This window comes from Microcaecilia unicolor, chromosome 1 (assembly GCF_901765095.1).
Source record: "Microcaecilia unicolor chromosome 1, aMicUni1.1, whole genome shotgun sequence".
NCBI classification, from domain to species: domain Eukaryota; kingdom Metazoa; phylum Chordata; class Amphibia; order Gymnophiona; family Siphonopidae; genus Microcaecilia; species Microcaecilia unicolor.
The window spans coordinates 745,910,359-746,196,583 of NC_044031.1; the positions used below are offsets into that span (position 1 = coordinate 745,910,359).

General features: G+C 45.7%; 1 protein-coding gene across 2 annotated transcripts; it reads left to right on the forward strand.

Moving 5' to 3' along the window:
- The first annotated feature begins 1,376 nt into the window (after positions 1-1,376).
- Positions 1,377-145,729, forward strand: SV2B (synaptic vesicle glycoprotein 2B). 2 transcript variants are annotated; one of them, XM_030190442.1, is made up of 12 exons: positions 1,377-1,911; positions 67,537-67,717; positions 80,116-80,267; positions 82,767-82,900; positions 86,153-86,242; positions 114,246-114,356; positions 116,996-117,084; positions 122,356-122,520; positions 132,606-132,739; positions 134,245-134,445; positions 140,238-140,397; positions 145,546-145,729. In XM_030190442.1, exons 1-12 carry the CDS (start codon positions 1,377-1,379, stop codon positions 145,727-145,729), a joined length of 2,136 nt encoding a protein of 711 aa, XP_030046302.1. The 2 variants fall into 2 exon arrangements, with proteins under 2 accessions (XP_030046302.1, XP_030046303.1); XM_030190443.1 differs by lacking the exon at positions 134,245-134,445.
- The last annotated feature ends 140,496 nt before the right edge of the window (positions 145,730-286,225 follow it).

Sequence of the window (286,225 nt, forward strand, 5' to 3'; positions counted from 1 at the left end):
CATTCCATGTAGAAGGCTGCGCAGGCTTCTGTTTCTGTGAGTCTGACGTCCTGCACGTACGTGCAGGACGTCAGACTCACAGAAGCAGAAGCCTGCGCGGCTACATTGGTGATCTACAAGGGCTGACTTCTACATGGAATGTTGCTAGTGGAATAGCAACATTCCATGTAGAATCTATAGAAATCAAACAAAAGAAAACATGGAAAAGAAAATAAGATGATACCTTTTTTATTGGACATAACTTAATACATTTCTTGATTAGCTTTCGAAGGTTGCCCTTCTTCGTCAGATCGGAAATAAGCAAACGTGTTAGCAGATAGTATATATAAGAGAAACATCAAAGCATTACTTTTGTAATGAAGTAAGAAGGAGAAAGTGGAACCAGAGTGGTAAAAGTGATTGCTGACAGTTTAAAGTGTGATCTAAGATAATCAGGAACGACTTATGACAGAGAAGCTAAGAGTAAGAACGGCATTGCAGAGAAATGGAAGTCAAGGTAGGCAATAGATCTCAGAATTAGTTGCAATGGTTAAGTGTCAGAAGCAGGGAGTCCAATGAGGAAAGAATTGCAGTAGTCTAGATAAGAAAGAAGGAAAATCAGAATATAAAGTTGAAAAAATTTAAAGGACAGGAAAAAGTCTGATTTGCAATAGGTTTTGAAGATGGATGGAGCAAAATTTTGGATAAGCTGGGTAAGAAATTCTAGTTGGCTCCTTAGACTGTGAGCAGAAGAAAAGAGAATTGTGATGAAGTACTGGCTATAAGCTGAGTTGAAGAAATCATGAGAAATCACATGCATATATTCATGGGAAAGAGTTGTGGTATGCTCCTGCTATATTTGACTTAGGATACAGAAAACATTTTTCTGTATGTTCATTGACTAGAAACCATGTATTTTGTTTGACGTATGATATCACAGTACTTGGCATCTACTTTTCTTTTGTATTCCAAATATAAAATGTTCTTTATTTGTATCGTCTAACCTTCCCGCAATTCTGCTACCACTTTATTAATGATATACACTCTGTTTTTGTTTCGTTTCTAGATTGTGACCCTCTCAACTTAATGAATTGAGAAATAGAGCACTCATTCTTGGATGAGAACAGCCAGTGATTTTTCAGATATCCTACAAAAGGTCACCAAGCTCTTTCTATCCCTGTTGCGAGATTCTACAAATAGAGCGATTTATGAAAATCAAAGAAGACAAAATATTAAAAAGAGTAGGAGCTTTCCAAAACACTGAACACAAAGCAAGCTTTGTGCAAATCAAGTCATTTCTAATTTACGAAGAGAGTATGTTGATGTAATCAAGAGAGAAGACACCACCAGTCAACGTATTTAAATATACACAGAAATAATATATGCACAAATTAGAAATGGATGATGGATATAGAAACAACCCACATCTTTATCAAGGAGCTAGGGATATAGCAAGAGAAGTAAAGCAACAGACCAGAACAGATGAATATAGTAGGCATCATGGCAGTCGTTATGAGGAATATGTACCCAATGATAGTTACTATCGCAGTGAGGATGATCAGAATCAAGATGAAGATGCCCAGAGTGATGCCACTGAAGGCCATGATGAAGATGATGAAATCTATGAAGGAGAATATCAGGGCATCCCACATCCCGATGACATTAAGACTAAGCATAAAGCCCCTGCCATGGTAGACGAGTTTAGAGATCATGCTGACTTAATGGCAGAGAAGATGGAAGATGAGCAACAGCTAGCATACCAATATGAGAACATAATTCAGGAGTGTGGCCATGGGCGTTTCCAGTGGACACTTTTCTTTGTCTTAGGATTGGCATTGATGGCTGATGGAGTGGAGTTATTTGTCGTTGGCTTTGTTCTTCCAAGTGCTGAGAAGGACATGTGCTTGTCTAGCTCAAACAAAGGAATGCTGGGTAAGTGCAATTACTTTATTCTCCGTGGTAACATATAAGAGCAATATCATTAACAGAGCTCAGAAAATTTACACAGTTTCACTAACTTTCCATGAGACACTGGAAATCTTTATTTAGCTAGATTCACTGACATCTTTGAGCCTTCGGTCATATATTTCTAGAATGGCCTAGAATGCATTTTATCAGCTGAGACTAACTAGCAAATCAAAGGTGTCCACAATCATCCTTACAGCATTTTTAGAATGGTAGTTCCATCTAGGGCTAGAGTAAAAAGAGATTGGACCAGTGAGAGAGAGAACTTTCTCCTGTCTGGCACCACATCTATGGAATGAGTTACCAAAAAGTATATGAGCCGAAGCTACCTTAAAGAAATTTAAGACCATGCTTAAAAGCTTTTACTTTCATCAAGCTTTTGATACTCCGTAGGTAGTGGATATTTATTTATTTATTGCATTTGTATCCCACATTTTCCCACCTTTTTGCGGGTTCAGCGTGGCTTACAATAAGAAATGAATGATGGAAGTACAATTTGTTACAGATTGGTTATGGATTACATTGTGCAGAATTATGCGAGACAATCGAAGTGTCGTTAAGGAGTGCAACAATGGAACACAAACATTGAACATTGGAAGGAGACAATGGGAGCTTAAAGGGCAATACTAAGACATAAAGACATATGGTATACATATTTCTGTGAGTAAAGGTATGAGTGATGTGGGATTACGGGGGATGAGAGTTCAGAAGTGGATTTATAGTGCATTACTAAACAGTAAGTGTGGATTTTATGTGTTTTGGCTCTTTCCGTAAATTTTTTCAAAAAGATGGGTCTTCAATGATCTGCGGAAGGAAGCTTGCTCGTGGATTGTTCTTAAGTTGCGCGGCAGTGTATTCCAAAACTGCGTACTCATGTGAGAAAAGGTTGACGCGTGTAGCGTCTTGTATTTCAAGCCCTTGCAATTGGGGAAGTGGAGGTTGAGGAAGGTTCGGAATGATTTTTTGGCATTTCTGGGTGGTAAGTCTATTAGCTCAGACATGTAGGCTGGGGCTTCGCCGTGGATGATTTTGTGAACTAATGTGCATACTTTAAAAGTGACGCGTTCCTTGAGTGGAGGCCAGTGCAGTTTCTCTCGTAATGATTTTGCGCTTTCATATTTTGGCTTTCCAAAGATGAGTCTGGCTGCCTTATTTTGGGCTGTTTGAAGTTTCCTCAGTGTATGCTCTTTGCATCCTGATACGAGAATTTACTGAGAAAGCTGCAATTGGGAAGTTACTACCTTTCTGTATGGAGGCGCTGTTAAATGGGAGAATGATAGTGTTTTAGGCCTTTCTTGTCTCATTATGTGGAGTTCTTTTCTTTTATGTTATATGTGTTTTTAATTAGTTGTTAACTACCATGATCTGAGTAGGCTTGGCTGTGTTTAAAATTTTGTATTATGCTTTGTCATTCTCACGTTTAGACTGTATGTAGGGCTGCCGAAGAAAGTGACAAAGCATTCACAAATGGTTTAAAACATGGCTGCTCAACTACTGGTTGGTCATGGTCTAAGAGATCGCATTTCACCTTATTTAAACCGGGGCTTTTTGGTTTGTTTTTTTTTAAAGCTGTGCAGGAGATGGGCTTGATATATTTGTGGAAACGATTATGGAGGTCATTTCGGAAGTTCTGTGGCATGTATGCACACATAGCAGCACTTATAGTATAAGTAAAGGCCAATTTCAGCCTGCCGTGGTTTACACTTCTAGATGCTCCAGGATGCACACATTAAAAGGGGCAGGTTCTGGGTGTAGTTGCCTTGCCAGGGAAAGCAAATAGGCAAAATATTGCACTTATTTGGAGTGATTCTATCATTTCATATTTATTATTTATATACCATCTACTAGTCACTTAAAACATTCATAGTAACATAGTAGATAACGGCAGAAAAAGACCTGCACGGTCCATCTAGTCTGCCCAACATGATAAACTCATATGTGCTACTTCTTGTGTATACCTTACCTTGATTTGTATCTGCCATTTTCAGGACACAGACTGTAGAAGTCTTGCCCAGAACTAGCCCCACCACCCAAACACCAGCCCCACCTCCCAATCTCAGCTAAGCTTCTGAGGATCCATTCCTTCTGCACAGGATTCCTTTATGGTTATCCCATGCATGCTTGAATTCCACTACCGTTTTCATCTCCACCACCTCCCGCGGGAGGGCATTCCAAGTATCTACCACTCTCTCCGTGAAAATATACTTCCTGACATTTTTCTTGAGTCTGCCCCCCTTCACTCTCATATCATGTCCTCTCGTTCTACCGCCCTCCCATCTCCGGAAAAGGTTCGTTTGCGGATTAATACCTTTCAAATATTTGAACGTCTGTATCATATCACCCCTGTTTCTCCTTTCCTCCAGAGTATACATGTTCAGGTCCGCAAGTCTCTCCTCATACGTCTTGTAACGCAAATCCCATACCATTCTCGTAGCTTTTCTTTGCACCGCTTCAATTTTTTTTACATCCTTAACAAGATACGGCCTCCAGAACTGAACACAATACTCTAGGTGGGGCCTCACCAACGACTTATACAGGGGCATCAACACCTCTTTTCTTCTGCTGGTCACACCTCTCTCTATACAGCCTAGCAACATTCTGGCTACAGCCACCGCCTTGTCACACTGTTTCGTCACCTTCAAATCCTAAGATACTATCACCCCAAGATCCCTCTCCCCGTCCATAACTATCAGACTCTCCCCGCCTAACACATACTTCTCCCGTGGATTTCTACTCCCTAAGTGCATCACTTTGCATTTCTTCGCATTGAATTTTAATTGCCAAACCTTAGACCATTCTTCTAGTTTCCGCAGATCCTTTTTCATGTTTTCCACTCCCTCCCCGGTGTCCACTCTGTTGCAAATCTTAGTAACGTCCGCAAAAAGGCAAACTTTACCTTCTAACCCTTCGGCAATGTCACTCACAAACATATTGAACAGAATCGGCCCCAGCACAGATCCCTGAGGCACTCCACTACTCACCTTTCCCTCCTCCGAGCGAATTCCATTAACCACCACCCTCTGGTTTCTGTCCGTCAACCAGTTCCTAATCCAGACGGCACACCTCCTCCATTTGAAAGACCAACACCTCTTGTGGAATCTTTCCTGGAAGCCAGCAAGACTCTGGAGACACCCTCCGAAAGACCCAAGGAAGCAAATTCTAGGCACTCAACATTCAGGCCGTGAAAGCCAGAAACTGGAGTTTGGGATGCAGAAGTGACCCCTCATTCTGTGTGATGCGGGTCGGAAAACACTCCAATTTCCATGGTTCTTTGGAGGACAATTCCAGAAGAAGAGGGAACAATATCTGTCGCGGCCAGTATGGCGAGATCAGAATCATGGTTCCATGGTCTTGCTTGAGTTTCAAGTGACAAGAAAGAGGATTCTAGGGCCTTGCTGTCACACCAGACGGCAAACCTTCTCCATTTGAAAGAGTAACACATCTTGGTGGAATCTTTCCTGGAAGCAAGCAAGACTCGAGAGACACTCTCTGAAAGACCCAAGGAGGCAAATTCTAAGCTCTCAACATCCAGGCTGTGAGAGCCAGGGATTGGAGGTTGAGATGTAGAAGTGACCCCTCGTTCTGGGTGATGAGGGTTGGAAAACATTCCAATCTCCACGGTTCTTCGGAGGTCAACTCCAGAAGAAGAGGGAACCAAATCTGATACGGCCAGAAAGGAGCTATCAGAATCATGGTTCCGCAGTCTTGTTTGAGTTTCAGCAAAGTCTTCCCTATTAGAGGTATGGGAGGATAAGCATACAGAAGGCCTGATCCCCAATGCAGAAGAAAGACGCTAGTCTGTCGTGGGTTTGAAGCCTGGAACAGAACTGAGGGACCTTGTAATTGATCTGATTGCCAAAAAGATCCGAGGGGGTGCCCCACACTTGGAAGAGCTTACGGACAATGTCCATGTGCAGTGACCACTCATGAGGTTGCATTACCCTACTCAGTCTGTCAGCCTGTCAGATAAGTGGCTTGGAGAAACATGCTGTGAGATTACCGCATGAAGTCTCAGTGGCTATTTGGAATAAGCGGTGCCGGCAATACCGGCCCCCCCACCCCCAGAGCAGCGGCAGTGAGCAGGCAGGAAAACTGGGGTTCTTTCCTGCCCCAAAGACGCACTCCTGCTGCAGCTCCTTTTTCTCCTACATCACAGGTGACTGTAAGGGGGGGGGGGGGTTGTGAAAAAAGAGAGGGGGCTAAAAAAAAAAGATGCTATGAGTGGGAGGAGATGCTATGTGTGGGGGAGAAACTGTAAAAAAAGGGGGTGCTGCGGGAGGGAGGTTGTGTAAAAAAATAAAAAAGGATGCTACGGGTAGGTGGGGCCTGCAAAAAAAGTGGTATGCTGGCAGGGTGGGGCTGCAAAAAAGGGAATGCTATGTGTGGGAAGAGGGAGGGGCTGTTTAAAAAAAAGGAGGGTGCTATGTGTGAGGGAGGGAGGAGCTGTAAAAGAAAGGGGGAAACTGTGTGTAGGTGGAAGGAGAGAGGGGACTGGAAAAAAGGGGGATGCTATATGTGGGTGCAGGGGGGCTGGAAAAAATATGGATGTTTTAAGCGAGTAGTGCTTCTATTCTAATGTGGGGTCCTTTTACTGAGCCGTGGCAAAAAGTGGCCTGTGGAAGTGTGAGCATGTCTTTTGTGCGCATGCTGGGCCAGTTTTTGCCGTGTCCTGGAAAAAGGGCCTTTTTTAAGGGGGGCCCAAAAATGGACGTGAGGCAAAATAAAAACTAGTGCGTGTCCATTTTCGGCCTGAGACCTTACCGCCACCCATTGACTTACCAGTAAGGTCTCACATGTTACCCGGGCAGTAGTTGTGCAGCGCGTGCCCACTGCCATTTACCACGTGTTTTCGGTGTGCGTCCAATTCAGAATTACCACCCGCGGCACGCAGTAGCTGATTTGGCGCACCCTGGATGAACGTTAGACCTTACGTGTCTTTGTAAAAGGGCCCCTCAAAGCAGTGTACATAAAACATATCATAAATACGGTTGGGTATGCCGCTTTACGAGGCCGGCCTTAGAGATGGCCGCCCATATAGATGGCCAGCCCTGTTCGATTATGCCCCTCCACGTAAATTAAATCTCTTCTTTAGCATCTGACTTGTTTCTCCAATGTAGCAGCCTCCATTGCACTTTTTACACTGAATGATATATACCACATTGGAAGATGAGCATGTGAAAGATTCATTAATGTTGAATATTTTTCCTTTGTGATCGTGGTAGAAAGTGGTCACATGCAAGGGCCGACCAGTGGAAGTAAAGATTACAAACTAAACAGGAAGCAACTTGCAGCTACCTACTGGCAGTGGCGTAGGAAGGGGGGGGCGGTGGGGCGGTCCGCCCCGGATGCACGCCGCTGGGGGGTGTCGGCGCCTCGCTGGTTCCTTGCTCTCTCTGCCCCAGAACAGGTTACTTCCTGTTCTGGGCGAGAGCAAGGAACCAGCGAGGCGCCGACACCCCCCAGCGGTGTGCTCTCGGCGGATTGGTCCTCCCACCCACCCCTCACCGCCTTCCAGGTTATGTTCTCGCGGGCGGGGGGGGGTGTTGCGCTACGGAGGGGGGAGGGTGCGTCGCGCTGCACCCGGGGGGGGGGGGGTGCGTAGCGGCGACCCGCCCCGGGTGTCAGCTGCCCTCGCGACGCCACTGCCTACTGGATCTATATAATATAAACAATATACTGCATACAAACAGTAGAAGCAGAACACAGTAAATGGTGCCTGAAAAATCAGCGCCGGAAAGACCCGGTTAAGCGTTATTCTATAAGCTGTGTCTAAAGTTCGGCATGGTTTACGGACTCAAATACAAATCCACCTATGCATCCAGCTTTTTCTACTTAAACGCACAATTATGGAACGCACTGCCAAAAGCAGTAAAAACTACGCTAGACCACCTAAATTTCCGGAAAGCACTAAAGACAGACCTGTTCCGAAGAGCATACCCCACCGACCCAACATAAAAATACCTGGACACCTGCGACACAATATAACCAAAGACCCTAATGGACATTACCTGACTCTTCCTCCCCCTTTCCCCCTCTAAGTTCCCCCCAATTGTACCTACCATACATGTACCTTATCTACCACAATATCACTTGTATTCATTCATACCTTGTATTTGTTCAGACCGGAATTGGCTAACGCCGTTAATGATAATATGTAAGCCACATTGAGCCAGGGGCGTAGCCAGACTCCCAATTTTGGGTGGGCCTGGGCCCAAGATGGGTGGGCAAAAGAACCTCGCCCCGTCCCACAGGTGATTTGGTCTCTCCTTCTCTCGCCTGCATGCCATATGGTCTCTGAAACATCCCCCCTCTCCCGTATACCTTTTAAATAGCAGATTTTCACCAGCATTGAGCAGCAACTAATACACACTGCTCATGTTGGCCCCACACCCTTCCCTCTGATGCAACGTCCTGTTTCCGCCTAGGCAGAAATACATCAGAGGGAAGGCTGTGGGGCCGGTACGAGCAGTATGTTTGTCACTGCTCACTGCAGGTGAAGATCTGCTACTTACAAGGTATGCAGGAGGGACACTTGTTGGGAGTTTTCGGCTGGTGAGGCTTGGTGATCCCTGCCAGCCACATCATTCATATGCTGCTACTGGGTGGGCCTGAACCCAAAGTGGGTGGGCCTGTGCCCACCCAAGCCCACCCTTGGCTACGCCACTGCATTGAGCCTGCAAAAAGGTGGGAAAATGTGGGATACAAATGTAACAAATAATAATAATAATAATAATGCTTAAGCTTTATGGTCATGTGGAAATTTAGGTGCCACCATTTGCACCAATGCCATTGCCTAAATTTATGCGCAGAGCACCCTTATTTTGTATTTATGCATGTAGCTCAAAACCATGTCCCCATTCCGCCCCAAAACACCCACGACTGTCCTCTCTCTGTGCCCACGTTTTTGGGCCATGCATAAATTTTAGGCGCTGATCTCGCACCTAACTTTACACGCATAACACCCAGTTAAATGTAATTAGTGACAATAATTGCTTGGTAAAAAGGCAATTATTGGCACTAATTGGCTCATTATCTTATTAAATTGCATGCGCAAATCAGCCCCACATCTAAATTTGCTCACGCAAATCAGCACGAACCTAAATTTGCCCGCTCAATTTTCAGCGACCTTTACAGAATCATGGCGTTAATACATACCTAATAAATAAATAAAGAGCCTGATATTCAACCAGTGGGGGGGGGGGGGGGGGGGGTAAGTGGCTTGAATTAACCCAGATATTCAATGTCATGGCATGTCTGGCCTCCAGCATTGAATATCTGGGTTACTGTGGCAACCAGAAGTTAACTAGTGCACTGGCCAATATTCTGACTGGTACATGGTTAACTTGGTGGATAAAGTTAGGACAGTGTTTTTGTTGCCCTAACCTTATCCGCTCACTTAGCCGATTGACGGACTGAATATCGCTGCTAACCAGCCAAGTAGGCTCCGCCTAAGCTCCTCCCCTGGACTGCCCCTAACCTAGCCAATTAGAGAGTGGCTGGTGAGAGCCAATATTCAGCAGTACTACCTGGTTAAGTGCTGCTGAATACCAGTGGCCGGCCAGTTGAGCCCACTTAAGCCCCTTTGAATATTGACGCCCAGAATAAATAAATAAATACCCTTCCAAGACATAAAGACAAACAATTCTGTATAGGTTGTGCACTTTGGTCAGATTGCAGTAGTGCTTTCAAGCTACAATGAACAGTTGATCATTCCAGAGTTACCAAGAGTCCTAGATTCAGTAATCGGCACTGGCAGGAATAATTTTACACAGTCAGGGCTTTTGTGAAAAGGTGCTTGACAGCTCAGCTATATCCTAACTGCAGCAGCTGCCAACAGTCTAGCAGAATCAAATCCAAGAAAGAAAGGCCTTTAACGACCCTGTTTCTTTTGCGTTCATATCTCTTGAAAGTTCTACTTTTTATGTATCCCCTGGACTAAACCAAGGTCAGATCCAAACCGTTTTAGTAGAAGCTAAGGTCTTAATTGTCTAGTTAAAAAAAAAAAAAAGGTGAGGACAACGCGGAGTTTGATTGCTTTTCAAGAGAATAACTTCCTGTGGCCTTTTCAATATTTCCTAGCCGCTGAATTCCTGGGCCTATTTGCAAACTGTCAGCATTAGTTTCTAATTCCTAATGGCTCTATGTTGCGCTGCTCTTTCTGTCCTTCTGGAAGCTCCTAATTAAGGCTTCTAGTTAGAATGTTATTTTTTTCACATCTGGGCCCTGATTCTGCACCAATTCTCTCTGTATTGCAATGCTTCAGCAGCATAGTTAACTTTCCACCCCCAAACCTTCTGTGAAAGTTGAGCTGTTACGGGTTGCTCTCCAAATTCTGCTGTTTCCTTTCACATTTATTTTGTTTAATTTATTCAGTTTTACCCTATGCAGTGCTCTTAAATAATTATATATTCAGATAATGTCTTCTTTTACCTTTACCCGTGGCCGGAAGCACTCTAAAAAGACAGCACCCAAGGCAATGCCCTGTGTTCTGTCCCCTGACAGCCTTGCACTAGTTCATAACGTGATCCTAAAATGTGTGTAATGTCTTTACTGTTATTCTCATTTCTAAGAACTTTCGCTGCTGCAATCTCTCATTGTAAAGATATATGAGCAAGGCACTGTGGTTAATGTAGTTCACAGGCAGTGCAGCCACACTTGCTTGGTTGTGCAAGAGTTGTTACCACTGGTTGTAAGGCTGCCTAGACCTCCTCTCTCTCTCTCTGCCAAACTTGGCTCCTCTGTCTCCCTGCTACCATTTCCTGTTCAGCCTTACTATCTCTGTCCTAAGAGGTCAGCCAGGTATGACCTTTCCTTCCTATTTCTAGGACCACCCCTTGCCACCCGATGGCAGGTTCTGTTCCCATTGGCCTCAATCTGCCCCCCTCCCCGAGCCTGTGGAAAGCCCCATCTCCTCTTTGTCCTTTCAGCCACGAGGTATTCTAACACCATCCAGCCAGGTGCATGGAGCTGACCCCATCTGGCTCCAGACAGCTCTGTCCTGCTGAAACTCCCTGTAACGAACCTGGATTTTTTACCCTGAGAATATCTCTCTCCAAATGAGATATTGCACATTCCAGTCACCCAGCTTTGGACTATTTCTATCTGCTTAACCACCTTTTCTCCCCCTGCAATACAACCACCTCTCCTCAGATTCCCACCTCCTGCAACCTACAGATTAAGAAGTCTCTGCATTTGGAAACAGCCTTTCTGAACATCAACTGTGAGTAAATTATCTGTGATTTATTCAATAAAAGAGACTTCATAAAATTAATAGAGACTGCAGGTGATTAATGTGCCAGGGTTATACTTCACGGCATTGAGCTTCATATAACGAACCACTCAGTGACCAAAACACCCTGGTCATTCCAGCCTAATTCTGACCCTGCCAGTGGCTTCTGCCTCAGCCCCCTCAATGGCTTCTTTTTGGGTGACATTTTCCCTGCCCAGATTTCCGCTACCCATGAACCTCTTCCTGAACATGTGCTCTCTTCTCCTACGATATTAGGCCCTGACCTCATAGCCCCATCCCGTGTTCTTCTTTCTGCCCCCTTCCCTCACAAGTACTTTGTCTCCTGTGCTCTTTCTTTCCTCCCTCTGCTCTCTGCCGTCTTCCCTTTTTGTCTCTCCTGCCCTTTACCCCTTCATGGCTATCCTACTCACTCAGGGGACGATGCAGAAAGCCAAAAGTTGGAGCCATGCACTTAAGTTTTGCTCAACAATAAAGTAAGCTAATCATACTCAAATTTGAAGCACAAAGAATGTGTCTGCTAATCAGGACAGGCGTGCCAGACTCATGTGCATGAGGTTCTGTGGGAGGGCAGCAAACAAAACGAAAGTGTTGGCACATCTCTGGATGTGTTGGAATGTTATTCTGTAGATAAATACCAGCATCAGAAACATTTCTTCTGCATAAAAATTTTATATTGCCGATATTTATTTATTTATACACAGAATAATTTGTGAGGAAATTAAATTTGCTGATGACACAAAGGGATGGGACTTGACATACCGCCTTTCTGTGGTTTTTGCAACTACAAAGGTATTCAAGGTTGTTTAAATCACGAGAGCACTGTGAAAAATTGCAAGAGGACCTTACAAGGCTGGAAGACTGGGCATCCAAACGGCAGATAACATTTAATATGGGCCAGTGCAAAGCAGTGCATGTAGGAAAGAGGAACCCAAACTATAGCGACACATTGCAAAGTTCCACATTAGGAGTCACCGCCCAAGTTTTTTTTTTTTTTTTTGCTTGTTTGTTTTGGAGTCTTCTGTGTGTTTAATTCTTTACTCTTACTGATTTAGTCCTTTATTCTTTGATCAACTTGTTTGTACTTTTCTGAACCACTTTGGCCTCACATTAGAAAATCTGGTCACAACTGGTAGATGTATTTCACCGTCCTGGCTCAATCACTTATAAATTTGTGATACTTAAAGATCAATGCTACAAAAGATTGCTGACTCCCAGTGAAGGGATTCTTGTTAGCACCAGGGCCGTCCTCTGGGGGGGCGCCCCGCCGTGCCATGCTTGCCTCGCCCTCCCGCTCCCATGTCCCAACTGCCCGCCCTCTTCTCCCCCCAACAAAATCTCTTTTAAATTTACCTCCGTACGGCTGGCAGGGCAGCGAAGGCGCAGCGTCAGTGAAGGAGGTGGCGCTCCCGACGTCTCTACTAGTCTTCCCTTCGCTCAATGTCCCGCCTTCTTCTGACATCAAGGAAATGACATCAGAAGAAGGCGGGACATTGAGCGAAGGGAAGACTAGTAGAGACGTCGGGAGCACCGCCTCCTTCACTGACGCTGCGCCTTCGCTGCCCTGCCAGCCGGACGGAGGTAAATTTAAGAGAGATTTTGTTGGGGGGAGAAGAGGGCGGGCAGTTGGGACATGGGAGTGGGAGGGCAGGGGAGAGAGGACAGCGATCATCTTCACAGGTGGGGAGCGCGGCACCCGATCCCCTGCGGGGGGGGGGGAGGGGCGCCACAGACCCTTGGCATGGCCCTGGTTAGCACCATGATATCTTTAGCACTGAAGGTAATCTTTTCGCATTGGAAGTCCTTATCTCAAGCCACCTACCAGGAATGGTGGAACTTATTGTTTCAAATTTACAAATACGAAATACACCTCGCAAAGAAATCTTCTCGTTTTGCTTTGTATAGGGAAAAATGGCTGCCACTTGCATCTTACTTTAACACTGTACAGTGATTAGTACTAAACTCGGTGTTATCTCATAGTAACATAGTAGATGATGGCAGAAAAAGACCTGCACGGTCCATCCAGTCTGCCCAACAAGATAAACTCATATGTGCTACTTTTTGTGTATACCCTACTTTGATTTGTACCTGTGCTCTTCAGGGCACAGACCGTATAAGTCTGCCCAGCACTATCCCCGCCTCCCAACCACCAGCCCCGCCTCCCACCACCGGCTCTGGCACAGACTGTATAAGTCTGCCCAGCACTATCCCCGCCTCCCTACCACCAGCCCTGCCTCCCAACCACCGGCTCTGGCACAGACCGTATAAGTCTGCCCAGCTCTATCCTTGCCCCCCAACCACCAGCCCCGCCTCCCAACCACCGGCTCTGGTACAGACCGTATAAGTCTGCCCAGCACTATCCCCGCCTCCCAACCACCAGCCCCGCCTCCCAACCACTGGCTCTGGCACGGACCGTATAAGTCTTCCCAGCACTATCCCCGCCTCCCAACCACCAGCCCCGCCTCCCGATCTTGACTAAGCTCCTGAGGATCCATTCCTTCTGCACAGGATTCCTTTATGCTTATCCCACGCATGTTTAAATTCTGTTACCGTTTTCATCTCCACCACCTCCCGCGGGAGGGCATTCCAAGCATCCACTACTCTCTCCATGAAAAAATACTTCCTGACATTTTTCTTGAGTCTGCCCCTCTTCACTCTCATATCATGTCCTCTCGTTCTACCGCCCTCCCATCTCCGGAAAAGGTTCGTTTGCGGATTACTACCTTTCAAATATTTGAACGTCTGTATCATATCTCATGGCTTATGCATGCTCCATGCTCTGATTTGTATCCTCCAGCCCCCCCCCCCCTTTTTCTCTCTCTTTTCTTTTCTTAGCTTAATCTTAATCTAGGAATTGTTTTCTGCTTCTCGAATGTGAGCTCCTGTATTGCCATATATTGTAGAGTGTTGCTTGTTGCTATGTTGTGAGCTCTTGTTTATCTCCGTATTGTAATGCAATAAAAGAAATTAAACTAAAAAAAAGAAAAGAAAAAGGGGGATATCAAGTTCTAAACCTTAAACCATCAGTTCAGATTCTGCTTGTTCCTTTCAACAGTTTACAAACCCCTGACAAATTGACTTGAACAAATGAGCATTCATTTTTAAATTCAATTTCAGCTTGCAGCCAGGTTTAATAAATCCTACTGAAATCTTATTTGCTTTGAACTACTTGAACAACTCCCACCTTCCGAATTGAATAGTGTACAAGGATGTTTTAAAAAAAAAAAACAAAAAACATGTTTGTTTATTCAAGAATTTGATGTACCACCATTTCTGGCACACAGATCACAGCGGTTTACAAAGCAATATGTCATTGCTAGTAGAAAATTAAAAAGGCAGTCTAGTCGTCAGGAAAATAGCATTAGCTGACAGAAATCCTCTGGTTTAAAGATGGTCTATTCATATGTTTTGAGATAGTCTAGGAGTCCAGTCCTGAAGTGGCAGCCAGACTCATCTTCGGAAAACCAAAATATGAAAGTGCAAAACCCTTACGAGAGAAGCTACACTGGCTTCCACTCAAGGAACGCAGTACTTTTAAAGTATGCACATTAATCCACAAAATCATTCACGGCGAAGCTCCAGCCTACATGTCTGAGTTAATAGACCTACCTCCCAGAAACGCCAAAAGATCATCCCGAACCTTCCTCAACCTCCACTTCCCTAATTGCAAGGGCGTAAAATACAAGACGCTACACGCGTCAACCTTTTCTCACCTGGGCACGCAGTTCTGGAACGCACTGCCGCGCAACCTGAGAACGATCCACGAGCAAACCTCCTTCCGCAAACTATTGAAGACCCATCTTTTTGAAAAAATCTACGGAAAGAAGCAAAACACATAAAGCTCACACTCACTGCTCACTAATGCATCAATACATCCACTTCTGAACTCTTATCCCCCGTAGTCTCACCTCGCTCATACCCTTACTCACAGAAATATGTATACCATACATAATGCCCTTTTAACCTCCCGCTGTCTCCTTCCAATGTTTCAAGGTTTGGTTCCAGTGTTTATATTCCTTAACAACACTTTGATTGTCTTGTATAACTCTTCACAATGTAATCCATAACCAAGTTGTAACAAATTGTATTTCCATCATTCATATCGTATTGTAAGGCACACTGAGCCCGCAAAGAGGTGGGAAAATGTGGGATACAAATGCAATAAATAAATAAAATTCAAATAAACAAATGGAGTAGGCCACAATTATTATTATTATTAACATTTTTATAGCGCTACCAGACGCACGCAGCGCTGGATGAATGGTGGAAGGATGGGCTTTATTAAGAATGGACCTGTTACGCAGTGGCGGTCCTACCATTAGACCAACTGAGGTGGGGGGTCTCAGGCGGCACTCTTCCTAGAGTGGCATGTACCCCTTCCTTCCTCCGCCCCCTTCCCTTAGTTTACCTTCTTTTCCCATTTTTCAAAAGGCGGCGGCGGCAACGATTCCCATACACTGCCCTGCCGCTGGCACCGGCCCCATTGCTTTACTGTAGCCCACCTCTATGATGTAACTTCCTGTTTCTTCAGAGGAGGGCCGCAGTAGAGAAGAGGCTGGTGCCGATGGCAGGGCAGTGTATGGGAATTGCTGCCGTCGCTACCTTTTGGAAAATGGAAAAAAAAAAGTAAACTCAGGGCAGGGTGTGGAGGGAGGAAGGAAGGGGGGAGATTCCAGACCATGGCCGGGGGGGGGGGGGGGGGCAGTGACATCTCATCCCTGCCTCAGGTGGTATCTTCCTTGGGCCGCCCCTGCCATCACGGACCATGTTTTGGATTTGCATGCATCAGAGTGTCCAATATAAAGACTGTTTTTAATTTCCCCCTCTTGGACCTCTTTCTGACTCCAGATCACACGGGGGACTAAAGATATCTATTTCACATAACAGGTTCTGCGTGGTTCCTTCAACCTCCATTGTCACCCAATCACAAGGAGGTCTGCTCTGGGTTTGCATTAGGGGCTGTAATAGAATTCTAATTCCCATAACTACTGCTTTCTGTCTTCCTGGATCTAAGTATACTCTGAGCTATTTATGTTCCCAGATAATGCTTATTAAAATTCTGTCTAAGTTTCTCCAGAAACTGAGTGTATGTGATCTGCCTTGTAAGCTAAATGTAAGGTAAAGAGAAGATAGAATAAAGACAGAGATAGGTTTAAATAGATAGATACATTTATTTCTTACCCAAAGACAAATCTTCAAGTTGGTACAAGTACAGGCATCAGACTTTAATCAGGTACATTCAGCAGACAGATTCTGGGTACAACCGGACAGAGCTTCGCCGTCTGAGAAAACTCCCAGTTAAGGCACATTTTCCCCTCTTTTATACACAACCTCTCCATAGAAGTCAATGGTGGGAAACCTAGCTCTCAATTTCTGAGATGATACGTTCCCACGCGGGCTTATCAGTATGTTTTGGGAACAAGTTCTTTTTTTCACATCTCATTTCTGAGACACCTGTTCCCTGTTGCAATAGTTTTCACATACTTTTCACACCATCTTAAGAACTCTGTATAACCTTTGTAGCCTTCTATACAAAACTAATAGACTCCATTTTGTTCATCTGATTTAAAGTGACAGTTGTACCAGTTTGTGTCAGAACTCATGGTTCAGACCTGCTTTTTACAGATATTTGGCCTAGTCAGTACTTTAGTTATTTTAGGCTTCATAGCCTTGGCCCTCACTATTCCAGTGGTAGATCCAAAGCTAGGCCATATATTAACAAGACATTTGAAAACATTGAAATACAAATAGAAATAAATAGTACAAGTTATAAAGATAAATCAACCAAAAATAAACAGATATGCATATTTATGGGTTTTAAAAAAAATCTATTATACATATATGGATATGGGTCATACATTTCATATACCAATTTTCTGTGGTGCAACCAAAGTAGCTAACATATTATATACAGGTACTTTCTCTGTTCCTAGTGGGCTCATATCTTCATATAAAAGATTTCCATTAAAAAAAAAAGTATATCATTCCTGATCTAAGATGGCGATGGTCTGACTTAGCGCTACGGACGCGCTTTAAGCTGTGTTTGAGCAGATCCGGAGAGAGCTACCTTACCCGTCGATGCGATGGGCAAGCGATGCGGGAAAGTCAGGGATCTTCCCTCAGACCCTGGCGCAAAGCCCCCGCTCTCCCAGTCGATGCTTGAGCACTTCGGAATAGCGCCCGGGACTCCGTCAACTTCCACTCCAGTTGCTGGTGCCAGCGTCTCGGCGCTGACCGACAGTGTCGACGGGGCTTCTCTAAGCCCTGTTCTTCGTGCAGCGCCCCCTCAACCAGGAAGTGAGCGCTTCCAGTCGAGTCCTGCAGCGCCCGCCCAAAGAGGTGAAGGAAGCGAGCAGGGAGGGAACCCGATGGCAGCAGAGAGGTCATCTCCTGAACAACCGACTACTCCAGAGCAGAAAGCTGTGACTGTTGTGGATTCTGCGACAGCGAGTACCCTGGAACAAGTTGTTCAAGCGTCTCCCCTGGTATTTAACGTAGGGCAGTTTGAAAAACCAGCTGTAGTGACCTTAGAGTCACTTTGGGATCTGAACTCCACAACCCTCTTGACTTTACAGTCTGCTATTTCAAAGAATAATGAAACTATTAAAGTTTTGGCAGAGTTTGCTCTCAAACAATTTCAAATTAATGAGATTCATGCAACTGAAGTAAAAATCCTTTCTCAAAAAGTTGAAAAAATGGAACTTGTGGACCAAACATTAATTAAAGAAAGGAACTTTGCTTCTAGACGCATGGAATATCTGGAAAATCAATCTAAAAGACTTAACCTGCGAATGATTAATTTTCCCAAATCATCTATTCTTTCTCCTGTACAGATTGGTTAAGAAATATCTTGTTGATATTCTGGGAATGCCCGAAAACTCATTGCCACCAATTACAAGGGCATATTATATTCAAACTACTGGGCAAGCCCCAGGAAATTTAGACGTTCAGAATGCAATGAACCTAACGGCTTTTCTGGAATCTTCTTTGGAGGTGGTCACTCAAAGGACTACATTGTTGGTGACTTTTGCACTAGAGTTGGATAGAGATGCAGTACTCAGGCTTTCCTTAAGGCACTTGAATTCTTTATTTTTGGGTTCAAAAATAAGTTTTCCAGGATTTGTCCAGGGAAACTCAAAAACGTTGTAAATTATTTCTTGCTTTGCGCCCAAGGGCAATTGCCCTGGGGCCAAATTTTCTTTTGAAATTTCCATGTGTGTGTAGGATTTTACTTCACACTAAACAATATCAATTTTTTGAACCCAATCAGTTGGATATTTTTTTGAAAAGTAAAGAGAGTATTATTATGAAAGTTTAGACTCGAATGAACACTGTATAGCACTTAGGAGTGAATCTACGGGGCCTAGCGTGGTCTTTGGTTTAATTGGAATGTTTGAAGCTTGATATTGATAGCTTGATAATAATTTTTTTTCCTATGATTCTTGGATCATGTCTTATTTTTAGTGGAAGATGGAAGTATTGTTAATTTCTTTTTTATTTGTATTAATTACCTGTAGACAGATTACAAATTGTGTAGTATTATTCTGTTTTGAATATTATGTATCTCAAAATGCTTATAAATAAAATATAAAAAAAAATATATATATCTACTATAATAAAACTCACCCTCAATGTTCTGAGGACACTGACGTCAGTGAAGCCAAGCCCTGACTTCCTTCAAAAAGGTTCGAAGGTTCGTGGTGGTGAAGCCACCAAAATCGCTCTGGGCCCCGCCCTCGAGGGCGGAGCTATGGCAGAACAACGAAGGGGTTGGCAGGGAGGGAGGCAGGGAGGGGGGGAGTGGTGGGAAATCGCTCCGGGCCCCGCCCTCGCGTCAAACGTCATGACGTTGGGGGCGGAGCAATGGCAGAACAACGAAGGGGTTGGCCAGGGAGGGAAGGTGTTGGCGACGAAAACCTTGCTAGTGCCCGTTTCACTTGCTCAGAAACGGACCTCTTTTACTAGTATATATATATTAAAATTGAGGAAAACATTATACAGCAGCTTGAACCGCAATTATCACAAGACCAGGGGTCACCGGCACCTTTTTGAACCCAGCACAAAGTTATTTTGTTGAGGATGTATCTAGACAAACTCTTTGTTACAAACAATTCAACGTTTTTTCTTTGCAGAAGAAGGACAAAATCTCTTGTGTTTTTGAACGCCGTTGGCTGCCTATAGAGGCAAGGATTTTGTTCAAATTCTCTTGTCTGTTGTAGACTATCCTAAATGGTGAATGTCCAGCTTATATAGTGCCCTGTTTACAAATCAGCATTATAGGTGCGTTAATGTTTTTAACACTTGTAAACCATGTACGTGCATTATCCATGTACATGCCTACAATACCCCGATAGGCGCCTACATGGTTAGCACGCTAAAAACACCTTAGGGGCCCTTTTACTACGCCGTCTAAGCATCTACGCGCGCCCAACGTTAGCCAAAATAGAGTTACCGCATGGCTACCGTGTGGCTCATGCGGTAATTACATTTTTGGCGTGCGTCCGATACGTGCGTCTGAAATATATTTTTTATTTTCAGCCGTGTGGAAAGGGTGCGCGCCAAGTGGCATTTGGTGCGTGAAGGTCATTACCACCCGGTTACCGCATGTGTCTTTACTGCTAGGTCAATGGCTGGCGGTAAAGCCTCAAACCCAAAATGGACATGCGGCAATTTTGATTTAGCCGCACGTCCATTTTCAGCAAAAGTTTTAAAAAGGCCTTTCTTACCGGCACACTGAAAAATGGATCGGCATGTGCCCAAAACCCACGCCTACACTACCGCAAGCCACTTTTCAGCATGCCTTTGTAAAAGGAGCCCTTAGAGTTTACGCCTAATACTAGGGTTAGAAGGTCTGGTCACAATTCATTCTTTGTCTCCCCTTCAGTTAAGGGAGTAAAAAGATTCAAATTATATGCCCTACAAGCACCAAGGATATGGAAAGGTTTTTATTCTTGTTTTAATTTTTAGTTAAATTTCTTCTTATTTTAAGAGAAGTCTAAAAATTTGCTGGTTAAACAAAACACTTCTTGGAATCACTGAGGATTGAAATTCCATGTGAAAAGGGGAAAAGGATAGTGATAGGAGTGTACTACCGTCTGCCTGGCCAGGATGAACAGAAGGATGCAGAAATGTTAAAGGAAATTAGGGATGCAAACAAACTGGGCAACACAATAATAATGGGTGATTTCAATTACCCCTATACTGACTGGGTAAATGTAACATCGGGGCACGCTAGGGAGGTAAAATTCCTTGATGAAATCAGGGACAGCTTTAAGGAGCAGCTGGTACAGGAGCCGACGAGAGAAGGAAAAATTCTAGACCTAGCTGTTAGTGAAGCGCATGATCTGGTGCGGGAGGTAATGGTGCTGGGGCTGCTTGATAACAGTGACCATAATATGATCAGATTTGATATTAGCTTTGAAGTAAGTATACGTGGAGGGGCATAATCGAATTGGGCGCCCATGTTTTCCTGAGGGTGTCTTCGCAGGATGTCAACGCGAAGGGGCGGGGAAACTCATATATCGAAACAAGATGGGCGGCCATCTTTCGTTTCGATAATACGGTCGGGGCCGCCCAAATCTCAACATTAGGTCAACCTTAGAGATGCTCTTCCCCGATTTTCGGCGATAATGGAAACTGAGGACGCCCATCTCAAAAACGACCAAATCCAAGTCATTTGGTCATGGGAGGAGCCAGCATTCATAGTGCACTGGTCCCCCTGACATGCCAGGACACCAACCAGGCACCCTAGGGGGCACTGCAGTGGACTAACTGATGCACTAACAGAACGGAAAAAGCCCTTCCCTTACCGATCCCTTAGTGATTCGGAAAGGAACGGGCACGCATGAAGGAAATCACATGCAAATGAGCTGCTCACTGTTAGCTCATTTGCACACGATTTCCTTCCTAAGAAGGGGAAGCCAGTGCAGAGTAGCCAAGCATTATGCGTGGCTGCTCTGCGCATGCCAAAGACGGCTTCATACATGCAGACCAGCAGCATGTATAATAGCCATCTACAACCTTAAAAAACACAAGTCCAACTGCTGGTCAGGGATGTCTTTTTTTTTTTGAGTATGGGTGAAGAATGTCCAAGTGTTAGGTGCCTTTGCTATGCCTCCATCCCTGCGATGGGCAGTTGAGGACATCCAAAATGTGGATGTTTCTGTAAGAAGGACATCCATGCCTTTGCTATGCCTCTGACACCCCCTTTATTTATTTGGATTTTGGATCACAAGTAGCAGAAGTGGGGTTTGAACCAGCCACCTCAGGATTGCAAGACCAGTGTTCTAACCACTAGGCCACTCCTCTCCATGCCCTTGAAATTTGGCCGTCCCTGTGTGGGGGTGGGGGGCAGTTCAGGACGTCCAAAATGTTTGAAAGAAGGATATCCACGCCTTCGCTATGCCTCCACTGACACACACACACACACCTCCCCCCCTAGGGACCTGCATACTGCTGTGATGGACCTGAGTATGATATTTGAGGCTGGTTTTTTCAGGGTGGGAGGGGGAGTCATCCCCGATTCCCTCCGGTGGTCATCTGGTCAGTTCAGGCACCTTTTTGAGGCTTGGTTGTAAGAAAAAGTGGGCCAAGTAAAGTCGGCCAAGTGCTCGTCAGGGACGCTCTTCTTTCTTCCATTATCGCTTGAGGACGCCCATGTGTTAGGCACGCCCCAGTCCCACCTTCGCTACGCCTTCGACACGCGCCCGGGAACTTTGGTCATCCCTGTGATGGGAAGCAGTTGGGGACGCACAAAATTGGCTTTTGATTATGCCGATTTGGGCGACCCTGAGAGAAGGAAGCCCATCTCTCGATTTGTGTCGAAAGATGGGCGCCCTTCTCTTTTGAAAATAAGCCTGATAGGAAATAAATACGTTAGTGTTTAACTTTAAAAATGGAGACTATGATAAAATGAGAAGAATGGTGAAAAAAAACAACTTAGAGGATCAGCTGCTAGGGTCAAAAATTTACATCAGGCATGGATGCTGTTCAAAAACACCATCCTGGAAGCCCAGGCCAAATATATTCCACGTATTAAAAAAGGAGGACGGAAGACCAAACGACAGCCGGCGCGGTTAAAAAGTCAGGTGAAGGAAGCTATTAGAGCTAAAAGAAAATCCTTCAGAAAATGGAAGAAGGAACCGACTGAAAATAATTAGAAACAGCATAAGGAATGTCAAGTGAAATGCAAAGCGCTGACAAGGAAGACTAAGAGGGACTTCGAAAAAAAAATTACGTTGGAGGCAAAAACACATAGTAATATTTTTTTTAGGTATATTAAAAGCAGGAAGCCGGCAAAAGAATCGGTTGGACCGATAGATGACCGAGGAGAAAATCAAGCCTAATTTTTTTTCTTATTCAGATTTTCAACCAGCAAACGAAAGGAAAGTCATGTGACAGCTATATTTATGATTATTTCCATAAGGAGAAAAAAAATGAGACGCTGCTTATGCAAATTATTTCTCATTGGTGCAATTTATTCGCTTGCCATATAATCAAGGAGTGATGCCCAATGGAGCATTACTGTTATCAAACAACTAATAAAGCTGTTCCAAGAGAAATCCACATGAATGTAATAAAAGGAAGAATATAATCACATTCAGTGAATTTCTGCAAGTATCATCCCATCTCTCAGCTAAAGCTAAGGTTTATACTCATGATTTCCAGAGATCATTTTATTTTAGTTACATTTGGACCCTGCGCTTTCCCACTCATGGCAGGCTCAATGTGGCTTACATGGGGCAATAGAGGGTTAAGTGACTTGCCCAGAGTCACAAGGAGCTGCCTCTGCCTGAACTGGGAATAGAAACTCAGTTCCTCAGGACCAAAGTCCACCACCCTAACCACTAGGCCACTCCTCCACTGTTGCTACAATTTGAGATTCTACATGGAATGTTGCTATTCTTCCATGTAGAAGTCGGCCCTTGCAGATCACCAATGTGGCCGCGCAGGCTTCTGCTTCTGTGAGTCTGACGTCCTGCACTCACAGAAACAGAAGCCTGCACAGCCTTCTACATGGAATGTTGCTAGTGGAATAGCAACATTCCATGTAGAATCTCCAATAGTAGCAACATTCCATGTAGAATCTCCAATAGTATCTATTTTATTTTTGTTACATTTCTACCCCGCGCTTTCCCACTCATGGCAGGCTCAATGCGGCTTACATGGGGCAATGGAGGGTTAAGTGACTTGCCCAGAGTCACAAGGAGCTGCCTGTGCCTGAACTGGGAATCAAAGTCAGTTCCTCAGTTCCCCAGGACCAAAGTCCACCACCCTAACCACTAGGCCACTCCTCCACTCCGGTTTCCATAGATCATGTCAATTCTGGTTCATTTTACACTTTTTCCAATCTCAGAGGCTCTGATTATGAAAATGAATGCACAATATTACAGAAAATCTACTTCTCAGAGGGGTCCTTTTACTAAGGTGCGTCGAAAAATGGCCTGGGCTGGTGTAGACACGTTTATTGGATGTGCACAGGTTCATTTTTCAGCGCACCTGCAAAAAAGGCCTTTTTTTGGGCCAAAAATGGATGTACGGCAAAATAAAAATTGGCTCTGAGACATTTTCTGCCACCTATTGACCTAGCGGTAAAGTCTCACGTGTTAACCGGGCAGTAGTAGTCTATGTGCATATGATACCGATTACTAACCGGTTAGCGCAGTGCGCCAGAAAATTTCCGGTGCGATTAGTGTACGCATGTAAAAAATGAAATTACTGCCTGGGCCACACGGTAGCTGGGCAGTAGTTCAAAATTGACGCATGTAGGACGCACATACATAGTAACATAGTAACATAGTAAATGACAGCAGAAAAAGACCTGCACGGTCCATCCAGTCTGCCCAACAAGATAAACTCATATGTGCTACTTTTTGTGTATACCTTACCTTGATTTGTACCTGTCCTTTTCAGGGCACAGACCGTATAAGTCTGCCCAGCACTATCCCTGCCTCCCAACCACCAGCCCCGCCTCCCACCACCGGCTCTGGCACAGACCGTATAAGTCTGCCCAGCACTATCCCCGCCTCCCAACCACCAGTCCCGCCTCCCACCACCGGCTCTGGCACAGACCGTATAAGTCTGCCCAGCACCATCCCCGCCTCCCGCCACTGGCTCTGCCACCCAATCTCGGCTAAGCTCCTTAGGATCCATTCCTTCTGAACAGGATTCCATACGCGCCTACGTGGCTTAGTAAAAGAGCCCCAGAGTGAGAATTGGGGGGGGGGGGGGGAGGAAGAAGAGGGAAAGAGAGAGATGGGTACAGGTGATGGGTGGAACCACAATAGAGCCTCTCTGGATTGTTTAATTCACTGCTGTTTCCTTTGGAGGTGGCTTGTAATTAGGTCCTCCGAGGAAGAGTTGCATTCTTTGTGCAAGGTGGAGGTTCTGTTATTTCTGTTAACTATGGATACGAAGGGAGTGCCGATGAAAAGAGCTGAGAATGCTACCCTTGTCTCGCACGTTCCATTTATCTCTGTCAAAGCTACAGAAATCACTGCATACTGCATGAGCTACAAATACATTCAATCTGAAAATTGCAAAGCTTTCCCCATTCTGCAGCAGTGCAGAACTTTGCAGAGGTGGAGAAGCTGAATAAAAGATGGACAGGCTTTCAGATTAAGGAGGGGTTACTTGTTACTAATTTCAGTCGTTGCTTCGCGCAGTTGTGGTAAAACTGGCAACCTTTTCTTTGTAAATGTTTGCACTAGGTTCATGTGTTGAGAGGAGGAATGATCATTTAAACAATTTCTGTGTACATTTGGTCCCAAAGAAATACAGGCTTGCTTATGATACTGTTTACATTCTTCTAGACAAACTTTGAAGAAGCAGAAAAAAAATCAGCAAGCTCCTCCCCCCTCCCCCCACAATTACCATGGAGTGTTGTAGACTTTGCTAGAGAGTACGATAGTGTCGATGAATATAGTATGATGGGACAGTATCATACTGTGGTTTAGACAATATTTATTTATTGCATTTGCATCCCACATTTTTCCACCTATTTGCAGGCTCAATGTGGCTTACATTGTTCCATCATGGCAATCGCCATGAGTGAGAGATACAGGTGGTATTACATTAAAGATCTTGATTGACGTGGAGAGGCATAATCAAACAGCGCCGGCCATCTACATGGTCCTGAACCGTATTATCGAAAAAGATGGCCGGACATCTTTCGTTTCGATAATACGGTTGGGGCCGGCCAAATGTCAGAGATGGCCGGGTTTGAGATGGCCGGCATCGGTTTTCGCCGATAATGGAAACCGAGGCCGGCCATCTCAAACCCAGCCAAATTCAAGGCATTTGGTCATGGGAGGGGCCAGCATTTGTAGTGCACTGGTCCACCTGATATGCCAGGACACCAACCAGGCACCCTAGGGGGCACTGCAGTGGACTTCAGAAATTGCTCCCAGGTGCATACCTCCCTTACTTTGGGTGCTGAGGCCCCCAAATCCCCCCAAAACCCACTCCCCACAACTGTACACCACTATCATAGTCCTTAGGGGTGAAGGGGGGCACCTACATGTGGGTACAGTGGGTTTGGGGGGGGGTTGGAGGGCTCAACACTTACCACCAGGGCCGTGCCGATGCGGTAAGCGAGTTAAGCGCCGCAGGGGGGCGCCCACCTCTGGAGGGCACCGCCGCGGTGCTTACCCTCGCCCCGGCGCCCCAGCCCAATCGTGGACTTCGGACTTCCCTGCTGCCCTCACAAGCGTAGCGCTTTTGCGAGGCAGCTTGGGCTCTCCCTCCTTCCTTCCTTGGTTCCCGCTCTGGCTCCCCGATCAGCAGCCCCCCCCCCCCCCGCGCATGTTTTAACCTTTACTCTCCGACGTGGCAGCGATGTCAATCAATGAAGAACGCACAACAGACTCGTTTCCAGCTTCTCTCTTCACACAGTGTCCTGCCTTCAGCGTCAGCGATGATGCATTTCCTGTTCCCGCGAGGGCGGGACACTGTGTGAAGAGAGAAGCTGGAAACGAGTCTGTTGTGCGTTCTTCATTGATTGACATCGCTGCCACGTCGGAGAGTAAAGGTTAAAACACGCGCGGGGGGGGGGGGGGGCTGCTGATCGGGGAGCCAGAGCGGGAACCAAGGAAAAAAGCAGGGAGAGCCAGAGCTGCCTCGCAAAAACGCTGCAGCCTGCCACATGTAGGGGGGAGGGCAGGGGAGAGGAGAATTGTTGGCCATGTATGGATGCAGGGCAGGGAGAGAGAAGAAATCACTGGACAGGAGGGGAGAGGGCAGAGCAGGGGAGAGAATTGCTGACATGGATGGAGGGGAGGGCAGGGAAGAGAGGAGAATTGCTGGGCATAGATCGAGGGGACAGGGGAGAGAGGAAATTATCTGGAGATAGATGGAGGAGAGGGCAGGGGAGAACGGAGAGTTCCTGGACATGGATGGATGGATGGATGGATGGAGGGGAGGGCAAGGGAGAGAGGAGAATTCTGGACATGGATGATGGGAGATGGGAAGATGGGATCCGGAGATGGGAAGGCGGTAGAACAAGAGGACATGAAATGAGATTGAAGGGGGGCAGACTCAAAAAAGATGTCAGGAAGTATTTTTTCATGGAGAGGGTGGTGGATGCTTGGAATGCCCTCCCGCGGGAGGTGGTGGAGATGAAAACGGTAACGGAATTCAAACATGCGTGGGATATGCATAAAGGAATCCTGTGCAGCAGGAATGGATCCTCAGAAGCTTAGCTGAAATTGGGTGGCGGAGCAGGTGGGGGGAAGAGGGGTTGGTGGTTGGGAGGCTAGGATAGGGGAGGGCAGACTTATACGGTCTGTACCAGAGCCGGTGATGGGAGGCGGGACTGGTGGTTGGGAGGCGGGAAATACTGCTGGGCAGACTTATACGGTCTGTGCCCTGAAAAAGACAGGTACAAATTCAAGATAAACTCATATCTTGGGCAGACTAGATGGACCATGCAGGTCTTTTTCTGCCGTCATCTACTATGTTACTATGGATGGATGAATGGGGACAGGGGAGAGAGGAAATTCTCTGGAGATGGATGGAGGAGAGGGCAGGGGAGAACGGAGAGTTCCTGGACATGGATGGATGGATGGAGGGGAGGGCAAGGGAGAGAGGAGAATTCTGGACATGGATGGATGAATCGGGACAGGGGAGAGAGGAAATTTGCAGGATATGGGTGGATGGATGGAGGAGAGGGAAGGGGACAATGGAGAGTTGTTGGACATGGATGGATGGAGGGGAGGGACGTCAGGAAGGAGATGCACATGGATGGAGGGGAGGGAAGAGAGGAGAAATGTTGGACAAGGATGGGGGGGAAGGAAAGATAAAGGAAGGAGATGCACACGGATGGAGTGGAAGGGAGAGAGGAGAAATGCTGGACATGGATGGAGGGAAGAGAAGACAAAGGTTGTAGATGCACATGGATGGAGGGGAGTGAGGAGAAATGCTTTATATGGATGGAGGGGAAATTGCTGAATTTAAAGGCTGGATTGGAACACTTTGAGGGCAGATGTTGAAACTGGAGAAAGGATAGGGTGGTAGACAGGACGCATAAGGACACAGAAAGATGGTGGACATGGTGAGAGAAAAAAATATCAAATGGAAAGAAGACACTGGGACCAAAGCTAATAGAAAAACTAAATGCTCTGACAGCAAAGGTAGAAAACATTTTTTATTCAAAATGTATTAATTGGAATATGTCAGCTTTTGGAAATGTACATCTGTGATATTTTGCATGTAAGTTTCAATGTTTCTAGTATTGCTGCATGCTGAGTCTGACTTCTTGTATTTTGCCTTCATATCTGTTAAGCCATGTGTTTTTCATGTGTGATCAAGATGCAGTATTCTGCTAGCATGAAGTATTTGCAGCCCTTTTTGTTTTATTTTGGTTTCACTAGGTTGTGTACTGGTGTTTTAGAGCCCGGTGTAATTATAGTGCTGCCTTTCCACACATAAAGGTTGTAGCTCGTCCTGTCCTTGGAATTAGTGCTGTTATGGTTTGGTAAGGCTATGAGTGTGTTTTGCACAAGTTTGTATATAGTGTTTTGCAGTGGAGAGATTGTGTGTTGGCGTTACTAAGGTGGCACCAAAACATCAGAAAGGGTGTACAGCGTAAATCATGACACACTACCTCTTGAAGGATCTACATATGGTTGTTAATAAAAGGAGCTCATTGTGAACACTATCCACCCTAAAAGGGTGTTTTGTGGCTCTACACGTATCATGATATTATGATCCCTTGTTTCATATTGTTGACGGTCTGCATGTTCCGTATGGTGGTATATTGGTGTATTAGGGTCTTCCCAGTGTAATATTTATGGTACAGTAAGGTTCTGAGTGTGTTTTTGCACAAAGTTGTGCATAGTGTTTTGCAGTTGAGCGATTGTGTTTAGTATATGCTTTGAGCAACCACTTTATTCTTTGACATATGATACATATCTAATATCTAAATTTAATAAAAGGTATTAACTGTGACTTTTATTTTTACTTATTTTTTTTCTGTGTGTTGTCAAACACTTATGGAGGTAAGCTCCGCCCCTGGCCCACCCCTAACCCCACCCCCTTTAGCCTCCCCAAACAGTTGGGTCACCGACCGCCTATGGCAGGCATGGATGGGAGGGCAGAGAGACAGGCATGGATGAGAGGGCAGAGAGGCATGGATGGGAGGGCAGCAGCAGGGCCCAGGGAGAGTACAATTTGCTGGAAATGGAGGGGAGGGGAGAGAGGAGGATTGCTGGCTATGGATGGAGGAGGGAAGGGCAGAGAGGGACAAGAATGGACATGGATGGGAGGGCAGGACCCAGGGAGAGAGAAGAAATTGCTGGAAATGGATATAGAGCAAGAAATGAAGAAGAAAGGAGGAAAGTAAAGAAATAAATGGAAAGGAAGCCCTGGAAATGGAATTAAGAGGACAGATAGCAGCAGAATCAGATACTGGGCCAGCATGATCGGAAAAAGAAAGTCACCAGACAACAAAGGTAGAAAAAAAATCATTTTATTTTCATTTTAGCGTTTGGAATATGTCCACTTTGAGAATTTACATCTGCTATCTTATTTTGCAATATATAGCAATTTGTTTCTAAGAATATTGCTGACAATTCCTGTCAGTGTGGCAAGTGGTGAGCGATCATTTTCACCGGGGGGGGGGGGGGCCTGATCATTTTCACGGGGGGGGGGGGGGGGGGGGGGGGGCGCCAACTGATAGTCTGCAGGGGGGCGCCAGAGACCCTAGGCACGGCCCTGCTTACCACCACAAGTGTAACAGGTAGGGGGGGGGGGGGATGGATGTGGGTCCACCTGCCTGAAGTGCACTGCACCCACTAAAAACTGCTCCAGGGACCTGCATACTGCTGTCATGGAGCTGGGTATGACATTTCAGGCTGGCATAGAGGCTGGCAAAAAATGATTTTTAATTTTTTCTTTTGGGTGGGAGGAGGTTGGTGACCACTGGGGGAGTAAGGGGAGGTAATCCCCGATTCCCTCCGGTGGTCATCTGCTCAGTTGGGGCACTTTTTTGAGACTTGGTCCTAAAAATAAACGGACCAAGTGAAGCTGGCGAAATGCTCCTCAGAGCCGGCCTTCTTTTTTCCATTATCGGCCGAAGCCGGCCATCTCATAACCACGCGCCCAACCTGCCTTCCATACCCTGCCGAAATGCCCCCTTGAACTTTGGCCGGCCCTGCAACAGAAAGCAGTTGAAGCCGGCGAAAATCGGCTTTCGATTATACCGATTTCTCCGGCTTCAGGAGCTGGCCGGCCATCTCCCGATGTGTGTCAGAAGATGGCCGGCCTTCTAGTTCAAAAATAAGCAGGATAGTGGATTAAGCAGTCAACTATAAGGAGTTCAGATTCGGAATAAGAGATAGGGCGGTATTGCGTTAAAGTTCATTCGTGGTAGAGTAGGCCTTGGTAGTCGAGTATAGAGTGATAGGTTTTATCCAGTTCAGGCTTGAATTCCATCCATCTGGTAGTTTGGATGGATCGTTATGGTATGCCTTGTTGAACAAGCTGGTCTTCAGTGATCTCCAAAAGTTAGTTGTCAGGTATTTTTTTCACGGCGCGTGGTAATGCATTCCATAGCTAGGAGAAGCTGGATGCATATGTTAATTTGTATTTTAGTCCTTTGCAGCTGGGGTAATGGAGGTTCAGGAATGTGCGTGCTGATCTTTTATCATTTTTTAGAGTCTAGTTTAGTATTTCAGGTTGAATTTTAGAGCTCGGCATAACATCAGTTTAGAGCGCAGACACCAGTTGAGGGAAGCAAAATAAAAAAAGATTTGTTAGAGGACCCATCATTAGAAGAAACAAGTCTTACTTACCAATTGTAAATTTAAAACTTATGGGTATGTTTACTAAGGCACGTTAGCGTTTTTAACACACCTATAAAGTTAAGGCGCGTTAAACGCTAATGCGCCAATATATTCCTCTAGGCACGTTGGTGTTTGATGCGCGGTAGCATTTAACGAACGTTAAAAAATGCTAACATGCACATAGCGCACCTTTGTAAAAACACAGGCGATAGTGTCACAGTGTCCTGTTACCTCAGGTTCAATCCACTAAAATATTTTCCGGAGAGGGGAAGGCGGTAGAACGAGAGGACATGAAATGAGATTGAAGGGGGGCAGACTCAGGAAAGATGTCAGGAAGTATTTCTTCACGGAGAGGGTGGTGAACGCTTGGAATGCCCTCCTGCGGGAGGTGGTGGACATGAAAACGGTAACGGAATTCAAACATGCGTGGGATAGGCATAAAGGAATCCTGTGCAGAAGGAATGGATCCACAGAAGCTTAGCTGAAATTGGGATGATATGCCCTAGTTTCAATGTCTAAGGTGGAAAAAAATATTTAAACATATTCTAAGGTGCTCGACATAAGCCATTTACTTTTTCTGTTATATATTATTATTATTAGCATTTGTACAACGCTTGGAATGCCCTCCCGCGGGAGGTGGTGGACATGAAAACGGTAACGGAATTCAAGCATGCGTGGGACAGGCATAAAGGACTCCTGTGCAGAAGGAATGGATCCACAGAAGCTTAGCTGAAATTGGGTGGCGGGGGGAAGAGGGGTTGGTGGTTGAGAGGCTAGGATAGGGGAGGGCAGACTTATACGGGGTCTGTGCCGGAGCCGGTGATGGGAGGCGGGACTGGTGGTTGGGAGGCGGGAAATACTGCTGGGCAGACTTATACGGTCTGTGCCCTGAAAAAGACAGGTACAAATCAAGGTAAGGTATACACATATGAGTTTATCGTGGGCAGACTAGATGGACCGTGCAGGTCTTTTTCTGCCGTCATCTACTATGTTACTATGTTACTATGTAAAATGGGTCTTTACACTTTAAAAAAAACCCCTCTTCCTTCTTCCTCAAAGAAAGAAGGAGGAAAAGGATTATTAATAATTGAATTGGAATCAAAAGGTGTGTGCAGAGAAAAGATGTTACCCTCTGGCTTGATTTATAATGAATTCTTTATTAAACACCATATGAAAAAGGTTCCAGAGGAGATCTGGGAAATTATAGACCGGTGAGCCTGACGTCGGTGCCAGGCAAAATGGTAGAGACTATTATAAAGAACAAAATTACAGAGCATATTCGAAAGCATGGATTAATGAGACAAAGTCAACATGGATTTAGCGAAGGGAAATCTTGTCTCACCGATCTACTACATTTCTTTGAAGGGGTGAACAAACATGTGGATAAAGGTGAGCCGGTTGATATTGTGTATCTGGATTTTCAGAAGGCGTTTGACAAAGTACCTCATGAAAGACTCCAGAGGAAATTGGAGTGTCATGCATGGCCGCCGAGAGACTGAGCCGGGCCCGGGGCAAGGCCACCCCCAACCACCAGCCCCCCCCCCCCAGGGATCACTGCCACCCCGCCCCCACCTCCCCCCAATCGCTACTGCTGTCGCCTCCCTCCCCTGCTCCCAGGCTGCTAGCGCTGCAGTCCCCAGTCTCTACCTACCTACCCTCAGCTCTGCAATCCAACCACCCTCAAAAAAAAAAAAATCTTGAAATCGGCAGTGCAGCGCCTTCTGCATGAAAGCGGCAGATCACCTTGGGCGGGCCTTCCCTCACTGTGTCCCGCCCTCGTGGAAATAGGAAATTACATCAGAGGAGGACGGGACACAGTGAGGGAGGATCTGCTGCTTTCACGCAGAAGGCGCTGCTGATTTTGAGATTTTTTTTTATTTTAAATAAAGGTGGTCGGATGGCAGACAGAAGGGAGCTGAGGGTAGGCAGGTGGAGACTGGGGACTGCAGTGCCGGCGGCCTGGGAGCAGGAGAGGGAGAGAGACCCTGGCGCCGGGCCCTCCTTGGAGTCCTGGGCCCGGGGAATTTTGCCTCCCCTGCCCCCCCCCCCCCCCTTCTTGGCGGTCCTGGTGTCATGGAATAGGAGGTAGTGTCCTATTGTGGATTAAAAACTGGTTAAAAGATAGAAAACAGAGAGTAGGGTTGAACGGTCATTATTCTCAATGGAGAAGGGTAGATAGTGGGGTTCCCCAGGGGTCTGTGCTGGGACCGCTGCTTTTTAACATTTTCATAAATGACCTAGAGTTGGGAGTAACTAGTGAGGTCATTAAACTTGCTGATGACAAAAAGTTATTCAAAGTTGTTAAACCGTGAGAGGATTGTGAAAAATTACAAAAGGACCTTAAGAGTCTGGGAGACTGGGCGGCTAAATGGCAGGTGACGTTTAATGTGAGCAAGTGCAAAGTGATGTATGTCGGAAAGAGGAATCTGAATTATAGCTACGTGATGCAAGGCTCCACATTAGGAGTCACTGACCAAGAAAGGGATCTAGGTGTCGTCGTTGATGATACGTTGAAACCTTCTGCTCAGTGTGTGGCGGCGGCTAAGAAAACAAATAGAATGTTAGGTATTATTAGGAAAGGAATGGAAAACAAAAATGAGGACGTTATAATGCCTTTGTATCGCTCCATGGTGCGACCGCACCTCAAATATTGTGTGCAATTCTGGTCGCTGCATCTCAAAAAAGATACAGTGGAATTAGAAAAGGTATAGAGAAGGGCGACGAAAATGATAAAGGGGATGAGACGACTTCCCTATGAGTAGGGTTACCTTATTTTGTCCTCTCAAAAAGAGTACACATGTCCCGCCCCCGCCCATGCCCCACCCCTTTCGCATCCTCGTCCCGCCCCCTGTCACAAATTCCCCTCCCCTCCCCCCGGGTCACATATTCCCCTCCCCTCCCCTTACTTACTATCTACTGCCCTGGTGGTCTAGTGACCTCTTCGGGGCAGGAAAGAGCCCCCTTTTTCCTGCCCGGAGCTCTGTCCTTGCCCTGTATCCTGTTGCTGTGATGGTCTCGGGATTCAAAATGGCCGCCGAGAGTTGAAGTCTTGCGAGGCCACTTCAACTCTCAGTGACCATTTTGAATCCTGAGACCGTCACAGCAACAGGATGCAGGGCAAGGGCAGCACTCCAGGCAGGAAAGAAAGGGCTCTTTCCTGCCCCGAAGAGGTCACTAGATCACCAGGGCTATAGATAGTAAGTAAGGGAAGGGGAGGCTAGGATAGGCCCGCCCGCCCACCCATTTGTCCAGAAATCCAGACAAACGGGCGGACTGGCAAAACCCATCCGGACGCCCTGACATGTCCTCAAAAAGAGGACATGTCTGGGTAAATCCGGACATATGGTAACCCTACCTATGAGGAAAGGCTAAAGCGGCTAGCGCTGTTCAGCTTGGAGAAAAGATGGTTGAGGGGAGATATGATAGAGATCTATAAAATAATGAGTGGAGTGGAAGAAGTAGACGTGAATTGCTTGTTTACTTTTTCCAAAAGTACTAGGACTAGGGGGCACGCAATGAAGCTACAAGGTAGTAAATTTAAAACGAATTGAAGAAGATATTTCTTCACTCAATGTGTAATTAAGCTCTGGAATTCGTTGCCAGAGAATGTAGTAAAAGTGGTTAGCTTAGCAGGGCTTAAAAAAAAGGTTTGGATGGCTTCCTAAAGGAAAAGTCCATAGACCATTATTAAAAAGGACTTGGAGAAAATCCACTTCTTATTTCTAGGATAAGCAGCATAAAATGTATTGTACTGTTTTGGGATCTTGCCGGGTACTTGTGACCTGGATTGGCTATTGTTGGAAACAGGATGCTGGGCTTGATGGACCTTCGGTCTATCCCAGTATGGCAATACTTATGTACTTAAGAAAATAACCAAATTTTTTAACTAAACACTTTGTCCAGCATACATTCACTTTTCTTGGCTCTTCTCCCTATCTAACTTTCAAATTTACTTTTATTGAACTTTGTATTTGTGACCTGGATTGGCCACTGTTGGAAATAGGATGCTGGGCTTGATGGACCTTTGGTCTATCCCAGTGTGGCAATACTTATGTATTTATGCCTGCCTCGACCCTGCCTGGATTCTGACATTGCCTGGTCACTACCCGCTTTGACCCTGCCTGGACACTGACACTGCCTGTTCGCTGCCTGCCTCAACCCTGCCTGGATTCTGGCATTACCTGCTCGCTGCCCACCTCAACCTTGCAAGGACTACAAGCCTGCCTGTTTCATCACATCATGACCTTGTCTGTAGCGTGTCCTGCTCCGCACCTTGCTCAGGGTTCCTCCCAAGTCCTGCTGGCTGTCCGCACCTGTGGGCTCAACCCTCAGGGAACGGCAGTCAGTTCAAGTGAAGGTTCCTCAGGCTTGTCAGTCGTCACTCAGGAGACAGCACAAGGGCTCACCATCATCCTGCAGCATCTGGGTCATGAATGCTAAGTAGTAGTAGTAGTAGTAGTAGTAGTAGTAGTTGGAATCATTGACTGTTGTTCTAACAATTTTTTGTCTGATAGCAAAGTCTGTTTGAATATCTTCGAGAACTGATGCAAGAAAGGGAACCTTCAGTCTTAAGCCCAGACAAGCAGACTTCCTCTCTAAAGACTCTATCAATCCAGTGGTCAGTCACCCCAATGTAAAATTTTCCATGGGATGACAAGCAGTCCGTTGTAGAGACATATGTTATACCAGGCTCAAGAGACTTTCTCTTGTTACACTTCCCCAGTTAGAAAATGATCAAATATAAGTCCACATTGGCCAAAGAGTTTTCTCATCCGGGCACTAAATGGTGGAATTCTAGTCCTAGAGAAGTCAGTCGTCTTAGTAACTAGTACTAATCATTTTCGGTAGCTCTTCCAGATAGGCAAGCACAGCGGGGGTGACACAAAGAATGATGAGGAACAAAAACGTCCGATGGGCCAAAAAGTTCACACCAGATGCTTTATTCAAAGTAAGGTGGACTCGACACAAATCGTGTTTCGGCCGCAAAGGCCTGCTTCAGGATTCCCTGTAAATCGTAGTTGTATGGCTTACAATCTAAGTTTTGGTACCAGGGGAAATGGAGGGTTAAGTGACTTGTCCAAGGTCATAAGGAACTGCAGTGGGAATTGAACCCAGGTTACCAGGATCACAGCCTGCTGCACTAACCATTAGGCCACTCCTCCCAGTACCTACCTAACCTTTCACAAATCTCTGAAAGCCTTCCTTTTCAACAAGCTCTTATCTTAAATTACCGATGCAAATGTAATGTAATATCTTAAGTTTAACTTATCCTCCTTATCTAATCAGCTCTTTCTGTATCCGTATCATTATCAATGTAAGTACTCAAGTTTAATTGTTAGCCACGTTGAACTGGTTATGTAATTCCGGATTATGTGGCATATAAGCACCTATAAATAAATATGTTTGTTCACCACGAATTGCTAAAAGCTTCAGCTTCATTTCCGCTTTGAAGTGACCCAACTCATCACTAACCAGTTCAACAAACACAGGCAACTCCACTGTTCTTATAGGCTATATTCACTGAACAGCAAAATGGTAGATTTTTTTTTTTTTGTTACATTTGTACCCCGCTCTTTCCCACTCATGGCAGGCTCAATGCGGCAGGCAATGGAGGGTTAAGTGATTTGCCCAGAGTCACAAGGAGCTGCCTGTGCCTGAAGTGGGAATTGAACTCAGTTCACCAGGACCAAAGTCCACCACCCTAACCACTAGGCCACTCCTCCACTATTCCACTTGCAACATTCCATGTAGAAGTCGGCCCTTGCAGATCACCAATGTGGCCGCGCAGGCTTCTGCTTCTTCTGTGAGTCTGACGTCCTGCACGTACGTGCAGGACGTCAGACTCACAGAAACAGAAGCCTGTGCAGCCTTCTACATGGAATGTTGGTAGTGGAATAGCAACATTCCATGTTGAATCTCCAATAGTAGCAACATTCCATGTAGAATCTCCAATAGTATCTATTTTATTTTTGTTACATTTGTACCCTGCACTTTCCCACTCATGGCAGGCTCAATGCGGCTTACATGGGGCAATGGAGGGTTAAGTGACTTGCCCAGAGTCACAAGGAGCTGCCTGTGCTGGGAATCAAACTCAGTTCCTTAGTTCCCCAGGACCAAAGTCCACCACCCTAACCACTAGGCCACTCCTCCACTTAAAAGTAGACAAAAGCTAGATCTAGATGAGACGATCCGCTGTAAAATCCGCAATAGTAAAATCCTGTTCCCGGTTTTGCTGTTTCATTTGATTTACTGTGGATTTCTCATTTACATCTTGCTTCTGCTTTTACTTTTTACTTTTAACTGCAAGCATCAGATGTAACTAAGTACAAGTAGTAAAAATTGGTAAAATAATTACTTCAATAAAAGTGAAAGTAACAAACTTTTCCTGTACTTCTTTACAAGTAAAAGTAACAAAACTTTTACTTAAGTACAGTAGCTAGTTACATTTACTTAGTTACTACACAACACTGCAGGGGGCTGGGAGAGTAGAATTAAGTGCAGGGCTTTTTTTGTGCCGGTATGCAACGGTACGACATACCGGTACCTTTTTTTTCCTGGCGAGTCCTGTGTGCTTCCCTCTTCCCCGCGACCCTCTTCTTTAGCGACTTGGCAGCGATTAAGAGAAGCTGCCGGCATCAGGGCCTTCCCTCTGCGAGTCCCACCTATGCAGAAACAGGAAGTTGAAACAAAATAGGCGGGACTCGCAGAGGGAAGGCCCTGACGCTGGCAGCCTCTCTTAATTGCTGCACTGGCTGATGCTGGCTGGGGTCCAGACTCTCAAGCAGGCAGGCAGGGGAGAAGGAGGATGGGCGGTGGGAGGAAGAATCGCTGGGCATGGATAGCAGGGAAGGATGGGACAGAGAAGAATTGCTGGACATGGATGGCAGGGGAGGACAAAGGAAGGAGAGTCGCTGGACATGGATGAAAGAGGAGGGCAGGGGAGAGAGGAGAATCACTGGACATGGATGGGAAGAGAGGGCAGGGAAGAGAGAATTGCTGGACATGGACGGGAGGGGAGGGCAGGGGAGAGAGAATCGCTGGATATGGAGGGGAGGTCAGGGGATAGAGGAGAATCGCTGGACATGGATGGGAGGGGAGGGCAGGAGAGAGAGGAGACATGCTGGACATGGATGGGAGGGGAAGCCAGGGAAGAGAGAATCGCTGGGCATGGATAGGAGGAGAGGAGGGCAGGGAAGAGAGGAGAAATGCTATAAATGGATGGCGAGGAGGGCAGGGGAGAGAGGAGAATTGCTGGACATGGATGGATGGAGGGGTGGACATGGGAGAGAGGAGAAATGCTGGACTTGGATGGAGGAGAGGGGAGAGAGAATTATTGCTGGATATGGATACAGGGGAGGGAAAAGAGAGGAGGAATGCTGGACATGGATGGAGGGGAGGATAGAGAAAAGAAGAAGACGTACATGGATGGAGATAAGGGAAAGGGAAGAGAGAAGAAAAGCTGCACATGGATGGAGAAAGTAGGCAAAAGCTAGATCCATGTTATACCTCCTCTAGTCAATTCAACAGAGGACCCAGATTTTACGTATGGATGTAGGACAAGAAATGAAGAAGAGGAAAGTAAAGAAATAAATGGAAAGGAAGCCCTGGAAACGGAGTTAAGAGAACAGATAGAGAGCAGCAGAATCAGAGACTGGGACCAACATGATCAGAAAAACAAAGGGGGCATAATCGAAAGGGGCACCCAAGTTTTCCAGAGGACATCCATCTTTCATTTTGATAATACGGTCAGGGACGCCCAAATCGCAAAATTTAGGTCGACCTTAGAGATGGTCATCCCTGATTTTCGGCAATAATGGAAACCGAGGACGCCCATCTCAGAAACGACCAAATCCAAGCCCTTTGGTCCTGGGAGGAGCCAGCATTTGTAGTGCACTGGTCCCCCTGCATGCCAGGACACCAACCGGGTACCCTAGGAGGCACTGCAGTGGACTTCATAAATTGCTCCCAGGTGCATAGCTCCCTTACCTTGTGTGCTGAGCCCCCAAACCCCCCACAAAACCCACTCCTCACAACTGTACACCACTACCATAGGCCTTATGGGTGAAGGGAGGCACCTACATGTGGGTACAGTGGGTTTCTGGTGGGCTTTGAAGGGCTCACATTTACCACCACAAGTGTAACAGGTAGGGGGGGGGGGTGGGCCTGGATCCGCCTGCCTGAAGTGCACTGCACCCACTAAAACTGCTCCAGGGACCTGCATACTGCTGTCATGGAGCTGGGTATGACATTTGAGGCTGGCATAGAAGCTGGAAAAAATATTTTTAAAAAATTTTCACTACACACTGCAAGTGTGTAGTGAGATACCAGGCAAATAAGTATGTATTTTTCGATCCGGCTCAGTTGACAACATTCCTTACCTCAAGGCAAAATAGGGGTACTTAGAACATCTTTTCCCTGTACATGTAATTAACACTGTGTAATGATGGCTGTTATCAACTAGTGCTTTATCTTTGACATTTATGTTTATAAATAATTCCATGTTTTCTTTAAATCTTGTTCCAATATGTGGACTTGAGCAAGAAATTTCAAATATTCATTTCTTTGTATGTGTATTTTCTTAAATTGATTGAAATCTATTGCTTTTCAAACAAGCATTTGCTTGATTATAAATGTATAAATTTCTATAAATAAATAATAAAAAAAAATTTTGAGGGTGGGAAGGGGTTAGTGACCACTGGGGGTGTAAGGGGAGGTCACACCCAATTTCCTACGGTGGTCATCTGGTCATTTAGGGCACATTTTTGAGGCTTGAAAGAAACGACCTGGTAAAGTCATTCAAGTGTTCGTCAGGGATGCCCTTCTTTTTTCCATTATCGGTTGAGGACGCCCATGTGTTAGGCACACCCCAGTCACGCCTTTGCTATGCCTCCGACATGCCCCCTTGAACGTTGGTCGTCCCCGCGACGGAAAGCAGTTGAAGATGCTCAAAATCGGCTTTCGATTATGCTGATTTGGCCGACCCTGTGAGAAGGATGCCCATCTTCCGATTTGCGCCCTTCTCTTTAAAATAAGCCTGAAAGGCACCAGACAAAAAGGTAGAAAAATAATTTTATTTTCATTTTAATGTTTGGAATATGTCCAATTTGAGAATTTACATCTTCTCTCTTATTTTGTACTGGGTATACTGGAGCTGTAACTGCTTACTGAAATTATTTATAATAAAAAAAAATCACAAGTTCTTTTTTTTCTCCTATACTGGTATAATATTTTCAGTGATGCCTGTTTATATGTGCCATTGTTGATATAAGGGGAGTGGCTAATTTGGGTGTGGCTATCTTAGGGGTGGAGACATAGATGGTAACCCCACCCATAATGAGTACCAGTACCTTTTTTCCTGCAAAAAATGCATTGATTAAATAACTCCCCGATTCATAGGAGCCAATTTTTCAAAATGATTGGGGGTACTGAAATTTTTTTTTTACAGGTGGTGCATTACCCCCCCCCCTTGTTCCCCTCCCTCTCCCCATCCCACCCTTCCAGTTCCAGTCCCTCCCAGTTCCAGCCCCCCCTCCCTCTTCTCTCTCTCTCCTTTCCCTCCCCCCTTCCTCCGAGTTCCAGGGTTCTCCCCTCCAAGTTACACAGGGTCCCTCCCAGTTCCACAGGGAGGCCCTCCCTCCCTCCCAGTTCCACAGGGTCCCCCCTCTCCCAGTTCCACAGGGTTCCCCCCTCCCTCCCTCCAAGTTCCAGGGTCGTCGTCCCTCCCTTCGAGTTCCAGGCCCCCTCCCTCCAAATTTTAAAAGTCATCTTGACTTACCTCGTCGGAGTTACGGCAGCGGGCAGCAGCGGTAAAAAGCGTGCAGGCTCGGCGCTTGCTTCAGTTTTCCCTTCTCTCTCTCTCTCTCTCAGCTCTGGTCCTGCCCTCATTTCCTGTTTCCGCAAGGGCGGGACCAGAGCTGGCGGTAAGGTTTCATTTTGCCGCATGTCCATTCCCCCTCCCCCAAGAAAGATATTTTTTACAGGTGCGCTGAAACATGATTCTGCGAACGGCCAAATCCTGCGCCTACACTACTGCAGGCAATTTTTCAGTGCACCTTAGTAAAATGACCCCTAAATGCCTTTATAAAATATCATCTCAAAAGCTGTCAAAATCGTAGCTGAAATGTGGCCAGAAAAATGTATACCTGCTCAGGAGTGCTATAAATATATACAGCTTAAGTACATATGTATTTTATAATCAGTATTAATTTATTTGTTGCATTTGTATCCCACGTTTTCCCACCTAATTGCAGGCTCAATGTGGCTTACAATGTTCCGTCATGTCATTTGACATTCCAGTGTAAAAGATACAATTGGTATTACATAAAGAACATAAATAACATAATAGAATTAAGCAATCAGGTATAGAAAGAAAAACGTTCAGAATATCAGGTAAGCGGTGATGCGTTACAGTTCTTATTATTGATCATTGTGGTATGGCTTGTTGAAGAGATAAGTCTTCAGTGATTTACGAAAGTTGATTAGGTCGTAAATTGTTTTCAGGTCAGGTGGCAGTGCATTCCACAGTTGCGTGCTCATGTAGGAAAAGCTGGACGCATGTGTTAGTCTATATTTTAGTCCTTTACAGCTGGGGAAGTGAAGATTTAGGAAAGTGCGTGCTGATCTTTTAGCATTCCTGGGTGACAAGTCAATAGGGTCTAACATGTAGGCCGGAGCATCTCCGTGAATGATTTTATGAACCAGAGTGCAGACCTTGAACGTAATACGTTCTTTAAGTGGAAGCCAGTGTAGCTTTTCTCTTAGGGGTATAGCACTTTCATATTTTGTTTTTCCAAATATGAGTCTGTCTGCTGTGTTTTGGGCTGTTTGAAGTGTCTTGATGATTTGCTTTTTACGGCCAGCATAAAGTGCATTGCAGTAGTCTAAATGACTCAGCACCATTGACTGTACCAGGTTGCGAAAAATGTCTCTTGGGAAGAAAGGTTTTACTTTTTTGAGTGTCCACATTGAATGGAACACATTGAATGGAACATATGCGCACGTTGGGCTGGATTCAGTATATGTGGCTGAAAAATCAGTGCCGAATGGGACGGGCACCCTTTATAGAATCGTGATTAGCGCCGGAAACTGCGTGCGGGAGGATTTACACCAATTGAAACCAGGTGTAAATCCCATCAAAGCACGTTGGGCACAGATCCCCGAATTCTATAACACGGCGTGCATTTTAAAGGAACACTTCTGACCTGCCCGTGCCCCTCCCATCATTACACCCCCTTTTCAGATCCGCGTGGAAACACTTAGGCACTATTCTATAACTGGGCGTGTGTAGTTCTGCCATTTTTGGACTGTTTTGGCCCTTTGCTTCCATCATGCTTTTCCATGCTGAGAAATCAGCGCAGAAATAGCACAGGTACCTGCAAAAAATAGTATATGTGAACCGCTTGGACTGTACGTACAGAAAAGTGATATATCAAGCGCAGAAGAAACATAAACATTATAACACAAGACTAGGCACCATATATAGAATTCCCTAGATTGTGATGCACTTCCTGCTCCACCCAAACTATACCCCTGAAAATGTCTGCAACTGAGTGTATGCTGTCTATATAGAGGGGCATAATCGAACGCAAACGCCCATGTGTAAGAACGTCCATCTCCGAGAACGGGTCCGTGAAGGGTTGGGCCGAATCGTATTTTCGAAAAAGATGGACGTTTATCTTTAGTTTCGAAAATACGGTTTGTGCCAGGCAAATGCATTGGATGTGGGCGTTTTTGAGATGTGGGCATTTGTTTGAGCTGGGCGTTTTCGTTTTTCAGCAATAATCGAAACCGAAGCGTCCCAGCTCAAAAACGACCAAATCCAAGGCTTTGGGTCGTGGGAGGGGCCAGGATTCGTAGTGCACTGGTCCCCCTCACATGCCAGGACACCAACCGGGCACCCTAGGGGGCGCTTTTAAAAAATAGGAAAAAACATTAAATTACCTCCCAGGTGCATAGCTCCTTTACCTTGGGTGCTGAGACCCCCAAATCCCCCCCAAAACCCATTCCCCACAACTCAACACCATTACCATAGGACTTAATGGTGAAGGGGGGCACATACATGTGAGTACAGTGGGTTTTGGGGGGGGGGGTTAGAGGGCTCCCATTTACCACCACAAGTGTTACAGGTAGGGGGGATGGGCCTGGGTCCGCCTGCCTGAAGTGCACTGCATTACCCACTAAAAGTGCTCCAGGGACAGGACTTGTTGCTGCTGTATAATCTTGGCACAGCAGTTCATACCGTAAGACTAATCTCGCTGAAAACGTCCTTTATTTCAATAACCGTGTTTACTCACAGTTAACTGCAGATCAGAGGTTGTGCCCCACTGGCAACGAGTCTCCCTGGTACTAAGATTAGCAGTAGCTCAGAGCTGGCAGAATGGTGTACAATGCCCTCTTTTAGCAACATTCTAGGTAAGAACTAAGTTCTGTAACGTGGCTAACACACGAAAGGGATCTAAAACAGACTTACAAAAATGGCCACTACCTCGTGGACTACCGGAAACAAAACAGGGCACACTCTGACCCAGTAAGCAGAGGGAAAGCACCATGGGAGAAGAGCCTACCAACTACCAACATTGTGAGACTGTAACACAAGCTAGTGAAATCACGGAGCCCAATACCCTACACCCACCACAATGCAATGCTGATGTGACCCTGCAGTGCACCCGAGAGCCACATCTGACCCAGGGAAAGGCTGTGAGAGGATCTAACACATTCTGCTGTCATGGAGGTGGGTACGGAATTTGAGGGTGGCATACAGGCTGGGAAATAAGGTTTTTTGCAAGTGGGTTTTTTTGGTGGGAGGGGGTTAGTGACCACTGGGGGAGTCAGGGGAGGTGATTCCCGATTCCCTCCGGTGGTCATCTGGTCATTTAGGGCACTTTTTTGGGACCTGTTCGTGAGCAAAAAGGGTCCAAAAAAAGTGTCCTAAATTCTCGTTAAAAACGTCTTTCTTTTTTCCATTATCGGCCGAGCGCGCCCATCTCTGCTCGGCCGATAACCACGCCCCAGTCCCGCCTTCACCATGCCTCCGACACGCCCACGTCAACTTTATTCGTTCCCGCGACGGAGTGCAGTTGAAGGCGACCAAAATCGGCTTTTGATTATACCGATTTGGCCGCCCACGGGAAACGGACGCCCATCTCCCGAACATGGGCGTTTTTCTCCTTTCGAAAATAAGCTGGATAGTAACATAGTAACATTTTATTTATTTATTTATTTATTGCACTTGTATTTCACATTTTCCCACCTATTTGCAGGCTCAATGTGGCTTACAAAGACCTGTTATGGCATCACCATACAATTGGTGTTACAGAGATATTAAGGATAATAAGAATAACAAGTCGATCTAATCAAGCAATTATAGAAAGAAGACAATCATTAAAAGGGAGAAGTGGTGATGTGTTGTAGTTAGTTATGGGTTCTCGTGGTAGGCTTTGGTGAAGAGATAGGTTTTCAACGATTTGCGAAAGTTACTTATTTCGTTGATTGTTTTCAAGTGATTTGGTAGTGCATTCCACAACTGTGTGCTCATGTAGGAGAAGCTGGACGCATGTGTTAGCACAGAAAAACCATAGTTGCCTCATGGCCAGCTAGCTCCATCTGCCTCTTCAGTATTTGAAGCTTCCAAAGCAGTGTTACACCGCAAAGTACCATAACATGAACTTTCCTCACAGCGGATGAACGCCCCAGAACATAGTAGATGGCGGCAGAAAAAGACCTGCACGGTCCATCCAGTCTGCCCAGCAAGATAAACTTATATGTGCTACTTTTCGTGTATACCTTACCTTGATTAGGATCTGCCATCCTCACGGCACAGACCGTAGAAGTCTGCCCAGCGCTAGCCCCGCCTCCTAACCACCGGCTCCACCAACTAATCTCCGCTAAGCTCCTGAGGATCCATTCCTTCTGAACAGGATTCCTTTGTGTTTATCCCACGCATGTTTGAATTCCGTTACCATTTTCATCTCCACCACCTCCCGGGGGAGGGCAGTCTAGTCAGGTAAATTTTAATAGGCACATGCGATAGGGTGTACGCGCAAAAAATCCTTTTTATATAAAAACTAGGAAAAAATGCCCGTTTCTGAGCGGAATGAAACGGGCGCTAGCAAGGGGCCCCCTCCCTCCGTCCCTCGAAGCTACTTGCCTTGTTTGCTGTGGGCCGTTTCGGCCCTCGAGTGTCAATAGCTCCGCCCTCGACGTCATGACGTTTTGACGCGTCATGACGTTTTGACGCGAGGGCGGTGCAGACACTCCAGGGCACACCGGATATCTCGGGCGCCTCAACTTCCGTGGAGGCTTCAGAATGTTGGGGTTGCCTTTTATATATATAGATACCCTTTAAAGTCAGCATAGGAAAACAAAACAATCCAGCGTCACGTCATCAAGGACAAAAACTAGTTGAATATGATGTTGATGTGACAATCTAAGAAATAGACAAAAATGCCTGTGCCGATAAAGTAGGTTTCTGTTTTCTTGGAAAAAAACTAACGTTCCGACTCTACGTAAAAATCAGGAGTCACCGAAGGCCACAATTTTGACTTGGAAGTTTTGAAAGACCGCAGATGGAATGAGACCAGTGGCGTAGCCACAGATGGGCCTGGGTGGGCCGGGGCCCACCCACTTAGGGCTGAGGCCCACCCAACAGTAGCACATGTTTAGCAGTAGCTGGTAGGGATCCCAAGCTCTGCCAGCTGAAGACTTCCCCCCCGATGGTAACGAAAATGCTACTTTCCATGCTACTGGCACCTGTGAATGCTCAGTTTTCAGCGCATGCCTGCTGTAGACTACCAAGGTGGAGAGAAGCATTTTCCCACCAGCTGAGATATTTTTTTAGTGGTGGTGGTGGGGGGGGGGGGGGGGGGGGGGGGAGAACATTTGGTGCCCACCCGCTTCTTGCCTAGGCCCACCCAAAATCTGCTATCTGGCTACGCCCCTGAATGAGACTTAACTGTGCGTTTATTGAAAGGAATGAAAACGACATACAGGCCCATGCATATTCAAATTTTCTTGCAAAAGTCATCAGTGCTGGATCATGAGTAGCTTTAAAAAGCGAAAGGAACAGTTTGAACTGAGAATGTACACCAATAGGAAAACAGTGCAACATGCTAAGACTTGCAGTTAGATATTATGTACTTTTTCAGCAAATCGTAAGATGGGTAGTTGCATTTTGAACTAGCTGCAAGGTTCATAAAGTAATGAATTACAGTTAGTCTAATGCTGTAACACAACACAAAAGTCAGAGGGTGAATTTTTTGAGTCTGATTCCAGTGTTCTGGGCTCCCTACTACCAGCAATTCTTTTGTGGGCTGAATCAGCAACCTCTGGAGACTGCTTCAAAGCTGCTCAATTTTCAGACATCTCTGCTTATCTAAGTGGTTGTATGCAGGGGCGTAGCCAGACACCCAATTTTGGGTGGGCCTGGGCCCAAGATGGGTGGGCAGAAGAACTCCGCCTTGTCCCACAAGTGATACGGTCTCTCCCTCTTTCGCCTGCATGCCATAGGGTCTCTCAAACATCCCCCCTCCCTCGCATAAATAGCAGATTTTCACCGGCAGCAACTAATACACACTGCTCATGTTGACCCCACAGCTTTCCCTCTGATGCAACTTCCTGTTTCCACAGTATGTATCAGTCGCTGCTTGCTGCAGACAAAGATCTGCTATTTACAAGGTATGTAGGAGCTACAGTTGTTGGGGATTTTTGGCTGGTGGGGCTTGGGGATCTCTGTCAGCCACATCATAGGTGTGCTGCTACTGGGTGGGCCTGAGTCCAAAGTGAAGCCCACCCTTGGCTACTCCACTGGTTGTATGCTAATGCAAAAAAAATATCAACTAAAATTAGAACATGAGGCAAATATCAGTGGTTGGAAAAGCAGCGTCTGGATTTTGATTTCAAAGCTCTCCCTCGGCAGGTTTAGTTTTGATTAGTGTTCAGTCATTGTCCTTTCTATTCCTTTTTCATTTATACAGCAAATTGTTCCTGTTCTGGATGTTAAGCCTTGATTTCCCAATGTACATTTTATGAAATGGTTATGAAAGCTGCATCTGCTTAACTGTGCTTTAATGTCTCTGTAATATCATGCATTCACTCAGACACTTGTTTGCTCTTTCTGGGGCCAATGCTCATAACTAATGGCAGTGCTAAAAGAGGGTTAGCGCCGGGTTTGTGCACACTTTTGCACCAAATGCTGTAATGGTTCTAGCATAAATACAAAACAAAAAGTGAGGAGAATGGATGAGGATACCAAAAAATATGTGTTTATTCACATGAAAATTTTTTTTAAAAGATAACAAAAATAACAAATTGTGCACGAAATGGACCCGACACGGCCGTGTTTCGGCCCTAAGGCCTGCCTCAGGGGTCTTTGCAACCTCGGAATGTGTGCTCCAAGGGAAATATCGAGACAAAACTCTCTTAGGTCTCCTCTCCGAAGTATATACTTCACAATTGTAGATATCTCTTCGGAGAGGAGACCTAAGAGAGTTTTGTCTCGATATTTCCCTTGGAGCACACATTCCGAGGTTGCAAAGACCCCTGAGGCAGGCCTTAGGGCCGAAACACGGCCATGTCGGGTCCATTTCGTGCACAATTTGTTATTTTTGTTATCTTTTAAAAATTGTTTTCATGTGAATAAACACATATTTTTTGGTATCCTCATCCATTCTCCTCACTTTTTGTTTTGTATCTCACGGTTTCGTGAGGGTTTTTACCTCCTTTTTTGTTTTTGTCTAGCATAAATACCCCACAGCTATGCCCCCCCCCCCCCCCCAAAAAAAGAAAAAAGCTTCTCAACCATGTTTAGCACCAGAAACGTTTTATGAGGTCAGGAGCAGCATCAGAAGGGTTGGTTGAGAGAAGAGATGTCTAGTGACACATCTTCTTTCCCTCCAACTCAAGCACTCTAGCCTGGATGGGTTTCCCCCCCTGATGATCTAATGGATCCCTCTCCCGAGCATCAACCCCAACCCTCCTTCCCTCCCTCCCCAAGTCACAAAATACCCTGGTGGTCCAGTGTCCCCCTCCTGGCCAGGCGAGGCCTAGTCTGGCCCAGCCCCCTACCCCCCCAAGTCAGAAGTAACATACCCTAGTGGTCTAGCGGAGGCCCACTCCCATCCTCCATACCTTTTGTAGGAAGCAAATTTAATTGACATATGCGTCCAGTTTCTCCTATACAAGCACGCAAACATGGAATGAATTACCAAAATCCATAAAAACAACGCACGACATAAAATAATTCCGAACATTACTGAAAACCAACCTATTCAAAAAGGCATACCACAAAGATCCATCCTAAACACCGGTAAGAAATTTCCACCAGAACTACACAAGGGGCGGGGCAACCTGCATTATCGAAACAAGATGGGCATCCATCTTTCGTTTTGATAATACGGTCGGGGACGCCCAAATCAGCAAATTTAGGTCGACCTTAGAGATGGTCGTCCTTAGGTCGTTTTTGAGATGGTCGTCCCTGGTTTTAGATTGTAAGCTCTTTGAGCAGGGACTGTCCCTCTATGTTAAATTGTACAGCGCTGCGTAACCCTAGTAGCGCTTTAGAAATGTTAAGTAGTAGTAGTAAGATGTAACCTTTAATTTTCTGATTGTTTCAAACTAGTCTATTCACGATTGAAATGCATTATTGGTGACTGTTCAAGCTGATTTATCACGATTGAAGTTTAATCTTATACCTTTTATTTGTCATCACGAAAATGAACTTTCTTCACCTGGATATCTAACCCATTCTGTCATCTCCATCTTAACTATGAATTGCTCTATTCCGGAATTGGTGATCACCACGACGGAACAATGTAAGCCACATTGAGCCTGCAAATAGGTGGGAAAATGTGGGATACAAATGCTACAAATAAATAAATAATTGAATAACGGGACAATTAGCACCAATAATTGCAATCTTAACAAGCAACTATTGGCGTTAATTGGATTTAATTAAAATTTACACATGTAAATTGAGACAGGAGATCCAGGAGTAAATGTTACACATGGGTTCAAAAAGGGAGTATGGCCATGGGTGGATCAGGGGCTTTCCTTTAAGTTGTAGAATAAAAGTTAATCCATGCCTAATTTAGGTGCAGGGTTTTACATCAAGGTTTGCTTGGTGGAAATGGTTGCGCCTAAATTCAGTTACGGTTCCCAGTGCTATTCTATAAATGGTGCCTAACTTTAAGCGCCGTTTGTAGAATAACACTCAGTATTATTTTTTGGCAATTATTTTTTAGGCGCCATTTATAGAATTCAGTCCTATGTATGCATAAATCCGGAGTGTGCACCCCCAACATGGTGCTGGGGCCAAAGCCCAAGACCCAAAAGCCTTAAATTTGCTCTTCTGCTCTTCCTGTTCCTTCTGTTAATTTCATAATTTAATAATTTCTTCCAATTCTTTTTTTTTTTAACCAAACGCCCCCCAAGGAAAAAAGCTTCAGGCATTATGCACCCTTATCAATTTAGAATTAGGCTAAATGGGGCCAAAAACGGTGCTCCTAATAAAAAGAAAAAACGAAGAAGGACCGGGTTGCACGGACTCACCTACCTCTGCTGGGAGACTGAGAAATACTGAGCTGGTCAGGGTTGCACAGTTCCTTATACAGGTGTCACTAGTTAGTAGTTCTCTGTCTCCCTCTGCTGGTAGGAGAGCATATTAGCATTTGCGCACATATATACACACTTATGTGCCTAAATGCAGAAATAACACTTAAGTGCCTATAAGTTAGTGCAACACGCTGGGAAACTGGGTTCAAGTTCCACTACAACTCCATGCAACTCTGGGCAAATCACTTAACACTCCATTGCCCCAGAAACAGAAACGTAGATTATGAGTCCATTAGGGACAGAGAAAGTACATGTATATAATAAAGGGAAAGGGAAATGGGACTTGATATACCGCCTTTGTGAGATTTTTTTGCAACTACATTCAAAGCGGTTTACAGATATTTAGGGACTTATTTTGTACCAGGGGCAATGGAGGGTTAAGTGACTTGCCCAGAGTCACAAAGAGCTGCAGTGTGAATTGAACTCAGTTCTCCAGGATCAAAGTTTGCTGCACTAACCACTAGGCTACTCCTCATGTAAACTGCTTTGACTTTATCACAGAAAAGCAGTACATCAAATCCCATTACCAAATACCAACTTAACTTATATAGAAGTCCTTTTACTAAGCTGTAGTAAAAAGTGGTTTTAGCATACTAAGGCTGGCTTTACTGCAATAGGCTGATTTTCCATTTTCAAAATTAATGGCCATGTTGTCATTAGTGCATTTCTATTACAAAGAAGTAGCACTTGAGCCCCCAGGGGAAGATCTCAGATGGTAGGAAAAGCACCCCTGACTACAATAAGTGGAAATAGCCACACTCAGCAGGGTTGCCAGCTGGGAAAAATTTTCCCAGCCCCAAACAAGCCGTAAACTCGCCCAAAAACCGCCCGTAGCCAATCCCCGCCTCCCGCGTCACCTAACCCCCCCCCCCCCCCGCGTCACTAACCCCACCTCCCACGTCATTAGCCCTGCCCCTACGTCATCCCTGATGTCAACCCCGCCCCTGAAAGGCTTCTATTGGTCCAATTTGGACCAATAGAAGCCCCGGAAAAAACCTCCGAACTCACACAGCGGCGACGGGAAAACCACCCAAAAAACCACATCCCGCGGCCGGCAAAATGTTCCTGCCGCCGCTGGCGAAAACCCGCCCAATTGGGCGATAAAACCGCCCAACTGGCAACTTTGACACTCAGTAGGCTATACCCCTGTCTGTAGTCTCTTATTTCATGTCCCTGTTTAACTTAAGGTCGGCACTAGATTAACATCCAATCTACCAAACTTGATATAAACACAAAAAGATCCAGAGCTACCTTTTCACTCCTTCTAACATATAAGTATTTGGATTACTTTTACCAAGGTTTAAAACACAGAAAGAGAGTCAGATCAAGTAGATCAGAACTTCTATGCAAATGAGCCTCAAAGCTCCATTAGTGACTTCTAAACCAAACCCTCCAGAACAGTCTTTTCTAGCTTTATTTTCTAAGAAACTCACCTTCAGGCAATTAAGGATCATTCTCTTTTTCTCCAGAAACAAGTCATCTAAGTATCTGTTCGGGTTTCAGCAGTTCTTCAGTATATGAGAAAACACTGACTTATAGCCCCTTCCCTAGGACAATACAAAGTAGTAAACAAACGTTGCTATCCTTCTCCCCCCACAACTATTTTACAAGGAGAAAGAAAACAGAATAAAAACATAGATTCACCTGGTTTCACTGCATTGGGTAATAGTCTTTACTTAGCGTTGTGCCATTGTTCCAATTCCTTCCCTTTACTCCTTTCCTTGAGCTGTACAAAAATCATGAGGCTTTCCAGGTCCATCAGTTTGGGCTTTCAGGGCCAGATGCACTAAACCTAACGAGCCATTAACGAGTCATTAACGAACAAGTAGAAAACCCTGGCATGCACTAAAAGCCATTTTACGACGATGGTAGCAGCTAACGAAAACGGAATGCAGATGAGCAAATTGTGTAGAAACCCTATTGTAATGAGATGCACTAAGCTTTTCCGATTGCCTTAACGCTGGAAACTCTAACAAGAGGTCTGTACCTCTCGTTGGGGCTGTGCGGGATCGAAAACTGATGAAAAACCGCTATAAAAATCATTCCGCACCCCGCCGCAATAATAAAAAAAAGTGCAGTTGAGGCCGGCCATCGGAAAAAGGTGTCCGTTTTCGCAGTCATTCTGCCCCCCACCGCAATATTAAAAAAAAGTGCAGTTGAGGCCGGCCACCGAGAAAAGGCGTCCGTTTTCGCCGTCATTCATCTCCGCAATAATAAAGACCTGGAAGTCTCTGAGCCAATCACAGCGCGTTCAGCTCGGCTAAAGGTGCTGTGATTGGCTCAGAGACTTCCAGGTCTCTCAGCTGAGTGAAGCACAGCCAAAAAAGACGTTCTTTATTATTGCGGAGGTGAATGACGGTGAAAACGGACGCCTTTTCTCAGTGGCCGGCCTCAACTGCACTTCTGTTTTTATTATTGCAGGGGGGGGAGGGGTGAGCGGTGCGGCGTCTTCGGGCAGCACAGGGAGGCGTATTTGGCATGCGCAGAACAGCCAGCGTAACGCTTTGCTGCTCTGCGCATGCTTGACCGGCCGATTCTCCGACTGTTTTAAGAAGGAATAGAAAATGCAAGTGAGCTACAACGAGTAGCTCATTTGCATTCCCTTTCCTTGAGGCATAGCCGTTCCCTACCGATTCGCTATGGAATTCGGTACAGAACGGCTCTAACGATGACTTTAGTGCATCTTGCCCTCAGTCTTTATCCCAGAGTTCTTGCAAGCTGACTCAGGAGAGAAGGGCTATACCTACCCAGTGGCATTCCTAGGGGGGCGGACACCCGGGGCGGTGCCCCGCCCCCCGGGTGCAGCACCACCCCCCCCCCCCCCCCGATGCAGCGCGGACGCCCCCCCCCCCCCCGCCAAAGCACTCCCCCGGCGAAAGAACCCCCCCCGGGTGCACGCCGCTGTGGGGGGTGCCGCAGCGCGCGCCTGCTCAGCGTTGGCTGAGTTGGCGCGTTCGCTGCAGCCTGCAGCTCCCTCTGACCCGGAACAGGAAGTAACCGCCCAGTTTGGGTTCAGGCCCACCCAGCAGTGGAGCACCTTCATCAGCACGGCAGCAGGCTGAGTTCCCAGACGCTGCCTACCGCTGCCACGATCCTGCATCTACCTCCCTCTGTCTCAGCAGCAGCGGTAGCGATTCATACATACTGCTGCCTCTTGCTTCTAACCCGGAAGCGTCTCCTCTGCCGCGTCCCGCCTCCATTATCACAACTTCCTGTTTCTGCTGGGGCAGGATGCAGCAGAGGAGACGCTTCTGGGTTAGAAGCAGGAGGCAGCATGTATGAATCGCTACCGCTGCTGCTGAGACAGAGGGAGGTAGCAGGATCATGGCGGTGGTAGGCAGTGTCTGGGAAGTGCTGCCGTGAGAGAGAGGGAGGCAGATGTAGGATTGCAGCTCAGCCTGCTTTCTCCAATACCGGGGCTGTTAAGGGTGGTGCCCCATTGAATCGAGAGGGAGAGTTGGGGGGAGGTCTCCTTCCAAAAGATAGATGCTGCATGGTGGGGGGGGGGGGGGGTATGAGGTGGAGAGGGGCAAGAGAGAGAGAATTGTGGGACATAGGGTAGAGAGGGGTAAGAAAGGAAAAAATCTTGCATGGGGAGGGGAGAGGGACATGTTGCATAGAGAGGAGAGAGGGACGAGAGAGGGAGAAATGTTGGACATAGGGGTAGTGGGGAAGGAGAGATGGTAAATGTTGGACAGGGGGTGGTGAGGAGGGGAGGATAGTGAAAAATTGGACATGATGGTGGAGGGCAGGAAGAGATGCTGTAGGGGGAAGCGAAAGATGTTGGATGGGGCACAGGGGAGGGGGAGAGGCAGAAATGTTGGACATGGCAGTGGAAGGGAGGAAGAGAGAAAATGCTGCATGGGGGGAGGGGGGAAGAGAAGTGTTGGACCCATGGCACAAGAGAGGGAGAAATGGTAGAAAGTGGGAGAGAGGGAGATATGTTGGACCTGGGGGTGAATGAGAGGGAGAGAGAAACACAGGAAGTGGAGAGGGGAGAAAGGAGGAAATGTTGGATTCAGGAGCTGAAGGGTGATGGAGAGATGCCGGACAGTGGGAGTGAGGGAAGAGAGAGGGAGAAATGTTGGAACATGGGGGAGAGGGCAGGAGGGAAGAGAGATGTAAGACTACAAGAGTGGGGTGGGGAGAAAGAGGGAGCAGATTCTGGGCTACAAGGGTAGAGGGAAGGAAGATGGTGGAACCATGTGGGAGAGGCCAGGAGGGAGAGGAAGAGGGTGGCAAGGAAATGAATAAATAAAGATAGTGATTACAGAGGATAGAAATATGGTAATGAAAGGGAATGGAGGGCTGAGGAAGGAGTGAGATGGGGAAATGGAAAAGCTAGTGGGTGAGAGAAAAAGATGAAAATCTGATAGGTAGCTGTAAACTAAAAAGGAGGAGAACAGTGAGAGGGTGAAATTTGAGTTGACAGCAAGGCAGAAAGAAGAAAAAAGAGAGGAAACAGCTAAAAATAACAGTCAATATGTCAGAAGCAGGTGTAGTGAAGGTAAAAGAAGACAAATGGACAGAAGCCGCTCGAAAGAGAATTAGAAGACGACAGACAGGGAAGCAGAAAAGAAACTGCAACCAATATGATGGAAAAATACAATGTCCAGACCACAAAGGTAGAATGTTTTAAATGGAATATGTTGGCTTTGGGAAATCTACATAGCAAATGTGTTTGTATCGTGTTGAGGAGAAAAGGAAATCCATTTCTATTTTTATTTCTCCAGTGTTGCAGTACATGCTAAGTTTAACTTTTTGGGGTTCCGAGTTCAATTTTTGTCTAAATATTTTTATTTCTGTATTTGGTGAGGGTCTGTTGGTGTGACAGTAATGGCAGGTTGGGAAATCGGAGGGCAGGCAGGGAGGAGAGGGGATCAGGGAGGGGGCCCTAGCATGTCTAACACCAGTTCTGACCCTTGCTGTATAGCTGGTAGGGATCCCAAGCCTCCCCAGCTGAGGACTTCCTCCAAAGATGGCCAGAACTTCCTTCTACCAAGCTCTGCAGTCGGTGACAGCATGCTTGAGTCACCGACAGCTAAGCACGCATAGGGTGCTGGCATCAGTGGCTTACGGATGTTGCTACTGCCTGTCAAGTTTGGTAAAAGGGAGTTCTGGCCACCTTCAGAGAAAGTCTTCAGCTGACAAAGCTTGCGGATCCTTATTAGCTAATGTATTTATGTTTTGCGGTAGGGCAGGGCAGAGAAAATATTGTGCCCACCCACTTTGGGCTCAGGCCCATCCAAAATTGGCTGTCTGGCTACGCCACTGTGTGAGTCAGGTGGAAATCTTTCCTCTTACCCACAAATGCATTGCCCTAATCTCCTCTCCCCTCCAAAGCTTCTGATCTTTGCTTTCTGGAAGGGAAGAAATACTTCTCTGCAGTGTGGGGTTTTATTCCCAGCTTCTTGTGAGGCTGTTCCCATAACTGCCATAATCCTTACCGCCACCTATTTGTAGGTGGTAACAGGGCCGGCCCCAGGCAAGATGCCACATGCCGCCCACTCCCGGGCCAAGATGCCACCCCCTGGGCATTTTACCTCATCACGGTGACGTTCCAAACCAGACAGCGGCTGCGATTCCCATACGCTGCCCTGCCGCCGGCACGGGCACCTGCCTCTTCCCTTTACTGCAGCTGCCTGAGTGAAACAGGAAGTTACTTCAGGCAGCTGCAGTAAACGGAAGAGGCGGGTGCCGACGGAGGCAGGACAGCGTTTGGGAATTGCTGCTGCTGGGTTTGGAACGTCACCATGATGAGGTAAAATGCCGCGAAGTCACCCCCCCCCCAAGATGCCGCTTCTGAAGAGTGCCACCTGAGGCCCCCGCCTCGGGTGGCCTAATGGTCGGGCCGCCACCTGGTTAGTAAGGTTCATATGCTAATCCCATGGTAATCAGTTAGCACGAGGTAATGTGGCTGTGCTAACTGATTCATGCTTTCATGCCCACTCTCTGCCCCAAGATATGCCCCCCCCCCCCCACCCTCAGAGAAAAATAAACATTTTTAGTGCTTGGTTTGCATGTGCACATTGGGCTTTTACCACAGGACACCTCAGCATTAGCACACAGCCATTAAATCAATTTAGGGGCTCTTTTACTACATAAGTACATAAGTATTGTCATACTGGGAAAGACCAAAGGTCGATCGAGCCCAGCATCCTGTTTCCAACAGTGGCCAATCCAGGTCACAGATACCCGGCAAGATCCCCATGCAAAATGTACAAAATATTTTATACCGCTTATCCCAGAAATAGTGGATTTTCCCCAAGTCCATTTAATAACGGTCTATGGACTTTTCCTTTAGGAAGTCGTCCAAACCTTTTTTAAACTCCGCTAAGCTAACCGCCTTTACCACATTCTCTGACAACGAATTCCAGAGTTTAATTACACATTGAGTTAAGAAAATTTTTCTCCGATTCGTTTTAAATTTACTACATTGTAGCTTCATCGCATGCCCCCTAGTCCTAGTATTTTTGGAAAGCGTGAACAGACGCTTCACATCTACCAGTTCAACTCCACTCATTATTTTATAGACCTCTATCATATCTCCCCTCAGTCGTCTCTTCTCCAAGCTGAAGAGCCCTAGCCGCTTTAGCCTTTCCTCATAGGGAAGTCGTCCCATCCCCTTTATCATTTTCGTCGCCCTTCTCTGCACCTTATCTAATTCCACTATATCTTTTTTGACTATATACTAAGCTGCGGCAGCAGGTAGCACGTGCCAAACTGACACTACTGCCGGGGCAGTGTGGGCGCCCGGTGGTAATTTTGAAGTTGGTGTGTGCTGTTTCCCGTGGTAGAAAATCATTTTCCACCACGCGGGGCATTCCCGGTGGTAATCAGCTGCGCTGCCACATTTGTGCACGCTGCCTGTGTACCATATGAGTAGCGCATGAGCCCTTACCGCCAAGTCAATGGCTGGTGGCAAGGGCTCAGGCAGTAAATAGCCATGCACTATTTTAAAATATTAGTGCACGGCCATTTTCTGCCCCGTTAAAAAAGGCCAATTTTCCCAGGTGCAGTAAAAACAAATAGCCCAGAGCGCGCCAATTTCATGTGTCCAAATTAGCGCAGGCCACTACCCCAGTTGCAAAGGACTTAAATATAAATCAATATATGCATCTAGCTTCTCCTACATCAGCACGCAACCGTCGAATGAACTACCAAAGGCCTTAAAAACAATGCACGACTTAACAGCCTTCCGGAAGTTACTAAAGACCAACCTATCATATTGAGCCATCATAAATGACCTAACATCAAAACTCTACCAGAACCAGATAAAATCGTATTCTCTACACCTGATTGCATCAATCAATTTGTCACCAATGAACATTAACGCCTAACCCCCTTATCTCTTATGCCTGTAATGAACTGTTTATCCAGCCTACTTCATAATTTACTTTAACATTTGTGAACTTTAATGTAACACTACTTTGTAGTTCTCATTCCAGAAATGGCGATCGCCATTACGGCATAATGTAAGCCACGTTGAGCCTGCAAGAAGGTGGGATAATGTGGGATACAAATGCAACAAATAAATAAATAAATAAAAAAAAGGGCCCCTTACATTAGCTTCCAAAGTCACGATGCATTATATTTATAGTGGAAGTGCTGACTCATAAAACACTGAGTAATGATGTTCCTGTCTGTATTGCATCTTCTCTGAAGATATATCGTCTCACTGGAAGTTAAGATCTCATGACAAGTGTCTCCCGGATGAACTGTCTGTCTGCCAGATGAGAATTGATTGTGGATTTTTTTCTGTTGCTGGTCCATAATTATGGAATTTGCTGCCAATAGAAATGAGATAGATTATTCAGCTTGGATTTGTCAGAAGCAATTGGAAGCACTGGTGAATCTAGTCTTTTCCCTCCAATTATGACAAATTAAAAAACTAAAAAAAGATTTAAAATGTAAAACAATAAGAAGGGATATACAATCACAGTTTTCAAGTCCAGCTTTTATTATTTCATCTAATAATTGTAAGCTATTTTTCCAGTTTTTAATTTTGATATCGGGTAAAAATAGCAACTGTCCAGCTGTCCTTGGAATATCCCTTCACCGATCAGATTATCAGCATATCTGAAATGAATATGCATGAATAAATTTCCATGCAATAGAAGTAGTGGGTAAAAATCTCTTATATTTATTGTGGAAATCTTGACAAACAGAATGACTAGAACAGAGGTAGGCAACTCTGGCCCTAATTTGCATCAAGCTGGTTAGGTTTCCAAATAATCATGCTGAATATACATGACATGCATTTGTATGCACAGCGTTCATTGGAGCTTTCATACGTGTTCAGTGACGATCCTTGGTCGGCTGCCACCCGGGGTGGATCGCCGATGTCAGGATTGCTGGAAGTAAAAATTATTGCTGGACATACTTATATTAATATGAAACCAGCTTGACATAATATTAAACCAGCTTCTGACCTCTGAGAACTTCCCCCTTCCCCTTCAGGAATCAGAGGCTGAAATGGACCAAATGGCCTAATTAGCCCTGTGTTTAATTGCTCTTGATCAGCATACTTTTTGTTCCATCTGGGAGCAGGGCTCTCTCTCTAAGAAAAAAGGAGGCCAGACCAGGGGCGTATCTGCGTGGGGCCACAGGGGCCTGGGCCCCCGCAGATTTTACCCCGGACCCCCCTACCGCCGTTAACACTCACTCCCTCCCTCCCCCGCCTACCGCCGTCACCTACCCCGAGGTCCGCTTCCTCCGGCTTTTTAAAATATTGCTTCAGCTGGCGGGGGACCCCAACCCCCCGCCAGCCCAGCAGCGATCTTTAAATTTTTCATCCTCGTCGTGCAGCGCGCTGTGAAAGCTGCATGCATCTTTAGATCCAGTTGGATGGAGTCTGTCTGACGTCGCAGCATGTTGACGTTACAACGTGTTGCGACGTCAGACTCCATCCAACTGGAACTAAAGATGCATGCAGCTTTCACAGCGCGCTGCACGACGAGGATGAAAAAGTTAAAGATCGCGGCTGGGCTGGCGGGGGGTTGGGGTCCCCCGCCAGCTGAAGCAATATTTTAAAAAGCCGGAGGAAGCGGACCTCGGGGTAGGTGACGGCGGTAGGTGGGGGAGGGAGGGAGTGTTAACGGCGGTGGGGGGGGTTGACGGCGGTGGGGGGGGGCTGACGGCGGTAGGGGGAGGCTATAATGTGCCCCCTCACTCTAGCCCCTGCCCCCCCTACTGCCGAACCTCAGATACGCCCCTGGGCCAGACATAGAGGCTCCATGACTAGTAACTTCAAAAAGGACAACCGGTGAAATTGCTCATCTCTCATGACTTCAAAGAAAAGTACACTGGAGTTGGCTGAGAAAGAAGATAAGTTTTATGATCCCTTTGTTCTGGAGGTATAAAAACAGAACACATGGTGCTCGGGGCAGCTCCCCCCCTTCTCTCTGTCCAGGGCACTGCTCTTTGTGGGGGGGGGGGGCATCTCTGCCCTCTCTCCCTGCAAGCAGAGCACACCGGGCTCTGCATGCACTACTTCTCTCTCTCTCTCTGTCTTTCCCCCTGTACACATATATACCTCTTGCAGCACAACCCCAAGGCTTCTCTCTTCCTCTGAACCAACACCCTATCCTGTCTTTCTCCCTCTAAACACACACCCAGAGACAGCCTGTACCAGTTACCTGTACTAAATGCTGTGAACCTACGGTATATATATCTGAAAATATAATATACTTTATATATATCCAAACCCGTGTGCACTGTGTATTCTTTGAGAACCCACTGCCTCTGTGAACTGAACCCAGTACCAACCCTAGACAATGACTGCTGACAGCCGCTACGCACCCCCACGGGTGCAGCGGCGTCTTTCCCCCAGGGTGCAGCACAACACCCCCCATGGCGCAATGACCCCCCCCCCCATGGCTTATCAACCCCCCCACCCCCCGGGTGCACTCTTAGCTGCTGGGAGCAGCCGCGCAGCTCCGCTGGTTCCCTGCTCCCTCTGCCCCGGAACAGGAAGTAACCTGTTCTGGAGCAGAGGGAGCAGGGAACCAGCGGAGCCGACAGGCACAAGGCTGCTCTTCACCCCTCCAGCAGCATGCACGCGGGGCGGACCGCCCCGCCCTCGGTACGCCACTGTACGTGTTCATTGTAACTTGCAGTACTTGAGGACCAGAAATAGCTATCCCGGTAGGAGGATTTACTCCATGATTGGCTTCAGAAATGCTAACACAAAAGATATAAGTGTTGCCATACTGGGACAGACCAGAGGTCCATCAAGCCCAGCATCCTATTTCCAACAGTGGCCAATCCAGGTCACAAGTACCCGGCAAGATCCCAAAACAGTACAATACATTTTATGCTGCTTGTTCTAGAAGTAAGCAGTGAATTTTCCCTAAGTCCATTTTAAAAGTCTATGGACTTCTTCCTTTAGGAAGCCATCCAAACTTTTTTAAAACCCCGCCAAGCTAACCACTTTTGCTACATTCTCTGGCAACAAATTCCAGAGTTTAATTACATGTTTGCATCAGGAAGCAAACTTAAGGGGAACTAGTTGCTGAGGTAGGTATTTATTTATTTTATTTACTTTTATTTACTTCTCACTGGTCTTCTCCTCAGCCATCTCTCTCCTCTCCAATCTGTCCAAAATTCTGCGGCATGACTTATTTTCCGCCAGAATCGTTATACCCACACTAGCCCACTCCTCAAGTCACTTCACTGTCTGCCTGTCCGCTTCCGCATTCAGTTTAAACTTCTCGTACTGACCTTTAAATGCATCCACTCTGCAGCCCCCCATTACCTCTCCACTCTCATCTCTCCCTACATTCCTCCCCGTGAACTCCGCTTACTGGACAAATCTCTCTTGTCGTCCCCCTTCTCCTCCACTTCTAACTCCAGGCTTCGCTCCTTTTCTCTCGTGCCACCTTATGCCTGGAATAGACTTCCTGGACCTATACGTCTAGCTCCATCTCTACCTGTTTTCAAATCTATGCTGAAAACCCACCTTTTCACTGCTGCTTTTTAGCTCCCATTACTTTCCTCACCCGTAACTGTCTTGTCTGTCTGTATTATTTATTTAGTGAGCTCTTTTGAGCAGGGACTGTCTCTTTGTATCAGGTGTTCAGCGCTGCATGCGTCTGGTAGCGCTATACAAATGCTAATAATAATAATAATAATTTGCCAGCGTAGGGTACATACTGTTTTTTCCTCTTCCCAGAGAGATGAAGGTATTTACATATTGGTATTTACATGTATAGATTGGCTATACATGTGTAAATAGTGATGTCAGAAACCTGCTATCTACATATGTAGATGACCAGAACAATGAGTTTCAAAAGAGGAGCGTGATAGTCCCCTAATTGTTGTGTATAGGCCATTGAGGGCTTTGAGGTCAGATCATGCGATGTTTCTGGTAACTGGAGATTTACATTCTGTAAGATATGTTTGTACTTGGAATTCAGTATTCTCACTATGGTCCACAGATTTGGAATGCACTACCTGGAGTCATTAGACCATGTAGTGATATGATATCTTTTCGTAAACTACTAAAGACACATTTATGTGTGCAGGCATGGAGCTAGTGGGTTAAATTTTTTTACCTTGACATAAGAAAGGGCCCTGTTTACTAAGCCCCGCTGTAGGCTTCTGGTCTTGCAATCCAGAAGTGGCCGGTTCAAATCCCACTGCTGCTACATGAGATCCAAAATCCAAATTAATAAATAAAGGGGGTGTCAAAGGCATAGTAAAGGCATGGATGTCATTCCTAAAGAAACATCCACATTTTGGACATCCTCAACTGCCGACAGAGGCTTGGCGAAGGACGTCCTTCACCCATACTCTAAAAAAAAAAAACATCCCTGATGAGCACTTGGACGTTTTCACCTGGACTTGTGTTTTTCTAAGGTTGTAGACGGCAATTATACACACAGCTTGTCTGCATGTATGAAGCCATCTTTGGCATGCGCAGAGCAGCCACACATAATGCTTGGCTGCTCTGCACTGGCTTCCCCTCCTTAGGAAGGAAATCATGCACAAATGAGCTAACAGCGAGCAGCTCATTTGCATGCAATTTCCTTCATTCATGCCCATTCCTTTCCGAATCGCTAAGGGAAGGGCTTTTTCCGTTCAGTTAGTGCATCAGTAAGTCCACTGCAGTACCCCCTAGGGTGCCCGGTTGGTGTCCTGGCATGTCAGGGGGACCAGTGCACTATGAATGCTGGCTCCTCCCACGACCAAATGACTTGGATTTGGTCATTTTTGAGATGGGCGTCCTCGGTTTCCATTATCGCCAAAAACCGGGGACGACCATCTCTAAGATCGACCATCTCAACATTTATGTCGACCATCTCTAAGGTCGACCTAAATGTTGAGATTTGGGCTTCCCCGACCGTATTATCGAAACGAAAGATGGATGCCCATCTTGTTTCGATAATACAGGTTTCCCCGCCCCTTCGCGGGGACGTCCTGCGAGGACGCCCTCAGGAAAACTTGGGCACCCCATTCGATTATACCCCTCTAAGCCGCGTAAGTGCCTACGTGTGCCCAACATGCGCCAAAATGGACTTACCGCCTGACTACCGTGTGGCTCTTGCGGTAATTTCATTTTTGGCGCACGTCTGAAAAATAATTTTTATTTTCGGATGCGCGCAGGTCCTTGCCGCCCAAATTCTTTACCGCTAGGTCTGTGGCTGGCAGTAAGGTCTCAGACCCATAAATGGACGCGCGGCAATTTAAATTTTGCCGCACGTCCATTTTCGGCAAAAATTTTAAAAAAGGCATTTTTTTGTAAATGCGCTGAAAAATAATTCTGCGCGCGCCCAAAATCCACGCCTACACTACCGCAGGCCACCTTTTACTGCGCCATTGTAAAAGGACCCCTAAGTGACTTTCCCAGGGTCACAAGGAGCTATAGTGGGAATTGAACCCAGCTCCCCAGGGTTTCAAGCCACTGCATTAACCATTAGGGTATTCTTAACATCCTTGGAGCATGTGTCAATATATCCCAACTTTTCTTTCAAGAACTATTCGCTGTTAATTTTCTTTTAAGAAATAAGGAACACGATAAGAGCACAGTGTGTATAACAGTGCCAACATCCTGCTTTTTTTTTTTTAATCAGAGGACAAATTAAATTTATACCCCAAGAGTCTAAATTGATGTGCCCTAGTCAAAATGCATTACATCAAAGCTGCTAAAAGTTATTTCATTATGAAGATTACTAGGCCTTTGTGAGTAATGGATTGAATTAAGGATGGCCTGGGGATGTGTCATTTCAGCACTGAACGTGGATTTTTAATGAAGTGGCTCATCTTTTTCGTTAATATTGTCGTTTCTCAGGTGAGTGGGCTACGTGGGAGACCTTTGCTGATTCTGGTGACAACTCACTTCTGCTTCTATGGGGTTCTTTTACTAAGCTGCGGTAAAAAAAAGTGGCATTAGCGTATCCTTAGGCAGGTCTTTCCCATGTGCTACGGCCATTTTTAAGCCAGCAATAAAATGGCCGATATTCTATTTTCAGAACTAATGGCTTTGCTCTAATGTCAGACTAAATAATAAACAAATATCCACCGTATGAAAATGTCCTGAAAAAATATCCTGTAGAAGGAAGGAAAAAAGGCCTCAAAGAGCTCATGAATCATATAGATTTAATAGAGCTGAGCAGATCTAAATGATTCATGAGTTCTTTGAGGCCTTAATCTCATCCCATGGCTTTTCCTACCATCTCTATGCTGATGACTCCCAAATCTACCTTTCTATCCCTGATATCTCACCTTGCATCCAAACCAAAGTTTCAGCGTGCTTGTCTGACATTGCTGTCTGGATGTCTCAACGCCACCTGAAATTAAATATGACCAAAACCGAGCTTCTCATTTTCCCCCCCAAACCCACCTCCCCGCTCCCCCCGTTTTCTATTTCTGTTGATGGCTCTCTCATTCTCCCTGTCTCCTCAGCTCGAAACCTTGGGGTCATCTTTGACTCTTCTCTCTCCTTCTCTGCTCATATCCAGCAGATTGCCAAGACCTGTCATTTCTTTCTTTACAACATCCGTAAAATCCGCCCCTTTCTTTACGAGCACTCTACCAAAACCCTCACCCACACCCTTGTCACCTCTCATTTAGAGTACTGCAATCTGCTTCTTGCTGGCCTCCCACTTAGTCACCTCTCCCCTCTCCAGTCGGTTCAAAACTCTGCTGCCCGTCTCGTCTTCCGCCAGGGTCGCTTTACTCATACTACCCCTCTCCTCAAGTCGCTTCACTGGCTCCCTATCCATTTTCGCATCCTGTTCAAACTTCTTCTACTAACCTATAAATGTACTCACTCTGCTGCTCCCCAGTATCTCTCCACACTCGTCCTTCCCTACACCCCATCCCGTGCACTCCGCTCCATGGATAAATCCTTCTTATCTGTTCCCTTCTCTACTACTGCCAACTCCAGACTTCGCGCCTTCTGTCTTGCTGCACCCTACGCCTGGAATAAACTTCCTGAGCCCCTATGTCTTGCCCCATCCTTGGCCACCTTTAAATCTAGACCGAAAGCCCACCTCTTTAACATTGCTTTTGACTCGTAACCACTTGTAACCACTTGCCTCCACCTACCCTCCTCTCTTCCTTCCCGTTCACATTAATTGATTTGATTTGCTTACTTTATTTATTTTTGTCTATTAGATTGTAAGCTCTTTGAGCAGGGACTGTCTTTCTTCTATGTTTGTGCAGCGCTGCGTATGCCTTGTAGCGCTATAGAAATGCTAAATAGTAGTAGTAGTAGTCTTTCCCATGTGCTACAGCCATTTTTAAGCCAGCAATAAAATGGCCGATATTCTATTTTCAGAACTAATGGCCTTTCTCTAATGTTAGACTAAATAATGAACAAATATCCACCGTATGAAAATGTCCTGAAAAAATACCCTGTAGAAGGAAGCTAAAAAGGCCTCAAAGAGCTCATGAATCATATAGATTTAATAGAGCTGAGCAGATCTAAATGATTAAAGAGTTCTTTGAGGCCTTGTTTCCTTCCTTCTATAGGATATGTTTTCATGGGGCTTTTTTTGAGGGGGTACTTGGGTTCCATTGTCTGCTAAAATTGACTCATGGACCCCAAGTTTTAATGAAAGAGCTCAGGCTCTACAAACCAATTCTGGCTTGTCATAGATTCTGTGACTAGTTGCAGGAGGCCTGGCTATTGTGAGGTGGGTCCCTCAGTGACCACCCCGCCCCTGAAGGGTGTTTGAGTACAGGCCAGTGGCGTAGCTACGTGGGGCCTGAGGGGGCCGGGGCCCCCGCAGATTCACCCCAGGACCCCCCTCCCGGCGAACCCGCCCCCGCCGCCGCCTACCTTTACTTTTGCTGGCGGGGGATCCCACTCCCCGCCAGCCGACGTCTTCTCAGTCCTTCCTGCACTTCAATTTGTTTGCTGACGTCCTGCACGTAATTATACGTGCAGGACGTCAGACTCAGAGAACAGTTCTGTTCTCTGAGTCTGACGTCCTGCACGTACAACGTGCAGGACGTCAGCAAACAAATTGAAGAGCGGGAAGCGACTAAGAAGAAGACGTCGGCTGGCGGGGAGTGGGATCCCCCGCCAGCAAAAGTAAAGGTAGGCTGCAGCGGCGGCGGGTTCGCGGCGGGAGGGGGGGCGGCAATGTCGGCGGTGGGGGGGGCGGCGCCGGGGGGAGGGCTAAAATGTGCCCCCTCCCCCCGGGCTCGGACCCCTCTCCCACGGAAGGCTGGCTACGCCCCTGGTACAGGCACCTTTTTTTGCTAGAAAAAACACACAGTTTTTTCAGGACATTTTCGTATGGTGGATATTTGTTCATTATTTAGTCTAGCGATTTCATATTTCCACACCCAAATTTTTCTTGTGCTAATGTTGCCATTAGCACATAGCCATTAATAGAAATTAAAGCATGAGCACTTACCGCCGGATTCTATATATTGCGCCAAGCATATTCTATAACAATGCGTGTAACTTAATTGGCTTAACAAACTGATTAACACTGACAACAGGTGTTAACGAGCAATAACGAGAATTTGCGCGCCTAATTTGCTAAGGGTATTCTGTAACACGCTGCACCTAAATTCGAATGGGCACAGCCAAAAGGGGGCATGGTTATGGGAGGGGAAATGGGTGTTTCATGGGTGTTCCAAAATTTACACGCACTGTTATAGAATATGGCCCAGTGTGCCTAAATCTGCATGCCGCCATTTACGCCACATTTCTGTTGTCGTAAATGGATGGGCATAGTTTTAGGTGCTGTGATGTCAACTAGGCGTATTCTAAACACCGTGCCTAAAACTAGGCACCGCTTACAGCATGTGCTTAGGTGGACATGTTTACCGCGTGGATTGAATTTTGGCAAATATGCATGCATGTTCCCACATAGATGAAGAAATGCCATTACAGCAATACCTCGGTTTTCGTCGATAATCCGTCCGAAAACAATTGGCGAAATCCGAAACCGGCGAAAACCGATGCAATTATTTCCATGTGAATCAATGCGCGGAGTGATGCTCACACAATGAGAAACAATACCATACTGAGCAGGAGAACGCATGGGTCGCCCTTTGTTTTCGCAATATTAGCAGTGAGGTCACATGAGCACACCGACGAAATCCGAGGCAACCGACGAAATCTGAGACAAATTTTTCATGGAAAAAATCGACGAAAACCAACACCGACGATAACTGAAGTCAATGAAAACATAGTAACATAGTACACATAGTAGATGACAGCAGAAAAAGACCTGCACGGTCCATCCAGTCTGCCCAACAAGATAAATTCATATGTGCTACTTTTTATTTGTACCTGTCCTCTTCAGGGTACAGACCGTATAAGTCTGGCCAGCACTATCCCTACCTCCCAACCACCAGGCCCGCCTCCCACCACCAGCTCTGGCACAGACCGTATAAGTCTGCCCAGCACTATCCCCGCCTCCCAACTACCAGTCCCGCCTCCCACCACCAGCTCTGGCATAGACTGTATAAGTCTGCCCAGCACTATCCCCGCCTCCCGACCACTAGCCCCGCCTCCCACCACCGGCTCTGCCACCTAAACTCAGCTAAGCTCTCAAGGATGTATTCCTTCTGAACAGGATTCCTTTATGTTTATCCCACGCATGTTTGAATTCTGTTACCGTTTTCATCTCCACCACCTCCCACGGGAGGGCATTCCAAGTATCCACCACTCTCTCCGTGAAAAAGTACTTCCTGATATTTTTCCTGAGTCTGCCCCCCTTCAATCTCATTTCATGTCCTCTCGTTCTACCGAGGTGTTACTGTATTCTTCACATTTAAATAGTGGAGGTGGAAGCAATTTTTCTATAACGAATATCAACTACTGAGTCTCCCACAGCGTATAGCTTGGAAAATTCAAAAACGAAATGCTATAAGGTAGATGGGAGGAAAAAGCCTCAAGGTGCTCAGATCTACAGAGCGACTGCTGATCCAATAGACCTATTTCATGGTCTTAAAAGGATCCATTCCTCATCATGGGCAAAAAACCTTCCCAATACCTTAAGTGTTCGAATAACATTAATGTTAGTGTTTCTGTGTGGTAACTTAATGGTAGCATGATGGGAATTCCCCTATAAAGGCAGTTGTACTATAACGTATATAGCATCTATGTGTGTGGATGTGCACTTATTTGCATATATACCACGATGCTGCTGAAGTGCTATTCTGTAAATGAGTGACTATCTTGCATAGCGTATATTTGCAATAGAGGCGTACGCATAGGCAGGGCTCCCACTTATGCATATATCTCCCCCCCCCCCCAATTCTATAGAAGTCACCAAAAATTGTGTACACAAATTTGGGCACCTGCCCAATTTGCACACTCAATTTAATTGAATAATGAGCCAATTAGCGCCAATACTTGGATTTTTAACAAGCAATTATTGGCGCTAATTGAACTCTATTAACATTTACACGCTTAAATTTAGGTGCATGACCCACACCTAAATTTTACGCATGTCACAGGAAAGGGAGCGCAGAAATGGGAGGGTCATGGGTATTTTGGGGTGGAGTGTGGTTGTGAATGTGAGTTACGTGTGCAATTATAGAATAAGGGGGTTTCAGGCGTAAATTTAGGTGGGGGTATTTGCACCATGTTTTTGTTGGTGCAAATGGATGCGCCTAAATTTATACATGACCCTTGCGCTTAAGTGCTATTTTATAAACCACGTCTTACTTTAGGCATGGCTTATAGAATAGTGCTTAAGTAGTTCTTTTCAGCGTCAATTATTTTAGGTGTGATTTATAGAGTTCACCCCATATCTTATAGAATACAGTAAGACACATGTATCCCTGTCATATTTAGGCTCTTGTAACTTATGCCAGCTCTGCTGTCTTTTACCATTTTCTCCATAGAAAAACCCAGGCTCAGTATTTGCTACTTTGTATCTGTGCTGCCTGAGATTTGAAGTCATATATTGATAGCCATGGAAGGACATTGATGAGAAGTCTAGAAAATACTAAGAATGCTTCAAAGGATGTTTCTTTCTCTTTTAGGGTTGATAGTCTACTTAGGAATGATGATGGGGTCTTTCCTATGGGGAGGTCTTGCAGACAAGATTGGAAGAAGGAAATCCCTTCTTATCTCACTCATCCTCAATGCCTCCTTCGCATTTCTCTCCTCCTTTGTTCAGGGATATGGCTTTTTCCTCTTCTGCCGACTTATTTCTGGAGTTGGGTAGGTAACTGCTGTCCCATTGTTACATTCTACTGTTCCATTCCCAAACTATGTTTAACTTTGACTTGTTTTCCCAAAATATGTTTGACTTCGACTGTCTTCCCATAACTCTTCTCAATATAACCCATAACCATATTGTAACCAATGTAATTCCATGACTCACAATGTATTGTAAGCCACACTGAACCCGCAAATAGATGAGAAAATGTGGGATACAAATGCAGTAAATAAATAAATAAAACAAGACTATGTTATATCTTACTGAATACAATGCAAATTCTTCTATACTGTGATTTCCCATCAATTTGGATCAATGTTGGGTACAAACACTAAGAGGCTGGAAAAATATTAGCAATTATAAAATAAGTTAACCATTGTAAAGTCCTCCTCAGTCCCTTGCCCCCTAGGAGGAGAGGACACTTCAGCCCTAGAGGCTGGAATAAGAGAGACAATCAGACTTAGGTATAGGCACAACCAGTAAAAATCTTTATTGGTTTCTCACTAAGCCAATACAAAATAATTGTTCTCTCTGGAGCAGGCTGTCACCCAGTAACAAGACGCACAGACTGAATAACAAAACTGCTCAGCAAAAACTTTCTTAGTTATCATATATATATACTGTTGTAAGTTTTGTTTCTCCTAAATCATGTGATTTCTCCTAAACTAACTTATGATCATATATGGATCTTCCTGTAACATTCTGTTAATTTTTTATATGTATACAAAAATGGCAATTTCCTGCATTGTATCATCCTCTCCTCTTGTGTTCACACGCACACTTTGTGGCAATTGGCTAATTCCTTATCAGTAACGTGTGCTCCCAGCGTGCAAAACCAGCCAACAAATAAGTAGTATGAAACACCTGGTGTCCTTCTTCTCTGAACACATATTTCCGTTGGAACATCTTAGACTCTGCAGGGTCCTCAGTCTCTCATCACCACCAAGGTTATATCCATTTGTATCTGCCATATATGGGCCGCATAGCCTCAGTTCCTCCTGAGTTTCTCCTGGGCAAGTGAGATGTACTTTCCACTTACTGAGAAAGCACTGTAGCTTACATGCAGCTGCTGGAATAAACTAAAAATATGCTGATGACAGCAAAGCTAGGAAAACTGAGGGCCATAGTAAAGGCCTAGTATAGGAAGGAATATACACCGTCCATTATACATTTCTGGAAAAGAAAGGTTTTTAAAATTATTTCCAAAACATCATATGGTTTGTTTCTTACCTAACATCTAATGGAAATGAAGTACAACTAGAATTGGCTTGATAGGAAATTTTCAGTGGTAACATTTTTTTTGTTTAAAGTTTAACCACTTTCAGAGAGGGAAAGTGAAGAGCCAGATGACCTTAGTTGTGTAAATATTTGTCTGAAGCAGGGGCGTATCTGCGTGGGGCCTCAGGGGCCTGGGCCCCCGTAGATTTCGCCCTGGACCCCCCTACCGCTGCCAACCCTCCCCCTCCGTTGCTCGCCTACCTTCGCTGGCGGGGGACCCCAACCCCCGCCAGCCGAGGTCCGCGTCCTCCTGCCGCTGCCGGCTGCCTTTAAAGAATTCCGTCAGCTGGCGGGGGACCCCCAACCCCCGCCAGCCAAGCCGAGGTCCTTTCATTTTTCCACTGAAGCTGGCGCCGACGAAAGTTTCTTTTGAGTCTGACGTCGCTGCACGTTGTACGTGCAGGACGTCAGACTCAGAAACAGAATGAAGCTTCATTCTGTTTCTGAGTCTGACGTCCTGCACCTCAGACTCAAAAGAAACTTTCGTCGGCGCCAGCTTCAGTGGAAAAATGAAAGGACCTCGGCTTGGCTGGCGGGGGTTGGGGGTCCCCCGCCAGCTGACGGAATTCTTTAAAGGCAGCCGGCAGCGGCAGGAGGACGCGGACCTCGGCTGGCGGGGGTTGGGGTCCCCCGCCAGCGAAGGTAGGCGAGCAATGGAGGGGGAGGGTTGGCAATGGCAGCGGCTGGGGGGAGGGGGATCGGCAATGGCGGCGGCGGCGGCGTGGGGGGGGCTATAATGTGCCCCCTCACTCTGGCCCTGGCCCCCCCTACCGCCGCAGTTCAGATACGCCCCTGGTCTGAAGTAGAAAAAGGTAGCAAATGCCCCATGTACACTGGGGGCTAATCCATGCACAATACGACATATAAATTTGCACAATTTAAAAACAGAGTGGGTCTCTGTTGGAAGCCAGCGTAATCTCATCAAACGTAGAGCCATTTTATCATAATTACTCACTTTGCAGACCTATCATGCAAAAACGTTTTGCAATGTTTGCACGCAGTGAGGGCCCTAACCAAGGAAGCTTTGTTTTATCCTTATTTCATTTTAATTTGTAATTAACAGCTCGCTTTTCACTCCCGTATCAAGATTATATTTTTTTCTAATTCCTGAGGGACCCATAGCAATACCACGATATCATCTGAATACAGGAAAAGCTGAGCGGCAAAATAATAAGAAGGGGGGATTCATCAAAAGTTGGCCTCTTACTGCACCTTGATTTCCCCTGGGATTCTGGTATCACAGGTTGCTGAATCTTGTCTTCGGGGAGTAGAACTGCTTGTGAGCAATTAACACTAGAGGTGCCATTTTGAAGGTGGCACTGGACAGGGCAGGGGCGACTGGACATCACTCCTGCCTGAAGAGAACCCTGGACCCCAGAAGACCCCCCTCCATCTTGGACCACCAACCTCAGGTGGGGGGAGGGTTAGTTGGAGGCTTCAAGTCTGGGGGGGATGTTTGAGTGGGGGAGGCAGAAGTCTGGGAGGACCCTCAGCTAGTATCCCGAGAGCATCGGGCCACTGTTTTGCAGCCTGATGCTCTTGGATGGTGTATCACTGCAAATCGTGTTATGGTATTTGCATAGTAATACATTTGCATCTCATTACTAACTAATCTGCGGCAGCTTAAATATTGCCACTATATTTTTAGATAAGTGGCGTTAGGGCTGTTTAAGTTACATTAAGGGCCAATTAATGCGACTTAAAGCCCTAACGCCGCTTGATGAATCCCCCCCCCCCCCCCCCCCCCCCACATACACACACTTCTCCCATTTTTCCCATAGTTTTAAACTGAAACCTTTTCTAGAGGTAGAAACTTAACAGCCAAAAACTCTTGTTCTAAAAGGCAGTTATTTTCTGTTCTTTGGTTGCTGGAGAGGTAGCACGTCCAGTGACCTCAATTAGGTGTTAACTAAGGTGTGGGGAAGTAGAATATTTGCATAGGTTGCTGAGTTAGCTTCAAAGAGCCTGTTTAAAAAAGGAGAGCAAGGTGTTCCTTGTGGAACATCACATAGGGGTCACAATAAGTTTGATTCTTGAACAGCCATCTTTACTCTACTCTATAGGTTCTATTTTTCAGAAAGCCAGTGTTTACGCAAATACATTTCCTGGAAGACTTAACTCACTCAGGGGGTCTTTTACTAAGGCGTGCTGGCGGTTTTAGCGTGCGTTAAAAATAGCTGCGTGCTAAACGCTAAAGACACCCATAGGAATACATTGGCATCCCTAGCGTTTAGTGTGTGCCTATTTTTAGCGCGTGCTAAAAACGCCAGTGCACCTTAGTTGCGCATGCCAAAAACCCGCGCCTGCACTAGCGCAGGCCATTTTTCAGCGCACCTTAGTAAAAGGACCCCTCAGTGACTTTTATAGAATATGAGGGGTAAATAACAGACCAAATATCACATAGCAACTATCATCTGTCATCAAATAGCCAGTGCATCAGGTGTGTAGCAGTTGGGGAAGAACAAACCCCACTCACTCCTGCTCCTTAGGAATCCATGGTTAAAATGGCACTGATTGACCCTTAATAGTAGTCCTGTGGTACATCCAGGGGCATAGCCACGGGTGGGCCTGGACCGGCCCAGGCCCAGCCACTTTTGCTCCAGGCCCGCCCAGCCTCTTCTGCCCGCTCTCCCCGTCAGCGTGATCTGCTCACTTTTACTGCCCTGAAGCGCCGTTCTCCCTCCAGCAGCACCGGCGATTCCCATAGCCAGCCTTCTGCCAGCGCGCGTCATCAAGGCCTACTCTGCAACTTCCTGCGTCCCACCTTTGCAGAAAACAGGAAGTTCAGAGTAGGCGGGACGCGCCTGAGAAGAGGCTCCGATGACGTGTGCTGGCAGAAGGTTGGCTATAGGAATTGCCGGTGCTGGAGGGAGAACGGCGCTTCAGGTCAGTAAAAATGACCAGAACTGACCATGTGCAGGGGGCTGTCGTGGGGGGTAGCGGGTGGAGAGGAAATGCGGCAGTGGCGGGCAGAGGGAGAGGAAATGCGGCGGCGGCGGGTGGGCGGGGAGGGGTGGTAGCGGGTGGAGAGGAAATGCGAGGCCTGTGCCCACCAAGTCCACCTCCAGGCCCATCTGAAAATTAAACTCTGGCTACGCTACTGGGTACGTCTACTAGGGGTCAAGCTGCCAAATAAGAGGGGATTTTGGGTTAGGGGTGAAGGGTGGTTTATTTTTGGGAGGAATGGTCTTTGCTGGTAATGAAGGGAGAGAAGAATAACACAGCTTCTGAAGTTGGTAAGTAGTAGTTTTAGTAAAATATCATGATCACAGATCAACCACTCAAAGAGTCTGTTTACTATAAAGCCACTTCCTTCTTACTACCAAAGGCATTTTCTGGCATGCTCCCTGTAAACTGAAGGCTTGCGTTGCACTAAAACACGAAAATGTCATGGGAGCCTGCAGGGGAATGGCGCTCAATGCTATTTAGCAGCTGATGACCTTTGAATTAAAAATCACAAAGCGTGCACAGATTAACTCCCAGCAATATTAGCTATATTGTGCCTTCTAGGGATATATAGAACACTAATGTTTAAATTAATAATTTCCCACCCCCTCTTCACATCTCAAGACTTCTAGGCCCAGAGTGATGCTTTGAAGGCAGGACTTCTAATAAGTGCAGCGGTTAGGTCATCATATATCAACTTTGGCTGCCCCCCACTATATCTATTTCTTCCACTCCTACCTCACCCAGGAGAAAATGTAGCAATTCAGTACATCATAGAAATCAGCAGGTAACACTCCTTTGTGGTGATCTGGTGCTCAATTTAAAATAAGATGTAGAGGAAGTGGATTGTTTTATAACGTTTTGCGAGTTGAGTGTTTCAAGACTGAGAGAAGAGGACATTTCTCTGGTAAGTGAACACTATTTTGCTTTGGGAACTTAAAGATTGGGGTTTAAAGGAGGAATTGTAGGTTAGTAATACGCAGAATAAAAAGAGAAAAAAGCAAATTTTATCAACTAATCTCCATAGTCTTTTCCCCTTAGTTTTAAAACTTGAACTTTGTACCATAGCATTAACAGATAGCCTCTAGCAGGCACTGCAGGATCTAGTTTAGTCTTCCCACCCACTCTCCCCAACACCCGCCCACCCCTAGGACAACTGTTCATTTATAGTCAGTTATTGTAATTAGGGTAATAAGCAAGGCGTGCTTTTACAGAGTTTTAAATACATGCCATTACCATCTAAGATGGAAACAGTAAATAAATCACACAATATACTATATAAACTAAAAGACATTTTTCTATTAGGCTAATATCCTTAATGCTTTAGCAAGTTTTAAATTATTGAAAAACTCAAAAATAATACGATGGAGTCAGTAGTCCAGCAGCGAGAGGGGAGCTATCCAGTCTTTTGCATTGAGTGTCACATGCATGATTATCTCCCAGTTGGTGAGCAGCTATATGTGTGTGTCTGATGCAAAGAGCTCCTAGCTCTCAGGGAATGGGTCCGTTCTCTTGAGGCTAGAGTAGTAGAGACTTGGTGGAGGTGAGGGAGACAGAGAGGTACATAGAGGAGACCCACAGGGATGTTGTAGAGAAGTCCCACCTCCAGTCTGGTAGACCCTGTGCTACCTTGGAGGAGAGAGGTCTCCCAGAAGGAGAGCATCACCCTGGTGAAGTAGGAAGTACTCCTGTAGCCAGGACCTGCCCACCAGGGGATGTACTATCCTCTCGCACCGAGGATATGTCTCCAAGTGCTGCCCAGGAGGGAAGGGTTAGGACAGCAGTTGTAGTTGGTGATTCGATCATTAGGCATATAGATAGCTGGGTGGCTGGTGGACGTGAGGATCGCCTGGTGACTTGCCTGCCTGGTGCTGGGGAGAAGTCGGCTGTCTTGGTACATGTGGGTACCAATGACATAGGAAAATGTGGGAGAGAGGTTCTGGAAGCCAAATTTAGACTCTTAGGTAGAAAGCTCAAATCCAGAACTTCTAGGGTAGCATTTTCTGAAATGCTACCCGTTCCACGCACAGGGCCTAAGAGACAGGCAGAGCTCTGGAGTCTCAATGTGTGGATGAGACGATGTTGCAGGGAGGAGGGTTTTAGATTTGTTAGGAACTGGGAAACATTCTGGGGAAGGGGGAGCCTATTCCGAAAGGATGGACTGCTCCTTAACCAGGGTGAGTCCAGGGGGAGGTCCGACAGTCACTCAAAAGCACATGGTTTGGGATAAGGTATCTTTCAAAGATATCACCAAAACAGGGAAGACAGGGTATCCTGATAGTGAGGTTGCAAAAGAGACCATAGTAGATCAGGTGTCCTTAAATAAAAATAAAAATCAGACAAAAGATTGCAAATTAATACTGTCAAGTACTGAGCATGATGTAAATAGGAACAGCAAACAGTTTGAAATGTCTATATGCGAATGCCAGGAGCCTAAGAAATAAGATGGGAGAGTTAGAATATATTGCACTAAATGAAAAATTAGATATAATAGGCATCTCTGAGACCTGGTGGAAGGAGGATAACCAGTGGGACACTGTCATACCAGGGTACAAATTATATCATAGTCATAGGGTAGATCGAATTGGTGGAGGAGTAGCATTGTATATTAAGGAGAGCCTTGAATCAAATAGATTGAAAATTCTACAGGAAACAAAACATTTCTTGGAATCACTATGGATTGAAATTCCATGTGTAAAGGGGAAAAGGATAGTGATAGGAGTGTACTACCATCTGCCTGGCGAGGATGAACAGACGGATGCAGAAATGTTAAAGGAAATTAGGGACGCAAAAAAACTGGGCAACACAATAATAATTGGTGAGTTCAATTACCTCGATATTGACTGGGCAAATGTAACATCAGGGCACGCTAGGGAGGTAAAATTCCTTAATGAAATCAAGGTCTGCTTTATGGAGCAGCTGGTACAGGAGTCGACGAGAGAAGGAAAATTTCTAGACCTAGTACTTAGTGGAGTGCATGATCTGGTGCTGGAGGTAATGGTGCTGGTGATTGGATTTGGTATTAGCTTTCAAGTAAGTATACATAGGAAATCAAATACATTAGCATTTAACTTTAAAAAAGGAGACTATGATAAAATGAGAAGAACGGTGAAAAAAAAACTTAGAGGAGCGGCTGCGAGGGTCATAAATTTACATCAGGCATGGATGCTGTTCAAAAACACCATCCTGGAAGCCCAGGCCAAATATATTCCACGTATTAAAAAAGGAGGACGGAAGAACAAAAGACAGCCGGCATGGTTAAAAATAAGGTGAAGGAAGCTATTAAAGCTAAAAGAAAATCTTTCAGAAAATGGAAGAAGGAATCAACTGAAAGTAATGTGAAACAGCATAAGGAATGTCAAGTCAAATGCAAAGCGCTGATAAGGAAGGCTAAGAAGGACTTCGAAGAAAAGATTGCGTTGGAGGCAAAAACACATAATAAAAATTTATTTTTAGGTATATTAAAAGCAGGAAGCCGACAAAAGATTCGGTTGGACCGCTAGATTACCGAGGAGTAAAAGAGGCGATCAGGGAAGACAAAGCCGTAGCAGAGAGATTAAATGAATGTTTTGCTTCGGTCTTCACCGAGGAAGATTTGGGTGAGATACCGGTGCCCGAAATGGTATTCGAAGCTGACGAGTCGGAGAAACTGAATGAATTCTCTATAAACTTGGAGGATGTAATGGGGCAGTTCTACAAACTGAAGAGTAGCAAATCTCTTGGACCGGATGGTATTCATCCCAAAGTACTAATAAAATTGAAAAATGAACTTGCGGAGCTATTGTTAGTAATATGTAATTTATCCTTAAAATCGAGCGTAGTACTGGAAGATTGGAAGGTAGCCAATGTAACGCCGATTTTTAAAAAAGGTTCCAGAGGAGATCCGGGAAATTATAGACCAGTGAGTCAGATGTCGGTGCCGGACAAAATGGTAGAGACTATTATAAAGAACAAAATTACAAAACATATTCAAAAGCATGGATTAATGAGACAAAGCCAAAATGGATTTAGTGAAGGGAAATCTTGTCTCACCAATCTACTACATTTCTTTGAAGGGGTGAATAGTTGAGCTTTAAACAATGTTCCTTTTGAGCCATAGAAAAATATGATAAAAAAATCACCCCCCAAAATTTGGGAGGAAAATGGGGGGTGCGTCTCATAGTCCGAAGGTAGATTAGGCTGGCTGGCTGGCGAGATTCAAAATGGCCACCGAGAATTGAAGTCTCGGCGGCCATTTTGAATCTCGCCGAGACCGTCAGGCTGCATACAGGAGGATGGAGAGCAGCGCACTGGGCAGGAAAGAGGGGGCTCTTTCCTGCCCCGACGTCACTAGACCACCAGGTAAGATCGCGTGACGTGAGTAGGGAGAAGTGGTGACAGGGCCGGGGGGAGGGCGATCCCGAACTCGGAGGGAGGGATTTGGACAAGACGCACCGGAGCACCTAGGTTTTAGAGGAGGGAAAAAGGAAATTTTTTTTTTCCTATTTCCCTCCTCTAAAACCTAGGTGCATCTTATGGTCTGGTGCGTCTTATAAGTACATAAGTACATAAGTAGTGCCATACTGGGAAAGACCAAAGGTCCATCTAGCCCAGCATCCTGTCACCGACAGTGGCCAATCCAGGTCAAGGGCACCTGGCACGCTCCCCAAACGTAAAAACATTCCAGACAAGTTATACCTAAAAATGCGGAATTTTTCCAAGTCCATTTAATAGCGGTCTATGGACTTGTCCTTTAGGAATCTATCTAACCCCTTTTTAAACTCCGTCAAGCTAACCGCCCGTACCACGTTCTCCGGCAACGAATTCCAGAGTCTAATTACACGTTGGGTGAAGAAAAATTTTCTCCGATTCGTTTTAAATTTACCACACTGTAGCTTCAACTCATGCCCTCTAGTCCTAGTATTTTTGGATAGCGTGAACAGTCGCTTCACATCCACCCGATCCATTCCACTCATTATTTTATACACTTCTATCATATCTCCCCTCAGCCGTCTCTTCTCCAAGCTGAAAAGCCCTAGCCTTCTCAGCCTCTCTTCATAGGAAAGTCGTCCCATCCCCACTATCATTTTCGTCGCCCTTCGCTGTACCTTTTCCAATTCTACTATATCTTTTTTGAGATACGGAGACCAGTACTGAACACAATACTCCAGGTGCGGTCGCACCATGGAGCGATACAACGGCATTATAACATCCGCACACCTGGACTCCATACCCTTCCTAATAACACCCAACATTCTATTCGCTTTCCTAGCCGCAGCAGCACACTGAGCAGAAGGTTTCAGCGTATCATCGACGACAACACCCAGATCCCTTTCTTGATCCGTAACTCCTAACGTGGAACCTTGCAAGACGTAGCTATAATTCGGGTTCCTCTTACCCACATGCATCACTTTGCACTTGTCAACATTGAACTTCATCTGCCACTTGCACGCCCATTCTCCCAGTCTCGCAAGGTCCTCCTGTAATCGTTCACATTCCTCCTGCGACTTGACGACCCTGAATAATTTTGTGTCATCGGCGAATTTAATTACCTCACTAGTTATTCCCATCTCTAGGTCATTTATAAATACATTAAAAAGCAACGGACCCAGCACAGACCCCTGCGGGACCCCACTAACTACCCTCCTCCACTGAGAATACTGGCCACGCAATCCTACTCTCTGCTTCCTATCTTTCAACCAGTTCTTAATCCATAATAATACCCTACCTCCGATTCCATGACTCTGCAATTTCTTCAGGAGTCTTTCGTGCGGCACTTTGTCAAACGCCTTCTGAAAATCCAGATATACAATATCAACCGGCTCCCCATTGTCCACATGTTTGCTTACCCCCTCAAAAAATGCATTAGATTGGTGAGGCAAGACTTCCCTTCACTAAATCCGTGCTGACTTTGTCTCATCAGTCCATGTTTTTGTATATGCTCTGCAATTTTATTCTTAATAATAGCCTCCACCATCTTGCCCGGCACCGACGTCAGACTCACCGGTCTATAATTTCCCGGATCTCCTCTGGAACCCTTCTTAAAAATCGGAGTAACATTGGCTACCCTCCAGTCTTCCGGTACTACACTCGATTTTAGGGACAGATTGCATATTTCTAACAGTAGCTCCGCAAGTTCATTTTTTAGTTCTATTAATACTCTGGGATGAATACCATCAGGTCCCGGTGATTTACTACTCTTCAGCTTGCTGAACTGACCCATTACATCCTCCAAGGTTACAGAGAATTTGTTTAGTTTCTCCGACTCCCCCGCTTCAAATATTCTTTCCGGCACCGGTGTCCCCCCCAAATCCTCCTCGGTGAAGTCCGAAAAATACGGTATTTTCATTTATTTATTAATTTCTGACATTTATATCCCACATTATCCTATACAAGTTTGCGTTCAATGTGGCTTACAATAAACAGTATAAAATACATAACAAAGAATAATGCATAAGAACGTAGTTTGTTGTAAGAATCCAGTTTTACATTATTTATTTATTGCATTTGTACCCCACATTTTCCCACCTATTTGCAGGCTCAATGTGGCTTACAAGCACCTGTTATGGCATCGCCATTCCAGGAGATAAGATACAATTACAGTATTATAAACATACTGGGATAGCTATGGATGTTTAACATTTAGAAAATCTATTATGAATGAGAAATTGTACATGAAGCAAAGAGTAAGTTAATGGTAAATAGAGTAACAACCAATTCAGGTAATAATTATATAATATAGTATTAGAGAAGCCAATTTAAATTTTATCCTAGAATTAAGGGGAAAGGGAATAAGTCTTGATGTGCTGCTTTTCTGCAACTGCATTCAAAGTGGTTTACATACTGGTACTTGATTGTATCTGCGTCATTGGAGGGTTAAGTGACTTGCCCAGAGTCACAAGGAGCTGCAGTGGGAATCAAACCCAGTTCCCCAGGATCAAAGTTCACTGCATTAACCACTAGGCTACTCCTCCACTAGCAACATTCCATGAAGAAGCCTGTCCTTGCAGATCAGCAATTCAGCCGCGCAGGCTTCTGTTTCTGTGAGTCTGACGTCCTGCACATGCGTGCAGGACGTCAGACTCACAGAAACATAAGCCTGCGCAGCCGTGTTGCTGATCTGCAAGGGCAGACTTCTACATGGAATGTTGCTAGTGGAATAGCAACATTCCATGTAGAATCTCAAATAGTAGCAACATTCCATGTAGAATCTCAAAGTAGGGGAAGGGAAATGGGACTCGATATACCGCCTCTCTGAGGTTTTTGCAACTACATTCAAAGCGGTTTACATATATTCAGGTACTTTTTGTACCAGGGGCAATGGAGGGTTAAGTGACTTGCCCAGAGTCACAAGGAGCTGCAGTGGGAATTGAACACAGTTCCCCAAGATCAAAGTCCACTGCACTAACCACTAGGCTACTCCTCCACTAGCAACATTCTATATAGAAGCCTGCCCTTGCAGATCAGCAACGCGGCTGCGCAGGCTTCTGTTTCTGTGCACCTGACGTCCTGCACGTATGTGCAGGACGTCAGACTCATAGAAACAGAAGTCTGTGCGGCCGCGTCACTGATCTGCAAGGGGAGGCTTCTGTTTCTCACAGCAACAGAAGCCTGTGCAGCTGCGTTGCTGATCTGCAAGGGCAGGCTTCTACATGGAATGTTGCTAGTGGAATAGAAACATTCCATGTAGTATCTCAAATAGTAGCAACAGAATCTCCAATAGTAGCAACATTCCAGAATCTTGTTAATGGGACTTCATATACTGCCTTTCTGAGGTTTTTGCAACTACATCCAAAGTGGTTTATATATATTCAGGTACTTATTTTGTACCAGGGGCAATGGAGGGTTAAGTGACTTGCCCAGAGTCACAAGGAGCTGCAGTGCCAATCAAACTCTGTTCCCCAGGATCAAAGTCCACTGCACTAACCACTAGGCTACTCCTCCACTCCAATTAACCCTAACCCAATTCAAATCACATTTTGAAAGAGTGTGCAAAAAGTGCATACTCTTTCTGAAAGAATGCGCTACTCTTTAACGACATTGCTCACATAACAAAAACGTGCCACAAAACCCCACACAGAATGAACATACCCTTAAACAACATGGTAAATTTTGAGCTGAATACCCCTAGTAAACATACAGCCTAAAATGTTTAACAATAACCCTTAATCTGTTCTTCTTTTTGTTCTGTCTTCAGTATTGGGGGATCTCTTCCCATCGTGTTTGCATATTTCTCTGAATTTCTATCTCGTGAAAAAAGAGGGGAGCACCTCAGTTGGCTCTGCATGTTCTGGATGATGGGCGCTCTGTATGCGTCGGCGATGGCCTGGAGCATTATTCCACACTACGGTGAGGGGTGGCTATTCATGACAAAAAGGATTTGCTTTCTATAATGATTTTAAGCAGATGTGATGTAGGTGGTCTTCTGTGCATATGTAAAATGGAACCCCGGAACAGGTGGGGGACTAGAATAGTAAATACCCTAATAGGCTGTAATAGGTCGTTTAAAATAATAGGAAATGTTTGATATTTCATTCTATACTCAAAAATAAAAAAAATGTACTGGAGAGCAAGAAAAAAAAACATGAAGCCAATTAGTAAATAGTTTGCTCTAAATCAGGGGCTTAGCCACGGGCGGGCCTGGACGGGCCCAGGCCCAACCACTTTCCCTCCAGGCCCGCCCATCCAACATCCTGCTGCTGTCGCTGCCTTTTCTCCCGCGGCTCCGCCGGGTCCGGGAAGCAGCGTTCAGCAGCGTTGCCTGCCTGCCATTTAAAATAATTCGTCTCCCCAGGCTCTGCTGCATTTACTTCTTCACCCGTCGCAAAGCGCTGCCGTTCACACAGGCAGCTCCGCTCCCCTTTGCCGCGTCCATCTGGCCCTACGTATCCACTACAGGAAGTGGATCAGAGAGGGCCGGATGGACAAGGAGGCAAGAGAGGCAAGGAAATGGCTAGAACCTCAGCCCAGCTGAGAAACTCAGTGAAAATAAATGAGGAATGACGCAGAGATGGTGAAAACTTTTGATGGAATTATAGTAGATTAAGGAGGGATCAGTCCTAGAACAGCCACTGATCACAAAGCATGCTAGCAAGACTGGGCTGCTTCACACAGTCTGCAAAGGCAGAGAGGAAGGGCTGACCCTAGCTCAGCGCTAACAGGCAATAGGGAAAGCTCATAAGGAGTCAGTCAAAGGATACTGCAAATTATATGGGGGGGGGGGGGGGGAATGGAAGCCCCACTACACAGTGCAAATTGAATACAGATAATACTCATATTAAATATATGTAACAATGCACCATGCCTCCATGAATTTGGGGGCAGAACAGCACAAGAAAAAAACATCATCACCGAAGAAAAGCACTATTCTATAAGCTGCACTTAAAGTTAGGTGTGGTTTATAGAATAGTGCTTATGCCCTGGAATTTCATCTAACTTCAGGCATGGTCATTTGCACCAATTATTTTTATTACATTTGTACCCTGTGCTTTCCCACTCATGGCAGGCTCAATGCGGCAGACAATGGAGGGTTAAGTGACTTGCCTAGAGTCACAAGGAGCTGCCTGTGCCCGGGCATTGAACTCAGTTCCTCAGGACCAAAGTCCACCACCCTAACCACTAGGCCACTCCTCCACTGGGGCAAATATATGTGCCTACATTAGGTGTGTATCCCTGTTACTCTATAACAATGTGCATTAATTTTTAGGAACGCACCTGTTACCCTCCCATTTCCACGCCCTTCTTTTTCAGAACACGCCTAAATGCCAATTAAATCTAATTAGTGGCAATAATTGCTTGATTAAAAAGCCAACTATTGGCACTAATTAACTTGTTATTCAGTTAAATTGTGCATGCAAAGTAGGTGTAGTCTATAAACAGCACGCCTAATTTCCATAGCATGCAACTTCAAAGGGGTGTGGCCAAGGGAGGGGCATGGACAGGTCGGGGGGGTGCCCAGTGTTTAGGCATGGTTTTACAGAACACTTGCATTTACGTGCTTGAATGCCAGAAGTTGGGCGTAATAATGTGGACTATAATGGTAGTTCGGCATGGAATTGCTGGTATACAATTCATGCTTAGTGTCTATATCACAGCATCTAACTATAGGCGTCCTTTACTAGATCTACCCCACTGACCACTGCAGGCAGATTTAGGACCAGACATCCAGTACCAGGTCATAGCTTGCAATTGGTGTTGAATATTTGGGTCTTTGAAGGCCCCAGAAGTTATTTGGGTACCACTCATGCTCAGTGCCGGTTCATGGATAACCATCTGGAAGAGTTTATGCAGTCCGGTTTGCCTGGATAGTCATCCAGGCATCAGCCCTGAATATTGGTGATGGCCACATAGCTTCTGGGACTGCCCAGACTCCACCCCTGAACTGACTCGGCAGTAACTAGATATGGACCATGGCCCTCTCTGCTTAAGTGCCGCTGAAAAATTAGCCAGGGACCTAGTTAATGCTATTAAACTGGGTAGAAGCCTTTTCTCCCCAATTAAATAGTGCTCAATATTGACCCATGTATGTTTGATATCCTTGAGCAGATCAAGTATGGTAAAACTACTCTGCTGATATGCATATTAAATATCACTATAATATTAAACCTTGGAACATGCCCAGCCAAGTCTGGCTTTCAGGATATCCACAACTCATCTACGTGAGATAAATTTGCATGTAATGAAACTAAGGTAAGGATTTGATAGCTTTATTGGGCCCACAAAATTAACTGGAGATGTCGTTGTGTATCTGCTCTCAAGACCACACTCTTTTGATTATGACGATCAACCTACAAGATCCAATTTCTTGAGTAGACATGACAACGTGCTTCCCATTTTCTTGCTTTGCAGGCTGGGGATTTAGCATGGGAACCTCTTACCATTTCCATAGCTGGAGAGTGTTTGTAGTGATATGTGCTCTGCCTTGCATATCATCCATTATTGCTCTCAAATTTATGCCGGAGTCTCCTCGGTTTTTACTTGAGGTAAGGTGATTCTTTTTAAGACAACGATCGCTGGAAATTGAAATATATTTATCTGAAGGTAGAATGTATTTTTAATTTTACTGTGAACACATTTGCAAGTATAAAATATACACAGGTGTGTGGGGGGGGAGGGAGGGGGGAAGGTTATAAATATAGGGGTTGATAGTCAAATGGAATGATCACCAGCTTAATAAAAGCCTGTTAATCACTATTACTTTATTTCACCAATATGGAGCATATTTTCAAAGTATTTGGATGTCTCAAAATGCCCAAATGGACATTTATGTGCTTGAAACATCCAAATCCCGATGTTTGAAAGGCAGAAAAGGGGCATCCAACACTGCGATACCGTGTTTCCCCGAAAATAGGACATCCCCCGAAAATAAGACCTACCCAGGTTTTGGTGCCCTTAGTAAATATAAGGCCTCCCCTGAAAGTAAGGCCTAGCAAAGTCTTATTTTCAGGGGATGTCTTATTTCGGGGAAACACGGTTGGTCCGCCCACCCTCCCTCCGTCGCTCCTGCAACTAACCCCCCACCCGAGATCGCCGCCCCCCCTCCGTTGCTCCGAAAGTAACGGTTGGCCCGCCCACCCTCCCTCCATCACTTCTGCAACTAACCCCCCACCCGAGATGGCCCCCCCACCCGAAGTCGCCGGGCCACCCCTCCGTCGCTCCGAAAGTAACCTTTCACTTGCCTTCCAGTTCGCATCGCAGCAAGCAGCAGGGCAGGCCACACCTTCCTTCCGTGTCCCGCCCTCGCCTGACGTAACGTAACATCAGGCGAGGGCGGGGCACGGAAGGAAGGAGAGGCCTGCCCTGCTGCTTGCTGCGATGCGAACTGGAAGGCAAGTGAAAGGAGGCTTCAGGTTAGTTCCGGAGCGACGGAGGGGTGGCCCGGCGACTTCGGGTGGGGGGGCCATCTCGGGTTGGGGGTTAGTTGCAGAAGTGATGGAGGGAGGGTGGGCGGGCCAACCGTGTTTCCCCGAAATAAGACAGCCCCTGAAAATAAGACCTAGCGCCGTTTTGGGAGCAAAAATTAATATAAGACAGTGTCTTATATTCGGGGAAACACGGTATGTCCAAATAGCAAGGGGATGTGTTGTGGGCTTGTTTTGGGTGGGACTAGGGAGGGCCCAAAATCAGGACATCCAACAGCAATAACTGAACAGGAAGGAAAGTCCTAGATTAGGCCTGTTTCAATCACATCCAGGGTATAAAAAGATGCTGTGATTGAACAGCTGACCACTGGGGTAATTAAGGCATGGCACCTACTTATCTTGTTGGGCAGACTGGATGGACCGTACAGGTCTTTTTCTGCCGTCACTTACTTTGTTATGTTACTTAATCCCCCCAGTGGTTGCTGTCCCCCTCCTTCTCCCCTGAACAGGGCTGCCGAGAGACTAGGCCGGGCCCGGAGCAAGGCCGCCCCAGCTCCGCCCCCCCTGCCGCTGCTGCCCCCCGTCGCTCCCCCCGCCGCTGCAGTCCGCGGTCTTACCTGCCTTCCTCCACGGCTCCGGACCCCCTTCATTCAAAGCTGCAGTCGCAGATCGGGTCCCTTCTGGCCATCCTTCCCTGTGTCCCGCCCTCATCTGATGTAACTTCCGGTTTCCGCGAGAGCGGGACACAGGGAGGGAAGGCCAGAAGAGAGGCGATCTGCGACTGCCGCTTTGAATGAAGGGGGCCCGGAGCCGTGGATGCAGGCAGGTGAGACCGGGGACTGCAGCCCTGGCGGCCTGACCCCGGCGCCGGGCCCCCCTTGGAGGCCTGGGCCCTTGGAATTTTGCCCCCCCCTGCTCCCCCCCTCTCGGCGGTCCTGCCCCTGAAAGTGAAACTGGAAAGGGATACCAGGCTGTATGACAGCTTCAAGTATTATAGACATTCTTAGCAAAACAGGGCGCAAGTTTGAGGAAGAGCCTGGTGGTTAGTGCCATGGACTTTAAACCAAGGGACTCAGGTTCAAATCTCTCTCCCTTTTTTATTTTTTTTATTTTTATTGTGAGCCCTCCAGGAACTGAAAAATACCTACTGTACCTAAGTATATAAGCCACCTGCAAGCCTGAAGGCAATTGAAGTGGTGCACATTCAGGTACAGTAGGTATTTTTCTGTTCCTGGAGGGCTCACAATTACAAAATAAAGGAGTCAAAGTGGGATTTGACCCTGGGTCCCTTGGTTTAAAGTCTACTGCTCTAACCACTAGGCTGCCCCTCTGCTCTGCAGGGATGGCTGTGTGGCCATTCTTTTAAACTCTGGAATTCGTTGCCAGAGAATGTGGTAAAGGCGGTTAGCTTAGCGGGGTTTAAAAAGGGTCTGGACGGCTTCCTAAAGGAAAAGTCCATAGACCATTATTAAATTGACTTGGGGGGAAATCCACTGCTTACTTTTGGGATAAGCAGCATAAAATGTGTTGAGCTTTTTTGGGGATCTTGCCAGATACTTGTGACCTGGATTGGCCACTGTTGGAAACAGGATGCTGGGCTTGATGGACCTTTGGTCTGTCCCAGTGTGGCAATACTTATGTACTTATGTCCTTGTCCCTACTTTTTTGCTGTTCATATGTTGGACTTTCCAGTTTATAAAACATAAAGGAATCCTGCTCAGAAGGAAGGGATCCCCAGAAGCTTAGCCGGTGGTGGGAGGCAGGGCTGGTGGTTGGGAGGCGGGGATAGTGCTGGGCAGACTTATACGGTCTGTGCCCTGAAAAAGACAGGTACAAATCAAGGTAAGGTATACACAAAAAATGGCACATGTGAGTTTATCTTGTTGGGCAGACTGGATGGACCGTGCAGGTCTTTTTCTGCCGTCATCTGCTATAAAATGGCGTTCATGTTGGATGTCTTTACCACATTGACGTCCACTTCACGTATTTTTGAACAGGAAACCCTGACGTTTTCCCTGTTGGAAAATACATGTGAGATGGATATTTGTTTTCGACGTTATGAGCTAGATGTCTCTTTTCTGACTTGATGTCCTTTCGAATATGCCCCAGGCCCCATTTTATTAAATGGAACCTAGCAACTAATAACACACATTAATAGTAAAATAACAAGTGTTAACCATAGCATATCTTAGTAACTCTCTAACCCTAAGACCAGTTAAGTATTACTGGGACTACAGTTGACAAACAAAACTGTCAATGGGTGGAACTGTTGACGCTCTTCCGTACTGTCTTCAGAAGACAGGAGAATACAAATAGGACAGATTCCTGTGGATGAGTTTTGTTTGCTAATACCATGAACCTTTATTCTAAAAGACAGGAAAGCACGATGAAGCCTGGATGATTCTGAAGAGGGTCCATGATACCAACATGAGAGCAAAGGGTGAGCCGGAGAAAGTGTTTACAGTAAGTCAGATGCCTCTATGATACGTTCATACTTTATCTTTACATTCTGAGGTAAAAAGAACAGTGCCGGCAGTTGGGCTCTGTCGGCATTAGCGCCGGGACCGCCGCTAGCACGGCTTCGTAAACAGGAGCGTAAGACTATTAAAACATTATTTTATCTCAGCTACCATTTAAGCAGTGGGACCTAGTAGCTAATAAAGGGTTCCTTTTACTGAGATGCGGTAAATGGGGCCCATGCTAGCAGTGGGGGCCTTTTTTGCCGCGTGCTGTGGCCCTTTTTACCAAAGTGAGTAGAAAATGGCTGAAAATAGCCATAGCCGTGTGGTAAGATTGCTCTTACCGCATGGCCATGGGAGGGGGAGTACTTGCCACCGCCCATTGAGGTGGCAGTAAGGGCTCCCACACTAACCCAGCGGTAACCGGGCAGTGTGCTGCCCTGCCCGATTACTGCTGGGTTTGCGCCGCGCTAAAAATAGCCAGCTATTTTCCCTATGTGCGTGCCAGGGCTGGAGCTACCACCGGTGGTGCCCCTGTTGTTTCGGCAGTGGTTCCAGATTAGCATGTGGCAAGTCCGCGTTGGGCTTACAGCCGCTTTGTGAAAGGGACACAGTGTGTGTTGATGGTAGCAGTGCATGTTAGTAGCTGTAGTTATCTAACTTCTAAGCAGGGGCGTAGCCAGCCTTCGGCGGGAGGGGGGTCCAGAGCCCGAGGTGAGGGGGCACATTTTAGCCCCCCCCCCCGGCACCGCCGACCCCCCCCCCCCCCCCCGCCATTGCTGACTTTGCCCCCCTGCCTGCTGCCGACCCTCTCGACCCCCCCCCCTCTCGACCCCCCCTCTCGCCGCCAACCCGCCGTCACCTACCTTTGCTGGTGGGGGACCCCAACTCCCGCCAGCCGAGGTCCTCTTTTTCTCGCATAAGGCTTCCTTCTGTTTCTGACGTCCTGCACGTTGTACGTGCAGGACGTCAGACTCACAGAACAAAGCCTTGCAGATCAGGTAGAATGTACTTTTAATTTTACTGTGAACACATTTGCAAGTATAAAATATACACAGGTGTGCATCAGGGGCGTACCCAGACTTCGGTGGGAGGGGGGTCCAGAGCCCGAGGTGAGGGAGCACATTTTAGCCTCCCCCCCGGTGCTGCCACCCCCCCCTCGCCATTGGTGACCCTGCCGCCGCCACCACCATCAACTTTGCCCCCACCCGCCGATGACCCTCTTGACCCCCCCTCCCGCCGCCAACCCGCTGTTGCCTACCTTTGCTGGCGGGGGACTCCAACCCCTTCCAGCCAAGGTCCTCTTCTTCCCGCAAAAGGCGTCCCATGCAGGATGTCAGAAACAGCAGGAAGCCTTTTGTGGGAAGAAGAGGACCTCGGCTGGCGGGGGTTGGGGCCCCCCGCCAGCAAAGGCAGGCAACGGCGGGTTGACGGCGGAAGGGGGGGTCGGGTGGGTCGTCGGCAGGGGGTCTAGGGCCAAATCTATGGGGGCCCAGGCCCCCTGGCCCTACATAGCTACGCAACTGCTTCTAAGTGCTTTGTCTGTGAGAGGTGAATGTTTCTTTCCATTTTAACCCTTCTGTTTGATGTGCACAGAAGGAAAGAGCTGCAAGAGAGGATTGACTAATGTCTGTGGAGAGTAGAAAGAAGCTTAAATAGAGCTTGCCTGATCACAACTAATTTGTGCCCATTAATCATGTCAGATACTCCTTATCACAACATTTAATTGGATCCAAAGATGAAAGCTTTAACGTCCCCAGTTCTATAAATGGCGCTTAGTCATAGAACAAATTCAATTATGTAGCTAATTAGCGATACATAAGCACTTAATTGGATATAATTACCAATAATTAGCATTAACAAGCATTAATTGGTACTAATTAGCAGTTGCACGTGTAACTGACAAGCACCCCTATTGTGTAAACTGAGCACCTAACTTATTTCACGTGCAACTGCGAAAGGGGCGTTAATGTGGGAGGGGCACGGGTATGTCAGAGGCGTTCCGACTATTCCTGTGCACACTTTGTAGAAAACTTGCATTTACTACTACTACTATTCATTAATTATATTTGTATCCCGCACTTTCCCACTAAAAGCAGGCTCAATGCGGCTTACATAGTAATAGGTAATACAGAATTTTGTTATGTAAAGTAGGAAATTAAGTATAACATAATGGATGGGTAGATAGGTAGAGACAGGTGATAGAGAGAGGAGGGTAAGGTGGGAGATAGATTCTGGGTCAATGTCGTTTTCTCTTCAGTATATGTAAGGTACTACTACTTATCATTTCTAAAGCGCTACTAAACGTATGCAGCGCTGTACACTTGAACATGAAGAGACAGTCCCTGCTCGACAGAGCTTACAATCTAATTAGGACAAACAGGACAAACAAGAGAAGAATTTACACGCCAAACTGTTGATTTTAGGTGCCAGAATTCATGCCAGCCATAGACATGGTATAACTGGTCGCACCTAAAGTTTGGTGTGTAGCTGCAGACCTACGCTAATATTCTATAAAAGATTTGGCATCTCTGCCATTATAGAATACTATAAGAACATAAGAATAGCCATACTGGGTCAGAGCAATGGTCCATCTAGCCCGGTATCCTGTTTTCCAAACAGTGGCCAAACCAGATCACAAGTACCTGGCAGAAACCCAAATCGTGGCAACATTCCATGTAGAACCCCAAAGAATAGCAAGATTCTGGAATTCTAGAGAGTGACAAGATTCCATGTAGAACCCCAAATCTTGGCAACACTCCATACTACAAATCCCAGGGGAAGAAGTTGCTTCTCATGTCTGTCTCAATAGCAGACTATGGACTTTTCTTCCAGGAATGTGTCCAAACCTTTTTACTACTACTACTACTACTACTACTACTTAACATTTCTGAAGCGCTACTAGGGTTACGCAGCGCTGTACAGTTTAACAAAGAAGGATAGTCCCTGCTCAAAGGAGCTTACAATCTAAAGGATGAAATGTAAAGTTGGGGCAGTCTAGATATCCTGAATAGAGGTTTAATGGTTATGTGCCGAAGGCGACATTGAAGAGGTGGGCTTTGAGTAAGGATTTGAAGATGGGCAGGGAGGGGGCTTGGCGTATGGGCTCAGGGAGTTTATTCCAAGCATAGGGTGAGGCGAGGTAGAAAGGGTGGAGCCTGGAGTGGCGGTGGTGGAGAAGGGTACTGAGAGGAGGGATTTGTCCTGTGAGTGAAGGTTACGGGTAGGAGCGTAAGGGGAGATGAGGGTAGAGAGGTAATGAGGGGCTGCAGATCGAGTGCATTTGTAGGTAAGTAGGAGAAGCTTGAACTGTATGCGGTACCTGATCGGAAGCCAGTGAAGTGACTTGAGGAGAGGGGTTTTTAAAACCCAGATACACTAATCGCTGTCACCACATGCTCTGGCAAAGAGTTCCACAACTTAATATTCATTCAGTGAAAAGATATTTCCTTCTATTTGTTTTAAAAGTAATTCCGTGTAACTTCCTTGAGTGTACCCTCATCATTCTACTTTTGGAACAAGTAAAAAATCGATTTACTAATCATTCTACACCACTCAGGATTTTGTAGACCCCAGTCATATCTCCCCTCACCCATCTCTTTTCCAGGCTGAAGAGCCCTAACCTCTTTAGCCTTTCCTCATACGAGAGGAGTTCCATCTCCTTTATCATTCTGGTCTCTCTTCCTTGAACCTTTTCTAATTCTGCTATATCTTTTTTGAGATATGCTGACCAGAACTGAACTCAGTACTCAAGGTGCGGTTGCACCATGGAGCGATACAAAGGCATTATAGTATTTTCGGTCTTATTCACCATTCCTTTCCTAATAATTCCTAGCATCCTGTTTGCTTTATTGTCAGAGACGCCCATGTCAGCACAATAAACATTTGATTGATCACCTTGAAGGCAATGCTGTACAACCAAGCTGATTTGTGGATTTCTCTCAGTTTCTTCACTTGCGGACCTTTATTGCTTGTTTCATGCTTTCTTATATTCCATTACAGTTTTTGCTTCTACCTTTTCCCCTGGAAGGCTATTCCATGTATCTTCCCCTCCATCTTGAACAATATATTTTTGGATTTTGCTTCACAGCTTTATTCTTTGGAGCTTTATACTGTGATCTCTTAATCTAGAACATTTATTTATTTATTTGCTGCATTTGTATCCCACATTTTCCCCACCTATTTGCAGGCTCAATGTGGCTTACATAGTAACATTGTTGCAGGAATTGATGCATGAATTACCCCTATTGTTAGCAGAATCTGTGGTACTTCAGGAGTCAAACAGCACACACCAGAATGAGATAGAAATCTTCTTTATTTGCCAGCAAACAAAGCAGGACATCAGTTCTAGCTCTCTTCTCTCTCTCTCAGCTCTCTGGATCTTGTGGCTTCTGTCTGTCCTCTTCAGCTCTCTCCTTCTTCTCTTCTGAGCTCCTTCTGACGTAAGCTGCTTCTGCTCCCTCTTATATACAGTTCTAACCTCTAGCCCCCCTTACTTTCCAGATGGTAAAGAATAGATTGGTTACCTTGCCTCAGCCAATCATTACTTTAAAAATATCAGTTACATAGGTTCCAGACATCCTAAACTGACCTATGACCTGGAGCCTCTCATGCTAGACATTGTGGCTCCCATCTCTTACATTTTATTATTATTCACATAATCCCAGCCATAGCTTAAACTGCTAACTGGACTCTGGCATTCATTAAGGGGTCAAGGGCCAATCTTACTTAATAGCATACAGATATAGTTTGTTATTACTTTCAGGACCATTCCTACATTTACCTATAATTAATCAAGGAGAAGAAAGCTGACTTCTCTTTCACCTAGCCAGGACTGCAGCTAACTCAAACCATATGCTTGACCTCTTCAACTGTAATTTTACTTAGAAAGTCAGACAAAGAGTAATACAGAATTTAAAAAGGTATCCTACATATTAACTACCCAGAATAAACATATTCTAAAATACACAGAATCAGTATTCCTTATAACAAAATCTACATATCAAGAACTTCTAAAATTATTTAACCAGCTTTAAACTACTTTTAAACTACAGCATGTCTGGCTCATGCTTTGTTCATTCATAATAGTATACAGATGTGCCAGCATTTAGCAATCCATCACTCACAAAGGGTGAAAGAAGTTTCTGTCGCTGACCTTTCTAACCTTTAGCTTGGCAAACGTAAATAATCTAAACCAGATGACATTCCTCCATCACTTGCAGGACTTAAAAGTTAGAATTAACAAATATGATTTTTCTCTGCCCATGGCTGCCTCATTCCCCCCTTTGAGACTAAAATCAGCTTATGCAGAGATAAGTCTCACAACTCAAACTCTGGAGATTATAATGATCCTAACTAGGAATAGACTTGTGAATCACCATTACCCTACTTGTTAAGGTTCGACGGCATACTGCCGAAGCACATGAGGCCAGGAAACAAAACAACAACCCTGCTAAAACTAAGACTATTAGGGAAATGAACAAGGGACGTATCCAGGAAGTCAGTGACCACCACCAGGAGGTAAGGTCTAATCCTCCTCGGTAATCCTCCACATTAAGGCTGGCCAGCTGTAGGACTTTATCCATGGCATGCCTAACTACATGCATCCTATTTATGACAATACGACAGCACTCTGAAGAATTTAGCACTGTGCAGAGGCCACCCTGGGCTGCAAAGAGGTAGTCAAGACCCATACGGTTATACCGAGAAACTATACTTAATTCATTAATTTGATCCTGCAATGCATTGACTACCACATTCAGCTCATGAACTAAAACATGGAGTAGGGACTGAAGTCTCCGGGTAGCCATACCTAGTTCAGTAATACCCGCTACCGGGCCCCCAATTGGAATCCAGGCCGTGGCAGAAAGGGCTACAAGTCTCTTTTTAGTCAGAGGATAAGTAGAGTTGATATACTGGAGGGCTAATTCAATCGCCTCATCCTCTGTGGCAACGGAGGAAGGTAAGGACAAGGCCTCTCGCTTAGAGCGGTGCGGGAATGGTGGCTTGAGAAGAGGAATAACTTTAGGAAAATAATTCAAGGTTACCAATACACAAAAATCATATGTGGGGGGAAGAATCATGTGGAGGACATTATCACAAAGCCAGTAATGACCAAGGAGAGGGCGAGGAAAGTTCCCAATAAATGTTGGCACAGGATGGACACTAGGATGCCCATAATGCGAGCCCCTATCCCAGGGGGAACTAAGAAGAAATGGAGACTTTGTACACCATAGGTGCCAATCCCCAATTGTGACAGGCTGCTCATATGGTGTAAACCCTTCATACCCCGGGGACTTATGAAAGTAGAAAATAGGCCGGGACACTATAGTCTTCTCAGTAGTAAGGTTAGGAGCCAGATAATCACCTTGGTCATAATCTGCAGGTACGGTAGTAGGGCACATAGGAGTACCTGGAGAAACTACCCACACAGATTCCCCTTTTTCTGGGAGAACATTAGTATAGTTACAGGGAATGGGAAGAACAGTTGAGATGTTTCTTGTTAAACAAAACACTCCAGAAGCTGGATAGGGAGATGTAAAGACTGGCCTTAGAGAAGATTCAGAGGGGGAAGTAGCATTATAAAAGGACCACCAAGTATAATCCTGGCTCCAAGGGCCTGAACTCGAAAAGTAGGGAGGTATAAGAGCTGGGAGCTGCACAGGGACAGGAACAGCTGGAACATCTGTAGTATAAGGAGAAAATCGGGAACACACAATACAAGGGGAAGTAATCTTTGCCTGGCTAATTAGTTCCTGGACAGAGTGTAACCAAAGGTTGGAGCGAGTTGGGGTACTAGGAAAAAGGAGGCAAGGAGTAGAAAACAACAAAAGCATCCAAACTACTAACATTTTCTTTCTTCCTAATCTAAAACAAATACAGCAACTAATTAAGCAATAATATTCCAACAGTCTGTGCTAGTCACAGATTACTCTCATATAATGTTCTCAGTCTTTGAGTTCTTATACCAGTTGGGATAGACCCTCAACTGACAAGGATCAAGCTCTCAAATTCCAAGAAAGCCAGAATCTGGGCAGAAAGAGTCTCAATGTGAAGCCTAAGTTCAGCAGCTCCTGCAGTATGCAGTTGACCCTTCTTTTCAGCTAGTAGATTCTTTGGTTCGGGTCAAGCGCAACTTTAATGGCTCCGCTGGATCACTTTCTGCTCTCCACTGTCTAGGCTCCGTCTGATCCGTGCTGGGCTCAGTCTGGTCAGCAGACTTAATTCGAGACCAATGGACCCATGGAGTTATCCCTGCGACCTTCACAGCTGTAGGGGTAGAAAGCAAAACAGTAAAAGGTCCTTTCCACCGGGGCCCCAAAGGCTGAAGCCTCCAGTCTTTCACCCAAACTCTATCCCCTGGCAGGAAGGAATGTACCTGAGCCTGGAAGGGGACAGGGTTTATTTCTCTCACATAAGACTGAAGCTCAGAAATTATCTTGCCCAAGAGGGCTACCTGCTCCTGCACCTGGGCAGACCCTAAAATCCCTATGTCTCCCTTAATTCCCTGCAAAATGGCTGGGGGCTTCCCATACACAATTTCAAAGGGAGAGAGGGCTGTTCCTTTAGTTGGGGTGCATCGTAGGCGGAAGAGAGCTAGTGGCAGTGCCTGCGGCCATTTCAGTTGGGTTTCCTGACAAATCTTTGCTAGGCTATTTTTCAAGGTTCTCTCAACCTGCCCTGAACTCTGGGGACGATAGGCACAATGCAATTTCCAGGTAATGCGCAATGCGCGGGACAGGGCCTGAAGTGTAGCTTCAACAAAGGCGGGACCATTATCTGAACCTATGGCAAGGGGCAGTCCATACCTAGGAATGACATCCCTAAGGAGGGCTCGAGCTACTTCTGTGGCTTTCTCAGTGACTGTAGGATATGCTTCCACCCACCCAGAAAAGGTGCAGACCATGACCAAGAGGTATCGGAGCCTACCGCTCCTGGGCATTTCTGTGAAGTCTATAACTAGAGACTCAAAGGGTGTTAGTCCTCTAGACTGAACTCCTGGTGGAATACGGGGTCCCTGACGAGCATTATTCTGGGCACAGAGAGTACATCGGGCAGAGGCAGTGGCAACCAGACTATCCAATCCTTCCAGCACCACTACTCGACTGAGTAGGCGGGCTAGTGCTGTTTTCCCTAAGTGTGATAGGTCATGAGCTTGAGACACTACAGGCCAAGCTAGGTGGCGTGGCACCAGAACTCTGGTATCAGGGAGATGTAACCAGCCATCAGATCTCCTTACTGCACCTTCCTCTTGAGCCCATTTCTCTTCCGTTTGGGTATACATAGGCGTCCATTCTTGCAGTCGAATTTGGAACAGGGGAGTCACAGTACTTGCTGGGGGTCCTCGAGCAGCTTCCTTGGCCACCCGATCAGCATGGCGGTTCCCTCGGGCCACTGGAGTATCTATCCTTTGGTGTCCCCTGCAGTGAATGACAGCTACCTTCTTAGGGGCCCAAACAGCCTCTAGCAGCTGAAGTATTTCGGGTCCATACTTAACAGGTTGGCCTGCGGCATTTATGAGTCCCTTTTCCTTATACAAAGCTCCATGAGCATGTAGAGTTGTGAAGGCATACTTGGAATCAGTATAAATGTTGGTCACCAGTCCTGCTGTTAGCTCCAGAGCTCGTATGAGGGCCACAAGTTCTGCTTTCTGGGCTGAAGTTCCTTGGGGCAGGGCTCTTGCTTCTATCACCTTGTCCTCTGTCACCACAGCATAGCCTGCCAATCGCTTGGAGTTCTCCACATAACTGCTTCCATCTGTGAAATAAATTACATCTGGGTCCCTCCAAGGAACATCTTTAAGATCTGGTCGACTGGAGTACACTTCATCCATGGTTTGGATACAGTCATGATCCGGTGGTCCCTCAGATGCTGGCAAAAGAGTGGCAGGATTGAATGTAGCCACTGTTTCCAGGTGTATCCGTGGATTCTCACACAAGCTAGCTTGGTACTTAACCATACGGTTATTTGTAAACCAATGGTTGCCCTTATACTCCATGAGGGTGAGAACTGCATGGGGGACTTTAACAACCAGTTCTTGCCCCAAGGTCAGCTTATCAGCTTCCTGGACCAGTAAGGCTGTTGCTGCAATGGCCCTCATGCAGGCTGGCCATCCTTTAGCCACTCCATCCAGCTGTTTAGACAGGTATGCAACAGGCCTCTGCCAGGATCCCATCATCTGAGTTAGCACACCCAGAGCAACCCCCTGTCGCTCGTGGACATACAGTGAGAAAGGTTTCTCCACATCAGGAAGGCCTAACGCAGGGGCTTGGAGTAGGGCTTCCTTTATGGCAATGAAGGATTGTTGAGCAGTAGGTCCCCATTCAAATGGTTCCTTTTCACCCCCCTTTGTGGCCTGGTAAAGGGGTTTCGCCATCAATGCAAAATTTGGAATCCAAATTCTGCAGAATCCGGCTGCTCCCAGGAATTCCCTAACTTCTCTTCTGGACTTGGGTTGGGGAATTGCAGCTACCGCTTGCTTCCTACTAACATCCAGTCTCCGACTTCCCTGGGAAATGCAGAAGCCCAGATACTTCACTTCTGACTGACAGAGTTGGGCCTTTGAGCGTGAGACCTTATAGCCTGCATCCAAGAGTAGCTCCAGCAATTCTCTGGTAGCCTCAAAGCACTCTTCCTGGGTCACTGCTGCAATCAGGAGGTCATCTACATACTGGAGTAAAACTCGCCTGGAAGGCTCAGATTTAAAAGTCTTAAGGTCTTGCCCTAGGGCTGTCCCAAAAATGGTGGGGGAGTTCTTGAACCCCTGTGGCAGGCGGGTCCATGTATACTGAAGCTTCCTTCCTGTTACTGGGTTTTCCCATTGAAAGGCAAAAAGCAGTTGACTAGCGGGGGCCACCCGAATACAAAAGAAGGCATCTTTTAAATCTAGTGTTGTGAAATGGGTAGCTCCAGAAGGTATCAATCCTAGCAGGACATATGGATTAGGCACTACAGGGTGTAATGAGATAGTGGATTTGTTGTCCACTCGTAAGTCTTGGACTGGCCGGTAGTCCTCAGTCCCTGGCTTCTGAACTGGCAACAATGGCGTATTCCATGGAGACTGGCAAGGGCGAATAATTCCATGGGATAACAGACGGTTCAAATGTGCTTGAATCCCTTCCAGAGCCTTTCGGGGAATTGGGTATTGGCGAAGATGGATTGGCCGGGCACTTGGAAGTAAGTCTACATAGACAGGAGGAATATTTCGGGCCAACCCTGGGGGATTATCTTCTGCCCATACCCCACTAACCCGAAAGCTGTCTGCCAGGGGTAGGTCAACTTGGCCCTGCGACTGATGCAGCCGCCATTCTTCTTCAAGAGGGCAGCAGAAACTCAATATACCCTTAGGGCTGGATATCGGGGGCCGAAAGGAGACTGAAGTCTGGCCATCAGAGTCAAAGGAAATTTGGGCCCTAAGCTTGGACAGCAGGTCTCGGCCTAACAAAGGGATTGGACAGTCTGGCATATACAGGAATTCATGAGTGACTGTGTGTGAGCCTAATTGGCATCTACGGGTCGTCAGGAAGGGCCTCCGGTTCTGCACCCCCGTGGCTCCCACCACTCGGACAGTTTTTCCAGACACAGGCGCTAATCGCTCCGTCACAACAGAATGTTCAGCTCCTGTATCAATCATGAATGGAATTGAGCGGCTCCCTATAGTTAACTTGACCATAGGTTCCTGGGAGCCCAGTTTGTAGGAACCCGGTCTGTCCTATTCGTCCCATTCTGCCATCTCGGCTATCCCAATGATGTCAGATTCAGCAGGCTCATATCTTCCCTCTCGAACTCGGCCTCGGCTTCCTCGATCTCCTGGTCCCCTTCTCAGTCCCTGGCGCCTCTGGGGGCATTCATCTTTCCAGTGCCCTCTTTCCTTGCAATAGGCACACTGGTCCCTCTCCAATCTTGGTCTGGGATTCTCCCCCCTTGGCCGGGATTGATTGAAGGAATCTCGGGGCCTGGCTGGTGGTCCGGGGTCCCACTTTGGCTTCCCATTAGCTAGAGGTCGACCTCGGTTAAGGGTGGAATTAGTAATGGCTGCCGCTAAAAGGTCGGCCTTCTTCTGCATCTTCCGGTCAGCCTCTCGGCGCACCTCCTGATCCCTATTAATGAAAACCTTGGTTGCGATCTCAATTAGCTGGGTGGTATTCATCCCTGCGAATCCCTCCTGACGCTGCAACTTCTTCCGGATATCTGGCATACTCTGGGCCACCAATGCACTATTCACCATTCTCTGGTTTTCTAGTGCTTCAGGGTCAAAGGGGGTGTATGTTCTGTAGGCTTCAATTAGTCGCTCTAAAAAGGCCCCAGGGGATTCAGCTGCCCCTTGGAGAATTTCAGAGACCTTTGCCAGATTAATGGGCCTCTTTATGCCTTTCCTCATACCTTCCAGCAAGTCCCGGCAATAGCCAGACAACAGTTCATAGTGCTGCCCATTATTTGGATCCCAAGCTGGAGCTGCGCGAGGGAACCGAGCTCTAACCCATTCCTCTAGGTTCTGTGTCCCCTCGGGGGCACGCGCTCGTGTGATGGCCTCAGCATTTTGCAAAATCTTCCGCCTCTCCTCAGTTGTGAAGAGGGTCAGGAGAAGTTGTTGACAATCAGTCCAGGTTGGGTTATGGGTGGCCATAATGCTAGCCACTAGGTCCACCACTGCCTGAGGCTTTTCAGTATAAGAGGGGTAATGCGTCTTCCAATTCAGGAGATCAGTGGTTGTGAAGGGTACATACTGGTAGGCCTGTGCCTGCATAACCTGACCCTCATTATTAGGATCCGGTGGAGTGGTGGTTACCTGACGCAGGGGCAGAACTCTCGAGGAGGTGGGAATGGAACCTGAGGTAGAGCTAGGAGCTATCCTCCTATCATGCTCAAAGGTGATTGCAGCAGGTCTAACCCATTCAGTGGAGGTATGTTGAACCCCTGAGGGATGGGGAGGGGTACTCATAGACTGAGAGGTGGTCACAGGTGATTCAGTCCATTGAAAGGGATGCCGGGCCCCTAATGAGTGGGTAGGGGTACTAGAGGGAGAGGCTGGGCTGTCGGGAGTTGAAGAGTCAGGGAGTGGAGCCCAAAGCGAGTCTTCGGAGGTTAGCAGGGAAGGATGTGGCACAGAAGGGTAGAGGCCGGATGAAAAGTCCAACCTAGGATGTGGCGGGTTTTGCACAGAAGGGGAGGAACTATCCGGAGAAGCCTGTGCTGGAGAAGCTTGGGCTGGGCGGCGTGGATCTCTGGGGGTGGCACGGAACCCTAACAATGGGCCATAAGGTGGTGGCTCAAGATCTGAGGGGTCATCAGAGAGTATGGGTTTCTCAGACAGGGTAGGAGCGGAAGCCACCGATTGGGTGGTAGGCTTCCTGGGGCTCTTTCCCTCTTCCAGTTTAGATTTTCTAATCTTTCTTTGAGCACGGCCTAACATGAATTTTACTGGGGATCCCATATAAATTTTCAACCAAGAGGGAGGGTCAGTCACAAGGCTGTCCCAGGAATCTATATAGGGGAGTTGTTCAGAATATTCTGGTTCTCCTACAACTATGCTGTAGACCTTCCGGATTACTTCAATATCTAAGCTGCCACTAGGGGGCCACCCCACTCCCATAGATGGCCACTCAACTTCACACAAGGTTCTTAGAGTACCTGAGCTTAAAGTCTGTCCATAATCATTAATTAAAAATCCTTTCTTGAAATTCTTAAGCATACAGTCTAGGGGAGTATCAATTTGTCTAGATGATGTCCCTCCCATAATGCTTACAGTTACAACACACAAAGAGGGGGGGAATTTTTGAGAGTGCAGTAAGGGGTCCGCACTCTCGAGACACTAGGTAGACAGACAACAATCGCTTCCTTCTGTCACTGGCCAATTGAACTCGCGTTAATTGGAAACGCAGTTATAAGAAGTCCGCACTCATTTAACATTCACGCATCACACATTCCATACAGAAAATCCCACCCAACAATTTCAGATTTCTCAGATACAGATAAGCTCAAGCGGTTTCGCTTTTAATCTCCACTAGACTAAAAGCTACTAAGGCCTTCGCTGAGAGTTGATCAGACTCCCCTTCCCTCAATTTATGAGGGGCTGGTTTACAGGTTCCTAGCTAGGATTACAATACAGAATACAGAATACATACCCGGCGAATGTTCCTCAGTCAGTTGGGTGCTGGGATTAATGCAGGATTCAGGATCCCACTTCTGACACCAAGAATTGTTGCAGGAATTGATGCATGAATTACCTCTATTGTTAGCAGAATCTGTGGTACTTCAGGAGTCAAACAGCACACACCAGAATGAGATAGAAATCTTCTTTATTTGCCAGCAAACAAAGCAGGACATCAGTTCTAGCTCTCTTCTCTCTCTCTCTCAGCTCTCTGGATCTTGTGGCTTCTGTCTGTCCTCTTCAGCTCTCTCCTTCTTCTCTTCTGAGCTCCTTCTGACGTAAGCTGCTTCTGCTCCCTCTTATATACAGTTCTAACCTCTAGCCCCCCTTACTTTCCAGATGGTAAAGAATAGATTGGTTACCTTGCCTCAGCCAATCATTACTTTAAAAATATCAGTTACATAGGTTCCAGACATCCTAAACTGACCTATGACCTGGAGCCTCTCATGCTAGACATTGTGGCTCCCATCTCTTACATTTTATTATTATTCACATAATCCCAGCCATAGCTTAAACTGCTAACTGGACTCTGGCATTCATTAAGGGGTCAAGGGCCAATCTTACTTAATAGCATACAGATATAGTTTGTTATTACTTTCAGGACCATTCCTACATTTACCTATAATTAATCAAGGAGAAGAGAGCTGACTTCTCTTTCACCTAGCCAGGACTGCAGCTAACTCAAACCATATGCTTGACCTCTTCAACTGTAATTTTACTTAGAAAGTCAGACAAAGAGTAATACAGAATTTAAAAAGGTATCCTACATATTAACTACCCAGAATAAACATATTCTAAAATACACAGAATCAGTATTCCTTATAACAAAATCTACATATCAAGAACTTCTAAAATTATTTAACCAGCTTTAAACTACTTTTAAACTACAGCATGTCTGGCTCATGCTTTGTTCATTCATAATAGTATACAGATGTGCCAGCATTTAGCAATCCATCACTCACAAAGGGTGAAAGAAGTTTCTGTCGCTGACCTTTCTAACCTTTAGCTTGGCAAACGTAAATAATCTAAACCAGATGACATTCCTCCATCACTTGCAGGACTTAAAAGTTAGAATTAACAAATATGATTTTTCTCTGCCCATGGCTGCCTCATTCCCCCCTTTGAGACTAAAATCAGCTTATGCAGAGATAAGTCTCACAACTCAAACTCTGGAGATTATAATGATCCTAACTAGGAATAGACTTGTGAATCACCATTACCCTACTTGTTAAGGTTCGACGGCATACTGCCGAAGCACATGAGGCCAGGAAACAAAACAACAACCCTGCTAAAACTAAGACTATTAGGGAAATGAACAAGGGACGTATCCAGGAAGTCAGTGACCACCACCAGGAGGTAAGGTCTAATCCTCCTCGGTAATCCTCCACATTAAGGCTGGCCAGCTGTAGGACTTTATCCATGGCATGCCTAACTACATGCATCCTATTTATGACAATACGACAGCACTCTGAAGAATTTAGCACTGTGCAGAGGCCACCCTGGGCTGCAAAGAGGTAGTCAAGACCCATACGGTTATACCGAGAAACTATACTTAATTCATTAATTTGATCCTGCAATGCATTGACTACCACATTCAGCTCATGAACTAAAACATGGAGTAGGGACTGAAGTCTCCGGGTAGCCATACCTAGTTCAGTAATACCCGCTACCGGGCCCCCAATTGGAATCCAGGCCGTGGCAGAAAGGGCTACAAGTCTCTTTTTAGTCAGAGGATAAGTAGAGTTGATATACTGGAGGGCTAATTCAATCGCCTCATCCTCTGTGGCAACGGAGGAAGGTAAGGACAAGGCCTCTCGCTTAGAGCGGTGCGGGAATGGTGGCTTGAGAAGAGGAATAACTTTAGGAAAATAATTCAAGGTTACCAATACACAAAAATCATATGTGGGGGGAAGAATCATGTGGAGGACATTATCACAAAGCCAGTAATGACCAAGGAGAGGGCGAGGAAAGTTCCCAATAAATGTTGGCACAGGATGGACACTAGGATGCCCATAATGCGAGCCCCTATCCCAGGGGGAACTAAGAAGAAATGGAGACTTTGTACACCATAGGTGCCAATCCCCAATTGTGACAGGCTGCTCATATGGTGTAAACCCTTCATACCCCGGGGACTTATGAAAGTAGAAAATAGGCCGGGACACTATAGTCTTCTCAGTAGTAAGGTTAGGAGCCAGATAATCACCTTGGTCATAATCTGCAGGTACGGTAGTAGGGCACATAGGAGTACCTGGAGAAACTACCCACACAGATTCCCCTTTTTCTGGGAGAACATTAGTATAGTTACAGGGAATGGGAAGAACAGTTGAGATGTTTCTTGTTAAACAAAACACTCCAGAAGCTGGATAGGGAGATGTAAAGACTGGCCTTAGAGAAGATTCAGAGGGGGAAGTAGCATTATAAAAGGACCACCAAGTATAATCCTGGCTCCAAGGGCCTGAACTCGAAAAGTAGGGAGGTATAAGAGCTGGGAGCTGCACAGGGACAGGAACAGCTGGAACATCTGTAGTATAAGGAGAAAATCGGGAACACACAATACAAGGGGAAGTAATCTTTGCCTGGCTAATTAGTTCCTGGACAGAGTGTAACCAAAGGTTGGAGCGAGTTGGGGTACTAGGAAAAAGGAGGCAAGGAGTAGAAAACAACAAAAGCATCCAAACTACTAACATTTTCTTTCTTCCTAATCTAAAACAAATACAGCAACTAATTAAGCAATAATATTCCAACAGTCTGTGCTAGTCACAGATTACTCTCATATAATGTTCTCAGTCTTTGAGTTCTTATACCAGTTGGGATAGACCCTCAACTGACAAGGATCAAGCTCTCAAATTCCAAGAAAGCCAGAATCTGGGCAGAAAGAGTCTCAATGTGAAGCCTAAGTTCAGCAGCTCCTGCAGTATGCAGTTGACCCTTCTTTTCAGCTAGTAGATTCTTTGGTTCGGGTCAAGCGCAACTTTAATGGCTCCGCTGGATCACTTTCTGCTCTCCACTGTCTAGGCTCCGTCTGATCCGTGCTGGGCTCAGTCTGGTCAGCAGACTTAATTCGAGACCAATGGACCCATGGAGTTATCCCTGCGACCTTCACAGCTGTAGGGGTAGAAAGCAAAACAGTAAAAGGTCCTTTCCACCGGGGCCCCAAAGGCTGAAGCCTCCAGTCTTTCACCCAAACTCTATCCCCTGGCAGGAAGGAATGTACCTGAGCCTGGAAGGGGACAGGGTTTATTTCTCTCACATAAGACTGAAGCTCAGAAATTATCTTGCCCAAGAGGGCTACCTGCTCCTGCACCTGGGCAGACCCTAAAATCCCTATGTCTCCCTTAATTCCCTGCAAAATGGCTGGGGGCTTCCCATACACAATTTCAAAGGGAGAGAGGGCTGTTCCTTTAGTTGGGGTGCATCGTAGGCGGAAGAGAGCTAGTGGCAGTGCCTGCGGCCATTTCAGTTGGGTTTCCTGACAAATCTTTGCTAGGCTATTTTTCAAGGTTCTCTCAACCTGCCCTGAACTCTGGGGACGATAGGCACAATGCAATTTCCAGGTAATGCGCAATGCGCGGGACAGGGCCTGAAGTGTAGCTTCAACAAAGGCGGGACCATTATCTGAACCTATGGCAAGGGGCAGTCCATACCTAGGAATGACATCCCTAAGGAGGGCTCGAGCTACTTCTGTGGCTTTCTCAGTGACTGTAGGATATGCTTCCACCCACCCAGAAAAGGTGCAGACCATGACCAAGAGGTATCGGAGCCTACCGCTCCTGGGCATTTCTGTGAAGTCTATAACTAGAGACTCAAAGGGTGTTAGTCCTCTAGACTGAACTCCTGGTGGAATACGGGGTCCCTGACGAGCATTATTCTGGGCACAGAGAGTACATCGGGCAGAGGCAGTGGCAACCAGACTATCCAATCCTTCCAGCACCACTACTCGACTGAGTAGGCGGGCTAGTGCTGTTTTCCCTAAGTGTGATAGGTCATGAGCTTGAGACACTACAGGCCAAGCTAGGTGGCGTGGCACCAGAACTCTGGTATCAGGGAGATGTAACCAGCCATCAGATCTCCTTACTGCACCTTCCTCTTGAGCCCATTTCTCTTCCGTTTGGGTATACATAGGCGTCCATTCTTGCAGTCGAATTTGGAACAGGGGAGTCACAGTACTTGCTGGGGGTCCTCGAGCAGCTTCCTTGGCCACCCGATCAGCATGGCGGTTCCCTCGGGCCACTGGAGTATCTATCCTTTGGTGTCCCCTGCAGTGAATGACAGCTACCTTCTTAGGGGCCCAAACAGCCTCTAGCAGCTGAAGTATTTCGGGTCCATACTTAACAGGTTGGCCTGCGGCATTTATGAGTCCCTTTTCCTTATACAAAGCTCCATGAGCATGTAGAGTTGTGAAGGCATACTTGGAATCAGTATAAATGTTGGTCACCAGTCCTGCTGTTAGCTCCAGAGCTCGTATGAGGGCCACAAGTTCTGCTTTCTGGGCTGAAGTTCCTTGGGGCAGGGCTCTTGCTTCTATCACCTTGTCCTCTGTCACCACAGCATAGCCTGCCAATCGCTTGGAGTTCTCCACATAACTGCTTCCATCTGTGAAATAAATTACATCTGGGTCCCTCCAAGGAACATCTTTAAGATCTGGTCGACTGGAGTACACTTCATCCATGGTTTGGATACAGTCATGATCCGGTGGTCCCTCAGATGCTGGCAAAAGAGTGGCAGGATTGAATGTAGCCACTGTTTCCAGGTGTATCCGTGGATTCTCACACAAGCTAGCTTGGTACTTAACCATACGGTTATTTGTAAACCAATGGTTGCCCTTATACTCCATGAGGGTGAGAACTGCATGGGGGACTTTAACAACCAGTTCTTGCCCCAAGGTCAGCTTATCAGCTTCCTGGACCAGTAAGGCTGTTGCTGCAATGGCCCTCATGCAGGCTGGCCATCCTTTAGCCACTCCATCCAGCTGTTTAGACAGGTATGCAACAGGCCTCTGCCAGGATCCCATCATCTGAGTTAGCACACCCAGAGCAACCCCCTGTCGCTCGTGGACATACAGTGAGAAAGGTTTCTCCACATCAGGAAGGCCTAACGCAGGGGCTTGGAGTAGGGCTTCCTTTATGGCAATGAAGGATTGTTGAGCAGTAGGTCCCCATTCAAATGGTTCCTTTTCACCCCCCTTTGTGGCCTGGTAAAGGGGTTTCGCCATCAATGCAAAATTTGGAATCCAAATTCTGCAGAATCCGGCTGCTCCCAGGAATTCCCTAACTTCTCTTCTGGACTTGGGTTGGGGAATTGCAGCTACCGCTTGCTTCCTACTAACATCCAGTCTCCGACTTCCCTGGGAAATGCAGAAGCCCAGATACTTCACTTCTGACTGACAGAGTTGGGCCTTTGAGCGTGAGACCTTATAGCCTGCATCCAAGAGTAGCTCCAGCAATTCTCTGGTAGCCTCAAAGCACTCTTCCTGGGTCACTGCTGCAATCAGGAGGTCATCTACATACTGGAGTAAAACTCGCCTGGAAGGCTCAGATTTAAAAGTCTTAAGGTCTTGCCCTAGGGCTGTCCCAAAAATGGTGGGGGAGTTCTTGAACCCCTGTGGCAGGCGGGTCCATGTATACTGAAGCTTCCTTCCTGTTACTGGGTTTTCCCATTGAAAGGCAAAAAGCAGTTGACTAGCGGGGGCCACCCGAATACAAAAGAAGGCATCTTTTAAATCTAGTGTTGTGAAATGGGTAGCTCCAGAAGGTATCAATCCTAGCAGGACATATGGATTAGGCACTACAGGGTGTAATGAGATAGTGGATTTGTTGTCCACTCGTAAGTCTTGGACTGGCCGGTAGTCCTCAGTCCCTGGCTTCTGAACTGGCAACAATGGCGTATTCCATGGAGACTGGCAAGGGCGAATAATTCCATGGGATAACAGACGGTTCAAATGTGCTTGAATCCCTTCCAGAGCCTTTCGGGGAATTGGGTATTGGCGAAGATGGATTGGCCGGGCACTTGGAAGTAAGTCTACATAGACAGGAGGAATATTTCGGGCCAACCCTGGGGGATTATCTTCTGCCCATACCCCACTAACCCGAAAGCTGTCTGCCAGGGGTAGGTCAACTTGGCCCTGCGACTGATGCAGCCGCCATTCTTCTTCAAGAGGGCAGCAGAAACTCAATATACCCTTAGGGCTGGATATCGGGGGCCGAAAGGAGACTGAAGTCTGGCCATCAGAGTCAAAGGAAATTTGGGCCCTAAGCTTGGACAGCAGGTCTCGGCCTAACAAAGGGATTGGACAGTCTGGCATATACAGGAATTCATGAGTGACTGTGTGTGAGCCTAATTGGCATCTACGGGTCGTCAGGAAGGGCCTCCGGTTCTGCACCCCCGTGGCTCCCACCACTCGGACAGTTTTTCCAGACACAGGCGCTAATCGCTCCGTCACAACAGAATGTTCAGCTCCTGTATCAATCATGAATGGAATTGAGCGGCTCCCTATAGTTAACTTGACCATAGGTTCCTGGGAGCCCAGTTTGTAGGAACCCGGTCTGTCCTATTCGTCCCATTCTGCCATCTCGGCTATCCCAATGATGTCAGATTCAGCAGGCTCATATCTTCCCTCTCGAACTCGGCCTCGGCTTCCTCGATCTCCTGGTCCCCTTCTCAGTCCCTGGCGCCTCTGGGGGCATTCATCTTTCCAGTGCCCTCTTTCCTTGCAATAGGCACACTGGTCCCTCTCCAATCTTGGTCTGGGATTCTCCCCCCTTGGCCGGGATTGATTGAAGGAATCTCGGGGCCTGGCTGGTGGTCCGGGGTCCCACTTTGGCTTCCCATTAGCTAGAGGTCGACCTCGGTTAAGGGTGGAATTAGTAATGGCTGCCGCTAAAAGGTCGGCCTTCTTCTGCATCTTCCGGTCAGCCTCTCGGCGCACCTCCTGATCCCTATTAATGAAAACCTTGGTTGCGATCTCAATTAGCTGGGTGGTATTCATCCCTGCGAATCCCTCCTGACGCTGCAACTTCTTCCGGATATCTGGCATACTCTGGGCCACCAATGCACTATTCACCATTCTCTGGTTTTCTAGTGCTTCAGGGTCAAAGGGGGTGTATGTTCTGTAGGCTTCAATTAGTCGCTCTAAAAAGGCCCCAGGGGATTCAGCTGCCCCTTGGAGAATTTCAGAGACCTTTGCCAGATTAATGGGCCTCTTTATGCCTTTCCTCATACCTTCCAGCAAGTCCCGGCAATAGCCAGACAACAGTTCATAGTGCTGCCCATTATTTGGATCCCAAGCTGGAGCTGCGCGAGGGAACCGAGCTCTAACCCATTCCTCTAGGTTCTGTGTCCCCTCGGGGGCACGCGCTCGTGTGATGGCCTCAGCATTTTGCAAAATCTTCCGCCTCTCCTCAGTTGTGAAGAGGGTCAGGAGAAGTTGTTGACAATCAGTCCAGGTTGGGTTATGGGTGGCCATAATGCTAGCCACTAGGTCCACCACTGCCTGAGGCTTTTCAGTATAAGAGGGGTAATGCGTCTTCCAATTCAGGAGATCAGTGGTTGTGAAGGGTACATACTGGTAGGCCTGTGCCTGCATAACCTGACCCTCATTATTAGGATCCGGTGGAGTGGTGGTTACCTGACGCAGGGGCAGAACTCTCGAGGAGGTGGGAATGGAACCTGAGGTAGAGCTAGGAGCTATCCTCCTATCATGCTCAAAGGTGATTGCAGCAGGTCTAACCCATTCAGTGGAGGTATGTTGAACCCCTGAGGGATGGGGAGGGGTACTCATAGACTGAGAGGTGGTCACAGGTGATTCAGTCCATTGAAAGGGATGCCGGGCCCCTAATGAGTGGGTAGGGGTACTAGAGGGAGAGGCTGGGCTGTCGGGAGTTGAAGAGTCAGGGAGTGGAGCCCAAAGCGAGTCTTCGGAGGTTAGCAGGGAAGGATGTGGCACAGAAGGGTAGAGGCCGGATGAAAAGTCCAACCTAGGATGTGGCGGGTTTTGCACAGAAGGGGAGGAACTATCCGGAGAAGCCTGTGCTGGAGAAGCTTGGGCTGGGCGGCGTGGATCTCTGGGGGTGGCACGGAACCCTAACAATGGGCCATAAGGTGGTGGCTCAAGATCTGAGGGGTCATCAGAGAGTATGGGTTTCTCAGACAGGGTAGGAGCGGAAGCCACCGATTGGGTGGTAGGCTTCCTGGGGCTCTTTCCCTCTTCCAGTTTAGATTTTCTAATCTTTCTTTGAGCACGGCCTAACATGAATTTTACTGGGGATCCCATATAAATTTTCAACCAAGAGGGAGGGTCAGTCACAAGGCTGTCCCAGGAATCTATATAGGGGAGTTGTTCAGAATATTCTGGTTCTCCTACAACTATGCTGTAGACCTTCCGGATTACTTCAATATCTAAGCTGCCACTAGGGGGCCACCCCACTCCCATAGATGGCCACTCAACTTCACACAAGGTTCTTAGAGTACCTGAGCTTAAAGTCTGTCCATAATCATTAATTAAAAATCCTTTCTTGAAATTCTTAAGCATACAGTCTAGGGGAGTATCAATTTGTCTAGATGATGTCCCTCCCATAATGCTTACAGTTACAACACACAAAGAGGGGGGGAATTTTTGAGAGTGCAGTAAGGGGTCCGCACTCTCGAGACACTAGGTAGACAGACAACAATCGCTTCCTTCTGTCACTGGCCAATTGAACTCGCGTTAATTGGAAACGCAGTTATAAGAAGTCCGCACTCATTTAACATTCACGCATCACACATTCCATACAGAAAATCCCACCCAACAATTTCAGATTTCTCAGATACAGATAAGCTCAAGCGGTTTCGCTTTTAATCTCCACTAGACTAAAAGCTACTAAGGCCTTCGCTGAGAGTTGATCAGACTCCCCTTCCCTCAATTTATGAGGGGCTGGTTTACAGGTTCCTAGCTAGGATTACAATACAGAATACAGAATACATACCCGGCGAATGTTCCTCAGTCAGTTGGGTGCTGGGATTAATGCAGGATTCAGGATCCCACTTCTGACACCAAGAATTGTTGCAGGAATTGATGCATGAATTACCTCTATTGTTAGCAGAATCTGTGGTACTTCAGGAGTCAAACAGCACACACCAGAATGAGATAGAAATCTTCTTTATTTGCCAGCAAACAAAGCAGGACATCAGTTCTAGCTCTCTTCTCTCTCTCTCTCAGCTCTCTGGATCTTGTGGCTTCTGTCTGTCCTCTTCAGCTCTCTCCTTCTTCTCTTCTGAGCTCCTTCTGACGTAAGCTGCTTCTGCTCCCTCTTATATACAGTTCTAACCTCTAGCCCCCCTTACTTTCCAGATGGTAAAGAATAGATTGGTTACCTTGCCTCAGCCAATCATTACTTTAAAAATATCAGTTACATAGGTTCCAGACATCCTAAACTGACCTATGACCTGGAGCCTCTCATGCTAGACATTGTGGCTCCCATCTCTTACATTTTATTATTATTCACATAATCCCAGCCATAGCTTAAACTGCTAACTGGACTCTGGCATTCATTAAGGGGTCAAGGGCCAATCTTACTTAATAGCATACAGATATAGTTTGTTATTACTTTCAGGACCATTCCTACATTTACCTATAATTAATCAAGGAGAAGAGAGCTGACTTCTCTTTCACCTAGCCAGGACTGCAGCTAACTCAAACCATATGCTTGACCTCTTCAACTGTAATTTTACTTAGAAAGTCAGACAAAGAGTAATACAGAATTTAAAAAGGTATCCTACATATTAACTACCCAGAATAAACATATTCTAAAATACACAGAATCAGTATTCCTTATAACAAAATCTACATATCAAGAACTTCTAAAATTATTTAACCAGCTTTAAACTACTTTTAAACTACAGCATGTCTGGCTCATGCTTTGTTCATTCATAATAGTATACAGATGTGCCAGCATTTAGCAATCCATCACTCACAAAGGGTGAAAGAAGTTTCTGTCGCTGACCTTTCTAACCTTTAGCTTGGCAAACGTAAATAATCTAAACCAGATGACATTCCTCCATCACTTGCAGGACTTAAAAGTTAGAATTAACAAATATGATTTTTCTCTGCCCATGGCTGCCTCAACATATAGTAACATAGTAGATGACGGCAGAAAAAGACCTGCACGGTCCATCCAGTCTGCCCAACAAGATAACTCATATTTGCTGCGTTTTGTGTGTACCCTACTTTGATTTGTACCTGTGCTCTTGAGGGCACAGACCGTATAAGTCTGCCCAGCACTAGCCCCACCTCCCAACCACCAGCCCCTCCTCCCAACCACCGGCTCTGGCACAGATTGTATAAGTCTGCCCAGCACTATCCCCGCTTCCCAACCACCAGTCCCGACTCCCAACCACCGGCTCTGGCACAGACCGTACAAGTCTGCCCAGCACTATCCCCGCCTCCCAACCACCAGTCCCGCTTACATTGTTCCGTCATGACTATCGCCATTCCAGAGTTAGAGATACAAGTGGTGATACATAGAGAACACGAATAACATAGTAAAATTAATCAAACAAGAATGAAGTGATCACAATTCGGGACCAGAGAAAAAGTGGTATTGCATTAGGGCTTATATGATGGATCATTGCGGTATGCTTTGATGAAGAGGAAGGTCTTCAATGATTTCCCAAAGTTGGTTAAGTCAGGAATTGTTTTTCACACCAAACGGTAGTGCATTCCATAGCTGCGTGCTTATGTATGAAAAGTTGGATGCATGGTGTTAATTTGTATTTTAGTCCTTTGCATCGTTCCTCTGCATCTAGATACCGAATGTATTTGAATGGCTCGTATCTGCCAGTATTCAGTTTGCAAGGCTCCGACAACGATTGCTGTAACGTAGTCCTTAAACAGAAGTGTGCAATTATGGCAGATGTAAATTACAGTGATTTCTATTCCTTTAAAATCAACAATGCATTCTCTACTATAAAGAAGAGCTTTATTACTGGATAATTTATTTCGAAATTAGAAAATCATAGAATAGTTTGGTTTGTGCATCATAGAAAGCATGATGCAGTAGTTAGCAGATAGGAGAAGTAAAAACATGTGGTTGTCTTGAAAATACTAAGTAAAAGTAGGGCTGACTGTAGTCCTTTATCCTTGTGACTCTGGGCAAGTCACTTAACCCTCCATTGCCCCATGTAAGCCGCATTGAGCCTGCCATGAGTGGGAAAGCGCAGGGTACAAATGTAACAAAAATAAAATAGATACTATTGGAGATTCTACATGGAATGTTGCTACTATTGGAGATTCTACATGGAATGTTGCTATTCCACTAGCAACATTCCATGTAGAAGGCTGTGCAGGCTTCTGTTTCTGTGAGTCTGACGTCCTGCACGTACGTGCAGGACGTCAGACTCACAGAAGTAGAAGCCTGCGTGGCCACATTGGTGATCTGCAAGGGCCGACTTCTACATGGAATGTTGCTAGTAGAACAGCAACATTCCATGTAGAATCTCAAATCGTAGGAGGAGTGTCCTAGTGGTTAGGGTGGTGGACTTTGGTCCTGGAGAACTGAGGAACTGAGTTCGATTCCCACTTCAGGCACAGGCAGCTCCTTGTGACTCTGGGCAAGTCACTTAACCCTCCATTGCCCCATGTAAGCCGCATTGAGCCTGCCATGAGTGGGAAAGTGCGGGGTACAAATGTATTAAAAATAAAATTATATAATAAAGCGCCGTGAGGCCTTCTCATGGCCTACTGGCTCTTCAGTTGTGAGGTAAACTGGGTAGCTTCTGCCCCTATAAAATGAACGGGCAGGTATAGGTTCTCCAGCTCAGGACTGTTACCCTCTAATAGGTGGATTCTTCTCAGGAGCAATGTTTCCAAATGGCTAGTTTTTCACATACCCCCTAATTCTATAAAAGCCGCCAAAAATTGTGCATTCAAATTTGGGCGTGCTCCCAATATGTGTGCAGAATTTAAATGGACAATGAGCCAATTATCTCTCTATATAAAACGCACCTCCAACGTTCTAATGAAGCCTCACTTACCCAACATTCTAAAAGTGAAGGGGGTGAGATCGCTTTGTGTCTATCCCGCCCATGTGTCAAACGTGATGACATCGAGGGCGGAGCAATGACACTCAACCAATCGCATCGCTCCGCCCTCAACGTCATGCTCCTCCAACGTTCGAATAACACAACTCCTGACGTCACTGTCCAGCAGGGAGGCGACTACCAGGGAGGCAGGAAGCGCGCGACCACAATAACAAAGACTTCAAGCCAGCCAGCCGTCTCTGCCCCGCCCTCGCGTCAAACGTCATGACGTCGAGGGCGGAAAAAAAACCCCAGACAAATCCGGCAGCGAAGTGTCAGGGAAGGAGGCAGCGCTCCCGACGTCTAGCCTTCCCTTCCCTGTGTTCCGCCTTCTTCTGACGTCAAGGATGATGTCAAAAGAAGGCGGAACACAGCGAAGGGAAACCTAGACGTCGGGAGCGCCGCCTCCTTCCCTGACGCTTCGCTGCTGGAACCGCCACGGAGGTAAATTTAAAAAGAAGAAAAAAAACAAAAAGGGATGTTGGGGGGAGAGAAGAGGGTGGCCAGTAAAGTAGAACAATGGGAGCGGGAGGGCAGGGGAGAAACGACAGCATGGATGCGAAGTGGGGGGGCATGGATGCGAAGGGGGGGGGAGAAGAGGGCGGGCCAGGCTGGGACATGGGAGAGAGAGGAGCATGGATGCGAGGGGGGGTCATGGAAGGGAGAGAGGGGACTTGCTGGAAAAGGATGAATGGAGGCGGCAGGGGACAGAGGAGCATGGATGGGCATGGATTGGGAGGGCAGGGCTCAGGGAGAGAGGGGAATTGCTGGAAAGGGATGAATGGAGGGGGCAGGGGACAGAGGAGCATGGATGGGCATGGATTGAGAGGGCAGGACTCAGGGAGAGAGGGGAATTGCTGGATAGGGATGAATGGAGGGGACAGATGGGCATGGATGGATATGGATTGCAGGGCAGGGCTCAGGGAGAGAGGGGAATTGCTGGATAGGGATGAATGGAGGGGGCAGGTGACAGAGGAACATGGATGGGCATGGATTGGGAGGGCAGGGCTCAGGGAGAGAGGGGAATTGCTGGAAAGGGATGAATGGAGGGTGCAGGGGACAGAGGAGCATGGATGGGCATGGATTGGGAGGGCAGGGCTCAGGGAGAGAGGGGAATTGCTGGATAGGGATGAATGGAGGGGACACATGGGCATGGATGGATATGGATTGCAGGGCACGCCTCAGGGAGAGAGGGGAATTGCTGGATAGGGATGATTGCAGGGGACAGGTGACAGAGGAGCATGGATGGGCATGGATTGGGAGGGCAGGGCTCAGGGAGAGAGGGGAATTGCTGGAAAAGGATGAATGGAGGGGGCAGGGGACAGATGGGCATGGATTGGGAGGGCAGGGGCTCACACTCTCTCTCTCATATACAATGTCTTTCTGACTCTCACTCTCACACACTCTGTCTCACACTGTATCACATTCACTCTCTATGTGCCACACAGTCACTCACACACTCGCTTGGTCTCATACACTCACTCTCACAGAGAATCTGTGTCTCACACACACTCTCTCTCTCGCCCACACACACACACTCTCTCTCACACTGTGTCTCACATACACACTTGCACACACTCTCATTCTCACACACACACTCTCTCACAAACACACTCACACCCAGACTCACTCTCTCTCTCACACACTCACACTTTCACTCTGACTCTCAAACAGTCACTCTCACATACACTCTCCCAAACATACACACTCCGAGGAAAACCTTGCTAGCGCCCGTTTCATTTGTGTCAGAAACGGGCCTTTTTTATTAGTTGTCAATAATTGGCTTTTAAACAGGCTATTATTGGCACTAATTGAATTTAATTATTATGTATGTGTGTAAATTTAAGCACGGGATCCATGCCTAAATTTTACATATGGCCCAAAAAAGGGAGCGTGGAAATGGGGGAGGGTCATGGATGTTTCAGGGCGGAGCATAGGTATGGCGGAAATTGGGTGGCGGGGTGAAGAGGGGTTGGTGGTTGAGAGGCTAGGATAGGGGAGGGCAGACTTATACGGGGTCTGTGCTGGAGCCGGTGATGGGAGGCGGGACTGGTGGTTGGGAGGCGGGAAATACTGCTGGACAGACTTATATGGTCTGTGCCCTGAAAAAGACAGGTACAAATCAAGGTAAGGTATACACATATGAGTTTATCGTGGGCAGACTAGATGGACCGTGCAGGTCTTTTTCTGCCGTCATCTACTATGTTACTATGTATGCTTTTGAGTTACACATGTAACTGGGGCACTATATATAAATTTAGGTGTGCTCATTTACACCCTGTTTTCATTGGCACAAATTGCGGTATCTAAATTTACACGTGAACCCAGTGCCTATGTGCTATTCTATAAACCGCGCCTAACTTTAAGCAAGGCTTATAGAATAGAGCTTTTTTCAGTGCTGATTTTTTTTGTGCACCATATGTAGATTTCACCCCACCGTGGGGCCGATGCAGAAAGCCGCCTTGGACTGCAATGTACGGTTAGTTCCCTTATATGGCAGATTGACTCCACCTTCTGCAACCCAGGAAGCACCGCATGGGGCCGGCAAGATCTGATTCCCAATTCTGCCCACTCCCAATCCTCCCCCCAACACTGACCTGGGACCCACCTATGATGTCAATAGTGGGTTAATAGTGGTCCCGGGCTGGAAAGTTAACCCTTCCTCTGCTGCTCAGGATGGCACCAGGATCCAAGTTTAACTGGCACACCCCAAGCACTGCCTCTGCAAATCCATCGTGTCGAAGCATAAAATGTTCTGACAGAGGACAAAATTGTTCAGGTGTAATGCTTTGATTCTGTTTTTCAGGTCTCCCACATCAAAACGCCAAAGCAAATAGATGAGTTTATTGAAATTCAAAATTCAACAGGGACCTGGTTCCAACGTTGGTTTGTCAGAATCACGACTACAGCCAAACAGGTATTAGCCTCCCTTACTGAAATTCTAAATCTGGTGGTTCTTGGGTTTTGGCAGTAGCCTCTGCACTGGAAAAATGAGGCCAGGGTTCTTGTGCCATGGTGGGTAGAAGAATTTGACTGCATAGCATATGTGATGCGCTGGATTTCGGAAGGAATTGAGAGCCACACTTTATGGCTGCTCTATGACCATAGGGAGGGGCTGAGAAGTTCAATGTTGGAGGAATCCTCCCTTTGATCATCAGGGAAGCTCTGTTCTGTGAAGTAAATAAGAACAGAAGAAACAAATTTTATGTGCATTTTAAAGGTTTTTCTTTTTTTCAATATTTTATCTGATTTTCACGTCCTTTAATCAGGGATGACCAGTCTATCGTAGGCAAAACATTTATCGTTTATATGAGATCCAGACCAATTTGTTCCTTCCAACAGGCTTATCTACAATTACTTGATTAAATGAGGTTCCAGTTTATGCAATGGTGTACTTCTGTGTTTGCGGCCCAAAACTGGAATTTAGTTCCAGCAAATATCCAGTTTGAGGCAGATTATATACGATTTTGGAAGAAACATAAGATGTGGTTGTTCTGTAGGGCTTTTTGTTTGGATGTTTGATGGTTAGTTGTTTTATGATTAGCTGGAGAGGTGGGTGAATTGTTTGATTTTATGATTTATTGTTATTTTTATTTGTACTTTGCTTTAAGAAAGGCAGGTAGTGATGTAGCTCAAGTGTGCTTTTCTGGGTTTGGCTGCCTGAGGGTCTTGGAGTTAGAGGCCTTGTAGCACAAGCACTTGGAAGCTGCATAAATCCACAGTTAAAGTCTTTATCCAGAATAATCCACCAAAGGAGCACAGCAGTAAAAATCTTCACTAGTGCACACAAGTGATAATTGATAGTAGTGCACAGAGCAGCATAAGGATCTGCAATGAATACAACATTAATCCATAGTAATGAATACAGAAACAGTAGTCCTCATCAAGGAATATACTGGTCAATATTCAGCCCAGGGTGGTCATCTGAATATTGGCTGGGACTTGCATAAGAGATGCAGGTGCCCTCTGCTCCTCTGATTCCCACTCCCTCCCCTGCAATCCCTATTGACCTCCCTCCCACCCTCGACATCAAAAAGGACTGACCAACCCCTGCTGCCCACCCTCCACCCCTGTAGGCCCCCCATGGCCTACTAATAAGAGTCATAGGGGCCCTTTTACTAAGCCACGTAAGCGTCTGTGCGTTCCCAACATGCGCCAATTTGGACTTACCTTCTGGCTACCGCGTGGCTCTTGTGGTAATTTCATTTTTGGTGCGCGTCCGATAGGCGCGTCTGAAAAATAATTTTTCTGGCGTGCATCCGCTATGCGTGCCGAGTGCATTTGATGTGCATAGGCGCATAGGCGCATAACGCATGAGACCTTACCGATAGGTCAGTGGTTGGCGGTAAGTTCTCAGAACCGAAATGGTCATACGCCAGTTTTAATTTTGCCGCACGTCCATTTTCGTCAAACATTTTAAAAAGGCATTTGTTTTGCAGGCACTCTGAAAACTGGATCTGCACGCACCCAAAACCCGCGCCTACACTACCGCAGGCCATTTTTCAGTGCACCTTAGTAAAAGGTGACCTAGTGGGGACTAAAGGGCAGGACTGATGCCCGTTCGCTCCTGCCCATTTTGGCTCCTTTTGAAAAATGGCCACCATAACCTCAGTTGCCCTTCTTCACGGCAGGATTCTACATATGTCCCTATTCCCACATCTTAAACATCTCAGCAGACATCTCCACATATTCCTACTGTACTAGGTACCCCCTACACTCTTCACCATGTACCGCCCTGACCCATATAGAAAACCCACAGATCCACACACTCTCCTACCCTCAATATCCACCCACGCACACTCCATCCCAAATAGGGGACCTGCTCCTAGCAGAGGAGCCCATTTTAATTTTTCTGGGCTCCATTCAGTCCTGGCTACATCACTGCATCCCACTGCGCAAACCTGGTAGACACTTAACCTTAATGACTCGTGGCTATTATTGCTACAAAAGGGGCTTCCGTCAAGGAGTGTGAAGATTTATGGAACTCAACACACGTTAATGTTTGCATTATCACTAACACAGTACAAAGGACCCTTCTGTCTCTTAAAACCAGGGCTTTTTTGAGGGGGTACTTGGGGGGGGGGGGGTACTAAGTACCGGCACCTTTTCCATTGTCTGCTAAAATTGACCCGCGGTTCCCAAGTTTTAATGAAAGAGTTCAGGTTCTTCACACCAATTCTGCCTTGTCATAGATTCTGTGACTGGTTGCAGGGGGCCTGGCTATTGTGGGGTGGGTCCCTCATTGATCACCCCACCCTTGAAGGGTGGCCTAGCATTTGAGTACGGGCACCTTTTTTGCTAGAAAAGACGCACTGTTTAAAACATTTCTTTCCCCATTTCAACACTATGCAGATCTTTTATTAAACTTGGCCCAGATTTATCAAGAAAAAGTTACCATTGTGTTCACTGGGAAAACATTAGTACAAAATATTTAATAAATGTGCCTCTATGGTTTTATATTGGTTTTAATGACCACTGGATTATGACCTGTCCCCTCCTTTCTTTTTAGTTTGGCTTCCTGTTTATAACACAAAACACCTCAATTCTGATTTTTAGGTCTGGGAGAACATGTTATACTGCTTCACAGGCCAGTATAGAAGGAACACATCGTTTTTGGCAGTTGTTTGGTTTACCCTGGCCTTAAGGTAAGTACCTCCCTACTATTTCTTAATGTCAGTTTTGGTCCTAATAGTTAGGAGCTTGTGCTACTTGAAATGAAGGGAAATATTAGTTTATCTACCTTATAATTCCCTAAATGTTGATTGAATTAGGGTTCTATGCAGTGGTGTGCTGGTAAATTTTTAACAACAGGCTCTCTCCCTGGTCTACCTCTGCGCCTCCTCCCCACCCCACAACAGGCTCTCTCCCCGGTCCATCTCTGCACACTCCCCCACCCACCCCACCCCACAACAGGCTCTCTTCCCAGTCCACCTCTGCGCCCCCCCACAGCAGGCTCTCTCCCCGGCCCACCTCTGCGCCCCCCCCACCCCACAACAGGCTCTCTCCTCGGTCCATCTCTGCGTGCCCCCCCACCCCACCCCACAACTGGCTCTCTCCCCGGTCCACCTCTGCGCCTCCCCCCCACCCCACAGCAGGCTCTCTCCCCGGTCCATCTCTGTACGCCCCCCCACCCACCCCACCCCACAACAGGCTCTCTTCCCAGTCCACCTCTGCGCCCCCCCACAACAGGCTCTCTCCCCGGCCCACCTCTGCACCCCCCCACCCCACAACAGGTTCTCTCCCTAGTCTATCTCTGCGCGCCCCCCCATCCACCCCACCCCACAACTGGCTCTCTCCCCGGTCCACCTCTGCACCCCTCCACAACAGGCTCTCTCCCCGGCCCACCTCTGCGCGCCCCCCCCCCCCCACAACAGGCTCTCTCCCCAGTCCACCTCTGCGCCCCTCCCCACAACAGGCTCTCCCGCCAGTCCACCTCTGCGTGCACCCCCCACAACAGGCTCTCTCCCCGGTCCACCTCTGCGCCCCCCCCCCCACAATGGGCTCTCTCCCCAGTCCACCTCTGCCCCCCACAAATTGCAGAGCTGGCTATAGCCGGGGAGAGAGCCTGGGAGGGGGACAATGCATTACTCTCTCCAGGAAGACTGAGATTCTATGGTGCAGGGCAAGCCGGCTTTGCTCTTCTCCTCCTCCCCTCCCCTCTCTTGTGGTGCAAAGCAAGCTGGCTCTTCTCCTCCTCCCCCGGCCCTGTGCAAGCTACAGGGTCCCAGTCTCTGAGTCCAGTACTTACCTGAAGAAGGCAACCTGGTTGTCCAGTGGATTCTTCGGGGCAGGCAGGATAGATCCCCAGTCTTTCCTGCCTGCTGCCGGCGCTGACTCTCCCGCGGCGCTACTGCATCGCTCTTCAAAATGGCCGCCGAGACTTACAAGGGCGGCCTCCAAGACTTCAGCAGAAGTCTCGCGAGGCCGCCGCTGGAAGTCTCAGCAGCCATTTTTAAAGAGCGATCCGGCAGCAGGGGAGGGTCAGCGCCAGCAGCGGGCAGGCAAGACTGGGGATCTTTCCTGCCTGCCCCGAAGAATCCACAGGACAACCAGGGTGGTTGCCTTCTTCAGGTATGTACACTGGACTCGGAGCCTGGGACCCTGTGGCTCGGGGGTGGGAGAGAGGAGAGCCGGCTCGCCCTGAAGAACAACCGGCTCGCAAAATGGTAAAAAATTTAACAACCGGCTCTTGTGAGCCGGTGCGAGCCGGCTCCAGCACACCACTGGTTCTATGTATTATATGAAATATTGCCTACTACACGTAAAGGAGTCAGCTTTAAAAAATTGCTCAGTTCCTAAGGGGTCCTTTTACTAAGCTGCGACAAAAAGTGGCATTAGCATGCCCTTACATGGGTCTTTCCTTGGCATGCTATGGCTATTTTTACTGCAGCTGTTAAATGGCTGGTTTTCTATTTTTCCCATTAATGGCCATGCACTAATACTGCCATTAGTGCATAACACTGTTAAACAAACATGCAGTAACAAGATCAATTAGCTTTCCAAGTGATTTCAAAATTATTCAAAGTGTTATCAAGCATTTCCAAACATTTTCATAAAATTTTACAAGGATCATCAGAATTCACAGCATCAACGTCGCTATCCGAGATTCAAAAGCAACGATGTGCAAATCTTCATTGATCCCATATTTAACTTATTGTTTATATTTTTTGATTAGCTTTCTGTTATATTCTTGTTGACTTATTGTTAAATTTTCTTAAAAACAGTCCCAAATTTTTCAAGGCTTATTAGTGCATAAGTACATATAAGTACATAAGTATTGCCATACTGGGACAAACCAAAGGTCCATCAAGGCCAGAATCCTGTTTCCAACAGTGGCCAATCCAGGTCACAAATACCTGGCAAGATCCCCAAAAAGTACAAAACATTTTATACTGCTTATCCCAGAAATAGTGGATTTTCCCCAAGTCCATTTAATAATGGTCTATGGACTTTTCCTTTTTAAAACTCTGCGAAGCTAACCGCCTTTACCACGTTCTCTAGTGCACTAGACTCTACTTAACTTGCTGCTGTTTTCATCAATTTGAGAAACTGCGAAAACAACTGCAAGTTAAGTAGTGTCTAGTACACTAAGGGGCCCTTTTACTACGGCGTGTAGGTGCCTATGCGCGTATGCGTGTCAAATTAGAACTACCACCTAGCTACCATGTGCCTCTGGCGGTAATTCCACTTTTTACGCGTGTCCAATACACGCGGCTGAAAATATTTTTAATTTTCTACTGCGTGGTGCTAACCGGGTGGTAATTGGCAGTGTACGTGCACTGACGATTATCGCCCGGTTAACACGTGAGACCTTTTCACTAAGTCAATGGGTGGTGATAAGGTTTCAGGCCCAAAATGGACGTGCACCAATTTTTATTTTGCCACACCTCCATTTTTGGCCCAAAAAAGGCCTTTTTTGCAGGTGCCCTGAAATGGACCTGCGTACATCCAATGCACATGCCTATGACAGCGCAGGCCATTTTTACGCGCACCTTAGTAAAAGGACCCCTAAATAAGCTTTGAAAAAATTGATCAAAAAAACTCCCAAGCCTTGTAACGGCATTCAAATTTATCACTTGAATGAAATTTTTATATTATTTCTTTTTAATATGATTGCAAATAAAAAGGCACACATATTTAAATATGCCCATTAAAAGAAAATGACTGCATGAGCATTACTGACGCCTACTAGGTTTAGGCGTGGTTTATAAAATTTGCCTAGCCGGTTTATAGAATACGCCTTTTAGCCATGCCTGTGCCTAACTCTACAGTAATACCTCGGTTTTTGTTGACTTCGGTTATCGTCAGTTTCGGTTTTCGTTGATTTTTTTCCACAAGAAATTTGTCTCGGATTTCGTCGGCATGCCCATGTGACCTCGCTGCTAATTTTGCAAAAACGCGTTCTCCTGCTCAGTCTCTGGTGTTTCTCGCGTCTAGCCAAACAATTCCATTTCTTTCCAGTGTTTTTGTCCTTTTTTTATTCATATGGAAATAATTGCCTCGGTTTTCATCGGTTTCGGATTTCGTCGATTGTTTTCGGACGGATTATCGAAGAAAACCAAGGAATCACTGGGTGCATCCATTTTCATCAAGTAAAACTTGGTGTAAATACTGTCAGCTAAGCTGCCCTTTTACTAAGGCATGTAGGCGCCTACGCACGTCCAACGCATATCAAATTGGAACTACCACCCAACTACCGTGTGTTCCGGGAGGTAATTCAATTTTTGACGCGCATCCAAAACACAGGGTAGAAAATATTTTTTATTTTCTACCGCATGGCGGTTACCCGGCGGTAATTGGCAGTTTACACACACTGATGATGACCGCCCGGTTTGCGCATGAGACCTTACCACCAACTCATTGGGTGGCAGTAAGGTCTTAGGCCAAAAATGGACGCATCTGGTTTTAATTTTGCCGCACATCCATTTTTGGCCACAAAAAAGGCCTTTTTTCCAGACATTCTGAAACACGCACCTACACCAGCGCAGGCCATTTTTCGGCACGTCTTAGTAAAAGGGCCACTAAGTTAGGCACAGAACTGGACAAAACCAAACTCTCTATACTTGACTGCTTCATCTACTTGTCACAAGTGAACTTTAACGCAATACCACTTTATTTCTCATGCCGGAAATGGCGATCGCCATTACGGAATAATGTAAGCCATATTGAACCTGCAAATAGGTGGGAAAACGTGGGATACAAATGCAGCAAATAAATAAATAAATAAATATTCTATAACCATGCATGTAGATTTTCGAAACACCCACGGTCCACCCATTCCATGCCCATAGCCATGCCCCCTTTTTGGCAGCGCTCATTAGAATTTACGCACACCACCTTATAGAATATGCCTAGCAAGTTGTGCGCGTAAATTCTATTTAATGCCAATTAGTATCAATAATTGCTTGTTAAGTGGCAATTATCAGCACTGATGGTCTTGTTGAGTAATTAAATTTGCATGTGCAAATCCAGAATACAACTGGATTTGCGCACGCAATTTTGGTCACTCTATACAGAATCTGGGATTTAGTGTGCAGCAGGGCTGCCGAGAGACTGGGGCGGGCCCGGGGCAAGGCCGCCCCGGAGCCCCGCCCTCCCAAGGTCACCGCTGCCGCTCCCCCTCCACCCCCCGAGGTCCCCGCCGCTCCCCCTTCCACCCCCCCCCGAGGTCGCCGCCACCGCTCCCCCCTACGTCCACCACCAGGCCGAGCCCCCTGCATTGAAATTGCAGCGCCTCTCACTTCCGTGAAAGCAGCGCTGCAGGCAGCAGAATGCCTCCCTTCGGCCCTCCTTCCCTCCTTGTGTCCCGCCCTCGCGGAAGTTACGTCAGACGAGGGCGGGACACAGGGAGGGAAGGAGGCCCGAAGGGAGGCGATCTACTGCCCTGCTGCCTGCCGTGCTGCTTTCACGGAGTAGAGAGGCGCTGCGATTTCAATGCAGGGGGCAGATGGTCGACGACGGAGGGCGGGTGGGACTGCGGTGCCGGGCCCCCCTTGGAGGCCCGGGCCCGGGGAATTTTGTCCCCCCTGCCCCCCCTCTCGGTGGCTATGATGTGCAGTAATATAGATGCACTTACTGATTAGATCTGGGACCGCCCATTTTCCACCCCCCTTGACACGCCTCCTCCCAAAAAAGTAGAAAGGATTTTTAATGCCCGGATTAGCGTGTTCTAATTCAGCAGCTACTGCAGGATGAATGATCACGTCTTATGGTGCGCCATATTAAGCTGCTTTAGTCACACGTTACCGCCTAATCCAGCTTAGTAAAAGGACCCTCAAGATGCTTTAAGTTGTACTATTAACTGGACTTTTAATGGGTAGAATTCTATCTTATGAAGGAATGAAGTCAAGAGCAAGGCTGTATGTTTTCTTGGTCTAACTTTGCAATGTTTTCACTTTGGATTTTTTTTTTTTTAGTTATTATGGTCTTACTGTCTGGTTTCCTGATATGATCCGATACCTTCAAGATGTGGACTACGCAGCCAAGGCCAAAGTCTTCCATGGGGATCAAGTACAAGAGTTTAACTTCAACTTTACACTAGAGAACCAAATCCATAAAAATGGAGCTTACATCAATGACAAGTAGGGGAGCTCGTTATTTCTTTATATGGTTTTCCTTCACAAGATGACTTGAGTTGGAAAATGCATCACCATTTATAATGGAAATTTTGGTCTGTGATTTTTCTAGAAGAACTTGAGGACAGGATATTGGCATGCTACTCTTTGCCAAATCTTGTTTCCTGGTAAATTTCCCAGTACACCACCCCCTTCCTTATGTTCCTTGTGTGTTTTCATTTGAAGCTTTTTCCTTTGTTGCATCCTGTTTTGAAGGAAGGAGGGCAGCATCTTGTGGAGGAGTGGTCTAGTGGTTAGGGTGGTGGACTTTGGTCCTGGGGAACTGAGGAACTGAGTTCGATTCCCACTTCAGGCACAGGCAGCTCCTTGTGACTCTGGGCAAGTCACTTAACCCTCCATTGCCCCATGTAAGCCGCATTGAGCCTGCCATGAGTGGGAATGCATGGGGTACAAATGTAACAAAAATAAAATAGATACTATTGGAGATTCTACATGGAATGTTGCTATTCCACTAGCAAAATTCTATGTAGAAGCCTGCGCGACCACATTGGTGATCTGCAAGGGCCGACTAGGGTGGTGGACTTTGGTCCTGAGGAACTGAGTTCGATTCCCACTTCAGGCACAGGCAGCTCCTTGTGACTCTGGGCAAGTCACTTAACCCTCAAAAGAAGGCGGAACACAGCGAAGGAAAAGCTAGATGTCAGGAGCGCTGCCTCCTTCCCTGACGCTTCGCTGCCGGAACCGCCACGGAGGTAAATTTAAAAAGAAGAAAAAAAAACCAAAGGGATGCATGGATGCGAAGGGGGGGGGGGGGGGGGCATGGATGCGAAGGGGGGGGGGAGAAGAGGGCGGGCCAGGCTGGGACATGGGAGAGAGAGGAGCATGGAAGGGAGAGAGGGGACTTGCTGGAAAAGGATGAATGGAGGCGGCAGGGGACAGAGGAGCATGGATGGGCATGGATTGGGAGGGCAGGGCTCAGGGAGAGAGGGGAATTGCTGGAAATGGATGAATGGAGGGGGCAGGGGACAGAGGAGCATGGATGGGCATGGATTGGGAGGGCAGGACTCAGGGAGAGAGGGAAATTGCTGGATAGGGATGAATAGAGGGGACAGATGGGCATGGATGGATATGGATTGCAGGGCAGGCCTCAGGGAGAGAGGGCAATTGCTGGATAGGGATGAATGGAGGGGCCAGGTGACAGAGGAGCATGGATGGACATGGATTGGAAGAGCAGTGGGAGGGCAGGACTCAGGGAGAGAGGGGAATTGCTGGATAGGGATGAATGGAGGCGGCAGGGGACAGAGGAGCATGGATGGCCATGGATTGGGAGGGCAGGCCTCAGGGAGAGAGGGCAATTGCTGGATAGGGAAAATGGAGGGGCCAGGTGACAGATGAGCATGGATGGGCATGGATTGGAAGGGCAGGACTCAGGGAGAGGGGAATTGCTGGATAGGGATGAATGGAGGGGACAGATGGGCATGGATGGATATGGATTGCAGGGCAGGCCTCAGGCAGAGAGGGGAAATGCTGGATAGGGAAAAATGGAGGGGCCAGGTGACAGATGAGCATGGATGGGCATGGATTGGAAGGGCAGGACTCAGGGAGAGGGGAATTGCTGGATAGGGATGAATGGAGGGGACAGATGGGCATGGATAGATATGGATTGCAGGGCAGGCCTCAGGCAGAGAGGGGAATTGCTGGATAGGGATGAATGGAGGGGCCAGGTGACAGAGTAACATGGATGGCCATGGATTAGAAGGGCAGGCCTCAGGCAGAGAGGGGAAATGCTGGATAGGGATGAATAGAGGGGGCAGGTGACAGAGTAACATGGATGGCCATGGATTGGGAGGGCAGGGCTCACACTTTCACTCTGACTCTCAAACAGTCACTCTCGCATACACTCTCCCAAACATACACACTCCGAGGAAAACCTTGCTAGCGCCCGTTTCATTTGTGTCAGAAACGGGCCTTTTTTACTAGTAAACCATAAAGCTGTATGTCTCTGTTGATTTCACCACCATGTAACACAAAACCCTCTGTAAACCAAATGTATATTCACTGCTATTTCCAGTATCCATGTTGAATTGTAAGCCACATTGAGCCTGCAAAGAGGTGGGGTAATGTGGGATACAAATGCCATAAAATAAATAAATAAATAAATACTGTAAGAGCTACAGCCTGTACCTGCTCTTCAAGCATAAGACACCTGTCAAAGATTACTCCCAAGATTTTAAAAGCAGATTCCAGTGGAAAGTTAATATTATCAATACAAACTTTTCTCATTCAACATATTGTATTTACTGCCGAAGACTATGAACTTAGTTTTGTCCTTATTCATTTTAAGTCTAAAGGTGGTTGCCCAGTCTTCTATTATATTTATCCCCTTAGTTGCAGTAACGAGAACAGTCGACAGATGGCCTTCAAAAGGATTGGAAACTGTTATATCGTCTGCATACATTAAACTTTTAGAAACCAGAGGTGCCATAATTAAGTTAAAAAGAATGGGGGACAAGGGTGAGCCCTGAGGCACTCCACAATTCGGACTCTATTCAGTGGAATAAGACAGGGCCGCCGAGAGGGGAGGACAGGGGGGACAAAATTCCCGGGGCCCGGACCTCCAAGGGGGGCCCGGCGCCACAGTCCCACCCGCCACCGGGCCCCTTCCACCCGAACCCCCACCAGCAGAAGTGCTGTCTTCTGACTCCGGCGTGCGCGGCCCACACAGACGCGCTCCTGTCAGCCGATCTTCGCTGTACTCTGCACGTGCAGGACGTCAGACGCACAGAAGCCCTGCAGAGTACAGCGAAGATCAGCTGACAGGAGCGCGTCTGTGTGGGCCGCGCATGCCGGAGTCAGAAGACAGCACTTCTGCTGGCGGAGGTTCAGGTGGAAGGGGTCCGGCCCGATAGCGGAGGTGGGTGGGACTGTGGCGCCGGGCCCCCCTCAGGGGGGGGCAGCGACAACCTGGGGGGTGGCAGTGGGGGCGGGGCCGGGGGCCCGGGGGCGGCCTTGTCGCGGGCCCGGCCCAGTCTCTCGGCGGCCCTGGAATAAGATCCTTTCATCTTTACTTTATAACTTCTACTAGTCAGAAAACCCTTAAACCACTGTAGAACAGTACAGAATGATCGAATGCACTAGAGAGATCATCCTGCATCAAAAGAACCTTCCCACCCAAGCTAACTCCTTGCCTAAGCTCGGATGATAAGGTGGCTGGGACAGTCTCCGTACTATGACCTTTTCTGAAATCAGATTGGGATTCTTGTAGAAGTGAAACAAAGCACAAAAGAGCCTCCAAGGTTGGAACAACAGCGCAAACTTTAATAAAAGAGATCCAACAGGGGCTGTGTTTCGGTGCTCCAGGCGCCTGCCTCAGGGGTAAAAAAAAAAAAGCACACCCTGAATGCAAATTAGACGTTTCAATTGCGTTTTTTGTAGACTCGCTACAGCAGACCGTCACGAGTGATTCAGAGCATAGCAGCTAATCAACTAAACCGCCGTGTCGGGTCTCTTTTATTAAAGTTTGAAACCGTTGTTCCAACCTTGAAGGCTCTTTTGTGCTTCGTTTCGCTTTTATTGGAATTGTGTACTTCTGGACCCCCCTCTTCTGCTGCGGGGATTCTTGTGGGACATCATGATGAAACATTTCTGACATCTAGGCAACCAACACGTACACCAGCTTTATGGCTGGCATGAATGCCCGTTCCTAAATTCTAGGCACATATTTCACCTGTGAGGCTAGTATTCTGCAAAGATAAGTAGGTTTGTTTGTTTTTTTGGTTACATTTGTACCCTGCGCTTTCCCACTCATGGCAGGCTCAATGCGGCTTACATGGGGCAATGGAGGGTTAAGTGACTTGCCCAGAGTCACAAGGAGCTGCCTGTGCCTGAAGTGGGAGTCGAACTGAGTTCCTCAGTTCCCCAGGACTAAAGTCCACCACCCTAACCACTAGGCCACTCCTCCACAGTGGCTACTATTTGAGATTCTACATGGAATGTTGCTACTATTGGATATTCTACATGGAATGTTAATGTTGCTATTCCACTAGCGACATTCCATGTAGATGTCGGCCCTTGCAGATCACCAATGTGGCCGCGCAGGCTTCTGCTTCTGTGAGTCTGACGTCCTGCACGTACGTGCAGGACGTCAGACTCACAGAAACAGAAGCCTGCGCAGCCTTCTACATGGAATGTTGCTAGTGGAATAGCAACATTCCATGTAGAATCTCCAATAGTAGCAACATTCCATGTAGAATCTCCAATAGTATCTATTTTATTTTTGTTACATTTGTACCCCTTGCTTTCCCACTCATGGCAGGCTCAATGCGGCAATGGAGGGTTAAGTGACTTGCCCAGAGTCACAAGGAGCTGCCTGAGCCTGAAGTGGGAATCCAACTCAGTTCCTCAGTTCCCCAGTACCAAAGTCCACCACCCTAACCACTCCTAGGCCACTCCTATCTACGTTCCTTTTAAGAATAGGTTCCTATCAGGTGCCCTCTAGGCAGTGGCGTTCCTAGGGGGGCTGACACCCGGGGCGGATCGCCGATGCGCCCCGCCCCCGGGTGCAGCGCCCCCCCGGATGCAGCACGGACCCCCCCGGCGAAAGACACCCCCCCGCGAAGGAACCCCCCCCGGGTGCACGCCGCTGGGGGGGTGCCGCGCGCGCGCGCGCCTGTCCTCCGTTGTTCCATGCTTCTTCTCTGCCCCGGAACAGGAAGTAACCTGTTCCGAGGCAGAGAAGAAGCATGGAACAACGGAGGACAGGCGCGCGGCACCCCCCCAGTGGCGTACACCCGGGGCGGACCGCACCTACCGCCCCCCCCCCCTAGGAACGCCACTGCCTCTAGGCACCCAGTTACAGAATTGTGCTGTAAGTGCATCCATAATGCAGAGTAAAGAACTGTTCTGTTTAGTAGAGAACACTCTGGGTACACCCCCAACAGACCTTTGCACTAATCATACTTTAATTTATGCTGTGAATTTGCGATCAATGCAAAAACTTATTGCACATGCAGCAAAAGATCCCCTAAGCTGCTAAGGGCAATGAGAGAGAGAGAGAGAGACAGAGAGAGAGAGAGAGAGAGCAGGGGCGTAGCCATGGGTGGGCCCAGGCCGAGCCACTTTTGCTCCAGGCCTGCCCAGCCTCTTTTGCCCGCTCTCCCCGTCCGCGTGGTCTGCTCACTTTTACTGCCCTGAAGCGCCGTTCTCCCTCCAGCAGCAACGGTGATTCGCATAGCCAGCCTTCTGCCAGCGCGTGTCGTCAGGGCCTCTTCTCAGGCATGCCCCGCCTACTCTGCAACTTCCTGTGTCCCACCTTTGCGGAAAACAGGAAGTTGCAGAGTAGGCAGGATGCGCCTAAGAAGAGGCTCCAACGACGCGCGCTGGCAGAAGACTGGCTATGGGAATCGCCGGTGCTGGAGGGAGAACGGCGCTTCAGGTCAGTAAAAATGACCAGAACTGACCATGTGCAGGGGGCTGTTGTGGGGGGTAGCGGGTGGAGAGGAAATGCGGCGGCGGGCGGATGGAGAGGAAATGCAGCGGCGGTGGGCGGGGGGGGGGGGGGTAGCGGGTGGAGAGGAAATGCGAGGCCTGTGCCCACTCAGTCCACCTCCAGGCCCATCTAAAAATTAAACTCTGGCTACGCTACTGAGAGAGAGAGAGAGAGAGAGAGAGAGAGAGAGAGAGAGAGTCATAGCACTTGGAAGGATGTAATGGTTGCAGATAGATTTCTACTTTCCTGGTATTATACTGACATCTGGAGGAGATTTTTAGAAATTACATTTGGTAATTTACTTTTTGTAGACTTTTCAATTAATGGTTATATAGAGAATACGTCTTATGTGGGGGGTTTAGGCTTGTCGTAAAGCTGCCTTAATATGTGACTCCTTCATCTATTCTCTCTTTTCATTGCAAAGAAATTATTTTTGGTTTCATGTTGTGTTTGTATTATACTGTGTTTTGATAATCTTGTGATTGTCCTTTGGTAAATTAATATCCTTCTAGAGAGAGAAAGAGAGAGAGAGAGAAATATTTGTAAAGCTGTCTGCTTCTCCAGAGTGCTGGAACTTTTGCTATCTTTGCTCCCTTCTTCCTCCATCATCCCATTTCCCCACCCTGAGAAAAACTTAACAGTAAGATAGTAACATAATAACATAGTAAATGACGGAAGATAAAGACCTGTACGGTCCATCCAGTCTGCCCAACAAGATAAACTCATTTTACATGGTATGTGATACTTTATATGTATACCCGAGTTTGATTTCTGAGAAGAGAACATTTCTCTGGTAAGTGAACGCTATTTTGCTTTGTGCTTTGGCAGTGGCGTAGGAAGGGGGGGGCGGTGGGGCGGTCCGCCCCGGGTGCACACCGCTGGGGGGTGTCGGCGCCTCGCTGGTTCCTTGCTCTCTCTGCCCCAGAACAGGTTACTTCCTGTTCCGGGGCAGAGAGAGCAAGGAACCAGCGAGGCGCCGACACCCCCCCTGCGGCGTGCTCTCGGCAGATTGGCCCTCCCACCCGCCCCTCACCGCCTTCCAGGTATGTTCTCGCGGGTGGGGCGGGGCAGGGGGGTGTTGCGCTACGGAGGGGGGAGGGTGCGTCGCGCTGCACCCGGGGGGGGCGTGCGCAGCGGCGACCCGCCCCGGGTGTCAGCTGCCCTCGCGACGTCACTGTGCTTTGGGAACTTAAAGATTGGGGTTTAAAGGAGGAATCGTAGGTTAGTGTTAGGCAAAATAAAAATATAAAAAGCAAATTTTATCAACTAATCTCCATAGTCTTTTCCAACAGTGGCCAATCCAGGTCACAAATACCTGGCAAGATCCCAGAAAAGCTCAATACATTTTATGCTGCTTATCCCAGAAATAAGCAGTGGATTTTCCCAAGTCAACTTAATAATGGTCTGTGGACTTTTCCTTTAGGAATCCGTCCAGACCCTTTTAAAACCCCGCTAAGCTAACCACCTTTACCACATTCTCTGGCAACGAATTCCAGAGTTTAATTACACGTTGAGTTAAGAAAGATTTTCTCTGATTCGTATTAAATTTACTACTTTGTAGCTTCATCGCATGCCTCCTAGTCCTAGTATTTTTTGAAAGAATAAACAAACGATTCACGTCTACCCGTTCCACTCCACTCATTATTTTATGGACCTCTATCATATTTCCCCTCAGCTGTCTCTTCTCCAAGCTGAAGAGCCCTAGATGCTTCAGCCTTTCCTCATAGTGAAGTCATCCCATCCCCTTTACCATTTTCGTCACCCTTCTCTGTACCTTTTCTAATTCCACTATATCTTGAGTTATCTTGAGTGATTGAGTTCTTTGAATCTGTGCTATTATATTGTAGTTCCTTTCTGTCTTTATTTTGTTTTAGAAGTGTACACCGCTGTGATCTGCAAGTTAGTTAATGGCGGTATAGCAAACTCAAATAAACTATAAAGTATAATATATGAGCAGTCAGTTTTTATTTTATTTTGGTTTGATTATTCCTTTGCTTTTATTTGACTTTCTGTTTTAAAATTTGATGTATTTATTCATGCATTGTATTTAGGGCTTCAAGTTCTAGGTGTTTATAACTTATAAATTTAGGCATAAATTGGTTGATGTGGAGGAGTGGCCTAGTGGTTAGGGTGGTGGACTTTGGTCCTGGGGAACTGAGTTCAATTCCCACTTCAGGCACAGGCAGCTCCTTGTGACTCTGGGCAAGTCACTTAACCCTCCATTGCCCCTTGTAAGCCGCATTGAGCCTGCCATGAGTGGGAAAGCGCAGGGTACAAATGTAACAAAAATAAAATAGATACTATTGGAGATTCTACATGGAATGTTGCTACTATTGGAGATTCTACATGGAATGTTGCTATTCCACTAGCAACATTCCATATAGAAGGCTGCGCAGGCTTCTGTTTCTGTGAGTCTGACGTCCTGCACGTACGTGCAGGACGTCAGACTCACAGAAGCAGAAGCCTGCGCGGCCATATTGGTGATCTGCAAGGGCCGACTTCTACATGGAACGTTGCTAGTGGAATAGCAACATTCCATGTAGAATCTCCAATAGTAGCAAAAGTGGCCTAGTGGTTAGGGTGGTGGACTTTGGTCCTGAGGAACTGAGTTCAATTCCCACTTCAGGCACAGGCAGCTCCTTGTGACTCTGGGCAAGTCACTTAACCCTCCATTGCCTGCCGCATTGAGCCTGCCATGAGTGGGAAAGCACGGGGTACAAATGTAACAAAAATAAAATAGATACTATTGGAGATTCTACATGGAATGTTGCTACTATTGGAGATTCTACATGGAATGTTGCTATTCCACATTCCATGTAGAAGCCTACGCGGCCACATTGGTGATCTGCAAGGGCTGACTTGTACATGGAATGTTGCTAGTGGAATAGCAACATTCCATGTAGCATCTCCAATAGTAGCAAAAGTGGCCTAGTGGTTAGGGTGGTGGACTTTGGTCCTGAGGAACTGAGTTCAATTCCCACTTCAGGCACAGGCAGCTCCTTGTGACTCTGGGCAAGTCACTTAACCCTCCATTGCCCCATGTAAGCCGCATTGAGCCTGCCATGAGTGGGAAAGCGCGGGGTACAAATGTAACAAAAAAAAAAAACAATTTAAGTGGGCAGGAGAGACTCCTCTGGTTAAGTCTTGGGGCTGGCAAGGGATCCATGGGGGAAAGGAATTGGGGGATTGAAACAGGGGGTGGGAGTATGGAGGAGATAGGAACTGGGGGGGGGGGGGGGGGTTGAAGCTTAGAAGGGGGGAAAGAGAAAGGGAATGGGACTTATATACTGCCTTTCTGTGGTTTTTCCCAACTACATTCAAAGTGGTTTACATATTATATACAGGTACTTATTTGTACCTGGGACAATGGAGTGACTTGCCCAGAGTCACAAGGAGCTGCATTGGGAATTGAACCCAGTTCCCCAGGATCAGAGTCTGCTGCACTAACCACTAGGCTAGTGGGGTGGGTCAGGCTTGGGGGAAGGGGTTGGAAGACCTGCCACATGATAGATCCCCTTATATGTGGACACTTGTGTGCACGTAATATTCAGTCAGGACCCACATAAGTGTCTTATCCAGATCACGGCTGAATATCGGCCGGGACCCACATAAGAGTTGATGGCCTGTGCTTGCCTGGATATGCCCTGATATTCAATACAGGGGTCAGAACACAGCCCAGCATTGAACATATGAGTATAAATCAGCCCACAGCTCTCAGCATTTAAAAACATTGACTGCCGCAGGCTGAATATTGGGGGGACTATTTACATTTTTTTCATCAAGGGTGTTTTATTGGTATTTATTGATTAAAACCTAATTGTATTTTTATTATTATGTCATATGGTCTTGTAAACTGCTCAATGCTTTAGATTGCAGTAGATAAATATGTGTAAAAATAATACATAAATAAATAAAAAAAATAACTGATAACTACTTTTAGGAAAATAGGGGTCTTTTTACTAAGCTGAAGTAAAAAGTGGTTTTACTGCACCTGTACATGGGTTTTTCGTTTATCTTGATTTTAATTTTATTGCTGTTTAAAAGTACCATTTTCTTGATTGTGTCATTCTTGCAGTTTTTCCTTTAAATGTATGTATTTTATTCTCACTTTGATGTTTTTATTGTTTACATTAGAAGTTTTAATTTAGACTGCAAAGACTCCTGAGGCAGGTCGATTGGCCGAAACACAGCCATGTTGAGTCTTTTAAGTCGCATGATAAATCTGGACTAATCAAGCATTGTCAAGAGACATTTTTTTTTTGTGTCATCTTCGCTAGACCAGTGTTTCCCAAGTCCAGTCCTGGAGTACCCCTTGCCCGTCAGGTTTTCAGGATAACCACAATGAATATGCATGAACTAGATTTGCATACACTGCCTTCATTATATGTAAATCTGTTTCTTGCATATTCATTGTGGATATCCTGAAAACCTGACGGGCAAGGGGTACTCCAGGACCAGACTTGGGAAACACTGTTCTAGACAATACTCTACTACTAGCCAAAGAAAGTCTAACCCAATGGTAAGGCTTTGTAGTGATGGCACAAGACATACCTCACATAATCATAGCCTTTGATCCCTTATTTACAAGATATCTGTTTTGCAGGTTCCATAACATGAAATTTAAGTCTGTTATTTTTGAGGATTGTCTGTTTCAAGACTGCTACTTTGAAAATGTTACAGCCAGTGAGACCACCTTTAAAAATTGCACTATTTTATCCACGGATTTCAATGACACAGGTACCCCACCTCATTCTAGTATGTCAAAGTGTGCATGGGCATGTCTTCATCAACTTAGGTTGATCACAAGCTCTTTAGGTTTGTAGCGTGGAATAAAGCTTGAGTGCGCTCGCTTCGTTAAAGACTTGTACACAACGAAGGTTTGACAGGTGTGAGAAATTCACTGTTGTAATAATAGTGGAAGAACAATTATTTCCATTTCATCACTTACTTGAATATTGATCTGTGATCACATAGACTTCTGAATGTAAAATCCATAATAACTGCTACTAGGCTCATGTCAGATAAGAGCCTTATCTGGACCTCTCACCCAGGCCACAGAAAGATAATGCTAGAGCGAATGGGCATCAGCTAAAACAGAGGTAGATCTTTCAGTTTAGAATCTGTGCTGTGCTGGAGCCACTGGGAAATATGTTTAGTCTTTGCGCACTGCATTGGCTGACCATTACTGAGCATGTGAGATTAAAATTTGGGAGGGGCCCTTACATGAATCTGCACCATCATACTTTACCAAGGTTTTGACTATTATCAGCCTGCCCGTAAGTTATATTCTGTTGGCCAAGGTTTACTGAAAACACCGGCTGAAGAAGGCCTAGATATTCAATGCCAGACCATGTCCAAACACTGGCATTGAATATCCAGGGCTGTCTGGAGATGTGCTGGTCAACATCTCTTATGTAGGTCTTGGCCAATATTCAACCAGGGCATACATGAATATTGGCTGGGACTTGCATAAGCAAGCAGGGTTCACTAGTGCCCTGACAACCTCCCTAGGTTGTCATGGATACAACCTAGGATACAAAGGTAGGCCTGGGAGGCCTACGGATGGGTAGGTGGAGCTCAGGAGAAGGACTCCTAGTTAGGAGTTCTAGGAAGGGCTACTCTTGGGAGGGGGGGGGGGGGTTGAGAACAGGCTATTAACTCTTGTGGGGGGGTTTGGAGGAGGAATGGTGCTGGGGGAACATTGGAAGAAGATCCATGCTAGGCTGCTACCCAGAAGTTATCCAGGCACTGGCTGATATTCAGTGCTGGTTCCTAGAGAGCTAACTGGCCAAAGATAGGACTGCTTTTTACGTGGTCCTATCTGCCCAGTTAGCTTTCCAGGCATTGGCACTGAATATCACTGTTGCTTAGATAAGTGCCAGCCCCACCTAGACTCCACCCCCAGATTACCCCAGCGCTATCCGTACAGCATGGGGGTGGTCATTGCTGATATTCAATGGCAGTATCCAGTTAAGTGCTGCAGAATATCTGCAGTTAGCTGGCCCCAAGCGATTTAACTGGGCAGGAGACTCTCCTGCCTACTTAAAGAGCTTTGAATATTGGCCCATTTTGTTTTCACTCAGGTTAGGAGTGATGTTTGTCTAATGTGTTTTATATTATATGAGTCCGTGTAGTTATATTTTGATTATGTCATATGTTTGTTGTACATCACTTTGAATTTTAGTTTAGTGGCATAGATATATAAATAAATTGTTTTGCTTGTTCCATTTTTTTAAATCCAGATTTCTACGAGTATAAGTTCATTGATTGCAAAATCAAGAACAGTAATTTTAATCATATGAAAAAAGGCTGCCATCTTGATTTTGAACAAGAAAACGACTTTCTTATCTACTTAGTAAGCTTCTTGGGAAGTCTGTCTGTTCTACCTGGCAACATCATCTCAGCCTTACTCATGGATAAAGTTGGAAGGTTAAAGATGATTGGTGAGTGGGTTAACAGAGTCATAAAGAGCAAGGCCTCTGAGAGAAGGCCACAAAAAAAGAAAAAGATTGACTTTGACTACAGATACCCATGTTTCTGATCAGTCCCTGGTCTATGTCCATCAGTGAATGTCCTTATTTTTAGATTTCTTAGGCGGAGCTGGGTAAGTTCCTTATTTGGGGGCGTTACAATGCTAGTCTATGTGTGAAGCTAGAAAAGGGAATTAACTCCTCTAGAAGCTGAATTATCTAATGTAAAATTCTTCTATACTATAATTAGAGCCATAGGACAACGGGGCTTGACTGGTGCTCTAAGCTGCCTGTTCTGCTGAGGTCTTTCTGTTACTGGTGATTTATGGTACCAGCTGGACTTCCACATTGTCAAATAATACTTCCCAATTTTTTTAAGCACTCTAGGTGAATTTTCAGCCTTGTGTATCTCATCATTTTGCTCTCTCTTCCTCTTCCTCACTATGTTCCTTTTTCCCCTCCTGTCCTGCCCTACCCTCTCCCATCTCCAATGGGGCTGATGCTCCTTCCCACATGGCAGGAGGCTCTAAAGGCCCTGCCTCACCTGCACATAAGCGTTTCTCCTTCCCAGCAGTACTTCACTTTAGTAGGAGCAGGGTTGATGAAAGCACTAGGCAACGTAGTTGAGTCCCTAGAGTGCCCATAAGTTGGAAGGGCAACAGCTACAGGCCCTTGTGCTTCTACCCACTCTTGCCCTTTTCGGTAACCTCTTTCCTCCCTTTGTGGCCTCAAAACTGTGATGTCACCATTCTCATTCTCTTTTGTGGCTGGTGTTCATCCTTCTAACTTGTAGGAGAAGGAGTGTTCAATACAACTCCTGCTTTTTTCCAGTGTAGAGCCAATCTCATGGCATGAGCCACACCCATCTCAGGGCTTATACTTTGAGACTGGCTTCTCCAGTGAGGGAGGGATGTCAGCTGTGAGTGAGAGTGAGAATAGCATGGGGGAGATGGAAGCAGCAACACAAGGTGAGGTTCTAGGTCCTGGATCTGCCTCCAACCCCCCCCCCCCCCCCCCCCCCCCCCCAAATTGTGGTACTATAGGCTCCTGCCTATTTTAGCTAGAAGTTTCTCTAGCCCTACCATAACTACAAAGGATGATGTAGCAGGGGCGTAGCCAGACAGCAGATTTTGGGTGGGCCTAGGCAAGAAGTGGGTGGGCACCAAGTGTTCTCCACCCCACCAAAAAAATAGCTGGAGGAAAAATGTTTCTCTCCACCTTGGCAGTCTGCAGCAGGCAGGCGCTGAAAACTGAGAATGTGCAGGTGCCGGTATCGTGGAAAGTAGCGTTTTCATAACCATCAGGGGGAAGTCTTCAGCTAGCAGAGATTGGGATCCCCCACCAGCTACTGCTAAATGTGTATTACTGTTGGGTGGGCCTGAGCCCTATGTGGGTGGGCCCTGGCCCACCCCAGCCCACCTGTGGCTACGCCACTGTGATGTAGTGGACAGTCCTGTGGCAGGAAATTTACACCATAGAAAATGTAGTTTAAAATTCACAGCTAAGTCAAGAAATGAAGCCTCCTGAATTAAGGTGTGCAAACTAATTTAACAAGGCCAAAATAATTTCTTGAGTTTGTTCAGTTTGGTGAATTTTGTTCATAAAAATGTGATGAGGATTTCTGTGAACCTACATCAAACCTCTGTTGACCTAACTGTATTACCTCTAGACTTTCTGGGAAGCCAAAGGAAATTTGATACATTTTATGGGGGATGGGCTGCTGTTTGCAACGATATAGGAAATGTCAGGGATATTTAGCGGGGGATAGCCAGTTAAGCGCTCTTTAACCAATCAGCAGCTATTGTGGCCTGTTAAATAGCGCTGAATATCAGCTGGACTGCGCCTAACTTCTCTCAGGTGAAAATACAAAGGGGATATTAACGTAGGAGGGTCCTGGGCCTGTCAGGGCATTCTGAGTATTCTTGTGTTTACTTCATAGAACGGCTGCATTTACATGCCCAACTGCTGCATTTAAGTGCCACTGTTTACACCAGCCATAGACGTAGAATAGGCAGTCATGTCTAAAGTTTGCCTTATAACTGCGGATTTATTGTTAATGTTCTATAACGGATTTGATGTGCAACTCTGCCATTAGAATACTAACTTAGTGCCCAGTTTTTTTGGCATCTAACTTTTAGCTACATATATTGAATTTATCCTTTAATGTGCAGTAATGCACATTAGTAAATTTAGGGTGTCTTTTACTAAAGCTTAGCTCGAGTTTTCTGCAGCAGGACCCATTTTATTTCTATGGGCGCTACTGCAGATAACTCGAGCTAAGCTTTAGTAAAAGATACCCCTAGCCCTTAGACTTTAAGGCCTTCTTTGGACAGGACAATACTACTACTACTTATCATTTCTATAGCGCTACTAGATGTACGCAGCACTGTACACTGGAAATGAAGAGACAGTCCCTGCTCGACAGAGCTTACAATCTAATTAGGACAGACAAACAGGACAAATAAGAGATGGAATTGCTAAGGTGGGGATGATAAAATAAGGGTACTGAACAAGTGAGTAAGGGTTAGGAGTTCAAAGCAGCATAAAAAATGTGGGCTTTTAGCCTAGATTTGAAGACGGCCAGAGATGGAGCTTGATGGACCGGCGCAGGCAGTTTATTCCAGGCATATGGTGCAGCAAGATAAAAGGAACAGAGTCTGGAGTTAGCAGTGGAGGGGAAGAGTGCAGATAAGAGAGATTTACCTAGAGATTTCCCGGGGAGGAGTGTAGGGAGAGATGAGAGTGGAGAGGTACTGAGGAGCTGCAGAGTGAATACACTTATAAGTCAATAAGAGGAGTTTGAACTGTATGCGGAAAAGGAATAGGAAGCCAGTGAAGTGACTTGAGGAGAGGGCTAATATGAGCATAACGACACTGGCGGAATATTAGTCGTGCAGCAAAATTTTGAACAGATTGAAGAGGAGAGAGATGGCTACGTGGGAGACCTGTGAGAAGCAAGTTGCAATAGTGTAAGCGAGAGGTGATAAGAGTATGGATGAGGGTTCTGGTAGTGTGCTCAGAAAGGTAAGGGTGAATTTTGCTGATGTTGTAGAGAAAGAAACAACAGGTTTTAGCAGTCTGCTGAATATGTGCAGAGAAGGAGAGAGAGGAGTCGAAGATGACTCCAAGGTCAGGAAGGATGAGAGTGTTATCCACAGAAATAGAGAATGGGGGAAGAGGAGAGGTTGGTTTAGGGGGAAGGATAAGAAGCTCAGTCTTGGTCATGCTTAGTTTCAGATGGCGGTGAGACATCCAGGCGGCAATGACAGGCAAGCTGATACTTTGGCCTGAATTCCTGCTGAGATTTCTGGTGTGGAGTGGTAGATCTGAGAGTCATCAGCGTAAAGATGGTACTAAAAACCATGGGATGAGATCAGAGTACCAAGGGAAGAAGTACAGATGGAGAAAAGAAGAGGTCCCAGGACAGATCCCTGAGGTACACCAACTGACAGTGGGATAGAAGTGGAGGAGGATCCACCAGAGTATACACTAAAATTACGATGGGAGAGATAAGAAGAAAACCAGAAAAGAACAGAGCCCTGAAATCCAAGTGAGGACAGTGTATCATGGAGTAGGCTCTGATCAACAGTGTCAAAAGCAGCAGGTAGATCGAGAAGGATGAGGATAGAATAGAGGCCTTTGGATCTGGCCAGAAACAGGTCATTGGACACTTTAGCAAGTGCTGTTTCAGTGGAATGAAGGGGGTGAAAGCCAGATTGAAGTGGATCAAGAATAGCTTGAGAGGAAAGAAAGTCAAGGCAATGGCGGTGAACAGCACATAGTAACATAGTAACATAGTAGATGACGGCAGAAAAAGACCTGCATGGTCCATCCAGTCTGCCCAACAAGATAAACTCATATGGGTATACCTTACCTTGATTTGTACCTGCCTTTTTCAGGGCACAGACCCTACAAGTCTGCCCAGCAGTATTTCCCGCCTCCCAACCACCAGTCCCACCTCCCATCACCGGCTCTGGCACGGACCGTATAAGTCTGCCCTCCACTATCCTCGCCTCCCAACCACCAACCTCTCTTCCCCCACCTGCTCCGCCACCCAATGTCGGCTAAGCTTCTGAGGATCCATTCCTACTGCACAGGATTCCTTTATGCACATCCCACGCATGTTTGAATTCCATTACCGTTTTCATCTCCACCACCTCCCGCGGGAGGGCATTCCAAGCATCCACCACCCTCTCCATGAAAAAATACTTCCTGACATCTTTTTTGAGTCTGCCCCCCTTCAATCTCATTTCATGTCCTCTCGTTCTACCGCCTTCCCATCTCCGGAAAAGATTTTTTTGCGGATTAATACCTTTCAAGTATTTGAACATCTGTATCAAATCACCCCTGTTCCTCCTTTCCTCCAGGGTATACATGTTCAGGTCAGCAAGTCTTTGTTCATACGTCTTGGAACGCAAATCCCATACCATTCTCGTAGCTTTTCTTTGCACCGCTTCCATTTTTTTAACATTCTTCGCAAGGTACGGCCTCCAAAACTGAACACAATACTCCAGGTGGGGCCTCACCAACGACTTGTACAGGGGCATCAACACTTCCTTTCTTCTGCTGATCACACCTCTCTCTATACAGCCTAGCAACCTTCTCGCTACAGCCACCGCCTTGTCACACTGTTTCGTTGCCTTCAGATCCTCGGATACTATCACCCCAAGATCCCTCTCCCCCTCAGTACCTATCAGACTCTCACCGCCTAACACATAAGTCTCTCGTGGGTTTCTACTCCCTAAATGCATCACTTTGCATTTCTTCGCACGTTCAAGTATCTTGGATAGGAAAGGGAGGAGGGAGATAGGGTGATAGTTGGAAAGACAGGTAGGGTCCAATGAAGGTTTTTTAAGGAGTGGTGTGACTACGGCATGTTTGAAGGCATCAGGAACAGTCGAAGTGGAAAGTGAAAGATTGAGGATATGACAGATAAAAGGGATGACAGTAGGAGAGATAGTGTTAAGTAGATGGGTGGGAATAAGATTGGAGGAACAGGTAGTTAGTTTCGAGGAGGAAAGAAGATATGTAGTTTCCTTTTCAGTGATTTCAGAAAAGGAGGTAGGGGTTGGAGGGTTGAGAGAATGGACTAAGGGAAGGAGAGGTGGAGGTGACCTGGTTGAGAATTCAAGTTTAATCTTGTGAACCTTATTATGAAAGTACTCAGCCAGAGTCTGGGGAGAAAGTGAAGAGGGAGTTGGAGGTGAAGGCACTTTGAGGAGAGAGTTCAGTGCGGCAAAGAGACATCGAGGGTATGTCAACTGGATGTAATAATCCTGTTTGGCAAGTAAAAGAGCAGACTGGAAGGAGGTCAGCAAGAATGTAACTCATCCTGAATTACAAAAGAAAAGGCAAGAGTTGAATTGTAGTAAGTAAGAGGCTAGGCATCAATTCTGGTGCTGTTTCAGAAGTTCCAAGTTGGTAATCCAGTGTGATACATGTTGAGCTGGGGAAGCGGAGATTGGCACGCTGCCCACTGATTCATTTTCTTCCACATTATGTTTTTCAATGGAGATCGACACTGGAAAAGAGAAGTTTTTCTGCTGCTTCTGGATTAAGGGTCTCTTTTTCGAAGCCACGATAGCGATTCCTGCGTGGTAAATGAGAGGAAGCCTATTCAATTCCTATGGGCTTCCTCTCATTTGCTGTGCGGGAATCGCTGCCGCGGCTTTGTAAACGAGGCCTTAAGCCAGGCAGTATATCAACTTTTAATAAATGATGGATAAATGATATTTAACTGATTCCATTTTATTATTTCTTCACAGGCGGATCAATGATGATATCAGCAGTGTGCTGCTTCTTCCTGTTTTTCGGCAACAGTGAGGCTGCTTTGATTGGCTGGCAATGCCTATTTTGCGGAACAAATATCGCAGCCTGGAATGCTCTGGAGGTGATCACAATTGAGCTCTATCCTACAGATAAGAGGTAAATCTGCAGAGCTTGGCTTTATTTTCCTCCCTCCCCATTCTTTGACCTAACATTTAGGTCAACCTGTACCCAGTGTGTAAAAGTTGGGACCCACTTTGGAAGAAGTACCCATGGAAAGTAATTTTATACGGAACCGCCTTGATTTAGAAATGCCGGGTTTTTAGTCATGTATGTGAGTGTGCTATCACATACATGCATACTTGACCATTTTCTGCAAGTACATATCTCTTATTCGATGGCACACTCTTTGTAGGTGGGCGTTCCCATGGGTGAAGTTTGGACAGTGAGATCATTTACATGCACACGTTATTAAATACTGTTACGTACATGCATTCTTTAACAGTCTGGTTGCAAGCTCAATGACTGGTGTAAGTAGTTGTATCTAAAATATTGGCACATTATAGAAACATAGAAACATGACAGCAGATAAAGGCCATATAGCCCATCCAGTCTGCCCATCCTCTGTAACTCCTAACCCTTTTCCTAATCAATCCCACATGCTTATCCCGTGCCTTCTTAAATTCTGACACAGTCCTCGACTCCACAACCTCCACCGGGAGGCCATTCCATGCCTCCACCAGCCTTTCTGTGAAATAATACTTCCTTAGGTTACTCCTAAGCCTATTCCCTCTTAACTTCATCGTATGCCCCCTCGTCCCAAAGCTCTCCTTCAGTTGAAAAAGGCTCACTTCCTGTACATAAATGCCCTTGAGATATTTAAACGCCTCTATCATGTCTCCTCTCTCCCTCCTCTCTTCGAGCGTATACGTGTTGAGGTTCATAAGCCTGTCCCCATATTTTTTGTGTTCAAGACCGCTTACTAATTTTGTAGCCTGTCCTATTACACTAGATGCTTACTTTCTTTATAGAAATAGGTTCCAAAGAGGTGCATTTTTAGTACCTAAATATAGGTGCCCCTCTATAGAATTACAGTTAAAATGTAAATATATAGGGTCTGATATTCAGCCGGCAGCGCGTTTGCTGTCCGCTGCCGGTGTTAAACCCAGATATTCAATGCTGGGCCAATCCGCCGTCGCCTACCTTTGCTGGTGGGGGACCCCAACCCCCGCCAGCCGAGGTCCTCTTCTTCCGGCGCAAGGCTTCGTTCAGTTTCTGAGTCTGACGTCCTGCACACTGTACATGCACAACGTCAGACTCACAGAAACAGAACGAAGCCTTGCGCCGGAAGAAGAGGACCTCGGCTGGCGGGGGTTGGGGTCCCCCGCCAGCAAAGGTAGGCGATGGCGGCGGCGGGGGTGGGTTGGTGGCAGGAGATGGGTTGAGAGGGTCGTCGGCCAGGGGGGTCAAAGTTGTTGTTGGTGGTGGCGGCGGTGGGGGGGAGGTCGGCAATGGCGGGGGGGTTGGCGGCGCCGGGGGGGGGGCTAAATTGTGCCCTCACCTCGGGCTCTGGACCCCCCTCCCGCCAAAGTCTGGCTATGCCCCTGGGGTCAGGGGCATTCCAAAGAAAATTGGGTAGTGTTATGGCATACGGGGTCTCTGTACCCAAGTTGGGCACCAGGAATTCCAGCAGACGTAAGTCTGGCACCCAGAGTTTGGTGTGGAAAACAACACCATTTATAGAATCTGGTCCTCTATGCCCATGTTTTCTGCCCGAAATGACAGGAAACCTCCCAAAATTGTAGTTTTCTTTCCTGTGTTGTAAATAATGGGCTAGATTCTATATATGGTGCCTAAAAAAAAAATTGGTGCTGAAATATACCCACTTAAGCAGTATTCTATAAGCCACGCCTAAAGTTCAGCGCAGTTTATAGCATAACATGTAACTGGAGAGGTAACGTGTAGATTTAGGTGCCGTCATTTGCACCAACGAACAAGTGGTGCAAATACCCGCACCTAAATTTATGCGCAGAGCAAACCATATTTTATAATTATGTGGGTAAGTCAAAACCACGCCCCCGTTCCACCCCAAAATGCCTGTGACCCTTCCATTTCCACCCCCCTTTTTTTGGAAAATTTACATACAGATTCCACGCCTAAATTTACACACATTAGTCCCAATTAAATCTAATTAGTGCCAATATTTGCTTGTTAAATTGGGCATGCAAATTGAAGCTGCGCTTGAATTTGGACACATAATTTTTGGTGACCTTTACAGAATCAGTGGGAATGTATTTTTTCTTTCCACAGAACAGGGCACACACCTTCTGAAGACTGTGTAATCTTCCTGACATTGCCCCTAAAATAAAACAATAAAAAAAGAAGGGGAAACTAACCAAGTGCCCTGTTTACTAAAGTGCGTTATTGTTTTTAGTGTGCCTACACTTAGCGCGTGTGCTAACCATGTAGGCGCCTATAGGGATATTGTAGGCACATAACTTGGTTAACGCGTGTACATGGTTAACACGCGTTAAAAACATTAACGTGCCTATAACGCTGCTTAGTAAACAGGACCCCCAAAATAAAATGTTTTGGGCTGCACACCCCCTGTTACTACACTAGAGTTGTTCACCAGATTTTTCACACATAAAAGATATATTTTGCATTAGTTGAAAATGTATTATAAGTTGGCCTTCAAACAGGGCCTTGAAATGGGTCACTGTATAATAAATTGTATACAGGTACAAGTTAAGGACATGCACAGGGCATAAATGTTTGATTTGTTTTCTATTCTTTGTCAGTGGCGTACCAAGGGGGGGCGTTGGGGGCGGTCCGCCCCGGGTGCACGCCACTGGGGGGTGCCGCGGTGCGCGCCTGCTCCGAGTTCGCTAACTTCGCTCATTCGCTGCAGCTCCCTCTGCCCTGGAACAGGTTACTTCCTGTTCCAGGGCAGAGGGAGCTGCAGCGAACGAGCGAAGTTAGCGAACTCGGAGCAGGCGTGTGCCGCGGCACCCCCCCCCCCCCCCGCGGCATGCACCCAAGGGGGGTGTCATTTCGCTGGATGGGGGGGAGGTGTCATTTAGCAGGGGGGGCGCGCTGCACCCGGGGGGGGGGGAGGTACATCGGCAATCCGCCCCGGGTGCCATCCACGCCAGGAACGCCACTGTTCTTTGTTTTGCATGTTTTTTGGCTCTCTAGTGTTAAGTTGCTGTCTGAGATAGGGAGGGTGTAATCTGGGGTGTTGATAGTTGTGGGGTTGTCCGCGCTGTGTTGGGATGAGAGGATGAGACAGTGTGTTTTTTTCTTTATTGAGTTTTAGTTGAAATGCATTTGCCCAAGAGTCCATGATGCTCAAGCTGTTCTTGATTTCGTTGGTGATTTCTGTCAGTTTAGATTTGTAAGGAATGTATAGTGTGACATCGTCTGCATAGATGAAGGGGTTAAAGCCTTGGTTGGATAAGGACTTGGCTAGTGGGGTCATCATTAGATTGAAGAGGATCGGTGACCACCGGATCACCCAGAGACGTCAGTGCATTGCCGTTAAGGAGTATGCAGGTTCTCTTCCTGTTTTAAGAACATAAGAGTAGCCATATACCGGGTCAGACCAATGATCCATCTAGCCCAGTATTCTGTTTTCCAAACAGGGGCCAAGCCAGGTCGCAAGTACCTGGCAGAAACCCAAATCGTCTAATCATTACAACAAGGGGAAAAAAACCAAAAAACACTAAAAAAAACAGAAATCATCAATTACATAACCAGGAAGAAGTGTTTTCAATGAGCGTCAATGGTAGAAAACAAATGTGTTATGTGAACTATATCAAATTCACAACAGTAAATTTAACATGAGGCATCATCAAACTAATCAACCGTCTATGAGATCCTTATAGCCTCCAGATATTTCAGATCTGCAGCACTAATATTGAAATACTACTACTACTACTACTACTATTTAGCATTTCTATAGCGCTACAAGGCATACGCAGCGCTGCACAAACATAGAAGAAAGACAGTCCCTGCTCAAAGAGCTATGTAATAAAAGTAAGCCAAGTATAGGACAATCAAGCCATTGTGACATCACTGATGAGGTTGGCTCTTATTGGTGGACTGAGGCATTATGACATCACAATATTAGCTCTGGTTACAAGAGACTACTACTACTACTTATCACTTCTATAGTGCTACAAGGCATACGCAGCGCTGCACAAACATAGAAGAAAGACAGTCCCTGCTCAAAGAGGTTACAATCTAAATAATCATCTGCCTCTTGAAGTGCGGTGACCTGGCTTGGCCACCGTTTGGAAAACAGAATACTGGGCTAGATGGACCATTGAGGTGGCAGTAAGGGCTCCCAGGCTAACCTGGTGGTAACCGGGTAACCGGGCAGTGCGGATATGACGGCATGCTAGGGGTGGGAAGAACTGCTGGGCTGCTGCGGTACTTCCTGTTTAGCGAGCAGTAAACCCGGGTTGGGCTTACCGCCGCTCAGTAAAACAGGCCCAAAGTTACGCATACTCACTTTAATTCAAGTCAATGGCAGGCATAACTGGGCAAGCCCAAGTGCCACGTGTTATGTGTGTAACTTACAGTACTCTAAGTTATATGCCTAAATGGTAGACACGCCCATGCCCAGCCCATATTCCACCCATGTGTATGCCACCATGCCGTTACATGCAAATACACTTATGTCCCTTATAGAATCATACATAGTGCACATTCATGCATTAGTTCTAATTATCTCAGCACTTATGCATGCAGTAACGGAATTCAAACATGCGTGGGATAAACATAAAGGAATCCTGTTCAGAAGAAATGGATCCTCAGGAGCTTAGCCGAGATTGGATAACAGAGCCGGTAGTGGGAGGCGGGGCTGGTGGTTGGGAGGCGGGGATAGTGCTAGGCAGACTTATACGGTCTGTGCCAGAGCCGAAGGTGGGAGGCAGGGATAGTGCTGGGCAGACTTGTACGGTCTGTGCCCTGAAAAAGACAGGTACAAATCAAGGTAAGGTATACACAAAAAAGTGGCACATTTCTTGGGCAGACTGGATGGACCGCGCAGGTCTTTTTCTGCCGTCATCTACTATGTTACTATGTATGTTACTATAACCTACCCGCACAGTTAGAGAATTGCCCTTTTTATCTTTAAATCTTTTAAGTGCAGAATAAACAGCCACATCAAATACTGCTTTTTATCACGATTTGGTTTTAGGTGTTATGCTTTTTTTTCCCCCAAATGATTTAACTCACTCTCTTTTGACTGATATCTTCAGATCTAATCCAAGGTCACCCTACCTGTCTTCTCTTCCACAGAGCAACAGCCTTTGGCATTCTGAATGGGTTTTGCAAATTTGCCGCTGTCCTTGGAAATTCCATTTTTGCCTCGTTTGTAGGCATAACGAAAGTGATTCCCATTCTTCTTGCATCATCTGCCCTGGTAGGAGGAGGCTTAATCGCTCTTCGATTACCAGAAACTCGAGAACAAGTTCTGATGTAGGAATCCGAGGAAGAACAAAGCACCACCTGGACACATACATGGAGGAGCATGGCCGAGTGGTTACAGCAATGTGTTGAAAGCCAAAGGAAGCCAGGGTTTTTATATCCCACCTTCCCTGATAATGATACTCCATGTGGCCTTGGGCAAGTCAATGTATCTTCCATTTCTTCAGGTACTCCTTTAGATTGTAAGCTCTGTGTGGGCAGGGACTTAACTGTATATGATTCACTAATAATGCTGTAAGCCACCATGAGCATTAATTAGAAAGATGGGTTAAAAATCCAAATTATTACACAGAGATCCAGTTACAGCATTGCTGCTATCTCATCTATGGAGAAAAACCCAAGGAATAGAATAGTGTTGGCCAACTAGTGTCAAAGCAAGTATCTCAACATGAAACCTTTTAGAGTAAAGATCCCCACAGGACAATGCAGTATCAGTTGTTTACAGATCCATCCCCAAAAGGAACCACCAAAGGAGGAGGAACACAGGCGTCCCTACGGCTGTACACCGAGAAGTTCAAAGGAGTTGGGAAAAAAGATGGCTCTTCAAAAGCAAGCCACAAAAGTCTGTTGAATATAGTATTTGTTTGTTGTCAAATCACTCATACACTTAGAAGACTCGACACTAGACTGTGTTTCGGCATAAATGCCTGCCTCAGAAATCTTTGGAAATTAAGTGTAAATGGAGAAACGTAAAGAGTGCTCTGAACCACTTAGGCACAACAAAGTTATTGCGAGTTGATTTCGTGGCATTACACTTAGGAGTCCTTTTACTAAGGTGCGCTGAAAAATGGCTTGCGGTAGTGTAGGCATGGGTTTTGGGTGCGCGCCAATCCGTTTTTCAGTGCGCCTGTAAAAAAAAGGCCTTTATAAAAATTTTTGCCGAAAATGGACGTGCAGCAAAATCAAAATTGCCACGCGTCCATTTTGGGTCTGCGACCTTACCACCAGCCATTGACCTGGCAGTGAAGTCTCATGCGGTAACTGGGCAGTAATGACCTACGCGCGCCAAATGCCACTTGGCGCGCGTCCGATAACTGAAAATAAAAATGAGCTTTCGGCTGCGCTTTTCGGACGTGCATCAAAAATGAAATTACCACAAGAGCCGCGCAGTAGCCATGCGGTAACTCCATTGTGGCACGCATTGGGCACGCGTAGGCGCTTACGCAGCTTAGTAAAAGGGCCCCTAAATTCACTTTTGTACATTTCCAAAGACTTCTGAGGCAGGAATTTATGTCTTCTAAGTGTATGAGTGTATCGAGAACAAATAAATACTATATTCAACAAACGTTTAGTTCCGTGGTTTGCTTTAGAAGGGCCGTCTTTTTTCCCTACTCCTTTGGACTTACAGATCCATCCGACATTTCATAAGGAGCAAACTTTACAGTTACGGAGTTATAACACCAGGAGACTCTAAAGCTCTGCATTCCGATCTATTTAATGTATGTATTGTTTACTAAGATCTTGGATCTATGTAGTTAAGAGATAGTATTATTAATGATACCAAAAAAGGCCCTGAGCTTTATAAAACTAATTGCAAGGCTTAAAGAAACCCATTCTTATCCACAGTGTGATTTTATTGTTCAAACTGCTCAGTGAGATTCTATTCAACCTGTGTACAATTTAGGAAATTGGTGACTCTAAGGAGTTTTTGAAACCCATTATTTTTCAGAAGTTGAAAATTGACATTATCATCCTATAAACCAAATCTGTAAATATTATGCAGTGTAAATAGGTGGGAAATTGTCTTATGTCTTAAATCTTATATTGTATCTAGTACCTGCAGGACTTTACCTGCATATTAGCCATACTACATAGGAAAATGATGTCAAAGGTACTCTATCTGTGTCAAATTTTAGCAATGTTGGCATAGATGCTTATAGCCATCTAAGGGGGGTAGTTATGAAGGTGCAGTAAAAGGCAGACTTTTACCGCACCTTAATTTCTCACGGAAGTAACTAACCTGCAGTATCTCAGCTTAGTCACTCCCGAGGTATATGAATAATGCAACTGGTGATCAACCTTGCAAGCTGTGCTTTTCTTAGTGCTTGGGAGCATGGGGTGCTAAGTTGTGGCCCAGTGGTCATAAGAACATAAGCATTTCCATAGCCCAGTATCCTGTTTCCAACAGTGGCCAATCCAGGTCACATGTACCTGGGAAGATCTCAATACAGTAAAATAGATTTTATTCTTCTTATCCTAGAAATAAGCAGTGGATTTTCCCAAGTCCATCTTAATAATGGCTTTAGGACTTTTCTTTTAGGAAATTATCCAAACCTTTTTTAAACCCTGCTAAGCTACTGCTTTTACCCCATTCTCTGACAATGAATTCCAGAGTTTATTTACACATTGAGTGAAGAAATATTTTCTCCAGTTTGTTTTAAATTTACTACTTAGTAGCTTCATTGTGTGCCCCCTAGTCCTAGTATTTTTGGAAGGAATAAACAAGTGATTCACGTTTACCTGTTTCACTCTATTCAGTATTTTATAGATCTCTATCATATATCCCTTCAGCCTTCTCTACTCCAAGCTGAAGAGTCCTAGCTGCTTTTAGCCTTTCCTCATAAGGAAGACGTCTCATCCCCCTTATCGTTTTCGTCGCCCTTCTCTAATTCTGCTATATCTTTTTTGAGATGCATTGACCAGAATTGCACACAGTATTCGAGGTGCAGCCATACCATTTTTGTTTTCCATCCCTTTCCTAATAATTCCTAACATTCTATTTGCTTTCTTAGCTGCCACTGCACACTGAGCAGAGGATCTCATTGTATGATCAACGATGACAACAAGATCCACTATTTCCACAAATGTTTTGTACTTTTTTGGGATCTTGCCAGGTATTTGTGACCTGGATTGGCCACTGTTGGAAACAGGATGCTGGGCTTGATGGACCTTTGGTCTGTCCCAGTATGGCAATACTTATATTATATAAGATATATACTTATGTAAGATCCTTTTCCTGGGCAGTGACTCCTAATGTGGAACCTTGAATTATGTAGCTATAGCTTGGGCTCCTCTTTCCCACATACATAAATTTGCACTTGCTCACATTAAACGTGATCTGCCATTTGGATGCCCAGTCTCCCAGTCTCATAAGGTCCGCCTGCAATTTTTCACAATCCTCTTGCGATTTAACAACTTTGAATAGCTTTGTTTCATCAGCAAATTTAATTAGCTCACAAGTTATTCCCATCTCTCAAACATTTAAATCTACTCTCTGTTTTCTATGTTTTAATCAGCTCTTAATTCACATTCTAATTTTCTCAGGAGTCTTTCATGAGGTATTTTGTCAAATGCTTTTTGAAAATCCACATACACAGTATCGACTGGCTCACTTTTATCCATGGTTATTCACTCCTTCAAAGAAATGTAGTAGATTGGTGAGGCAAGATTTCCCTTGACTAAATCCATGTTGGCTTTGTCTCATTAATCCATGCTTATGTATATGCTCAGTAATTTTGTCATCAGGCTCACTGGTCTATATTTTGCAGGATCACCTCTGGAACCCTTGTTAAAATTGGTGTTACATTGGCCGCCCTCCAATCTTCAGGTGCCATGCTTTATTTTAAAGATAAATTACATATTACTAATAATATGTATTTAAGTTCATTTTTCAATTCTATCAGTACTCTAGGATGTATACCATCCAGTCCAGGTGATTTGCTACTCTTTCATTTATCAAATTACCCCATTACATCTTCCTGGTTTACAGAGATTTGTTTCAGTTTCTCTGACCCATCAGCACTAAATACCATTTCATTTAATCTCTCTGCTATGGTCTTGTCTTTCCTGGATGCCCCTTTTATCCCTCGGTCATCTAGCAGTCCAACTGATTCTTTTACCAGCTTCTTGCTGCTAATATACCTAAAAAAGTTTTTACTATATGTTTTTGCCTCCAAAGCAATCTTCGTTTCAAAGTCTCTCTTTGCCGTCCTTTTCAGCGCTTGGCATTTGACAAGCTATTCCTTATGTTATTTCCTATTATTTTCAGTTGGATCCTTCTTCCGTTTTTTTAAAAGGATTTTCTTTGAGCTCTAATATTTTCGCTCACCTCACTTTTTAACCATGCTGGCTGTCGTTTGGCCTTCCTTCCTCCTTTTTTAATATATGGAATATATCTGGTCTGGGCTTCCACGATAGTATTTTTGAATAGCATTTATGACTGATGTAAATTTTTGACCTTTACAACTGCTCCTCTAAGTTTTTTTTTTTGTTTTTTTTTTACCAATCTCCTCATTTTATCATAGTTCTCCATTTTGAAAGTTAAATGCTACCATATTAGATTTCCTATGTGTACATACTCCAGAGACTATATCAAATCTGATCATGTTATGATCACTGTTATCAAATGTCCAACACCATTACCTCCAGCACTAGATCATGCGCTCCAATAAAGAAGGTCTAGAATTGTTCCCCCTCTTGTTGGTTCCTGAACCAGCTGCTCCATAAAGCAGTCCTTGATTTCATCAAGGAATTTTACCTCCCTAGCATGCCCTGATCTTACATTTACCCAATCAATATTGGGGTAATTGAAATCAGCCATTATTATTGTGTTACCCAGTTTGTTATCCTCCTTAATTTCTGATAACATTTCTGCATCTGTCTGTTCATCCTGGCCAGGTGGACAGTAGTACACTCCTATTACTATCTTTATCCCTTTTACACATGGGATTTCTATCCATTGGGATTCCAAGATGTGTTTTGTGTCCTGCAGAATTTTTAGTCCATTCGATTCAAGGCCCTCCTTAACATATAATGATGATACCCTTCCAACAATTTGATCCAGCCTGGTATTATGACAGTCTCCCACTGGTTATCTTCCTTCCACCAGGTCTCAGAGATGCCTGTTACATCTATCTTTTCATTTAGTGCAATGTATTCTAACTAACCCATCTTCTTTCTTAGGCTTCTGGCACTTGCATACAGACATTTCAAACAATGTTTGTTATTCCTTACCTCTTGCTCAGCCGTTGAGAGTGATAATTTGCAATCTTTAAAATCTGTCTGCTCTCTATTTAAGACACCTGGTTAGTGCAGTAGGCTGAGAACCTGGGGAACTAGGTTTGATTCCCACTGCAACTCCTTGTGACTCTGGGCAAGTCACTTAACCCTTCATTGTTCCAGGTACAAAACTTAGATTGTGAGCCTGCTAGGGACAGAAAAAGTACCTTCATATAATATATGTAAACCATTTTGGTTGTACCCACAGAAAGGCGGTATATCAAGTCCATGACCCCCTTACTATGGTCTGTATTGCAACCTTACTATCAGGATGTCCTGTCTTCCCTGTTTTGGTGATATCTTTTAAAGATACCTTGTTCCGAACCATGTGCTTTTGAGCGACTGTTGGCCTTCTCCCAGTTTCTGGTGTAAAAGCTGCTCTATCGCCAATATTTATGCCAGCAGCCTGATTCCACCCTGGTTAAGGCAGAGCCCATCTTTCCAGAATAGGCTCCCCCTTCCCCAGAATGTTGCCCAGTTCCTAACAAATCTAAAACACTCCTCCCTGTACCATCGCCTCATTCACGAATTGAGATGCCAGAGTTCTGCCTGTCTCTTGGGTCCTGCATGTGGAACGGGGGATCTTCTGAAATTGCTACCTTGGAGGTTCTGGAATTCAGCTTTCTACCTAAGAGCCTAAATTTGGCTTCCAGAACCTCCCTCCCACATTTTCTCAAGGGGCTGAGCATTAATTAGCCCCCTACCTCCACTGCCCCGTCATATCAAATCCTTCCTCTCTATGCCCCTCCCAGCACATACCCCCCTCCAGATGTACCTCAGAATGTTTCCCCTCCCAATACTCAACCAGCACATACTCCCTCCTAATGCCCCCTGCAGAACATAAACTTCAGGAGGAGTAGCCTAGTGGTTAGTGCAGCGGACTTTGATCCTGGGGAAGTGGGTTCAATTCCCACTGCAGCTCCTTGTGACTCTGGGCAAATCACCTAACCCTCCATTGCCCCACCTCCATTGCCCCAGGTACAAGTAAGTACCTGTATATATGTAAACCACTTTGAATGTAGTTGCAAAATACCACAGAAAGGTGGTATATCAAGTCCCATTTCCCTTTCCCCTCCTCCTGAAGCCCCTCCTTTAGCTAAATGCCTCTTCCTACTCATAGGCCTATAGGTGGGTGGGGGGTTTTGCCCAAAGAAGGGGATATGGAAGGAGGAGTATATTCAAGGGGGAGGGTTGGGAGGGGTGTGTGTTCTGAGTGGGCATTGGAAGGGGAGATCTGCAATGGAAGAGGCTTTGGTGAGAGGGGAAGCTTCTGTTGTTATGCTCTGTCCCCATTAGGAAGCAGCTATGGAACATCGGCCATGGCTTAGCTGCTCGATGCTCCCAACCAGGAAAAATAATGCCAGCTGATGATATTTTTCCAAGAATAACACAGTTTACAATGTTCACCACAAGCTGTGTAATTTGATTTACATAATAATGAGATGTTTTGCATGCTTTGCATCTCATTACTATGTCTCCTGCAGTAACTTAAATTAACGTGCATTACAGTAATATGACGCACATTATTGCCCTTTAACATGGGTTATGGCTGTAACTACCCCCCTAACGTTACCTAAAATATGCATGAAGCGAACTTTCAGTGTGAATTTCTTCGTTGTGTAACACGGTACAATAATTCATTGTTACATCCACTAAGGATGATTCCTGCCTTTCAAGCATATTTGTTACACCATCTATGCATTTTTGTTGGTCTGGTCACGTGGAGGGGCATAATCGAACGGGGCGCTCAAGTTTTCCTGAGGACGTCCTCACAGGACGTCCCGGCGAAGGGGCGGGGAAACCCATATTATCAAAACAAGATGGGCGTCCATCTTTCGTTTCAATAATACGGTCGGAGACGCCAAAATCTCAACATTTAGGTCAACCTTAGAGGTGGTTGTCCCCAGTTTTAGGCGATAATGGAAATTGAGGACGCCGATCTCAGAAATGACCAAATCCAAGCCATTTGGTCGTGGGAGGAGCCAGAATTCGTACTGCACTGGTCCCCCTGACATGCCAGGACACTAACCGGGCACCCTAGGGGGCACTGCAGTGGACTTCAGAAATTGCTCCCAGGTGCATAACTCCCTTACCTTGGGTGCTGAGCCCCTCAAAACCCACTACCCACAACTGTACAACACTACCATAACCCATGGGTGAAGGGGGGCACCTAGATGTGGGTACAGTGGGTTTGTGGTGGGTTTTGAAGGGCTCAAATGTACCACCACAAGTGTAACAGGTAGGGGGGGGATGGGCCTGGGTCCGCCTGCCTGAAGTGCACTGCACTCACTAAAACTGCTCCAGTGACCTGCATACTGCTGTCAGGGAGGTGGGTATGACATTTGAAGCTGGCATAGAGGCTGGCAAAAAATATTTTTAAAGGTTTTTTTTAGGGTGGGAGGGGGTTAGTGACCACTGAGGAGTAAGGGGAGGTCATCCCCGATTCCCTCCGGTGGTCATCTGGTCAGTTCAGGCACCTTTTTAAGGCTTGGTCGCAAGAAAAAATGGACCAAGTCGGCCAAGTGCTCGTCAGGGACGCCCTTCTTTTTTCCATTATCGGCCGAGGACGCCCATGTGTTAAGCACACCCCAGTCCCGCCTTCGCTATGCTTCCAACATGCCCCCGTGAACTTTGGTCATCCCCGCGACGGAAAGCAGTTGAGGATGCCCAAAATCGGCTTTCGATTATGCCTATTTGGGAGACCCTGGGAGAAGGACGCCCATCTTGCGATTTGTGTCGAAAGATGGGCGCCCTTCTCTTTCGAAAATAATACATGTTTAATAAATGTTGATTCTCTCTCAAAAACTGAAAATAAAATGTGAAGAGGGCTAGATGGTGCACTGGATAATGTATAATAGTTTTCAGTCCATTGGTTATACTTTAGTCAGTGACAAGCCACAGGTGAAATGAATTTGATATCCTCATACTTGGTAGATCTTCATCCATATAAAGCCACCATAGAATTCCACACATTTGATAATCGTCCTTTTCAACAATGTTTTCCACTTTGGTTCTGGAGGCTCAGCTAACTCACTGTTTTCAGAGACAGCCCATATGAACATGGATGAAGGGGCCCAAAAGGCTGTCCACAGGGTGGGTGGAAAAGGCTCTCTCAAAAGGTTGACAAGGGGGTGCATGGATGAGGGAACATAGTGGTTGTTAGTTACTCAGATTCAAGAATGTCAGATCTTGACAATGCTGAAGTTACCTATACTAATTGAACGTTTCATCTTATGTGGGACTTTAGCTGCTGTTGTTCTTTTATAAGTGCTTGGTATCTGAAAACGGAAACCTGCCCTTGGTTTAATGATGACCTTCTCAAAGAGGATCAAGAATGCTACCCCCAAGTGCCACTGGGAAGCTACTACTGACCCTTCAGTAAAGTTAACCTGGTGCAACCAAGGCAAGCTTTACAAGAGAGCCATTAATAAAGATAAAAGCAATTTTACTATTCACAAACTGTTGTGGGAGGTTGGAGGGGCTTCGAGGAGCTGTTTAGGTGTGTTAACACATGATTACATATCCCCTTGGAACGTTCATTGTTAGAGGTGGCAGACATGACACGATTTATTTTTTTAATGAAGGTGACTAGGCTTTTGGGATTCTTGCTTATCTCTTCTATTTGGCCTCCTGCCTCTCACACACTGGGTAGGATTATTAGTCCAGGATACTGTGTGATGGTAGTTGGGAACGTCAGGTGGTGTAGGGGAAGTGGTAGGTCTCATTATAGTGGATTCTTGTATTTGGGACATACATAAAGTTCAGAGGTTAGCAAGGAAGTTTAGCAACAGCAAATGCCTTGTAGACCCCTATCATAAGAGGCAAAACAAATTTCCTGACATCAGTGACCCCCCCCCCCCCCCCCCCACCAACCATGATGATCATAAATGAATCACCAGTTGACCTTCTGTTTAGCTAGACTAGACAAAATAAAGAGAATAAGCTTCCATATGCAGAAGTTTCATAAGCTTAGATTAGCGACTCCACTGATTCTAATGTCGGACAATGAACAGCTTAAAATTAAAAGCAAGATGTCAAGATGTATGCGCAAAGTCAAATTGGTGCCAATTAGAACCCAATTATCGGTACTAATTGGCTTGTTGGCCAATTTAATTGGGTGCATATCTTGGATCGGTGCTCGGTTGCGGGCACCATATATAAAATCTGGAGGTAAGTGCCTAACAGACTTTAATAAAGGGGCCCCATTGTGTTTTACGTCCCTTACATGATCTGGTTTTATCTCTTCTGGATGATAATGATCAGGCACATGTGCTTTTGTACAGATTTCCATGGGAAAATATTACAACAAATCAATTGCTAAATCCATGATCAAAATGTACAATTGGGTTGATTCTTCTGACATTTCTTAAATTTCCTATGGAGGAGTAAGATTAAATCTTTGCATCCACAACCCAAGACAATTTGATGGTGGTCTATACATAAATATGCTTTTATGTCCCATTAACGTCCTGATAAATCAGGAAAAGCCAGCGGTGTAGTATCAGTGATGTATGCCTCTTATCGACTGTCTTTCTTCACCCAGACATTTAAAAGGTCAGTATAAGTTCAGGCTGTTCCAACTCTTTCTCTTTTCAAATGGCATTCATAGTTCAAACAATTCTGCTACTGATGCTGAACACGATTACATACACCGAACATCAATCAGCCATCACTGGGGCCTATAAACCCACTGATAATTGTGTAGCCATATCATTTAATTTTATAATTTGTAATCTACCTTTCTAGGCATCTCACAATCATACATTCATAATTAAAAACAATTATAAAATGAGATACAAAACATCAGTTTACAATAAAGTTTACATATGTTTTCCAAAAAATTAAATATTAGCAAGTCTTGGTAGATATTACTTGACAAGAAACAGAAAGAGGCAAATCTGAAAGTTGACTTCATGTTGTATTATTTAAACAAAATAAAAGCATCATTGTGTCTTTTACTATATGTATTTCTAACACTGTTGAAATTTGTATTAGTTGTACATCACTGTAAATATGGGCTGTAGTTATTTACTATTTTTTAGGCGTCATCTCAATGCTGTTTCCGCTTTTTTTTTTTTTCTTTCAACGTCTTTTAATTTGATTTTTGTCGGTCATTGGAAAAATGGAGCCATCCTGATGGACTTGTGTCTCTGTTCTATGTTTGTCCTAATAAAGCTGAAAATAGAGCAAAGTGTTTCAGTGTTTGTAATTCACTGAGGTCTTGTTAGTAATGTCAATACACGTGACGGCCATTTCACCCTCATCGTAAGGACTTCTCTAGGTAATAGAAAACCCAAAAAAACTTTACATCAAAGACGAAGGTAAATTGGTGAAGATTTTTTTTTTTTTTGGGGGGGGGGGTTAATTTTATAAAAGGTGCTTTGGTTACGTGAGCAGGAATGCTTCTATTTAGTCACCATTATACTATTTTTTTAAGAAGCGCCATGCGTGTCTTGGATGTGCATAAACCAGCACTTAATAGCATGTATAAACGTCTAAATTCCGATTTTACAAAGCCAGGATATACACATCTAAAACAAGAATTTGAAAATGGCAAGGGGATATGGTCTGGGTGTGTTTTGGGCTAGAGCATGGCGATCCTGAAAAGTGAACATTTATTCCCTATTTCAGAAGGGGAATGAGCATCTACATCTGTACCACTGAACGTCAGTCTTCAAAATGAATGGGTGTACAATGTAGCTGATTAGAGATGCATGGACTTCGTTCAGAAGAGGTTCTTGAACCATTTGAGTGAACCCATGTGAAACTTGCAGAGAAATGTGTAGCCCAGGATAGCAAAAACAAAAAATCTCAAAGTCACTGATAGTAATACCAATAATCAGGGGCGTAGCCAGACAACAGATTCTGGGTGGGCCTAGGCAAGAAGTGGGTGGGCACCAAGTGTTCTTCACCACCACTACCACCACCATAAAAATATCTCAGCTGGCGAGAAAACGCTTCTTTCCACCTTGGCTTAACATGAAAGGGAAGTCTTCAGCTGATAGAGCTTGGGATCTCCACCTGCTACCACTAAACGTATGCTACTGTTGGGTGGGCCTGAACCCTAAGTGGGTGGGCCATGGCCCACCCAGGCCCACCTGTGGCTAAGCCACTGCCAATAATGCTATCAAAAACCAGGCCAAATGCTACAAAATCTTTTTTTTCTTTCAAGAGTGCCCTCAGAAATATCCACTATCCTTGATAGTTAATAATAACTTTTGCCTAGTGGTATAGCACTTCATTCATTGGCTACTCTTCGTTTAACACCATAATAAGTGCTATTTGTGTCTCTTGTGATTGTGCAATCAACCAAAAAAAAACCCTGATAAACCTTCACCAACTATGGCCAGCTGCCACTTCTCTGAAGTTGCAAAATCAATAAGTAAAACTAGACTTATCTTTTGAGCCCGAGTCCTCGCTGTCTCGATGCTCAGGGCTATCAGTGTGTTCGCAACAGACTGCTCTCCCCTGGAAATGCCCGACACACCGGGTTTCAAACTGCTTTCCTCAGGGACTCAGGTTAAAGCTGTCATCAATTTTGAAACAGGATGCTGGTCACTTCAGAGGTACACTGCTGTAGCTTATATGGGCGCCAGTAGTTTTCCAAAGAAAACAGGGAATGAACTTTTTGTGATGTCACGAAAAGAAAAAAACTTTATGTAAAAGTAGAAATTCATGGCATTGACCATGTTCCTGAGTTACCACAAGGTGGAGATCGGGTATCTATACTGACCCGCCGGGAACAGTTTTGGGTCTTTAAACTACAGACTGTTAGCCCTTCGAGTTTGAATGAAAATATCGAATGGAATACTATGATATATATATATATATATATATATATATATATATATATATATATATATATATATAATATATATATATATATATATATATTTATATATTTATTTATTTATTTATTTATTACATTTGTACCCCGCGCTTTCCCGCTCATCGCAGGCTCAATGCGGCTTACATAGTAAAGAGAATACAATATGTAATATCAAAATCAAAATCAACAAAGGAGGTATATGGTAGGACAAATGAACAAGGGGTAAATGGGATAAAAGAGGTATGAGAGAAAGGATAGGGATAGGTAAGGAAGTGGAGCGATAAAGAAGAGATAGGGGAAGAGCATGGAGTAAATCCATGGAGGATAAGAAGGTTGGTAGGAGGTAATTCCTGAGTCATTGTTGTTAATGATTAGATGAACCGGTAAATGGATGGGTTGCTTATGTTTGCTTATGGTAGGTCAAGTCGTTCGGGTAAATCCATTTGAATAGATGGATAGTTTCCTAAAGGGAAGATATTCACTAGTTGATCGAATGTATCTGGGTAGAGCGTTCCAGAGTTGGGATCCCAGGTAGGGGAAGTTAGATGCATGATATGTTTTGTACGTCCTTTGCAATTGGGAAGGTGCAGGTTAAGGTATGTTCGCGAAGATGTTGACCTGTTTCTGGATGGAAGATTTAATAGATTGACCATGTAGCTTGGTGATACTCCATGGATGATCTTGTGAACTAGTGTGATGGCCTTAAAGTTGACTCGTTCTCTAATGGGGAGCCAATGAAGTTTCATACGGAGGGGTGTTGCACTTTCGAATCTAGGCTTCCCATAAATAAGTCTAGCCACCCTGTTCTGGGCAGTTTGAAGTTTTTTCATGATTTGGGCCTTACATCCAACGAAAGCAAAGTTACTTACCTGTAGCAAGTATTCTCCGAGGACAGCAGGCTGATTGTTCTCACACATGGGTGACGCCCGACGGCAGTCCCAGGACCAGAAATCCCCCCCAGCAACAAAGCCCGCCATTCTTGTGAAGTTCAGTGGATTGGCGGTCTTTAAAAACCTTTTCAATATGGAGGTTACATATATTGGGAAATATATAGCAACATCTGTTGTGAAGCTCCAGAAATCTGTGATGGATCCATGTCAGAACTGTGGATCTACTGAGGATTTCCCTCAGATCGGCTGAAAAATAACATTTACTGGATGTTTTTCTATGGCTCTTTGGGTATTCTTCAAATTTTGTAGGCAGTTGAACCAGGCTGTGGTGTAACTGGTTGAAGCTTAGCAGGTTCTTGTAGCAGCTCAGTTCTTTCACTCTGAAATCAGTGCAGAAAAATCTTTTTTTTTTTTTACAATGAACTATGCAATAGCTTACTGTGTTATTATAATGTAATCATTTACTTTAACCTATATTATGATTATTTTTTTGATTTGGCTATTCTTGGATACTACATTTTTTTAAGGCAAATGAAGGACTTGTTATTTAATACCAATTTTCAAACCGCAGTTCATGCATCAGTGAGGCCATTATTTGATTATTGTAATTCTTTGGTTTGGGGTTTATCAGGCCATGTGCTGAATCCATTACAATTGGCACAAAATGCAGTGGGTAGAAGGGAAGGGAAATGGGACTTGATATACTGCCTTTCTGTGGTTTTTTGCAACTACATTCAAAGTAGTTTACATAGTATATTCAGGTACTTATTTGTACCAGGGGCAATGGACAATGGAAGGTTAAGTGACTTGCCCAGAGTCACAAGGAGCTGCAGTGGGAATCAAACTCAGTTCCCCAGGATCAAAGTCCACTGCACTAACCACTAGGCTACTCCTCCACTAGCAACATTCCATGTAGAATCTCAAATAGGCTGGGATTCTGGAATCTTGCTATTCTTTGTGGTTCTGCATGGAATGTTGCTACTCTTTTGAGATTGTGAATGGAATCTTGTTAATGGGACTTGATATACTGCCTTTCTGAGCTTTTTGCAACTACATTCAAAGCAGTTTACATATATTCAGGTACTTATTTTGTACCAGGGGCAATGGAGGGTTAAATGACTTGTCCAGAGTCACAAGGAGCTGCAGTGGGAATCGAACTCAGTTCCCCAGGATCAAAGTCCACTGCAGTGGGAATCGAACTCAGTTCCCCAGGATCAAAGTCCACTGCACTAACCACTAGGCTTATCTAGTTTTGAACATATATCTCCGAATTTGACACCAATTTATAGAATTACCACCTATAAGTCCCATGGGATTTCTATGCATAAAAAATCCTACCAGCTAGTTTCAGCCACCAAAACCTACCCATTATAAACAATAGCATTATTTGCAGGGCTTTTTTTTTGAGGGGGTACTGAGTACCGGCACCTTTTCCATTGTCTGCTAAAATTGACCCACGGTCCCCAAGTTTTAATGAAAGAGCTCAGGCTCTACACACCAATTCTGTGACTGGTTGCAGGGGGCCTGGCTATTGTGGGGTGGGTCTCTCAGTGATCATCCCACCCCTGAAGGGTGGCCTGGCATTTGAGTACCGGCACCTTTTTTGCTAGAAAAAACGCACTGATTATTTGACAAATTCTTCTATATGGGAGTGAAATCTGGATTCCATACCAGATAGACCAGAATCCAGACATTCCAAGTTACCTAGTTCCAGCAGGGAGACATGACCAATCCTGGTTTTGAACATACACCCCAAAGCAATGTGGAAGTTATAGTCCCTGATTGTACTCACTGAAATCCATGCTGCAGGTCCCATAGTGCATCAGTATAGGGTTGTCAGAAAGCCAGAAATAGCCTAAAATCTCCCTGTTAAAACTGGGTAACTCGACAGCTCTGAGAATCTCAGTATAAACCCTGAACCTCCAGTTTTGTAACATACATCTCAGTTCCCAATAATGGAGCTAGGGCCTTTCCTCATATAACAAAAATTTTATTTAAATTACAAAATATAAAGAAAATAAATGTAAATGTCTACCATAAAACTTTCCATTTGCTAAACTTAAAAATAAAATTCTTTATTCTACCTTTGTTCTCTGGCCATTTTATTCATGTTTGTCACAGTCTCCAGTTTCTCCTGTGTCTTTTCTTAGCTCTCTCTCTCCAGGGTCTCCAGTACATCTGCCACTTCTTCTTCTCTCCCTTCCTGTCTTCTTCATCTTTTCTCTTACATCGATCTCTGATCTCAATCTTTTCCTATCAACTTTCTTCCTTTTATTTTTCTGCCTCTCAATCTGCTCATATTTCATTCATTCTTACTATCCAATCTTCAATCTTTTCCTATTTCTGTAACTACCTACAACTTTCCATCTACATCACCCGGGACCTCCCATTCTTCATCCTATGATTCCCCAGTTTTTTGCTAACACTTTCCTCTCTCTCTTCTCTCTCCCCCTGTTTACAGCACCCCTCTCTCTTTCCACCTCTGCTTACCATCTCCTGTCTTCCCCCATCCAGCTTCTCTCTTTCCATCTCCATCCAGCATTTCCCTATCACCCTACTTCATGCCCACCTGCCAGTATCTCCCTCTGTTTCTCCCTTCCTCTGTCAGGATCTCCCTTTTCTCCATATTCCCCCTCCCCCATATTCAGCTTCCCTCCTCCCTGTCCCTATTCCCCTCCAATGTCCAGCATCTCCCCTTTGTCTTCTGACGTCCCCCATATCCAGTGTCTCCCTTCTGTCTTCCTACTTACTTCATATCCAGCATTTCCTTTCTACGTCTCTATACCCCCATGTCCTTTTTTCCTCCTACCCAATCCAGAATCTCTTCTCTCCTACCCTCATCTAAGCCAGCATCTTCCCCCATCCTGTTCCAGTACCCCCTCTTTCCCCATCCCAATCCAGTATCTCCCTTGTCACCCTACTCTCCCCATGTCTACCATTTCTCCTACTCCCTTTGAGCAAACATATTCTCTTTCTTTCCATCCTTCCTTGATCCAGCAACTCCTCTTTCATTCCCCCTGCCAACTTTGGTTCAGTGTGTAGATGTTCGTCCTTCTCCCTTCTCATGTTCAGCATCTTGCCTGTCTCTCTACTGCCCACCCCATCATCTCTCTTTCTACTCCCCATAGGGTCCAGCATCCCCCTTTATGTCCCTCTTTCCACCCCCTCCATCCAACATCTTCTTTCTCTTTCTCCCTCCCTAAGCCAGTACCTTTCTTCCCCATCATTTCCCTTCTCTCACCCTACTGCCCGGGCCTTGTCCAGCTTCCCCCTCCCCCTATTCACAAACAAGCTTATCTGCTTTCTTCCCTCCCTCGGTCTAACGTCTCTACTTTCTTGCCATGCTCCCCCCCCCCCCCCCAAACATATCGCACCTCTCTTTTTTCCTCTGCCTTTTCTGCCCGTGGCTGCTTTCTGGTTGTGCAGCAGCAGCGCTGCTGTCCCATTTCCTCCCTCCCTAAGTCACTTTCTGTTAGAGGGGTGGGACCAGAACCGGCAACACATGCAGCAGCCTGGAAGGCCCCCCACAGTTTCACTCTTCTTTATAGCCACTGCTGCATACACAATGGGGTGGCACTTGCCACCCTGTAGCAATGCCTATGGGTAGACTAAAAAGGGATGTAGTACTGCTGCAGTTTGTTTGCATCAATTACAGGCATGGGTTGCAAGGTGACCAGCCTGAGGCATGGAGCAATAGAGAATGCATCTTCAAGATTAGGTGGGAAAGGGAAATGGGACTTGATATACTGCCTTTCTGAGGTTTTTGCAACTGCATTCAAAGCGGTTTACATATGTTCAGGTACTTATTTTGTACCAGGGGCAATGGAGGGTTAAGTGACTTGCCCAGAGTCACAAGGAGCTGCCTGTGCCTGAAGTGGGAATCAAACTCAGTTCCCTAGGATCAAAGTCCACTGCACTAACCACTAGGCTACTCCTCCACTAGCAACATTCCATCTAGAAGCCTGCCCTTGCAGATCAGCAGTGCGGCCGCACAGGCTTCTCTTTCTGTGAGTCTGACGTCCTGCATGTACGTGCAGGACGTCAGACTCACAGAAACAGAAGCCTGTGCAGCCTTCTACATGGAATGTTGCTAGTAGAATAGCAACATTCCATATAGAATCTCAAAGTAGGGGAGGGGAAATGGGACTCGATATACCGCCTTTCTGAGGTTTTTGCAACTACAATCAAAGTGGTTTACATATATTCAGGTACTTATTTTGTACCAGGGGCAATGGAGGGTTAAGTGACTTGCCCAGAGTCACAAGGAGCTGCAGTGGGAATTGAACTCAGTTCCCCAGGATCAAAGTCCACTGCACTAACCACTAGGCTACTCCTCCACTAGCAACATTCCATGTAGAATCTCAAACAGTAGCAACAGAATCTCAATAGTAGCAACATTCCATCTAGAATCTCCAATAGTAGCAACATTCCATGTAGAATGTCAAATAGTAGCAACAAAATCTCAATAGTAGCAACATTCCATATAGAATCTCAAAGTAGGGGAGGGGAAATGGGACTCGATATACCGCCTTTCTGAGGTTTTTGCAACTACAATCAAAGTGGTTTACATATATTCAGGTACTTATTTTGTACCAGGGGCAATGGAGGGTTAAGTGACTTGCCCAGAGTCACAAGGAGCTGCAGTGGGAATTGAACTCAGTTCCCTAGGATCAAAGTCCACTGCACTAACCACTAGACTACTCCTCCACTAGCAACAGTCCATGTAGAATCTCAAATAATAACAACAGAATCTCCAATAGTAGCAACATTCCATGGAGAATCTCAAAAAGGGAAAGGGAAATGGGACTTGATATACCACCTTTCTAAGGTTTTTGCAACTACATTCAAAGCGGTTTACATATATTCAGGTACTTATTTTGTACCAGGGGCAATGGAGGGTTAAGTGACTTGCCCAGAGTCACAAGGAGCTACAGTGGCAATTGAACTCAGTTCCCCAGGATCAAAGTCCAATTCACTAACCACTAGGCTACTCCTCCACTGCACTAACCACTAGGCTACTCCTCCACTCATTCCACCAATAAGAGCCAACCTCATCAGTGATGTCACAATGGCTTGATTGCCCAATACTTGGCTATTGTGATGTCATAAGGGAAAGGGGGAAAGGGAAATGGGACTTGATATACCACCTTTCTGTGACTTTTGCAACTACATTCAAAGTGGTTTACAAAGTATATACAGGTACTTATTTTGTACCAGGGGCAATGGAGGGTTAAGTGACTTGCCCAGAGTCACAAGGAGCTACAGTGGCAATTGAACTCAGTTCCCCAGGATCAAAGTCCAATTCACTAACCACTAGGCTACTCCTCCACTAACAACATTCCATGGCCAGACTCACAGAAACAGAAGCCTGCGCGGCCGTGTTGCTGATCTGCAAGGGCAGGCTTCTACATGGAACGTTGCTAGTGGAATAGCAACATTAACATTCCATGTAGAATCTCAAACAGTAGCAACAGAATCTCAATAGTAGCAACATTCCATGTAGAATCTCAAATAGGGAAAGGGAAATGGGACTTGATATACCACCTTTCTGAGGTTTTTGCAACTACATTCAAAGCGGTTTACATATATTCAGGCACTTATTTTGTACCAGGGGCAATGGAGGGTTAGGTGACTTGCCCAGAGTCACAAAGAGCTGCAGTGGGAATCAAACTCAGCTCCCCAGGCTCAAAGTCCACTGCACTAACCACTAGGCTACTCCCGAAGAGGAAGGGAGAAAGAGAATGAGAGGAGAGGAGGGGCCAGGGATAGGATCCTCCTGCCCTGGCTGATTTTCGGCCATAGTCCGTTCCTGGTTCTGGTAAACTAGACCATAGCACTCATGTTACTTGATTTTATTAGGTTCCTTCCCAAGAGCAGGGATAATTGAATGAGCAGAACTGTTAAGTGACCCAGTTTTCCAAGGGGACTTTAGGGTGGTCTATCACAAGGTTCTCAGTCCAGTCTTCAGAATCACACTGAGGCAGTTTGGATACACATGAGATAAATCTGTATGCACTACCACCATTGTAATCAATCTATCTCATGCATATTTATTGTTGGTATCCTAACAAACTAACTGGGTAGGTGTGTCCTCACCACTTCCCCCCTCCCCTTGTGATTCAGCATCTCACCCTCGCTTCACTCTCTCTCTCATTGTGGTTCAGAACCTCATCCTCTTTTCACACACCCCTAACTATGGTTCTGCACCTTAACCTCTCTTCATACCCTCCCTCCCACCCCTCCCCCCAGTGGTTCTACACTTCTCTTCAAGCCTCCCTTCCTGCTGGGGCTCTTATTATTTAGCCACAACCGCAATGACAGCAGTAAGGTAAATGATAATGAGTAAAGGACTTTCCAACCCGTGTGCTCTTCAAAGCTCTGACATATCCCTCCCCCATGGCAACAAAAAGTGTGTGTCAGAGCCCTCCTAGGTGCACTGTTGATCATCTTACTGCTGTCATCATGGCTGTGGATTATTAATAGGAAGGATCCCCAGCAGGAAGGAAGGTTTGAGGGGAGGCAGGGGCGGACTGAGAGTACTCTGGGTCTCTAGGCACTCTGGGCCCCCTCCACCATTCTGCTGCTGCCCCCCCATGCTGCTGCCATCCTACCTCCCCTTGATATGCTGTTGCTGCCCCCCGCCTTGCTGCCCTGGTGGTCTAGTGGCTGTGGCTTCTTCGGGGGCAGGAAACAAATCCCCTCTTTCCTGCCCATCCGCTGCCTCTACTCTGCCCGGTGCAGTGCCATGTTTACAAAATGGCTGCCGAACCTTCCCACGGTAGTCTCTCGCGAGACTACCACGGGAGTATCGGCAGCCATTTTGTACACAGAGCGGTGCAACCAGGGAGAATAGCAGCAGCGGCCACTACAGCACCAGGGCCCCGTGGGGGCTGTAGTGTGTGGCGGGGACAACCGACAGAGCCTCTGGGCCCTCTGGCATTGCCGGGTTGCCAAATGGTCAGTTTGCCCCTGAGGGGAGGTGCAGGATTTGGGAGGGGGGAGGTAATGTGACAGCAGGCAGTGGGCACCTTCTTCCAAAATCTATTCACTGTAGCCACCCTCACCCCCCACAAACTACACTCATACTCACCCTACAAATTAGCCAGTTCAAGTGCTCTGCAGTGAATATTGAATTTTTCCTTGATGAGTGTGGGGCTTTTCTATTCTTTAGCAGAAGCTTGCCATTATCCAGTTGAGGGAACTGAGATGGCAGCAATTCATTTGACTATTATTACAAATCATCTATTGAGCACATAATTGATTATCAACCAGTAAAGGTATGTTGACAAATTCCAAAAAACAGGAAGTCTGTCTTTAAGAATCTATGGGGAGCTGGAATGCTATTTCCCCAGTTCCCAGTTTATCTTTTCCTTGTAATAAACGAAGTCAATCACCAGGGGGCAGATGCTACACAAAAATGAAGGTTCCTTCACTAAAAGCTTCCATGCAAACGTGAAACCCTTAATAGAATTCCTTCAGATTGTACTGTGATGGTCTGGTTGATGAAAGTGTTCTACCAAAATACTTTGAGGGAAGTCAATTAAATATGCAAACAGGTTAAAAAATGTTTATTTTTAGATCATCCTTTTTTAATGAATTTTGGTTGTTTCTTTGTTTTTATTAATATTTTTGAATGCATATTAGAACATTTAACACATACAGCTTGACTTTGTGTGTTAATTTGTAGGACAATATTCAGTCACCATAGTCAGTGTTCTTTTTAAATGCTGTTTGCATTGGTAAAAAAATATACAGATACTTAGTGCCGCTATTGGGGCAGGATCCAGTGCTGAATAATAGGATCAGTTCTGGAACATTCCAGATAGCAGCAATATTCAGTCTCCTAACCATATAGATTCAGTAAATGGCTCTTAAAATTTGGCGCAAAAAAAAAATTGGCATGGAGCACTATTCTATAAATGGTACTCTGATGGGCCGATGATCAGAAGCAAACGCAGGCGCTAGAGGTTCTTAGCGCCATACTAGTGCCTGTGTTTGCTACCGCCCCATAATCAGAAATGCGCTCATGGGCTTAGCATGCAAATGCATGCTAAACAGGGCTCTTAGCACAAGTAGTATGCAAATGCATGCTAAACATATTCCTCCCCAATGATCAGTGAGCAGCACGCCAAACATTGGCGCACTGCCCGTAGCAACCCAGTTATCAATATATAAGTCAGAGTTCTTCCAGACAAGGAGGAAAACGCCTCAAAAACAAGCCCCTCCCACAGATGTAAATGGAATAAGGGCTACAAATTCATCATCACAGGCGCTCCAAAAACATCCTAATTTTAAAATTTTTTTTGAAAATTTTTTTTCTTAATACTAAACAACAAAAGTGCTCTGCCAGGTAAGCTGTAAAGTTTTACTTAACTTCGGCAGGCTGCAAACTGTCTCCTCCCAGACCGTGATTCAACTGTGGTCAACGGGTCCCGTTTCACATTGCGCTGCTTCAGGACCACAGCAATTCAATCAACCAATTCAACGGTCATATGTCGTTCTGTTCATAAGGCATGCTAACAGGCCCCCCCATTTCCCCCACTACAGCCCCCCCCCCACAGGAGCACAACCACCCCCCCCCCACCCCAACCCCCTGACACAAGTTTATTTCAGTACATTTATACCCCGCCTTTTGCCATAGTGTTACAGCCCCAAAGCGGCTTACAATGAACTAATTAAAATAAATTAAAAATAAATACATTACAGTTACAATTTAATAATTAGAGTGGGAGAACAGGAAAGGGAGGGAAAAAAAAGACAGAGATCGGGACTTTTAGAAGTCAACAAAGAAGCCTCAGATGTGCCATATTCCTTGCTTGTCTCCAGAAGCTCCTCATATTTCTTCTGTTCTCTTTCTACCTCGTTTCTCACTGCTTCAATAGCTTTATTAACAAGCTCCAGCTCCGAGATGCCAGGATGCGACTCTATCACATGTTATGAAGCCCTGCCTAGTGCATCCCAGGATGCACTGGGCAGGGCTGGGCACCACCATTTTCAAGGCGGCACTGGAGGAGGAAGGAGTGTATTACCTCCCTCCTCCAACAAAGGTATAGGGGGGCAGGGAAGAGGGCTACTAGACCACCAGGTTGGGGGAGCTTGATTTGTGGTTCACTGGGCCACCAGGGCTTTTTGGGGGGGGATGTGAGGGGGGTTAGGGGGGTTGGAGGTCTACCGGATCTCCAGCCCCCCATGTGAACTTGTGTTGGGGGGGGGGGTCGGGGGGGACTGGAGGTCTAACGGACCTCCAACCCCTTTGTCGCTGGCTTGGGATGGGGGTTCGATGGGAGCAGTAGGCTCGCTCTTCTGGGACTACCGCCAGCCCAACGCGGCCACCGCCGATAGCCTCACCCCAAGCACGCACCATTTCTGGGGGAAAAAGAAAACCCCTGGAAATGGCTTACACAGAGGTAACCTGGCAGTAATCGGGTATCGCCGTGCACTGCCTGGTTACCTCTGGGTTAGCGCAGGAGCATTATCGCCACCTCAATGGGTGTCTCAGCATTTACCACCAGCTGATTTTTACTGTGAGCTAAAAATGCTAGCACAGCTTTGGATAAGGCCCCCCCCCCCCCCCCCCCAGAGTGTTGAGGAAACCAGTGATGGTCTAGTTAGCTAATAATGATCAGTTTAAAGATATTCAGCATTTTCACTCCAACACATACTCCTTGAAACTGGAAATAGTAGTTACATTTGGTGGTTCTGATACTGAAAGTCTCCCCAACTCCTATTATTACAGGTACCTACCTTCCAGTCATTTTATTTGAGCATCAGAGAAGTATGTGCCTGTAAAGTCATATCAGAAGTTGCAGAATTGAAATCACCTATGAGGCAAAATACAGACATGAGGCAAAAAAATAAACGCTGGGATCACATTTTCCTGAGATAGAATAGACTATTTCCTAAGAAGGCTCAAATCTCTCTCTTTGGAACATCAGGAAAAAGTGCAGGGCTAAAAACTTGTGAAAATTAATGTCCATGAGCCATTATTAAGATGGACTTGGGAAAATTCACTGCTTATTCCTAGGATAACTACTACTACTACTACATGTTCCTGGAGGAAAAGTCCATAGTCTGCTATTGAGACAGACATGGGGAAGCTACTGCTTGCCCTGGGATTGGTAGCATGAAATGTTGCCACTATTTGGGTTTCTTTCAAGTACCTGTGACCCTAATTGACCACTGCTGGAAACAGGATACTGGGCTAGATGAACCATTGGTCTGACCCAGTATGGCTATTTTTATGTTCTTATGAAGTTGATGTTGAATAATTTATTCCTATTTCAATGTGGTTTTGCAATAGTAAGCTTCCTGTAATAGTTTGCTATGTATGGAATTTGTCAGAATTTCCTACAGAAATGTTGGCTGCTGTCGTGGACAGGATGCTGGGCTCGATGGACCCTTGGTCTTTTCCCCGTGTGGCATTACTTATGTACTTATGTTTTTGGATGTAAAAAAACCCGACATGCTGTCTATCAACACTGACAAACTGACTGGATGTAACTTTCAGAAGTTAGATATTGCAGTCTATAGGGCTTGTGCAGCAAGGCTTAGTTTACATGACAGGGCAGTTTAGCATGTGCTTAATTAATATGCAGTGTGCTAATGGCTTCATGCATGCATTAAACTGAAAAGACAAAAACACAGAAGAACAAACCCTCGCAGTCCAAGAAGACAAGCGAAAAACAGCTAAGGGGACAAGAAAATCGCAAGACGACGCTCTAAAAGTTCCAAAATGTATTGGCATCCAAGATTCGACACGGACCGTGTTTTGGCCACTAGGCCTGCATCAGGAGTCTTGATAGGATGTATACAAATAAAACATCGTGTTGCAGTAGATGACGGGGAGAAACATGGCAAGTGCCGTCTCACAACGGATTGTGAAAGATTACTACTACTACTACTACTATTTAGCATTTCTATAGCGCTACAAGGCGTAGGCAGCACTGCACAAACATAGAAGAAAGACAGTCCCTGCTCAAAGAGCTTACAATCTAATAGACAAAAAATAAAGTAAGCAAATCAAATCAATTAATGTGTACAAGAAGGAGAGGAGGGTAGGTGGAGGCGAGTGGTTACAAGTGGTTACGAGTCAAAAGCAATGTTAAAGAGGTGGGCTTTCAGTCTAGATTTAAAGGTGGCCAAGGATGGGGCAAGACGTAGGGGCTCAGGAAGTTTATTCCAGGCCTAGGGTGCAGCGAGACACAAGGCGCGAAGTCTGGAGTTGGCAGTAGTGGAGAAGGGAACAGATAAGAAGGATTTATCCATGGAGCGGAGTGCACGGGAAGGGGTGTAGGGATGGACGAGTGTGGAGAGATACTGGGGAGCAGCAGAGTGAGTACATTTATAGGTTAGTAGAAGAAGTTTGAACAGGATGCGAAAATGGATAGGGAGCCAGTGAAGCGACTTGAGGAGAGGGGTAGTATGAGTAAAGCGACCCTGGCGGAAGACGAGACGGGCAGCAGAGTTTTGAACCGACTGGAGAGGGGAGAGGTGACTAAGTGGGAGGCCAGCAAGAAGCAGATTGCAGTAGTCTAAACGAGAGGTGACAAGGGTGTGGATGAGGGTTTTGGTAGAGTGCTCGGAAAGAAAGGGGCGGATTTTACGGATGTTGTAAAGAAAGAAATGACAGGTCTTGGCAATCTGCTGGATATGAGCAGAGAAGGAGAGAGAAGAGTCAAAGATGACCCCAAGGTTTTGAGCTGAGGAGACAGGGAGAATGAGAGAGCCATCAACAGAAATAGAAAACGGGGGGAGTGGGGAGGTGGGTTTGGGGGGAAAAATGAGAAGCTCGGTTTTGGTCATGTTTAATTTCAGGTGGCGTTGAGACATCCAGACAGCAATGTCAGACAAGCATGATGAAAGATATATGCACAGTCGCACAAATGGTCAAATAATAACTCAGAGCATTCGGTACAGAAAGGATCGCTGCTCATTCACTTTAAACCAGGGTTAGAAAACATTAGTGTGAACCCACAGATAAGTGGAGAGAAACCAAGTGAAAATAAGACTTTCATATAAATACACTTACATCTACTGTCATCTACCAAGATTTGTTTATTTCCGATCTGACGAAGAAGGGCAACCTTCGAAAGCTAATCAAGAAATGTACTAAGTTATGTCCAATAAAAAAGGTATCATCTTATTTTCTTTTCCATGTTTTATTTTGTTTTATTTCTATTGATTACGTATAAATACACAAAACAGTGCGATATTCATTCCTCTACCTGAGGTTTAGCATTTGCTCAATAAATCCCAAAATTTGACACCCGCCTCGGACTGGGTGTTAAGTTTTTTTTAGCGTGCAGAAAGGACACAAATCACAGCATGAATTATTGTGATTGAAAAATGGAGGTGATCTAATTTGCTTCAGTTTAGATGGCAACGAGGGGGCACTTTTACCAAACTACCGTAAAAAAGTGGCCTTCCCACACACTAAGGTCATTTTTACCACATGGGTAAAATTGGCAATTTTTCTAGCTTTTGAATTAATGGCCACATGCTGATTTTCCTACTCAAAAATAACCCCCTTCCATTGAATACTTCATGAATTGGTATTCTTTTTTATATATCAGTTTTTATCTATTTTTTCAATGTTATTTAAAATAGGGAGGAAAAGCCTCAACAGACTCCTTCTTGGCAACAGAGCCGTTCAATCATAGCAGTACTCATTAGTCATCATAGGCTAAAAATTCTCCCCCCCCCCCCCCCCCACACAAATTTTTATTTTGCCACAAAGTCCAAACAAGCTTTCAACTTAGCTTAGCTCCTGAGGATGCACAGACTCTTCCTGCTGTCTACGGCCCATTTTCCCATTAGCGCACGGCCATTGGCGTGTGATTCCCCTCCTGTAGGTGGTAAGGGCTCATGAACTAAGCGCTCGCTAATCGGTTTGCACAGCAATGTAGCTGCGCCTGTGGCGTAGCTACGTGGGGCCACGGGGGTCTGGGCCCCCGTAGATTTGGCCCTGGACCCCATGCCAACGACCCTCTTGACCCCCCCTCCTGCCGCCAACCCTCCCCCGCCATCGCCTACCTTTGCTGGCGGGGGACCCTAACCCCCGCCAGCCAAGGTCCTCTTCTTCCGGCGCAAGGCTTCGTCCTGTTTCTGTGAGTCTGACGTCCTGCACATACGTGCAGGACGTCAGACTCACAGAAACAGGACGAAGCCTTGCAGATCAGCCAGCGGCTGCATTGCTGGCTGATCTGCAAGGCTTCGTTCTGTTTCTGTGAGTCTGACGTCCAGGACGTCAGACTCACAGAGACAGAATGAAGCCTTGCGCCGGAAGAAGAGGACCTCGGCTGGTGGGGGTTGGGGTCCCCCGCCAGCAAAGGTAGGCAGCGGCAGCGGGGGAGGATTGGCAGTGGGAGGGGGGGTCAAGAGGATCGTCGGCAGGGGGGGGGTCAAAGTTGGTGGCGGCGGTCGGCAATGGGGGGAGGTCGGTGGCGACGGGGGGGGGGGTCTAAAATGTGCCCCTCACCTCAGGCTCTGGACCCCTCTCCCGCCGAAGTCTGGCTACGCCCCTGAGCTGCACTAACCAATTAGAGCAGAACACACCTACTCTCTGTCCCCTGACCTGACCATAGCGAGTATGAAGCAGTGATAAGGATAAGAAGGGAGAAGGACTAAATCAGGGCCGTGCCTAGGGTCTCCGGCGCCCCCCTGCAGTTGGCCCCGCTGGCGCACCCCCCCCCCCCCGAAAACGATCGCTACACTACCCGCCCTCTTCTCCCCAGATCCTTTTCCTTTTTGTTTAAATTTACCTCTCCGGCGCGCGGCAGCGTAGAGTTAGTGAGAAGGAGGCGGCGCTCCCCCGCCCCGACGTGTCTTCTTCCCTTCGCTCAGTGTCCCGCCTTCTTCTGACATCATTTCTGACGTCAGAAGAAGGCGGAACCGAGCGAAGGGAAGAGACTGACACGTCGAGGCGGGGGAGCGCCGCCTCCTCACTAACGCTACGCTGCCATGCGCCGGAGAGGTAAATTTAAACAAAAAAAAAAGGACAAGGATCTGGGGAGAAGAGGGCGAGGTAAGCATGGTGCGGCGGGGCGCCCCCCAGAGGATGGCGCCCTCCTGCCATGCTTACCTCACTTACCGTGTCGGCACGGCCCTGGATTAAATGGTGACATGGGTGCAGAGGAGAGGCTGTGCAGTAACTGGGGGGGGGGGGGGGGGGGGGGTTGGTGTTTGTTTTTTTTTTTCTTAAAACAGCTTCATCAAACTGATTTAATAAAACTTTAGAATCTAGGTCCAGGTTTCTAAGATTCTTTGTGGACCTATTTCTATTGAGTATATTATCATACTGTTGCCATCCGCTTTGAGTACAATTTTCTAGAAATACTGAATACATGTTTTTTAAAACAAATTGAATTAAGTCTCATTCAAAGGAGCTGGCACATTTCTTCACTTGAGTTTGCTGTAAAAAATAGAACATTCAATAATATGCTGAATTGAAATGAATAAGAACATTATGCCCCCTTTGGGGGTCAGTTAACTCCTAGTGAGGGGGCTCTTGTTGGTGCCATGGTCTCTTTGGCATTGAAGGCGATCTTCTCTCACTGGAAGTCCTTACATCAGGCCACTTATCAGGAATGGTGGAACTCATTGCTCCAAATGTACAAATTCGAATTACATCTGGCGAAGAAATCTTCTCGCTTCGCTTCCTATAGGGAAAAATGGCTGCCACTGGTGTCCTATTTCGCTTCGGTACAGAGATAAACACTGAGGTTGATGTATTTTGTGGCCTATGCATGCTCCATGTCTGGATTTGTATCCTCCAGCACCCCCTCCCTTTTTTATTTCTCCACCTCCTCTTTCTTCCCCCTTTTTCTTAATGTGTTTCTAGTTGTGGATAGTTGTTTCTTGAATGTCAGCTCCAGTTTTGCCATGTTTGTAACTGTTGTTTGTTGAACTGTGGTGAGCTCTTGCTTGTATTGTATTATGATAAAATCCAATAAAAGATATTAAATATGAGAACATTATGCCCTCCAGAACGTCTTTACTATAAATCAGGAAGTTGTATCTTCAACTGTGTTCACTGAGCAATAGTCTTTTCCTTAAGAACTTATCATAATTGTATTGAACTTCTTTGATTTGTGAACTGTTTGCCAATGACTTATAAACAAAACTAGAAATGCCCTTGTAAAGCCCTATCCTGAAGTATAGAAGGAATATTTTGAAGAGTAATTATCTTTTGAATCCTAAGATTCATTTCAGATCAAGGTTATTAAGCTGTGAACAGCAGGTTTTGAGCTTAATAGAAAGTGTAGAGCCACAAACATTAATCGTAGTGACATACGATTAACAGAGAAGAATTACCCCTTCCCCCCACCCCCAGGAACCCACAGATCTCAGGGAAAATAACGCCTATGTGTTATGCAACTTAACCTGATGTTATCGGTGTCTTATCTGAAGTTGTAAACGCAATGAAAAGTAGACACAGTATTCACACAAAAATATTCTAACAGGGAAAAAGGTCTCATTTGTCACTGGGATACGGTATCAAATGTTTTATTTATTTATTAGGATTTATTTACCGCCTTTTTGAAGGAATTCACTCAAGGCGGTGTACAGTAAGAATAGGTCAAACATGAGCAATAGACAATTACAGCAGTAAAAATATTCGAACAATACAAAGTATGGCATGGTATACTACTTGCAATGCCAACACAATATGTAATAGAGCATTATAATTGAGAGTGAAGGGTAAAGCAAAGATGTAACATAGAGATAAGTAAGAGAGTAAGAAGAGTTGGAAAGTAAGGTGACTGACTTAATGAAAGTTGTACATGAGGTCGGAGAGATGGTTAAATATTATCTCAGCTAGGGTAGGAGTGGATAAACATGTCCTGCTGCAGTATGTGCAGCCCGAGTCACTCCTTCTGTGTGTGAGTGAGAGTAACAAGTTAGTTACTTCTTCCATTAAAGGCCTGGTTGAAGAACCAAGCTTTCAGCTGCTTCCTGAAATAGAGATAGTCTTGTGTTGAGCGGAGCCTTTCAGGCAATGCATTCCAGAGGATGGGGGCTACTCTGGAGAAGGCTCGCTTGCAGGTATCACATCGTGTAATGTATTTTGTAGAGGGTGTGGTTAGTGAAAGTCCTTGGGAGGACCTTAGTGTCCTTGGTGGTGTGTGGAAGATCATCCTATTTTTGAGGTACTCAGGGCCATTTCCTTTCAGGGTCTTGAAGATCAGACATAAGAGTTTTAAATTTAGCCCTGTAGTGTATTGGTAGCCAATGAAGTTTTTGCAAAAATGGTGTGATGTGGTCACGTCGCTTGCAACCTTCTATGAGTCTCGCTGCTGCATTCTGAATTAACTGGAGCTGGTGCAGGCCCTTTTGTAGTCACACCATTGTATAGTGCATTGCAGTAATCCAGTCTTGATGTTATCAAGGCATGCACAACTGGGATAAGATTTCCCTTCTCGATGTAAGGAGAGAGGAAGCTTAGCTGTCGCAAGTAGTAGAAGCAGCTCTTGAAGGTTGCTTGGATTTGGGGAATCAGAGTAAGTGTTGAATCTAGCTGTATTCCAAGGTTCCTGACTTGTGATTTGAGGGGGAGTTCGTACTTCCCAAAAGGGATTTTGATGTCAGGTATGTATCAACTTGTGTTAGGGACCCAGAGAAGCTCAGTTTTACTTGGGTTCAGGCAATGGTTGTTGTGTTTAGCCCATTCTTGAATTAATGCTAGACAGGTAATCAGTTTATTCAAGGCTGTAGGTAAGTCAAGTTCAATGGGTATGAGTAGCTGCACATCATCCGCATAGATGTAGAACTGAGTGCTCCATTGACCGAGTCAGCTCAGATAGTGGCTTGAGGTAGATATTGAACAGAATAGGTGACAGTATCGATCCTTCTGGTCAGTGTCCATGGCAGGGATTTACGCCACATTTTTGTTGGTAAAAATGGATGTGCGTAGTTTTAGGTGCTGGGATATGAACCACTACTACTGCTACTATTTATCATTTCTATAGTGCTACTGCCAAACATTATGGATTGTTGCTTGTCTGATAGACAGGGACTAAACCAGGCAAGTACTGTTATACCAAATCTACTATAATAAAACGCAGCCTCAACGTTCTGAGGACACTGACGTCGCTGAAGTCACTAACACACCGGTTCGTGGTTTCATGGTGGTGAAGCCACCACACCATCTTCATGCCCCGCCCTCGCATCACACATGATGACGTCGAGGGTGGAACACGAAAAAAAAATTAACGCACGGGGAGCAGTAGGGAAACACGCTCTGCGTGTTTCCCTACTCCTTCCCTTCCAAGAAATCCCAGCCGCCGCTGACGTGCACATCAACCCCGCCCCTTTTGCCACATAGCCCCGCCCACGGTTGCACACGCTTAACCTCACCAACCTCCCTCCCTTCCTTTCACCTCCCCTCCCCTTACGCGTGTCTCCCTGGTGGTCTAGAGGTACCTGTTCCATCGGCCCAGGAAAGAAAGAGCCCCCTCTTTCCTCCCGTAGCGGTGGCTTCCTTGCTGCATGGTGTGGGAGTCTGGCTCTCGGCGTTTCAAAATGGCTGCTGAGAGTTCAAGCTGCCTCGCGAGACTTCAACTCTCGGCGGCCACGCCGAGAGCCCGACTCCCATGCAGCAAGGAAGCCACCGCTACGAGAGGAAAGAGGGGGCTCTTTCTTTCCTGGGCCGACGGAACAGGTACCGGAAGGGGAGGGGAAGGGAGTCCCTTGCCCGCTAGCGCCCGTTTCATCGGCGCCAGAAACGGGCCATTTTTACTAGTAAAAGATAAAGTCCACTAGTGACTGAAATAATCATTGACCAAAAAAAACCCTCCTACCAAAAACAGTGCATTGTAACCTTTTATTTGATATTTTCAGTTATATTGTGTCTTTCTTTCCCGTTACTCTATCATTTATCATTCTTCAAAAAACATTATTAGCACTCAAAAAAACCATGGAAGAATGACTGGCAATTGGCATAAAGCTGTTGAACGCACTATCGCTTATCTGAAAGCTCAGCAGACCCCGACAGGCACCCGTTTCGCAGAAGCGCAGGGCAAGTCAGCATGAAGCTTCTACTGACTCAGATCCCTTGAAAAAGCGACAGCGAAATGGGTGCCTGTTGGGGTCTGTTGAGCTTTCAGATAAGCGATAGTGCGTTCGACAGCTTTATGCCAAATGCCAGTCATTCTGCCATGGTTAATTGAGTGCTAATAATGTTTTTTGAAGAATGATAAATGATAGAGTAATGGGAAAGAAAGACACAATATAACTGAAAATATCATATAAAAAGTTATAACACATTGTTTTTGGTAGGATGGGGTTTTTTTTGGTCGATGATTATTTCAGTCACTAGTGGGATTTATCTATTATTTGGTGTTGATATTTGATACCGTATCCCAGTGACAAATGACATATTTTCCCCTGTTAAAATATTTTTGTGTGAACACTATCCTGCTTATAATCGAAAGAAAAAAACACCTATATTGCGACCCAAATCGGGAGATGGGCATCTTTCTCCCGTGGGCACCCAAATCGGTATAATCGAACGCTGATTTTGGGCGTTTCCAACTGCAATCCGTCGCAGAAACGGGTAAAGTTGATGGGGGCGTGTTGAAGGTGTGGTGAAGGCGGAACTGGGGCGTGGTTATCGGCCGAGGAGAGATGGGCGTCTTTAGCTGATAATCGAAAAAAAAGGCGTTTTTACCGCGATTTTGGGTCACTTTTTTTGGACCCTTTTTTTCCACGAACAGGTCCCAAAAAAGTGCCTCAACTGACCAGATGACCACTGGAGGGAATCGGGGATGATCTCCCTGGACTCCCCCCGTGGTCACTAACCCCCTCCCACAAAAAAAAACCCCACTTTAAAAACTTTTTTTCCAGCCTCTATGCCAGCCTCAAATGCCGTACCCACCTCCATGACAGCAGAATGTGTTCTATCCTGTGACAGCCTTTCCATGGTTCTGATGTGGCTCTCGGGTGAGTGTGACACCTTTTCTATTATGCGCACTGCAGAGTCACATCAGCAATGCATTGTGGTGGGTGTAGGGTATTGTGCTCCATTATTCCACTAGCTTGTGGCAAATGTTCACGATGTTGGTAGTTGGTAGGCTCTACTCCCATGGTGCTTTTCCCTCTGCTGGGTCAGAGTGTGCCCTGTTTTGTTTCCGGTAGTCCATGAGGTAGTGGCCATTTTTGTAAGCCAGTTTTAGGTCCCTTTCACGTGTTAGCCACGTTACAGAACTTAGTTCTTACCTTGAATGTGGCTGAAAGAGGGCATTGTACACCATTCTGCCAGCTCGGACCTACTGCTAATCTCAGTACCAGGGAGACTCGTTGCCAGTGGGGCACAACCTCTGATCTGCAGTTAACTGTGAGTAAGCGTGCTTATTCCAATAAAGGACGTTTTCGGAGAGATTAGTCTTCAGGTGTCAACTGGTGTGCTAATGTTATATAGTAGCAACAAGTCCTAGAGGCCTGCGTGTATGCAGGTCCCTGGAGCACTTTTAGTGGGTACCGCAGTGCACTTCAGGCAGGCGGACCCAGGCCCATCTCCCTCCCACCTGTAACACTTGTGCTGGTAAATGGGAGGTCTCCAAAACCCACTGTACCCACATGTAGATGCCCCCTTCACCCCTAAGAGCTATGGTAGTGTTGTACATTTGTGGGTAGTGGGTTTTAGGGCATGGGGGTTGGGGGCTCAGCACCCGTGGTAAGGGAGCTATGCATGTGGGAGTGTTGTCTGAAGTCCATCGCACTGACCTCTAGGGTGCCCAGTTGGTATCCTGGCATGTCAGGGGGGCGAGTGTACTATGAATCGTGCCCCTCCCACGACCAAATGGCTCGGATTAGGACGTTTTTGAGCTGGGCGTTTTTAGTTTCCATTATCGCTAAAAAAAGCAAACGCCCAGCTGAAAAACGTCCATTTTTTCGAAAATACAGTCTGTCCCGCCTCTTCACGTACCCGTTTTTGGGCATAGACGCCCATGGAGATAGGCGTTCGCGTTCGATTATGCCCCTCCACGTCTACTTTTTGTTGAGTTTATTAGTTTTAAGACAATAGACTACTGAGAGCCATTATATATGTTCTTAAGTGTTCTTATCTGAAACAGTATCATATAACCCAAAGAAATAATGCAATACTCCTTTTCCCGCTTTTTTTCCAAATACTATCCCCTTATTTCAGATATTGCAGTTCAGGATAATTCTGAATGCTCTTGAGGTACTGGCTTGTTCTTGCTATACGCCATCTTTGGTGAATTCCTTCAAAAAGGTGATAAGTAAATCCTAATACATACAGGAAGAGGTGTGGTCTGGTGGTTGTAGAATTGAGTTACGATGCATTAGAAGTTGTCTGTGGATACATATCAAGTTCTACTCTGCTCATAACACTATGTGAGCCCTTCTACAGAGTGCAGGAGTAGCCTAGTGGTTTAGTGCAGCAGACTTTGATCCTGGGGAACTGGGTTCAATTCCCACTGCAGCTCCTTGTGACTGTGGGCAAGTCACTTAATCCTCCATTGCCCCTGGTACAAAATAAGTACCTGAATATATGTAAACTGCTTTGAATGTAGTTGCAAAATACCACAGAAAGGTGGTATATCAAGTCCCATTTCCCTTTCCCTATTTGAGATTCTATATGGAATGTTGCTATTCCACTAGCAACATTCCATGTAGAAGCCTGCCTTGCAGATCAGCAACGCAGCCACGCAGGCTTCTGTTTCTGTGAGTCTGACTACGTGCAGGACGTCAGACTCACAGAAACAGAATCCTGCGCAGCCATATTGCTGATCTACAAGGGCAGGCTTCTACATGGAATGTTGCTAGTGGAGGAGTAGCCTAGTGGTTAGTGCAGTGGACTTTGATCCTGGGGAACTGGGTTCAATTCCCACTGCAGCTCCTTGTGACTGTGGGCAAGTCACTTAACCCTCCATTGCCCCTGGTGCAAAATAAGTACCTGAATATATGTAAACCACTTTGAATGTAGTTGCAAAATACCACAGAAAGGTGGTATATCAAGTCCCCTTTCCCTTCTCAAGTTTCTATGTATCTCACTGTACAAAACTATAAATATAAAAAAGCACAAATGTTCACAGTTACTTTCTTCTTTGATCCTTTTGTACTAGCGGGGCTGCATGCCTTCTTATGAAGCACTTAGGGATCTCATTTGGATGAACAGTACTATGTGAATTGAAATTGCAATCATTACCAGATTAGTGGATGCCTGTTGGGAAGACAAACAAAACCCAGGACCTTAAAATAAATGATGGTCTCATGTGGAAAGACCACGTTTAAAAAATATATATATATCTTTATTCATTTTCCATTTAAACAATTTATACATAACCTGGCCTATAAATGATTCTCGAAATACAGTAGAGAAGTGAAGACTAATTTTCCAAAACATAAGAACACTCTCTAATTTAACCAGACAACCAAAAACACGTGTAACATAAGTTCACCACAAAAGCAGCAGGATCAGTCATTTACAAGACCATTGTTTTAATGGCTGCCTATTATAGATTTTGGGGTGTTTTCTTTTTCCTCTGGCTGCTTGAGGCTTCAAGCTTAGCCACTTTTAGGTTTCAGCATAATGAACATTCATTCAAAATTACTCAGCCTTTTACAACCACTATCAACCACTCCAGTCTTTAAATGAGAGTCTTTGGTCATGGGTCATAGACTGCTGGATTCTATATATCGCGCCTAGTGTTCCATGCGTCTACTCGCTCTTCTGCATTCTTCTTTTTGGCTCCATGATTCTGGAATAGTAACATAGTAACATAGTAAATGACGGCAGAAAAAGACCTGCATGGTCCATCCAGTCTGCCCAACAAGATAAACTCATATGTGCTACTTTTTGTGTATACCCTGCTTTGATTTGTACCTGTCCTCTTCAGGGCACAGACCGTATAAGTCTGCCCAGCACTATCCCCGCCTCCCGCCACCGGCTCTGCCACCCAATCTCGGCTAAGCTCCTTAGGATCCATTCCTTCTGAACAGGATTCATTTATGTTTATCCCACGCGTGTTTGAATTCTGTTATCGTTTTCATTTCCACCACCTCCCGCGGGAGGGCATTCCAAGCATCCACTACTCTCTCCATGAAAAAATACTTCCTGACATTTTTCTTGAGTCTGCCCCCCTTCAAACTCATTTCATGTCCTCTCGTTCTACCGCCTTCGCACCTCCGGAAAAGGTTCGTTTGCGGATTAATACATTTCAAATATTTGAACGTCTGTATCATATCACCCCTGTTTCTCCTTTCTTCCAGAGTACACATGTTCAGGTCATCAAGTCTCTCCTCATACGTCTTGGAACGCAAATCCCATACCATTCTCGTAGCTTTTCTTTGCACCGCTTCAATTCTTTTTACATCCTTCGCAAGGTACGGAATGGTCTACCTTCAAATATTAAAGGTGAACCTTCATTTTGCTACATTTGAGACTCTACTCAAAAATCATTTCTACCGTCTGACCTTTGGCCATGACCCTGTTGTTGTTTAAGTCTCGTGCTTGGTGTCCTCTGTGTACGGTCCACGGCACTTCAGTGTCCTCCTCCATCTTCTCCCTTGGAATGTTTGGGTCTATCCTATTGAATTATGGCGGTCTTTTCTTTTATACTCCTTTTTATTCTTATTTTGTACACCGCTATGATCAATGTTGTTGCAACAGGGGTATATCAAATTTTTAATAAACTATAATGCACAACTTGCAACAGAATATACTACGTTATATTTGCAGTTACCGTGGGGTAAAGTCCAGTGTTAAGCTGTGGTAACTGCATATTTTACCGCTGCTTACTAAAGGGGCCCCAAAGTGTGACCCTAAAAAATATCTATCCTTACCCAGGACAATCTTCTTCATCTCTCTTAGTATGCTGCCATCTTGGGCAGATAAAGTACAGGATCCCCACTTAACTCCATTCACAGCTTAATCCCCTGCTATTTAACACCATGGTAGGTTGAAATGCTGATCATGAACTTTAAATGTATACCTGGATATTCAGTGCCAGACTATATCCGGGCATCAACAGTGAATATCTGGGTATAAGAGGGCCACCGGGAATTATCCAGGTCAAGTTATCTGGGTACCGGTGCTGAGTATCAGTGGTACATGAAAAACTTCTGGCTCTGCCCCAGACCACGCTGATAAAGATTTTCATTATCATAATCTTGGAGGGGCATTTTCGATATGACGTTTGAATCCAACTTTGGACATTTTGCTCTAAACGTTCCAATTTTGAATAGGAAATGTGGTCATTTTTGAAACCCAAGAGGCTTTCTGGGACCAGTGATTGAATTGGCGCTAAAAGTAGTTATTTTAAGCCACTTCGACAAATAGTGGCATTAAAACTCTTTGCGCTTACCGAGATCCCTTTCCTCCTGACTTGCAGACAGTTGTGTATATTGAAACTGCATCCATTTAGTGTGTATCTTTGTCCACAATTTGAGTTTCAATTTTTATTGGATAGCAATACTATTGATGGTAATAGTCACAACATCTCGAAAAAGAGCCTGAGATCAAGTCGGTCTATAGCATGTAACAGCAAATAGTTTGGGCAGGAAGGATGGACCTTGCAACCCTTACGACCAGATATTCTGTTTCTATTATATGAAGTACCAGCTGTTTAGTAAATATGATGGATAGTAGAGCTGCATTTCAATTAAAATTTAAATTGTGATTAATCACACAATTAAAGGTACATTATTCATTTATTTCCTACTGCAGCTCCTTGTGACTCTGGGCAAGTCACTTTCTGCCAGATTCTATATAGTGTGACCTAAGCTGCATGTTCGAATCCAATCATATTCTGGATTTGCGCGCACAATTTAATTCCTTAACAAGCCAATCAGCACTGACAATTGCCACTTAACAAGCAAATATTGACACTACTCGTTGTTAATTAGAATTTATGTGCCGAACAATCTAAGAAGGGGCGTAGCCAGACTTCTGTGGGAGGGGGGCCAGACCCCGAGGTGAGGGGGCACATTTTAGCCCCCCCTGGTGCCGCTGACCCCCCCCCCCCCGCCAACTTTGACGACTCCTGCCAACGACCCTCTCGACCCCCCTCCCGCAGCCAACCCTCCCCCGCCGTCGCCATGGGCTACCTTTGCTGGCGGGGTCCCCAATCCCCGCCAGCTGAGGAGGTCCTCTTCTTCCTCCGAAGGCTTCGTTCTGTTTCTGACGTCCTGCACAGAAACAGAACGAAGCCTTGCAGATCAGCCAGCGAGGTCCTCTTCTTCCGGCGCAAGGCTTTGTTCTGTTTCTGTGAGTCTGACGTCCTGCACGTACAATGTGCAGGACATCAGAAACAGAACGAAGCCTTCAGAGGAAGAAGAGGACCTCTTTGGCTGGCGGGGATTTGGGACCCCGCCAGCAAAGGTAGCTCACGGCGATGGTGGGGGAGGGTTGGCGGCGGGAAGGGGGTCGAGAGGGTCGTCGGCAGGGGGGGTCCAGGGCCAAATCTATGTGGGTCCAGGCCCCCCTGGCCCCAAGTAGCTAGGCCACTGAATCTAAGCATATTCTGTAGCGTGATGTGCATAAATTCTGTGTTGCATAGTTGAAAAGGTGACGTGGCCATGGGTGTGGAATGGGCGGGTCATGGGCGTTTCTATAGAATACACCCAGTCCGTCCACAATTTAGGCGTCGGCATTTACATCAAGTTTTACTAAATTTAGTTTGCGAGGATGGGCACTCGGTGTATTCTATAAACCACGCGGAAATTTTGGCTTATTTTATAAAGTAAGCCTTAATTTAGGCATACCTAGGCCTATTTCATTTTGGTGTTGATTTTTTAGGCGTGATATACAGAATCTAGTCCTTAACCCTGCATTGCCCAGAGTCAGAAGGAACTGGAGTGTGGAGGGGGAGGGGGAAACATACCTTTAATCGTGATTACAATTTTTGTTTGAAATGCAGTCCTAAAAAATTAAAGAAGATAAAGTAATGAAAAGAAAAGATAAGAAATACAAAATACAAACTGAAACATTACAAATGAAAGAATCTAAAAAGCATGCAGAATAGCGATTTGAGCCTGCAAATAGGTGGGAAAATGTGGGATACAAATGCAACAAACAGATATATAGCTACCGTGTTTCCCCGAAAATAAGACACTGTCTTATATTAATTTTTGCCCCCCAAAATGCACTAGGTCTTATTTTCAGGGGCTGTCTTATTTTTCAAGGAAACATCGGGGTTGGCCCGCCCGCCCGCCGTCGCTCCCGGAACTAACCTTAAACGCCTCCTTTCACCTTCGCAGCAAGCAGCAGCAGGGCAGGCCACTCCTTCCTTCCGTGTCCCGCCCTCACCTGACGTAACGTCCGCGAGGGCGGGGCACGAAAGGGAGGAGAGGTCTGCCCTGCTGCTGCTTGCTGCGAAGGTGAAAGGAGGCGTTTAAGGTTAGTTCCGGGAGCGATGAAGGGTGGGTGGAGGGGGGGTCCCTGCGACCTCGGGTGGGGGGGGGGCGGCCCAGGGGCGGCCTTGTCCGGCTCTCGGCGGCCCTGCTTTCAAACAAAAATTTGCTAGGTCTTACTTTCGGGGGAGGCCTTATATCTACCAATTCAGGAAAACCTCTACTAGGTCTTATTTTCGGGGAAACAGGGTATAAACAGCCTACAGTTTTTACAGCCTACTTCAGAAATGCAAGCCCAATGGATAGTTAAGACTGTGGGCTGTCACCCTATACCAATACCTAGATATACGCATTGCATTTATGTGGTTGGTTTCTATACACTGTAATAGCACAACATTCCAGGCAAAGCATTCATGTATCTTGCTATTATAATTACAGCATTTTCACAACATCAAACTTTTCATAGAACCCTATTCCAGCAACCTTGGATATACAGTTTGAACATCTCAAGCCAGATGAAGATGAGGTAGCCTCAGAAGTGTCAGGATATGATAGTGAGAGGCTGATGGGGGAAAGAAGGGAACAGAAAGGCCTGAATGACATTGAGCTACCATGGAAAGTTATAGAAAGGGTCTTGTCATAAAATGATAGACATGATATGGTAGAAAAGACAAAGTGAATGTGTGAGAGTTGGAACTAAAGAAAATGTTACCTCACAAAAGAGGCCTACATTTTAAAGTGTGTTATGTGTTTAACATGAGTCTTAACATATATTGGACAGAAATAGAGGGTAAGGTTAAGTGGTCATTTCTCTCAGTGGAGGAGGGTGAATAGTGGAGTGCCACAGGGATCTGTAGTGGGACCAGTGCTATGTACCATATTTATAAATGATCTGGAAATTGGAATGACAAGTGATGTGATTAAATTTGCAGATAACACAAAACTATTCAAGGTTGTTAAAAAACTACTACTACTACTACTACTTAACATTTCTAGAGCGCTACTAGGGTTACGCAGCGCTGTACAAATTAATAACTAAGGACGGTCCCTGCTCAGAAGAGCTTACAATCTAAAGGGCGAAATGTCAAGTTGGGGTAGTCTAGATTTCTTGAGTAGAGGTGTTGTGATTAGGTGCCGAAAGCGACATTGAAGAGGTGGGCTTTGAGCAATGATTTGAAGATGGGTAGGGAGGGGGCCTGGCGTATGGGCTCAGGGAGTTTGTTCCAAGCATACGTACTGTGAAATATTGCAGGAAGACCTAAAGAAATTGGAAGACTGGGCATCCAAATGGCAAAGTTTAATGTAGACAAATGCAAAGTGATGCACATTAGGATGAATAATCTGAATCGTTACCTGATGCTAGGGTCCAACTTGGGGAGTTAGCACCCAAGAATAAGATCTAGGTGTCGTTGTAGCCAACATACTGAAATCTTCTGCCCATTGTGCAGCGACGGCCAAAAAAATCAAACAGGATGCTAGGAATTATTAGGAAAGGGATGGTAAATAAGTCTAAGAATACTATAATGCTTTTGTGACCTCACCTTGAGTACTGCATTCAATTCTGGTCGCCGTATCTCAAAAAAGATATAGCGGAATTAGAAAAGGTTCAAAGACGAGCGACCAAAATGATAAAGGAGATGGAACTCCTCTCATATGAGGAAAGGCTAAAGAGGTTAGGGCTCTTCAGCTTGGAAAAGAGATGGATGAGGGTAGTAGATATGATTGAGATCTACAAAATTCTGAGTTGTGCAGAATGAGTAGAAGTGAATCCATTTTTTACCATTTCAAAAAGTACAAAGACTAGGGAACACTCAATGAAGTTACATGGAAATACCTTTAAAATAAAATATTAGGAAATATTTCTTCACTCAGTGAATAGTTAAGCTCTGGAACTCGTTACCAGAGGATGTGGTAGCAGTGGTTAGTGTATCTGGAGGAAAAGCCCGTGGAGGAAGCCACTGCTTGACCTGGAATTGGTAGCATGGAATGTTGCTACTATTTGGGTTTCTTCCAGGTACTTGTGACCTGGATTGGCCATTGTTGGAAACAGGACATTGGGCTAGACGGACCATTGGTCTGACCCAGTATGGCTTTTCTTATGTCTTATGCACTAAGAACTTAGGGTGTGTTAAAAAAAAACCCTTAATGTGAGGTAAAAACTGTTGCTATGCATGAAATACTGCATTAAAGAACTAACATAATTGTTAATGCAAAGATGGGGTTGGAAAAGAGTCAGAGAAAGGGTGGGGAGGGTGGTGCTGTAATTAATGGCTGTTACCATGTCATGGGCTAAAGCCGAAGCATGTGGATACCATGAAAAACTCAATTTGTAATACTTTTTTACAAGGTGAAAAAGTGTTGAGAATGATTCAGCAATCTGTCCAGCCACTTGTAGGCCAATATAAATGTCCATAAACTGCACAGATTTTATTTATTGGGGATTTATTAGCTGCTGTAGAGATTCACCCAAGGTGGTGGCTTAAAACTTGGGTCCTAACACACACAGAAACTCAAACACTGCAGCAGAGCTACTGCAGTGTTGGCATGATACAGACGTTCAAATATTTGAAAGGTATTAATCCGCAAACGAACCTTTTCCGGAGATGGGAAGGCGGTAGAACTAGAGGGCATGAAATGAGATTGAAGGGGGGCAGACTCAAGAAAAATGTCAGGAAGTATTTTTTCACAGAGAGAGTGGTGGATACTTGGAACACACTCCCGCGGGAGGTGGTGGACATGAAAACGGTAACGGAATTCAAAAATGCGTGGGATAAATGTAAAGGAATCCTGTTCAGAAGGAATGGATCCTAAGGAGCTTAGCCGAGATTGGGTGGCAGAGAGGGAAGTCTCTACTGCGCATTTGCAGGTGAGTTGGTCACTTGCCATTTATAGGTTTGATATTTTGCTATTGTTTTGGGTGAGCTAAAATGGCAGCAAGCTCCACCAACTGGCTGTCTCCTGTCTCAATCTAACCTCCTTGGGGCCTCTTTTATCAAGCCACACTAGCGATTAACGGTGGCGGGAGGCGGGTCTAGTGGTTGGGAGGCGGGGCTAGTGCTGGGCAGACTTCTACGGTCTGCGCCCTGAAAATGGCAGATAATGGCAGATACAAATCAAAGTCAGGTATACACATAAAGCAGCACATATGAGTTTATCTTGTTGGGCAGACTGGATGGACCGTACAGGTCTTTCTCTGCCGTCATCTACTATGTTACTCACGTTACTATGTTATGTTACCACAGGAACCAGTGGTAATGCTGCCCCCAGCGTGTGTACCATTTCTGGTGTGACAGAAAATCATTTTTTCAAAGCAAAATTGGGAGGACCAGCCCTGACAAAGCATGTTGAAACATGGACCATGTTGGCATGATCAGCACAAACAAAGCTAAGAGCTTTTATTTATATATTAAAAAATTGGGTTATAAAATCATTTATTCATCAATAGAATTAAAGTTTGTACAGACCAATGACGAGTTCAGTGAGTCACAGGGAGAGTGCCTTGTGTGCAAAAAAGTCACTGCTGAGGTCTAAAGATTGACACTCCTTGCCTAAAATTGTTGGTGTCGGGTTTAGAAGATTCCCCCCATCATAGAGAAACTGGACTGAGTAAAGTGATTTGCCAAATCTATGCATCTGCACAATTTCATTCTTGCTTTTTATAAACAAACTCACATGTCGTTCAATAGCTTAGTAGACAGCAACCAGAAGTTCCTAGAAGAGTTCCCCCAAAGGACCCCTTGACTCTGTAATTCCTATGCATTTATTTATTTATTTATTTATTGCATTTGTATCCCACATTTTCCCACCTCTTTGCAGGCTCAATGTGGCTTACAATACATCATGAATGGTGGAAATACATAAGAACATAGACATCTAGTATTACAGAGAGATCTTGGGTATCAGATAATGAAAAACATGATAGCAGTGTAGCAAGCAAATATTGTAAGACAGTTCTGGATTTCTGTGTAGGAGTTCACATTTGTTGATCTTTGTGGTATGCTTTGTTAAAGAGATGGGTCTTCAGTAGTTTGCGAAAGTTGGTTAGTTCATAGATCGATTTATTTATCTATCCACTTATTTATTTACTAGGATTTATTTACCCCCTTTTCGAAGGAATTCACTCAAGGCGGTGTACAGTAAGAATAGATCCAACATGAGCAATTAGCAGTTACAGCAGTAAAAATATTCAAATAACAATACAAAGTATGGCATGGTATACTTCTTACAATGTCAACACAATACATAATAGAAACATTTTAATTGACAGTGAAGGTTATAAGCAAAGATGGAACGTCTAGATAGGTAAGAGAATAAGAAGAGTTAGAAAGTAAGGCGACTAATTTAAAGAAAGGTGCACATGAGGTCAGAGAGATGGTTAAATATTATCTCAGCTAGGGTAGGAGTGGTTAAACATGTCCTGCTGCAGTATGTGGAGAGCCTGTGTCACTCCGTGTGTGTGTGTGTGTGTGTGTGCGTGCGGGGGTGGGGGCTACTTCGGAGAAGGCTCGCTTGCAGGTATAATATTGTGTAATGTCTTTTGAAGAGGGTGAGATTACTGATAGTCCTTGACAGGACCTTAGTGTCCTTGGTGGTGTGTAGAGGGTCATCCTATTCTTATACAACGACACCTAAATCTTTTTCTTGGGTGCTGACCCCCAGGTTGGACCCTAGCATTGACACTGCATTGGTTGTTGTCAGAGTTCCTGATAGCAAATGTATTCATTGTACCTATACCATAAAAAAGCCGTCAATTATAAACTTGAATCCCTAAGTAGGCAGAAGAGACTGCCAGGCCAACCTGCGCCTTCCCCCCCACCACCCATAGGAACTAGGATTAGCAGCCATTAAAACCATCATTTCCTTTAACTTGCTGGTCTCTGTTTAACTTCACTACAGGTTTCCACTTATCTGGTAATGACAGCAATTTCAATTTGAATAGCACTTTTCATCCAAATGTAATCCAAAGTGTTTCCCAGCTTTATACTTCAGAAATAAACTTGCAGCCCTGCTAGCACAAAAGGGTCAGAGAAGAAAATTACTGGTAACAATTTTTTTTTCAGATTTATAGTTTAGTAAATTGAGAGATATCGATAGACTTTAGGACGGTCACAAATAAAGTTAGTGGCAGAATGGATTTTGATATATTTATTTATTTATTTGTAGCATTTGTATCCCATATTTTCCCACCGATTTGCAGGCTCGATGTAGCTTACATTTGCCGTAATAGCGGTTGCCATTTCCGGGTAACAGAATTACAAAAGGCATTGCATTAAGGTGCATACATACAAGGTAAAGAAGAATACATTATGGTATTGCATATTGGTTCCTGAGTGATAGATTGGATTGTAACATACATTAGGTCATCGACTATAGAGAGACCATAATCGACATAAGGATTAAAGTGGTAGTGCTTGATCATTATTAACAAAGAGGTTATACATTCAAGTGATAAAGAGTTCGGTTTTTCTAGTTCATGTGCAGTCTTATTATTTAGCGTTGAGGATGGATGTTATTGGTATGCCTTCTTGAACAGTTCAGTTTTCAGTAGCCTTCGGAAGATAGTTAGGTCTTGCGTTGTTTTTATGGCCTTCGGTAGTGCGTTCCATATTTGTGTGCAGACGTAGGAGAAACTGGTTACGTATGTGAATTTATATTTTAGCCCTTTACAGTTGGGGTAGTGGAGATTGAGGAATGTGCGTGATGACCTTTTTGCATTCCTAATAGGCAAGTCTATAAGGTCTGACATATAGGTCGGAGCTTCCCCGTGAACGATTTTGTGGACCAGGGTGCAAACTTTGAACGCAATTCGTTCTTTTAATGGGAGCCAGTGCAGTTTTTCTCTTAGGGGTTTGGCGCTTTCGTATTTCGCTTTCCCAAATATGAGTCTGGCTGCTGTGTTTTGGGCGGTTTGAAGCTTCTTAATGATTTGTTCTTTGCATCCGGCATAAATGGCATTGCAGTAATCCTGGGATGTCTTCTAACTCATCGTAACCACTTGACCCCATCTCTTCTGTGGACAAGTAAAATATTATTTCTATGCAGTACAATCCATTTAGTATATTTATATGTAGTTTGATTCTTAAGTTCTTCTCATTATATGATACTTTTTCAGATAAAGATATTCTGTGTTAATACCATGTTAATACCATGTTAATGGGAGGCAAGATGGTGACCTGATCGGACGCCGAGTTGGGAGCTCCCCTGAAGATCGCTGGGATCTGTCAGAGATCGCGATCTGTGCCCTGCTGCACACGAGGAGGTGGAATACCTCCTCTCGTAGGGTTTGCATTCCCGGGAGGGTGGAGGGGCTCGCCGGGGGAGCCTAAACCGCGAACAAGGCCTCCCCCACGAGGTAACCATTTGAGCACCCGAGAAAGTCCCCAGAGAAGGCGCCACTTACCCGCTGAAGGACAGGCGGTGGGCCGGAGCGGAAGGGTGACAGTCTTCCTTCCTTCCGCTGCAACGGCGAGGTGCGGAGGTGCAGAGCCGGCGAGGACAGGCTGATCTGAGCGAATCGCGGCGGCTATCTGCTGCCTCGTGGAGGCCCCGGAATGGGGCGAGCGCCTGCCGTCCTGACCAAGGTGAAGAGGAGGGAAGCGCCGCACACTCGGTTGCGCGCTGAGACGCGCGGCTTCTCTGCTCGGGGCTAGTCTTGGCTGTCTGTCCGCCTGCCTGCCTGCTACAGCCTGTCCCCTTCACTCTCGGCCGGCTACCCAGGGCCCAGCTTTTCCCTGCCGGCTCTGCTCCATCTGCACTCACTGCCTGTTACAGCCCACCAGCTCTGCTCCATCTGCACTCGCTGCCTGTTACAGCCCACCAGCATGCCCCAATCCATCTGCCTGTTCCAGTGCCTCTGCTCCTGCTTCTTCCAATCCGCCTGATCCAGCTTCTCCCGGCCTTCTCCAGTCCATCTGTTGCAGCCTGATCCAGCTCCTTCCTGCTTGTTCCAGTCCGCCTGTTCCAGCCACCTGTTCCAGCCTGTCCCGGTCCGACGGATCCAGCTTCTTCCTGCTTGTTCCAGCCCGCCTGATCCAGCTGCTTCTCCCTGCTCGTTCCAGTCCATCTGCTCCAGTCGCTCCAGCCCGTCTGATCCAGCTTCTCCCTGCTTTTCCCAGTCCAGCTTGCTCCAGTCCGCCTGATCCAGCATCTCCAGTCTGTTCCGGTCCGCCTGATCCAGCTTCTCCCTGCTAGCATGTTCCTGCCCTAGTGTGTTCCAGTCCGCCTGCTCCAAGCCTGCTCCTGTCTGCATGATCCCATCTCGTGATCCCAGTTTGTTCCAGTACGCCGATCTCAGCTTGCTCCAGTACGCCGACCCAGCTTCCCCTGCTTGCTCCAGCGTTCCAGTCAGGCTTCTCCCTGCTTGTTCCAGCCCATCTGCTCCAGTACACCTACTTGCTCCAGTACACCTGCTCCAGCCTGCCTACTCCGGTACACCTGCTCCAGCCTGCCTACTCCAGTACATCTGCTCCAGCGTGTTCCAGTCCGCCTGAACCAGCTTCTCCCTGCTTGTTCCAGTACACCGGCTCCAGTCTGCCTGAACCAGCTTCTCCCTGCTTATTCCAATACACCTGCTCCAGCCTGCTCGCTCCTGTACATCTACTCCAACGTGCTCCGATCCACCTGAACCAGCTTCTCCCTGCCTGTTCCAGTCCATCTGCTCCAGCCTGCTTGCTCCAGCTTCTCCCTGCTCATCTGCACCAGCTTGTTCCAGCCTGCCTACTAGCTTGTCAGCCATTGACTTACTCGCCTGCCTGCTAACTTGTCAGCCCTTGTCTTATCTGCTCTCCAGAATCTCCCTGCTCGTTCTTGTCCACTTGCTCCAGCATGCCCCAACCCTACTAGCTTGTCAACCACTGATTTACTTGCTTACCTACTAACGTCAGCCATTGACCTACCTACCCCCCCCCCCAGCCTCTCCCTGCTCATCCCTGTCCATCCACACCAGCTTGCTTCAGCCCGCCTGCTAGTCTGGCAGCCACTGCCTCACGTGCCTGCCTGCTAACTTGTCAGCCATTGACTTACCTGCTCTCCAGTCCATCTATCCCTCCAATTCCAAGCCTCCGACTCTCCGCTCTATCTATCTACTTCTCACCTCAGTCTCTACACTTACACCGCAATCACTACTTATGGCCCCTGTCCACATCCTCTTCCTTGCCCTATCCCTTCCTAATCTTTTTCCCCTCCCCTTACCGCTGTCCACTGCTGGAACTCATTGCCCACCTGTGTTCCCTCCCAACCTGCCCACTACGGCAATATCCTATCCACCCCCATCCCTTACCACCTCACCATCTCTCTTGTCCCCCTCCTCCTTCCTAGCCCTTAATCTTCAACACCTCCTTCCTACCATTAACCCTTCACCATTCCTCCTAAGTGCACCCCGTCTTCGTCGCCCGACCTCCCCCACCCTCCTCCGCACTCTCCTGCTCCTCCTCCTGCTATCCGCGGGAGACATTAATCCTAATCCAGGCCCCCCTCACCTGTCCTCCTCCTATCCACACAAACGATTCCGTGACGCCTCCAATCTTGTCTCTATTCCCCTCCTCCCCCCCCCTCTTCCCTCCCCTTCTCATGTGCCTTGTGGAATGCCCACTCGGTCTGCAACAAACTGCCCTTCATCCACGATCTCTTCATCTCTCGCTCCCTTCAACTACTCGCCCTAACCGAAACCTGGCTCTCCCCTGACAACTCTGCCTCAGTCGCTGCCCTTTGTCATGGAGGTTATCTCTTCTCCCACACTCCCCGCCCAGATGGCCGCGGCGGAGGCATCGGGCTATTTCTCTCGCCCTCCTGTAGTTTCCAACCCCTCCTCCTGCCGCAGTCTCACTGCTTCTCATCCTTTGAAGCTCACTCCATCCGACTATTCCACCCATTACCACTCAGAGTTGCCGTCATCTACTGCCCCCCTGATAAGCCCCTCTCTTCATTCCTTATTGACTTCGACGCCTGGCTCATCGTCTTTCTTGATCCCGCATCTCCACCCCTCATTCTTGGTGATTTTAACATTCACGTTGACAACCCATCCAACTCTTACGCTTCTAAATTCCTCACTCTGATATCCTCCTTTAACCTCCGACTATCCTCTACCGCCTCTACTCACCGTGATGGCCATTGTCTCGACCTCGTTCTCTTCTCTTCCTGCTCACCTTCTAATTTCTGCACCTCAGTCCTTCCTATCTCAGATCATCACCTAATCACCCTCACACTTCATCACCCTCCCCCCTCAACCTCGCCCAACTATAACCACTACCTTCAGGAATCTCCAAGCTGTCGACCCCCCTACCCTATCCTCTCACATCTCCACTCTCTTCCCGTCCATCTCGTCTTCTGAATCTGTCGACACGGCTGTCTCCACCTACAATGAAATTCTCTCCACTGCTCTGGATACCCTAGCACCATCTGTCTCTCGCCCCACTAAGCGCATTAATCCTCAGCCCTGGTTAACCCCATGCATCCGTTACCTTCGCTCCTGCACCCGATCTGCTGAACGACTCTGGAGGAAATCTCGCACCCTGTCAGAATTCACCCATTACAAATTCATGCTATCTTCCTTCCAGTCCTCCCTATTCCTTGCCAAACAGGAATATTATTCTCAATTAACCAATTCTCTTGGCTCCAACCCTCGTCGCCTCTTCACAACCCTCAACTCCCTACTTAAAGTGCCCTCCGCTCCCACCCCCCCCCCTCACTCTCTCCTCAAACATTAGCTGACTACTTCCGCGATAAAGTGCAGAAGATAAACCTTGAATTCACCTCCAAGCCTTCTCCTCCCTGTGACTTCTTAACCCACTCCCTCAACCAACCTAACCTATCCTCCTTCTCCTCCTTCCCTGAGATCACCGAAGAGGAAACTGCTCACCTTCTTTCTTCCTCTAAGTGCACCACCTGTTCCTCTGACCCCATTCCCACCACTCTGCTTACCAACATCTCTCCTACAGTTAACCCCTCAATCTGTCACATCCTCAACCTCTCTCTCTCCACTGCTACTGTCCCTGACACCTTCAAGCACGCTGTAGTCACTCCACTTCTTAAAAAACCATCACTTGACCCCACCTGTCCCTCCAATTACCACCCCATCTCCCTTCTACCCTTCCTCTCCAAATTACTTGAACGCGCTGTCCACAGCCGCTGCCTTGATTTCCTCTCCTCTCAGGCCATCCTTGATCCGCTTCAATCCGGCTTTCGCCCACTACACTCAACAGAAACAGCTCTCTCCAAAGTCTGCAACGACCTGTTCCTTGCCAAATCCAAAGGTCACTACTCCATCCTTATCCTCCTCGACTTATCTGCCACCTTCGACACTGTCAATCATAATTTACTTCTTGACACACTGTCCTCATTTGGATTCCAGGGCCCCGTCCTCTCCTTATTCTCCTCGTATCTTTCCCAATGCACCTTTAGAGTATTTTCTAATGGCTCTTCTTCCACCCCGTCCCGCTCTCTGTTGGGGTTCCCCAAGGACCTGTCCTTGGACCGCTTCTTTTCTCAATATACACCTCTTCCCTGGGCTCACTGATCTCATCACATGGTTTCCAGTACCATCTCTATGCCGATGACACCCAGCTCTACCTCTCCACTCCCGACATCACAGTCGAAACCCAGGCCAAAGTCTCGGCCTGCCTCTCAGATATCGCCGCCTGGATGTCCAACCGTCATCTGAAACTGAACATGGCAAAGACTGAGCTCCTTGTCTTCCCACCCAAACCCTCCTCTCCTCTTCCCCCACTCTCTGTCTCTGTTGACAACGCCCTCATCCTCCCCGTCTCGTCAGCCCGCAATCTCGGAGTCATTTTCGACTCCTCCCTCTCCTTCTCTGCCCATATCCAGCAGACAGCTAAGACCTGTCGCTTCTTCCTCTATAATATTAGCAAAATCCGCCCATTCCTCTCTGAACAGACCACCCGAACCCTCGTCCACTCACTCGTTACTTCTCGTCTTGACTATTGCAACCTTCTCCTTGCTGGTCTCCCGCTTAGCCACCTATCCCCCTTTCAATCTGTCCAAAATTCCGCTGCACGTCTTATCTACTGCGTGAACTGATACTCTCATATCACCCCTCTCCTCAAGTCGCTTCACTGGCTCCCGCTTCGCTACCGTATTCAGTTCAAGCTTCTCCTAATGACTTTCAAATGCACTCAATCTGCAGCCCCCCATTACCTCTCTACCCTCCTCTCCCCCTATGTCCCCACCCGTAACCTCTGCTCTCAGAACAAATCACTCCAATCTGTACCCTTCTCCACCACCGCTAACTCCAGACTCCGTCCCTTCTGCCTCGCATCACCTTATGCCTGGAACAGACTCCCCGAGCACATATGCCATGCGCCCTCCCTGCCCATCTTTAAGTCCTTACTCAAAACCCATCTCTTCTCCCTTGCTTTTGGCGCCTAACCACCTTCCCCATTCATGATACACTGACTACACTGACTACATAGTTTGTTACCTTTAGATTGTAAGCTCTCTTGAGCAGGGACTGTCCTTCCCCATGTTTTAACTTGTAAAGCGCTGCGTAACCCTAGTAGCACTATAGAAATGCTAAGTAGTAGTAGTAGTAGTAGTAGTAGTAGTAGTATTAATGTTTGTGGCATCTCAAATTTGCTTTGCTCTTGCTTCCTTGCTGTCTGTGCTGCATGTCAGGGAACATACCCTTTTCAACCATACAGCTGGCATGGAGGTTTTGTTATTAACATGCATTAAAAATGACCATTAACACAGGTTAACTGCACAACCCTTTTGAGCTTTAACAAATAGGCCCCACAAAATCTGTTTTAAATATATGGGGCATTTATATTTATTATTTCTGTCAAGAAGGAAGTTTGTTCCTATCTATGCACTTGGCCCCTCAGCTACATGGTAAAGCTGTGTTATAAAAAAAAGCATTGGCGTCATATCTATATTATTTGAATGTTCTATTGTGTGCTTATTAGATGTTCCAACCTATTTGACCAAATCGACTGCAACAGTTTCACAATTGACAACACTTCATTCCCTATTGACAATAATCTGAAACTTCTAGGTATAATTATAGACACACATTTAACATAGTAACATAGTAGAGGACAGCAGAAAAAGACCTGCATGGTCCATCCAGTCTGCCCAACAAGATAAACTCATATGTGTATACCTTACCTTGATTTGTACCTGTCTTTTTCAGGGCACAGACCATATAAGTCTGCCCAGCACTATCCCCTCCTCCCAACCACCAGCTCCGCCTCCCACCACCAGCTCTGGCACAGACCGTATAAGTCTGCCCAGCACTATCCCCTCCTCCCAACCACCAGCTCCGCCTCCCACCACCAGCTCTTGCACAGACCGTATAAGTCTGCCCAGCACTATTCCCCGCCTCCCAACCACCAGTCCCGCCTCCCACCACTGGCTCTGGCACAGACCGTATAAGTCTGCCCACCACTATCCTCGCCTCCCAACCACCAACCCCTCTTCCCTCCACCGGCTCCGGTATTCATCCCAGAGTACTGATAGAACTGAAAAATGAGCTTGCGGAGCTATTGTTAGTAATATGTAATTTATCCTTAAAATCAAGTGTGGTACCGGAAGATTGGAGGGTGGCCAATGTAACACCGATTTTTAAAAAAGGTTCCAGAGGAGATCCAGGAAATTATAGTCCGGCGAGTCTGACGTCGGTGCATGGCAAAATGGTAGAGACTATTATTAAGAACAAAATTACAGAGCATATTCAAAAGCATGGATTAATGAGACAAAGTCAACATGGATTTAGTGAAGGAAAATCTTGCCTCACCAATCTACTACATTTCTTTGAAGGGGTGAACAAACATGTGGATAAAGGTGAGCCGGTTGATATTGTGTATCTGGATTTTCAGAAGGCGTTTGACAAAGTGCCTCATGAAAGACTCCAGAGGAAATTGGAGAGTCATGGGATAAGAGGTAGTGTTCTGTTGTGGATTAAAAACTGGTTAAAAGATAGATAACAGAGAGTAGAGTTAAATGGTCAGTATTCTCAATGGAGAAGGGTAGTTAGTGGGGTTCCCCAGGGGTCTGTGCTGGGACTGCTGCTTTTTAACATATTTATAAATGACCTAGAGATGGGAGTAATTAGTAAGGTAATTACATTTGCTGATTACGCAAAGTTATTCAAAGTGGTTAAATCGTGGGAGGATTGTGAAAAATTACAAGAGGACCTTACGAGACTGGGCGTCTAAATGGCAGATGACGTTTAATGTGAGCAAGTGCAAAGTGATGCATGTAGGAAAGAGGAACCCGAATTATAGCTACATCATGCAAGGATCCACGTTAGGATTCACGGACCAAGAAAGGGATCTAGGCGTCATCGTTGATGATACGTTGAAACCTTCTGCTCAGTGTGCTGCTTCAGCTAAGAAAGCAAATAGAATGTTAGGTATTATTAGGAAAGGAATGGAAAACAAAAATGAGGATGTTATAATGCCTTTCTATTGCTCCATGGTGCAACCGCACCTCGAATATTGTGTTCAATTCTGGTCGTTGCATCTCAAAAAAGATATAGTGGAATTAGAAAAGGTGCAGAGAAGGGCGATGAAAACGATAAAGGGGATGGGACGACTTCCCTATGAGGAAAGGCTAAAGCGGCTAGGGCTCTTCAGCTTGGAGAAAAGGTGGCTGAGGGGAGATATGATAGAGGTCTATAAAATAATAAATGGAGTTGAACGGGTAGATGTGAAGCGTCTGTTTACGCTTTCCAAAAAAACTAGGACTAGGGGCATGCGATGAAGCTACAATGTAATAAATTTAAAATGAATTGGAGAAAATGTTTCTTCACTCAACATGTAATTAAACTCTGGAATTCATTGCCAGAGAATGTGGTAAAGGCGGTTAGCTTAGCGGAGTTTAAAAAAGGTTTGGACGGCTTCCTAAAGTAAAAGTCCATAGACCATTATTAAATGGACTAGGGGAAAATCCATTATTTCTGGGATAAGCAGTATAAAATGTTTTGTACTTTTTTGGGACCTTGCCAGGTATTTGTGACCTGGATTGGCCACTGTTGGAAACAGGATGCTGGGCTTGATGGACCTTTGGTCTTTCCCAGTATAGCAATACTTATGTACTTATTTGATAGTCAAGTTTCCTCAGTAATCACAAAATCTTTCAGGTCTCTCTGGAAACTAAAAAGATCAGACCCTATTTCTCATCAGAAACATTTAGACTATTGATACAATCATTAACATTATCCCAATTCGATTATTGTAATGCCATATATGCTGGCTGTAAGGAGTACCTGTTGAAAAAACTCCAAACAGCTCAAAACACTGTAGCCAGGTTCATAAATCAAATCTCTCATTTTGAAAGTGCCTCCCCTTTATTAATCAAATTACACTGGCTTCCCATCAAAGCGAGAATTACCTTCAAATTATGTACCTTTATCTTTCAAATACTAAATGGCACAGATCCAGACTATATGATACCATTAATAAATTTACCTCAAAGAAATGCTAAATATGAGCAAGAAACTATCTCAAGACTACACCTCCCAAATTGCAAAAAACTGATCTACAAAACTGTCCACTCTGTAGACTTCACTTACCTAGGAACCAAATGGTGGAACTCCTTACCACCCAAAATAAGAAATATACAGGAATATACTAGATTCCGCAAAATCCTCAAATCGTTCCTATTCAAACAAACCCTCACAAAGAATGACCATATCTCAAACAACTAATTATTACCTGAATTGGTTATTACTCTATTTACCATTAACTTTCTCTTTGCTTCATGTACAATTTCTTATTCATAATAGATTTTCTAAATGTTAAACACCCATAGCTACCCCACTATGTTTATGATATTGTTTTGTAAAATTGGATTCTTACAACAAATTACTTTTTTATGCATTATTCTTTGTTATGTATCCTATACTGTTTATTGTAAGCCACATTGAACTCAAACGTATTTGGGATAATGTGGGATATAAATGTCACAAATAAATACATTATGTTGACATTGTATTATATCTGTTATTTGAATGGTCTATTGTATGCTTATTAGATGTTTCATTAGTATTATGTTGACATTGCATTATAACTCTGTTATTTGAATTTAAGAGCTGTTAAATTTCATACTGTTTCATGGTAGTCCTATTATTAGGTTTTAATTTGTTGTTCTCAAGTTTACCTCAGTTATTGTATTCATGCTTATATTTGGCCATTTTTACTGTTGTGCTGTTAACAACATTGTAAGTTTTATGTTACTCTGTACCTGCTGTACACCACCTTGGGAGAATCTCTTCATAAAGGGGGTTAATAAATCCCAATAAATAAATATATTTATATATGGAAACAGCAATCAGTGGTAGACCAATAAAGCAACAAATGCAAGGAAGTATCTTTAAGTATCTAATAGTTAAAATAATCAGTTATTTGACAGTGGAGCTAGTTATGGCAAGAATATCCTAAATTAATTATTGACCACTAAGCCAATATTTAAATCCTCCCTTAGACACACTGCAACCTACAGCAAGAAGTAGAATCCTCAATTAGCAGTACCATGGACAGTGGCAATGATAAAGACCTAAGATCAGAATCTTATGCTGATGGGAGGGGAGGGATGGGGTTGCCGGGGGGGAGATGTGTAGGTTATGGGGGAGGGCGGGGAGAGGAAGTTATTGGAAAGGAGAGGGAGGAAGGGGTAAGCAGAATCTTGATGTTGTTAGATTATGGTTGGTCTGCACCGCACATTTTTCTTGTGGCCTCATGAATAAATATGATTCACACGTAATTAGAGGAAACAGGGATGGGGGGGTTGGGGTGTTTGGGGATAAAAGAAAATGTATTGACAATGGTGGGAATGCTGGATGATTTTCTTGAACAGTGTTCATGTTAAAGTTTTATGCTTGTCTGTATTGATCTTTCAGTCAATAAAAAAGAATTAAACATAAATTCTCCCTTAGAGCAACTTGAATTCTTTCTGTATTACCACACTGCATAGAGTATATACTTCATCAGTTTTAGAGATGCAAGATGACCACCGCTGAACATGAGTTTACCACTGACTTTGGGTTCGGCCTTTAAGATTTGACTTTCAAGCTCACAAAATGCAAAGTTACAAACTGATTGACAAGTGAGACAAAAAAAAATCCTCCCTATGCAAAATGCATTTTGTCAAGTCGTTTGACAACCAGGAGTTTGTGTCTAAATTAAAATCCCATTTGCCACTAAGGTCTTTTTAAGAGTTACAGTACATTATTCAAATCATTCTTGCAGCCGAAAGTGTGAGCAATAAAAGCTGTTGATGCCTGTCAAAAAATGAGGGCAACTGTTTGGGGGTTATACACCTGTAAGGTTTCTCCTTTGGAACTTTCTGCTTCTGTCACAATTTAGTACTACTGGTCCTTCGTCTCAAAAATGCTCAATATTTCTCCCTGCAGAGTGCATTTTTTTTTTAAATAGGGTGGAGAACCCAGCTGGGGATAATGAAAGCTGACAGCCTAAATAAATCTGACAAAAGAAAGACAACAAACTCTGCTTGCTAGTAACTGAAAATAAGTGATGGTGAGTGGGGATAGTGCTGGGCAGACTTATATGGCCTGTGCCAGAACCAGTGGTGGGAGGCGGGGCTGGTGGTTGGGAGGCGGGGATAGTGCTGGGCAGACTTATAAGGTCTGTGCCAGAACCAGTGGTGGGAGGCGGGGCTGGTGGTTGGGAGGCGGGGATAGTGCTGGGCAGACTTATAAGGTCTGTGCCAGAACCAGTGGTGGGAGGCGGGGCTGGTGGTTGGGAGGCGGGGATAGTGCTGGGCAGACTTATAAGGTCTGTGCCAGAACCAGTGGTGGGAGGCGGGGCTGGTGGTTGGGAGGCGGGGATAGTGCTGGGCAGACTTATACGGTCTGTGCCCTGAAAAGGACAGGTACAAATCAAGGTAAGGTATACACAAAAAGTAGCCCATGTGAGTTTATCTTGTTGGGCAGACTGGATGGACCGTGCATGTCTTTTTCTGCCGTCATCTACTATGTTACTAAGCTGCCCCGTAGGCGTGCTAACTTTTTAGCTCACGCTAATGCTAGACACGCCCTTAGGGCCCCTTTTACAAAGCGGCAGTAAGCCCAACGCATGTTTACCGCTCACTAAAAAGGAAGTACCGCTGGGCTACCACAGCGGCCCGGCGGTAGTTCCCACCTCCAGAGCGCTGTCATATCCGGTGCAGGGCCAGTGTGTAACCGGTGGTAATCGGGGTGTGCTGGGTTAGCATGGGATCCCTTACCGCCACCTCAATGGGTGGCGATAAGGGCTCCTCCCCCAAAATGGCTTCGCGGCAAGTGCTTCACTTGCCACACGGCCATTTCCTGAAAAAAAAAAAGAAAGACCTACCTTTTACCTGCTGCGGTAAAAGGGGGCCTTGGTGCATGTTAAAAACACACCTATGCCAGTGCAGGCCCCCCTTTGCCTCAGCTTGGTAAAAGGGGCCCTTATATTCCTATGGGTGTCTCTAGCGTTTCCTGAAAAAAAAAGACCTACGTTTTACCTGCTGCGATAAAAGGGGGCTTCGGTGCGTGTCAAAAACACACCGACGCCAGTGCAGGCCCCCCTTTGCCTCAGCTTGGTAAAAGGGGCCCTTATATTCCTATGGGTGTCTCTAGCGTTAGCTTGAGCTCATTTTTAGTGCACGCTTAAAGGTTAGCATGCCTACAAGGTGGCTTAGTAAACAGGGCCATGGGTGTCTGTATACATCCTGTTTCTTATCCACTCCCTCTAAGCGTCTGCTGGACTAGAAGGACATTTGGGGTAACCTAATCTGGAACATTTTATGTTATGTACAATGGATACATTTCCTATTTAAAACATGGATGGAGTTTGCAACAGCCAATGCAATGACAATGTAAGGGCTCCCTCATGGATGAAAATGTAAAGATAATGGAGTCCTTTTGGAAACTCTTCTAAAATCATCTGGTTGCTTTCTACCAAGTTCTGAAACAGATGAGATTTTATAAACAAGGAAGTTTAGTAATTTACAACAATTTGCAAACAAGTCAGGGAGGTTTACAATAAATAAAATCTCAATGAGAAAGAAACACCAATAATAAAAGTACAGCAATTCATCGTAAGAACACACACCCACTGCTTACATCCAAAATTCATCATCTGCAGGTCACCTACTCAGGGGATGACAGAAACATAGATGTGGAGCACTTTAAAATGTGATCGTCTTGAAAAAAGACAGCCCCAGTGGGTTCAGTTTATTTTCTATAATGTCACCTGCCAGACTTGCAGGGCTATTAGTAGCCATGTTTTAAGCCAAGCTGTGCAGTTTAAGGACAGTTATATCCTGTAGCTGGATGGATGTGTGGAATCATGTTCTGCTTTTTCACTCATCTGAAAAACTGCTAAAAAAAATGAGCTTTCCATGGATCGTGGCATAATGTTGGTATGGATGATAATATTATGATGCTTGTATTTCCCGGGGGGGAGGTTATGGTTTGGAGTTTTGGGGGTTTATTCTTGAGGGATGCTTTCCTAGGGCAGAAAAATCGGGGTGCATTAACAAAACAAAACAAAAATGTTTATATATTGTAGCTAGATTCCATTCAGTGACTCAAAACACAGTTTTTCAGTGTCAGCCCCTTCTGCTAGCTCTAGTATCAGCCCCACCATCTTCTGCCCCCACCCTCTTCTCCAAGCTCCATCATCAGAAGCAGCATTCACCCCACCCCCTTAGCCCCAGTATAAGCCCCCTTCTCCCGCGCAACTTAAAAATGATCTATGAACTAACTAACTTCCACAAACTATTGAAGACCCATCTCTTTAAAAAGGCATACCACAAAGATCAACAAATGTGAACTCCTCACATATATCCAGAATTGCCTTACGATATTTGCTTGTTATACTATTATCATGCTTTATCATTATCATGTTTACCCAAGTTTTTTTGCAATACTAAATGTCTGTTTTCTTATATAGCTCCACTATTCATGATGTATTGTAAGCCACATTGAGCCTGCAAAGAGGTGGGAAAATGTGGGATACAAATGCAATAAATAAATAAATTAATAAATAAAATCAATAACATAAAAAATATGTTACGTAGGATATATGATATTTTGTAATTAGAGTAGTTAAATATACATGCATATATATATATATATATATATATATATATATATATATATATATATATGTTCCTCATATTCATATATACATATTTACAAACACACATCTATAACAGCACATTTATATAAATTACAATGTTTGCACCCCAATAGCATATTTATATAGAACAGAACGAAAGTTGAATAATAATTAAGAGAAAATAAAAGGGATAACCTTATATATAATATATATAATATATAATAAATGTATATCTTCTGAAAAATCTTATATGTACGCCCGAAACATTTAAAAGTATGAGAATAATATAATATCTTTATATCCTTTATAGTTGACATTTTTTTCAACTTGAGAGATCGTGAAGCATAACTGTATACATCAAGTTGATGGTATGTAAATTTATATTTATATATTTATATTTCAAAATGGATTCTCAAAAAATATATACAAAAAGCTGAAAAGAATGGTAAAAATAAAATAAATATAAATATAAAAATAAAAATGAAAATGAACATAAAATTAAAAATAGAAATATAAAGTGAAAAATGAAAAATAAAAAGTAAAAAATGGTGAAAATGTAAACCTTGTGTACAAAGTTTTATGTAATTAATAGGTCCAAAATTTATAATAAAAGGTTACAAATCAAAATGAGTATATAAAAAAATTCTGTATATATTGAATAATATCTAAATTATAGAGGGGCATAATCAAACAAAAACGTCTATCTCCATGGGCGTTTATCTCCGAGAACGGGTCCGTGAAGGGGCGGACCGAACCGTATTTTCGCAAAAAATAGACGTCCATGTTTTATTCAACAATTTGTGAGCTGGGCGGGTTTTTTTTTCAGCGATAATGGAAAATGAAAGCGCCTAGCTCAAAAACGAATAAATCCAAGGCATTTGTTCGTGGGAGGGGCCAGGATTCGTAGTGCACTGGTCCCCCTCACATGTCAGGACACCAACCGGGCACCCTAAGGGGCACTTTTACAAAAACAAAAAAAAAAATTTTAAGAGCTCCCAGGTGCATAGCACCCTTCCCTTGTGTGTTGAGCCCCCCAAATCCCCCTCAAAACCCACTGCCCACAAATCTACACCATTACTATAGCCCTAAGGGGTGAAGGGGGCACCTACATGTGGGTACAGTGGGTTTGGGGGGGTTGGACGACTAAGCATTAAGCAGCACAATTGTAACAGGTAGGGGGGGATGGGCCTGGGTCCACCTGCCTGACGTCCACTGCACCCCCTAACAACTGCTCCAGGGACCTGCATACTGCTGCCTGGGAGGAGGGTATGACATTTGAGGGTGAAAATAAAAAGTTGTGAAACATCATTTTTTGTGGTGGGAGGGGGTTAGTGACCACTGGGGGAGTCAGGGGAGGTCACCCCGATTCCCTCTGGTGGTAATCTGGTCATTTAGGGCACTTTTGGGGGCCTTATTCGTGAAAAAACAGGGTCCAGGAAAAGTGCCCTAAATTCTAGCTACAAACGCATACTTTTTTTCCATTATCGGCGAAAGGCGCCCATCTCTGTTCGGGTGATAACCATGCCCCAGTCCCGCCTTCACCATGCCTCCGACACGCCCCCGTCAACTTTGTATGCTTCCGCGATGGAGTGCAGTTGAAAATGTCCAAGTTTGGCTTTCGATTATACCGCGTTATTCGTTTTTGTGAGATAAACGTCCATCTCCCGATTTAGGTCGGAACTTGGGCGTTTTTCTCATTCGATTATAAGCAGGATAGTCTATATCATAAAAAGCAACCCTCATATATCACACTTTCTACGGGGTTGAATTATAGTTGTTATAGACAGTTTTTTAAATTAAAAACAAATTGATGAGGTCGCACTCACAATGACGTCACTGACCGTTTGCTCATGTGATGATGCTTAAATGCCATGGCTTGTAAGAGGTGAAGATTGAGAGCATAAATATATAGAATATCGTGAATTGAGGCAATGTTATAACAATTAAGGAGAAATAAGTAAAACCAGAATTCAATTGTCAATGATTATCAAAATTATCAAATCAGAAGGAGCTCTAAACAATGTCACATGGAAAGTAGCATATATTTGCATTGCGTGTTGAGTATCTAATGTTATTACAGTTTTATATTCAACCTTATTATCTTTTTAGACCGCCAAAAAATTGCAGAGCCTGTGATATCTTAATGCCGTAGCGGTATAACAAATATCCCATAATATATACTTTGTTGGAAAAAGCTCAAGCAAAACATAAATTGAAAATTAAAAAATAAAACTTGATCTGCCCCAAAATAAGAAGTATGTTACATCATAACAGCATAACACAACAAGCTCCACAATATAACGCAATAGGCACTACAGTTAAAATGTATACGCAAGTTTGTTTCCTTCTGAAACTGTTAAAACTTCATGCATCGATACCGCAGAGACATCACAATTAGCCGTATTGTACCATTAAAAATGACTGTAAAAACCAGTTAACTTTGTAGACATAGAGGCACATAAGAGCTGAAAACTGTTCTGCATGGCAATCATTACATACCAATGAGGTGCTGCCCACAGTCAGCAATGAAAAATGGGAATGTGAATCAAATGTGTTGTCGGTTGTACATCATGGCCTTCCGCCTGTGGGAGGATATTCTCAATTTCTCAGCAGATCATCTCAATATATATGCAATTTACTTCAATTCTTTGAAGGAGTAAACAAACGTGGACAAAGGGGAGCCAGTTGATACTGTGTATCTGGATTTTCAAAAGACGTTTGACAAGGTACCTCATGAAAGGCTACAGAGGAAATTGGAGGGTCATGGGATAGGAGGAAATGTCCTATTGTGGATTAAAAACTGGTTGAAGGATAGGAAACAGAGAGTGGGGTTAAATGGGCAGTATTCACAATGGAGAAGGGTAGTTAGTGGGGTTCCTCAGGGGTCTGTGCTAGGACCGCTGCTTTTTAATATATTTATAAATGAATTAGAGATGGGAGTAACTAGCGAGGTAATTAAATTTGCTGATGACACAAAGTTATTCAAAGTTGTTAAATCGCGACAGGATTGTGAAAACTTACAAGAGGACCTTACGAGACTGGGAGACTGGGCGGCTAAATGGCAGATGACGTTTAATGTGAGCAAGTGCAAGGTGATGCATGTGGGAAAAAAGAACCCGAATTATAGCTACGTCATGCAAGGTTCCATGTTAGGAGTTACAGACCAAGAAAGGAATCTGGGTGTCGTCGTCGATAATACACTGAAACCTTCTGCTCAGTGTGCTGCTGCGGCTAGGAAAGCGAATAGAATGTTGGGTATTATTAGGAAAGGTATGGAAAACAGGTGTGAGGATGTTATAATGCCGTTGTATTGCTCCATGGTGCGACCGCAACTTGAGTATTGTGTTCAATTCTGGTCGCCGCATCTCAAGAAAGATATAGTAGAATTGGAAAAGGTGCAGCGAAGGGCGACTAAAATGATAGCGGGGATGGGACGACTTCCCTATGAAGAAAGACTAAGGAGGCTAGGGCTTTTCAGCTTGGAGAAGAGACGGCTGAGGGGAGACATGATAGAGGTATATAAAATAATGATTGGAGTGGAACAGGTGGATGTGAAGCGTCTGTTCACGCTTTCTAAAAATACTAGGACTAGGGGGCATGCGATGAAACTACAGTGTAGTAAATTTAAAACAAATAGGAGAAACTTTTTCTCCACCCACAGAAGAAAATCCTGGAGAAGGACCGCGATGGACTGCAAAAAGTATAAATGAGATTGAAGTGGATAGAGCACCATTCACAGAAGAGAGTGTGAATGAACAGCTTGAAAAGCTAAAGGTGGACAAAGCCATGGGACCGGATGGGATCCACCCCAGGATATTGAGGGAGCTCAGAGAGTTTCTGGCGGGTCCTCTTAAAGATTTGTTTAACATATCCTTGCAGACGGGAGAGGTTCTGAAGGATTGGAGAACGGCGAAGGTGGTCCCTCTTCACAAGAGTGGTGATAGGGAAGAAGCTGGAAACTACAGGCCGGTAAGCCTCACTTCGGTTATTGGAAAAGTAATGGAAGCGATGCTGAAGGAAAGGATAGTGAATTTTCTGGAAGCCAATAAGTTGCAAGATCCGAGACAACATGGTTTTACCAGAGGGAAATCGTGCCAAACGAATCTCATTGAGTTCTTTGATTGGGTGACTGGAGAATTAAATCAGGGACGAGCTATGGACGTAATCTACTTAGATTTCAGCAAAACGTTTGACACGGTTCCCCACAGGAGGCTCTTAAATAAACTGGATGGGCTGAAGATAGGACCCAAAGTGGTGAACTGGATTAGGAACTGGTTGACGGACAGAAGCCAGAGGGTGGTGGTGAATGGAATTCGCTCGGAGGAGGGAAAGGTGAGTAGTGGTGTGCCTCAGGGATCGGTGCTGGGACCGATTCTGTTCAATATATTTGTGAGTGACATTGCCGAAGGGTTAGAAAGTAAAGTTTGCCTATTTGAGGATGATACTAAGATCTGCAACAGAGTGGACACCCGGGAGAGAGTGGAAAACATGAAAAAGGATCTGAGGAAGCTAGAAGAATGGTCTAAGGTTTGGCAATTAAAATTCAATGCGAAGAAATGCAAAGTGATGCACTTAGGAAATAGAAACCCTCGGGAGATGTATGTGTTAGGTGGGGAGAATCTGATAGGTACGGACGGGGAGAGGGATCTTGGGGTGATAGTATCTGAGGATCTGAAGGCGACAAAACAGTGTGACAAGGCGGTGGCCATAGCTAGAAGGTTGTTAGGCTGTATAGAGAGAGGTGTGACCAGCAGAAGAAAGGAGGTGTTGATGCCCCTGTATAAGTCGTTGGTGAGGCCCCACCTAGAGTATTGTGTTCAGTTTTGGAGGCCGTACCTTGCGAAGGATGTAAAAAGAATTGAAGCGGTGCAAAGAAAAGCTACGAGAATGGTAAGGGATTTGCGTTACAAGACGTATGAGGAGAGACTTGATGACCTGAACATGTATACTCTGGAAGAAAGGAGAAACAGGGGTGATATGATACAGACGTTCAAATATTTGAAAAGTATTAATCCGCAAACGAACCTTTTCCGGAGGTGCGAAGGCAGTAGAACGAGAGGACATGAAATGAGATTGAAGGGGGGCAGACTCAAGAAAAATGTAAGGAAGTATTTTTTCACGGAGAGAGTAGTGGATGCTTGGAATGCCCTCCTGCGGGAGGTGGTGGAAATGAAAACGGTAACAGAATTCAAACACGCGTGGGATAAACATAAAGGAATCCTATTCAGAAGGAATGGATCCTAAGGAGCTTAGCCAAGATTGGGTGGCAGAGCCAGTCGGTGGTGGGAGGCGAGGATAGTGCTGGGCAGACTTATACGGTCTGTGCCAGAGCCAGTGGTGGGAGGCGGGGCTGGTGGTTGGGAGGCAGGGATAGTGCTGGACAGACTTATACAGTCTGTGCCCTGAAAAGGACAGGTACAAATCAAAGTAGGGTATACACAAAAAGTAGCACATATGAGTTTGTCTTGTTGGGCAGACTGGATGGACCATGCAGGTCTTTTTCTGCCGTCATTTACTATGTTTACTATGTAATTAAACTCTGGAATTCGTTGCCGTAGAACGTGGTGAATGCGGTTAGCTTGGCAGAGTTTAAAAAGGGGTTAGACGGTTTCCTAAAGGACAAGTCCATAAACCACTACTAAATGGACTTGGGAAAAATCCACAGTTCCAGGAATAACATGTATAGAATGTTTGTACGTTTGGGAAGCTTGCCAGGTGCCCTTGGCCTGGATTGGCCGCTGTCGTGGACAGGATGCTGGGCTCGATGGACCCTTGGTCTTTTCCCAGTGTGGCATTACTTATGTACTTATGTAGATTTGAAGATGGCCAGAGATGGAGCATGACGTACAGATTCTGGAAATCTATTCCAGGCATACGGTGCAGCAAGATAAAAGGAAAGGAGTCTGGAGTTCGCAGTGCAGGAGAAGGGTACAGATAAGAAAGTTTTACCCAATGAGCGGAGTTCCCGGGGAGGAATGTAGGGAGAGATAAGTGCGGTTTATAGAATAGCACTGTTATCAGCACCGATTTTTTGGTGCTTTACATAGAATTTAGTCCATAACACACATTTTTAGTAAATAGGTCCCATGCCACAAAATGGGACCTGTAAGAAATAAGACATGGCAACATATTGGTGCCTTCTAGTAAATTCAGCCCATAGATGACAAAAGATGCTAATTCTATCTCCAAAGAATATGTGATAAATGTAAAATAAATAGACTATCTACAATTGGCTGCATATTTCAATATGATTAGCATTTGACTCATACAGGTTGCCATGATATCTTAATAGGAAACCCAAGACAAAAAAATCAGAATTTATTGGGACTGAAAAATTAAAGTCATAGCAACCCCAAGTATCTTGAGTTTTTTTTTGTTACATTTGTACCCTGCGCTTTCCCACTCATGGCAGGCTCAATGTGGTTTACATGGGGCAATGGAGGGTTAAGTGACTTGCCCAGAGTCACAAGGAGCTGCCTGTGCCTGAAGTGGGAATCAAACTCAGTTCCGCAGGACCAAAGTCCACCACCCTAACCACTAGGCCACTCCTCCACTGTTGCTACTATTTGAAATTCTACATGGAATGTTGCTATTCCACTAGCAACATTCCATGTAGAAGTCGGCCCTTGCAGATCACCAATGTGGCCGCGCAGGCTTCTACATGGAATGTTGCTAGTGGAATAGCAACATTCCATGTAGAATCTCCAGAATCTCCAATAGTAGCAACATTCCATGTAGAATCTCCAATAGTATCTATTTTATTTTTGTTACATTTGTACCCTGCGCTTTCCCACTCATGGCAGGCTCAATGCGGCTTACATGGGGCAATGGAGGGTTAAGTGACTTGCCCAGAGTCACAAGGAGCTGCCTGTGCCTGAAGTGGGAATCGAACTCAGTTCCCCAGGACCAAAGTCCACCACCCTAACCACTAGGCCACTCCGAGTTTCTGGATTACTCTACATAAAAAGGGGCCTTTTTTTCAACGCTGCAGTAGAGCTACTGCAGTGTTGTTGAGCACCAATCTGGCACTGTCGCTGGCCTACCACAGGAACCGGCATAGTGCTGCTCCCAGTGTTCACCATTTCTGGTATGACAGTAATGATTTTTTTTAGCACTAGGGGTGTATCTGGCATAATCAGGCAGCGCTGGATTAGCGCGGGAACCCCTAGAAATGGCTGCACGGCAAGTGTGCACTTACCGCACAACCATTTCCTTTTTTTTCCGGCTTTTACCCGCTGCAGTTCAAAGGGGCCTCGGTGCACGGTAAATCCATGCACTGACGCTACTGTAGAACCCCTTTTACCGCAGCTTGGCAAAGGGGTCTTAAATCACTCTGTTCCACTCTATGTGGAAATTGAAAAGAGTAAGACCTTTCTTCCCAAGGTCAGTTTTCCGCAACCTGATAAAATCCATGGTGCTTAGTCATCTTGACTACTGCAATGCACTCTATGCCGGATGTAAAGAGCAAATAATCAAGAAACTTCAGACAGCTCAGAACACTGCAGCTAGACTCATATTCGGTAAAACAAAATACGGAAGTGCTAAACCCCTACGAGAGAAACTTCACTGGCTCCCACTTAAAGAACGCATCACGTTCAAAATATGCTCCTTAGTCCACAAAATCATTCACGGAGATGCACTAGCCTACACGTCAGACCTGATAGACCTACCACCCAGGAATGCCAAAAGACCATCCCACACATTCCGTAACTTGCACTTCCCCAATTGCAAAGGTCTAAAATACAAACTAATGCACGGGTCAAACTTTACCTACTTGAGCGCACAGTTATGGAACGAATGCATTGCCGCGCAAATTAAAAACGATCCACAAACTAACGTACTTCCGCAAACTACTGAAGACCCATCTCTTTAACATAGCATACCACAAAAACCAACCAACGTGAATATACATAATCCCCCCACATATATTCTGAACTGTCTTAAAATAACTGTTTGTTATACTGCTACCATGTTTTATCATTACCAAAATCCTGCTGTAACACTAAATGTCTATTTTCTGATGTATTTCCATTACTCATGGTGTATTGTAAGCCACATTGAGCCTGCAAAGAGGTGGGAAAATGTGGGATACAAATGCAATAAGTAAATAAATAAATAAATAATCACCAGCAATGTCCAGCTATTCATCTATCATTATTGCATAACAAAGGTGCACATATAACTCCCTTTCATTGCTACAGTCTCCGAAGACCTGCATTTCATTTGCTTGGGATAAAGAGGAAGCCAATACAAGAATTCTGCTTTTTATTATCTCTCCAATGTATTTTGGCTACAGTGTTCAGTAAGAGAAGACTGACCTAACAGATAAAGGAAACTGTGTTTTCGGACGGGTTTGAAACGCACATAAATCAAGTGACTTGTAGGCTTGTCTTCCCGTCCTACGGTCTCAGAATGAATGAGGTTCATCATTATGGGTCATTAATGGTTCATCACTCATATCCAGATTAGAAAATGATGAACAGCTTCCTAGGAATGAGGGCAACAGTATGACACCAAGGCAGGGGAGGGCATAGGGGAGAAACACTGTGAAAATGTTTGATTCTGGAGTACCACAATTTATTGTTTTATTTCTCCCTCAATTCGTTTGTGTTCTGCTGGTGGTTGGATGCAAAACTTATTCATCACCTCAAGGTACCGTGTTTCCCCAAAAATAAGACACTGTCTTTTTTTTTTTTTGAAAATATCTTTATTATTAGAAGAAAAGACATGTAACATTTGAACATCACATTTCGGCTCAATGAAGCCAACTATTTCCAATATTTCCAATATCTAGCAGCCGATAATAACCTATAAATACAATGAATACATTGACTACATGTGTCAGCTAACAAACCTTGTTGTATAACCTTAACATAATACAACTATCAAAATGAGGCCATTTTAAACATAAATATATCTCCTCTGCCCTTCCCTCTAACTTTTTAGTTTATACCCGTCTAACCCCCACCCCCCTCCCCGCTCCTGGAGATTCCTTCTTTGCAGAACACAGTACCTCAAACAGCTTCCATAAAGAACCATATGCCTGACCTCTCCCTCCAGTGGACTTACTGCGTTCCGTTTCCCATCTAGCCATCTGCAGCATTCTAGTCCACCACTGGTTGATAGCCAGCGGGTCTTCCAAAATCCAGTGTGCTAATACCGTTTTTCGTGCCAGCATCAGCGCTACACATACAAACCGGACCTGAGATGGCTGCAACCCCTGTTCTCGCAACTGAGACTCATCCCCCAACAGCAAAATCCGGTAGGACCACTCTACAGCCTGTGCCAACAAATGCTCCAACACTTGCAGCACCCCTTTCCAGAATACATACAACTCAGTACACTCCAAAAAGGTATGTACTAAGGTGCCTTTGCTGTCTTATATTAATTTTTGCCCCCCAAAATGCGCTAGGTCTTATTTTCAGGGGCTCTCTTATTTTTCGAGGAAACATCGGGGTTGGATTGGGGTTGGCCCGCCCGCCCTCCGTCGCTCCCGGAACTAAACTTAAACGCCTCCTTTCACCTTTGCAGCAGCAGGGCAGGCCACTCCTTCCTTCCGTGTCCTGCCCTCGCCTGACGTAACGTCCGCGAGGGCAAGGCACGGAAGGAAGGAGAGGTCTGCCCTGCTGCTGCTTGCTGCGAAGGTGAAAGGAGGCGTTTAAGGTTAGTTCCTGGAGCGACGGAGGGTGGGGGGGGGGGGGGCAGCCCGGGGGCGGCCTTGTCCAGCTCTCAGTGGCCCTGCTTTCAAACAAAAATTTGCTAGGTCTTACTTTTGGGGGAGGCCTTATATCTACCAATTCAGGAAAACCTCTACTAGGTCTTATTTTTGGGGGGTTGTCTTACTTTCGGGGAAACAGGGTAACAACCATGCTGGAATCACAGCAATTTGCAACTGCATGCATGAGTGTGCATATGGTTGTTAACACACATTAACCCAGTTGTTCCCAAACCTGGTCCTGGAGTCACCCCAATCAGTCAGGTTTTCAGGATATCCACAATGAATATTCATGAGAGAGATTTGCATGCAGCGGAGGCAGTGCTTGCAAATCTCTCTCATGAATATTCATTGCCACACTCTAAGAACATAAGAACATTAGCACCGCCATACTGGGAAAAGACCAAGGGTCCATCAAGCCCAGCATCCTGTCTCCGACAGTGGCCAATCCAGGCTTCAAGAACCCGGCAAAACCCATAAAAAATAATTTTTAATAATGTTAAATGGACTTTTCGCTCAGGAATCTACCCAAACCCCATTTAAACTCCGTAAGGCCTGCTGCTGTCACTACATTTTCCGGCAACGAGTTCCAGAGTCCAACTACATGCTGAGTAAAGAAAAACTTTCTCCTGTTTCTTTTAAATCTGCCATATTCTAGCTTCATCTGGTGTCCCCTGGTTCTATTGTTGTTTGAAAGTGTAAACAAACGCTTCACATCTGTCCGCTCTACTCTGCTCATTATCTTGTAGACATTTAATTTCTCTGCTAGCATGACTAATAATAACCATATCATACAATATCAACAAATGTTTTATTAATATAACTTTTACCTTCATAAAACTCAATACACACATACTGAAAAACTCTTAGAGTCTCCCCTAAGCCCCCACTAGGACATAACAATCAACTTATTGATACTGGAACACCACTCACTATTATATGCAAATAAAGTGAGCAGCAGCCTGGAGGAGTGGCCTAGTGGTTAGGGTGGTGGACTTTGGTCCTGAGGAACTGAGTTCAATTCCCACTTCAGGCACAGGCAGCTCCTTGTGACTCTGGGCAAGTCACTTAACCCTCCATTGCCCCATGTAAGCTGCATTGAGCCTGCCATGAGTGGGAAAGCGCAGGGTACAAATGTAACAAAAATAAAATAGATACTATTGGAGATTGTACATGGAATGTTGCTATTCCACTAGCAACATTCCATGTAGAAGGCTGCGCAGGCTTCTGTTTCTGTGAGTCTGACGTCCTGCACGTACGTGCAGGACGTCAGACTCGCAGAAGCCTGCGCGGCCACATTGGTGATCTGCAAGGGCTGACTTCTACATGGAATGTTGCTAGTGGAATAGGGGGAACTGAGGAACTGAGTTCGATTCCCGGCACAGGCAGTTCCTTGTGACTCTGGGCAAGTCACTTAACCCTCCATTGCCTGCCGTATTGAGCCTGCCATGAGTGGGAAAGCGCAGGGTACAAATGTAACAAAAAATAAAATAGATACTATGGGAGATTCTACATGGAATGTTGCTATTCCACTAGCAACATTCCATTTAGAAGCCTGCGCGGCCACATTGGTGATCTGCAAGGGCCGACTTCTAGTGGAATGTTGCTAGAGGAATAGCAACATTCCATGTAGAATCTCAAATAGTAGCAACAGTGGAGGAGTGGCCTAGTGGTTAGGGTGGTGGACTTTGGTCCTGAGGAACTGAGTTTGATTCCCACTTCAGGCACAGGCAGCTCCTTGTGACTCTGGGCAAGTCACTTAACCCTCCATTGCCCCATGTAAGCTGCATTGAGCCTGCCATGAGTGGGAAAGCACAGAGTACAAATGTAACAAAAATAAAATAGATACTATTGGAGATTCTACATGGAATGTTGCTACTCTTTGAGATTCTACATGGAATGTTGCTATTCCACTAGCAACATTCCATGTAGAAGGCTGCGCAGGCTTCTGTTTCTGTGAGTCTGACATCCTGCACACACGTCAGACTCACAGAAGCAGAAGCCTGCGCGTCCATGAGGGAATGAGTTTGATTCCCACTTCAGGCACAGGCAGCTCCTTGTGACTCTGGGCAAGTCACTTAACCCTCCATTGCCGCATTGAGCCTGCCATGAGTGGGAAAGCGCGGGGTACAAATGTAACAAAAAAAAAAAGCTCCTCAATCAAATTAAAAAACTTATTTTTGTATGCTCCTATGGGTGCACAGTAAAAGATTTCCATAAAATGTCTCAGCTTGTGTCCAAAAGTTGAAATATGGACATTTTATGGACTTTTTTTTTTTTTTACTGTGCACCCATAGGAGCATAAAAAGATACATTTTTTGGATATAATAAAACAGCACTCTGAAAGACATTTTGCATGCCATCCACAGGGCATGTTCATTTTGGAAGTCATGTTCAAATGGATTTCTACGGAAACTCCACCAGGGACAAGATTAGGGCAGGCCTTATACAGTATTTACAGTGTATGCAAGGTAAAGAATCCATGTGGCACGAGCCTGCCAAAGAATTTAAAAAAATAAACCTCTTGGAGAGCAGTGTTGTTCAAAGTGCTAGGTCAAAGTACGTAAGTAAAAGTTATTGCCTAATATAATACTTTTTGTGTAAAAAGTAAAAGTACAGCAACCAGTGGTGTTCCTAGGGGGACGGACACCAGGGGCGGCACCCCGCCCCCCGGGTGCAGTGCCCCCCCTGATGCAGCGCGGAACCCCCCCCAGCGAAAGACCCCCCCACGAAAGAGCCCCCCCCCTGGGTGCATGCCGCTGAGGGGGGGGGTGCCGCAGCGCGCGCCTGCTGCGAGTTTACTAACTTTGCTCGTTCGCTGCAGCTTCCTCTGCCCCGGAACAGGAAGTAACCCGTTCCGGGGCAGAGGGAGCTGCAGCGAACGAGAGAAGTTAGCGAACACTCGCAGCAGGCGCACCACGGCACCCCCCAGCGGCGTGCACCCAGGGCGGACCGCCCCCACCGCCCCCCCCCCTTGGTACGCCACTGACAGCAACTACAATGAATGCAACTACTGTTAATATTTTTATTCCAACAACTTTATTGCTCTACTATTCAATCTGCTTTTATCTTGTTGGGCAGACTGGATGGACCGTACAGGTCTTTATCTGCCGTCATTTACTATGTTACTATTACTTTACTTCCAGTAAAACTTAGGGCCCTGTTTACTAAGGTGTGCTGACATTTTTAGCACACACTAAAAACAGCGCACCTACCGCACGGCTTAGTAAACAGGGCCCTAAATTTTGAAAATGACTGTCACTCATGCATGTGCTTGTGCAGTGCGTTCTTTCTAGCAAAAAAGGTGCCGGTACTCAAAGGCTAGGCCACCCTTCAGGGGTGGGGTGATCACTGAGGGACCCACCCCACAATAGCCAGGCCCCCTGCAACCAGTCACAGAACCTATGACAAGGCAGAATTGGTGTGTAGAGCCTGAGCTCTTTCATTAAAACTTGGGGTCCTTGGGTCAATTTTAGCAGACAATGGAAAAGGTGCCGGTACTCAGTACCCCCAAGTACCCCCTCAAAAAAAGCCCTGTGCTTGTGAGTCATTAATCCTGCACAGCTAAAAAGGTGTGCACTATCAGGAAGTAGATTGTTCAGTCTGATAAAAAAGTTCCTTCATTTCAGGCGAGGCTTCAGTATTACTGATGTCTTCTGAGTGGGTCTGCTGATATTGATCAAGGGAGTCTCTGTCTGAAACCGTTGATGTTTTTATAGCAAACAATGCTTTATCATCATCGTTATCATTATCATCTGCATTAGTAGTGCTGTCTAATTTTCATCACTTGCATCTTCGTCTTCATTATCGTTGTCATGCTGTCCAATTACAGAGAAGGCTTTCACGGAGTTGAATCATTATCTGTTCCTATTCTAAGAATGTTTCATCTGATGGCAAAGTCTGTTTGAATATCTTCGAAAATTGATGCAAGAACATCAAATGTGTGCAAACCAGGGGCGTAGCTACGTGGGGCCATGGGGGCTTGGGCCCCCACAGATTACGCCCTGGCCCCCTCTACATTTGACCCGCCCCGCCGCTGCCTTCGCCGAGCCGCATCATCAGGTACCTTGTTTGCTGGCGGGGGTCCCCAATCCCTGCCAGCCGAAGAGTCTTCTTCAGCACCGGTCGACTCCGGAGCCTTCGTTGTGTGATCATCTGTTTCTGACGCCTTACGTCCTGCACCGTGCATGTAGCCCCGTGCAGGACGTAAGGCGTCAGAAACAGATGATCACACAACGAAGGCGCCGGAGTCGACCGGTGCTGAAGAAGACTCTTCGGCTGGCGGGGATTGGGGACCCCCGCCAGCAAACAAGGTACCTGATGCAGTGGCGGAGCAGGGGGCGGGTGGCGGGGGGAGGGGTTGCGGTCGCAGCGGCGGGGGGTCCAAAGTGGTGGGGGGGGGAGTTGGCAGTGGGGGGAGGAGGTTAAACAGTGCCCCCCCCCACCTTGTGCTCTGGGCTCCCCTCCCGCCAAGGTCTGGCTACGCCCCTGGTGCAAACCCTTCAATCTTCTTAAGGCCAGACAAGAGATTTCCTCTTTAAAGACTCCTATTAATCCAGTGGACAGTCACCCCAAAGTAAAATTTTCAATGGGATGAGTAGCAGTCTGTTGTGATAGAGACTTACGTCTGTTCACCAAGAATTGCAACCAGCTTCAGCTTCATCTCTATTTCACAATGACCCAATTCATCATTGATATGTTGGGCTGGAGACCAGTAATCAGTTCAAAAAATACACAGGCAATTCCACTGGTCTCATAGGCTGTATTCCCCGAACAGCAAAATTCAATATGAGATGATCCACTGTTTGCTTGACGAGGTTTGCAATAGCAAAATCCTATTCGAGGTTCTGCTGTTTCATTTGGTTTCCCAAGGAATCATCATTGACATCTCATTTCTGCTTTTATTTTTTACTTTTAACTGCATGCATCAGATATAACTAAGTAAAAATAGTTAAAATTGGTGAAATTATTACTTCAGTAAAAGTTAAAAAAATGTTTCCTGTACTTCTTTACAAGTAAAAGTAACAAAACTTTTGCTTAAGTGCAGTAACTAGTTATCTAATATAATAAAACGCACCGTGAACGTTCTGAAGACAACGTTCTGAAGTCACTCAAACATTACTTGAAGGGTTCGTGGATTCGTGGTGTGAAGCCAGCCAGGCTGCCAGCCGTCTCTGCCCCGCCCTCGCGTCAAACGTCATGACGTCGAGGGCAAACGTCATGACGTCGAGGGCGGAACAAAAAACAAAGCACAGCGTCAGGGAAGGAGGCGGCGCTCCCGACGTCTCTAGCCTTCCCTTCGCTGTGTTCCGCCTTCTTCTGACGTCAAGGATGACGTCAGAAGAAGGCGGAACACAGCGAAGGGAAGGCTAGATGTCGGGAGCGCCGCCTCCTTCCCTAACACTGCGCTGCCGGAACCGCCGCCACGGAGGTAAATTTAAAAAAAAAAAAAAGGATGTTGGGGGGAGAGAAGAGGGTGGGCAGTTGAACAATGGGAGCGGGAGGGCAGAGGAGAAACGACAGCAAGGATGCGAAGGGGGGGGGAAGAAGAGGGCGGGACAGGCTGGGACATGGGAGACAGAAGAGCATGGATGCGAGGGGGGATCATGGAAGGGAGAGAGGGGAATTGCTGGAAAAGGATGAATGGAGGGGGCAGGGGACAGAGAAGCATGGATGGGCATGGATTGGGAGGGCAGGGCTCAGGGAGAGAGGGGAATTGCTGGAAATGGATGAATGGAGGGGGCAGGGGACAGAGGAGCATGGATGGGCATGGATTGGGAGGGCAGGGCTCAGGGAGAGAGGGGAATTGCTGGAAAGTGATGAATGGAGGGGGCAGGTGACAGAGGAGCATGGATGGGCATGGATTGGGAGGGCAGGGCTCAGGGAGAGAGGGGAATTGCTGGATAGGGATGAATGGAGGGGACAGATGGGCATGGATGGATATGGATTGCAGGGCAGGGCTCAGAGAGAGAGGGGAATTGCTGTATAGGGATGAATGGAGGGGGCAGGTGACAGAGGAGCATGGATGGGCATGGATTGGGAGGGCAGGGCTCAGGGAGAGAGGGGAATTGCTGGAAAAGGATGAATGGAGGGGGCAGGGGACAGATGGGTATGGATTGGGAGGGCAGGGCTCACACTCTCTCTCTCATATACAATGTCTTTCTGACTCTCACTCTCACACACTCTGTCTCACAATGTATCACATTCACTCTCTATGTGCCACACAGTCACTCACACACTCGCTTAGTCTCATACACTCACTCTCACAGAGAATATGTGTCTCACACACACTCTCTCTCTCGCACACAGAACTGTGTTTTGAACCTCCTGTGCTAAGTGATTTGGTTAGATTTGATTAGATAACAGACTTTGGAGGAGGGGCAATTGTGTAGAGCAGTTTGGTTAAAAGAAAGAACAGAACACTTCTGAGCAACTTGAATGGCCTGATTTTATCCAGATAAATGTATGGATAGGTGCTCGAAGTGTTTGGCACCCACTGGTGAATGTATAATAGGCTGACAGAAACTAGAATGATTTATTTTGTCTTCTAGCTCAATTGGAACTGTTACCCAGCACTCTGAGCTTTGATTTAGAAGAACCCAGATACCCCCCTCCAGTTCATATTTCCCTTCTAAGTTACCCAGCTCAGTCATTTCAGCAACAGTCCTCTTCTGAGGACAATTACAGTGCCTAAATCCAGCCACTAGGGGTCAGTGTTGCAACACGACTGGGGCTCCATCGGGGCTGTGAATGCTGCTTCCGTGGCACCTTCATCCCTGGGAGAACCATGGAGCAGAAAATCATAGACCCTGGGGTGACCCACACTGTGCTCACTATTCCATATGAGGTGTCAACATAATTAAAAAAAAAAAATAAGGATAGTGTCGCCTTTTTTTCCCCATCCCTCATCACTACTACTACTATTACTTATAATTTCTATAGCGCTACTAGACATACGCAGCGCTGTACACTGGACATAAAGAGACAGCATTTGCTACACCGTACCTATGCCACTTATAACACCAAGGCAGTATTCATACAACGGGCAATTAAAAAAATCAATTAGAATAAGTCTTCTGAAGGTAATGACCCAGCAAAAGGGTCATAAATGAGCAATGGATGTTTACCCTAATGGACATTGAAAGGCTAGTATGTTCTAGATGCTAATTTATTGCAGCTGAAACTGGCACTGTGATTTGGACTTATGAGCATTATATTATGCTTAAAGAGGACATTTACTTTGGTCTGAGGCACAGATTTTATGCAAGTTAGTTAAAAGGAAGACGTCTGGGATAAGTTGAAGTATTTGATTACTTTTTAAAAACCTTCACCCTGGAACTAGACTAAGGCAAACCTCAGTACTCATTTTGTGATAACTGGTCATATTGGAATCTACGTTACAAGACGTACGAGGAGAGACTTGCTGCCCTGAACATGTATACCCTGGAGGAAAGGAGAAAGGGGTGATATGATACAGATGTTCAAATATTTGAAAGTTATTAATACGCAAACGAACCTTTTCCGGAGATGGGAAGGCAGTAGAACTAGAGGACATGAAATGAGATTGAAGGGGGGCAGACTCAAGAAAAAATGTCAGGAAGTATTTTTTCACGGACAGAGTGGTGGATACTTGGAATGCCCTCCCACGGGAGGTGGTGGAGATGAAAACGGTAACGGAATTCAAAAATGTGTGGGATAAACATAAAGGAATCCTGTTCAGAAGGAATGGATCCTTAGAAGCTTAGCGGAGATTGGGTGGCAGAGCCGGTGGTGGGAGGCGGGGCTAGTGGTTGGGAGGCGGGGCTAGTGCTGGGAAGACTTCTACGATTGTGCCCTGAAAATGGCAGATACAAATCAAGGTCAGGTATACACAAAAAGTAGCACATATGAGTTTATCTTGTTGGGCAGACTGGATGGACCGTACAGGTCTTTTCTGCCGTCATCTACTATGTTACTATCCTGCTTATTTTCGAAAGAGAAAGCCCTTCTCTCAGGTGTGGACAAATCGGCATAATCGAAAGCCGATTTTGGCCGCCTTCAACTGCAGTCCGTCACAGGAGTGGCGAAAGTTTAAGGGGGCGTGTTGGAGCCGTAGCGAAGGCGGGACAGAGGCGTGGTTAACACATGGGCACCCTCAGCCGATAATGGAAAAAAGAAGGCCGGCCCTGACGAGCATTTGACCGACTTTACTTGGTCCATTTATTTTCAGGATCAAGCCTCAAAAAGATGCCCAAACTGACCAGATGACCACCAGAGGGAATCGGGGATGACCTCCCCGTACTCCCCCAGTGGTCAACAACCCCCTACCACCCTAAAAAAAAAAATTAAACATTTTTTGCCAGCCTCTATGCCAGCCTCAAATGTCATACCCAGCTCCATGACAGCAGTATGCAGGTCCCTGAAGCAGTTTTAGTGGGTGCAGTGCACTTCAGGTAGGCAGACCCAGGCCCATCCCTCCCCCCTACCTGTTACACTTGTGGTGGTAAATGTGAGCCCTCGAAAACCCACCCGGAACCCACTGTACCCACATGTAGGTGCCCCCCTTCACCCATAAGGGCTATGGTAGTGGTGTACAGTTGTGGGGAGTGGGTTTTGGGGAGATTTGGGGGGGCTCAGCACCCAAGGGAAGGGAGCTATGTACCTGGAAGCAATTAATGAAGTCCACTGCAGTGCCCCCTAGGGTGCCCGGTTGGTGTCCTGGCATGTGAGAGGGACCAGTGCACTACAAATACTGGCTCCTCCCAGGACCAAATGACTTGGATTTGGCCGGATTTGAGATGGCCGGCCTCGGTTTCCATTATCGGCGAAAACCGAGGCTGGCCATCTCTAACTCCGGAGATCTCAACATTTAGGTCGAACATCTCTAAGGTTGACCTAAATGTTGAAATTTGGGCGTCCCTGACCATATTATCGAAACAAAAGATGGCCGCCCATCTTGTTCGATAATACAGTTGGCTCCGCCCCTTACTACTACTACTACTACTATTTAGCATTTCTATAGCGCTACAAGGCATACGCAGCGCTGCACAAACATAGAAGAAAGACGGGAAGGAAGAGAGGAGGGTAGGTGGAGGCGAGTGGTTACAAGTGGTTACGAGTCAAAAGCAATGTTAAAGAGGCGGGCTTTCAGTCTAGATTTAAAGGTGGCCAAGGATGGGGCAAGACGTAGGGGCTCAGGAAGTTTATTCCAGGCGTAGGGTGCAGCGAGACAGAAGGCGCGAAGTCTGGAGTTGGCAGTAGTGGAGAAGGGAGCAGATAAGAAGGATTTATCCATGGAGCGGAGTGCACGGGAAGGGGTGTAGGGAAGGACGAGTGTGGAGAGATACTGGGGAGCAGCAGAGTGAGTACATTTATAGGTTAGTAGAAGAAGTTTGAACAGGATGCAAAAACGGATAGGGAGCCAGTGAAGGGTCTTGAGGAGAGGGGTAGTATGAGTAAAGCGACCTTGGCGGAAGACAAGATGGGCAGCAAAGTTTTGAACCGACTGGAGAGGGGAGAGGTGACTAAGTGGGAGGCCAGCAAGAAGCAGATTGCAGTAGTCTAAACAAGAGGTGACAAGGGTGTGGATGAGGGTTTTGGTAGAGTGCTCGGAAAGAAAGGGGCGGATTTTACGGATGTTGTAAAGAAAGAAACGACAGGTCTTGGCAATCTGCTGGATATGAGCAGAGAAGGAGAGAGAAGAGTCAAAGATGACACCAAGGTTTCGATCTGAGGAGACAAGGAGAATGAGAGAGCCATCAACAGAAATAGAAAACGGGGGGAGCGGGGAGGTGGGTTTGGGGGGGAAAATGAGAAGCTTGGTTTTGGACATATTTAATTTCAGGTGGCGTTGATACATCCAGACAGCAATGTCAGACAAGCACGCTGAAACTTTGGTTTGGATGCAAGGTGAGATATCAGGGGTAGAAAGGTAGATTTGGGAGTCATCAGCATAGAGATGGTAGGAAAAGCCATGGGATGAGATTAATGAACCAAGGGAAGAAGTGTAGATAGAAAAGAGGAGGGGACCAAGAACAGAACCCTGAGGTACGCCGACAGGCAGAGGGATAGAAGTAGAAGAGGATCCACCAGAGTGAACACTAAAGGTGCGGAGGGAGAGGTAGGCCAGAGATGGGCGCCCCCGTTCGATTATGCCCCTCCACGTTACATATGGGAACAGTCATGTGCAAAGAATTTTTGACAGGAAGGTTTTCTCTGTATCTTTCTTTGGATTTCCTCTGCTTTTGGACCACAAACTCTAGAAATATAAATTAAATAGAAACCCCAAGAAACCAGACCTTGCATGTAGTACAACACCAGAGAAACATGAAAGAAAGGCACTTCCTCCTGTGCAAAATATAAAGACAACACATGCCAGGGATGGTGTTAGGGGTTGCAACTAGGGCAACTGTGCCTGGTTCCCTAGCCAGAGAAAGCGTGTCTGCTGGAAGCTGAAGATGCAGCCTGGTAATGGACTTTGCTGGTCCTTTCCTAGATATCTGTCCTGGACCCCAGCCATGTTTAAAATCAACTCTGGCAAGATATACATTCCAAATCCAACATATTATATTCACAGCATTAAAAATAAAATAATTTTTTGTACCTTTTTGTTGTCTGGTCATTTTATTTTTCAAATCATATCCCAGTCTCTGGTTTCTGCTTCCCTCTGTCTTCTCTTAACTCACTTGCCAGGGTCTCCTATTTGACATTTCTTCTTTCTTCATGTCCATCATCCATCTCCCATCTCTGTTTTCCTATATTTCCTTGTCCAGTATCTCCCCTGTGTTCATATCCCCTCATCCATTATCATTCCTCTGTGCACCCCATGCCCAGCATATCCCTTCTGTGTTCCTATTCTCCCTCTTGTCTGGTATCTCTCCCCCCTCTCTGTGTCCATATACCCCCCTCTCCAGTGTCCAGCATTATATCTCTATTCCATATCCCCCCCCCCCCCCTTGTCAGGTATTGCCCCTCTGTGCCCATATGCCATTGCCATTGCCATCCCCATACAGCATCTCACATTTGTGTGCCTGTCCCCATTCTCCCACCTAATGCCTACCATCTCCCTTCGGTATCTGCACACCTCCCTATGTCCCTTTTCTCCCTCCTCCACACCAATGTGTCCCTCTCCCCTCTGATCCCACCCCAACCAGCTTCTATTCCTCTCTCTTTCCTTCCCCTTATGCATCTGGCTCTTTCTCCCACTGTGGGTTCAGCATTTGACTTCCTCTTCCTTTATCCCCTTGTCTAGCATCTCTCTCCCCTATAACCTCTCCCATAGGTCCAGCACCTTTCTCTCTTTGCTCCAGCCCTCCTTGCAGGTCCACATCTCTCTCCTTTCCCTTCAGCCATCCCCTGCATATCCAGCACCTCTCCTCCACCCCCCCCCCCCCCACATGTCCAGCACCTCTCTCCATAGGCGTAGTTTGACTGTTTCATTTGGGGGGGGGGGGGGGGGCAAAGAATGGGCGGAGCATATTAGCATATCATTTGCATATATAAATATGCAAATGAATATGCTAATATGGAGGAAGGAAATGAAATTTACAGGCAAAATATCACAGATGCACATTTCAAAAAGCTGACACATTTCAATTAATAAATTATGAATAAAATACTTTTATTTACCTTTGTTGTCTGATCATTTAGTTTTTCTATTCGCTTTGATCCCAGTGTCTTCTGTTTTATGCAGTGTCTTCTTTCCAGTAGGCTTCCCTCTGCTTCCCACCCCTCCCAGTCCCATCCATCTTCCCTCTGCTCCCCCCCCCCCCGAGGTCCAAGATGGTGACTCCGTTTACCCCCTCTCTTCCTCCCTCCCTCCCTCCCTCCGGTGCAGGCAACAGTCTTCAGCTTTTTCAGCGTTCCTGGCAGCGGTAGCGATGTACACGCTGCCTTCGGTCTGCCCCGGAAGCCTTCTCTTCAAGTTCCTGTTCCCACCTATGCGGGAACAGGAACTTGAAGAGAAGGCTTCGGGGCAGAGCCAAAGGCAGCGTGTACAACGCTACCGCTGCCAGGAACGCTGGAAGACTGCTGCCTGCGCCGGAGGGAGGGAGGAAGAGAGAGGGGTAGACGGACACGCTCCTCTCCGTCCGCTTGGCTTCCCTGCCCTCTCTGTCTGCGTCCCGCCCGAAAGGAAATGACGTCAGAGGAAGGCGGGACGCAGATAGAGAGGGCAGGGAAGCCAAGCGGATGGAGAGGAGCGCGTGCCTGCATGTGTTTTTTTTTTTTAACTAATGGCGCGGCGGCGCCTCGCGTCGTTTGGGGGGGCATTGCCCCCCCTCGCCCCCCCCAGTCTACGCCTATGCCTCTCTCTCCCTTTTATCCAGCCCCCCTACATGTCCAGCACCTCTCCCCTTCATTTCAACCCTCTGCATATCCAGCACATCTCCCCTTTCCCTCCACCCCCCCCCCCCCCCCCACATATCCAGCTCCTCTCCCCTTCCCTCCAAACCCCCTGCAAATCCAGCACCTCTCCCCTTCCCTCCAACCTCCCCCCTGCAAGTCCAGTACCTCTCTCTTCCCTTCAGGCCCCTCCCCTCCAAGGGCCAGCACCTCCGTATCTTCCTTACCTCCCCCCAAAAGTCCAGCACCTCTCCCTTCCCTTCAGCCCACTCCCCTTGCAGGGCCAGCAGACCACTGTCTTCCTTACCCTCTCCCACCCCCGCTGCAGCGCTTGTATTCAACGCTATATCGGTGCTGCCTCCACCTCACAGTCTCCATCTCCCACCCCCGTGGCAGCGCTTGCAATTTGCTACCGGCGGTGCCTGACATCAGCTCATAGATGCGGCGCCGACAACCTTCTCCAGGACCTTCCCTCTGCCGTGTGCGTTCTGCCCTGCGTAAACAGGAAGTTGAATCAGTGCGGCAGAGGGAAGGCCCCGGAGCAGGACGTCACGCCGCGTCTGTCAGCTGTCAGGCAGCGCCAGTAGCAAATCATAAGTGCTGCCTCAGGGGTGGGAGACGGAGACTGTGAGGAGGAGGCAGCGCCGATAGCATTAAATGCAAGCACTACAGCAGGGGTTCAAGAGGGTGAGGAGACACGGTGACGGAGGTGACGGACTCTTCAATATGGGAGGGCCTGAGTCAAAACTGGGCAGGCCTGGGCCCATCCAGACCCACCCGTAGCTACGCCCCTGGAACCCAGCCTCCAAAACTGAGGGGCCCTTTTACTAAGCCGCGTAGGCACCTATGCACGTCCAATGTGCGCCAATTTGGAGTTATTGTCTGGCTACCATGTGGCCCAGGCATTGGTTTTATTTTTTTGTTCATCCGCTATGCATGTCCAAAAATGATTTTAATTTGTGGATGTGCGGCGAAAACTGGGCGGTAATCGGCATTCTACGTACATAGACCCGGTTACTGCATGAGACCTTACTGCTAAGTGAATGGGTGGCGGTAAGGTCTCAGATCCAAAATGGACGCGCACCAATTTTCATTTTGCCACACTTCCATTTTCAGCAAAAATTTTAAAAAGGTCTTTTTTACAGGTGCACTAAAAAATGGATCTGCACGTGCCCTTTTCAGTACGCCTTGGTAAAAGGACCCCTGAAACTTTTGGCAACTCGAGGTGGTTCTGAATTTAGAAGAGGTGAGCACAATCCCTCCCTTTGAGCTCTCCTCCAAACTCCAGGTTCCAACCACAAACCAGCCAGAAGTTATATCCATGAGTTGAAACAGCTGCATATGGCAAGAGGAAAATTTGCCAGGATACACAGAATCAGTGCGGTTTTTTCTAGCAAAAAAGGTGCCGGTACTCAAATGCCTGGCTACCCTTCAGGGGTGGGGTGATTACGGAGGGCAGGGCCGCCGAGAGGTGTGCAAAATTCCCTGGGCCCGGGCCTCCAAGGGGGGCCCGGCACTGGGGTCAGGCTGCCGGCGCTGTAGTCCCCGGTCTCACCTGTCTGCCTCCTCAGCTCCGGGCCCCCTACATTCGAAGCGGCAGTCACAGATCGCCTCCCTTCGGGCCTTCCTACTACTACTACTACTACTACTATTTAGCATTTCTATAGCGCTACAAGGCATACGCAGCGCTGCACAAACATAGAAGAAAGACAGTCCCTGCTCAAAGAGCTTACAATCTAATAGACAAAAAATAAATAAAGTAAGCAAATCAAATCAATTAATGTGAACGGGAAGGAAGAGAGGAGGGTAGGTGGAGGCGAGTGGTTACAAGTGGTTACGAGTCAAAAGCAATGTTAAAGAGGTGGGCTTTCAGTCTAGATTTAAAGGTGGCCAAGGATGGGGCAAGACGTAGGGGCTCAGGAAGTTTATTCCAGGCATAGGGTGCAGCGAGACAGACGGCGCGAAGTCTGGAGTTGGCAGTAGTGGAGAAGGGAACAGATAAGAAGGATTTATCCATGGAGCGGAGTGCACGAGAAGGGGTGTAGGGAAGGACGAGTGTGGAGAGATACTGGGGAGCAGCAGAGTGAATACATTTATAGGTTAGTAGAAGAAGTTTGAACAGGATGCGAAAACGGATAGGGAGCCAGTGAAGGGTCTTGAGGAGAGGGGTAGTATGAGTAAAGCGACCCTGGCGGAAGATGAGACGGGCAGCAGAGTTTTGAACCAACTGGAGAGGGGAGAGGTGACTAAGTGGGAGGCCAGCAAGAAGCAGATTGCAGTAGTCTAAACGAGAGGTGACAAGGGTGTGGATGAGGGTTTTGGTAGAGTGCTCGGAAAGAAAGGGGCGGATATTACGGATGTTGTAAAGAAAGAAACGACAGGTCTTGGCGGTCTGCTGGATATGAGCAGAGAAGGAGAGAGAAGAGTCAAAGATGACACCAAGGTTTCGAGCTGAGGAGACAGGGAGAATGAGAGAGCCATCAACAGAAATAGAAAATGGGGGGAGCGGGGAGGTGGGTTTGGGGGGGAAAATGAGAAGCTCGGTTTTGGTCATATTTAATTTCAGGTGGCGTTGAGACATCCAGGCAGCAATGTCAGACAAGCACACTGAAACTTTGGTTTGGATGCAAGGTGAGATATCAGGGGTAGAAAGGTAGATTTGGGAGTCATCAGCATAGAGATGGTAGGAAAAGCCATGGGATGAGATTAATGAACCAAGGGAAGAAGTGTAGATAGAAAAGAGGAGGGGACCAAGAACAGAACCCTGAGGTACGCCGACAGGCAGAGGGATAGAAGTAGAAGAGGATCCACCAGAGTGAACACTAAAGGTGCGGAGGGAGAGGTAGGAAGAGAACCAGGAAAGGACAGAGCCCTGGAATCCAAGTGAGGACAGGGTATCGAGAAGTATGCTGTGATCGACAGTGTCAAAAGCAGCGGAAAGATCAAGAAGAATGAGGATGGAATATTGACCTCTGGATTTAGCCAGTAATAGGTCATTGGAGACTTTAGTAAGCGCAGTTTCGGTTGAGTGGAGAGGGCGAAAACCAGATTGTAATGGGTCAAGAATAGCATGTGAGGAGAGAAAATCAAGGCAGCGGCGGTGAACAGCACGCTCAAGTAATTTGGAGAGAAAAGGAAGGAGGGAGATGGGTCGGTAATTAGAGGGACAAGTAGGGTCAAGTGAAGGCTTCTTAAGGAGAGGTGTGACCACAGCATGTTTAAAGGCAGCAGGGACAGTCGCAGTGGAAAGTGAGAGGTTGAGAATGTGACAGATAAAAGGAATAAGAGTAGGAGAGATGGCATTAAGAAGGTGGGTGGGAATGGGATCAGAGGAACAGGTGGTACATTTTGAGGAAGAAAAGAGAAGTGTAGTTTCCTCAATAGTAACTTCAGGAAAGGAGGAAAGGGAATGAGGGGAAGGAGAGAGAGGGGAACGGTCTAGTGGAGGGAGAGCTGGTGAGGTAGAGAAAGCAAGGTTTATCTTTTGAACCTTGTTGTGAAAGAATTCAGCAAGGGTCTGAGGAGATAATGAAGGGGGAGTTGGGGGAGGGGGCACCTTGAGGAGAGAGTTCAATGTGGTGAAGAGAAGTCGAGGATTAGAGCCAAGAGAGTTGGTCAGTTGGATATAATAATCCTGTTTGGCACGTAAAAGAGCAGATTGGAAGGAGGTCAGCATGAACTTAAAGTGTAAGAAATCAGCAAGGGCCCGAGATTTCCGCAAGGGCCCTCCCTGTGTCCCGCCCTCGCGGAAACTGGAAGTTACATCAGACGAGGGCAGGACACAAAGAGGGAAGGCCTGAAGAGAGGCGATCTGCGACTGACGCTTTGAATGCAGGGGGACTGGAGCCACGGAGGCAGGCAGGTGAGACCACGGACTGCAGTGGCGGGGGGGGGGGCGGCAGCGACGGGGGGCAGCAGCAGTGGGGGAGCGGAGGCGGGGCGGCCTTGCCCCGGTCCTGCCCTTGTCTCTCGGTGGCCCTGACTGAGGGACCCACCCCACAATAGCCAGGCCTGCAGTCACAGAATCTATGACAAGGAAGAATTGTTGTGTAGAGCCTGAGCTCTTTCATTAAAACTTGTGGTCCATGGGTCAGTTTTAGCAGACAATGGAAAAGGTCCGGTTATTCAGTACTCCCAAGTACCCCCTAAAAAAAAGTCCTGCACAGAATCCATGTATACTTTGAAGAACTATCTAAAGCATGTCCAGAACATGCCACCTTGAAATCTCTTCATGCGGTGGTATATATGGACACAAAACACCTTTTCTAAAACCACTACTAACGTGTGCATGCCAGTTTCCACATGTATATACGTTTTTTACATGTTCAAATGGAGAATACAACTCAAACGTTCAGAAGTGTTTGCCATTCCAAAGCAGGGCCACATGTCACAGCCTCCAAAATATCTCTTAAATTATAGTGTCCCTCATTCTACATTTTCAACGTAAATTAAAGCACATCAGAAGAGTGAAAAGGATATATAATGACCATGTGATCAGCCACATTCAGCTCAAAAGCCATAACACACTGGAGGCTGTATTTCAAATAGTCGGTCTACCTAGCAGCATGTGACACCAAGATCTCAAAGCCCTTTTAGCAGCTGGCTAACAGCCCTAAGTGGAATTTTCTCAATGACAATCATGTATCTCTTCGACTTTTTAAAAACCATTCTGTGGCTCCTGGAAAGTCGCCAAGTATTTATTGATTTTTTTTTTGTAACTTTTTTTTCTCAAGTGAGAATTTTATTAGAAGGAATCAGGCAGTAGGCAAAACTAACACTAAAATCATAACCAGTGTTTGATTCACTCTCATTTTATCTTCAGCCTCGCAGACTTCAAGGACTGTCAATGGGTCAGGTTTTCCTGACATCCCTAATGAATATGGATGAAAGAGATTTGCATACAATGGAGGCAGTAAGTATGGAATTCTCCTTTATGCATATTCATTAGGATACCCTAAAAAACCGACATGTTAGTAGCAGTGACGATCCTAGGTCGGCTGCCACCCGGGGCGGATCGCCAATGCGCATTCCCCCCCCCCCCCCCCCCCGGCGCAATGACCCCCCCCCCCCCGGTGCATCAAACCCTCCCCCCGGGTGCATTCTTAGCTGACCTACATGCTAAACCTCGTGGGCCTGCCTCCTAGAAATGCCAAAAGATCATCCCGCACATTTCTTAATCTACACTTCCCCAGCTGTAAAGGACTAAAATACAAGCTGATGCATGCGACTACCTTCTCTTACATGAGCATGCAGCTGTGGAATGCATTACCAACTGCCTTGAAAACAATCGACGAAATATCTAACTTTCCTAAATCTCTGAAGACGTATCTCTTCAACAAGACCTACAAAAAGAACCCATAACCTAACTAGATCACCTCGCCAATCTACCCCAGTTATGAAAGTCTTCCCTTTACATCTATCTGCCTAAATCTTTTTTCCCATCCTTTAATTTTTTTACATCACTAATTGTATCTAACATCCTGGAATGACGATGCCATAACAGGTCTCTGTAAGCCACATGGAGCCTGCAAATAGGTGGGAAAATGCGGGATACAAATGCAATAAATAAATAAATAAATATTGGGCCAATCGGCCTCCCAGCTCAATGCTGGCCCTGGCCCTGATTTCCCTACAAACTATTAAAAATTATTAAACGCAACCCAACTGATCCTCACCTGAGTAAGCAAGGATGTCCATGCAATCCCTGCACACATGCTGTGAACACGAGGTACTACTCCTGTATACCAATGTTGTACAGCATTCAATGTGTTATTCTTCCATTTGTTTCACCTCTAATTTAACTTCCATTTGAGAAGAGGCCTTCTTTTGGTTATTTTCATATAAGCTAGACATAAGAATGTATTTAATTTTCTGCTTTATAGTTTTACATAAAGTTTTACTAGAAATTAATGGTCTGTAAAAGCCCAAAGGAGCGGGAGAAAAGCACCAGGTCAAAAATAACAAGAACAAAACCCTGGCGATGAAAATCAGACAAGCTGTTGGATTAACGAGTCCAGAGACAGAAGGCTGAGTGTGAAAACTGCATTAGATTACTTCAACAGGATCAAAGGAAGTTATCAATATAGGCTACCGTTAAGAGGGGTTATTTTACCTCAAACTCGTGCTGTTTTAGTACAGGACCCATTTTATGCAATGAGCCCCGACGATCAAATTCCCCACGCTGCTCTGAATAGCGCTGAAAAATTAGTGCCGGAACAGCCCAGGGAATTAAAGCCCTAATGATCAAAACTAATGCGAAGAAATGCAAAGTGATGCACTTAGGGAATAGGAATCCACGGGAGACGTATGTGTTAGGCAGGGAGAGTCTGATAGGTACGGGCGGAGAGAGGGAGCTTGGGGTCATAGTATCTGAGGATTTGAAGGCGACGAAACAGTGTGACAAGGCAGTGGCCATAGCTAGAAGGTTGTTAGGCTGTATAGAGAGAGGTGTGACCAGCAGAAGAAAGGGGGTGTTGATGCCCCTGTACAAGTTGTTGGTGAGGCCCCACCTGGAGTATTGTGTTCAGTTTTGGAGGCCGTATCTTGCTAAGGATGTAAAAAGAATTGAAGCGGTGCAAAGAAAAGCTACGAGAATGGTATGGGATTTGCGTTACAAGACGTATGAGGAGAGGCTTGCTGACCTAAACATGTATACTCTGGAGGAAAGGAGAAACGGGTGATATGATACAGACGTTCAAATATTTGAAAAGTAATAATCCACAAACGAACCTTTTCTGGAGATGCGAAGGTGGTAGAACGAGAGGACATGAAATGAGATTGAAGGGGGGCAGACTCAAGAAAAATGTCAGAAAGTATTTCTTCACGGAGAGGGTGGTGAACGCTTGGAATGCCCTCCCGCGGGAGGTGGTGGAGATGAAAATGGTAACAGAATTCAAACATGCGTGGGATAAACATAAAGGAATCCTGTTCAGAAGGAATGGATCCTCAGGAGCTTAGCCGAGATTGGGTGGCAGAGCCAGAGGTGGGGCTGGTGGTTGGGAGGCGGGGATAGTTCTGAGCAGACTTATACGGTCTGTGCCAGAGCCGGTGGTGGGAGGTGGGGCTGGTGGTTGGGAGGCGGGAAATACTGCTGGGCAGACTTGTACGGTCTGTGCCCTGAAAAAGGCAGGTACAAATCAAGGTAAGGTATACACATATGAGCTTATCTTGTTGGGCAGACTGGATAGACCGTGCAGGTCTTTTTCTGCCGTTATCTACTATGTTAACTATGTTAATAGCATGAAAATGTATGTGTGCTACTAGTTTTGATCACCCTACGGCAGGATTGTGCCTGGGCATGCGCTTAAGGCACAATCCTCCCACAGGAGTTGTTAGACAGGTCCGAGCTACCAAAAAAAAAAAAGCCTGGACTTGTCAAACAGAGTTGGAGGCCCCCCCATCCCACCCCAGACACAACCCCTCCCCAACAGAGCAACCCCTGACCCCCTCCCGACAGAGGCAAACCTTCCCTCCCGGACAGAGAGGTCCAGTCCCCTACCCCGGGGGTCTAGCGTGCCCCCGTGTATTACAAAATGGAGGAGGAAGTAGCACGCCCTCCTACTTCCAGCGCTGTCTCCAAAATGGTGGTGCCCTGCCATATAAATTTTGTTACATTCGTACCCTGCGCTTTCCCACTCATGGCAGGCTTAATGCGGCGGGCAATGGAGGGTTAAGTGACTTGCCCAGAGTCACAATATAAAGGAGTTTCGAGGTACACGAGAGGGGTTCTGGGGGAGGGGATGGACACTAGACCTCCGGATGGGGGTCCAGGGGAGTCGGGTTTGCTTCTGGGGGTGTCAGGTTTGCCTCTGTCAGGGGGGGCCGGGGGGTTGAGGGTTGCTTTGTCAGGGGGCTTGGGAGGTGGTAGACCACCAGGAGAGTGTTGGGTCCTCTCAGTGTGGGGAGAGGAATGACGGTTCTCTGTCAGGGGTAGAATGGGGAGGTCTGTTAGCATGCAGATGCATGCTGGACAGGGCTCTCCGTTGCTTCTCCAATGTTCTGCAAACCCTAAAGCCAGCTCTGGCATAGGGTTTGCTACGAGAGTAGCGCCCTTATTTGGCACGCTGCTCGCTGAGCATTGGGGAGGATTAGTTAATGCCTTATTTAGCATGCAATTGAATGCTCATTGCATTCAGAGCGGGCAAATGCATTGTTACACGCGCTTTGCTTTGCTCTGATCATCAGGCGGGAGCAAACTTTGATGTTGGTACGGGGCTGTTGGTCTCTAGCACCCGCGTTTGCTTTTGATCATCTGCCTGTTAGAAATGCAAATGATGGTATTTTATAACTCATGCTCATAACTGCCTGATATATCCCTGACCCACCCATGCCCCTCCCAGGTCCACAACCCCACCTTGAAGTTTCACGCTCTAAGGGCAGTTATGTATGTAACTACCAATTAGGGTCAATTAGCAACAATTAACATCTATTATAATTTATGCGCAGTATTTAGACTATGCTTAGGCGCAGTTGCCTAATGCGTGTTAATTTCAGATGCCATATATAAGAATTGGGCCCTAATTGCTATGCAGTCCATTGTACACCTATGGGCCGCATGGTACTTAACGCATCCTAATTCATAATTGGTTGATAAGGCCAATTAGCAGTAACGGGGCCCTTTTGCAGAGTGGCGGTAAGCCCAACGTGTGCTTGCTGCACGCTAATCTGGACTACAGCTAACTGAACCTGGGCGCTGGCGGCAGTTCCAGCCTCAGTGAGCACCATTTGCGGCGCCATAGAAAATAGCTACCTACATTCCAGCGCGGCGCTAACCCGGCAGTTGTCGTGCAGCTCCGCACGTTACCCAGTTACCACTGGGTTAGCATGGGAGCCCTTAGCGCCACCTCAATGGGTGGCGTTAAGTGCTCCCCCGCACATGGCCACGCGGTAAGTGAAATCTTACCACATGGCCATGCCATTTTTTGGCCTTTTTACCTGCTGTACACAGCAAAAATGGCCTCCGCTACTAGCGCAGGGACCTTCTTTTTAACCACAGCTTGGTAAGAGGACCCTTATATAAATTCGCCGCATCTCAAGAAAGATATAGTAGAATTGGAAAAGGTGCAGCGAAGGGCGACTAAAATGATAGCGGGGATGGGACGACTTCCCTATGAAGAAAGACTAAGGAGGCTAGGGCTATACAGCTTGGAGAAGAGACAGCTGAGGGGAGACATGATAGAGGTATATAAAATAATGAGTGGAGTGGAACAGGTGGATGTGAAGCGTCTGTTCACACTTTCCAAAAATACTAGGACTAGGGGGCATGCGATGAAACTACAGTGTAGTAAATTTAAAACAAATCAGAGAAAATTTTTCTTCACCCAACGTGTAATTAAACTCTGGAATTCATTGCCGGAGAAAGTGGTGAAGGCAGTTAGCTTAGCAGAGTTTAAAAAGGGGTTGGACGGTTTCCTAAAGGACAAGTCCATAAATTGCTACTAAATGGACTTGGGAAAATCCACAATTCCAGAAATAACATGTATAGAATGTTTGTACGTTTGGGAATCTCGCCAGGTGCCCTTGGCCTGGATTGGCTGCTGTCGTGGACAGGATGCTGGGCTCGATGGACCCTTGGTCTTTTCCCAGTGTGGCATTACTTATGTACTTATGTCCTCTACTTGGCTCACTTTTATTACATAGAGCAGTGATTTAACCTATTGTGATGTCATAGTGGCTCATTCCACCAATAAGAGCCAACCTCATTAGTGATGTCACAATGGCTTGATTGTATAGAATGTTTGTACGTTTGGGAAGCTTGCCAGGTGCCCTTGGCCTGGATTGGCCGCTGTCGTGGACAGGATGCTGGGCTCGATGGACCCTTGGTCTTTTCCCAGTATGGCATTACTTATGTACTTATGTACTATAATATATAAATCGCTTTGATTGTAACCACAGAAAGGAGGAATATCAAGTCCCATCCCCTTTCCGCTATGTGTGCAACTGACCTTATTCTATTAAGATGTGTGCACAAATTTGTGCCCTTGTCAGCAATTTGGGCATGCAGCTTTCTAGAATTAGGGGGTATACTGTGCATTATCTGCTTTATCTGCCATGTTAGTGTGTTAAATTACCGTAAGTTAACTGCATTGTGCAGTCCCCCTACCCATTTACTGCTCATTCTCCACTTGTTCATTGTCAAACTTCCTTGCTAAGTTTTACTGCACACTAAGGGGTCCATTTACTAAGGCACGTCAAAAAATGGCCTGCGCTAGTGTAGGTGTATGTGTTGGATACGCACAGGTCCATTTTTCAGCACGCCTGTAAAAAGGACTCTTTTTTTTTTTGGCCGAAAATGGATGTGCGGCAAAATAAAAATTGGTGCGTGTCCATTTTGGGCCTGAGACCTTACTGCCACCCACTGACTTAGCGGTAAGGTCTCATGCGTTAACCGGGTGGTAATCGTCAGCGCGTGCACAATGCAGATTACCGCCCGGTTAGCGCCACGCGGTAGAAAAGAAAAAATATTTTCTGGCGCGTATTGGATAAGCGTAAAAAACGGAATTACTGCCCGGGGCACGCAGTAGCCGGGCAGTAGTTCCAAACTGACACGTGTTGAACGCACGTAGGCACCTACGCGCCTTTGTTAAAGGGCCCCTAATTCCCAGATTATCTGCCTAGTGCAGATAAAGGGGATGGGACAACTTCCCTATGAGGAAAGGCTAAAGCGGCTAGGGCTCTTCAGCTTGCAGAAAAGAAGGCTGAGGGGAGATATGATAGAGGTCTATAAAATAATGAGTGGAGTTGAACGGGTAGATGTGAAGCGTCTGTTTACACTTTCCAAAAATACTAGGAATAGGGTGCATGCGATGAAGCTACAATGTAGTAAATTTAAAATAAATTGGAGAAAATGTTTCTTCACTCAACGTGTAATTAACTCTGGAATTCGTTGCCAGAGAATGTGGTAAAGGCAGTTAGCTTAGCGGAGTTTAAAAAAGGTTTGGACGGCTTCCTAAAGGAAAAGTCCACAGACCATTATTAAATGGACTTGGGGAAAATCCACTATTTCTGGGATAAGCAGTATAAAATGTTTTGTACTTTTTTTGGGATCTTGCCAGGTATTTGTGACCTGGATTGGCCACTGTTGGAAACAGGATGCTGGGCTTGAGGGACCTTTGGTCTGTCCCAGTATGGTAATACTTACGTACTTATGTAGGGTTCTATATTATTTGGTTTCTCCCCCAATTATGCATTCATGGAGACTGTAATCTGCTTAAGTATGAATGAATAAATAAATAAATTAATTAATAACACAGCAGAAGAAGTAAGGCTCTCTTTAAAGATGTACCAAATGGCCCATGTCCTCCTTTCACACGTAATGGGTCCTGCCTTCATTTTCATACTTTAGTAGTTCTCTGTAATGAACCTGCACAACAGTTAGAATGATAAAATGCTCCCCAAGTGCAGGTTATGCAAAAAAGTCAAATTAGCAGTAAACTGTGAAGCTATTAGAAAACCCTGTAGGAAAATTCAGTCTCCTCCCATGAAACACTTCATAATACATTCCAGTTTATTTGATATGGAAGCATAATTCTAAATATTTTCACCAAATACGTTTTGGAATTCTGCCTTTCTGTACATTCTCATTTGAAAAGATCAAAGGTTAAATTTCCTACCTTAGTTGAGTCCAGTGGGGTTGAGGCCCATTTCATTCTCTATTCAGTCAGTAAATCCAGTGCTACCCAACTCAGGTACTAATAATTTTGACAAGGGTCGGATGAGCTGGATATATTCTAAATTGAATTTTACAAACAATGGGCTCATTCTGGCACAGATTCTTTGTCTCTGTTTCCAGGACAATAATCCAGTTCAACTCAAAATACCAAATTTTTACAGCCTGCACAGATTTACAAGAGTCATTTATTCAAACAAGTTGGCTTTGAGTGACATTTAGTTTTACAGAAACAAAGCTTTGATTCAACGCAGTATATTTCCTCTGGACATCTTGAGACATTTTTGCAAGAGCATAGTACTTTATAGCGAGTGATTATTGGGAAGGTTAGAGTTTTGAGTTCTGCAATTATAAATTGTTTCCAAAATTTTGTATGCTTTCTCTCATATTTCCTTTTTCTTTTTTTTGTAATGTTAGATCTTCTTATTTCCCACAATGTAGACTGTTGTTGGTTGATGATTGTTATATTTTTCTATTCTTCTTTAGATAATGATTCCTTATTTTTCCTTTGGTGTATAATTTCATAAATGCAAATTTAAAAAAAAAAGATTTGATTCCGTGCACTTTTAGGAAGCAATACCTTCTTTCAAATTCATGTAGACCACAGAAAGCAGGATAATACAAGCAAATTCAATGAAGGACTCAATATGGACCATGTTTCGGACAACTGCCTGTGTCAGGAGGCATTCACTAATATAGCTATCAGGAATTCTTCAAAGATCAAATGCCATGAAGAAATATACATAAATCATGTGAAGAGATCCAGCAACTTCATATGAACAATCTGACTCGCATCACCAAATGTAGGGGCACTTTTACTAAGGTGAGCTGAAAAATGGCCTGCGCTAGTGTTTTAGACGCGCGCGGGTCCATTTTTCAGTGCACCTGTAAAAAGGCTTTTTCTTTTTTGCCAAAAATGGACGTGCGTCAAAATAAAAATTGGCATGCATCCATTTTGGGTCCGAGACCTTACGTTGACTTGTTGGTAAGGTCTCATGCATTAACCGAGCAATAATCATCAGCGTGCCTACAATGCTGATTACCACCCGGTTAGCGCAGCGCACTGAAAAATAAAAATTATTTTCCGACGTACATATTGGACATGCATAGAAAACAGAATTACTGACGTGACTTTGTATTGCGGGGTAGTACTAATTGTGAGTCTTCTCAAGTAGTTTATGGGATCCGTTGTCCGTGTGCTAAATGATACATTGGGCAGACAAAGCGCATGATTAAGAATCGCATCGCCGAGCATCTGAGTAACTTACGTCATCAGAAGAAGGAAGCCCCCCCTGGTTTCCCATTGGTTGCAAATGCACCATGAGGAAACGGACCTCCAGTTCGTGGTTTTATTCCAGGTAACTCTAAAGACGGGTGTTGATGTGGTATCCATACTGATACATAAAGAACAACAATTCATTTACCATTGGCACATGGTTATCCCTGATGGCCTGAACAAGGAGATTGATTGGTGGTTTATGACACACCTCTGTAAGGTTTAAAAGGAAGGGGAGTGGCAAAAACATGAGTTTCTGCGCATGCACCGGCGTGTCTGCCGGTTGGATGGTTGAGGGGGGGCAGTTCCCGCCACAGTTTTGTCAAGAATATGTATATTTTCATTTTTATTTTTTTGCTTTGTCTCAAACGAAATGCTTATAAGGAGATTTGCTGATTGATATTTACTTTTGATCTGTGATTTTGAGGATTGTCTGGATTTATTTTCAGATTAGCGTTCCCCTGAAGACGCAATTTTTCGAAACATGCCAGCATGTAGGGAACCAAAGAAATAAGGGAACAGCATTTTTGGCACTTTCTTACTGCACCATTTATCATGGACAACACGGGGTAGCCACACCGAACGTTAAGAAACCAACAGCCATCCCAACTCAAGATAAGTAGTGAACTCATTATTGACAAACTGTGATGCACATGTAGGAACATGAGAGTTCTTTTGCTTGCTATGCTTATCTGGACATTATAAGGTAGGGAGGAGGTATTGGTGCGATGATGGCTGGTTGGGCTTGACATATGTTAGAACTGCTAGTCAGTTTGGCAGGCCCAGTTACTGAGCACTATTTGCATATTTAGAAAAAACAAAATAACAAAGTAATAAGCTATTGTGGTTTCTGGAGTGTATTACTAGTTAAAATTTAATGCCAAGATGCGTAGAGTGATGCACTTGGGGTGCAGAAACCCAAAAGAGAGATACCGGATAGGAGGGGAGAGATTAGTAAGCTCGACTCAGGAGACAGACCTTGGGGTGTTGGTGTCTGAGGATCTGAAGGTGAAGAAACAATGTGACAAGGCGACGGCCATGGCCAGAAGGATGCTAGGCTGCGTAGAGAGGGGCATAACCAGCAGAAGAAAGGAGGTGTTGATGCCCCTCTACAAGTCGTTGGTGAGGCCCCTCTTGGAGTATTGTGTTCAGTTTTGGAGGCCGTATCTTGTTAAAGATGTAAAAAGACTGGAAGCAGTGCAAAGAAAAGCTACAAAAATGGTATGGGATTTGCACTGCAAACCGTACGAGGAGAGACTTGCTGACCTGAGCATGTATACCTTGGAGGAAAGGAGAAACAGGGGTGACATGATACAGACGTTCAAATATTTGAAAGGTATTAATCTGCAAATGAACCTTTTCCGGAGACGGGAAGGCGGTAGAACTAGAGGACATGAATTGAGGTTGAAGGGAGACAGACTCAGGACTAATGTCAGGAAGTATTTTTTCACGGAGAGGGTGGAATGCCCTCCCGCAGGAGGTGGTGGAGATGAAAACGGTAATGGAATTCAAACATGCGTGGGATAAACGCAAAGGAATCCTGTTTAGAAGAAATTTTTCTGTGGAATCTTAGCGGAGATTGAGTGGCGATGCCGGTAATTGGGAAACAAAACAGGAGCTGGGCAGACTTCTATGGTCTACGCCCTGAACGTGATTGAATAGATAGGGATGGGCTGGAGTGTAAATTTTAAGGGGCTTCGACGTTAGCTTCAGAACTTAGTACAAGAACATTACTGGGCAGACTTCTTTGGTCTGTGCCCTGAGAAAGGCAAGGATAAATCAAACTCGGGTATACGTATTGTAACCAGGTACCTCTCTTGTGCAGCCAAGGATAGAACAATCTCCTCCAGCCACAGGCTCCCGGTACAATGAAGAAATAGATGTCCACCAGCAACCTCAATCTTAAGGACTTTTATTCCATGCAGGTTTCTAGTACACAGTTCCAACAGCAGCATAGCACATACCAGGATTCAATACAGGCTTACAGGCTCCAGTCTGGGCTCTTTATCCAGTGCACAATAAACAGTAATTCAATTCCCAAGACAAACAGTTCTTTCAGTTCATCATCACAGTTCAGTCACCAAGCAGCATTTTCTACCTTCTATCCTCTTTACCTTCAGGAGAGTTCAATATTTTAGGGACTCCTTCTACCCAAGGGATTTCCCCTGCATCAGCTTCACAGTGAATTCAATACTTTTGGGACTTCCTCTCACCCAAGGAATTTCAGCCTCCTTCAGTACTTTAGGGACCTCCCTGCCCAAGGGTTTTCAGCCTGCAAATGCTTCTCTCCTTCAGCTCCTCTCTCTCCTGAAGTGAACTGAACTCCACCCCTGGGACTCCTTCCGACCTGCCCAATCAATCCCTGGCTTCAGCTACCACAACCAATCATTCTCCTTCCATTAGCTTCCCCACACCCTTACCAGCTGAGTTAAGCATTAGACTAATGAGACCAATGATGAGCTCCTGCATACAGAGTTTCCTAACTCTCTTTCCGCCTAGTGGCAGCCACTCTACACAACCTGCCAGTTTACACCCATGTCTTCCCCGATTGCAGCTAGGAGTCCAGTCCGGGTTCTTCATCTTACCCTCTGGCTCCTTGCCTGCAATGCCTTCTGGGACTTGTATTTCAGACTGAAACTGCCTTAACCCAACTGTCCTGGAGGTGACTTTATCACAATATAAAGTATTACACACCATGTAAAATGAGTTTATCTTGTTGGGCAGACATGTCTTTATCTGCCATCATTTACTATGTTAATAGGTTACTCGCGTAAGTGATGAGCCCTGCTACCTGCATACCCCTGCTATCCAGGTTTTATTTCACATTTCTACTCCACTTTCTTTTCAAATTATCATCTTCAAATCTGTAGACATTCCCAATATTACTCCTGAGCAAGCGGGTCCACTTTTCAATTTACTTTTAACATTGACTACTTAGGTTATTTTGGAAAATTGGAAAGACCTTGGTTCAGCAAGCTATAATGTGTGGTGGAACAATATTGATTTGGTATATAGTTATGAGGTGTTGTATATAGCTGAGAAGCTTAATAGATTTGAGAAGTCTGCATTGTTATGGCACCTCATAACTGACTTTTTATGGTCTATATCAGTGTAGTAGAAGCTTCGCTATGGCACGGTTTCTTGTAATACAGTGTAGTCCATTTGATATTCTGTAGGGTTTTTCAATACACTCATGCTGTCTTAAGTTTAGTTCTGTATTGTACTTGTTTTGTGTGGTTTTATTGAATGTTTTGTATTTTGCAAAAATAATAAAATAAATGAAAACTAAAAAAATTATTAGCAAAGGAACACAGAATAAAACAAAGACTTCATAAAAACCTCTGTATCGCTCCATGGTGAGACCGCACCTTGAGTACTGTACGCAATTGTGGTCACCACATCTCAAAAATAATACAGTGGAATTAGAAAAGGTACAGAGAAAAGCGACCAAAATGATAAAGGAGAAATAACTCCTCTTATATAAGGAAAGGCTAAAGAGGTTAGGGCTCTTCAGCCTGAAGAAGAGACAGCTGAGGGGGAGATATGGAATAGCTTAATGGTTAGAATAATGGGCTGAGAAACCTGGGAACTGGCCATCTTCAAATCTAAGCTAAAAGCCCACCTTTTTGATGCTGCTTTTAACTCCTAACTCTTATTTGCTTGTTCAGAACCCTTATTTTATCATCCTCACTTTAATATTCCCTTATCTCTTGTTTGTCCAGTTTGTCTGTCCTAATTAGATTGTAAGCTCTGTCGAGCAGGGACTGTCTCTTCATGTTCAAGTGTACAGCGCTGCGTACATCTAGTAGCGCTATAGAAATGATAAGTAGTAGTCTCTGGTATTCCAGAATCTTGGTACACTTTGGGATTCTGGAATCTTGCTACTCTTTGGGATTCTGCATGGAATCTTGCTACTCTTTGAGATTCCGGAATCTTGCTACACTTTGTCCTTATCTCTTGTTTGTACTATTTGTCTGTCCTAATTAGATTGTAACCTCTGTGGAGCAGGGACTGTCTCTTCATGTTCAAGTGTACAGCGCTGCGTACATCTAGTAGTGCTATAGAAATGATAAGTAGTAGTAGTAGTAATAGTAGTAATTTTCAATTTTCCGTAAACTAATACAATCAATGGTCCTAAGCCATGCAGATTACTGTAACGGAATCTATGAGGGATGCAAAGAACAACACACAAAAAAACTCCAAACTGCCCAAAAACAGCAGCCAGATTGATATTTGGTAAAACACGATTCGACAGCACCAAACCCCTCCGAACAAAGCTGTACTGGCTCCCAATCAAAGAACGGATCTTCTTTTGTCCATAAAATCATCTACGGCGTAGTCCCAGAATACATGACAGTCTCATAGAACTACCAACTAGAAATAGATCAAAATCAGCGCGATCATACCTAAACTTACATTACCCCCAACTGTAAAGGGTTAAAATACAAAACAACATATGCATCTAGCTTCTCCTACTTTAGCGCACAACTATGGAACGGACTCTCGCATGCTGTGAGAACAATACATGACCACCTAAACTTCAGGAAATCATTAAAAACTCACCTCTTCAAAAAAGCCTATCCCTCCAATCCAACTTAAACCTCCCCCCCCCCCCCCCCCCCACACACACACCAGCAACACACCATAATCAAGGATCGCACTGGACAACTTACCACCACCATTCCCCTTGACCCAATGACGCCTGACTCACACCTACCTCATCTGACCACAACACAATTTTGTATTTGTTATCAACCGTAATGGCAAATGCCTTTACGGTACTTGTAAGCCACATTGAGCCTGCAAACAGGTGGGAAAATGTGGAGTATAAATGTAACAAATAAATAAATAAATACAGCTCCTTGTGACCTTGGGCAAGTTCCCTAACCAGTGGTGTGCTGTTCCGGCTTGCACCAGCTCTTGAGAACCGTTTAACTTTTTAAGAATTTTGGGCATCAGTTGTTAAAGTAGGTCCCTCGTGGCTATTTTAACAACCAGTGCCAAAGATTTGGGCTCAGGAACCCCTCCTAATGAATTCCCTTTTACTTTGCTGGCAGGGAGGCCGAGCCCCGCCAGCCAAATAGACTGCTGCTGCTCCCCGCTGCTTGTTTCTGGCTCTGAGCAGCATGCCAGGACTTCTCACCTAGTGCACCCGCAGGAGTGCCCAGAGAGAGAGCCTGTTAAAAATTTACCAGCACACCACTAGATATGGTCTTTATCTGCCTGCATTTTTCTCTGTTTCTGTGTATTCCGCAGCCTAGTGCAATCACTTGTACTTAGCCACCTGGACTATTGCAACTCACTATACGCAGGCTGCAAAGAACAAATACTGAGGAAACTTCAAACAGCCCAGAATACAGCAGCCAGACTCATTTTCGGAAAACCAAAATACGAAAGCGCAAAACCCTTGCGTGAGAAACTACATTGGCTCCCACTCAAGGAACGTATCACCTTTAAGGTATGCACCTTGGTTCACAAAATCATCCACGGTGAAGCCCCTGCATACAGTCTGACTTAATAGACCTACCACCCAGAAACGCTAAAAGATCATCCCGAACTTTCCTCAATCTCCACTTCCCTAATTGCAAAGGCATAAAATACAAAGTACTCCATGCATCAACCTTCTCTTATATGAGCACGCAGTTCTGGAATACACTACCACGCAACCTGAAAAAGATCTATGAATTAACCGACTTCCGCAAACAACTGAAGACTCATCTCTTCGAGAAAATTTATTGTAAGGATCAAAACACATGAAGTCCATACATACTAATAGAAATGCATCAATACACTCCCTTCTGAACTACTCTCACCCCGCATTATCACCACACTTCAAACTCCAACCACAGATACAATGTTATACCCTTTGTTCTCTTGAAATTGTTCTATCGCCTATCTTTTCCCCACTGTAACTTCACATGGTTTCTACGCCCTCACGATTTTTGACTTGACTTTGTCTTCCCATAATTCCTCACAATGTAACCCATAATCGTATTGTAACAATGTATTTCCATCCTTCACAAGGTATTGTAAGTCACACTGAGCCCGCAAATAGGTGGGAAAATGTGGGATACAAATGCAATACATTAATAAATAAATAAATATTAACTTTGGAAAATTTTATTATTTAGCTATTCTAAGGTGCATTGTAAAATTCTTTGTAACACTAGATCATGAGCTGTAACCAGTGCCTTACATTTTTAAACTGGCAGGAAATAAAAATAGAAAACTCAGGTAATACTACGACCTATCATTTTTGAGAATCTATTTCAATTATTTAGGAATTAATTTGTAATAATCCCAGTACCTCTTATATGGGACAGAACTGTGGAGGGGGGTGGTAGGAGCAGAGTTGAGAGGGCAGGCCATAGGGGACCCCTGCCAGCAAAGGTACCTGTTGGCGGTGGCGACGGGGGAGGGTCGGCGGTGGCGGGGGGGTTGAAAGTGGCAGGGGGGGTCGGCGGCAGCAGGTGGGGGTCAAAAGTGGTGGGGGGGGGGGTCAGCAGCTGGGGGGGGTCAGCGGCTGGGGGAAGCGGGCTAAACTGTACTGGTGCTTTTCCAATGGTGGGTTACTGCTGGGTTAGCATGGAAGCCCTTACTGACACTTCAATGGGTTCACTTACTATATGGCCATTTATTTTTGTGAAAACAGACAGACGTTTACCCACTGCGGTAAAAAGGAACCTCAGCATCAGAGGCATAGCTATGTGGGTTGCCAGGGGAGCAGCTGTTCCCCCAAACGGACTTCTAATGGTGCCTATTTTTGGTGGCAGTCCGCTCTCCACTTCCTCGCGCCCTCAAGCTGGCTACGTCAAAAACACACGCTGACACTAGAACAGGCCCCCTTTGACCGTAGCTTAGTAAAAGGACCCCTAAGTTTGATATAGCCCATTTGTCTTGCTTTAAGATTGCTGCCCCTACATTCTGGAATCAAATTCCTCGAGACATCTGACTATTAACTTATTTCTAAAACTTTAAGCAGGCTCTGAAAACATATTACTTCACCAAAGCATTCCCGCCCCCCACCCCCCCCATTAAGCAAATTTCTGCATATACATCCCAACTGTATATATGGCGCTCAAAATTGCATGTAAAGTTAATTGAAACAATGAGCCAATTAATGTTGATAATTGGGTGCTAATTGGCATTAATTTAAATTTACACACGCATCTTTAGGCACCAGAATCCGCAAGTAAAAGGAGGCACGGCTATTGGAGGGACATGGGCAGATCAGATTCCTGGAATTTGCATACAGTGTTACAGAATTGGGGACATTGTGCGCCTAATTTAGGTGGAAGAATTTACATCAGGTTTCAATTAGTAGAAATCCTCTGGCGCAGATCCTGGCACCAAACACTTTTCTAGCAACGGTGCCCAACTTTGAGTGCTGTTTCTACAATAGAAATTATTTCCTAATTTTTATCGGCACCGATTTTTCGGCACCATATACAGATTTTAGGGGTATGTTTACTAAGGTGCGTTAGCGTTTTTAACGCGCCTATAAATGTAAGACACGTTAAACACTAACGCGTGTAAACATTTTTATGGGCGTGTTAGCGTTTAACACATGTAAACCATTTACGCGTGTTAAAAAACGCTAACGTGCCCATAACACCGCTTAGTAAACATAGAAGTTAGTCCATAATGGGTTAGGCCTATACCTTACAAGATCGCTTGAATTGTTCTTTGTAATTTTGTTCAATTTCTTTCATTTGTCCCTCCTTTCCTTCTGTAGGTTAGTTTTTTATTGTTAACTAGTAAAAAAGGCCCGTTTCTGGAGCAAATGAAACGGGCACTAGCAAGGTTTTCCTCCCCAACACCCCCCCTCCCTCCCTACCTACCCACCCGTTTGTCGTTCTGAAGCCACTGACGCCATTGCTCCAGACTTCGTGAACGCACCTTCATGAGCTTCTTGGTTCTGAAGCCACTGACGACATTGCTCTGCCCTCGACGTCATCACGTTTGACGTGAGGGCGGGGCCCAGAGACTTGGTGCTTTCGGTGGCTTCACCACCACGAACCCTTCATGACGGAAGTGACGTCAGTGGCTTGGCTGCATTGACGTCATTGTCCTCAGAACGTTGAGGGTGAGTTTTATTATATAGGATATTATTAGCATAGAACTTGATTTTTTTTTTTTTTTTTTACCATATTGCAACCCAGGCCTTCTCTTTTCATAACCCCCTTGTTACCTTTTCTGATTTTATCTATATTTTCTTGTAAACCACTTAGATATTTTATGATTGGTGGTATATCAAATGGTAACTATGAACTAGACGACAGCTCATTCAGAGGTGTCACTGAGAGATTTTTCCAGCATCTGATATCGTTTGAATGACAGGTATTTCTGACCAGTCATGTTCATTTCTATTGGAAATCTGGAGCCGGTCATGGTAAATAATTCATTCCTCATTTCTTTGCTTTTAGGATTCTCTGGCAGTTATACTGAAAAAATAAAAAGCGTTTTCTGGCTCAGTGGCTATTTCTAAAAAGAACAATGTGAAAATCTCTTCAGAAATAAACTTATTTACTCACTACCTTAAAATATTTAATAAGAGTTCTGAACGTATCAGTCCCTTATGTGGTTTGAATGTGGGCTGCGGTGCGGGGAAGGGAAGAAGAAAAAGTTTGGAGTCTGTAGAGTACTGGACTCATTATTCAGTAGCGAGAAATACTTACTAATGCCATGGGGGTGATTGCCTTCAAGATTCTGCAGTGGAATTATTATTATTATTATTAGCATTTGTATAGTGCTACCAGACGCGCACAGCGCTGAACACCTGACACAGAGAGACAGTCCCTGCTCAATAGAGCTTACGATCTAATATTATACAGACAGACAAGACAATTAAGGGCGAGGGAAGTACTGGTTGAGAAGGAACAAGGGGGGAGGCAAATGAGTAGTGGCTAGGAGCCAAAAGCAGCAGTGAAAAGGTGGGTTTTCAGCATAGATTTGAAAACAGGTAGAGATGGAGCTAGACGTACAGGCTCAGGAAGTTTATTCCAGGCATTTATTTATTTATTGCATTTGTATCCCACATTTTCCCACCTCTTTGCAGGCTCAATGTGGCTTACAATGTGTCATTATTGGTAGATAGCAGATTAGGAGATAACAGTTATTGTTACGTAGAGAATAGCATAATCGAAACTAGCAGGTAAATATAAGTAGAAATCAGTGTTGGTGATAGGAAGGTGGGGATGTCATAGGAAATAACGTAATTTCGACAAGCAGATGTAAAATACATTGTTGAGAAAGGCATAAGGTGCCGCGAGAGAAAAGGAACGAAGCCTGGAGTTAGCAGTGGAGGAGAAGGAATTAATAAAATGTAAAACCCCAATGTTTGTATACTTACCAAGCTGTAATTTCTCTATGTTCACTAATGATGGTGCAAAACTCCAAAATTCAAAGTTATTTAAAAAGAAATTATACCCATCTCTATCTAAAGACATACCTCCCGATTTTCAAAACTATGTAACCGGCCAGGAATGGCCTTGGCTGATTAAATAGGGTTTAAGTGTCTAACCATGGATATTCAGCAGAAGATAACCAGTTATCTGCTGCTGAATATCCTGGTTAGCGGCTCTAACTGGCTATATCATGCAACATAGCTGGTTAGGTGTGGATATTCAGCATTTAACCGGCTATGTTGAGCAGTCAAAATAGGCCACTTAGGTCTATTTTTTTCCACTGAAATGTTAACTGATTAGTGCTGAATATCAGCACAGCTGGTTAACTTTTAGCGGCCAAAATAAACCCAGACATTCAATGTCAATCGCTGGATACAGCCTGGCACTGAATATTCTGGTTTAACATTGGCGGCGGACAGCAAATGCGCTGCCTGGCAGCAGGTGAACATCGAGCCCTTAAGAGTCAATATTCAAAGTGATTTAACCAGCCAAAAATGGCTGCTGGATAGTTAAATCATATACAAATTATATCGCAGTGATAGGGTGGATGAATTGGTGGAGGGGTAGCACTGTATGTTAAGGAGGGCCTTGAATCAAACACATCCTGGAATCGCTATGAACTGAAATTCCATATGTAAAGGGGAAAATGATAGTGATAGAAGTGTATTACCATTCACCTGGACAGGATGAACAAACAGACAGATGTAGAAACTTTATCAGAAATTAGGGAGGCTAAGAAACTGGGCAACACAACAATCAAACACATAAACGGCGAGTGACCGACTCACTCACAAATGCGCAGTACAGACTTCCCTCTCTGTCCCGCCCCTGCGTCAATACGTGATGACAGGGGGGGGGGCGGGACAGAGAGGGAAACTGCACCGCCGAGGTTGCTACCACTCCCCCCCTCCCCCCCACTCGGAGTCGCCGCCGCCACCCCTCCACCCGGCCCGGCCCTCTCTTCCCTTCTGAACTTACACATCCATTCGCCGAACGCAGCAACGCACATCAGCTGAGCTGCCCCTTCCTTCTCTGCCTGTGTCCCGCCCTCGCTGACGTTACGTCACAGGAGGGCGGGGCCACAGTCAGAGAAGGAAGGGCCCACAGCAGCTCAGCTGATGTGCCTTGCTCTTGCTGCGTTCGGCAAATGGATGTGTAAGTTCAGAAGCGAAGAGAGGGCCTGGGCTGGGTGGAAGAGTGGCGGTGGCGACTCCGAGGGGGGGGGAGTGGTGGCGACCTCGCGGGGGGGGGGGGGGGGAGGAAAACCCCAATACCAGCCTGTTTTTACAGGCTCAACGGCTAGTAAACAATAAACGAGGCAGGGATGCAGGTCTTAACTTCAGAATCAAGACACTCCTCCTGGTTTGTCCGGTGATTCAAAGCCAGCGCATCAGCCTTTCAGCCCAGTAGACCACAGGTTCAAGGTCAGCCAGAGCATATCTGGCTTTACAATATATCCTAAGGTTTTCTAATTCTATGATCTGTATATCATATTGGCCCTTTACCTAACCAGGATATACAGTTTCTGACCTATTTGCAAAGCCCCTCAGGGAAACTTATAAACATGTAAACAGACTTGGATTTAAACAGAGGTCTACTGGGCTTGTGCCTAGGTGGAACTAGGGTTACCGTATTTGCAGAGACAAAAAATGAGGGCAGAAAAAATAAAAATGGTTGCTACTTTTGCTAAAGAAATATTTAAGCGTAGTTAATGAACAAACATCAAACAATTACTTACTTACAGTACTACAGCAGAAAATCTACTTTTCAAGAGCTTCTGGATTGAGTTTGACGGAGTCTGAGCCCAAGTGTACTTATCAAAAGACAGAATATCCCTCAACAACTTTGGCTGGCTTCTGAGATACGTGTGAAAGTCTTTGCATGACATATGCTTAAAGTCGTGCTGCCTGAACAAAATTCCTTTGATAGATTCTACCAGCAGAGGAACAGAGAAGGGATCAGCAATGCTTTTCCCTCTCTTTAGTACCCCCATGTGTCCAGACTGACTAATAAACCAAAGATGGTCTCATTAAGTGGGTAGGTCCAGTGCCGTAGCGAGGGCGGCTGACACCCGGGGCGGGTCACCGCTGCGCACCCCCCCCCCCCGGGTGCAGCACGGCGCGCCCCCTCTCCCGGAGGCAATCTTACTTAGTTTAGAAGCGAGGGGTGGGCGGGAGGGCCGATCCGCCCCCGAGTCCACGTCGCTGTTCCGGGGCAGAGGGAGCAAGGAACCAACAGAGACGACACCCCCCCCAGTGGCGTGCACCCGGGGTGGACCGCCCCACCGCCCCCCTTCCTACGCCACTGGGTAGGTCATAGGCACATAAAAGAAAAAGAGGACATTTTCCTAAAAATTAAAAATCCTGGAGGACACATCTGAAGACTTCCAAATAGAGGACTATGTTCACTTAAAAGAGGACATGATAGTAACCCTAGGTGGACCATATTGGGTGCTGTTCCTGCTCCTACCAAATTTCCAAGTTTATTAAAACGTAATATACGGCTCCAAAAATACCTAGGCGGTTTACAATACTAAAATCAAACCCAATACAATAAGAAAAGAACGCCAGTCAATGATAGGAAAGGAAATCTAAAAGCAAACAAATCCTCCATCCTCTCTAGGCTTCCATGTGGGGTGGGGACTATTGTGAGCCAGCTCACTGTAGTCAGAAGATGCACAGAGGTCTGTGAAGGGGGTTGTGGCCGTGAGGAAAAACAAGACTCAGAGGTCTGCGGATGAGGAGAGGGGGTATGGGTATCATTGATACCAACTGCTTAGGAGTGCCATTAGCTGAAATCTATTACTGCAAATACGAAGGACATAGAAAATAAAAGATATACCATTCATAAATTTTTTTTAAATGAGCTATGGATTTATCATTTATTGTGGTAGCATTTAACACCTTTTGCTCATGTCTTAACTTGATTATAATCTCTATGGAATAGGGACTGTCAATAATGTCTGTCTGTATATCTTTGTCCAATACAATAAAATCAGAGTGGTTTACAACAATGTCCAGGATCAAAACACCATAATTTGTAAAAATAAAATCGGACACATAAAATCAAATGCAGTTACATCATCATTAAAACATCAATTGGCCTATCTAAAAATAGCCAACATACTGGAGGAGTCGCCTAGTGGTTAGTGCAGCGGGCTTTTGAGCCTGAGAAACTGAGTTCAATTCCCACTGCAGCTCCTTGTGACTCTGGGCAAGTCACTTAGGGGTCCTTTTACTAAGGGCGCTGAAAAATGGCCTGCGGTAGTGTAGACACGTGTTTTGGGCACACGCAGAATTATTTTTTAGCACACCTACAAAAAATGGCTTTTTTTTTTTGCCAAAAATGGACGTGCAGCAAAATGAAAATTGCCACACGTCCATTTTGGGTCTGAGACCTTACCGCAAGCCATTGACCTAGCGGTAAGGTCTCAAGAAGTAACCGGGCGGTAACTCCAATTTGGCGCACAGTGGGCATGCGTAGGCGCATAGGCGGCTTAGTAAAAGGACCCCTAAACCCTCCATTGCCCCAGGTACAAAGGTACATGTATATACTATGTACCATATACTATGTAAATTGCTTTGATTGTAACCACAGAAAGGCAGTATATCAAGTCCCTTTCCAGTGTAACCTGTGCGCACCCCCTCCCCCAATGAACTCTACATCTGGAAAAAACAAGGTTAAAAAAATAGTGTACCTCTATAGTAATGGGTTGTAGTACTTGTGGAGGGCCATAATCAAAGGGGGCCGGCCATCTCTAAGGGCGGCCATCTCCGGGGACAGCCCCGTAAAGTGGCGTCTTTGACTGTATTATCGAAAAAGATGGCCGGCCATCTGTCATTTTGATAATACGGTCAGGGCCAGCCAAATCTCAACATTTGGGCCGCCCTTAGAGATCGCCGGCATTAGACATGGCCGCCATTGGTTTTCCACGATAATGGAAACTCATGGGTGCCATCTCAAACCTAGCCAAATCCAAGGCACTTGGTCATGGGAGGAGCCAGCATTTGTAGTGCACTGGTCCCCCTCACATGCCAGGACACCAACCGGGCACCCTAGGGGGCACTGCAGTGGACTTCACAAATTGATCCCAGGTGCATAGCTCCCTTATCTTGAGTGCTGAGCCCCCCAACCCCCCCCCCCCAAACCCACTCCCCACAACTGTACACCACTACCATAGCCCTTAGGGATGAAGGGGGGCACCTACATGTGGGTACAGTGGGTTTTGGGGGAGTTTTGGAGGGCTCCCATTTACCACCACAAGTGTAACAGGTAGGGGGGATGGGCCTGGGTACGCCTGCCTGAAGTGCGCTCCACCCACTAAAAACTGCTCCAGGAACCTGCATAGTGCTGTGATGGAGCTGGGTATGACATTTGAGGCTGGCATAGAGGCTGGCAAAAAAAATGTTTTTTATTTTTATTTTTTGGGTGGGAGGGGGTTGGTGACCACTGGGGGAGTAAGGGGAGGTCATCCCCCATTCCCTCCAGTGGTCATCTGGTCAGTTGGGGCACCTTTTTGAGGCTTGGTCATGAATACAAAGGGACCAAGTAAAGTTGGCCAAATGCTCGTCAGGGCCGGCTTTCTTTTTTCCATTATCGGCCGAAGCCAGCCATCTCTTAACCACGCCCCTGTCCCGCCTTCGGTACACTGCCGATACGCCCCCTTGAACTTTCACCAGCTCCGCGACGGAAAGCAGTTGAAGACGGCCAAAATCAGCTTTTGATTATACCGATTTGGCCGGATTTAGGAGATGGCCGGCCATCTCCCGATTTGTGTCGGAAGACGGCCGGCCTTCTCGTTCGAAAATAAGCAGGATAGTAACCTAGAGGAAGTGCAGTCTTGCCATTTCTCTAAGATCTCCAGAGACTAAAATTCTGCTAATTGATGCTAATCTAGTTTCCATGTGACGCCACCTGCAAACCAGTGCTGTGAGAATTCCCAGTCTCAGTAGTCTCATGATATAGTATGAGTGCTTCCTTCCTTCAACCTTGCAATCACAACAGCAGGGTGCCCACAAGGTCTGGAAGGCTCATTTACTGAAACAGCTTTAACCCACTAAAAAGGGGTCCATCCAGCAGACAAATCAAGTCTAATCATTCCATTTGGACTGCTTGTTCAGTTCCCGTAAGCCAGGGAAAAGGTGATGTAGATGATATAGCACAAAGTAAGAATGAAAGCTCTCGCTTCATTTATTTCCTAAAATGACAGATGGTACCTATGTGTGGTGCGGCGAGGAGGGAGACAGCTTCTCCTTGTTAAGAAAAATCAACAAACTGAAGACTGAAAGAATCTTAAATGAACCATTTTTCCTGGAGGAATTGGTAAGATGCCAAACTTGCTAACTATGAGATGAAATGTCTCTCTTAAGTGAATGTATTTAAACATCAAACACCTTTTAATGAACACGTATCCTGAAAATTGAAGCTGAAATAGAGGAAAAATAAAATGCTAACCTATAGAATAGAATTATTTCTACTGCTTTTTTTTTTAAGGAACTACACATCAAGAATAAACAAAGTACAGCCTGAAGGATGCCCAGATTTTATCATGGCTCCTTGGAAATCCTGGGTTTAATGTGACTGGAGTGGAGGAGTGGCCTAGTGGTTAGGGTGGTAGACTTTGGTCCTGAGGAACTGAGTTCAATTCCCACTTCAGGCACAGGCAGCTCCTTGTGACTCTGGGCAAGTCACTTAACCCTCCATTGCCCCATGTAAGCTGCATTGAGCCTGCCATAAATGGGAAAGCGCAGGGTATAAATATAACAAAAATAAAATAGATACTATTGGAGATTCTACATGGAATGTTGCTGCTATTTGAGATTCTGTTGCTACTATTTGAGATTCTACATGGAATGTTAATGTTGCTATTCCACTAGCAACATTCCATTTAGAAGGCTGCGCAGGCTTCTGTTTCTGTCAGACTCACAGAAGCAGAAGCCTGCGCGGCCACATTGGTGATCTGCAAGGACCAACTTCTACATGGAATGTTGCTAGTGGAATAGCAACATTCCATGTAGAATCTCAAATAGTAGCAACAGTGGAGGAGTGGCCTAGTGGTTAGGGTGGTGGACTTTGGTCCTGAGGAACTGAGTTTGATTCCCACTTCAGGCACAGGCAGCTCCTTGTGACTCTGGGCAAGTCACTTAACCCTCCATTGCCCCATGTAAGCCCCATTGAGCCTGCCATGAGTGGGAAAGCACAGGGTACAAATGTAACAAAAAAATTTTTAGTCTTTCTGAAGCACAGCTTGAGTTTTGGGCGATATAATCCTTGAGGATAGGAGCGCAGCTGCTGGGCTCAGATCTCAGCAGGTCATCATAATGCAATTCCACTTATCACATCCTGCAAAAGTCAAGGAGCCAACAAGTAGGAATGACGCTGTCTCTTATGCGATTACATTTTTAAAGGAGTTTTTAAAATTTACCATTAACATTGTCTCAAAACAGAGGCTCATAGGTCTGTGCTGGAAGGCTGTTTGAACCAAATGCCAGTCCTAAAAATATCCACTTGTCAAAGGACATTTGAAATAGTGTGGGTGAAATGCAAGGAGTGGCCTAGTGGTTAGGGTGGTGGACTTTGGTCCTGAGGAACTGAGTTCGATTCCCACTTCAGGCACAGGCAGCTCCTTGTGACTCTGGGCAAGTCACTTAACCCTCTATTGCCCCATGTAAGCCGCATTGAGCCTGCCCTGAGTGGGAAAGTGCAGGGTACAAATGTAACAAAAATAAAATAGATACTATTGGAGATTCTACATGGAATGTTAATGTTGCTATTCCACTAGCAACATTCCATTTAGAAGGCTGCGCAGGCTTCTGTTTCTGTGAGTCTGACGTCCTGCACATACGTGCAGGACGTCAGACTCACAGAAGCAGAAGCCTGCGCGGCCACATTGGTGATCTGCAAGGGCCGACTTCTACATGGAATGTTGCTAGTGGAATATTCCATGTAGAATCTCAAATAGTAGCAACAGTGGAGGAGTGGCCTAGTGGTTAGGGTGGTGGACTTTGGTCCTGAGGAACTGAGTTCGATTCCCACTTCAGGCACAGGCAGCTCCTTGTGACTTTGGGCAAGTCACTTAACTCTCCATTGCCACATTGAGCCCCCCATGAGTGGGAAAGCACGGGGTACAAATGTAACAAAAAAAAAAAAGGCCAAAGGAACCCCTGTAGTCATTTCAATTACATATTCATGTATTTTTATCTGCCGTCCAGTCTACTGTCTGTTTGCAGTCAGATTACCCGTGCTGTCATCCGTTGAGAATCTATCTTAGCAAGGTTGTAATGAGCCACCGTACGGTTTTCTATTTCTGGGTCCAGCAGTATCCTAATTCATAAAACCCTGTTACGCTCTTAAAAGTCTTTGGTGCAGCATGTGAAGACTTTTACCAACTTATACACATATTCCCCCTGATTCTGTAAAGGTCACTGAAAATTGCATGTGAAAATTTAGGCGCGGTCCAGATTTGCGTGCGCAATTAAATAGGATAATGAGCCAATTAGTTCCAATAATTGGCTTTTTAACAAGCAATTATTGACACTAATTAGATTTAATTGGATGTTAGAAACATAAAGTTAGGTGCAGGATCCGCGCCTAGACTTTATATGCAGCCTGAAAGAGGGAGCGCGGAAAGGGGACGGTGATGAACGTTTTGGAGCGGAATGGGGGCGTGGATTTGAGTTGCATGCGTAATTACAGAATAACGGTGCTCCGCGTGTAAACTTTTATAGAAGTCAGTCGTCAAAGCAATTTATGTGGGTAAAAATCTATCTTTTATTTTTTATCTTTACGTTCTGTCAAGCCCATCATTCTTTCTTGTTCAAAGCAGTTTCTTTAAGTACATTCATAACATGTAAAAACCTAAGCTACATATACATACATTTAAAATATAAAGCCTTAACTACATTATACATAAACAATTTATATAAAAGCATTCCTAAAATATAACATATAAAAGTGTAACAAAAATATTGCCCCACCAAAGAGGGTAACAGACAGCTCTCCTCTTCTTTAAGCAATGATAATTTCCTCAGGGAACAGCCAGGCTTTTAGTTGCTTTTAAAATGATTGCTATCCTCCTCCATCCTGAGCTATCCAGGTAAACTGCTCCACCAGGTCGGTGCCATTTACCAGCATCGGCTCTCTGAAAATTGCCTATCTCCACTGAAGCGGAAAGTTACAGGACTGTTTGCTGTGGAGACATTAAAGGGAGGAATATTACACATACAGACTTCATTTTAAAATCTACATACGGTAGATACATTTGAAGCAAAAGCCCCTGTTCCCAGCAACCCTTTCTAGTCCTAAGCACCAATCTGGTTCCCCAGGGGTGGAATTATAGGTTTCCCCAGCAGGCTCAGTATAACATCTCATTAGTTACATCAGCTCAATTTCATCAGTGCTAGATTGCAAAGAACTAGCCTCCTCGCCGGTCAGGCTCTCAGTTCAAGTCCAACTTTCCCCAGAAACTAAACATAAGAGGTACTATTCAGCCCACAGCAAAATCCAGGTATAACCTGGCCACTGCTGCTTATCCAGATTAGAGGCTGTCTAAGTTTTGGTTTCTGTTTCAATACTTATGGTTATCAATAGAAATCAAACAAAATAAAACATGGAAAAGAAAATAAGATGATACCTTTTTTATTGGACATAACTTAATACATTTCTTGATTAGCTTTCGAAGGTTGCCCTTCTTCCTCAGATCGGAAATAAGCAAATGTGCTAGCTGACAGTGTATATAAGTGAAAACATTCAAGCATTACTATGACAGTAAAATAGATACCATTGGAGATTCTACATGGAATGTTGCTACTATTGGAGATTCTACATGGAATGTTGCTATTCCACTAGAACATTCCTTGTAGAAGGCTGCGCAGGCTTCTGCTTCTGTGAGTCTGACGTCCTGCACGTACGTGCAGGACGTCAGACTCACAGAAGCAGAAGCCTGCGCGGCCACATTGGTGATCTACAAGGGCCGACTTCTACATGGAATGTTGCTAGTGGAATAGCAACATTCCATGTAGAATCTATAGAAATCAAACAAAATAAAACATGGAAAAGAAAATAAGATGATACCTTTTTTATTGGACATAACTTAATACATTTCTTGATTAGCTTTCGAAGGTTGCCCTTCTTCCTCAGATCGGAAATAAGCAATTGTGCTAGCTGACAGTGTATATAAGTGAAAACATTCAAGCATTACTATGACAGTCTGGCAGGGTGGGAGGATGGGGGTGGGTAGGAGGTATGCATGGGGACATCAAAGCATATCATTGATATTCTAACAGGATGGCTGTGGATAGGTGAGGGGTGGGGTGATCAACAGAGACATACAGCTTTATGGTTTATAATGGGCTAGGAACCCCAGAACCCGTGGACTAACACGGCTACCACACTCCTCTACTGCTTCAATACTGAAACTGGGCCAAAATTTGTATTCGACCTTATTTCGGTTTCAGCCAAAAATGCTGGTCCATTTTCAGCTGAAACTGTGCTGTGCAGCCCCCAATCCCTCCCTCCCTCCACATCCCATACAGGAGCGCCTTCTCTCCTTACATCCCCTGAACAGAAAGAGTGCACCCTCTCTCTTAGGCCCACCATTTCATTGGTGATGTACTGGCTAGTCAGGACATGAGTAATACCCAGTTGCTCCTGCCCAAGCCGGTCCTCAGCCAAAATGGCTACTGTGATCTCCAGTGGCAATATCTATGGCAGGGGCATAGCCAGACCTCGAGGTGGGAGGGGGCCAGAGCCCAAAGGGAGGGGGCACATTTTGGTCTGTCTCCCTGCCACCCCCACTGCTGCCTCATCGCCTCCCACCCACCGCCACCCTTCACCCACTGCCGCCGCTGCTGCATACCTTGACTGACGGGGATCCCCAACCCCCGCCAGCTGAAGCACCACCACTACACATGCGTTGGCTGGCGGAGGTACCCAACCACTGACAGTTGAAGCGCGTTTTCCAGCACTGGTCTCCGGCGCCACTGCATTTCCTGCCCTGCTCTCTCTTCCCCTCATGTCATGTTCAGCATGCTCGTTTTAATGAAATTGAGCATGCGTGGAAGCTTAGTTTCACTAAAACGAACGTGCTGGATGTGAGGGGAAGAGAGAGCAGGGCAGGAAATGCGGCAGCGCCGGAGACCAGCACTGGAAAAAAATGCTCCAGCTGGCTGGGGTTGGGGACCCCTGCCAGCCAAACCAGGGGCACAGATCCAGTTTGGGGAGGGGGGCCCAGGCCCCCATGTCCCCCGTAGCTATGCCACTGCTCTATGGCAATTGATGAATGTTTCAGCAAGGCAAGATAGTTCTGCCAGGGAGGCAACAATTTGTTAAGATAAGTGCACAGTTTTCACCTAGTATATACATTTTTTAAAGTGATAAGTGATTTTATAGCACTGAGGTGATTGGGAAGCATGAAAAAATGAGCATATGTTGCTCCTCCTAAAAAAAATTGTTAGAGTTACCCGATGAAAGAAGTGCTATGCCACCTTGTAGCAGCATTATTGACTGCAGTAATAGTGGTAAATATCTGAGGGTACTCTACATACATAAAAAAATTTCTATTATATTATACTGGTGTGAACTGTTTCAAGCACTCTCTTTGAGTTGGTGGCTACAAGTCCTGGTTTGTGTGTATATGACATTGAATGTTGCCAGAGACACTGATATTGTGGATTCGTTTTCTGCTGGTGGGCTGTAACAGGCAGCAAGTGCAGATGGAGCAGAGCTGGCAGGGAAAAGCTGGGCTCTGGGTAGCCGGCCGAGAGTGAAGTGTCCCTCCTGTATACCTTGTAAGTAACAGATCTTCGCCTGCAGTGAGCAGTGACATACATACTGCTTGCACCAGCCCCACAGCCTTCCCTCTGATGTATTTCTGCCTAGGCGGAAACAGGAAATTGCATCAGAGGGAAGGGTGTGGGGCCAACATGAGCAATGTGTATTAGTTGTTGCTCGCTGCTGGTGAAAATCTGCTTTTTAAAAGGTACAAGGGAGAGGGGGGATGTTTGAGAGACCATATGGCATGCAGGCGAGAGACTAAGAAGCGTATTTTCAAAGCACTTAGACTTACAAAGTTCCATAGGCTACAATGGGACTTTGTAAGTCTAAGTGCTTTGAAAATAAGCCCCAAAATCACCTGTGGGATGGGGCGAGGTTCTTCTGCCCACCCATCTTGGGCCCAGGCCCACCCAAAATTGGGTGTCTGGCTATTATATTATACTGGTGTGAACTGTTTCAAGCACTCTCTTTGAGTTGGTGGCTACAAGTCCTGGTTTGTGTGTATATGTCATTGAATGTTGCCAGAGATACTGATATTGTGGATTCGTTTACTGCTCTATGGATGGCTTAAGAGCATGTACCTAAATTTTAGGCCTGTCGGTACCAATTTATGTTAGTATTCTATAACAAAACGTAGGTACTTAGATTCTGTTATAGAACAAACTCCTACCACACGGCCTCAGGACACCTAAATGAAGGCACCCAGTTATAGAATTGCCCTCACAGTGTTGAAGTGGTCTGTACGGGTTTTCAACAGCATTATCCAGACAAGGCCGCTGAAAGTCTGATTATGGCCCCAGAAACACAACTTATCTGAGCAGGAGCTTTTCCTATCTGGATAAGTCATGCTAAATATCGACCCCATAGAAAATGACAGCAGATAAAGATGTTATGGTCCTTCCAGTTTGCCCATCTACACCAACTACTAAGCTTCAGGTCTACAAACCCTTCCCGTCAGCGATCGTTTGTTCTTGTCAAATGCTTGCTTGAATTCAGATATAGAAATAGAGAAAAAATTACTCACATCACCCCTCTCCTCAAGTCACTTCACTGGCTTCCGATCAGATACCGCATTCAATTCAAGCTTCTCCTCCTTACCTACAAATGCACCCGGTCTACGGCTCCTCACTACCTCTCTACCCTCATCTCCCCCTATGTTCCCGCCCGTAACCTCCGCTCCCAGGACAAATCCCTCCTTTCAGTTCCCTTCTCCACCACTGCCAACTCCAGGCTCCGCTCATTCTGCCTTGCCTCACCCTATGCCTGGAACAATCTTCCTCAACCCCTACGCCAAGCCCCCTCCCTACCCATCTTCAAATCTCTGCTTAAAGCTCACCTCTTCAATGCTGCTTTCAGCACCTAACCTTCCGTGAAATATAGCATGCCCTATTAGTCGGACTCTACACTTGTCTTTGACTGGACACTTGTCTCTAGATTGTACACCTGTCTTTTAGATTGTAAGCTCCTTGAGCAGGGACTGTCCTTCTATGTTTGAATTGTACAGCGCTGCGTAACCCTGGTAGCGCTTTAGAAATGTTAAATAGTAGTAGTAGTAAATAGAGAAAAAAAAACCCATAGAAAACTAGATTCAGCAAAGAGGGGAAGTAAATCCCTTTATCGCAGCAATTATAAAACACCGGTGGCTTGTAGACAAAGAATACTTTCTGAATACTTTTTAAGAAAACAAATTTAACAAACCTTTCTTAAATAATCAAACAATCCGATGGGAGGGGGGGCTGATATACTTCCCAAGTTCTGAACGTCATCTAGCGACAGCATCAGCTGCTTTCAATAATCCAAATAATTGTTCATTCTGCACTTCTTTGAAAGAATAGAAATCCTTACGCAAACAAACCAGCACTTTAAAATGGCTCAGGAGTTTCAAGTAATTGCCATACACCTCAAAACAACCTTTTTAACATAATTGGCTTTAATCTCAGTCAAATCCTTCCTACTATCAGATGTACTCAATCAAAATTGCATCTTAGTTTTCAATTTTAATTGAATTTTTTTTCCCTTCCACAGCAATAACTTTATGCAAATGCGGAATGACTGTGAAATGCTCTCGCAACCCGTTCATTTCATCAAGCATGTTGCAAATCAATAGTAATTCTACCTCAATTACATAATTCATTCAATTTTTCTTCATCTAAATTCTGTAATTTGAAATGTCACTTGTTCTGTTTGATAGAGAATTGTATTAAGAGCCCAGCAGTGAATGCAGGTGGTGCTTTTTATTTATTCATCAGTAAACAGGAAAATTTGGATTTATCCCTGGCCATTCACAGTAACGAGAGGGGACGGGAGGGGCGTTGAAGTGGCAGCATTGGAGGAAGAGAGTGACATCTGTGTGGGTGGGGGCGTGGTCGGGTGGTTCGAGCGATCCCTTCACTGTTACAGATCCGCCCTCGACGTCATAACGTTTGACGCGAGGGCGGGGCAGAGAGACATTGTGAGTGGGATGGCTTCACCACCATGAATCCACGAACCCTTCAGCCTGGGAGTGACGTCAGATGGCTTCAGAACGTTGTCTTCAGAACGTTGAGGGTGCGTTTTATTATATTAGATATGCCTGGAATAGACTTCCTGAGCTGGTACATCATCGCTGGTTTGTTCAAATCCAGCCTACCTTTCTGACATTGCTTTTAACTCTTAACCCCGTATTTATCTGTTGTGAGAAACCCCTGAGAGTCAGGGAAGAAGGGATCTGGGAGAGGAGCAAGATGGGTAGGTTTCATACCCGGGATTCACAGTAACGAGAACTTTTTATGTGGAAACCATTTATTGCTTAGTCGGACCTCTTTCTCTCTTGATACAAAACATGTCAGAGAGCAGATACCTGAAGATGTGTAGCCTTGAAAGATGATCCCTCAATAAATTGAATAATAATAAAAAAAAGATTTTATTTATTTTATTACATTTGTACCCCGCGCTTTCCCACTCATGGCAGGCTCAATGCGGTGGGCAATGGAGGGTTAAGTGACTTGCCCAGAGTCACAAGGAGCTGCCTGTGCAGGGAATTGAACTCAGTTCCTCAGGACCAAAGTCCACCACCCTAACCACTAGGGTACTCCTCCACTCCACCCTTTCTTATTGGACTAACAATACACTTTTTGACCAGATTTTAAAAGCCGGAACCTTCTTCTTCAGATCAGGAACAAGGTTCTGGCCTTTGAAATTTATTGGAAAAAATGTATTAACCCCCCCCCCCCCCCCTGTTGACTAAGCCACGCTAGTGGCTGCCGTGCGCTAATACCGACACAGCCCATCACTTGAATGAACTGTGTCGGCATTGCCGGGCAGCAGCCGCTAGTGCGGCCTTGTAAACAGGGGGTAAATTAGTCCAATAAAAAAATATGTCTTTTTTTTTTTTTGCTTTTTTGCTTTGTTTTATTAGTTTTAAAGTGGACTAACATGGCAACCACGCCATCTTACTCAATAAGAGGTCCTTTTACCAAGCCACGCTAAAAAGTGACCAGTGCTGGTGTCAGCACATGGGTTTTCCATGCGCTATGGCTACTTTTAGTGGTAAAATGGCCGCCATGCTATATTGTAATGGCTGTGCTCTAATTTCCCCATTAGCATGTGGCCATTACCATGGGAGCCCTTAACGCCACCTATGTAGGAGGCGGTAAGGGCTCCCGCACTACTCCCATGGTAATCGGTAGCGTGCAGTAATGTGTCTGCGCTACACAATTAGCACAGGAATGCCTATTCTCTGTCCATGGACATGCCTCCTGTGCTGGAAAATAACAAATATTTTCCAGTGCAGGATTAACGCATGCTAAATGGGAAACCAGACTGTCTCGTGCTAGGGCCCTTTTACTGCATGGTAGGCCAGTTTTAGGCCTACCGCGCATTAGTAAAAGGGCCCCTAAATCTGTCAGTCTCTAACAGTGGCATAGCTACGTGAGGCCACGGGGGCCTGGGCCCCCATAGATTTGGCCCTGGACCCCCCTGCCAACGACCCTCTCGACCCCCCCTTCCGCCACCAACCCGCCGTCGCCTACCTTTGCTGGTGGGGGAACCCAACCCCCGCCAACCGAGGTCCTTTTCTTCTGGCGCAAGGTTTCGTTCAGTTTCTGAGTCTGACGTCCTGCAGGACGAAGCCTTACACCGGAAGAAGAGGACCTCGGCTGGCAGGGGTTGGGGTCCCCCGCCAGCAAAGGTAGGTGATGGCGGCAGCGGGGGAGGGTTAGCGGCGGGAGGGGGGGTCAAGCAGGAAGTAACCTGTTCCGGGGAAGAGGGAGCAGGGAACCAGCGGAACCGACACCCCCCCCCAGCGGCGTGCACCCGGAGCAGACCACCCCCACCGCCCCGCCCTTGCTACACCACTGGCGCTATATTCAATTAAATAATGAAGGGAGCCACGCTATATCTCAAACTGAAAAATGCTGTACTTCTAACAATTTCTCAAACTTCTACTCAACAAATCAGTAGAGTCATGATAGGGATGTGGACCCAAAGACAACTTCTGGGAGCCCGATTGCCAAGTCCATGCTCCAGTATTGGTGAGATGCTTCCATTACCTCGTCCCTCATAAATCGAAACCCTATCCTCATATGAGTGGAGTTTCATTTCCATAATCATTTTGGTGGCCTTTCTCTTTACTGTTTCCAGTTCCATAATATCTTTTTAGAGAACCGTTCCCACCTGGATAAGTTTTGCTGAATATCGACTCCACTGTATTTTGAATATGCATTATACAAACGAAAAGAGATGATGGTTGTAAACTTTTAGCTATGACTGTATGTTTATGCTTGGTTTACTGAAGTTTATTATAAGGCCCTTTGAAGGAAATAAAAGCAAAGCAGTTCACAAAAACAAAATAGATATAAGAAAAGAACGAAAAGGAACTCTAATTATTGGAATAGGAAAATAGTAGTAGTAGTATCTATCCTCATACCCCTCCCTAAGCCCTTCCTGGGAACTCCCTTCCAGTGGCGTTCCTAGGGGGGGTGGACACCCGGGGCGGCGCCCCGCCCCCCCCCCCGGGTGCAGCGCCCCTTCCGATGCAGCGTGGAAGCCCCCCCGGTGAAAGAGCCCCCCCCAGGTGCATGCCGCTGGGGGGAGGGTGCCGCAGCGCGCGCCTGCTGCGAGTTTACTAACTTTGCTCGTTCGCTGCAGCTCCCTCTGCCCCGGAACAGGAAGCAACCTGTTCCGGGGCAGAGGGAGCTACAGCGAACGAGAGAAGTTAGCAAACTCTCGCAGCGGGCGCTTGCCGCGGCACCCCCCAGCGGCGTGCACCCGGGGCGGACCGCCCCCACCGCCCCCCCCCCTTGGTACGCCACTGCTCCCTTCATCTGGTAAGTCACTCTTATCTGTACACTTCTTCTCTACCACAAACTCCAAATTCATTCCTTCCATCTTATTGCAACACTAGTGAAAAAGGCCCGTTTCTGAAACGAATGAAACGGGCGCTAGGAAGGTGTTTCCTCAGAGTGTGTATGTCTGAAAGAGTGTGTGTGAGAGTGAGTGTATGAGAGAGAGAGAGAGTGAATACGCGAGTGTGTGTGTGTGACAGAGAGAGAGTGAGACTGTGTGTGGGTGGGGGCGTGGTCGGGTGGTTCGAGCGATCCCTTCACTGTTACAGATCCGCCCTCGACGTCATAACGTTTGACGCGAGGGCGGGGCAGAGAGACATTGTGAGTGGGATGGCTTCACCACCATGAATCCACGAACCCTTCAGCCTGGGAGTGACGTCAGATGGCTTCAGAACGTTGTCTTCAGAACGTTGAGGGTGCGTTTTATTATATTAGATATGCCTGGAATAGACTTCCTGAGCTGGTACATCATCGCTGGTTTGTTCAAATCCAGCCTACCTTTCTGACATTGCTTTTAACTCTTAACCCCGTATTTATCTGTTGTGAGAAACCCCTGAGAGTCAGGGAAGAAGGGATCTGGGAGAGGAGCAAGATGGGTAAGTTTCATATCCGGGATTCCAACTACAAGTCCCAGGATCCTAGGGGCTGGGAAGCCACGCCCCCACAGAGGCATACGTTTCCCAAGAGCTGGAGAAAGGAACTACAAGTCCCAGGATCCCAAGGGAGAGGAGGGGGATTGGCTGAGGAGGAATAATCAGGAGGGAGAGGACCAGTTGGGGACCATAAAGGGAGAGGAGCCTAAGGAATGGGAGGTGGAGAAAGAGGTCGGAGGGGAGATCCAAGCCCAAGATGACTGGGGAAGTGAGCCCATGGAGATTGCTGCTCTAGCTCAGGTACAAGGGAAGAAGTTGAAAGGCTTCAAAACAACCTTCAAGGCTGGGGAAAGCTTGGGGGAAAAGTTAAGCTCAAGAGGAAGAGATGTGCCATGCTGTAAAGCAGTGAATGATTTCAGCTGTAGCCAGAAGTCAGACCCGGCTGGAGAAACAGGTAGTGACTTGAACTGTGTCCAGGAACCTGGCCATGCTGGGGAAGCAGTGAGTGATTTGAACTATGTCCAGAAGTCATGCCATGCTAGGGAGGCAGTGAGTGATTTAAACTGTGTCCAAAAGTCATGCCATGCTGGGGAAGCAGTGAGTGATTTGAACTGTGTCCAGAAGTCTTGCCATGCTGAGGAAGCAGTGAGTGATTTAAACTGTGTCCAGAAGTCATGCCATGCTAGGAAGCAGGGAATAATTTAAACTGTGTCCAGAAGTGGTGCCATGCTGGGGAAACAGTGAGTGACTTGAACTGTGTTCAGAACACTGCGATGCTGGTGAAACAGTTAGTGATTTAAAACTGTGTCCAGGAATCAGGCCATGCTGGGGAAGCAGTGAATGATTTAAACTGTATCCAGAAACTGTGGCCGGCGGTGGGGAAGGAACAAGGGGTGGTATGTGCTGTAACCAAGGCCTGTGTCTGGAATAAAGCGGAATAAAGCGGTTTTAAGCATATTTTTGGAGTCTGCTTCTGGGAGTGCTGTGTCCAGGGAAGGGCCCTTCCAGGGTCAGCCGAGTTCATACCTGCAGGAAGGCCTGAAGGTGGTGGCCTGCTGACACTGTTCAATACCCATTCCTATAACAAATGTAACGTCCTAATTTCTTCTTTGTCCTGTTTGTCTACATTGTAAGCCCTGTTGAACAGGGATGTCTCATGTATTTGTGTGCAGTGCTGTGTATGTCTAGGAACTCTATAGAAATGATTAGTAGTAGTAGTAGACACAGAGAAGGCAAAGTAAAAACACAATCATTCAAAGGCTGAAGGCAAGCTGTCGGTGAGCTGCCATCATCATAATGAGATTTTTATGGAGTTCAGAAGTTAACCTCAATGCATATATTGTTTCTGCTCCTGCTCCAGGACACGCTTCCTCTCCCTAAGATGCCCTTCAAAATCCACCAAACAGAAATTTGTTCTATTTTCAAATAATTGTGAAAGGCCTGAAGCATCAAAGAAGAATGTCTAATTTATAGTTCATCTCCATTCCTCATTGGTTTTTATGAAGAAAAACAAATTAGAAGAAAACTCAGTGTGGCTGAACCAGAAAGCAATTACCAAAGCTACCGTATCCTCGACGGACAGTACAGGACACTGCTCTGGAGCTGGAGAACAACATAATTGTCCCAGTTTCATCAGCAGGTCACTGTGACAACACAGAATAACTTTTGGATGCGAGCACAGAAACATCAAGGGTTACATAAGGACACGTTTTTGTAATCTCATATCATTTATGGGGGCTAATTGCATTTTCATTTCAAAAATAGCATTATCTGTTACTCATGAAATTACTCCTTCTGGAAGGGTTTGATCCCCAACACAATTATTTATTTGTTACATTTGTACCCCGCATTTTTCCACCTCTTTGTTGGTTCAATGTGGCTTACATAGTGCCGGAGAGCAGTTGCAGACTCTGGTGTATACAAATACAAGGTGAAGTTGTGATAGGGTAAGGTTCATGTGGTAGGACCACATAGAGGAATCGTTCGACGGGAGAGTTCGGTGATGGCCATTACGAACTTTTGCGTTGTTGTGTCGCAGAGATCAGGCATTTACGTTGGATCTGTAGGGTAAGTCTTTTTAAACAGTTGGGTCTTGAGTGTCTTTCTGAAGTGTAGATGGTCGCATATGGTTTTCAAGTCTTTTGGTAGTGCGTTCCATAGTTGTGTGCTGATGTAGGAAAAGCTGGATGCGTAAGCTGATTTGTATTTGAGTCCTTTGCAGCTTGGGTAGTGTAGATTTAGGTACGTTTGTGTTGACATGGATGAGTTTCTGGCTGGTAGGTCGATTAGGTCTATCATGTAATCCGGTGCATCACTGTATAAGATTTTATGAACCATAGTACAGATTTTGAAGGCAATGCGTTCTTTGATTGGGAGCCAGTGTAGTTTTTCGCGAAGGGGTTTTGCGCTTTCAAATCTTGTTTTTCCGAAGATGAGTCTTGCAGCTGTGTTTTGTGCAGTCTGAAGTTTCTTTAGGATTTTGTTCTTTGCATCCTGAGTAGATTCCATTGCAGTAGTCAGCGTGGCTCAGTACCATCGATTGTATCAGGTTGCGGAATGTTTCCCTCGGGAAGTATTGTTTCGCGCGTTTGAGTGTCCACATTGAATAGAACATTTTCTTTGTCGTGGATTTTACTTGGATTTCTAGTGACACTTCTCTCTCCATAGAAGTGTTCTTGCAGCAGTGGCATAGCCATGGGTGGGCATAGGCCCACTCAACAGCTGTATTCCCAAGCCCCACCAGTTGACGTTCTCCCCAAAGGCACCCTGAAACTCCTGTGTACAGCTTGGCAGTTCGCAGCTGCTTCCTGAGCCGCCAATGCCAGTATTCTGCAAATGCTCAGCTTTTGCACATACAAAGTGCCAGTAGCAGCGCTCAGGGAGCAGTTGCCAAGCTGTACACTGGAGTTTCTAGGCATTTTCGAGGAAATCTTCAGCTGGTGGAGCTTGGGAATCCCCGCCAGCTCAGGTTGAGTGTGTGTATGTGTGTGTGTGTGTGGGGGGGGGGGGGGGGGGGGGGGAGGGGTAGGACATTTAGTGCCCACCCATTGCTTTAGGCCTACCCACAATTTCCTCTCTGGCTACGCTACTGTCTCACACAAATAGAAGCGGCAAGACAATTTAGTGGTTTTGCTTCTGTACGTCTGTCCTCCCTGTTGCATGTCATTAGCAAACAAAAATGAGCAAAAAGCCCCACAACATATTGTGGTTTTCATTTGTCAGTAATAGTCCGCACTCTTTACAAACAGTGTGCATTATTTACAAAACTAGTAAATGAGGCCCGTTTCTGACACAAATGAAACGGGTGGTAGCAAGGTTTTTGTCGGAGTATGTACGTTTGAGAGTGTGTGTGAGAGTGACTGTGTGTGTGTGAGAGAAAGAGAGTGAATGTGTTTGTGACAGAGTGAGACTGCTGGGTGCGAGTGTGTCTGCTCTGTCCCCTGCCCCCCCTGCAGCCACCCAGCGATTGTCGTCTCTCCCCTGCCCCCCTCCCGCCACCCAGCGAGTCTCCTCTGTCCCCTGCTCCCCCTCCAGCCACCCAGTGATTCACCTCTCTCCCCGGCTCCCCCCTCCAGACACCCAGTGATTCTAGTTTTTCCTGTGGCCCCCCTCCAGCCACCCAGCGATTCTCCGTTTTCCCTTGCCCCCATCGATGCTCTTCTCTCCCTGGGCCGTGCCCCCCCCCCCTTCCAGGCACCCGGTGAATCTCCTGTCTCCCCTGCCCCATCGATTCGCCGCTGTGCACCCGCCCTCCCACCTGTGGTTGGTCAGCTGTTGCGTGTGACGTGCGTAGGGTGAGCGATGCGATTCGGTGAGTGTCACTGCTCCGCCCTCGACGTCATCACATTGTGACGTGAGGGCGGGGCAGACACTCATGGGCAAACAGCGATCTACACAACTACATACTACTTCCGGCTTCATTAGAACGTTGGAGGTGCGTTTTATATAGAGAGAAGTGTGCACTCTTTCCCAAAACTCCACGAACTCACAAGCCATCATGTATGCCTCAATACTGCACACATGTACATGCAATTGGAAATGTGCTGTCTTTGCAAACACTACACACTATTCGGAAAGCGTACACACTCTCAAGGACATTTCCTCTGTGACAACACGAGGAGAAAATGAAAGTGAACAAAATGAATATTCACTAAACACGGGAAATAACACAAAATGAATATTTTCTGGCTGCCCATCCCTAGTTCTCAACAGGACTCGTCTGGGAAACTATCTGACTGAACTTATTTTCCTCCTAAGAGTAATAACTGGTGATTTACAGCTTTCTAATTCTTGGAGTATGAAACTGAAGATGCAGGAGCTACTGGGGATTGTTTCTTATTTATTTGGATTTTGCTCATACCCTTTTTCAGGGTAGCTCAAGGTGAGATACATTCAGGTCCGTACAGTGGTTATTTTCCTGTCCCTGGAGGGCTCATAATCTGATTTTATACCTAAGGCAAAGGACGGTTAAGTGGCTTGCCCAAAATCACAAGCAGCAGCAGTGGGATTTGAACCAGGCACCTCTGAATGGCAAGACTGGTGTGCTAACCATTTGGCCACTCCTCTTCCTTCCCCCTGTGGGTTCCAGAGCTGATGAAGTGAGAGGGTAAGCCTGGAGGAAGTATTTTAAACATTGTGAACAGGGGCGGACTGAGAGTGGTCTGGGCCCCCGGGCGCTGAGGGTGGTCTGGGCCCCCTGCCTGGCCACTGCCCGACACCCCCTACTGCCACACTGCTGTCCCCTACCGCCACATCTGACGCCCCCACTGCCCTGGTCCTACCTGAAGGGCCCTGGTGGTCTAGTGGTCTCTGTGGGGAGGAGGGGAAGCATGTTCTTTCCTGCCTGCTGCGCTGCCGCTATTTCCTCGCCACCATGTTTTCAAAATGGCAGCCAAGACTTCTTGCGAGACTTCTGCAGGGAATCTCAGCCGCCATTTTTAAAATACGGCAGTGCCGGGCAGGGGGAATAGCAGCAGCACAATGAACAGCAAAGAACGTGTTCCCCCCCCCCCCCCCCCCCCCCGCAGAGGCCACTAGTTCACCAGCAGCGCGTCTTTAAAAGCAGGACCAGGGAGGGCTGTAGTGTGCGGCGGGCACCCTGGCAGAGCCTCTGGGCCCTGAACAGGGGTGGACTGAGACTGACTGTAAATAAAATGACGGAAAAATGATCTAAACGTTTGTTTTTTCTGTAGTTTCATAAAGAAAATGAAGCACATCCCTTAGTTTAACTCTTCCCTTCATCAGTTTTAAGGTTCACATTTAGCCAATATCTTGAAAAGTTTTGTCTGGTGTAATGTATCACTGTCTCTGATTGTTATCTGTACATTGTCCTTTCCTTCTTGACATCTTCCATTGTGTGTCAGTGCTTCTACATAGCACCAGCCGTTTATCTCACATCAGCAGGTGATAAATGTAGCTACTCCTGGGGATTTGGTGGGTCAGTTTTGTTTCTAGGATGTTCCATTCTTCTCACGACTCTCTTGCACAGAAGGGGCAGAGCATTAAAATGTGTAAGCTTACATGTTATCCAAGAGGGAGAATGAAGTTAATGTGTATGTGAGCTGACTTTGATTCAGTTCCTTTTAGAATTTCTGAAGCAAAAAATGATTGGTGAAATATTGGTAACTAGTAAAAAAGGCCTGTTTCTGACACAAATGAAACGGGCGCTAGCAAGGTTTTCCTCGGAGTGTGTATGTTTGAGAGAGAGTGTGTGTGAGAGAGAGAGAGTGAATGTGCGAGTGTGTGTGTGTGTGTGACAGAGAGTGAGACTGAGTGTGAGTGTGTCTGTGAGAGAGAGAGTGTGTGTGTGAGCATGAGAGTGTGTGCCAGGGCCCCCCTCCCAGTTCTAGGGTCCTACTACTACTACTATTTAGCATTTCTATAGCGCTACAAGGCATACGCAGCGCTGCACAAACATAGAAGAAAGACAGTCCCTGCTCAAAGGGTCCCCCTCCCTCCCGCCCTCTGAGTTCCAGGGTCATCCCCCCTCCCTCCCTCCGAGTTCCAGGGTTGTTGTCCCCCTCTCTCCCTACGAGTTCCAGGGTCGTCCCTCCCCTCCCTCTCTCCCTACGAGTTCCAGGATCGTCCCCTCCCTCCCTCCCTGCCTCCGAGTTTCAGGGTCCCCTCCCTCCCCTGCATTATGCTTTCTCCCCTGCATTCATCCATATGCAGGCAACGTCCTCTGTGCCCTGCTCCCTCCATCCATCCATGTGCAGCATCTCTCCCCTGCCCCCTCCACTTCCCTCCAAGTTCCAGGCCCCCCCTCCTTCCCTCCCTCCGAGTTCAAGGGTCCCCCCTCCCTCTGTCCCTCCCTCCCAGTTCCAGGGTCCCATGGAACTGGGAGGGAGGGGGGATGGAGAACGTTGGAGGAGTGACGTCAGCAGGTGGTTACAATCCCGGTGACACACATTGGAACGTTGGAGGAGCAAATTATTATATTAGATTCTACGCAGCAACCACTCTCCCCCGGATTCTATATAGCGTGCCTAGAGATCGGCGCTGAAATCGGCGTGGATTCTATAACAATGCACATAATTTAACAAGCTTTACAAGCTAATGAGTGCTGATAACAGCACTTGACAAGCAACAATGAGCACTAATTGGCACTGATTAGAATTTAGGCGCGCAACTCGCTAAGCATATTCTGTAATGATGTGCGCCGAACTTCTAATGCATGCAAGCAAAAAGGGGCATGGTTACGGGTGGGACATCAGACTCACAGAAACAGAAGCCTGCGCGGCCGCATTGCTGATCTGCAAGGGCAGGCTTCTACATGGAATGTTGCTAGTGGAGGAGTAGCCTAGTGGTTAGTGCAGTGGACTTTGATCCTGGGGAACTGGGTTTAATTCCCACTGTAGCTCCTTATGACTCTGGGCAAGTCACGTAGGAGTCCTTTTACTAAGGCACGTAGGCGCCCATACACGTCCAACGCACACCAAATTGGAACTAGTGCCTGGCACCGTGTGCCCCGGGAAGTAATTCAATTTTTGACACGCGCCCAAAACACATGGTAGAAAATATTTTCTATTTTCTACAACAAGGCATTTACCTGGTGGTAATCGGCAGTTTACATGCGCTGGCCGCTTACCACCTGGTTAGCATGGAAGACCTTACCACTAAATCAATGGATGGTGGTAAGGTCTCAGTCTGAAAATGGACGCACACTGGTTTTAATTTTGCTGCGCATCCATTTTCTGCTACAAAAAAAAGCCTTTTTTTCCAGGCGCACTGAAAAATTGACCTGTGCACATCCAAAACAAGCCCCTACTCCAGCGCAGGCCACTTTTTGGCGCACTTTATTAAAAGGGCCCCTTAACCCTCTTTTGCCCCAGGTACAAAATAAGCACCCGTATATAATATGTAAACTGCTTTGATTACAACCACAGAAAGGCAGTATATCAAGTCCTATGCCCTTATGTGTTTAATCAACATGTAAAGGTTAACACCCACTTTTTAAAATTCTCTCCCATGTGTGTCCTACAACAATATGTGACAAATTGTATTTCCATCATTAACAATGTATTGTAAGCCACACTGAGCCCGCAAATAGGTGGGAAAATGTGGGTTACAAATGCAATAAATAAATAAAAATATCTTAGGACACCAGAGTAGTATTACAAGGGTGAATACAAGAATCCTTGGGGTGGTCCTGAATAATTATTTAACTTTCAAATCTCAAATACAGGTAATCACCACCAGGGTCTTTGGACTATTATCGAAACTCAGACAGAGCGAGTTTTAATTTTGAAATGTTCAGACTGATAGTTCAAACTTTCGCCCTGGCTCACGTGGATTACTGTAACATTGTTTATGTAGGGTGTAAAGTCAGTTTTGAGGAGACTTGAAACACTGCAAAATACAGTGGCACAGTGGATATGTAGGGCGGATGGGGGTGGGTAGGAGGTATGCATGGGGACATCAAAGCAGGACCCCTCACCTATCCACACCCATCCTGTTAGAATATCAATGATATGCTTTGATGTCCCCATGCATCCCTCCGACCCACCCCCATCCTCCCACCCTGTCAGACTGTCATAGTAATGCTTGATTGTAAGCTCTTCCGAGCAGGGACCGTCCTTATTGTTAACTTGTACAGCGCTGCGTAACCCTAGTAGCGCTTTAGAAATGTTAAGTAGTAGTAGTAGTATGTTTTCACTTATATACACTGTCAGCTAGCACATTTGCTTATTTCCGATCTGACGAAGAAGGGCAACCTTCGAAAGCTAATCAAGAAATGTATTAAGTTATGTCCAATAAAAAAGGTATCATCTTATTTTCTTTTCCATGTTTTATTTTGTTTGATTTCTATTGATAAAATTCTGGAACAATTCTCGACTCCACCACCTCCACCGGGAGGCCATTCCACGCCTCCACCACCCTTTCTGTGAAATAATACTTCCTTAGGTTACTCCTAAGCCTATTCCCTCTTATCTTTGTCGTATGCCCCCTCATTCCAGAGCTCTCCTTCATTTGAAAAAGGCTCTCTTCCTGTACATAAATGCCCTGGAAATATTTAAATGTTTCTATCATGTCTCCTCTCTCACTCCTCTCTTCCAGCGTATACATGTTGAGGTTCATAAGCCTGTCCCTATAATTTTTGCATTCAAGACCATTTACTAATTTTGTAGCCGCCCTCTGGACCGACTTCATCCTGCTTATATCTTTCCGTAGGTGCAGTCTCCAGAACTGCACACAGTACTCCAAATGAGGCCTCACCAGAGACTTATACAACGGCACTATCACCTCCTTTTTCCTGCTGGTCATGCCTCTCTTTATGCACCCAAGCATCCTTCTGGCTTTGGCCGTCACTTTTTCTACCTTTTTGAAAGCTTTAAGGTCATCCAACACAATCACCCCCAAGTCCCACTCTTCCTTCGCACACTATCGGTCCATTCCTCTAGCGTCGCTAGGTCCTTCCTCATGTCATTCACACTCTCCAGGGTGTCCACCCTGTTGCAGAGTTTAGTATCATCCACAAAGAGACAAACCTTACCAGACAAACTAATTACAGAATATTTCGTAAACTTTTGAAATCTTTTCTCCTTAGCAAATTTGTCATTTCTCAATGACATAAGTCAGTATTTGTGCATTGTAAATTCCCAGTAATGCCCAGTTTCTTTGATGTAAGCCACACTGAACTCTAGAAGCTAGTGTGGGGTATAAATGTCCATGTAATGTAATGTAATGTAATGCAATATAGCCATATTATTTATGATATCAGGATACCATGTAGTTCAAAAGGCCAGAATAACATCTATTATTCTAAAGTGAGAAAATATTCCTGCACTAACAAAAGAAATGTCAAATCCACAGCAGGGAAAAGCCAGGATAGACATTTCTCATTCTGCCTATAGATATGCCCACAAACAGTCTTTCACCTAAATACATGCATTGCTTTTATGTGCCTCTGGCAGCCCTCAGGCTGAATATATTTATTTCTGCTCTAGGCTGACCATAGGTCCATGACATCAAGGATCCTCAGGCCTGTAGGGAGATCAGAAGACAGACACACGTGTCAAAGGAATGCTACGTTAGCAAGCATGATTAACTGGGAAAACAATACGATCTTTTCTTCCCTGCTGGAACACCATGTTTCAGTCTGATAGGGGGGTTGCTAGGGTCCTTGAGAAAATCTCAAGGATTTCACCAGGCATGTGATTGGGAGAGCTACTGACAGTGCTCTACAGAGAATGCTGGTCTGCTTTTTAGAATAACAATGTCGGAAGAATCGAGAGGCAGTATGGGGAGCCCGAATGACACCATAACCCTATCACACATGCAGGATCCCCTTATCAGGTACTTCCCTAAGTGGTAAGGATAGTGACACATCTTATATTTTAGTGCAATGTCAAGAGAGTAGCAGACTGCTTGACCTAACTACAGTGGTGGAAATAAGTATTTGATCCCTTGCTGATTTTGTAAGTTTGCCCACTGACAAAGACATGAGCAGCCCATAATTGAAGGGTAGGTTATTGGTAACAGTGAGAGATAGCACATCACAAATTAAATCCGGAAAATCACATTGTGGAAAGTATATGAATTTATTTGCATTCTGCAGAGGGAAATAAGTATTTGATCCCCCACCAACCAGTAAGAGATCTGGCCCCTACAGACCAGGTAGATGCTCCAAATCAACTCGTTACCTGCATGACAGACAGCTGTCGGCAATGGTCACCTGTATGAAAGACACCTGTCCACAGACTCAGTGAATCAGTCAGACTCTAACCTCTACAAAATGGCCAAGAGCAAGGAGCTGTCTAAGGATGTCAGGGACAAGATCATACACCTGCACAAGGCTGGAATGGGCTACAAAACCATCAGTAAGACGCTGGGCGAGAAGGAGACAACTGTTGGTGCCATAGTAAGAAAATGGAAGAAGTACAAAATGACTGTCAATCGACAAAGATCTGGGGCTCCACGCAAAATCTCACCTCGTGGGGTATCCTTGATCATGAGGAAGGTTAGAAATCAGCCTACAACTACAAGGGGGGAACTTGTCAATGATCTCAAGGCAGCTGGGACCACTGTCACCACGAAAACCATTGGTAACACATTATGACATAACGGATTGCAATCCTGCAGTGCCCGCAAGGTCCCCCTGCTCTGGAAGGCACATGTGACGGCCCGTCTGAAGTTTGCCAGTGAACACCTGGATGATGCCGAGAGTGATTGGGAGAAGGTGCTGTGGTCAGATGAGACAAAAATTGAGCTCTTTGGCATGAACTCAACTCGCCGTGTTTGGAGGAAGAGAAATGCTGCCTATGACCCAAAGAACACCGTCCCCACTGTCAAGCATGGAGGTGGAAATGTTATGTTTTGGGGGTGTTTCTCTGCTAAGGGCACAGGACTACTTCACCGCATCAATGGGAGAATGGATGGGGCCATGTACCGTACAATTCTGAGTGACAACCTCCTTCCCTCCGCCAGGGCCTTAAAAATGGGTCGTGGCTGGGTCTTCCAGCACGACAATGACCCAAAACATACAGCCAAGGCAACAAAGGAGTGGCTCAGGAAGAAGCACATTAGGGTCATGGAGTGGCCTAGCCAGTCACCAGACCTTAATCCCATTGAAAACTTATGGAGGGAGCTGAAGCTGCGAGTTGCCAAGCGACAGCCCAGAACTCTTAATGATTTAGAGATGATCTGCAAAGAGGAGTGGACCAAAATTCCTCCTGACATGTGTGCAAACCTCATCATCAACTACAGAAGACGTCTGACCGCTGTGCTTGCCAACAAGGGTTTTGCCACCAAGTATTAGGTCTTGTTTGCCAGAGGGATTAAATACTTATTTCCCTCTGCAGAATGCAAATAAATTCATATACTTTCCACAATGTGATTTTCCGGATTTAATTTGTGATGTGCTATCTCTCACTGTTACCAATAACCTACCCTTCAATTATGGGCTGCTCATGTCTTTGTCAGTGGGCAAACTTACAAAATCAGCAAGGGATCAAATACTTATTTCCACCACTGTACATGTGCCATGCATCAATGGCCTCTAGGTTCATTTTATTTATTTATTTGTAACATTTACTCAACTGACTTTCAAAAATAAAACCATCAAAGAAGTTTACAATAAAATGGAGTTTGGAAGACCTTTCTGGCTGGAGGGGCCAAATACACCTATCTCTGGCCCCTGCTTCATGCTCTGTAGTTGTTGATGTTGAGTTGGGCAAATACTGGTAGAGCCATGGCTCTAGTGATCCATACAATTCTGTTGCCTCGGTGCTTTTCACCATGGTGTTGTGTGATCCCTTGGCAATTCTAGTTTTCAGGATATCTACAGTTAATATGCATGTTTCCGTTATACCCACACTAGCCTACTCCTCAAGTCACTTCACTGGCTCCCTGTCCGCTTCCGCATACAGTTCAAACTTCTCTTACTGACCTTTAAATGCATCCGTTCTGCTGCCCCCCATTACCTCTCCGCTCTCATCTCTCCTTACATTCCTCCCCGTGAACTCCGCTCACTGGACAAATCTCTCTTGTCGCCCCCCTTCTCCTCCACTGCTAACTCCAGGCTACGTTCCTTTTCCCTCGCTGCACCTTACGCCTGGAATAGACTTCCTGAGCCTGTACGTCTTGCTCCATCTTTACCTGTCTTCAAATCTATGCTGAAAACCCACCTTTTCACCACTGCTTTTGGCTCCTAGCCTCTACTCAATTGCCCTCCCCTTGTTCCTTTCTCGCCCAGTACTTCCCTCGCCCTTAATTGTCTTGTTTGTCTGTATTTTTAGATTATAAGCTCTATGGAGCAGGGACTGTCTTTCTGTGTCAGGTGTTCAGCGCTGCGTGCGTCTGGTAGCGCTATACAAATGCTAATAATAATGTTTCCATGCCCTGCCTCTGCTGTATGCCAAGGTACATCATGTGTATTCAGGGTGAATACTCTGAAAACTAGACTGGTTGTGAATCCCCAAAGAAAGCGTTACCTAACTAAACTGGGACTCACTATGCTCTTGTTTTCCTCCTTCATTTCTTTAAATCAATTCTGGGATATTTGATTAAAATTTAGGGCATGTGTTCAGTTTGACTTTTCTGAGGTTCTACTCCTTATTATATTTCATGGCATTCACTACTGCCTGTCACTAAAGTAGCAGTCGAATGACTTCCCTTCCCTTTTCCGCCCAGCCCTTCAGCCGTTTCCCTGCACTTGCTCAGATCCTAGCTGGCACTGAACTTTAGAAAATGTGGCAACTGGAACTTTTTGGTAAAGATTGCTTGAAGCATATATTTTTTTAAATAGTACACTCAACAATGGTACATTATGTATAGTGGCAAAACCTCAAAACGAACACCAGCACATTGGAGAAATCACTGTTTTCTTTAATAAAATATTTACAAACTAAAACAGATATGAACTGGGGGGGGGGGGGGGGGGGTTAATTCCACTATTGCCATTACAGATCTTCAAGGGCAATTCTTTAAAGTAGCACCTAAAGGTAGACGCCACTTACATGTGTTAAAGGCGCCTTTGGGACTCATTTTCAAAAGAGAAAAATGTCCAAATAGCGTCATAAAGAAGCATTTGGATGATTTTTTTTCTCAAAACATCCAAATCGGTATTTTCAAAACCTATTTTGCAGACATTTATCTATGCAATTCGTCTTTAGTGCATCCCAAATCACAAGGGGGCAGGATTAGGACAGGCTTAGAGTGTTCCTAACATTTGGCAGTTTTATAGCCATAATAGAATGAAATGAAAACATCTAGGGCTAAAACTTCAATGTTTTGATCTAGACCTGTTTTTTGAATGAAAAAGGCACAAAAGGTGCCCTAAATGACCAGATGACCAGTGGAGGGAATCAAGGATGACTCTCCCCTTACTTCCCCAGTGGTCACCGACCCCCTTCCACCTCCTAAAGATATGAATAAAAATAGTACTTACAAACCTCTATGACAGCTGAAGATGTTATAGCCAGTTCTATTAGGGCAGCAAGCGTAGTGTAGTGGTCAGTACAGTGGACTGAAGAGAAGGGAACCCAGGCCCATATCTCACGTTTCCTGTCACATTTGTGGTGGAAAGTGTGAGCCCTCCAAAATTCACCAAAAACCTACTGTACTCACATATAGGTGACCCCTTTACCCATAAGGGCTATTGTAGTGGTGTACAGTTGGGGGCAGTAGGTTTTGGGGGGCTCAGCATAAGAGATAAGGAGGTAATGGTGAGATGTGTACCTGGGAGCTTTTATATGAAGTCCACTGCAGCTCCCCTTAGGGTACCCCATTGCTCTCCTGGGATGTCTGTGTGGCCTGTCTACTAAAATTACTGGCTCCTCCTACATCTCAATGTCTTGATTTTGCACTTTTTTTTTTTTTTTCGAAAATGGACCAAAAAGATAAATGCACAGAGCCATTAAAAAAAAAAGGCTAAACATTTTGCTGTTTCGAAAATGGCTTTATTTCCTATTCGGATTTGGGACGTTTTGTGCCAAACATCTAAAATCCAACTTAGATGTCATATCTAAAGTTCCCCTCCGGTGTACTAGGCGCTGTTCTTTAAGGTAGAGTCTAAGTGAAATATAACATCTAACTGCAAGGGGGCCAACTTATGTCTGCCATTGAGTTGGTATAATAAGGTGTGCCTACACACGGTCATGCCAGTGCCGACCTATCCTAGTATTCTACAACAGAATTTTGGCACCAAGATGCTGTTATCAAATTGGAACTAGGTGCTTGGCATTGGGGAGCTTAGACTAAGGCTCCAAATTATAGAATTACCATTTAAGTAACCTTTAAGAATGGAATGCATCCTTCAAGTTTCAAGTTTAATAATAGTTTATATACTGCCCTTAGAGCACTCTTCAGAGTGGTTTACAAAAATAAAGTAAAAAAGGAAAAACAATTTTTTTTACAAGAAAGAGAGAGTTAAAGAGAAGGTCAGAGAAAGAATGTCGAATGCCGACTAACTGGCGGACGTGAAGTTGACAGGGTCAAGGGTTAAAAGCATCATTACAAAAAAAGTTTTAGGTTGTATTTAAACTTTATAAGGGATTATTTGAGATGTAATATAGGAGGGTGGGCATTCCAGATTGTAGGACTAGATGATACACCAAAGATTCAGGTACGAATGAAATCAAGCCAAAGGGAATGGAAAGATGGAACCACCAGGTAGTTTCTCTGGGAGGAGTGAACTGGATGGGAAATATGGGGGTAAGGAAAAATGATAAATAAGGAGGGACTCCTGTGTGGTGCAATTTATGTATCAGTGGCAACACTTTAAAATCCGCCCATAACCTCTGCTCACAGGATAAATCCCTCCTTTCAGTTCCCTTCTCCACCACTGCCAACTCCAGGCTCCGCTCATTCTGCCATGCCTCACCCTATGCCTGGAACAATCTTCCTCAACCCCTAAGCCAAGCCCCCTCCCTACCCATCTTCAAATCTCTGCTTAAAACTCACCTCTTCAATGCTGCCTTCGGCACCTAACCTTTCAAGAAATATAGTATGCCCTATCAGATTGACTCTACACTTGTCTTTTAGATTGTACACTTGTCTCTAGATTGTACACCTGTCTTTTAGATTGTACACTTGTCTTTAGATTGTACACCTGTCTTTTAGATTGTAAGCTCCTTGAGCAAGGACTGTCCTTCCATGTTAAATTGTACAGCACTGCGTAACCCTAGTAGCGCTTTAGAAATGTTAAGTAGTAGTAGTAGTAGTAGTACTTAAAGCAAACCATTATGTAATACTAGTAAAAAAGGCCCGTTTCTGACACAAATGAAATGGGCGCTAGCAAGGTTTTCCTCGGAGTGTGTATGTTTGAGAGAGTGACTGTGTGTGAGAGAGAGAGAGAGTGAATGTACGAGTGTGTGTGTGTGAGAGAGAGAGAGAGAGTGAGTCTGGGTGCAAGTGTGTCTGTGAGAGAGTGTATGTGTGAGAATGAGAGTGTGTGCAAGTGCGTATGTGAGACAGTGTGAGAGAGAGAGAGTGTGTTTCACACAGATACAGTGTATGTGAGAGACAGAGTGTGTGTGTGGGACACAGACTCTCTGTGAGACTGAGTGTATGAGACCAAGAGAGTGTGTGAGTGACTGTGTGACACATAGAGAGTGAATGTGAGACAGTGTGTGAGAGACAGTGTGTGAGTGAGAGAAAGACATTGACTGTGAGAGAGAGAGAGAGAGAGAGAGAGAGAGAGAGAGAGAGAGTGTGTTTGTGACAGAGATACCCCCCTCTCTGGTGTCAGGCCCCCTCTCCCTCCCTCTCTCTGGTGTCAGCCCCCCCCCCTCTCTCTCTGGTGTCTGAGTGTTACTGTGCAGGATGCTGAGCTCTGGCTGTGCTTCAAGGAACTGACCAATCCTATTTAATAGAATGCACCTCCAACATTCTGAAGCCGAGAAACCTCGTGTGGTTGGTCACTTCTGCTTGTGACGAACCTGGAAGTATGTGATGTCAATTCAGGAGATGGATACAGAGAGCAGGAATGCCTCAGCCATACAGTCAGCTTCAGAATGTTGGAGGTATTATTATATAGAATGTAAACCACTTTGATTGTACCACAGAAAGTCAGACAGCGGGGGCCAAAAAAGCAAACAGGATGCTAGGAATTCTTAGGAAAGGGGTGGTGAATAAGACCGAATGCCTTATTGTGAATAAGACTGGTGAATAAGACTATAATGCCTTTGTATTGCTCCATGTTGCTTCCGTACCTTGAGTATTGTGTTCAGTTCTGGTCGCCGTTTCTCAAAAAAGATATAGCGGAATTAGAAAAGGTTCAAAGAAGAGCGACCAAGATGATAAAGGGGATGGAACTTCTCTCGTATGAGGAAAGGCTACAGAGGTTAGGGCTCTTCAGCATAGAAAAGAGTTGGATAAGGGGAGATATGATTGAGGTCTACAAAAGCCTGAGTGATGTAGAACGAGCAGAAGTAAATACATTTTTTACTCATTCCAAAAGTACAAAGATTAGTGGACACTCGAGGAAGTTACATGGAAATACTTTTAAAGCAAACAGGAGAAAATATTTTTTCACTTAACGAATAATTAAGCTCTGGAGTTCTTTGACGAAGGATGTGGAAACAGTGGTTAACGTGTATGGGTTTTAAAAAGGTTTGGACAAATTCCTGGAGGAAAAGTCCATAGTCTGCTATTGAGACAGACATGGTGGATTGGTAGCATGGAATGTTGCTGCTAATTGGGTTTCTGCCAGGTACCTGTGACCTGGCTTGGCCACTGTTTAGAAAACATGATACTGGGCTAGATGGACCATTGGTCTGACCCAGTATGACTACTCTTATCTTCTTATCAAGAATCAATCAAACAAATCATTTATGCATCTAGAACATTAATCAGTCCCAACCAATATCTAATATTGCTATAAAGGATCAAATTTGAGTGCGATTTTCTGGCCTATGACAATCTGAGGGATTTCCCGCAGGTTAGTGGCCTCATCTGCTTGCAACTTTGCTGTCCATATAAATGAGCAGGTAGCAAAACTGCACGCAGGTCTTGCTAGAGATGCCCCAATCTACATGCTAAGCCTCATGGACCTGCCTCCCAGAAACGCCATAAGATCAGCCCGCAAATTTCTCAATCTGCACTTCCCCAGCTGTAAAGGACTGAAATACAAGCTGATACACGCCACCACCTTCTCTTACATGAGCACGCAGTTGTGGAATGCATTACCTACAGCCCTGAAAACTATTGACGAAATAACTAACTTTCGCAAATCTCTGAAGACACATCTCTTCAACAAGGCCTACAAAGATAACCCATAGCCTTACAAAACTACCTCACCAACCCATCCAGTTATTAAAGTCCACCTTCTATACTATCCTGCCTAACACCTTCCTTCTCTCTTCCCTTACTTAATCTCTGTACATTATCAATTGTATCTGATATCCTGGAATGACTATCCACCTTATAATTGAAAGAGAAAAACGCCTAGATTTCGACCCAAATCGGGAGATAGACGTTTATCTCACAAAAACGAATAAATCGGTATAATGGAAAGGCGATTTTGGACGTTTTCGACTGCACTCCATCGCGGAAGCGTACAAAGTTGATGGGGGCGTGTCGGAGGCGTGGCGAAGGTGGAACTGGGGCGTGGTTATCGCCCGAGGAGAGATGGGTGCCTTTCGCCGATAATGGAAAAAAAGTATGCGTTTGTAGCTAGAATTTAGGGCACTTTTCCTGGACCCTGTTTTTTCACGAATAAGGCCCCAAAAAGTGCCCTAAATGACCACATTACCACCAGAGGGAATCGGGGATGACCTCCCCTGACTCCCCCAGTGGTCACTAACCCCCTCCCACCACAAAACATGATGTTTCACAACTTTTTATTTTCACCCTCAAATGTCATACCCACCTCCCTGGCAGCAGTATGCAGGTCCCTGCAGCAGTTGTTTGGGGGTGCAGTGGACTTCAGGCAGGTGGACCCAGGCCCATCCCCCCCTACCTGTTACAATTGTGCTGCTTAATGCTTAGTCATCCAACCCCCCCAAAACCCACTGTACCCACATGTAGGTGCCCCCCTTCACCCCTTAGGGCTATAGTAATGGTGTAGACTTGTGGGTAGTGGGTTTTGAGGGGGATTTGGGGGGCTCAACACACAAGGGAAGGGTGCTATGCACCTGGGAGCTCTTTTACCTTTTGTTTTTGTAAAAGTGCCCCCTAGGATGCCCGGTTGGTGTCCTGGCATGTGAGGGGGACCAGTGCACTACGAATCCTGGCCCTTCCCACGAACAAATGCCTTGGATTTATTCGTTTTTGAGCCGGGCGCTTTCATTTTCCATTATCACTGAAAAACAAAAACGCCCAGCTCACAAATTGTCGAATAAAACATGGACGTCTATTTTTTTCGAAAATACGGTTCGGCCCGCCCCTTCACGGACCCGTTCTCGGAGATAAACGCCCATGGAGATAGATGTTTTTTCGTTCAATTATGCCCCTCCACGTCATAACAAAACTCTGTAAGCCACATTGAGCCTGCAATTAGGTGGGAAAATGTAGGATACAAATGCAATAAATAAATAAATAAATAAAATACTATATGCTCTTATGCAAAAACCACCCCTTGAAGGCATTTCTGTGTACTGGTTTTAAGAGAATTCAAAATTAATGGACCTTTTTTCTCAATTTTGCATTGTACAGCTCATTAACTCTGGATTTAGATAAACTTTCACACGTCACCAAGTACACATGAATGGTTATTATTGTGAAAGAGAAATTTTGTGGGAACTTCTGCTAATGGGGCTTCGCATGCTAAAATGCATAAAACTTTCTAATAGAGGGGTGTTGGCATGTTTGAGCAAACGAAGCTCCATTAGTGGAATTTTCTGCACTTTAGTGAATCCACCTCATTGGAAGTCTTTTCAGCACTTAAAGGGGAAGTTATCAATGTGGGCTATTGTTATAACATGTTATTTTAGTGTTATTAGTAAATAGGCCTCTTTGCATAAAATGGAACCCGTTGTGTCTTTTAATAAGACGCGGTAGCGTTTTTAGCTCGAGGTAGAAATCAGCTGGCGGTAAACACTGAGACGCCCGTGGGATCTCGGTTTTCTAGCCCATTATAAACCATAAAGTTGTATTTCTCTGTTTATCACCCTCCTCTTACCTACCAACACCCATCCTGTTAGAATATCAATGAAATGCTTTGATGTCCCTATGCATACCCCCACCCTCCCACTCTGCCAGACTGTCAAAGTAATGCATTGATGTTTCTCTTATATATACTATCTGCTACCACATTTGCTTATTTCCGATCTGACGAAGAAGGGCAACCTTTGAAAGCTAATCAAGAAATGCATTAAGTTATGTCCAATAAAAAAGGTATCATCTTATTTTCTTTTCCATGTTTTATTTTGTTTGATTTCTATAGATTCTACATGGAATGTTGCTATTCCACTAGCAACATTCCATGTAGAAGTCAGCCCTTGTAGATCACCAATGTGGCCGCGCAGGCTTCTGCTTCTGTGAGTCTGACGTCCTGCACGTACGTGCAGGACGTCAGACTCACAGAAACAGAAGCCTGCGCAGCCTTCTACATGGAATGTTGCTAGTGGAATAGCAACATTCCATGTAGAATCTCCAACAGTAGTAACATTCCATGTAGAATCTCCAATAGTAGCAACATTCCATGTAGAATCTTCAATGGTATCTATTTTACCGTCATAGTAATGCTTGAATGTTTTCACTTATATACACTGTCAGCTAGCACATTTGCTTATTTCCGATCTGACGAAGAAGGGCAACCTTCGAAAGCTAATCAAGAAATGTATTAAGTTATGTCCAATAAAAAAGGTATCATCTTATTTTCTTTTCCATGTTTTATTTTGTTTGATTTCTATTGATTACCACAAGCTAAAAACACTGCTGTGGCTTACTAAAAGACCCCCCCCCCCCCAAGTTCTTCAACAACTTAATAATTTTTTGGACAAAAACAATCGTCTCCACTCTCATCAGACAGGTTTTAAACATACACATAGTACCGAAACAGCCCTTCTTGGCTTAACCACAACCATCCTTCCTCATCTCGATCAAAATAAGATTACCATCCTTCTTTCACTAGATCTTTCGGTAGCTTTTGACCTGGTAGATCACAAAATTCTCTTACACCATCTAGGCATATCGGATACAGTTTATCTTTGGTTCCAGGATTACTTACACAATAGATCTTAGTACATCTATTGTCACAGTTCTTCATCTGACCTTTTTAAACTTGATTGTGGAGTCCCTCGGGGCTCTCTCTTGGCCCCTGCCCTTTTCAACATCTACATGACTTCACTATTCATCATTACTCAATCGCTTGGTCTATCTGCCTCCGTATACACAGTCTACATTCAGATTTTCATTACTCTGGACAACTTAGACCAGATCACTCATTCTGATCTGAATTCAAAATTACTTCCTACAGCTGATTGGCTATCTTCTGCAAAACTGAAACTCAACCCTAAAAACCCCCCGTGCTCTACTACTATCTCAAATCCACACCTAGTCCTTCAATCATCATTGCAGATTCTCTGGTTTCACTTCGGTCTTCGCATTTCTGATTGTAAGCCACATTGAACCTGCGATCAATTGGGACAATGTGGGACATAAATGCCTAATAAATAAATATATTCAGTATCAGCCGTGATCTAGTGCAGAATTTGCAATCCTAATTTAAGTATTAAGGCTGTCATTTTACAACAGCGATGACCATTGAATTTAAATACTAACCAACGCAATGATTTGTCCATTGTTTTTCTCAACAAGGTAGTGAAACAATGCAACAAAGAAAGCTGTAGAGTCATGATGATGGATGAGAAATCTCTGTAGTGCCACTGGAAGTAGCTGACGAACATGTTAAGTTACTCTCCTGTGCCCTGTACGCTATAACTGCAATTCATCTCTAACTAGCAGTATTGACTGGTGAAATCTCTTGCAGAAATAGGATCTTTCAAACAGAGTTTTATTTCACACAGAAACGTTAGACATTTCTTAGCCTCCGTTCTGTTGGTTATGGCGTCTTTTAAAATTTTGGTGCATCAAAGTCAATTTAATAGACATTAACCTATGAATTAACAAGCGTATAATCAAGTTTCACACATTAAAACACACTTTATTAACATGAATGCGTGAAATTAATTGAGCAAAAATTGATGAACATCTGAGGAACAAAAAGGTTTTTCAAAAATGAACAAAACCCCTCTTATGGGCATCTCTAAGGTGTACATGGTTCTCCTTTTATCTCTTTCTTTCACTGCATGTATTTCACTTTGACCTAGACTTATCACTGGGTTTTTCAAACCTCCCAGTCATTAACAAAATCAAGTTCTTGCAAACTATATCTTTTTTCCCTGTTTCTAAATGTATTACTTTCATGCAAATGTCCTCACAGTACTTTCAGCAGAGGTTGCGGTGTGAACAGAATTGTTTCTCGTAGTATCCAATTTCTGGGCAGGTGTTCATTTTTTCTGGCTTCTTTCAGCCCAAAACATAAGTCTCGACACAGATATGGAATCAGTCCTTTCAAGTCGGGGGTGGAGGGGGGGGGGGGAATGGGTCTGTGGCAGCACGGCTAGCAGACAGGCCTGGGTCCTTAATAACTACACTGCAGTCTAATATAATCCTTAGTGTATTACAAAGCATATATCTTTATCAGTTTTTTTTTTCTTTCTTTTGGAGGAAAAGCCTCACATGCTGTGATGTATCTCCGAAATTCGCGGTTATACTGTCAATTGTTCACGGAGTACTCACTTGCATCATCGGCATAAAAACCTCCAGCGCATTTATTGTAATTAGTTCTATCGTAGATTCTAGCCGCTTTAATACAGAGTCAAGTATATTGTTCAAATAGTTTGACTTATCTGAGCAGTCCTGCAGTTATATGCTGTCCACGGCCAACTGTGGCCAAAGTTTCGGGTCCTTCAGGGTCTGTGGATATGAGACTGTCTAAAGCCAATTCCTCAGCCTCCTCGCTTTTTATGTGAAATTCAGATACAACCTCGCTTACTTGCTGCTGTTACTCTTGCTTCTCTGTTTCATTGTAAGCCATCAATATGGCGCTCTCCCTCTTTGTGATGATGTCAGACGCCTACCTTTTGTACTAGCCTATTGGTGGTCCTGGGCGTCTAGCCTATGTGGGAGCCCTATTATTTATTTGGACTCCTCCTTTCATAGTATAAGTCAAACATCGTTAGACCATTCAAAAGGAGCTTTATCTTTGAAATCATTGTATTGGAAAAGGTCTCTTAAAAGAAATGATTCCACTCCTTTGTAAGGTTTATTCCGCTTGGGTGTGTGGTATAAACATGCAAAAATCAGTCTTTGTTCTCAAGGGTTCTCTCCATAGCCTGCTCCTGCAGGGCCAAAGCATGCACTAGTAGTTTGTC

Coding starts and splice junctions, on each gene's coding strand:
- SV2B (XM_030190442.1), top strand. CDS start 1,377: ATGGATGATGGATATAGAAACAACCCACATCTTTATCAAGGAGCTAGG. Junction 67,718..80,115: donor CGACTTATTTCTGGAGTTGG/GTAGGTAACTGC, acceptor TTCTGTCTTCAG/TATTGGGGGATCTCTTCCCA. Junction 117,085..122,355: donor TGGTTTACCCTGGCCTTAAG/GTAAGTACCTCC, acceptor TTTTTTTTTTAG/TTATTATGGTCTTACTGTCT.